The sequence below is a fragment of the Canis lupus genome, chromosome 1, assembly GCF_048164855.1.
Source record: "Canis lupus baileyi chromosome 1, mCanLup2.hap1, whole genome shotgun sequence".
In the NCBI taxonomy this organism is placed as follows: domain Eukaryota; kingdom Metazoa; phylum Chordata; class Mammalia; order Carnivora; family Canidae; genus Canis; species Canis lupus.
Window position 1 is genome coordinate 1,239,601 of NC_132838.1, and position 207,900 is coordinate 1,447,500.

Here is a 207,900-nt window from a genome sequence, read left to right on the forward strand (position 1 = left end):
CCTGGAAGAAATGTGCTCTGTACAGGCATTCATCAACTTAACCCTGTCAGTGACTTTACAGTTTACAGCTGGGGACACTCAAACAACTGGAGTGTCCCTCCACAGTCTGAAGAGATGGCACTGAGCAGAGATGTAGATCTCCCTGACCTGGTAATCCACATTGTCAACCCCAGGGCCTATGCTGCCCTTCAGAGGAGCCAGCCTGTCAGCTGGGCAATGAGGCTAGCCATGAATCACAAGTTACATAGCATCTTGCAGTATTAGACAAAGTGATCATATATGGGCAGTGGGTCTCATGGCAAGTTGCAAAGATACCTTCAAAATGCTGATTGTTATTCTACCAAACATTTAAAGAAGAAATAATACTTATTCCACTATGGCTATTTCAAAAGATAGAAATGGAAGGAATACTTCCAAATTCATTCTATGAGGCCAGCATTACCTTGATCCCCAAACCAGACAAAGACCCCACCAGAAAGGAGAATTACAGATTAATATCCCTGATGAACATGGATGTTAAAATTCTAAGATTCTAGCCAATAGGATCCAACAGTACATAAAGAGGATTATTCACCACGACCATGTGGGATTTATTCCCGGGCTGCAAGGGTGGTTGAACACTCGTAGAACTATTGATGTGTGAGATCACATCAGTAAAAGAAAAGACACGAACCACATGATCCTCTCAGTAGATACAGACAAAGCATGTGACAAAATACAGCATCCATTCCTGATCAAAACTATTCAAAGTGTAGGGATAAAGGAAACATTTCTCAATATCATAAAAACCCTTTATGAAAAGTCCACAGAGAATATCATTCTCAATGGGGAAAAACTGAGAGCCTTTCCCCTAAGATCAGGAACACGACAGGCATGCCCATTCTCACCACTGTTAGTCAACATAGTTCTAGACGTCCCAGTCTCACCAATCAGACAAATAGAAATAAAAGGCATTCAAACTGGCCAAGAAGAAGTCAAACTCTCCCTCTTTGCAGATGACATGATACTGTACATAGAAAACCCAAACGACTCTGCCCCAAGATTGCTAGAACTCATACAGCAATTCAGCAGTGTGGCAGGATACAAAATCAATGCCCAGAAATCAGTGGCATTTCTATACACTGAGACTGAAGAAAGAGAAATTAAGGAGTCAATCCCATTTACAATTGCACCCAAAAGCATAAGATATCTAGGAATAAACCTAACCAAAGAGGTAAAGGATCTATACCCTAAAAACTACAGAACTCTTCTGAGAGAAACTGAGGAAAAGTATTGATGCTCATGGATTGGAAGAATAAATATTGTGAAAATGTCTATGCTACCCAGGGCAATGTACACATTCAATGCAATACCTATCAAAATACCATGGACTTTCTTCACAGAGTTGGAACAAATAATCTTAAGATTTGTGTGGAACCAGGGATGCCTGGGTGGCTCAATGGTTGAGCGAGCATCTGCCTTCAGCTCAGGGCATGATCCCGGGGTCCTGGGATCGAGTCCCACATCAGGCTCCCTGTGCAGAGCCCACTTCTCCTTCTGCCTGTATCTCTGCCTCTTTCTCTGTCTCTCTCATGAATAAATAAATAAAATCTTAAAAAAAAAAAAAAAGATTTCTGTGGAACCAGAAAAGACCTTGAGTAACCAGGGGCATCACAATGCCAAATTTCAAGGTGTACTACAACTTGTGATCATCAAGACAGTGTGGTACTGGCACAAAAATAGACACATAGATCAATGAAACAGAATAGAGAACCCAGAAATGAGCCCTGAACTCTATGGTCAACTAATATTTGGCAAAAGAGGAAAGAATGTCCACTGGAAAAAGACAGTCTCTTCAATAAATGGTGCTGAGAAAATTGGATAGCCATGTGCAGAAGAATGAAACTAGACCATTCTCTTACACCAGACACAAAGATAAACTCAAAAATGGATGAAAGATCTAAATGTGAGACAAGATTCCATCAAAATCCTAGAGGAGAACACAGGCAACACCCTTTTTGAACTTGGCCACAGCAACTTCTTGCAAGATACATCCATGAAGGCAAGAGAAACAAAATCAAAAATGAACTCTTGGGATTTCATCAAGATAAAAAGCTTCTGCACAGCAAAAGAAACAATCAACAAAACTAAAAGACAACCTACAGAATGGGAGAAGATATTTGGAAATGACATATCACATAAAGGGCTAGTATCCAAGATCTATAAAGAACTTATCAAAGTCAACACCCAAGAAACAAACAATCCAATCATAAAATGGGCAAAAGACATGAACAGAAATTTCATCAAAGAAGACATACACATGGCCAACAAGCACATGAGAAAATGCTCCATATCACTTGCCATCAGGGAAATACAAATCAAAACCACAATGAGATACCATCTCATACTAGTGAGAATCGTGAAAATTAACAAGACAGGAAACAACAAATGTTGGAGAGGATGTGGAGAAAAGAGAACCCTCTTACACTGTTGGTGGGAATGTGAACTGGTGCAGCCACTCTGGAAAACTGTGTGGAGGTTCCTCAAAGAGTTAAAAATAGATCTGCCCTATGACCCAGCAATTGCACTGTTGGGGATTTACCCCAAAGATTCAGATGCAGTGGAAAGCCAAGACACCTGCACCTCAATGTTTATAGGAGCAATGTCCACAGTAGTCAAACTGTGGAAGGAGCCTCGATGTTCTTTGACAGATGAATGGATAAAGAAGATGTGGTATATATAGATACAATGGAATATTCCTCAGCCATCAAAGAGGATGAATACTCACCATTTGCTTCAATGTGGATGAAACTGGAGGGTATTATGCTGAGTGAAATAAGTCAATCGGAGGACAACCATTATATGGTCTCACTCATACGGGGAATATAAAAAATAGTGAAAGGGATTATAAGGGAAAGAGGGAAACTAAGTGGGAAAAATCAGAGAGGGAGACAAACCATGAGAGACTCCTGACTCTGGGAAACACACAAAAGGTCGTGGAAGGGGAAGTGGGGGGGTGATGGGGTAACTGGGTGATGGGCACTGAGGAGGGCATGTGATGGGATGAGCACTAGGGGTTATACTATGTTAGCAAATTGCATTTAAATATTTTTTAAATGCTGATTGTTTAAAAATCCAGTTTAGCAAAAATCTGAGACAAGTGTTCCAAAAGAAGGCCATAAAGTTATTTTCACATCTCCATCAAATGTTTCTTAAGAACTCTGATGCACTTCTGGGGTCCTTGATTCCAAGATGACCAGGAAAAGAAGGAAGAGTGATCATGCCCAGGAGGGCCAGGGCTGTGCAAGCCTATCCACCACACCAGCTGCGCCCAGTGGACCCAGAGACACAGCCATTACTGAGCTGGTTATTCAGCACACAGTGGAGGCTACCACCATCACAGACATTTCCGAAGCCAGTATCTTGGATGCCTATGTTCCTGAGCTCTATGTGAACCTACATTACTGTGTGAGCCAGGCCATTCGCAACAAGGTGGTCAGGCTCCGTTCCATGGAAGCACAGAAGGACTGAGCACCCCACCCCGATTTAGACCCATGGCTGCTGCCCCACAACCTCCCCCAATGCCCAGGTAAGGAGCAAAGTCCTTAAGGACTAAAGAACACCTGTTCTCTAGAAACAGGTGAAATGGGGATTATAATGAAGGAATGAAAGCTCTGATGCAAGAATGAGCCAAATATGGGGGAAAGGCCCCCTTTTAGTCCTTGCGTGAAAAGAAATAGCTGCTAGACTGGGTGGTAGCAGGTTGTTCTGTTGGAGAAAACTTATTCATAGCAGGAATTAGTGTGCTGTGGTTTTTGTAGCAGCTCTAAACATCAGTCACAGTGGTCTGAAAGTTCAACTTAAAATTACAGAAAAAGGCTGAACTAGTGGCCAGTCCCTAAAGGCACAAAAATATTTCATATGAATCACCACTAAATTCTACACCTGAATCTAATGGAACACTATTTGTGAACTGGAATAAAAACTTGGAAAAAATATTCAATATACATTGTTTCTATTGAAAGTATAAACCTGCTTAGCTGATTCCTAATTTCTAGGAAGAAAAGATACTCAGTAGACACTTCAAGACTTCCCACTAAAACAGCCTGGAGGGTGCTCCCACACCCTGAGCCCAGAGTGTGGCATCCATGTCTGAATCAACCAAAGCACTTGGCTCACCTACCCCCAGAGGCTCAAACGCAGATCTGTGGCTAGGGCTTGAAAGTTTTCATTTGTAACAAGTTCCTAGATGATGTGGAACCTGCCAGTCCAAGAATTACACCTTGAGAACCATTGGCTAATCCCCAAAACAATTGTTGCCTAGAGAGTTACAGGATTTGCCTTGGAGCAAATGACAATAATGACCAAGAGCCCATCCAACAAGCATCTGGGATTTTCCTCTCATCTGTTACACACTGGCATTGAGACTGTAACGTGACCCCCAGTGACCTGAACACAGACTTCCCAGCATGCAGGAACACTCTCTGCCCTACCTGTACACCCACCTTCCCTCCAGGTCCTCAGTATTTCTCCGCCGGGAAGACACCCCAGGTCAATATACAAACTCTTTTTCCCTTTTATCTTTCCTCATCTTGCTTTCTTCTCTTTTATCTTCATAAAAAGAGAACTTTCAGGAATTGAGAACTTTTCATTAATGAACCATGTTTCCCAAGGAATGGAATAACCCCTATTATGTTAATAAAAAGCAAACAAAATGATTCAACATTGGTCTCTCCAGCCCAGGAAACAAGTGCCATTTTCCCAATTCCCTTCCCCAGGGAGCTATAAAAATGAACACCTGATTTTTTTCTTGACATGAACCATCTTGGCCTCAAACTAATCATCCAGAGGAGGGAGGGTTACATGGAGCCAGCACTGCTGGAGGGAGAAAACGACTTTCGTCCCAGGACAGAGACCTTTGGTTTCAAGCTGCAGTTGCTTTTTCCTCTACGGATGCTTACTTTTTATTCATACCTATGTGCACTGCCAGGAGCCCTTAGGTCACAACATGATCCTACCCGGACGCCCTAACACCCCCAAAGAAGGTGGGAACATGGCCTCACGGCCATGCTGAACCAGTCGCTCAGTCATATGTGGCTGAGACAAAGGCAAGGTTTTCTGACTCAGGATTCACATTCCTGCACTGCCCAGACCTGGTGCAGACTTGGTGCCCCATGGAGTCTTCCCTGCACCTGAGCTCCCTCAGGCCTCTAGGTGTTCAGGCAGGAACCTGGGAATGCCATGAGAAATGTGAGGCTTGTACAGAAGTTCACACCAGGTGTCTTCACGTACCGAACCACAATTTTGACTCTCAGAGCCTTTTCCTGCCTCCTTGTCTCCAAGTGCACCAACCCAAACTACCCACAAAGTGCTGCAGAAAGTGTGAATCGCAGGCACACAACCCCTGAGGAAAAGCAGCACAGACATCCACACAGGTCAACACCAAAACAGAATGTAAGGCATGAACGTGAAAACCAGTTATCTGGGAATGAGGTTTTCAGAAAAATGCAAGTAATCCATTCTGAAGTCAGAAAAAATACAGAATCTCTCACTTAAAAAGAAGGAAAGTAAACAGAGCAAATGACAGTAACAGAGAAGCCCTAGGACTGCCATGTGCTTACAGGACTTCAAGTGCCCAGACTCCTTTGAAGCCTCTGAAAGGTTCCTGGGAGACAGTGAAATTATGTCTGTTTTTTAAACTTTTTTCTTTTCAATAAAAAAATTACATATGCTCTCATTCTGGAAAATCTGAAAAATAGCATGTGCATAAAGAAGAAAACCACCCACAGTAACCCCAGCAGACAATCATGTTGATGTTCAGGGGCTTCCTTGAAAGTCATCAGACAGGAGGAGGGGCACGATGGCGGAAGAGTAGGGTCTCCAAATCACCTGTCTCCACCAAATTACCTAGATAACCTTCAAATTATCCTGAAAATCTATGAATTCGGCCTGAGAATTAAAGAGAGACCAGCTGGAATGCTACAGTGAGAAGTTCGTGCTTCTATCAAGGTAGGAAAACGGGGAAAAAAGAAATAAAGAAACAAAGGCATCCAAGGGGGAGGGGCCCCGCGAGGAGCCGGGCTGAGGCCGGGGCGAGTGTCCCCAGGACAGGAGAGCCGCGGCCCGGAGAAGCAGGAGCTGCACCGACCTTCCCGGGGGAAAGGGGCTCGCGGGGAGCTGGAGCAGGACCCAGGAGGGCGGGGATGCCCTCGGGCTCCCCGGGAGAGTAACAGAGCAACTGCGCGCCTGGACAGTGCGCCGAGCTCCCTAAGGGCTGCAGCACGCACGGCGGGGCCCGGAGCAGCTCGGGGGGCTCGGGGGCGGCTCCGCGGAGGGGGCTGCGGGGCGGGAGCAGCTGGGGGGGCTCGGGCAGAGGAAGAGGCTCCGTGCGGAGGGGGCTGCGCGGTTCCAGGAGCAGCTCGGGGGGGCTCGGGTGGTGGCTCCGCGGAGGGGGCTGCGCGGCCCGGGAGCGCGAATCCACCAGCGCAGGCTCCGGAGCACAGGGCGCCGGGACACAGCCCAGGATCCGGCCTTCCCCCCGGGGCAGCAGAGGCCGGGAAGGCCCAGGACAGCGGGGACGCTCCTGCCCCGAGCTGAGCAGATCAGCGGCCCCGCCACCAGAGCATCCAGGCCCTTGCAGGCTGAGAGCTCTGTATTTACTGCGGGAGCTGACTCCAGGGCTCCAGAGCTGGCCGCTGCCACTGTGGTTGTTCCTCCTGGGGCCTCACGGGGTAAACAACCCCCACTGAGCCCTGCACCAGGCAGGGGGCAGAGCAGCTCCCCCAAGGGCTAACACCTGAAAATCAGCGCAACAGGCCCCTTCCCCAGAAGACCAGCGAGACGGACAAGTTCCAGGGGAAGCCAAGGGACTTAAAGTATACAGAATCAGAAGATACTCCCCCGTGGTTCTTTTTTCTTTTTTCTTTTTTTTTTGTTGTTGTTGTTTTGTTTTGTTTTGTTTTGCTTTCCTTTTTGATTTGTTTCCTTCCCCCACCCCTTTTTTTCCTTTCTTTCTTTTTATTTCTTTTTTTCTTCTTTTTTTTCATTTTTTTTCTTCCTTTTTTTTTCTCTTTCTCTTTTCTTTCCTTCTTTCTCTCCTCTCTTTTTCTCCTTTTCCCAATACAACTTGCTTTGGCCACTCTGCACTGAGCAAAATGACTAGAAGGAAAACCTCACCTCAAAAGAAAGAATCAGAAACAGTCCTCTCTCCCACAGAGTTACAAAATCTGGATTACAATTCAATGTCAGAAAGCCAATTCAGAAGCACTATTATACAGCTACTGGTGGCTCTAGAAAAAAGCATAAAGGACTCAAGAGACTTCATGACTGCAGAATTTAGAGCTAATCAGGCAGAAATTAAAAATCAATTGAATGAGATGCAATCCAAACTAGAAGTCCTAACGACGAGGGTTAACGAGGTGGAAGAACGAGTGAGTGACATAGAAGACAAGTTGATAGCAAAGAGGGAAACAGGAAAAAAGAGACAAACAATTAAAAGACCATGAAGATAGATTAAGGGAAATAAACGACAGCCTGAGGAAGAAAAACTTACGTTTAATTGGTGTTCCCGAGGGCGCCGAAAGGGACAGAGGGCCAGAATATGTATTTGAACAAATTCTAGCTGAAAACTTTCCTAATCTGGGAAGGGAAACAGGCATTCAGATCCAGGAAATAGAGAGATCCCCCCCTAAAATCAATAAAAACCGTTCAACACCTCGACATTTAATAGTGAAGCTTGCAAATTCCAAAGATAAAGAGAAGATCCTTAAAGCAGCAAGAGACAAGAAATCCCTGACTTTGATGGGGAGGAGTATTAGGGTAACAGCAGACCTCTCCACAGAGACCTGGCAGGCCAGAAAGGGCTGGCAGGATGTATTCAGGGTTCTAAATGAAAAGAACATGCAACCAAGAATACTTTATCCAGCAAGGCTCTCATTCAAAATGGAAGGAGAGATAAAGAGCTTCCAAGACAGGCAGCAACTAAAAGAATATGTGACCTCCAAACCAGCTCTGCAAGAAATGTTAAGGGGGACTCTTAAAATTCCCCTTTAAGAAGAAGTTCAGTGGAACATTCCACAAAAACAAGGACTGAATAGATATCATGATGACACTAAACTCATATCTCTCAATAGTAACTCTGAATGTGAACGGGCTTAATGACCCCATCAAAAGGCGCAGGGTTTCAGACTGGATAAAAAAGCAGGACCCATCTATTTGCTGTCTACAAGAGACTCATTTTAGACAGAAGGACACCTACAGCCTGAAAATAAAAGGTTGGAGAACCATTTACCATTCGAATGGTCCTCAAAAGAAAGCAGGGGTAGCCATCCTTATATCAGATAAACTAAAATTTACCCCGAAGACTGTAGTAAGAGATGAAGAGGGACACTATATCATACTTAAAGGATCTATCAAACAAGAGGACTTAACAATCCTCAATATATATGCCCCGAATCCGGGAACTACCAAATATATAAATCAATTATTAACCAAAGTGAAGAAATACTTAGATAATAATACACTTATACTTGGTGACTTCAATCTAGCTCTTTCTATACTCGATAGGTCTTCTAAGCACAACATCTCCAAAGAAACGAGAGCTTTAAATGATACACTGGACCAGATGGATTTCACAGATATCTACAGAACTTTACATCCAAACTCAACTGAATACACATTCTTCTCAAGTGCACATGGAACTTTCTCCAGAATAGACCACATATTGGGTCACAAATCGGGTCTGAACCGATACCAAAAGATTGGGATCGTCCCCTGCATATTCTCAGACCATAATGCCTTGAAATTAGAACTAAATCACAACAAGAAGTTTGGAAGGACCTCAAACACGTGGAGGTTAAGGACCATCCTGCTAAAAGATGAAAGGGTCAACCAGGAAATTATGGAAGAATTAAAAAGATTCATGGAAACTAATGAGAATGAAGATACAACCGTTCAAAATCTTTGGGATGCAGCAAAAGCAGTCCTAAGGGGGAAATACATCGCAATACAAGCATCCATTCAAAAACTGGAAAGAACTCAAATACAAAAGCTAACCTTACACATAAAGGAGCTAGAGAAAAAACAACAAATAGATCCTACACCCAGGAGAAGAAGGGAGTTAATAAAGATTCGAGCAGAACTCACGAAATCGAGACCAGAAGAACTGTGGAACAGATCAACAGAACCAGGAGTTGGTTCTTTGAAAGAATTAATAAGATAGATAAACCATTAGCCAGCCTTATTAAAAAGAAGAGAGAGAAGACTCAAATTAATAAAATCATGAATGAGAAAGGAGAGATCACTACCAACACCAAGGAAAATACAAACGATTTTAAAAACATATTATGAACAGCTATACACCAATAAATTAGGCAATCTAGAAGAAATGGACGCATTCCTGGAAAGCCACAAACTACCAAAACTGGAACAGGAAGAAATAGAAAACCTGAACAGGCCAATAACCAGGGAGGAAATTGAAGCAGTCATCAAAAACCTCCCAAGACACAAGAGTCCAGGGCCAGATGGCTTCCCAGGGGAATTCTATCAAACGTTTAAAGAAGAAACCATACCATTCTCCTAAAGCTGTTTGGAAAGATAGAAAGAGATGGAGTACTTCCAAATTCGTTCTATGAGGCCAGCATCACCTTAATTCCAAAACCAGACAAAGACCCCACCAAAAAGGAGAATTACAGACCAATATCCCTGATGAACATGGATGCAAAAATTCTCAACAAGATACTGGCCAATAGGATCCTAAATACATTAAGAAAATTATTCACCATGACCAAGTAGGATTTATCCCTGGGACACAAGGCTGGTTCAACACCCGTAAAACAATCAATGTGATTCATCATATCAGCAAGAGAAAAACCAAGAACCATATGATCCTCTCATTAGATGCAGAGAAAGCATTTGACAAAATACAGCTTCCATTTCTGATCAAAACTCTTCAGAGTGTAGGGATAGAGGGAACATTCCTCAACATATAAAAGCCATCTATGAAAAGCCCACAGCAAATATCATTCTCAATGGGGAAGCACTGGGAGCCTTTCCCCTAAGATCAGGAACAAGACACGGATGTCCACTCTCACCACTGCTATTCAACATAGTACTGGAAGTCCTAGCCTCAGCAATCAGACAACAAAAAGACATTAAAGGCATTCAAATTGGCAAAGAAGAAGTCAAACTCTCCCTCTTCGCCGATGACATGATACTCTACATAGAAAACCCAAAAGTCTCCACCCCAAGATTGCTAGAACTCATACAGCAATTTGGTAGCGTGGCAGGATACAAAATCAATGCCCAGAAATCAGTGGCATCTCTATACACTAACAATGAGACTGAAGAAAGAGAAATTAAGGAGTCAATCCCATTTACAATTGCACCCAAAAGCATAAGATACCTAGGAATAAACCTCACCAAAGATGTAAAGGATCTATATCCTCAAAACTATAGAACACTTCTGAAAGAAACTGAGGAAGACACAAAGAGATGGAAAAATATTCCATGCTCATGGATTGGCAGAATTAATATTGTGAAAATGTCAATGTTACCCAGGACAATGTACACGTTTAATGCAATCCCTATCAAAATACCATGGACTTTCTTCAGAGAGTTAGAACAAATTATTTTAAGATTTGTGTGGAATCAGAAAAGACCCCGAATAGCCAGGGGAATTTTAAAAAAGAAAACCATATCTGGGGGCATCACAATGCCAGATTTCAGGTTGTACTACAAAGCTGTGGTCATCAAGACAGTGTGGTACTGGCACAAAAACAGACACATAGATCAGTGGAACAGAATAGAGAACCCAGAAGTGGACCCTGAACTTTATGGTCAACTAATATTCGATAAAGGAGGAAAGACTATCCATTGGAAGAAAGACAGCCTCTTCAATAAAAGGTGCTGGGAAAATTGGACAGCCACATGCAGAAGAATGAAACTAGACCACTCTCTTGCACCATACACAAAGATAAACTGAAAATGGATGAAAGATCTAAATGTGAGACAAGATTCCATCAAAATCCTAGAGAAGAACACAGGCAACACCCTTTTTGAACTCGGCCACAGTAACTTCTTGCAAGATACATCCACAAAGGCAAAAGAAACAAAAGCAAAAATGAACTATTGGGACTTCATCAAGATAAGAAGCTTTTGCACAGCAAAGGATACAGTCAACAAAACTCAAAGACAACCTACAGAATGGGAGAAGATATTTGCAAATGACGTATCAGATAAAGGGCTAGTATCCAAGATCTATAAAGAATTTATTCAACTCAACAGCAAAGAAACAAACAATCCAATCATGAAATGGGCAAAAGACATGAAGAGAAATCTCACAGAGGAAGACATAGACATGGCCAACATGCACATGAGAAAATGCTCTGCATCACTTGCCATCAGGGAAATACAAATCAAAACTACAATGAGATACCACCTCACACCAGTGAGAATGGGGAAAATTAACAAGGCAGGAAACAACAAATGTTGGAGAGGATGCGGAGAAAAGGGAACCCTCTTACACTGTTGGTGGGAATGTGAACTGGTGCAGCCACTCTGGAAAACTGTGTGGAGGTTCCTCAAAGAGTTAAAAATAGACCTGCCCTACGACCCAGCAATTGCACTGTTGGGGATTTACCCCAAAGATACAAATGCAATGAAACACCAGGACACCTGCACCCCAATGTTTATAGCAGCAATGGCCACAATAGCCAAACTGTGGAAGGAGCCTCGGTGTCCAACGAAAGATGAATGGATAAAGAAGATGTGGTTTATGTATACCATGGAATATTACTCAGCTATTAGAAATGACAAATACCCACCATTTGCTTCAACGTGGATGGAACTGGAGGGTATTATGCTGAGTGAAGTAAGTCAGTCGGAGAAGGACAAACATTATATGTTCTCATTCATTTGGGGAATATAAATAATAGTGAAAGGGGATATAAGGGAAGGGAGAAGAAATGTGTGGGAAATATCAGAAAGGGAGACAGAACATAAAGACTGCTAACTCTGGGAAACAAACTAGGAGTGGTGGAAGGGGAGTGGGCGGGGGGTGGGGGTGACTGGGTGACGGGCACTGGGGGTTATTCTGTATGTTGGTAAATTGAACACCAATAAAAAAATAAATTAAAAAAAAAAAAGAAAGTCATCAGACATATAACTCAAGAGATGCTAGATATGTAATGGAGACACTACCCAGCAAGATGCATCTTACTTTCTCATGTAATATAGTACAAGAATTTTCCTGAAGCAATAAAAATTGTTCCAAAACAGTATTTAAATAGCTACAGGGACACCTGGGTGGCTCCGTGGTTGAGCGTCTGCCTTCGGCTCAGGTCGTGACCCCGGAGTCCTAGAATCGAGTCCCACATCAGGTTCCCTTCAGGGAACCTGCTTCTCCCTCTGCCTATGTCTCTGTCTCTCTCTCTCTCTCTGTGTCTCCTGTGAATAAATAAATAACATATTTTTAATTAATTAATTAATTAGCTGCAAAATAGGAACTGTACCTGGGTTAAGTTGCCATTTTCCAGATAGATATTGGGTTATTTACAAAAAGTGTGTAAGCTTTGTACCTAAATCTTAGCTTGGGTTTATGATTATTTGCTTAGGTCAGATTGCTAGAAATGAAATGAACAGAGTATGAACAGGGGCACCTGGGTGGCTCAGGTCATGATCTCAGGGTCTTGGGATCAAGTTCTGCATCAAGCTCCCTGCTCAGTGGGGGAGTCTGCTTCTCACTCTCCCTCTACCCCTCCCTCTGCTTATGTGCTCGCTCTCTCTCCCTCTCTCTTGCTTTCTCTCTCTCTCTCTGTCAAATGAAATATTAAAAAAAGAAAAGGTATGAACGCTTTAGAAGTTCAAAAAAAAAATCTCACAGAAAAGTTACAAATACAGCAAAAGGCTGAAGAGTGTAGCCAAACCCATGCCTCAGAACTGTTAGTTACAACTTCCTACCAAGAGGATGTTCTCCTGCGGAGCCCCAGGACAGCCACTGAAACCCATGGATGAGCCAAATCTACCATCACACATAAAACAAGTGCCTCTGAAGTGAGTGGAGCACCTACTCATTTTCCTCACATCTGCAAACAAGAGCCACACCACCGCAGGCAGGAGAGGCTAAGTCTTGATTTCACCAGAATCACTACCCCCAGTGCAATGACCCACAATCGGGAGGGAACTCACAAACCCAGACCTTCTCCCTGATGAGCAAAGTGTTCTGCCCCGCATCAGCACCCCAAAGTCTAAGAGCTGCACTGGAGGAACAAAGCCTCAAAACGTGGTTTTGAGAAACAATGGGGCAGGTGACCCAGAGTGCTAGAGAACCGGAGAAATGCTTCCTCAGGGGTCGCATCCACTCAGCACCCTGGGCCAGGGCGAAGCAGCAGTGTGAAAAGTGCCTTAGATCCATTTGCTAATCCTACAGCATTGGCCTGAGGGGCCAGGGCCTGGCCTGTTCTCTGGGGACAGAGGCATGGCAGGCACCGTGTTTATGCTCCCCTTCTGCCACACTCCACAATAATAGTATTTCCCAGAGAGGAGCTTTTACACATACCTGGTGCCCTGGTTCTTGCAGCTACAGCCAAGGAACACCCGTCAAGTCTGGCTGTCGAAGCCAGAGGGCTTGGGGGCCCATAGGACTGTAAAAATCAGAGACAGCTGTTGGCAAAATACCTCCCCAAGGTCACTGAACAGACAGCAGTCTGAAACCTACTTCCATCTCTCCAAGAAAGAGGCAGGCTCCAGTTCCGCACACATCTGGGGGCTACGGAGGTGCTCTCGGGGAGCAGAGGCCAGTGTATACTCTCCTCTGCCTCACTGGAGCTCACTGGGATCACCCAGGTGGGAGCTTATACCTTTCTGGCACCCCAGCTTCTGCAGCTGCTGCCAGGGACCACCTCTACATCACCTGGCTCCATGGGGCTTTATGCTCACGGGTCCCCTAGACCTGTAACCAATGGAGAACAAGCTCCCAAATAGCCACCACCCCCAGGTCAGAGTAAGAGGCAACAGAGCCCAGAGTTCAGTCTTTTGGAGAAAGAGGCCTATAAGCTATTCAGTGCCACAGCCAGAGGAACAGGCTTCTAATCAAACATACATCTAAGGGTTGACCATGAACTCTCCTAGAGAGCTTGGAAGGTGGATTCTACCTTCATGCTCTCCCTCTGCCGTGCTCCAGCTGGTGCATCTAGTGTCCTAATTTTTGTGGAGGCCACCCTGGACACCCCCTTGAATGACTGGCTCTGGTGGCCAAGGGGCTTACACTCCTGGGTCTTCCCTGGAGCTGCAACAGAGGCTGTTCTTGGTAGCCTACCACCCCCAGGGCACTGCAGACAGCAGATTGGAACATATCCTGAGTTTCTCTGTAAAAATGGCCTATTTGCTTGTCCTGGGGCTTCAGCCTCAGGGGCATGCTTCAGATTTGGCACACATCTAGAAGCTCCAGTGCTGCTCTCAGGGAACAGAGGCCAGGGGACCTCCAGATCATCTGTTCTAGTGGCCAACAGGGCTTATGCTTGTGATCCCACAGGACCGTACATATTTGCATACAAGCTGCTGCCTGAGTGGCTGGCTTCCATTCAGCCTGAATCTAGATGCTGACAGAGATATCACCCACTGGAACACTGACAGGCCCTGGTGCACCGTCAACAACTGGGAGCTGTTAAAATAGGCTGCTTGGACAATCACAAAGGTTCTAGAGACAACAAAGAGCTAGGGCAAGTTTGAACAAGAAGGGTCATCTCCCACAGAAGGCCATTCCTTTAGAATGGAGAAAAATGGCTGTTTCTTCTAATACAAAAAAACACACAGAGAGGGGCGCCTGGGTGGCTCAGTCAGTTAAACATCTGCCTTCAGCTCAGGTCATGATCCCAGAATCCCAGGATCAAGCCCCTCATTGGGCTCCCTGATCATCGGGGAGCCTGCTTCTCTCTGCTCAACGCCACCCCCGCCCCCCCGCCTATGCCCTTGCTCTCTCTCACTCTCTCTCAAATAAAATTTTTTTTAAAAAAGGAAAGAAATGCACCAAAGAATCAAGTAAACTGAGGAAACAGAGGAATACATTCTAAACAAAAGAACAAGATAAACCTTTAGAAAATAACCTTAATGAAATGGAGATAGTTTACCTGATGAAGAAGTCAAAGTAGTGTTCACAAAGATGCTTACCAAACTTGAGAGAAGCATGGATCAACACAGTGAAAACTTCAACAAAGAGGGAGGAAATATAAGAAAGTACCAACTAGAAGTAACAGGCTGAAGAGTACAATAACTGAATTTAAAAAATACATTGAAAGGGTTCAATAGCAGACTATATGAATCAGAAGAAAGAAATCAATGAACTCAAGCACAGAGCAGTAAAAAGAAAAAAGGATGAAAAAAGTGAAGACATCTTATGGGACTTAAAGGACTTTGAAGGACAAACAGTCCCATGATAGGGCTCCCGAAGAAGAGAGAGTAAGGGGCAGGAAATTACTTGAAGGAATAGTGGCTGAAAACTTCCCTAAACTGGGGAAGGAAACACATCCAGATCCAGGAGAGCCTAGAGAGCTCCAAATAAGACAAATACAAAGAGACCCACACTGAGACACATTACAATCAAAATATCAAAAGTTAAAGACAGAATCTTCAAAACAGAAAGAGAAAAACAACTTGTTATGTACAAGTTGCAGCAGATTTTGCAGCAGAAACTTGGCAGCTCAAAAGGAGGTGACACAATATATACAAAATGCTGGAAAAAACTTCCAACCAAGATTACTCTACCCAGCAAAATTATCATTCAGAATTGATGAAAAGACAGTTTTCCAGACAGTAACCACTTAGTAGATACAGAGAAGACAAAGGAATCTAAACATACTATAGAAAAAAATAATCAAACCACAAAGAAAGAAAGAGAAGAAGAAACAGAGGAACAGCAAAATAGCCAGAAGTAATTAACAAAATGGTAGTAACTACATGGCCATGGATAATTACTTTAAATGTATAGGGACTGAATTCTCTAATCAAAAGACACAGTGGTTGGATTTTTTTAAAAAATCATTTGACAGAAATGTGGGCCCAAGCACAACACAAGTTGTGTACAAGAATGTTTGTAGCAGCAAATGCTAAAGGCCAAAACCAAAAGCACAAAATGCCCACCAACAGTAGAATGGACAAATAAATAATGTTACTATAGTGGAATATTTACGGGAAAACAAATCACAGCTATGTACTGCAACACAGATGAATTTCCAACCATAATGTTGAACAAAAAAAAGCTAAACACAAACATATTGAATTATTTCATTTATATGAAAGTCAGCAAACACTATATGATGGTGTTGGGAGGCAGGACAGTAATAATCACTGAGGAGCAGAGCAGAGAGGGGGCCTGGGAGATAGTATGAGGACTTTGGGGGTCTGGTCACATTCTTTTTCTTGTCCTTGGTGTATTCATTTTGTAAAAAAAAAAAAAAAAATTCACTGAGCTGTGCATTTGTGGTTTGTACTTTTCTGTATTTTTTATACTTCAATAAACAGATAAAAACTTATTTTAATGGTTTTACCAAGACCCATTTATATGCTGCCTACAAGAGACTCACATCAGATGTAAGGATACCCACAGACTGAAAATGAAGGAATGGAATAATGCAAAAGGAAACCAAAAGAAAGCTGAGGTACTATACCCATATCAGAAAAAATAGACTTTAGGGGCACCCAGGTGGCTCACTAGGTTAAGTGACTGCCTTCAGCTCAGGTCATGGTCCTGAAGTCCTGGGATCAAGCCCCACTTGGGGCTCCCTGATCAGCGGGAAGTCTGCTTCTCCCTTTTCTTCTCCCCTCAGCTTGTGCACTCTCTCTCTCTCCCTCTCTTGCTCTCTCTCTCTCTCATAAATAAATATTTTTAAAAAAAGAAAAAATAGACTTTACGAGACAAAGAAGAACGTTACATAATGATAAGGGGGAATCTAATAAAAGATAGAATGTTTGTAAATATTTATGCACCCAACATAGAAGCTTCTAAATATATAACACAAATATTAACAGACTTAAAAGGAGAAATAGCAATACAATAATAGTAGAGAGATTTAATACCAAACTTTAATCAATGAATAGATCATCAAAACAGAAAATCAAATGAGGAAACATCAGTCTTAGATGACACATTAGACCAGAAGGACTTAACAGATTTACACAGAACATTCCATTCTGAAAGCAGCAAAATACACATTCTTCTCAAGTGCACATGGAACATTCTCCAGGATACCCCATATGTTAGACCAACAGGCAGGTCTTCTTATCTTTAAGAAGATATCATATCAAACATCTTTTCTGACCACAATGATATAAAACTAGTAATCAATCACAAAAGGAAACTAGAAAATTCTCAAATACTACTGAATAATGGTTAGTCAATGAAGAAATCAACAACTTGAAACAAATGAAAATGGAAATACAACCTACCAAAATTTACAGAATGCAGCAAGAGCAGTTCTAAGAAGGAAATTCATAGCAATACATGACTATCTCAAGAAACAAGAAAAATCTCAAATAAACAATCTAACTTTACACCTCAAAGAACTAGAAAAAGAACAAAGCCTGAAAGTAGTAGAAAGAAGGAAATTATAAATATCAGTGCAGAAATAAATAGACTAAAAAGACAATAGAAAAGATCAATGAAACTGAGAACTAGGGCAGCCCTGGTGGCTCAGGGGTTTAGCGCCACCTTCAGCCCAGGGTGTGATCCTGGAGGCCCAGGATCGAGTCCCACATCAGGCTCCCTTCATGGAGCCTGCTTCTCCCTCTGCCTGTGTCTCTGCCTCTCTCTCTTTCTCTCTCTCTCTCTGTCTCTCATGAATAAATAAATAAAATCTTTTAAAAAAATTAAACTGAGAACTAGATAATTGAAAAGATAAAATTGACAAACCTTTAGCTAGATTCCCCCAGGAAAAAGAGAGGGATCAAGTACATGAAATCAGAAATAAACAGGAGGAGGAGTTAAGATGGCTGAGGATTAGGGGAACCTAAGCTTATCTCGTCTCTCAAACACTAGTTATCAAATCATTCTGAACCCCTGAGAAATCACTCTGAAAGAACAAAACCTGCAAGTCTACAAATAGAGCAGCAACCACCTTTTGGAAGGTAGGCAGTACAGAGTTAAACTGGGGAAGACATATCTGTGGATGTAGATGCAGGGAGGAAGCTTGCTTATGAAGGCTACTGCTAAGTATTATAAGCAACAAAGCATAAATTCAGAACTTTCAGAAGTCTGCTGCAGTGGGGGGACATGCCTTGCTTAAAGGTGCTCAGGTGGTGAAATCCCAGGTGTGACTTCATGGTCTCAGGAGCCCCAGGTCGCAAGAAGAACAGATGGTGCCCAAGCGCAGGTGCAGGGAAGCGGGCTGAGAGCAGCAGGTGTCGGCTTTCTGCTCTGTTTTGCCATAAACTTCATAAACTGCAGTTAGGTGACCACTTTCCTGGGACTGCCTGGCAAGTGGCAAAAGCACGGCAAGACCCTCTCCAGGAGGAATAGCAAGGATCCTCACCAGGAGAGTTCCTAAAATTTGGAGTTTTGAAACTCAGTTGTGTGCTCAGATGATGTAGGGTGAATGCAGGATTCTGGTGGAAACTGAGGACACAGAGTGATTAATTGCTCTTCTGTGAGGGCTCAGGAAGAGTGGGAGACTAGAGAGCTGGGCACAGCCCTATTCATCCTGCCCATCAGTGCTGAGAGCCTTCAGGGAGCAAAACAGTGCCACCAGCAGAGTCAGGAGCCCTGTTCACCAAGCCCCACCTCCTTGTGCCCTGGAGGCATGTTTCCACTAGGGTGAATCCACCTGAGAATCTGAGCAACAGGTTCCTCCCACAGAAAACCAGCACAAACAACTTGTTTGCACCAAGTTTACTGATCAGAGTGCTCCAAAGCATCAGCTCCAGACAAAATAGGATCTAGCTTCCTTTTTACTTTTATTCTTTATTATTTTTTATCTATTTTCTTATTCATTCCTTTATTTATTAATCTTATTTTTATATATACTTTATTTTTTGTTTACTTTCATTTTTTAAGATTTTATTTATTTATTTATTGTTTATTTATGATAAACACAGAGAGAGAGGCAGAGCCATAGGTTGAGGGAGAAGCAGGCTCCCTGTGGGGAACCTGATCTGGGACTCAATCCCAGGACCCTGGGATCACGACCTGAGCTGAAGGCAGATGGTCAACCACTAAGCCACCGAGGTGCCCTTCTTTTTTTTTATTTTGGGATTTAGATTCTTTAATATTTTATTTATTTTAGAGAGAGAGAGAACATACAAGCAGGGGGAGGGGCAGAGAGAGACTTTCAACCAGACTCTGCTGAGCATGGAGCCTGATGCAGGGCTCAGTCCCACAACTTTAAGATCATGACCTCAACTGAAATCAAGAGTTAGACACTTAACAACTGAGCCACCCAGGTACCCTTGGGATCTAGATTCTTTTAACAAGCAGACCAAAACACATCCAGGATCCAGTTTTTTTGTGTGGTTTGTGGGTTTTTTCTTTTTCTTCTTTTCTTTTCTGGACAAAATGAAATGACAGAGAAATTCAACCCCCTCCAAAAAAAGAACAGGAAGTAGAACTCATGGCCAGGGATTAAATCAATATAGATATCACTAAGATGTCTGAACTAGAATTTAAAACAATTATAAGGATACTAACTAGGCTTGAAATGAGCATAGAAGACACTAGAGAATCCCTTACTGCAGAGATAAAAGAACTAAAATCTAGTCAGGCTGAAATTAAAAATGCTGTAACCAAGATGTAATCCCAAGTGTAAGCCATGAAAACAAGGATGGATGGAGCAGAAGAGCGAGTCAGTGATATAGAAGATAAAATTATGAAAAATGATGAAGCTGAAAAAAAGGAGGGAAAGAAGGGTAATGGATCATGAAGATATAATTAGGGAAGTCAGCGACTTATTAAAACCTAATAATATCCATGTCATAGTTCCAGAAAATGAAGAGAGAGAAAAAGGGGTAGAAGGTTTACTCAGATGAATTATAGCTGAAACCTTCCCTAATCTGGGGAAGGACACAGAAATAAAAATCCAGGGATCCCTGGGTGGTTCAGTGGTCTGGTGCCTGCCTTCAGCGCAGGGCAAGATCCTGGAGTCCCAGGATCGAGTCCCGCATCAGGCTCCCTGCATGAAGCCTGCTGCTCCCTCTGCCTGTGTCTCTGTCTCTGTCTCTCTCTCTCTCTGTGTCTCTCATGAATACATAAAATCTTTAAAGAAAAAAAAAATCCAATAAGCACAGAGAACTGCCATTAAATTCAACAAAAGCTGACCATTGCTAAGGCATGGCATAATCAAATTCACAAAATACACAGACAAGGAAAGAATCCTGAAAGCAGCAAGGGAAAAAAAAATCCTTAACCTACAAGAGAAGACAGATCAGGTTTGCAGCAGATCTGTCCATAGAGACTAGACAAGCCAGAAAGAAGTGGCATGATATATTCAACATGTTGAGTGGGAAAAATATGCAGCCAAGAATTCTTTATCCAGCAATGCAGTCATTCAGAATAGAAGGAAAGATAAAGAGTTTCCCAGATAAAAACCAAAGGAGTTCATGAACACTAAACCATCCCTGTAAGAAATTTTAACAGGGACTCTTCTAGTGGAGAAATAAAAAGACAAATCAACAAAGACTACAAGGGACCAGAGAACATCACCAGACACCAACTCTACAGGTAACACAGTGGCAATAAATTCATATTGTTCAATAATCAATCTGAATGTAAATGGACTAAATACTTCAATTGAAAGGCAGTATCAGAATGGATACAAAAAACAAGATCAATCTATATGCTGCCTACAAGAGGCTCATTTTAGACCTAGAGATATCTGCAGATTCAAAGTGAGGGGATGGAGAAACATCCATCATGTTAATGATGTCAAAAGAAAGCCAGAGTAGCCATACTTATATCAGATAAACTAGATTTATTGTTATTTACTTACTTGTTTTTTAGAGAGAAAGCACACAAAGGGAGAAGGACAGGGGGAGAGGGAAAGAGAAAACCCCAAAAAGGCTCCCGGTGTGGAGCCCAACCCTGGCATCAGGACCTGAGCCAAAGGCAGACACTTAACTGACTGAGCCACCTAGGCTCCCCCAGACAAACTAGATTTGAAACAAAGACTGTAACAAGAAATGAAGAAGGTCATTATACCATAATTAAGGGGTCCACCTATCATGAAGATCTAACAATTGTAATATTTTTGCCCCCAATTAGGACCACCCAAATATATAAATCAACTAATAAACATAAAGAAACTCATTAATAATAAAATAATAGGAGTGCCTGGGTGGGTCAGTCGGTGAAGCATCCTGTCTTCAGCTCAGGTCATGATCCTAGGACCCTGGGATCAAGCTCCCTGCTTAATGGGAGTCTGCTTCTCCCCCTGTCCCTCCCCTAGCTTGTGCTCTCTCTCACATGCTTTCTCTCTCTCAAATAAATAAAATCTTTAAAATAACAATAAAATGGTAGGGGACTTTTTAACACCCCACTTACAGCAATGGACAGATCACCTAAGCAGAAAATCAACAAGAAAACAGTGATATTGAATGACACATTGGACAAGATTGACTTAACAAATATATTATAAAACTTCATCCTAAAGCAGCAGAATACACATTTTTTTCAAGTGTGCATGGAACAATTCTCCAAAACAGATCACATACTAGGTCACAAATCAGCCCTCAACAAGTACAAAAAGACTGATACCATACCAGGCATATTTTCAGGCCACAACGCTATGGAACTTGAAGTCAACCACAAGAAAAAATTTGAAAAGACCACAAATACATGGATTAAAGAACATCCTACTAAAGAATGAATAGGGGTAACCAGGAAATTAAAGAATAAATTTTTTTAAATACATGGAAACAAATAAAAATAAAACACGTATGTCCAAACCTTTGGGATACAGCAAAGGCAGTCTTAAGAAGGAAGTATATAGCAATACAGGCCTACCTTAAGAAGCAAGAAAAGCTTCGAACACACAACCTAACCCTACACCTAACGGAGCTAGAAAAGGAACAGCAAATCAAGCCTAAAACCAGCAGAAGAAGGGAAATAATAAAGATTGGAGCATAAATAATTGGTATTGAAACAAAAAACCCAGTAGAACAGATTAAGAACTGGTTCTTTGAAAGAATTAATAAAATTGATAAGCCCCTAAGCAGATTTATCAAAAAGAAAATAGAAAGGACCCAAATAGATGAAATCATGAATGAAAGAGGAAAGATCACAACCAACACCACAGAAATACAATTATAAGGGAATATTATGAAAAATAATATGCCAACAAACTGGGCAATCTGGAAGAAATGGACAAATTCCTAGAAACCCACAAACTACGAAAGTGAAACAGAAAGAAATAGAAAATTTGATCATGCCCATAACCAGCAAAGAAATGGAATCAGGAATCCAAAATCTTCTAACAAAAATCCAGGGTTGGATGGATGCCCAGGGGAATACTACCAGACATTTAAAGAAGAGTTAATACCTATTCTCCTCAAACTGTTCCCAAAAAAATAGAAATGGAAGGAAAACCTCTAAACTCATTCTATAAGGCCAGAATTACCTTGATTCCAAAATCAGACAAAGACCCCACAAAAAGGAGAATTACAGACCAATAACCCTGGTGAACACAGATGCAAAAATTCTTCATAAAATACTAGCAAATCGAATTCAACAGTACATTAAAAGAATCATTCACCATGATCAAGTGGGATTTATTCCTGGGCTGCAAGGGTGGTTCCATATTCACAAATTAGTCAAGGTAATACACCATGTTAATAAAAGAATGAACCATATGATGCTGAGATGCAGAAAAAGCATTTGACAAAATATAGCATCATCTCTTGATAAACACCCTGAACAAAGTAGTGATAGAGGGAAGATACCCCAATGTCATGAAGGCCATATATGAAAAACCCACAGCTAATATTATCCTCAATGGGGAGAAAGAGAGCTTTTCCTCTATAGTCAAGAAACAAGACAAGGACTCCCATTCTCTCCATTACTATGTAACATAGTCCTGGAAGTCTCAGCCTCAGTAATGAGACAACAAAAAGAAATAAAAGGCCTCAGAATCACAAGGAAGAAGTCAGACTTCCACTATTTGCAGACAACATGATACTCTGTGTAGAAAACCTGAAAGACCACCAAAAACTTGCTAGGACCAAAGCATGAATTCAGCAAAGTTGCAGTACATAAAATCAATGTACAGAAACCTGTTGCATTTCTATAAACTAATGATAAGAAATTAAGGAATTGATCCCATTTACAAATGCACCCAAACCATAAGATACTTAGGAATAAACCTAACCAAAGAAGTAAAGGATCTATATTCTGATAACTACAGAACGCTTATGAAAGAAATTGAAGATGACACAAAGAAATGGAAAAGTATTCCATGCTCATGGATTGGAAGAACAAATATTGTTAAACGTCTGTACTACCCAAAGCAATCTACACATTTAATCAAAATACCACCAGCATTTTTCACAGAGCTAGAACAAGCAATCCTAAGATTTGTATGGAACCAAAATAGACCCTGATAGCCAAAGTAAGTCTGAAAAAGAAAAGCAATTCTGGAGGTATCACAATGCCTGACTTCAAGCTTTATTACAAAGCTGTGATCATCAAGACTGTATAATCCTGGCACAAAATCAGACACAGAGATCAATGAACAGAATAGAGAACCTAGAAATGGGCCCTCGACTCTATGGTCACAAAGCAGGAAACAATATGCAATGGAAGAAGGACAGTGTCTTCAACAAATGGTGCTGGGAAAACTGGACAGCCACGTGTAGAAGAATGAAACTAGGCCATTCTCTTATGCCAGACACAAAGATACACTCAAAATGGTTCAAAGATCTAAATGTGAAACAAGAATTCATCAAAATCCTAGAGAAGAACACAGGTAGCAACCTCTTCGACCTTGGTCACAGCAACTTCTTGCAAGACACATCTATGAAGGCAAAGGAAACAGCAGCAAAAATGAACTCTTGGGACTTCATCAAGATAAAAAGCTTCTGCACAGCAAAGCAAACAGTCAACAAAATTAAAAGACAACCTACAGAATGGGAGAAGATATTTGCAAATGACATATCAGAAAAAGGGCTAGTACCCAAGGTCTATAAAGACCTTACTAAACTTAACACCTAAGAAACAAACAACCCAGTTAAAAAACAAGCAGGAGACATGAACAGATGTTTTTCTCAAAGAGGACATGTAGGGGGCCAACAGGCACGTGAAAAGATGCTCAGTATCAGTCATCATCAGGGAAATACAAATTAAAACTATGATAAGATACCACCTCACACCTGTCAGGATGTCTAAAGTTAACAACATAAGAAACAGCAGGTGTTGGTGAGGATGCAGAGAAAGAGGAGCCCTATTCCACTGCTGGTAGGAATGCAAGCTGGTGCAGCCACTCTGGAAAATAGGATGGAGACCCCTCAAAAAGGTGAAAATATGCTACCCTACAATCCAGCAATTGCAGTACTAGGTATTTACCCAAAGAGGACAAGAATGCACATTAGAAGGGGGCACTCACACCACAGTGTTCACAGCAGCCATGTCCACAGGAGCCAAACTGTGGAAGGAGCCTTGATGTCCTTTGACAGATGAATGGATAAAGGAGATGTCGTCTGTATTCACAATGGAATATTCCTCAGCCATCGGGAAGTATGAAAACTTGCCATTTGCAAGGATATGGATGGAGCTAGAGGGTATGATGCTATAGGAAATAGATCAGTCAGAGAAGGACAAACACCATATAATCTCACTCATGTGTGGAATATGGAATATAAGAAACAAAACAGATGAACATGGGAGAAAGGAAAGAAAAGCAAACACAGAACGGACTCCTAATGACAGAGAACCCAGGGCTGCTGGAGGGGAAATGGGCCAGCAGGTGTCGAGCATTAAGGTGTGGTGAGTGCCACATATTAGGTGTTAAGTGATGAATCACTAAATCCTACTCCTTCCTGAAACTAACAGCACACTGTATGTTAACTGGAATTTAAAACTCAAAATTTAAAAAGCAAAGGAGTACGAATTTCCAGCTGCACACTCTGTAGAAATACACTTTGGATCTGTGACTGCTGCCTCCTGGAAACTACTTCCTCCTCTGTTTAGGGGTGCCCGCGGACTCCGCTCTTCTGCACAAACCTGTCCTGTTTCCTGTGGCCTGAGAAGACTCTAGGACCAAGACGGAGCAGCGAATCACCGCAGCCCGTGTGAAAGGCCCAGACGGTTGGTTGACCATCCCCCAATTACGCTGATCTCCGCAGGCAGGTACTGGGCTAGTCTGCAGCTGCAAGAGACAAAGCATGATTGCTGACTGGAGCACAGCTGGGAGTGTCTCCCGCGGGAACAGGGAGGTGGGGAAGAGGGAAACGGCGTGACGTCAGGGTGCGGTAACCTGAATCCCGTGCAGGAACATGCAAACCCACAGGAGCAGCACAGATTGCCCGCCGACGCAGAACCCCGGCACCATTCACACGCCAAGGGTCCTGAAGAGCGAACACTTGCACGGCTGCCCAGCATCATTGCTCCGCCCGCAGCATCGGCGCCCACCCTGGGGGCCCCACGGAGGCTCTCCTCATCCCCGCCAAAGGGGAGGCGCAGACGCTGTAAGGACTTAGCCGGAGCTTTTTCTGGACCTGTGAAGCCGGCAGCTCCTCACACATGACTCCGTCAGACCTGGGAGCCTTCGCTTAGGCATCGGACCTTCCCCAGCATGACCTGAGCAGCCCTCAACACGGGAGCCATCCTCTGGGAACCGGCGGCGGAGGGTATAGGCGGGGATGCTGCAGTCAGGTTTGCAACAACTTTTGGCAACTTTAATTTGTTTGCACTTCCACAAGGATCTTTCTCTCATCTTTCTGTTTTTTTTTTTAAAACTTTTATTTATTTATGATAGTCACACATAGAGAGAGAGAGAGGCAGAGACACAGGCAGAGGGAGAAGCAGGCTCCATGCACCGGAAGCCCAACGTGGGATTCGATCCTGGATCCCCAGGATCGCACCCTGGGCCAAAGGCAGGCGCTAAACCGCTGCGCCACCCAGGGATCCCTGGTTTTTTTTTGTTTTTTTTTTTTTTTAATCTTTCTGTTCTTTCTGTGACTTTCTCTTCTGTAGTGTTTTCTGGCCTCCCCCATTTCAAACGCTTTTAGGGAGCCTAAAGCCAAGCCCGGGTTGATGAAGAGCCCAGCTTCCCTTGCCGTCGCAATCACAGGGATGTGAAGTGGAAGGCTGGTGTTAGGCCAGCTTGAGAGCAGCGTTCAGGAGCCATCGCACCCCTCCTCACCCTCCTTCCTGCTGGACCATGAGCTCATGGAGGTCAGTGGTTTTCACATACTAAAAACATTGTTTTTCTAAAGACCTGTGTTGGGGCACCTGTGTGGTTCAGTCGGTGAAGCATCTGACTCTTGATTTCAGCTCAGATCATGATCTCAGGGTCCTGAGATGGAGCCCCCAGTAGGGCTCTGATGGGCATGGAGCCTGCTTCAGATTCTCCCCCCTCCCCTTCTCTAAATAAATAAAGACTAGCTTCTGCTAGGAAATAATAGCTCCAGTTTAGATCTGGATTCTACCAACCACTGTCCCATATAACCTAAGAAAGGCCTCCAACCCTCTGGGCCCATTTGCTTGTTTGTAAAAAGAAAAGCCTTATGTGTCGCTTGCACAGGACAATAGACTCCGATGGGCAGGCTGTAGGCACTACATAAATGTAGAATATACTCTCAAGAAGCATTCTACCGAAACCTCCCAAAAAACCATACCTATTTCCCATTGGAATTCTCAAAAATGGCCTTTAAAGAAAGTTCCTCTACTCACAGTTTACATGGTTCAAGTAGTATGAACACTCTCCCTCCCACTGGAAAAGAGAAGCTTAGGGGGACAGATTTCTTATCCAGACAAGAGGGGCAGGTGTTCAACTGCTGCTCAGGTCAGGACGCACCATGAGGTGTCAACCTGAGCACCCACCTGCTCGCTCTACCATTGTTATTCATTATGGAGGGAACGGTGGCAGGGGAGACCTAGATGGCTGTGCCTGCCGCTCTATGGCCTCACTAGTTGCTACGCACCGCATCTCACATGTGGTGTGCCAGCCCAGCATGTGAAAACGATGTTCTCAGTTCAACAACTAACAGCAGTGAGGGAGGAACCAGGAAAAAGATGGGAACCCAGTTGAACCAGCGGTCACTTCTATTAAGTGAAATATTTATAAAATACCGTAATGTTGCTGATAATCTCAGAGGATGCCCAGAGTTTTAATGAGAAAACACCCATTGGAAGAATATAACATCACCAAATGAACTTTTCAAATAAATACTAAATTTAATTTATTTATTTGAGAGAGACTGTGGGGGGAGGGGCAAAGGGGGAGAGACAAGCAGACTCCACACTGAGCATGAGCCGGATACAGGATTCGATCTCATGACTCTGAGATCATGACCTGAGCCCATGACCTGAGCCAAAACCAAGAGTCAGGCACCCAACCGACTGAGCCACCCAGGTGTCTAGTCTTTCTGGGCAGCCACTGGCAACCCTGTGGGAAAGCAAGTTATAGACCGACTACACAGCTCACTGCAAGTAAGCAGGCTGTTAATTAAGTGTTTAGGAATGACAAAGACGCATTTGCTACTCCCAGTGCATGGAAAAGAAGATGCATGATGATACTGAGACCATTTCTTATGAAACACAGAAGGAACCAGCACCCCGTCACCCACCATTTTGTAAATGGAAAAACCAGCCTATAGGCCAACAACTTGGCATCCATTCTCACACGGAATAAGGTTAAATAATTCTTTTCAGAACTTCCTAAATGTTGAGAAATGAGGGGATATTGTTTAAATTACACTAAGTCCCTCAGACATTATAGTAAGTATTTTGACCATGAAAAGAACATATGTTTCATTTGGACAACAGTGTGCAGTTCATTTTAAGATTTTATTTATCTATTTGAGAGTGAGAGAGAGCACAAGCAGGGGTAGAGGCAGAGGTGAAGGGAAAAGCAGACTCCACACTGAGCAGGGAGCCTGACTCAGGGCTCGATCCCAGGACCCTGAGGTCATGACCTGAGCTGAAAGCAGATGCTCCACCCACAACCCCCCAGGCGCCCCAACAGTGGGCAGTTCTAAACATGTATTTAAGGATTTATCTCTAAGTGGGACTTAGACACCTGGTAATATCCCTAGACCATTAAACTTGTATTACTGAATTAGGTCTCACATTGAATTTACCAACTTTTTCATTTAGTTTTTAAAATACTGAATCAATACATTTTGCATTTCAGTAGCAATAAATCTATTGTTAGTATCTCATCAAATCCATTAACACAGAAGGTTACACAGACATGTCAACAGCTAGAAAGCAGAGTGGTGGGTGTCCATGTGTGTCCTCTGCTTACTGCTCACATCTAAATCAGAACCACTCTGGACCATCGTGCAAGAAAAACCAAGTCAGAGTGAAACACCTTATGACGAGCCCTGCAGGAGCTGCATCCAGTGAGACCACGTTCTTGACTTTGAGTCACTACAAGAGCACCCTGGAACTAATGTAGCTGCAAGCCCTTGGGGATGACATGGGGGTCCCGTGACCAGAGTGGGGCGGCGAGTGGGAGGGGCTGGCCGTGGGGCTCCAGGGTCTCAGGGTTCCTGGGTCTCAGAGCTCCTAGGTCCTCTAGGGCTCCTGGGTCATAGGGCTCCTGGGTCGCGGGGGTCCTAGGTCCTCAGGGCTCCTGGGTCACAGGGCTCCTGGGTCCTCAGGGCTCCTGGCACATGTCAGAAACTCCCACATGGATCACTGTGTGTCTGCTTGTGTAAGTTATCTTCCTGACATACAGTCATTCTGTTTAGTCATTTGAAAGCACATATAGGGATGCCTGGGTGGCTCAGCAATTGAGCATCTGCCCTTGGCCCAGCACATGATCCAGGGAGCCTGCTCCTCCCTCCTCCTGTGTCTCTGCCCCTCTGTGTCTCTCATGAATAAATAAATAAGATCTTAAAAAAAAAAAAAAAGCAAATATAAAATTTAGACGTTTCTTAAAATAACCAAAAATTACCTTCCCTGCAAAGTGCCTAATTCCCTGTAAATGATCTTTCTGAATTTCCCGTTGTTTCCAGAAGTCCTCTTCCAAAAAACGGGAATCTGCCTGCGAACTCTCTCCCGCATCCACGGTGCTGGGAACGTGGGCTTTTCTGCTTATTTTCCGCTGCTTTTCTCTGCACGATTATTTCATAGATGCATAGGGTTTTCTATGTCTTCAGTCTTCCAGTTTTGAAAGCTGCTTGGTGGGGGCTGGGGAAGCAAAATGAGACAACCTATCTGTAAACTCTGGCAAAACTGTTTTTTATGGATCTTACAGCTCAACTAACAATATTTTTTTTTTAAGATTTTATTTATTTATTCATGAGAGACACACAGAAAGAAAGAGAAGCAGGCTCCATGCAGGGAGCCCGACGTGGGACTCAATCCCAGGTCTCCAGGATCATGCCCCGGGCCAAAGGCAGTGCCAAACCACTGAGCCACCAGGGCTGCCCCCAATATTATCTTTGAAGATAGATCCATATATCTTTACAGAAAAGTTGTCTTAAAAACTAAGCCATTAAAACCGCATTATTCGTTGCTATTATTCAATTTCCTGAGCTCATTTGTAGGTAAATGGTAGATTATTTAACATTAAACTTTCCAGATCATGGACTGTAAGCTGTAAGAAATCAATTTCTGAAAAAATATATTCATTCATGACAACTAATTCTGAATTTGTATTTGAATGTAAGATGACACAATCTTTGTACTAAGTATGCCTATACAATTGCTAAAGTTTGGTTTATGATTTAAATTTTAATAAAATTTAAAATTTTTATTGGAAAAGCTTCCCTTCTGAAAAGAATTTCATGTGTCTTTTTAAAAATAAACACAAAGCACATGATTTTGAGTGGGACAAAGAACAGTGGTCAGGGGAGCACCTTCTGTAAGGGCTATTTAAGGAAAGTTCCCCCCGATCACCTACTCAGCACCTTCTAGATGCTTCCAGGGTCATGTGTCGGCAGATCGTGTGCCTGAATGATTGGTATTCGTGTTTGTTCTCGATATGACAACACAGTGGACACAGACAACAGATTTCTAGTCTGACTTTCCACTATAGCAGGATACCCTCTAGACCTCGATTCACAAAGAACCAGGTCTGTGTCTGGAGACAGCAGGTGCAGCATTAGGGACACCATGAAGGGGCAGTCACCCTGGGGAGTACACTGTCTGTGAGCAGAGTGACCACTTTGTCCCTCCTTGCCTGGATGTTCCCAGCTTGGGCACTGTCAAGTCCAGAGCAAACTGGGACAGCTGGTCACTCTCCCTGTGGCCCCGTTTCTCCGCCTGTGAAATACAGATAAAACAAGAGGAGCACACCTTACACATCCAGAGTGTGAAGCTGTCCTCCCGAGTATTACCGCGGCCCTTACCCCTTGGGCACCGCATGCCCCGTGCCCATCCATCCCCATGCACTTGAGATGGGAGCCTCCTCTTACTCTGCACAGGTGCTGTGAGGACTGCAAGGGCACAGACTGCTCTCTGGCAGAGGTGAACAGTGACACTGTCATTAGCACTATTATGACAGTAACCAGCCCATCTTCTAGCAACAGGAAGCGGCCGACAGCTGCTGAGAAACACTGCTTAAAAACTAATGTGAAAATGAGGGTGGAGTTTGGGGCCAGGTTTTCCTTCTTAGAGTCACATGTTGCTGTGTTTAGGACACTATTACCAACTCTGGGCCTGCACAGTAACCAGCAGGTTAAAGGGGCTGCAGGATGAGGGTGTAAGAGCACGTGCTCGTCTGTCCGCCTTCCCGGCCACCCACCCCCCGCCAGGAACTTGCTGCAGAAGAGCCTGTCTACTGGCGGCCTGGCCCCAGCTGTTGCCTGTGAAAGCAAGGGAAGGACAGTAAAGGATCAGCTGGAGCACAGCATTTTCAGAGGTCTGACTTCAAAACTTTATGAAGAAGAACCACATGGACTTTTGCAGAGGAGATTAAACTCACCTGAGCTTGAGGAAAGGCTAACGCACAACCAACACCAAGAAGGCCGGGTGGCAAAGGTTTTTATGAGCAACAGCCCTTTCCTGTTAACCACAAGGACCATTCTAGGACTCTGGAAACACATGCGCCCAGAGGTACGCATCCAATGTGGGGACACAGCACCCAGGCAGCGTGTTTCTAGAGTTATCTGGTGGGACGTAGACTAGGGTCTTCCAGCTCCCCGGTGGCTTTTTGGGACCAGCCTGACTCCTCCACTGTGTCTGGTCTCAGTGATATAGGTGAAGGACGAGTCCCGGACACCGTCTGCACTGTGCTGGAGCGATGCCACGGGTCCAGCTCATCTTCGATGATGGCACCAATGCTGCTACTGTACCCAGCACTGTGAGCCCTCATCATGGTGCTGCAAGCATCCAGATGTCTGCCCTGTTGCTCGTGTTACAGAAGCTAAAGGCATACCCTCCCCACAACTGAGATCATCCCCCTGCTTTCTGCACCTGCAGCCTTTGGGGCCTGCTGTTCATTAGAGCCATCGTGGCCATCCTCCGGCCTTCTGCCAGGTTCCAGCTCATGCCTCTGCCCTTTCTAGGTCATTCACCTGCAGCTTTTTTAAGATTTTATTTATTCACGAGACACAAGGAGAGAGGCAGAGACACAGAGGGAGAAGCAGGCTCCCTGCGGGGAGCCCGAAGTGGGACTCGATTCCAGGACCCTAGTATCATGCGCTGAGCCAAAGGCAGACACTCAACCACTGAGCCACCCAGGTGCCCTCACCTGCAGCTTTTAAAAGAAAACATTTGTGAGCCTTAAAGTGACACTAAGGCCCAAGACAGAGCATCCAGACCCCTCAGCTGCTTGAGAAACTGCCATTCCACTACTAAGGCAAGCAGACCACCGGGCCTCCCAAGCAAGATGTAACTGGATGGCAGAGTCCCAACCAGCAGGCAGTAGGCAATGTGGGGGAGGGGAGGAAGGGAGCAAAAGAAAGCGTTAACCGTGACCAGCACAAGGTAGACACTTGGCATCAAAGGCTGAGCAACAGCGACAGCACAACTGGAAATCAGAACTCCTCGCCAGAGCCGGTGCTGCCTCCCAGGAACACTGCACACTCCTGGTTACGCCTGGGGAAGCAGTGCCACTAACTGAAGCAGGTGGAGGCCAGGGGTGGGGCCCCAACACAGTGGGCAGGTGCCCCCCAAACACCAGCCGAAACCCTGACTTGCAGGACTAAAGACAGGTGGGCCAGCCGCTCCTCCAGCCCCACACACGGCAAACTGCCTACCAGCGCCGCCAAACCTGGCCTCCAGTGCCCTGATCCCACCCAGCGCAGGCTCGACACAGGCCAAGTTCACAGCTACCCAACATCCACCTCGACCCTTAGGGGACCAGCGTTACAGATACGTCAGGAACCTGCAGCCACACCTCTTATGGACAGTGGTATTAGCCTTCTGGGTTATGCTAACTTTCATAGTGACAATGGTTTTTTGGCAAATAAACATGGTATCTATTTCCACATTTAGATTATTCTTGAGTCACAGTGACCTATCTGTTAAAAGAATTAAACAGTTCTGTTTGCAGTGGTATAACAAATTTTAATTCAAAATAGACACTCTGAAACAATAGGTTAAAAAAAAAATAAACTTCGACAAGCTCTTTTTGGATTTACAACAGAGTACACCAACAATCACAGACCAGTTTCACAACTGCCTCAAAAATGCACATTATAGCAATTACATGCAAGTTTCTATGTTTTAAAATCCATATGGTAACATTATCTTATTTCCCAGAGACCGTCACATCCTCTTAGTATGCTGGACAAGTGCCTCTGCCGTGTGTCGCCAGGAATATGATTTAAGGTCTAAACTGGCTGGTCTCCATTGCTGGTTCTGGTGCTCTGAGTTACTTGAGGGGTGGGAGGAACCGAGGGTTTAACTGCACAAAGCACAGGAACACAGTGGAGCTCTTTAGCAATACCACGTCCCTGTAACGCACACAACTGGGCTGCAGGAGAGCCTAGAACAAATACGCTGACCTCTGGGACACTGCAGAGAGTTAACATACCAACACAGAGACCACTCTCACTCTACTCACTTCGCTTTGTCCCCTGAAAACCCATGTCTACATTTCAGTTAGTATCCACACTCAGGGGTAAAAGTTTCATTCCTGAGTAACATGGTCCTTCCCTTTCACTGGTTTATGAACAGTTAGGTTAGGAGGAGTTTGTGTGTGTTCAGCATTTATTCTAAAGGCACTAAAAATTTATTGTCTTACCTTTGAATGGAGAAATGACTTACCACCATATAAAAACGGGGAGAAGTCTACACTGAAAGTATTTCTGCACCTACTGAATTGCTTTATTTATAAAATAACTCTTATGAGCTAAATATAAATAGGCTTCAGGTTCAGTGTGATTTTAACAAAGGAAAACATTTGGTTTTCTATGATTTGTAATAAAAAACAGCTGCTAGGATGAACTTGAAACAATCTAAGTCAAACTCATAGTCTAGTAAGCAAATACTTGCAGAGAAGGAACCAGCGTGAGTTAATGCAGTGCATCCTCGGGGCGCCCACCTCCCCAGGCCGTGTGCTCACTCTCTCAGCTCAGACACTCATCGCTGGCCGCTACCCATGAAGCTAACTGAGGACAGCAGCACAGATAATCAAGTATTCTGAAACAAGCTGAAATTTCCTTAAATGAAAACACAAACATACAGATTTCAGTTTCATCCTACGATACTGACACTACTGGGTAATAGGACGTGCATGAAGGTTCCAAGGATTTCATTTACATGACAGGGAAGAACTAAAAATACTTGTTACAAAATCAAACTGCAGGAAACAATAAATCTGAAAGAACTATTCACTTCTTTTATATAGAAGTCCTTCTGAGCACCTGAAATAAATCTATAAAGAGCAGCATAAGGACCACTGAAATTGATTAATTCAACATACAGTGAAGAAAATAACATTTTTAAATCTCAATTGAAAAAAACACTAATTATCTAGAACTTTAGATTTCCTTTTCTTTTTTTTACAAGTTTTGTGGCTCATACTCAAAGTTCAACCTGTGTTTAACATTTTTAAGTTCAGACATATCAAAGCCTAAAAGTACAGAAGGCTTGTGATTTTTTATTGCTTTCATGCAAATATATCTTCTTTTCCCAAAAAATGAAGCCACATCGATTTTCCACACCCACAAGAGTGAAGAAAGAAGTTCTATTTCCTTTTTACTAGGATATGGTCTCTTGTGGAAATAATCTCTAAGAAATTGCTTTTTCTCTTCATAAGAACGGTCTTCATATTTTTTAGGGTTTAATGCTAAAATCTGAAGAGCATCATCATTAACCAGCGGCCCCCCCTCTGTCCTGATTTCATTCCTCTGTCTTTTAAAAGGCACCACACTTGCCACCTTTTCAGGAGCCAGGGCTGCATCACTGCTAATAACAAGAGGCCGCTCCTCTGCATCCCTCTGGTCTTCTGTCCCGAAGTGGCCATCGGGCAACTTTCTCTTTACAGAAAAACTAGTGTCATGGACCACCTCACCATTCAGTAAGAGCACTTCGCTGTTCTCAATAAAATTAGGCTGGATCTGGAGGTCTGAGCTGCTGTCCTTTGGAGCACTTCTGCAGCGCAGCAGGTGTATGGCAATGGCTGCCAGGGTCATGTTGCCAGTGTAGACTCCACAGCAGTGGATGCATTTGAACGCTGGGGATTTCAGAATGGTGTGGACCGTTGGCGTGATGTGGTGCCTCTCCTTCAAATGAACCTCATAAGCCTCAGTCGTCACGAAGGTGCCAAAACAAAAGGGGCAAGTCAGTGCTTGTTTGCCAGGGCTCCCGGAGGCACCCTCTCCCTGGGGTCTCACTTTAATATACACGGGGACCAGGGACTTGGAGTGGATCCCAGCCAGTATTGCCAAATAGACCTCCCGCTCCCCAAGCTCTTCCTTTGGCAGAATGGTAATGAAATCAAGATGGGGAAACATCAGGTTGCCATTGGCATCGACATCCAACTGGAAACCTTTGTTACTATAGTCCACAGGTAACTTCTTCTTTCCCCGGTGCATAGTCCTGCTGTGCTCTGAAAGACCTTTAATGTCATGGAAAGTGCACGGACAGAACAGGCACCCCAGGCCGTGCATTAGCAAGTGATGGATGAGCTCTTCCTCGGACACTAAGCATTTACAAGAGAGACACCGAACTGTTTTCTCTCTCATCCACTTTAAAAATGGTGCACATGCTGCCAGCTTTTCAGGCTCCAGTTTTTCAGCAGATTTGGACTCACTGTGCTTATGAGCCACTTCCATATGAACCTGGTAGACGTTGGAAGGGAAGAGCTCATTGCAAACTGGACAGGTTTTCCATTGCTTCGCTTGTTTGAGTGCCTGGTTCGCCTCTACCACAGACGGAGAGGCCTGAACAAACACACTCTGAGTGGCACTGACGAGCACCGGAGGGGAGGGCATGCTGGCCACAGAACTGGCCATCTGTGCAGCTGGGCCCGAAGGCAGGAGCTGGATGGGCATCTGGGAGGGAGGGACAGCTGCCATACCACCCGGAGGCACAGGCAAAGTGACAGACACAGGGGCAAGGGTATACGTGGGAATCCCGTTCACCTGCTTCCCTGTAGGGATGAGCTGTCTGAGAATAGAGCCCGACGTGAGGAAGGTGGTGTTCTGAGAAGCACCAGGCCTAACTGGCTGACTTGCAGGCAGGATGTTGGTGCTCACAGACTGATTAAGTTGTAGGACCCCAGGCCTAACTGGCTGGCCTACGGGGAGCACTCCTGACATGACAGGCTGGCTAAGCTGAAGAACACCAGAATTAATACCCTGGTTCACAGGGAGGACACCTGATGATACTGACTGGGTGGGAGAAAGGAGCCCAGGAGCGACCACCTGGCCTGCAGGCAGCACCCTCAGTGGTACCGTCTGGCCAGGAGGGAGAACCCGGGACGGGACTGTCAGCCCAGTGGGGAGAACCCCTGATGGGGCCGTTTGGCCAATGGGGAGAACCCCTGACTGGACCACCTGGCCAGCAGGAAGAACCCCAGAAGTCGCCGTCTGTCCTGAAGGGATAACCCCAGCAGGGGTCATCTGGCCTGCAGGAAGGACCCCTGACGGGACAGTCCTACTCACAGAAATGACCCCTGGTGAGACGGCCTGAAGAACCCCAGATGTGACCGAGGGACTGACAGGAAGGACGCCAGGCCCAGCAGGTCTGCTGACTGAAAGAACGCCAGGCCCAACAGGCTGGCTAAGGGGTAAAGCTCCAGGGCGGATGGTCTGGTTTAGAGGGAGGACACCAGTTCCAACAGACTTATTTATAGGTCCAACTGGCTGACTCAAGGGCAACACAGGAGGATTTGCTGACTGAGTAAGTGGGACTCCATGAGAAAGAAAGACAGGCTGGGGAGCAGAGGGAGGGAGAGGACTGGAGACTAGAGTCACGTGGGACTGCACCACAGCAGGCGGAGAGTGCGTGAGGCTTCCAGATGTGCCTGAGGCCACAGTCACTGGCTGGACCATGGTCTGGCTCTGACCATTCTGTGGCAAGGCAAGACGAAAGCAAGGGGATGTGGCTGTGATGCCTGGAGCGCTGCTGTTTGGTGGTGCAGCCAAAGGCGCTGCTGGTTTTGGAGCAATGTGCATTTGCTTCAAAAGTCCAGGTTTCTTAATATGTTCTGAAATCACGGACCTAAGTTTATTCTCCAAATCCCTGTGTATGTCTGATGTCAAAATATGATACATTAAAGCATCCTGGCTGCTGGCATTGGCATTGCACTTTTTACAATAATACTTGTCAGATGGTGGCATCTTCTCAGTAGAAAGGCTATCCTCAGTTTTGGGTTGCTCACCCATTTCCTCAGTTCGCAGGCCAAAGTAGGAGTTAATTAAGTAGTGAAAATGGGCTACCAGCACATGCTTCTTCATGCTGTAGTACAAAGTGTTTGAAAAGTTACATTTTAAACATGTAAAACTTATCACATCACTCCTAGATTTCGTTTCACCTAAAATATTTACTGTGTAGTTCTGGACTTTCCGAACAGGTGCATGAAACATTCTGAAGTGCCTTCCCACAGTTTTGGGTTGAGAAGAAAACACACAGTTTGGGCAAGGGATCACCAGCTCCTGATCAATTTCGTCTTCATGGTAACGATGTAAATGATTTTTGAATGAAGTAAGCACTTTTGTAGAGTATTTACAGAGGCTACAACAGTATGGCTTTGTTCGATATCTCTGTTAAAAGAAAACAAAGTCAAGCATGCTTTAATAAAAAAATCAGTTGCTACACCTTCTATAGTTCAAAACTAAATTATTCTTCTTCATTTAATGTGCTACATAATTTAACACTATCACCCCTCACAGAACAGTGTTTTTTCTAAACCAGGGCAAGTTTTTTCTCAAAGGGCCAGAGAGTAAATAAATACTGCCTCTATGCCAACAACTTGGTGCCACCATTGTAACAGAAGAGCACCCACAGATAATATGCAAATCTACAAGCATGGCTTTGTGCCAATGAAATGATAGGCCCTAATTCAAATTTCACAGAAATTTCATGTTACAAAATAATATTCATTTCTTTCTTCTCAAACATCTGAAAATGTAGCAGCTACTCCTAGCTGCAACCATGCACACAGAACCCAGCCCACAGCTCTGCCCCACTGGCCCTTTGAACCCAGCTCCTAAACCACAACCCATTACTCCAATTGAAGAAATTCACTCAATTCTCTGAGAAAGAAAGCTAGTAAGTATTCCATTTCCCATAGCTCCAATGTTGTTTTTACTCCAAATTCTAAAACCTCTAGAATTTATCTGCAAATAAACTAACATGCAAACTGTTAAACACGTCATTACTTGCTTTTATTTCCCTCATTCCAGAAAGGAGCCAAATGACAGTGCTCACCACATCCAAGGGTCCCGTAAACTATGTGATAAAACTGTAAGAAAAGAGGGCTGTACCTAAAGCACGACGACAATCCTGAGGGAGCTCCAGGCCAGAACACAGACCAACGATGTAGTTTCTCTTTGGGGCAAACACAGGGGAATTCAACAAGCTTGGGGCATCTGTACAAGAGCTGGCCAAATGAGAAATGTGATGTTCTAACATCCAAAAATGTGCTGGTTGGTGAAGGTTTGAGGGTCACAAAGTCTCTGGTCTCATGAGTCTCCTCCAGACCCTAGAGCTGGTGAACCACCAACTGCCTAGCCCTCCTTTCACAGAAGAGGAAGGTAGACCTGGGCCAACTAATGCTTCACATGAGGGAAAGACCTGCTTGTGACACCACTTCTTGCTGGCCCTTCCTAACCCTGCGCTCTCATGTCCCCCCACAAACATTTTGTACTTTCCGTCACCCTCTCTCCTGTTCACACAGGTTTCCTTCCTACCAAAAGGCAGAGAAATCACTCAGCATGTTCAACAACGTGGAACTGTATTCTCAGCAATTAGCAATTTCCCAAGTTCTGGCATTTCTGATAGGATCTAGAATAAACCTAGGGCAACAGCCAACCCCATACCACAAACCAGAAAAAACAATAACCCATATTTCACTGATTCTAAAAGACTTTTTCCCCCAATTTTACTATCTCAGAAATCTGGATACACTTTACAACTAATAGTTTAATGGTACAACTCAGTTTAAATGAAATATTGCTTTAGTTTTATTTAGAGGTTCATTAAAAAAATGGTGTGTCTCAGAACAGAGTCAATACTTTTGTAGTAATGGACGATAACAGATGGTGACTACACTTACCATGGCAAGCACTGAGAAATGTAGTTACCGAATCACAGTTGTGCACCTGAAACTTGTAACACTGGATGTCAACGATACTTAAATAATACATCTTTTTTTTTAGAATTTTTTATTTCTAAGTAATCTCTATACCCAGCATGAGGCTAGAATTTACAACCCCTAATGAAGAGTTTAGTTTAGCTAGCCAGGTGCCCCAATAATACATTTTTTTTAACGGTACGTTTCATACTCAATGAAATACTGTAGTGAAAAACCAGTTAGTCAATGAAAATTACACTCAATGAAAGAGCCAACAGAAATCACTAAAGTTGCATGTTACTATTTTTGGGTCAGGGAAAGATTTCTTCAATATGAAAACATAAACATGATCCATAACTGGACCTCATCAAAGTAAGAAAGTTTCTGTTCTGTGAAAGACACTGTTTAAAAAGACAAGCCACTGGCTAAGAAACAACATTTGCAAATCTCATACCTAATAAAGGGCTTGTATCCCGAAAACATGTTGTAGGCATGTACAAGTCTCAATAATTTAAAAAAACAAACAATTTTTAGCAAATGGGCAAAAGATTTGAACACTTTACCCAAGAGGGCATCCAGATGCCAAATAAACATATGGAAAGATGTTCAACATCATTAGGCAACAGGGAATTGCAAAGTAAAACCAGAGAAGGTGCCACTACATACCTATTAAAATAGAAAATTAATGGATAAATCCATAAGCACCACAACCCAGACAGAATCAAGTCTAGTTTAAATGCAGAGTAACTTAGATGCAGACCACCCACACCACATCAGGGAAAAGCAAAATGGTATAGTCACTTTGAAAAACAGTTTGGCAGTCTGTTATAAAGATAAATATAAAAAATAAATAAATAAAAAATAAAGATAAATACATACTTATTTACCATATAGAGTCCAACAATTTCAATCCTAGGCCCTTACCCAGAAGAAATGAAAGCCTATGTTCCCATCAAAGTCCCCTGCAAAAGCTCTAGGAAGAGTGATCATTCAGAACAAGGTGAGTATGAGAGCTGGGCCCTCCTGGCAACAGAGGAAGAAAGATGACTGGGGCCAGATGCACAACAGTGCAGTGAGGAGGACTGGGTGCCAGCAGAAACCCTCACCCTGGACTGGGCACCATCCCCATCAGCCTGTGGTTGCTTCCTTATGTCCCATGCTAAATCAGCTCTGTCACCTGCTAGAACCTTAGCATGTCTCAGTCCCCAAAATCCAAACATCTAGCAAATCTCTGTTCTCAGAGCCCTTAAGAACCTCACTGCAGCCACATGCTCCAGCAGGAGCGCACATCTCTGCCGCCTCCTGAACGAAGAGGAGGTGCTGAACTAGCAGACAGCACAGTCCCTACCTTATTGGGCAGGGGTGGTGTTTCCAAATACGGAACCTAATCAACAAATTCAATCTCTGCTATTTCATACGGTCATTTAACACTTTATGCTGAGGCCCTATTCACCCCCCATAAAACAAGCCCCCTTAAGGGAAAAAAACTAACTTGAACCTATTTGTACCAGGCACTCAAAAAGTGTTTCTTGATGTAAGCTTAAATTAGGGCAGCCTGGGTGGCTCAGCGGTTTAGCACAGCCTTCAGTCCAGCACGTGATCCTGGGGACCCAGGATCAAGTCCCATGTCAGGCTCCTCTGCCTGTGTCTCTGCCTCCCTCTCTCTCTGTCTCTCATAAATGAGTAAATAAAATCTTAAAAAAAAAAAAAAAAGAAAGAAAAGCTCAAATTATCTATTATACTGCATGTTGCCTTTTGGGATTTTCTGAGAATTCAGAAGAGGAAAATCAATGACATGTAAGAAAAGATTCATGACGTCAAGGTCCTCAAAGCAAAAGGCATATTTGAACAGCCATGTGCTGTTCCAAGCAGAATAACCAAATCAAGGGGGCATCTTGTGTCTGGTGGTAAAGAGGGGTGTGGTGGGTCAAGGAGGGCAGAGACCAACAGGTGGGACACAAAACAGAGGCAGAAAAGTACAACTCAGGAGGACAGTTGGCAACAGAAATGCTTTTAAAGAAATCTGTGACACAGCAATGATTGACTAGTAATAGGAAAATCTTTTTAAAGCCCAAAGTTCCAAGGCCAACGTGGCTTGGACGAATGGAGGGAGAGAGGAAAGTGGGCAGGTGGCAGAGTCAAATCTGGGACATGTGGAGCTTGGTACTGATGAAGGTGCTGATGTTATGGAGGGCTGGGTGTTAGGAATGGTTTTCCAGAAAAAAAACACTATTAAAGAATTTAGCTTGAATCTGCTTAGGTGTGATGTCTCAAATTATCATAAATTGTGTTTTTCATCTCAAAGATATTTTTAATTAAGCTTCCTGAAACCAGGATGAACCTTCATCATACGTAATGACACGGCAATTCTTTTTCCTCAGAAGAGTGATAAATCCAAGGCCTTTCTTGCATGAGTGGCCGTCTTATGATCAACAAATCATAGTTTCACTGTATCTCATTATCAACCTTAGACACAGAAAACTCTCAAAGTAACAATGACTCTATACTATAAAGCATTCGTTGTTGGTTCTCCTTCCCTGAACTTTACATGCCTCCCCGTATACATCCATGATCCCAACACGTGGGATGTTCCTCAGAATTGAACCAACACTTACCCCCAACTTCTGAGGAAATATAAAAATCAAATACAAAAATACATACCACTTTCTTTCCAGAAGGTTCCCAGAGAGAAATATCTCCCCACGATGTGTTAAAAAAGTACTTCTCTCCTGGGTCAAAGCCTTTAAGGTCCTTTTAAAAGGGGAGAAAAAGAGATCGTTAAGCAATTTCAAGAGAAGGAAATATTTAATAACCTGAAGGGATTATTTTAGCTCCTAAGAAATCTGCATGGGAAAGTAAAATGAAAACACAGCTCGTGAGCAAACTGTGGCAGAGCACTCATAAAGCGTAAAAACGGAGGAAAAGGCTGAAATGATCTAAGTAAAAATTAAAGTTTTAAATTATAGTTAAAAATTACAGTTTTATAAGTAGTAAACAGATGAGAAGAGCAAAGCTGCACGAGTGAACACTGTCTTCCGTAACTGGCAAGCACCTGGGAGGATTTGCCAGAGAATATGAAGTGGGAGGTCCCAGTGTGTGCCTGACCAAGGATACCCAGAATCAGCCCTGTTGTGTGGACAAGGTGTGGACAAGGAAGTGGACAACACAACAGAAAGTGGTGAGGAGATGGGTCAGACAGGACACGACACTGAGAACCAAAAAACCAGATGCAATGCAGTTCACACTGAACCTGGGTTAAACAAACCAAGTGTAAAACACATTTGGGGACATTGGAGAGACAAGAATATGGACTGTCAGATAAAAAAGACAAACATTTAATGACACAAGGATGGAAGGTAACTGAAAAGTACTACAAAAGCATCATCAATATGAGCTCACTGTGGCTCACTACACACACAAAGAAGACACTGAAGAACAAGATGTTAACAGGCAGGAGTATGGCATTTTGAATTTTATTTTCTAAAGAAATGACCACCTGTATTTTCTAACTTTTACAGGTTATATTGCTATTTTTATAATAATTAAAGACTTGTAACATAAAAAATTAGTGAAGCCAGATAATAATATAACAATTGCCTTCAAATATGCCTACCCTGGGGATCCCTGGGTGGCGCAGCGGTTTAGCGCCTGCCTTTGGCCCAGGGCGCGATCCTGGAGACCCGGGATTGAATCCCACATCGGGCTCCCGGTGCATGGAGCCTGCTTCTCCCTCTGCCTGTGTCTCTGCACCTCCCCCCCGTGACTATCATAAATAAATAAATTTAAAAAAAATAAAAATAAAAATAAAACAAATATGCCTATCCTAATACAGTTCTTACCGAGTCCATTCAGAACTACAGAAAAGTACAAATTATTATAAGGATTTAAATTGGAAATAATGTATTCTGAGGTCTATAACATATATAAAAAATGTATGGTAACAGCAACACAAAGGCTAGAGTGGGAAACGGAAGCCTAGTATTGTAAGGTTCTTTTTTATTTTTATTTATTTTTTAAGTTATCTCTAACCCCTACATTGGGCCCAAACTCATAACCCCAAGATCAAGAGTCACACATTCCACTGACGAGAGCCAGCCAGGTGCCCCTTGTAGGGTCCTTAAATGTGAAGCAGTATATCAGAAAGGTAAACACACAGAGCTAATAAGCCAATAAAGGAGATACAATGGAATCATAAAAAATAGTCAAACCAAAAGAAAGCGGAGACGGAATAAAAAAACGGAAAAGACTAGTAAACAGCGAGACAGGACACTGAAACCCAACCCTATCAATAACCATGACTTAACACAAAATTAACAGGGGCAGGAAACTCCCCCTATGGTAAAGGGCAGTTAGTAAATACTGAGGGCTCTGCTCTCACAACCACTCAGTGCCACCACCATGCACAAGAGCAGCCATAAACACCAACAAGCATGGCTACATTCCAAGAAAGTCTATCTACAAAACAGACAGCAAGCCACCCTCCCTGGTCTCAATACTGAAATGTAGAGGCACATAAAACAAGACCCAATTATATGCTACCTACAGAAATCTCACTCTAAATATGAAGACACAGACAGGTTAAAGATAAAAAGATGGAAAGAGATGGGTCAGGTCACTCTCCCTAATCAAACGACAGCTGGAGGAAATTACATCACACAAACTAGGTTTCATGGAGGAAAAAAAGAATATCAAAATGGATAGGAAGTCACTTCATAATGGTAATAGGATCAATTTATTAGCAGAACAAAGCAATCTAAACAAGTATGCACTTCAGAGTAAGTACATGAGGCAAAAACTATTGAACTGAAAAGGTAAAGAATCAAATCCAAATTGATGGTTGGAGATGTCAATGCCCCTCTTTGCACAGTGAGTGGTAGAACACTTCCAGAAAAAACAGGAAGGATGGAGAGGACCAGACACAACCAGACACAACCAGACACCTGACCTAACACTAACAGACGTCTCCACCCAACACCAGCAAACACACGTGAAACATTCCCAACACAGACCTTATCAGAGCCAGAAAGTCTCAATAAATTTAAAAGGACTAAAATAATCATGAAGTATGGCTAACTAACCCAAATTGAAACAGAAATCTGGAACTAAAGATGTCTAGAAAATCCCCAAATTCTAGATATTAAACAACATACTTCTAATCCATGGATAGAAGAAGAAATCATGAGCAAAAGTAGACAATATCTTAAAACTAAGTAAAAGTGGAAACACAGTAAATCAAATTTGTAGGATGCTTCTAAAGCAACACATAAAGGGAAGCTTAGAGCATTAAGTGCTGAGGAAACAAAGCCCCATAACAAGATCACTACAGCTCCTACAGATAAGTAAATGATGGGAACAACTCTATGCCAATAAATCTGACCACTTAAGCTGAAATGAATAAATTCCACAAAAGAAGACAAACTACCAAAGCTCACTCAAAAAAAATTAGATAACATAATAGGCTGCTACTTGGTCAAGAAATTGAATTCATGGTTAAGAACCTTCCCACAGGGCAGCCCCGGTGGCTCAGCGGTTTAGCGCCGCCTTCAGCCCAGGGCATGATCCTGGAGACCCAGGATCGAATCCCACATCGGGCTCCCTGCATGGAGTCTGCTTCTCCCTCTGCCTCTCTCTCTCTTTCTCTCTGTCTCTAATAAATAAAATCTTTAAAAAAAAAAAAAAACTTCCCACAAAGTGGGTGCCTAGGTGGCTCAGTCAATTAAGTGTCTGTCTCTTGATCTCAGCTCAGGTCATGATCTCGGGACCCATGTGGGGCTCCACACTCATCAGGGAGTCTGCTGGAGACTCTCCCCCTGCCAATTTCCCCAGTCATTCTCTCTCTCTAAAAGATAAAACAAAAACAAAACTTTGCACAAAGAAAACTCCAACTCTAGATAGCTTTGTTAGTAATTCCACTAAACATTTGCAGAAGAAACATTATCAATTCACAAACTTCTGGAAAATCTAAAGGGGAAGAAACAATTCCCAGTTCATTCTGAGGCCACAATTATCCTGACACCAAAACTAGACAAAGATATTACAAAAAATTAAAACTACACACCACAGCACTGATGCATATAGATACAAAAATCCTTAACAAAAATTTTGCAAATCAACATATAAAAAGAACTAAGTAGAATTTCTCCCAGGAATACAGATTGCTTTAACAGTTTATTTGTTTGTTTTTAATATTATATTTATTCATGATAGACAGAGAGAGAGAGACAGAGGCAGAGACACAGGCAGAGGGAGAAGCAGGCCCCATGCAGGGAGCCCGACGTGGGACTCGATCCTAGGACTCAAGGATCGTGCCCCGGGCCAAAGGCATGCGCTAAACTGCCGAGCCACCCAGGGATCCCCAGTTTGTTTTTTTTTTAAAGATTTTACCTAGGGACGCCTGGGTGGCTCAGTGGTTGAGCGCATGAATAAATTAATAAAATCTTTATTTATTTATATAAATAAATAAAATATTTTATTTATTTATGAGAGACACACAGAGAGAGGCAGAGACAGAGGGAGAAGCAGGCTCCCTGTGGGGAGCCCAATGTAGGACTTGATCTGGGGACCCCAGGATCACGACCTGAGCCAAAAGCAGACACTCAACCACTGAGCCACCCAGGAACCCTAACAGTTTATTTTTAAAAAAGAAAATCAAACTATGCTGTTCACTATATTAGGCTTTAAAAAGATAATTATCTTGACACAGAAAAATCACTTTCACCAAGGTAGGAACTTCCTAACCCTGAAAGAGGGATCTATGAAGAACAGGCAGCTAACAATCACATTGTTAGCTAACATCATGAACGTTCTTACTGCTACTGTAAACTCTATTTCAAAGATTTTTTAAAAACCAATACTACCAAATGGTAAGGGGTACAAGTGAAACCCTCACACACTACTGGCGGGAGTGTGGAATCATACAATGGCCATTTCCTATAAAACTAAACAGATGTTCTCAAAAATACTTCTATAAGAATATTCATAAGGAAAAACTTATTCATAATAACCAAAAGTGGGAACAGCCTAGGTGTCCACCACCAGGAGAAAGGACCAATAAACTAATCCGTCCATGTGATGGAGTACTGCAACCACACAGAATCTTTCACAGGAGTACATCGAAATCTCATTCCCATAAAACTGTAGAAGAGGCAAATCTATTCCATAGTACAAAATTTTATTTTGTACATAGTACAAAATTTTATTTTATGGATTCCCATAAAACTGTAGAAGAGGCAAATCTATTCCATAGTACAAAATTTCAGAACACTGGTAGCCATGGAGTGGGGGCAGGGACTGACTAGAACAGAGCTTGAGGAAAACCTTCCAGACTGATGGAATTGTCTTCTATCCTGATGGGAGACTTGTATTACAGTAGGATTTGCACATCAAAAATCATCATCTGCAAAAACTTAAGTGCATTTCACAGCATATAAATTCCTTCCCCCTCCCAAAAAAACTAACACTAAACTCTACTGACACATACTGAAAGAGTACAAGGGTAAAATGTACTGCTGCTGCAACTTTCTTTGAAATTCATCAAAAAATAAGATAGAATGATGGGCTAAATACAAATACATAATTCTTAAACATAGTTGTTTATGTATACATATATGTAACTTACAGATGATGATTTATATATATGCACACACACATCTATGTAATGTTGATTTTACAGAAATTAGGTGGTAGATAGATGGGTTTTCTTTTAGGCTTAAATTTTTCATAAAAAAATACTGGAAAAGAAGAAAGACAGCAATGTTTTGTCACAGAAGAGATAAGGGAAGAGGATTTAAAGGAAGCAGTGCTTTCCAACACCAGTTGCAGAAAAAAAAAAAGAGCTAGTTAGAAAAAAACAATTATTAGGAAATAAATAGAAGATACTAAAAACATTTCAATATGCTTTTATAGATAAGATGTAGAAACAGGTTGAACTTTTGAACATCTGGGCAGCCCTGGTGGCCCAACGGTTTAGCGCCGTCTTCAGCCCACGGTGTGATCCTGGAGACCCAGGATCAAGTCCCACATCAGGCTCCCTGCATGGAGCCTGCTTCTCCCTCTGCCCCCCACCTCTCTCTCTCTCATGAATAAATAAATAAAATCTTAAAAAATAAATAAAAATTAAAAAAAATAAACTTTTGAACATCTCTTTATACATACATAGGTCTCTAAAGCATGCCTGCTATCAAGGGTGGGTTCAGGACATGACAATTTGTAAGCACTGATTTAATGTCTCAATCTAATATCTGACTTGATGCACAGAACTTAAGTGTAGGGTCACCCTCAGAAATGGTCACTCTGAACAGGGCAGCAAAGAAAGAAATATGATACAGTGAGGAACCAAGAATAAGTACCTAAATAAACAGAAAGACACTCTATATTCATGGGTGTGGATATTGTTAAGATATCAGTACTACCCAAAGTGACCTATAGCACAATCCCTATCGAAATTCCAAGACTCTTTTGCAGAAATGGATTACTCAATCCTCAAATTCATATGGAACTGCAAGGGGTCCCAAATATCCAAAACAATACTGAAAGAAAAAAAAATAATAAAGTTGGACGATTCACACTTTTCAAAACGTACTACAAAGGTAAAATAATGATTAGTGTAGGGGCACCTGGCTGGCTCATTCTACAGAGCATGTGACTCTTGATCTTGAAGCTGTGGGTTTAAGCCCCAGGTTGGGTATAGAGAGGACTTAAAAATATAATCTTCAAAAAAAAAAAAAAAGTGTAGTACCAGCAAAAGGACAGACATACAGAGCAATGGAATAGAAGAGACAGCAGAAATAAACCCAAACATCCAAGGCCAAATGATTTTTGACAAGGATGCCAAGTCCATTCAATGAGCGGAAAATGGTCTCTTCAATAAATGGTACTGGAACACTGAATTTCCACAGGCAAAAGAACAAAGCTGGACTCTTACTTCACAACACATTCAAAAATTAATTCAAAATGGTTCAACAATTTTTTTTTGGTTCAACAATTTAAACAAAAAGAAATACAACCATAAACCTCTTAGAAGAAAACATACAAAAGAATCTTCATGACTGGATTTGGTAATGGATTCTCAGATATGATATAAAAAGTACCAGCAACAATAACAAAAATAGGTAAACTGGACTTTATCAAAATTTAAAATTTTTGTGCATTGAAAGATACTATCAAGAAAGTCAAGAGGGACGCCTAGGTGGTTCAGCGGTTGAGCGTCTGTCTGCCTCTGGCTCAGGGCGTGATCCCGGGGCCCCGGGATCAAGTCCCACCTCAGGCTCCCTGCATGGAGCCTGCTTTTCCCTCTGCCTCTCTCTCTCTCATGAATAAATTTTTTAAAAATCTTAGAAAAAAAAAAAAAAAAGAAAGAAAGAAAGAAAGAAACTCAAAAGAAACCTACAGAACAGGAGAAAATATCTGCAGATCACATCTAATAAGAGTTTAATATCCAAAATAACTGCAATTCGGGGGATCCCTGGGTGGCGCAGCGGTTTGGCGCCTGCCTTTGGCTCAGGGCGCGATCCTGGAGACCCGGGATCGAATCCCACGTCGGGCTCCCGGTGCATGGAGCCTGCTTCTCTCTCTGCCTGTGTCTCTGCCTCTCTCTCTCTCTCTCTCTCTCTCTCTCTCTCTGTGACTATCATAAATAAATAAATAATTTAAAAAAAATAACTGCAATTCAACAATGGAAAGACAAATAATCCAATTAAAAACTGAGCAAAGGATTTAAACAGAAATCTCTTAAGATATACAAATGACCAAAAAGTACATGAAAGATGTTCAACATCCTTAGCTACCAGATGGCAAACAAGCAGGGAGAGAAACAGGAAGATGAAAAAAGGGAGAAAATAGCAAGTGTTGGCAGGGACGTGGACAAAGTTGAGTCCTCACTCTGCTGACAGGAGTGGAGAAGGGTAAAGCCAGCATGGAAACAGGTTGGTAGTTCCTCAAAAAGCTAAATATGAAATTATCACATGACCTAGCAATTGTACTCCTAAGTATATACTAAAAAAACTGAAAACAGGCTCAAATAGATACTTGTATGCCAAAGTTCACTGTAGCATCCTTCACAAAAGCCAAAACATGGGATCAACCCAAATGTCTATTAAGAGATGAGCTGTTCAACAAAACGTGGTGCATCCATACAACGGATGTGATTTAACCATAAAAAGGAATTACATGGGATCCCTGGGTGGCGCAGCGGTTTGGCGTCTGCCTTTGGCCCAGGGCACAATCCTGGAAACCCTGGATCGAATCCCACGTCGGGCTCCCGGTGCATGGAGCCTGCTTCTCCCTCTGCCTGTGTCTCTGCCTCTCTCTCTCTCTCTCTCTCTGTGAGACTATCATAAATAAATAAATAAAAATTAAAAAAAAAAAAAAAAAGGAATTACATTTTGAGACATGCTACAACATGGACGAAGCTTGAGAACATTAACATAAGTGAAATAAGCCAGACACAAAAGAACTACGCTTACATGAAACATCCCTAACAGGCCAACCGTGGAGCTAGGGTAGATTACGGGTTAGCAGGGGCTGGGGGGTTGGGGGGGGGGGGGGGAGTTGGACGGGTGGACAGGGACTATCTCATGCTTAGTTTGTTTGAGGTGATAACTTTGGGAACACAGCAGACTCTTAAACAACAGAGGTTTGAACTGCATGAGTCCACTTCTACACAGATTTTTTTCTCAATGAATATACGTAAGTTTTATAAACATATTTTCTCTTATGATTTCTTAACATTATTTCTCTAGGGGTGCCTCAGTGGCTTAGCAGTTGAGCACCTGCCTTTGGCTCAGGATATGATCCCAGATTCCTGGGTTCGAGTCCCACATTGGGCTCCCTGCATAGAGCTTGCTTCTCCCTCTGCCTGTGTCTCTGCTTCTCTCTGTGTCTCTCATGAATAAATAAATAACATCTTCAAAAAAAATTTTTTTTTCTCTAAGCTTACTTTATCGTAAGAAGACAGCATATCACACATATAACATCTGTGTGCTGACTGCCAATGCTGTCAGTAAGGATTCTGGGCAACAGTGGACTAGTAGTAGTTAAGTTTGGGGGGAGTCTAAAGTTATATCCAGGTTTGAGTGTGCAGAGGAAAGGTGGTTGGTGCCCCTAGCCCTCCCGGATGTGCAGGCGTCAACTATAGATAGTGCAGATAGTCACAAAACAGTGTGAATATGATTAACGCTAATGTACTGTGTACTTAAAAATGGGAAAGATGGCAAATTCTTTATTATATATATTTTACTCTAATAAAAACATCTTTAAATATGGTTGGAAGATATTAGAGAAAAAAAGCAACATATTTCATTACTTTATATTGATTTCATACTGAAATATTTTTAATATATGAGGTTAAGTAAACTAAATTATTAAATATTAAAAAAAAGTCTGGGGCACTTGGTTGTCTCAATTGGTGAAGCGTCTGCCTTCAGCTCAGGTCATGATCCCAGAATTGTGGGTCTGACACCAGCGAGGGCTGACTCCAGGGACACAGGCCTAGTTCAGCCAGTGTTGGAGTTTAACACTCTGTTTTCACCATCTTGAAATTGTTAATAATTTTACATTTGAGTTAAACTCTAATAGGATAATAGAGCACCACTGGGGCACCTGGGTGGCTCAGTGGTTGAGCATCTGCCTTCAGCTCAGGTTGTGATCCCAAGGTCCTAGGATCGAATCCCACATCAGGCTCCCCATGGGAAGCCTGCTTCTCCCTCTGCTTCTCTCGGTCTCTTTCATGAATAAAAAAAAAAAAAAAAAAAAAAAGACCATGAGGCACATTTTAGGCTTAGAGCTCCAGCTCATGCATGGTCCTACCCTCCAGTATTCCTGGGAAAGATTCTGTCCCTGCTCTGTCTCCCACTCACCCAACACCCTCCTCTCAGCCCCCATCCTACAACCACTCCCTCTGTCCTCTACGACGTGGGGCAATTAGCACACTGTCAGGAAGTCCACATCCCACGGTCACCTCCCATGGCAGCCCAGCACAGGCTGGGGCAGGGGAGGAGGCAAGGTGGGGACCTGGAACCCTGCCAGGCTCCAGGTACCATAAGCATCCCAGCACAGAGGCTCCTCTCCCTTGGGAGCCGCCCACGTGCTGTGGGTTGGGACAACAGGCCTGTGGGCCAGCGCAGGTCCACATTTTCACTGTGCCCAATGCCCTGTAAACTAAAGAGCCAGCCCATATTTAACTGACCAAATGTTAACTTTCAAAAAAATCAAGAGACTCTAATGAGTAGCAGGGTTTAGAACTACTTTTAAAAAGAAGATAAGGTTCTTGGAAGAGTCTCTCTTCCCTCAAGTTCATTTTTCTCAGAGAGGCTTTCAACAAGAGTTGTATAGCCTAAAATCTGAGGTCCTAACTCTTGGGACAAATTAGAGAAGGCAGAGTGACATCTCACTGAAATCTGAAATGCTGGCTGGGTAAGAAGTAGAAAGCAGCATGGACAGGTGTTCCCTCAGCTCCTTCCATTCCTGGAAACCTAAGTCTGCCAGTAAATTCCCTGTTGCTCAACTTGGTCTAGTGTTGGTTTCTGCTGCTTGAAACCAAGAAATTCTAAATACTCTGGGGGATTAGGAACAAATGCATCTGACATGGAAAATAATTCTTAATATGAAATTCAGTGAAAAGACAAAACAAAGCTAGTATCTTAGTTTGATCTCTCCCACTTATAAAAAAATCTAGATAGACATACAAAAATATTAACAATGGGGGAGATTTTGGGTAATGGCTTACAAATGAGTCTTCTTATATCCATGTTTCTACATATATTTTATTTTTCTAAACTGAACTTCACATAGCTTGAATTTTAAACAATTTTATAAAACACAGAACTATAGTTTTAAAAAAACAAAACTTTCCCCCAAAAGAATTTGTAACATTTAACCTAAGAGTTTAACTAACCTAATAGTTGTACACCGTTCAAATCTCTCAATTTTCTTTTTTTTTTTTTTAAGATTTTATTTATTTATTCATGAGAAACACAAAGAGAGAGAGAGGCAGAGACATAGACAGGGGAGAAGCAGGCTCCTCACAGGGAGCCTGACGTGGGACTCGATCCTGAGACTGGGATCACGCCCAGAGCCAAAGGCAGATGCTCAACCACTGAGCCACCCAGGCGTCCCTAAATCTCTCAATTTTCCCTTGAGAAGTATGTACGCTTCTATGTCAGCACAGTCAAGAAAGTAAACAAGCCTTGAACAAATTCAGATGAGTAAACACATTCTTAGGCTGACTAATAAGGAAGCAAAAGTCAGTGAGGAATATTTTCTATACAAAGTCAAAAACAAGGACACTAGGATGAAAAACTTTAGTTATTACTGATGTTTTATCTAAGAATAAAACAAAACCAATTTTGGAACAGAATTCCATTCAAAAAGTGAATTCATATTCAAGGAGATGCAGGAAAGACATGACAACTAAAGGCCATGCCTGCTCCTAGACTGGGCCCATCGCGGACCTGGAGGAGCTATAAATGATCAGACAAGATAAAAATACCAGTTTACTTGAGCTGACAATCACCCTGTGTTAACGTAAGAGACTGTCCTTATTCTTAGAAAACACACATGTGAAGTATTACACACACACACACACACACACACACAAGTGAGCCAACGTTAAACCAAACAGAATAAAATGAGAATGACTGGTTAATCTGGTTAAAGGGTAATGTGTTTCTGAGTTCACTCGGCCTGGTTTGATGGGGGTTAATCAATTTGGTTGTGATTTTAAATTCCAGATTCCTGGAATACCCTTTCTAATTCTTTCCACTAGGTAATCCTACTCGTTCTTTAAAAACAAAAACAGTTCCAATCTCACCTCCCTAAAGGCCACACAAGCCCCCCAAGCCAGAAGTGACAGTTCTGCGAGTGTGTCTCTGAGCTCCTGCTCAACTGCCTCCCTCTCCTGGGTAACGACCCTAGTGCCCTCATCTCTACAGTCCTTCACTGGAGTAAGGACACAGGCCCAAAGGCCTAAAGAGGAACTGATTTGCCCAAGGGCACATAATTAGCTAAGAGACAAGATTAAAATAAAAGGCAAGATTAAAAACAAGGCATCCCAGTGACCTAAGGGTACTCTCAGTCTGATATCTTCAGGGTTCGCTTTCTGAGCATCACCATGTACACCACATGCCAGGCACCACTGTAGGAGGTTCCCATATATTATCATTTGAAATACCCTGTATCTATATACATACACTTGTGTTCTTAGCTTATTTATATATTCTCTACAAATATTACTTCAATACATGTACTTGCTGCAATAAAATGATTTATAAGAAAATCATAAAAAATTACTTATAAGGTCATTCAGATGATTAAATATGTACTTCTCAGATAAATGTGGTCTTCATTCAGAGTTCCTGAAAATGCTTCAAAACCATAAAGGTGACTTGCAGACCCTACCCAAGGGGATCATTCTGTTGTATGTACCCAAGGGTACATACAGTTGGTTCCCCAGAGGACCGATCACATTATTTGAGGATTGGAGCCTTCTGGGGAAGGGAGGGGGGCTGGAGGTTGAATCAGCCAATGACTTAATCAATTCTGACTATTAATGAAGCCTCAGTAAGAATTTTATTCCCTGCTTTGGTGAGCTTCCACAGTGGGAAACCAGAACCCCTGGTGTTGTATCAGAACTGGGTCCAGGAACTTTATAAGACTTATCTGTTACTAATGGACTATGTCTCTCTCTTTCTCATTTTTTTTTTTAAAGATTTATTTATTCATGAGAGACAGAGAGAGAGGCAGAGACATAAGGCAGAGGGAGAAGCAGGCTCCTCACAGGGAGCCCAATGTGGTACTCAATCCCAGATCCTGGGATCACGCCCTGAGCTGAAGGCAGACGCTCAACTGCTGAGCCAAATTTTATCTCCAAATAATGGCCTTGCTTTCTTAAACCTCATGCATAAAATGACTTATAAACAGAGATGCAGCTGGGGATTTACCCAAAGATACAGATGCAGTGAAATGTCGGGACACCTGCACCCCGATGTTTATAGCAGCAATGTCCACAATAGCCAAACTGTGGAAGGAGCCTCGGTGTCCATCAAAAGATGAATGGATAAAGAAGATGTGGCTTATGTATACAATGGAATATTACTCAGCCATTAGAAATGACAAATACCCACCATCTGCTTCGATGTGGATGGAACTGGAGGATATTATGCCAAGTGAAATAAGTCAATCGGAGAAGGACAAACATTATATGGTCTCATTCATTTGGGGAATATAAAAAATAGTGAAAGGGAATAAAGGGGAAAGGAGAAAAAAATGAGTGGGAAATATCAGAAAGGGAGACAGAACATGAGAGACTCCTAACTCTGGGAAACGAACTAGGGGTGGTAGAAAGGGAGGTAGGAGGGGGGTGGGGGTGACTGGGTGACGGGCACTGACGGGGGCACTTGATGGGATGAGCACGAGGTGTTATTCTATGTTGGCAAATTGAACACCAATAAAAAATAAATTTATTAAAATAAATAAAATAAAATAAAATAAAATAAAATAAAATAAAATAAAATAAAATAAAATAAAATAAAATAAACAGAGATGCAAAGAACTCCAAGGTTCTCTCACTGTAAGACTGTTCCTAAGCAGTATGATCTACCCAAGGTTTCCACTTATATCTCCCCCATCCTTTTATTTGCAAATGGACTTTCAGTCATAGTCTGTTATTAAAAGTACTGTTTCTATTTTTGTTCATTCAAAAAATATTTATTAAAAATATAGATGTAAAAAAATATATATATATAGATGTATCTGTTACACACCTATGCACCAGACCACAATTCTGATCACAGGTAATACCATCAATGAACAAAACAAGAGGTCCTTGTCTTCTTTCATTCAAGTGGGGGAGAAAGATACCTGGTACCTGATGTTATTTTAGAAATATAATAAAATAATATCAGGTACCATGAGAGCTCTGAAGTACAACAGAGTTGGTAAGCCAGGAGAGCACAGGGAAGGCAGCATTTCAGAGGGAAGAGCTCTCTGAGGTGGCAATGTCTCAACAGAAAATTACCTGCAACCTTTTAGAAATTAGTATTTGTCTACATGAGGGCAAAAATAAATTCTGGCCATTAATGAGGATCCTGGTAATTATTAGTCTCAGTATTAGGCCACCTTTTTATAAATAAAATCAATCTGGCTGAAAGTCTGAGATTTGAAAATTAAGAAACCAAACCCTTCCAAGGCCAATACTGTGAACTGAATTGTTCACAAGTCTAAAAAAAAAAGTCAAAGTAGACACGGTCCTTATTTTGATAGTTATGAATAAAACAAACATGCACAGAACTACCAATGGCTACTTTTGGCATATCCATCCGATGGATTATTGCATAATCATTAAAAATTATGAGGATGAGGGGCGCCTGGGTGACTCGGTTGACTGAGCATCTGCCTTCAGCTCAGGTCATGATCCCAGGACCTTGGGAGCCTTGCCGAGCAGGGAGCTGGCTTCTCCCTCTGCCCCCTTCTCCTGATCGTTCTCTCTCTCTCTCAAATAAATAAATCTTAAAAAAAAAAAAAAAAAAAAAAGAACTACCAATGGCTTTAAGAATACACATCAAGGGATCCCTGGGTGGCGCAGCGGTTTGGCACCTGCCTTTGGCCCAGGGCGCGATCCTGGAGACCTGGGATCGAATCCCACGTCGGGCTCCCAGTGCATGGAGCCTGCTTCTCCCTCTGCCTATGTCTCTGCCTCTCTCTCTCTCTCTGTATGACTATCATAAATAAATAAAAATTTAAAAAAAAAAAAAAGAATACACATCAAGCCTCACTCCACAATTTCTATTTCTTAACTTGAAAATATATAGCTGGCAATAGAGCCTCAAGTTAATAAGAAAGAAAATTAAGAGAACATAACTTATCAGAGTATGACTGTGACCTTAATTTTTAAACTTTTGTTAAAATTACATATATTAAATTCACAAAGCAGAAAAGCCCCATCACATGAATCCCCATTTGGTAATTACTCCAACCATCTAGGGAATTAAGTCAGGGTCTTCTTCGGCTAAAATAACAAATAATTCAACACATTCCCTTCGATCAAAACAAGATCAAAAACAAACATATTTGATAACTAGTAACTATAAAAAGCACCACCTAAAAGTAACTTTTAAAAACTTGAATAGGGATCCCTGGGTGGCGCAGCGGTTTAGCCCAGGGCGCGATCCTGGAGACCCGGGATCGAATCCCACGTCGGGCTCCCCGTGCATGGAGCCTGCTTCTCCATCTGCCTATGTCTCTGCCTCTCTCTCTCTGTGTGTGTGACTATCATAAATAAATAAAAATTTTAAAAAAAAGACTTTAAAAACTTGAATAGCTTAAAATAGCTCAGTTTAAAAAAGACATAAAAGAATACTTCTTGGGCAGCCTGGGTGGCTCAGCAGTCTATTAGCACCGCCTTCAGCCCAGGGCGTAATCCTGGGGATGCAAGGTCGAGTCCCATGTCAGGCTCACTGCATGAGACCTGCTTTTCCCTCTGCTCTGTGTCCCTGCCTCTCTCTCTCTCTGTGTCTCTCATGAATAAATAAATAAAATCTTAAAAAAAAAAAGGCAGCCCAGGTGGCTCAGCGGTTTAGCGCTGCCTTCAGCCCAGGGACTGATCCCAGCGCGGGATGGAGTCCCACATCAGGATTCCTGCATGGAGCCTGCTCCTCCCTCTGTGTCTCTGCCTCTTTCTCTCTCTCTCTCTCTCTGTGTCTCTCATGAATAAATAAATAAAATCTTTAAAAAAAAAAGATTATTTCTTGCAGGGCTGGTTTAGTGTCACAAACTCTTGTTAGTTTTCATCTAGGAAGCTCTTCATCTCTCCTTCTATTCTAAATGACAGCCTTGCTAGAGAGTATTCTTGGCTGCAGATTTTTCCCATTCAGCACCTTGAAATAAGAACTAATGATGCTCAAAAAAAAAGAACTAATGATGCTCTCAAGCAGTCATCTGAAATACTAGCAATTTCCACCTTGAGGAACCTTACTCATTCCTCAAACACTCTAAAATCACCTCCATAAAGCCAACCCTACATCACTGATATTACTGTCTTCTCTTAATCTCACTTATGGACTCTTACCTTCAGCAATTCCTTGCAGCTGTCAAGCCCAATATCCACAAGAATGCCTTTCACCTTTTTTCGTACCTTCCTGATGTTGTCAAGATTTTCCACAGGAATTTGAAACATTTTTTAATTTTTCCTTGAAAAAAGAAAAAAGAAAAGAAAACTGAGTACCTATATCTACATCTACATATTTAACAGAGCTGGCAAAATAGTAATTTTCAGGGTGCCTGGGTGGCACAGTCAGTTGGTTGTCCGACTCTTGGTTTCAGCTCAGGTTGTGACCTTGGGGTCGTGAGATGGAGCCCCACATGACGCTCCATGCTCGGCATGGAGTCTGCCTCAGGCTCTCCCCCTCTGCCCATCCCTACCTCACATACATGCATGCTCAAATCCTCTCTCAAATAAATAAATCTTAAAAAAAAAAAAGAGTAATTTTCAACAAATTATGCTAGGACAACTACATATCCACATGCCAAAGAATGAAGTTGGGAATTTCCTTTCATTACACGCAAAAATTAACTCAAAATGGATCATACGTCTCCATGTAAGAGCTTAAACTTTGAATCTCTTAAAAGAAAACAGGCATAAATTTTCATGGCCTTGGATTTGGCAATGGACCTTAGATAAGACACCAAAAACCAACTAACAACTAAAGAAAAAGAGATAAGTTGGATTTCATCGAATATAACACTTTTACACCTCAAAGGAAACCATCAAAAAAGCAAAAAAAAAGAAGAAAAGAAACCGCTAAACAAGAAGAAACATTTGCAAATCATATTTCTGATCAGGAACTTACATCCAGGAATCCCTGGGTGGCGCAGCGGTTAGGCGCCTGCCTTTGGCCCAGGGCGCGATCCTGGAGACCCAGGATCGAATCCCACATTGGGCTCCCGGTGCATGGAGCCTTCTTCTCCCTCTGCCTGTGTCTCTGCCTCTCTCTCTCTCTGTGTGACTATCATAAATAAATAAAAATTAAAAAAAAAAAAAAGGAACTTACATCCAGAATATATAAAGAAAACAACTCTTATAACTCAATAATTAAAAGACAACCCAACTTAAAAATGGGCAAAAGAGGGGCACCTGGGTGGCACTGCCAGTCAAGTGTCCACCTCTTGGTTTCAGCTCAGGTCGTGATCTCAGGGTCGTGAGATGGAGCCCCACATCAGGCTCTGTGCTCAGTCTGCTTGAGATTCTCTCTCCCCACCTTTGCCCTTCCTGCTCATACTCTCTAAAAAAAATAATAAATCTTAAAAAAAAGATGATGGGCAAAAAATTTGAATATTTCTCCAAAGATAATATACAAATGCTGTTAAGCACATAAAAAGATGCTAAACAACATTAGCTGTGGGGAAATGAAACTCAAAACCACAGTGAAATATGTAACTATACCTACTAAGAGGACTATAATATAAAAAAAAAAGAAGAAAAAAGAAAAAACACAAGTGTTGGAAAGGATGTGGAACAACTGAATCTCTCATATGTTGTGGTAGTTAAAGTAAAACAGTGCAGCCACTTTGGAAAACAGTCTGGCAGTTCCTCAAAAGATGAAATATATAGGTGCTATATGAACCATCAATTTCACCCAAGAGAAATTAAAAACATGCATTCAAACAAAAACTTCTGCTGTTCACAGCAGTATTATTCACAAGAGCCAAAAAGTGGAAACAATCCACATGTCCATCAACTGATGAATGAATAAATAAAACGTGGTATATCCACACAATGAAATATTTGGCCAAAAAAGAAATGAAGTACTGACACGTTTGCTATGATGTGGATTTCCCCTGAGGAAGATTATGCTAAGTGAAAGACATGTAGAACCACATGTTGTATTTCATATAAAGTGTTCAGGGCAAATTTATGGAGACAGAAAGTAGAATACTAGTTGTCCCAGTTGCCTAGGGCTGAGGAGGACTGGAAGGTGATGAGTAAGGGGAACAGGACGTTAGAATAATGACAATGTTCTAAAAAATCAACTGTGGTGATGTATGCACAACTCTCTGAATATACTAAACACCAGTGAACTATAATTATATATACACACACACATATACACTTTAAACAGATAAACTGGGGCAGCCCGGATGGCTCAGCAGTTTAGCGCCACCTTCAAGCCCAGGGCCTGATCCTGGAGACCCAGGATCGAGTCCCGTGTCGGGCTTCCTGCGTGGAACCTGCTTCTCCCTCTGCCTGTGTCTCTGCCTCTCTTTCTCTGTCTCTCATGAATAAATAAATAATCTTTTTTTAAATAAATAAGCAGGTGAACTGTATGGTTATAAATTATATTTCCATAAAGCTGTTTTTAAAGTATCTGAAAAGGCATAAAATTAAACTAAATCCTGTGGTACTTGATCAGAATGTAGGTATGACTGTATTGTTTTTAATACATACATAAAAGATACAGTTGTAAACCTGTACATATATATTCCATAGCTCTGTCTACTAAGAGAGTCTAGAGGCAGTGACATACTCCAATAACAGTGAGCACTCCTAAAGCCCAAATCTTACTCTTTTCTTTTCTTTTTTTAAAGATTTATTTATTTACTTGAAAGACAGAATGAGAGCAAGTGGGTTCAGGGAGGGGCAGAGGGAGAATATCAAGCAGATGAGGCACCAAGCAGAGCCCCACATGGGCTTGATCTCATGACCCTGAGATAAGGACCTGAGCCAAAACCAAGAGCTGGATGTTTAACTGACTGTGCCACCCAGGCACCCCCTCTCCCCCCCAGATCTTACTTTCTAAATACCACTTTCCACAAAGAACCAGGACTCCTTAGAAAAATGGTTGATTCTAGGGCTGAAGCATGGAAAAGATAAGACAAGCCAAGACTGTCCTACACCAGAAAATAAGCAAGTTGTTCAAAGAATGGTGAGACATGTCAAAAGGACTCAAAAGAAACCAGCTTAAAGAAGTTCCCACTGGGGATCCCTGGGTGGCTCAGCGGTTTAGTGTCTGCCTTCCGCCCAGGGCGTGGTCCTAGAGTCCCAGGATCAAGTCCCGCATTAGGCTCCCTACATGGAGCCTGCTTCTCCCTCTGTCTGTATCTTTGCCTGCCTCTCCCCCTACCCCCGCCCCTTCTCTGGTCTCTGGTGAATAAATAAATAAAATCTTAAAAAAAAAAAAAAAAGTTCCCACCACCCAAATATAAGACAATTTGGGCAAAAAATAAATGACAGTAATAGATTTCAACCTGTGTACTACAAAGCTGTGGTCATCAAGACAGTGTGGTACTGGCACAAAAACAGACACATAGATCAATGGAACAGAATAGAGAACCCAGAAGTGGACCCTGAACTTTATGGTCAACTAATATTCGATAAAGGAGGAAAGACTATCCACTGGAAGACAGTCTCTTCAATAAATGGTGCTGGGAAAATTGGACATCCACATGCAGAAGAATGAAACTAGACCACTCTCTTGCACCATACACAAAGATAAACTCAAAATGGATGAAAGATCTAAATGTGAGACAAGATTCCATCAATATCCTAGAGGAGAACACAGGCAACACCCTTTTTAAACTCGGCCACAGTAACTTCTTGCAAGATACATCCAGGAAAGCAAAAGAAACAAAAGCAAAAATGAACTATTGGGACTTCATCAAGATAAGAAGCTTTTGCACAGCAAAGGATACAGTCAACAAAACTAAAAGACAACCTACAGAATGGGAGAAGATATTTGCAAATGACATATCAGATAAAGGGCTAGTTTCCAAGATCTATAAAGAACTTATCAAACTCAACACCAAAGAAACAAACAGTCCAATCATGAAATGGGCAAAAGACATGAAGAGAAATCTCACAGAGGAAGACATAGACATGGCCAACATGCACATGAGAAAATGCTCTGCATCACTTGCCATCAGGGAAATACAAATCAAAACCACAATGAGATACCACCTCACACCGGTGAGAATGGGGAAAATTAACAAGGCAGGAAACAACAAATGTTGGAGAGGATGCGGAGAAAGGGGAACCCTCTTACACTGTTGGTGGGAATGTGAACTGGTGCAGCCACTCTGGAAAACTGTGTGGAGGTTCCTCAAACAGTTAAAAATATACCTGCCCTACGACCCAGCAATTGCACTGTTGGGGATTTACCCCAAAGATACAAATGCAATGAAACGCCGGGACACCTGCACCCCGATGTTTCTAGCAGCAATGGCCACGATAGCCAAACTGTGGAAGGAGCCTCGGTGTCCAACGAAAGATGAGTGGATAAAGAAGATGTGGTTTATGTATACAATGGAATATTACTCAGCTATTAGAAATGACAAATACCCACCATTTGCTTCAACGTGGATGGAACTGAAGGGTATTATGCTGAGTGAAGTAAGCCAGTCGGAGAAGGACAAACGTTATATGGTCTCATTCATTTGGGGAATATAAATAATAGTGAAAAGGAATATAAGGGAAGGGGGAAGAAATGTGTGGGAAGTATCAGAAAGGGAGACAGAACGTAAAGACTGCTAACTCTGGGAAACGAACTAGGGGTGGTAGAAGGGGAGGAGGGCGGGGGGTGGGAGTGAATGGGTGACGGGCACTGGGGGTTATTCTGTATGTTAGTAAATTGAACACCAATAAAAAATAAATTTAAAAAAAAAAAAAAAAGAACTTCTTAAACTCAACACCCAAGAAACAAACAATCCAATCATGAAATGGGCAAAAGACATGAAGAGAAATCTCACAGAGGAAGACATAGACATGGCCAACATGCACATGAGAAAATGCTCTGCATCACTTGCCATCAGGGAAATACAAATCAAAACCACAATGAGATACCACCTCACACCAGTGAGAATGGGGAAAATTAATAAGGCAGGAAACCACAAATGTTGGAGAGGATGTGGAGAAAAGGGGAACCCTCCTGCACTGTTGGTGGGAATGTGAACTGGTGCAGCCACTCTGGAAAACTGTGTGGAGGTTCCTCAAAGAGTTAAAAATAGACCTGCCCTACGACTCAGCAATTGCACTGTTGGGGATTTACCCCAAAGATTCAGATGCAATGAAATGCTGGGACACCTGCACCCCGATGTTTATAGCAGCAATGTCCACAATAGCCAAACTGTGGAAGGAGCCTCGGTGTCCATCGAAAGATGAATGGATAAAGAAGATGTGGTTTATGTATACAATGGAATATTATTCAGCCATTAGAAACGACAAATACCCACCATTTGCTTCAACGTGGATGGAACTGGAGGGTATTATGCTGAGTGAAATAAGTCAATCGGAGAAGGACGACATTATATGGTCTCATTCATTTGGGGAATATAAATAATAGTGAAAGGGAATATAAGGGAAGGGAGAAGAAATGTGTGGGAAATATCAGAAAGGGAGACAGAACATAAAGACTCCTAACTCTGGGAAACGAACTAGGGGTGGTGGGAGGGGAGGAGGGCGGGGGGTAGGGGTGAATGGGTGATGGGCACTGAGGGGGACACTTGACGGGATGAGCACTGGGTGTTATTCTGTATGTTGGTAAATTGAACACCAATAAAAAATTAATTTATTAAAAAAATAGATTACCACCTATGGCACTGAATTTTTCAAAACACAATGCAACAGTACTTCCCATCCCACATGCTCTTTTGCAATATCAGTGCCCAGGACCTTGGGCACCTGGGTGGCTCTGTCAGTCAAGCGTCTGACTCTTGATTTTGGCTCAGGTGTGAGCTCAGAGTTATGAGATCGAGCCCCACATTGGGCACTGCACTGGGCACTGCTTCACATTCTCTCTCACCCTCTCCCTCTCTCTCCGCACATGCTCTAATAAATAAGTAAATCTTTAAAAAAATATATATGATCTTGACAATTCTCCCCCAAAGTGGGGCACTTATGCCTCACCCCTTAAACTTGGGCAGAACTCTGTGGCTGACTCAACCCATAAAGTATGGCAGAGGTCATGCCATGTGACTTCCAAGACTAGAGCAAGCTTCTGCTCACTCTCTGAGCACCATCACCTTGGAATCCAGACACCATGTCATGAAGCAGCTCAATTAGCCCACATGGAGAGACCATACAGAGATGTTCCAACCTCAACCACCAGACAAGTAAGTGAAGACACTTCTAGACACCTGGCTCTCAAGTCACCTCAGCCTTGGAGTCTTCCTAGATGAGGAACAGAAATAAGCCATTTCCCCTGCTCCAGTCTGAACTCTAGATTCAAAGAATTACTGAATTTTAACCAAATGCTTTATTCTACAAGATTGTGGCGTGATTTGGTAATCATCAACATGGTGATAAAAATTAAATATATTGAAAATCTGATGAGGAGTGGGATATGTACATGATTTCCAAGCACCTCCCTAAAATTACTTAATAATTAAGTAAGGGGTGCTGTAAGTGCCTCAGTTGGTTAAGCATCCAATTCCTGATTTCAGCCCAGGTCATAATCTCAGAGTTGTGAGGTCATGCACTGAGTCAGGCTCCACACTGGGCATGGAGTTTGCTTGAGAGTCTCTCTTTCCCCCTCTCTCTGTCCCTCCTCATCCTCTAAATAAATAAGTAAATAAATACCAAAGGAAGAAGAGTAATTCACAGAAGTCTGGTAGACTTCTCAGCCCAAATTAATAAGACACTGCACAAAATAACTAGCCTATACTATTCCAAAGTGTTCAGACCATACAAGGTAGCACTATTCATAACAGCCAAAACATGGAAATTGAAATGTCCTTCAAATGGTAAATGGATAAACACAATGTGGTATACCCATACAACAGAATGCTTCTTGGCATTAAAAACGAGGTACTGGGGATCCCTGGATGGCTCAGTGGTTTACCACCTGCCTTCAGCCCAGGGCGTGATCCTGGAGTCCCAGGATCGAGTTCCACATCGAGCTCCCTGCATGGAGCTTCCTTCTCCCTCTGCCTGTGTCTCTGCCTCTGTGTGTCTCTCATGAATAAATAAATAAAATCTTAAAAACAAAAACAAGCAAACAAACAAAAAAACTAGGTACTGACACACACCACAAATGAATTCAAAAGCATCATGCTAAGTGAAAGAAGCCAGATGCTAAAGTCCTCATGTCATCTGACTCCACTTATGTGAAATATTCAGAAGAGACAACACTACAGCGATAGAAGGTAGGTTAGCAGTTGGCTGGGAATGAAAACAGGTTTTTTGGAGTGTACCAGAAATGTTCTTTCATTAAACTATATAATTCGACATGAATTACACACTTTAAAAATATATATACATGGAAGGAAAACTACAGAACTGTTTCCCGCTGAAAGAGACTAAAAATGAGTAAATACAATGTGCAATTCTAAGTTAATTCTTTTACTAGAAATAGTATTGGAACACTGGAAAAATTTCAATGGAATCTGAGGATTTGATGATAATTATTCATTTCCTGATTCTGATGGTTTTATTCTGGATATGTAGGAGACTGCTCTTATTGTAGGAAACAGACAATATTTGGGGTAATGTGGCATCTTGCTTAGCTAATTTCTTTTAAATGTTTCAGGAGAAAAAGTTCTTTGTATTATATTTGCAACTTTCTATAAGTCTGCAACTATTTCAAAGTTTTTTTAATATGTAAGCTATCACACTAAAAAAAATCAAGTTCAAGTTAAAAAACATCAGGTTAAAATAACGAATGCCAATCTTACTAACAGAACGGTAACTTTTAAAGATTGATAATATCCACTAGCAGTGAAACTAAGTGGAAAAATCATAATTTCTACATGTTCAGAAGCAGTCTGGCCATATTTCCCAAGATTTTAAATGACAACATCTGTGAGTCAGCAATTCCACTTTTACACTCCTCTTGTCACCCCTCTTCCCGCACTGCATGCCTGGTGCCCCTCAGAGTTTATGCTTCTTGCATGGCACCCTGTTGCAATGATCCATTTATATATCTATTTCTTCTAGTAGGTTAAACTCCTCCAGGGTAGGAATCATGTTTTCTTTGCATGGGGCCGATCACAGAGTATAACATACAGCAAGCGTTCACAATAAATGAACAAAAGAGATAAAAATAAAACAGGAATCATAAGACGTGTGGGAAGCACTATAAAGGTTGAAAATGGCTATGGGAGGGTTTACAGTTGGAGCCCAAGACAGTCTAGGTGAACAGATCAGAACCAAAAAAGGACCAAGGTAAAGGAAAAAAAAGTATCCATATATTTGACCAAAGGTAAATAAAACCAAAGAGGCAGACTGGAATCAAATGGGTGGGGCAGAGGGAGGAAGGGTTAACCTGTAAGAGGGAGGAATTCCCAGTAGGTACAAGGGAAACAAAAAGTTTCTGAAAAGCTAATTTGGAGTGAGTTTTCCAAATCTCATCATCTATGTCAAAAGTATATTTTAGGTTCAGTAGAAGGAGAGACTGAAGGATCATTTAGCACTTGATAATGGAAGAACATTAAATCCTAAGAAATAAAGTTAAAAATCATAAAATTATTAAAAATTTTAATGCACATATGGGTTCTAGGCCTCAAAAGCCTCACCTGGGAGCGCCTGGTGCCTCAGCAGGTTGGGCGTCTGACTCTTAATCTCAGGGTCATGAGTTCAAGCCCCACAGCCTCACTAACTGAAGAGCTGTCCAGCACCTCATGAGGGTGTTCCTAAAAGCTAAACACAAGGTCACTTTCAAGCCCACACTGGCTTCTTCAGCCAGAGCAAGCCTCAATGAAAATCACTGTTAGATGCTTTCTACTCAACTCTATTTGCTTTCATTTCATCCTTAAAGTTCCATCTGTTCTCCACCCTTTGGGGTTCTCCTTTTCCCCAGAGCTGACTGTTAAACAGACCTGTCCAAGGTTAAGACCATCACCCACTTGTATCTGAAACAAGGAAGCAAGCTACATTTACTGCAGGCAAAGAAGGATGGCTTCACATGGTAAGCACTAATCTTGAAACTGGATCTTACCACCGGGTTCTGAGAAGCACAGCATCCGAGCACTAGTGGACTTTGAGAAGCACTAGTTTGGGGATGGGCGCATCATCAGAGGCTGGTTCCCAGAGGCTGTTGCAGCCTGGCTAACTCTCAGGACAGGAAATGAGGCTGTCAGCAACTAGGCCCTGTAGTTACCTGCTGAAGCCTTGGGAGTAGGGCCAAGGAACTGTCTGTCCTTTCCTGAATCTGGAGAACAAGAACTTTGATTCTCAAATGTAAGCACCCCCTTCCCTCACCATTGTTACTGTGGCTCCCAAGCAGGTTAAATGCATACCTTCCTCATTAGGACACAGCAGCAGAAGGCGGCCGCACGACCCTGTCCACCTAAGTGGTCAATTTTACATTTCCTATCAGTGGGTGATACGCGTGGGCCTCCCCCAAATTCCACTCACTGCACAAGAAAATACGATTTCCCAAGGGAGCACTTACAGTTACTTTTGTTTTTTAGGATCAAGATCACTTAAGATCATTTCATTCTGGAAAAAGTCCACTCCAAAAATGAGTGGTTCAGGTCATCTCACAGGAACTTGGGAGATCGTGTGAAACTGAAGTTATACAGGGATGTGCCAAAAACACCCACACTGCACAGCAGTCTCAGCAGCAGAGTCCGTTAGGGCACGTCCTGGATTCCAACTGGGTCCACAACCACGGGCTGTAGTTAAGTGGTCTGTCCCCGGGGCGGGGACCAGAGGCACCATGACCACCAGCATCCCATGAAGCGTCCGGACCACGGCAGCACACCACTGCACTCTCACAATCCTGCGGCACCGAGCTGCGGCCTCCCAGTGGCCGTGTAGACAGGCCCTAACACGGTGAGACAGCCGGGGTGCGGAACATGGGTCAGGGTCCGGGGCCGCTGCACCCGCCAATGCTGCAAGTACGCCGGGCAAAGCGGGGTGCCCGCCTTCGTCCGCAGCCCCCAGCAGCCCCCCGCCCCCCTGCCCTCCTCCGCGCGGACCGACCACCTGCACGCAGCCCCGATGCCAGCCCACCGGACGGCACTCGACCGTCACCCCGCCCGCAGCCCGGTAACCGGGGCCTCCGCGGGATATCCCTGCACTCCGTGCCCTGCCGCCCCGGGGGTCGCGTCCGTGCCCCGGCGCCCTCCCCCGCACTGCCGGCCCCTCGGGGCCTCGGGAGGCTGTGAGCACCTTCCGTCCCATCAGGACGCGTGTGAGCAGCACTCCGGCGAGTCTCCCGCTCATACTCGGACACGTAACACCCCGACTCGGATTATGCAAGTGCGCACGGTCCGCACGGGGTCGGTCTGCACCATCCAGGTCGGCGGGCTCGGCGGAGGCAGCGGGATCGTGGGCGCCGCGGCGCGGGGCGAGCCCGCGAGGGGAGCCCGCCCCGGACCCAGCTCCGCGCCCCCGACCCGCACGGCCGACCTGGGCGCTCCCGCCGGGCTGCCGCGGGGACAGGCTGCGCGGAGCAAGCGGGCCGCCCTCCCTCCCTTCCCCCGTCGGTCCCTCGGTCGTCCCCTCCCCGCCGCGTCCTGCCCCCGCCCCCCCGCGACCACCCCCGACGCCCACGTGATGCGGAGGGTGACGGCCGCCGTCCCGGGCCGCGAACCCCACGCCGCGACGACCTCGCAGGATTCAGGAGGCGGGAGGCGGGAGGCGGCCGCCGGCCGCGAGCTGTGGGCGGGGCTGGGCGGGGCGCGGCCGCCGTCGGACTCCGCGGGCCTGGGCCAGGCAGGGCCGGGGGCGTCGCCGCGGGGCTGGGCCTGGGTCGTACCTACCGCTGGGCGCTCGGAGCGCCGCTGCGTCCCCCGTCGCCTCTCGCCGCGCCGCCGTGGCCCGTCGGGGCCCCGCGCTCCCGCCCGCCTCCGCCCCGCGCGGCGGGACCCCCGCCTCGGCGCGCGCCCACCCCCGCGCGACCCCGTCCCCTCCTCCCAGCACAGCCAGAAAGAGAAAATGGCGCTCGATTTGCCTCCGGAAGTGACGCGCGCCCTCATTTGCATGCCAGTACAGCCAGCCAATGGGAGGAGAGTATGCATTGGACCCCCCTGGGCACTGCCCACAGGACCCTTGGGGCCCCTCCCTGAAGCTGGACTGGAAGCTCTGGAGTGGGGGTGGGGGAGGGTCCCTGTTGGAGCCCCCGCCCCCCACCCCTTTCCTGCCACAGTGGGCTGGCCTGCCAGCCTCTCCCTAGCATCTCTGCAAACTCTCTCGAGAGTTTGTGTGGGTGATGACGTCATTGAAGGGGCGGGGCGAGGGCGCCGTCCACCACGTGACCAGTCACGTGGGCTCACCAGAGCTTTGACTTCATTTACATGGAATGGGGGTGGAGCTAGTGGCAGGGGCAGGAATGGGAGGCCCCGCCCACATCTCAGAGCCAATGGGAAGCCAGCTGCGAGGAGAATCCTGCGCTGCCATTGGAGGACACAAGTTGGGCTCTCAGAACTTGAACAAGTGTGTCCTTGGACTGATGGGGGCTCCTGACCTCACGATTATTTCCTGAGAAAGTTGTCTCAGTTTCTCTTGAGAAGTCTGATTTTTTTTTAGTTAGAGCTACTATACGTTGTGTAGGGAAGAGGTTAATTGCATACACTTGTAAAAACTCTTAACTGGCCTAAAAGTTCACTTCTGCCCAAATTTTAATTGTGAAGCCATAATATGATATTCCACATGGAATGGGAGCTTTCAGAAGGGTCTTCATCCCTTGAGTCAGACTTGCGGGGGAAGACAAGGACCACACCGCCCTCAGGGATCTTGCACTTTAGTGAGAGGCTGGGTGCGCATGCAAACACCTCCTTTTACCTCTTGGGGCCCTGTCCTATTCTGGCTCCCTAATGACCATTCCAGACCATCCTCACCTCATCGACCTTCTCTGAGCACCTGCCCTGCTCAACTTCACTTCCAGCAGAAGACCATGTCTCCTTCCACAACCCTAAGACCCTCAGACGGGAGCTTCCTTGACCTCCTGGTGGCACCATGCACACCTGTTTCCTCAACGACCACCCTCACCGTGGACCTAGTTTGAGAGGATGTGCTGGCCATGCCCCTCCCCCAGTCTGCCCTGCCATGGACCTCCCCAGTGACCAAAAACGTAACAGGCACGAAATAACGGAATTAATTTAAAAATGTGTTAAATTCTGAACTGCATGACATGACCATGGTTTGCTCCTTTTCCCTACAGGAATACCAGTCATAATTGAAGGAGAGTTTAATCTTTATATTTATTTATGAATTATGATTTAATGTGCTAATGAGTCAGTGCTAAATGGGTATGATATCCTCATGTATCTTCCTTGAAATCATGGGTGTGATGAAAAGTAAAGTTTAAGCCTTCCAGTCCCCTTTGATCCAGATCAAGGTGTTGTAAGGAGAGCATTTGGTCACATTTCTCCCAATGTGGCCTGGGTACCTTGAACTCTACATCCTTGTGCTCTGAACCCTCAGCACCTTGGAGAAACTCCTAGGTAACCGACGACCTCATCATCGTTAGACCCAAGAACAGATGTGAGTCCTCACCCTTCATTTGTCACCCATCTCCCTCTCCTGAAGCTCTTCTCTCCCTGACCACTTCCAGATATGCCCTTCCATCTTCTCCAAGATCTCTGTTCCTTATGTCTTCATCAGCTTCCCTTCCTCAGCCTATCCTTCAATGTGGATCTCCAGGGTTGTGCTCACTTTCATTCATTTTTCAACACATATTCATCACCCACATCCTATATGCCAGGTGCTGTACTAGGTACCAGAAATCCCATCCCTCTCACTTTATTACTCTGCATACTCTCCCTTCTTAATCTCAATTGCAGATTCAAATTTCATTATTTCAATTCCAAATGAATATATCTACCTCTTTCCTAAGCTTTACTTTTATTTTTCTGGCTGCCAATTGGGCAGCCCACTTGGGTCTCCTGCACTCAGATTTAAAATGTTCCAAACAAACAGCCTATCATCCTTCCTTGTAATTACAGTAAGCGGTGTGATTGATTGTCTTTCATTTTACCATCTCGAGTTTTCCAATTTTACATTCTAAGCAATCCTCAAATCTGTCATCTCACTTGCAGCCTTGGAATTCAGCTCACCTCCTGAGGAACACCAACACAAGCACCTAACTTGTCTCCAGCGTTGGCTCCACAGGTACATTCTCTAGTCAGCCATCCTTGTGATGTAGCTAAGACAAATTGGACCCTGCCATTCCACATCCTCCCAGGAACAAGCCCAGTGGTCAGCACAGCACACAAGCTCTCCAAGCTTGACCAGTCCCAGCCCATCTCCTGTTCCTGAAACACCATGCAGTGCCCATAGGATTCCTATCCTCTCCACTGCCAGAACTAATTTTCATCCCATTCCCATTCAAGGCTGCATACTGCTGCCCTCTCTTTCAGGAAAATCTCCCTGACCGCTACCACTCCACACAGAAACATTACAAACTGTGGTGGGCACATCTCCTTGGTATTCCAGAACATTCTGTGCGTCTGGCACTGCACTCACTGGGTTGTTTCATCACCATCTGCTAATGTGTTTCTCTGTCAGAAGAGCTGTACCAACAGGAACCATGTCTTCTTCACCACTATATCTCTGATGCCTAGGTTACTTTAAGAAATATAATATAAATAAATATTTTAATAAACATAAGACAGGGCAGCCTGGGTGGCTCAGCGGTTTAGCACCGCCTTCAGCCCAGGGTGTGATCCTGGAGATACGGGATCGAATCCCACGTCAGGCTCCCTGCATGGAGCCTGCTTCTCCCTCTGCCTGTGTCTGTGCCTCTTTCTCTCTCTGTGTCTATCATGAAAAAATAAATAAAATCTTTTAAAAAATAAAATAAACATAAGACAATTTTAGGGGCACCCGGGTGACTCAGTCAGTTGAGGGTTCGGTCTGCCTTTGGGTCAGGCCATGATCCCAGGGTCTTGGGTAGACCAAGATCCCTGGAGGGAGCCTGCTTCTCCCTCTTCCTCTGCCCCTCCCCCTGCTTGTGCTCGAGCTGTCTCTGTCAAATAAATAAAATCTTTTAAAAATTTTTATATAAGTCAATTTTAATAAAATTTAGTTAAAAGTTTTCCCCATCTCATTATGAAATATTTTGAACATACTGAAAAGTTGAAATAAGTATACAGTGAACACCATCACTGAACTTTTACAATTAACATTTTGCTCTGTTTGCTTTATCGCCCAGCTATCTATCTATGTTTGCATCTCTTGATCCATGCTATTTTTTTTTATTCACTCAAAGAGTGCATCAGCCCACTACATCCCTAAATACTTCGGCATTGATATATGAGTGATGTTTCGAACTATAATCAACAGCTTTGGTGTGGAAAGGACTGTCCCTCCCCACCATAGAAGGAATGAGCAATATGGCCCAGTGAGACTCATCAAGATTCTTTTCAAAGACTCAGGAAAACACATGGCCAAGATGTAAGCAAATCATGTCACAGCACACACAAGTGTGTTCTGCTTTTCCTTAACCAACTTGGTGTCAATATAAGTATAGATGCTTTGATTTTAGTTGTTCAATTGGGCTTAAAGGAGGGTAGGCTGAATCTTTCCTAGTTCACCTCATAATCAGCGTCGGCATTTGTAGTATAATTGTCCAGCATAGAGAGAGCAATCCGAGTGAACACAGAACAGAGAAAAATCTTGAACTAGTCCCAGACTCTGACATGTCCGTCCACAGCTACCTTTGTACCCAGTTACAGGGGAGAAGCCCTGTGGGCTCTTGCTGCCCTGAGGGCCCTAGCTGGGAGATACAAGTGCCTTTATGTGTAAAGAAAGGGGGGAAGCATCATATCCTCTGAGACAGATCTGAGTGAACAGAGTGGGCTTGATTTCAGCTCCAACTGCCCCCACCTTAGCTTGTCTCCCTGTGGGGTCTGCACAGCATACAGCTATATTTGGCATCCCTGACTGAGCTATAAACAGACAAGCTGTACACATGCTCATCTACAATAAAATAAATTGCTAAGGTTAATCTAAAACCACTGAAATTTCCACAGAAAAGAGGGACAGTTATTCTTTATGAACAAGTTACATCTAATCACTCCTTTCTTGCCTGTGTTCTATATATACTTTTTGTGTGTCTACTGGGTGCCAAGGAGACAGTGATGAGCAGAAAACAAAAGCTTAATCCACCGGAGGAGAACATCATTAGTGAAATTGCTACACAATGAGAATTTAATTATAAACTGAGGTAAACACTCCTGAAGAAGATATGCTCTCCAAGCATCTATGATGCAGAAACCTGATCTAGAGTGGCAGTCTTAAGGAAGCAACAACCTGAAGTCAGAGGGACAAGAAAACATTAGTGGATCAAAACAGCTAGATGTGGTAAGGGGAGGTGACTGCAGGCAGCAGGAACAGCCCCTGCAGAGACCCTGTGCCTGGAAGGAGCGTGTCCTAGGCAGACTGAGGAATGAAACCAGAATAACTGAAGCACACATCACAGGAAGAAAAATACTATGAGAGTAGGTGAGGGACCAGATCATGAAGTCACTTGGGTCTTCCTAAGACCAATGAAAAGCCAATTGAGTGTTTTCACTGGGTGGGTTGATAGAATTAGATTTGCATCTGGAAAATATATAGCTGGCTATATCAGGAAGGAAAGAGTAGAGATGAGAGAAGGGTAGATGTAAAGCAAGAGTTAGGAGCTTGTTAGAGTGACCCAACAAGGAACATGTTGGAAGATGATGGTAATCTGGAGCTGAGAAGATGGAGAGAAGTGGACAGCTATGAGAGATAATTAGGAGGTGACGTGAACAAGGCATGATGATAGTTCGGACACTGCTGTGAGTGAAGTGTCAGGAAGGATGGCATTGAACAACTCAACACCAAGTAATCTGAAGATGGGCAGAGGACCTAAACAGACATTTCTCAAAAAAAGACACCCCAATGGCCAACAGACACATGAAAAGATGCTCAGCTTCACTCATCATCAGGGAAATGCAAATCAAAACACAATGAGATTACATCACACCTGTCAGAATGGCTTGAATCAAAAATACAAGGTATAACTAGTGTTTGGTGAGGACATGGAGAAACGGGGGACCTCATGCACTGTTGGTGGGAATGCAAACTGGAGCAGCCACTCTGGAAAACTGTATGGGAGGGGGTCCTCAAAAAAATAAAAAATAGAAATGTGATCCAGTAATTCTACTACTGGGTGTTTAACCAAAGAAAACAAAAACACAAATTTAAAAAGATACGTGCACTTCAATGTTTATTGCAACATTATTTACAACAGCCAAGATATGGAAGAAGCCCAAGTGTCCTTCGACTGATGAATGGATAAAGAAGAATGTGGTGTATATATACAATGCAATATTAGTCAGCCATAAAAAAGAATAAGATCTTGCCATCTGCGGAAAGGATGGACTTAAAGGATGTGCTAAGGAAAATAAGACAGAGAAAGACAAATACTATATGATTTAACTTATACATGAATCTAAAAAGCAAAACAAATAAACAAACACACCTGTAAATACAGAGAACAAACTGATGGCTGCCAGAGGGGAAGAGGGAATGAGCAAGGTTGGCAAAGGAGTTCAGTAATGGAATGAATAAATCACAGGAATAAAAGGTACAGCACAGGGAATATAGTCAGGTATTGTAATAGTGTCGTAAGGTGATGGGTGGCAGCTACGCTTGTGGTGAGCACAGTACCACATATAGAGATGTTGAATCATTATTGTATCCCTGAAACTAACATAACACTGTGTGTCATCAAATAGAATAAATAACCTCAAAAAAGAGGGAGACAGACAGTGGAAACCCTGGAGAGAGAATTATGGATCACAGATTTGATCTTAACCATGTTGGATATAACTGTTAAGACTTCTAGGTGTCAGGACACCTGGGTGGCTCAGGGGTTTAGCGCCTGCCTTTGGCCCAGGGTGTGATCCTGGAGTCCCAGGATCAAGTCCCACGTTGGGCTCCCTTCATGGGAGGTTAAAAAAAAAAAAGACTTCTGGGTGTCTGAATCTGAAAACTTGGGGTAGAAATATAAATTTAAAATTACCATAATGTAGGTGATAATAAAGCTATGAACACTGATGAGAGAGTAAAGAACCAAACACAAAGGTTCTAGTACAAAAAAAGGCACTACAGGAAGGTTGCTTCTTGGAGTCATATCTACCCTGTGATTCTATATTTTAATACAATAATAAATCTATTTTTTAAGATTTTATTTATTTATTCATGAGACACAGAGAGAGAGAGAGAGAGAGAGAGAGAGAGGCAGAGACAGGCAGAGGGAGAAGCAGGCTCCATGCAGGGAGCCCAACATGGGACTCGATCCCGGGTCTCCAGGATCATGCCCTGGGCTGAAGTTGGCACTAAACCGCTGAGCTACCTGGGCAGCACTACAATAATAAATTTAAAATACAAATCATTTTGTAGGCAACCACCTTCCTAGGTTTATTAGGACAATAAGATAACAATAAGATAAATTTGTGAATTCTATAGTTGGTGTTGGTGGGGGTTTTTATAAAAAAAATTATATTTATATTTAGCCAACTGGACTCAGTTTAAATGATCCTAATTTTTTTGGCATCCAAAGCCTCATGGTCAGTCGAATACAGGCCTTCTCTCTATCAGGCCTGATCAAGCTGTTGACCTTGGCCAATCAATATCGTAGAGTTTCTTCACAGTCTGTCTGATCTGGTGCTTATTGGCCTTGACATCCGCAATGAGCATAAGTGTGGTGTCTTCTATCTTCTTCATGGCTGACTCAGTAGTCTGGAGGCTCTTGATGGCATAGTGGTCAAGCTTGATTCTCCTAAGGATGCTCTTTCCAGGGTATTCGGGCTGGCTTCGGAGACACAGGGTCTTAGATCGTTGGAATGTAGGTGATGTGCAGATCTTCTTAGTGTGACTTTGGATGCCTTTCAGCACCTCCTTCTTGTTTTCAAAGCCTTTGCTTTGGCTTCGGCTCTGGGAGAGGCAGGAGCTTCCTTCTTTGACTTTCGCGCCATCTTCATGAAAGGGTGGTGCTGGTGTTATTATGTAATTTGCAAAACATTAGATACCCTGCCAATAGAAAGTAATTTTATCATAATTAATTCTAGAAATCATTTCTTCAGAAGAAAATTTTCACATATGTTAATTCAGATTATCTACATGAACTATTGTAACACTACAGGGAGGGTTGACAGAGTCAAGCTTGGTGTGGTGTATGACCAGTGTAATTTAGCTTACAATGGTATGGTAATCGATGGGATAGCAACTTGTGGAATAATGGTGTAGTCCAGGAACAACAGGAGGAGCATCTTACCCAGGCAAACCTTGGAACGAGCTGGCCGGGAAAGTGATGTCTATACTGAAAATGTACCCAGGTGAAGAGAGAGATAGAAAAGTGTTCCAGGTAGAAGAAATGGCCTGTCCCAAAGCCTGAAAGGAAAAGAGAGCAAGATGTTTACAGAAAATAAAAGAAGGCCAATTTGGTTACCAGTGCAAGGGAGAGAAGGCTGGAAAACCAATCAGGGATTATTATGTCCAGTTACAAAGAGTAGATTTATTCCAAGGGCAATGGGCAAAGGGTTTTAAAGCAAGGGGATGATCTAAACAAGTGTATGTTTTGGAAAGGTTATTCCAGTTTCAGTTTTTATCACCTGTTTGTTCCACACAGTTTTATAATCTACATAAATCCAGTTTGTCATGTGGAAACAAATGAAGACCACCCAAGGGAGAACACAACAGCTGCCATTTATTCAGACCCTGCACCAACAAGTGAGTCAGCCACCACCACTTGTGTTTGGTGGAAACTCAGGAGTAAGCAGAAGAGGACACTCTGACTGGAGGCGGTTGGCTCAGGGCAGTTGGAGGAGGCTAAGCGGAGTTGTGACAGCTCATGCTTGGGGGTACACAGTGTGGGGAGTCGCTTTTTTCTGCTGGCCCTAATTTGGAAGAGGAGAAAATACGAGAAGCCGGCAGTCATTGACCAAGTCCTGCTCATTCTGGGCAGATGGCTACAGAGACTGTTGTAAATGTCCACTTAGTCTCCCAATGCCCCCTCCTCGCTGGTCTTTCTGACACCTGTGAGAGGCTGACCACTTCATGGGCAGCTGGTGACCTTCATAACTCAGGGACTCTCGTTGGCTCCAGTCAGTCATATCATGACATCTGTTCTTTCTGTTGCTGCGTCATCAAGGCAGCCGACTGACCTGAGAAAGTAGCTGCCCACAAGAATTCAAGACCAGACAGGATGTGACAGAGCAATGTCATGTCATGACCACTGGGACAATAACAAGAACAATTCATAGTCTTGGGGGTGGGGCAGAAGAGAGTGACAGAGAGATCTTAAGTAGGCTTCACACCCAGGACAGAGTCTGACACAGGGCTCAATCTCACGACTCTGAGATCATGACCTGAGCTGAAATCAAGAGTCAGATCCCTAACTGACTGAACCCCCAGGTGCCCCCAGTTCATAGTCTTATAGGGTGCTTTGGAATTATAAACTTCATTTGCCCAACCCAAGCAAGAGAAAAAACCCATAGACCATGAGGATTCATGTTCAAGAGACAGATGGCTTTTCCTTACAGCAATGTGTGGTCTGATCCGCTTTGCCTGTTTCATTGATCCACGCACAACAAGAAGCATCAGCAGTGGCACGGACCCTGCCCTGACCAGCCAGAAAGGACTCTAGAGCAAGCTCCACCACCCATCACCATGTATGCCAGTCTACAGTGCTCCAGGGCAGTGGTGGTCACAGTTTCTCTAGGGAAAGAGTAGCTCTCCTTCTCTTTGTAGAGTTTCCACCTTTGGGAGCATTGCTGTGGTTGTTGGCATCACAGTGAATCAGAAAGCCATCCAGGAAAAGTGCCTGAATGATCAAGGTAGCCTCATTTTGGAGCTCATGTCTAAGTTAGGGTTAACAGCCTTGTGGTGTCTACCTTATCTATACAGACCAGCTTCAGAATACTTCTCCTAGTGAATGAGGTATTAGTCTGAGGCAAGCAGCACCAACTGTCCTGGCCCCCAAAAAGGTAGTATCCAGCCAGGGCACATGGAGATCCAGGAACAAGGGACTTGGCTGTGACAAAGATGGAGACCAGGGCAGCCCCTGTGGCGCAGGGGTTTAGTGCCGCCTGCAGCCTGAGGTGTGATCCTGGAGACCCGGGATCTAGTCCTGAGTTGGGCTCCCTGCATGGAGCCTGCTTCTCCCTCTGCCTGTGTCTCTCTGTCTCTCTCTCTCTCTCTGTCTGTGTCTCTATGAATAAATAAATAAAATATTTTTTAAAAAAAGATGTAGACCAAAGCCTTACCTTAGATCTCTGTTGCTCTCTTTCCGGTGGCAGATATTTTGCCCATTGTTCTATGAAAGTTGTTGAATTAAAATTCAGAATTATCTAGAGTCTGATCAATAGATGTTTTTATCAATAGATTTGAATAACTGATTCTTTACCTTGGAGAAAGGGACATGAGCAAAGTCATAGGTTAGGAAGACTTATGATGAGGAACTGACCCTCGCAATTAAGGAGGCTGAGAAGTCCCATGATCTGTTGTGTGAGCTGAAGACCCAGAAAGCCAGTGGTGCAATGCCAGTCCACGGTCTATTGGTAACGCAAGCAGGCAGGAATAAAAGGAGCTAATTCCTCCTTCCTTTTGTTCTATTCATTCCCTCAGTAGCTTGGATGATGCCCACCCATATGAGGAGGGCAATCTGCTTTACAGAGTACACCAATTCAAATGCTAATCTTATCTGGAAATACACTCACAGACACACAGAAATAATGCTGAATCTGGGTACCCCATCATCTTCACACATAAAATTAACCAACACAATGGAACATGGCCTGGAACTAAAGCTTCAAGGGCCTTTTAAATAACCTCAATGGATTTTATCTGGCTTCCACTCTCCATGGGATTTGAATATGTTTTAGTTATTCTATGCATATTTTCAGGATGGGTTGAAGTATTTCCTTGCCAAAAAGCTATAGCCCTTTACAGTTGCTAAAAACTCTGATTTTGTTTTCAACCAGGTGCATCCCAACTTTTATATCAAGTGATCTAGGTACACAGTATAGGAACCATTATGAAAGAATTCTGTGAAGAGTTACTACTTGCTTAAAAACTATACCACCTTTGCAATCCACAATATTCTGGAAAGGCTGAAAGAGCCAAAGACATCCTTAAATTAAAACTAGCAAAATTTCCAGAAACCTTGAGTTCCTTTGGCTAAAAGTACCCCACTAGTCCTTACAGCCACATGGTTTACTCCCTCAAGGACACATCACGTACCTATGACCTGGCAATGGGGAAAGCCTATGCATTTAGGGACTTCAATTCTGCTGCTAAATCCTGCCCTGCTGTACACAGACATGGGGAAATACTGCAAGGGACTCATGTGCTGCCCTCTCCATCACCAGCAGGTGAAGGATGCCTTCCCACAACATCATTCTAACAGCCTCTTCATGACCTTCAAGACAGAGGTTTTGTCTGTTGGAAGACACATATGAGAAAACTGCTCTTAAACTTTGTTGGAAGACCCCTCACCATCTATCACTAACAAAAAATCCAGCAGTAAAACTCAAGAGAGTCAGATTTCACAACTTGGATGATTCACAGCTAAAGAAACAATCCAGAATTCCATCCAGCTGGAAGACTATTCCAATAAGAGACCATGAACTTCAAGATTCCCTAGAAGCGGCCTATTTTCAGAAGCAGGCAGTGGACCAGAAACCATTAAAGCCAGCTCATGACCCCATAGAGTAGAGCACTTCTACCCAAGTCTGTAGTAAATGATGGGCTTTGCTGGAAGTTGAGTTAAAACTCCAATGGCTTGTCTAGATTGTTCCTCTACAAATGATGATGGGGGAGTTTCATAGCTAGGGATGCCCGGGAAGGAGGCTAGTGAAGATCCCTCCTCAGGTTCCAGATTGCCTGATCATTTTTAAGCTCTAAGAGGAAAGGTCCCTCAGTCCCTCCCTGAGAATTTAGTCAATCCATATAGGAGGTATCACAATCTCCAATTTAAAAAATGGTCCTCAAAAATAAAATAAAATAATAAATAAAATAAAATAAAATAAAATAAAATAAAATAAAAAATGTTCCTCATTGTGTGTAAAATCCAGTTAAACCTGGAAATCCTCCCAAATGTCATTTTGTGAGGGGCCTGGGTTAAGTTTGGCTAGTCTTTAGTCTATCAGAAGAGTGTTTTCTTCTCCTAAGATAGTTCATGCCCTAAACAATGGACTGTATTTTTGCAAAATTGTAATTTATCTTTTGAGACTTTATGTCCTGAGGCTGAAAGAGAATGGAGTCCTTTTCACTGCCAAGTCTGAAAGAGAATGGAGTCCTTTTCACAGGCTTTGTTCTCTGAGCAAAGTGGAAGATCATCTACATAGAGTGTCTTGTGATTTAAGTGTCTTGTGATTTAATCAATCACAAGAGCAATTTAGATTGCTAAAGTCTTAATTGAGGAAGCTGGGCACAATAAGAGGGTCAGTGAGTCCCTGGGGCACAACTACTCGGGTAAACTGTGGTGCCTCCCAGGTATAGGTGAAAAGTACTGCGTGTCTTCATGAAAGGGCACACGAAAAGGGCAAAGCTCCAACACACTGAGCAAGTGGCTTCAGGAGGCACTGACGACAGGATTGTATTTGGGTTAGTAGGAAGGGGAAAGGACAACTTTGTTGATGATATCCTTACCAGTTTGTTCCTTTACTGAAAGAACAGGAGTGTACATGGCATCAGAAGCCCATGGACAAGACGCCTTCAGCTAGAGGCTGGATCTCTCCTTTGTTTCTGGCTTCAAGGAATATGGGGGAGGTGCAGATAATGGTTTATAGGATATAGTTAAACTTTTATAGGTTCTGATCCAATTATTTTTCCTATTTCTATAGAATTTTTACAAATTTCAGGTACAGCATCAAAATCTTTACCTAGGGTCTGCATCAAATATCACGGAGAAGGCAGACACACTTGGTAATGAAGACAGGAGTTGTCTGTGATTCGAGGGATGTCTCTGTGGTATGCATTTACGGTCCAGTCAATTTTTATAAGAAATGTTATGGCTTTTAGGAGATGTAAACCTACTTCTCTGGCTTCCCTTGAAGTGTCAGTTTTATCATGTAAAGGGGGATTCTGTAAGTCCCTTTCCAGGTCAGTTCCATTGGCTTTTGCCATCAGGATTTAGAATGTGAAATTCTGTTGATATAGCTCAGATAACCCTGGTCATATGGAGCCATACGAATTCTAAATCCTATGAATAGATTTACTGGTCTTATCTGGGTTCAGAGAAATCCTTAATTATAAGGGTTTTTTTTTTAAGATTTTATTTATTTATTCAGGAGAGCCAGAGAGCAAGGGGAGGCCAAGTCACAGACAGAAGGAGAAGCAGGCTCCCCCCGGGGATCCTGATGCAGGACTCAATCCCTAGACCTGGGATCATGCTCTGAGCCAAAAGCAGACACTCAACCACTGAGCCACCCAGGAGCCCCCTTAATTATAGTTTTTAATTCGTCTTGGGTCCAAGGATTAATTCCACAGTTTCCTACATATCTAGCTTATGGAAGGAAAAATCTCCAGAGGTGACTGGTAATTTGAGGTTTTAAGAGAATTGTTGGGAAAGTCAGAGGTTCTTTCTGGATGATGAGAAGAATAGGGTGGAACCAATAGAGGTACAGATGGAGAGCAACCAGGGACAAGGGATGAGAAGGGACCTGGGCATAGGAGGTGCTCCTGAGGGGATTGCTCTAGCTGTTTGTTGCTAAAGTGTGTCGAGTTGTTCATTAGCTTTGGTTAAATAACCTTCAAGTGAAATAATTTTCTATTCAGAATATAGTTTGGAGGGCTCTACCTACTAATCAAGCAATGCTGCCCATTTGGGCCTGAGAAATCTCATTTCCTTTCTTTTGTAAATCTCAAATGAACAAATTTTTTCAAGCCATATGTTCCTCAGACTGGACCAAATCATCCTCGGTAAAGTTATGCCATTGAGAAAGACAGGCACAAGTCTTCAGGTTATAAACAACAGTATGTATCAGAAGCAGGAGTCTTCCTGGAGGAGAGGCTCTAGACCCAGAATATGAGAGCTGATGAAGCCTTGTAGGAATGCACCTTGTGTCTCAGGCTCCCACCTGACAGTAGTCCCAGCAAGTGGAAAACCAGAGAAAATGCTCTCTCTGAATCAAAGCCAGGCTCTCAGGACACAAGATTGGGACAGAAATACAACCTCATCTGGTTTCATTGGTGACCACAGCAACTGTCTATCCAAGAAGACACCAGTCCATGGGAGCTACAAACCAGTTGTCTGTGAGGCTGGCTCAAACCACAGGCTCAGGGGCTGATGCTGGAGGTCTGCTCTGCAATCTTTATCATTACAATCAAAACACTTTAGACAGCACAACACAAAGCCAGAATACAGGGGCATCTGGTTGGCTCAGTTGGTAGACCACGTGACTCTTGATGTCAGGGTTGTGAGTTCGAGCCCCACATTGGGTGCTGAGCTGACTGAAAAATAAAATCTTTTAAAAATAATAAAAAACAAGAATGCAAAGACAGCAAAAGGAAAGGAAAGGAATGGTCTGATCCCACTAACAATGCCACACAAAAAGAAACCAATAACAAGATCTGGGAAGAAACATGAGAATAGCTTAGAAATTCCAATCAAAGATTCAGAGTCTAGACCCTCTGCCAGCTTACTTACAAGGGCCTCTGTGGGGACCACACCTGGTCATTGGTGGGGCTGCAGTCACGGACAGGGCAGACTGGGCCTTGGCAGAGCCTGCATAACTGTGGAAGTAAATAGATGCCATGTGAATGGGAACAAGCAGAGGTTATGTATTCAAAGCTTGCTATGGCCAACGGGTCAGCCACCATCCCTTGGTTTGTCAGAGACTCAACTGGAACAAAGGACACTTCAGGGGTGTCCTGATGGAGGCTGTGGGCCTGGGTATGCTGTAAAGTGGCTCCTGGAAGTGAGGCAACCAATGTCATGGGCTTGGGGAAGAAATAAGGCTTTCTTTGAGTCAGAAACAGGAGTGGACAACAGAGCAGCTATAGTCACTGACCAGGTCCTATTGTCATAGGCTCTGGCCACCATCGTTTGTATGGCTATTCTGCCAGTCAGGATCTACAGCCTTTGTTAAAGGGATAAAATAAACAATTTCTCAGAAGCACATAGGTTTTCAGCAGCATGTGTGGGGAAGATCTAGAATAATGTGAAACAAATGAGGCTACTGGAGCACATGCCCGTCCAGTCCTCTCTCAAAGGCCCTCAAGCCCCTTTCACCCACCACCATCACTCATCTCACTCCAGATCCTTGGTCCTACCTAATCTGAGCTCAGGTAGCAGTGGGGGAGTGAGAGTTATCCAGGTGTTAATCAATACCTCCTTGAGGTGTTCGTACTCTAACCCAGGAAAGTTTCTAACACAAAAAGAATGGAGTGATAATGGTGGGTTCATGGCTTGGGATCTGCTCATCTGAGGTAAGGGATGTCCCCCTAAGGCCGCCGTCTTTTTTTTTTTTTTTTTTTAAGATTTTTTTTTTATTTATTTATTCATGATAGTCACACAGAGAGAGAGAGAGGCAGAGACATAGGCAGAGGGAGAAGCAGGCTCCATGCAGGGAGCCCGATGTGGGATTCGATCCCGGGTCTCCAGGATCGCCTCTGGGCCAAAAGCAGACGCCAAACCGCTGCGCCACCCAGGGATCCCAAGGCCGCCGTCTAAAGCTGTTCCAGTCTTCTTGACTGTCTGCTCACAAACACCCAGGAACCCGGGCGGCACTGTGCATCTTCTGTCACGGACCTTCTGCTGTGCAGTAACAGCTAGCAGGCCTGATGGCCACATGCCAACCCTGCATATTAGGGAGGGAGCAGATAGATGACAGCTTGGCACACCCCTTGAGAGACACTGACCTTCCAAAGAACCGAGGTAGAACCTCTTCTCAAAGTGATGGGCCCACAGGTTTAGAGTAAGCTTTTGATGTCAGGGATTTTCCCACAATCAAAGAGGACTCAATTGTAAAACAAAAACTATACTGACACGTATGTTAACTCGTATATTCTCAACTATATTCATTTGCCTTTTGGTCTGAAGTCTAATAATTGATTATGACCATAACTCTGTAAAGAGAAAATGCTGTGGTTTATAAATATTGTCTAAATATATGGGAAAGCACCAGCTTCACACATATCTTAAAACAATGGCATTGACATATATGGCCTTACTTAACAGATAAATTATCCTTGGTGACACAGTGACTGGTAGAGCTCTAAGGAACTTGCTAGAATGACATAGTACATAAAAGAGGGAACACAGACTTTAGGGTCAGGCAAACCTTGTTTTAATATAGGCTTTTATGTATGAGCTGCATATCCTCAGGCCACTATGGAACTCCTCTGTAGACCTCCACATTTATGAATTAAGGATAATATTACCTCAAGATTTTGTATGAAAATGAAATGAGGGGGCAGGGAAAAATGGCAGAAGAGTAGGGTCCCCAAGTCACCTCTCCCCACCAACTTACCTAGACAACTTTAAAATCATCCTGAAAACCTACAGATTCGGCCTGAGATTCAAAGAGAGAACAGCTGGAATGCTACAGAGAGAAGAGTTTGTGCTTCTAACAAGGTAGGAAGACAGAAAATAAATAAATAAAAAACAATCCAGTGGCGGAGGGGCCCTGTCAGGAGCCAGACTAAGGCCAGGTGAGAGCCTCCAAGACAAAAGCATAGTCCCGGATAAGCAGGAACTTTACCAATCTTCCCTGATGGAAAGGCGCTCTCAGGGAACTCAGGCAGGATCCCAGGAGGGACAGTGGAGCCCCCAGGCTCCCAGGGTCACTAACAGAGGAAGTGAACCCCGGGAAAGAGTGCACCACACACCATTGCCGAGGTCCCTAAAGGGCTGGAGCACATGCCTGGTGGGGCCCCGGGAGCAGCCCAGGTGGCGGCTCAGGCAGCAGCTCCGGGCAGAGGGGGCTGAGCAACCCGGGAGCGCAATTCCAGCACACAGGCCCTGGAGCCCAAGGCGCAGGGGGACACAGCCCAGGATCCGGCGCTCCCCTTGGGATAGGCGGAGGCCAGGAGGACACAGGACAGTGAGGACGCTCCTGCTGCTGGGTGCCCCCGAGCTATGCAGGTCGGTGCCCCCCACCACCAGAGCATCCAGGCCCCTGCGGACTGGGAGCTGCAGGAGTTACTGCGGGACCTGACTCTAGAGCTGGAGAGCTGGCCACCGCCACTGTTGTTATTGTTCTTCCTGGTGTCATCCTGTGTCTGGGACTGAGCAGGGTTGCCAGGGAGCAGGGGCTTCACAGGATAAACAGCTCCCACTGAGCCGTGCATCTAGCAGGGGGTAAAGGCAGCTCCCCCAGGTGCACACACCTGAGAATCAGCACAGCAGGCCCCTCCCCCAAAAGACCAGCTGGAAGGACAGGGGAAGAGCAAGTTCTTGACCAAGCAATACTGGAAAGTTCCAGGGGAAGTCGAGGGAATTACAGTGTATAGCTTCAGAGGATACCCCTTCTTGTTTATTGTTTTTTGTTTGTTTTCCCCTTTTTTCTCTTTTTCCTTCCTTTTTCCAGTACAACTTGTTTTCAGCCACTCTGCACCGAGCAAAATGACTAGAAGGAAGAACTCACCACAAAAGAAAGAATCAGAAACAGTACTCTCTCCTACAGAGTTACAAAATTTGGATTACAATTCAATGTCCGATAGCCAATTCAGAAGCACAATTATAAAGCTACTGGTGGCTCTGGAAAAAAGCATAAAGGATTCAAAAGACTTCATGACTGCAGAATTTAGATCTAATCAGGCCAAAATTAAAAATCAATTAAATGAGATGCAATCCAAACTGGAGGTCCTAATGATGAGGGTTAATGAGGTAGAAGAACAAGTGAGTGACATAGAAGACAAGTTGATGGCAAGGAAGGAAGCTGAGGAAAAAAGAGAAAAACAATGAAAAGATCATGAGGAAAGGTTAAGGGAAATAAATGACAGCCTCAGAAGGAAAAATCTACGTTTAATTGGGGTTCCAGAGGGCGCCAAAAGGGACAGAGGACCAGAAAGTATATTTGAACAAATCATAGCTGAGGACCTCCCTAACTTGGGAAGGGAAACAGGCATTCAGATCCAGGAAATAGAAGGATCCCCCCCCTAAAATCAATAAAAACCGTTCAACACTCCGGCATTTAATAGTGAAACTTGCAAATTCCAAATATAAAGAGAAGATCCTTAAAGCAGCAAGAGACAAGAAATCCCTAACCTTTATGGAGAGAAGAATTAGGTTAACAGCAGACCTCTTCACAGAGACCTGGCAGGCCAGAAAGGGCTGGCAGGATATATTCAGGATCCTAAATGAGAAGAACCTGCAGCCAAGAATACTTTATCCAGCAAGGCTCTCATTCTGAATAGAAGGAGAGATAAAGAGCTTTCAAGAGAGGCAGAAACTGAAAGAATATGTGACCACCAAACCAGCTCTGCAAGAAATAATAAGGGGGACTCTATAAAAGAGAGAGGAAGTCCAAAGAAACAATCCACAAAAACAGGGACTGGATAGGTATTATGATGACACTAAATTCATATGTTTCAATAGTAACTCTAAACGTGAATGGGCTTAATGATCCCATCAAAAGGCGCAGGGTTTCAGACTGGATAAAAAAGCAAGACCCATCTATTTGCTATCTACAAGAGACTCATTTTAGACCTAAGGACACCTACAGCCTGAAAATAAAAGGATAGCAAACCATATACCATGCAAATGGTCCTCAAAAGAAAGCAGGGGTAGCCATCCTCATATCAGATAAATTAAACTTTATCCCAAAGACTGTAGTAAGAGATGAAGAGGGACACTATATCATACTTAAAGGGTATATCCAACAAGAGGACCTAACAATCATGAATATTTATGCCCCTAATGTGGAAGCTGCCGAGCATATCAATAAATAAATAACCAAAATTGCACATATTTAGGTAATAATACACTTATACTGGGAGACTTCAACACGGCGCTTTCTGCAAATGACAGATCTTCTAAGCACAACATCTCCAAAGAAACAAGAGCTTTAAATGATACACTGGACCAAATGGATTTCACAGATATTTACAGAAATTTACATCCAAACGTAACTGAATACACATTCTTCTCAAGTGCACCTGGAAATTTCTCCAGAATAGACCACATACTAGGTCAAAAATCAGGTCTTAACTGATACCAAAAGATTGGGATTGTCCCCCGCATATTTTCAGACCATAGTGCTTTGAAACTTGAACTCAATCACAAGAAGAAATTGGAAGAAATTCAAACACGTGGAGGTTAAAGACCATCTTGCTAAAAGATGAAAGGGTCAACCAGGAAATTAGAGAAGAATTAAAATGATTCATGGAAACTAGTGAGAATGAAGATACAACTGTTCAAACTCTTTGAGATACAGCAAAAGCAGTCCTGAGAGGGAAATACACCACAATACAAGCATTCCTCAAAAAACTGAAAAAAACTCAAATACAAAAACTAACCTTACACCTAGGAACTGGAGAGGAACTGGAGAAAAAACAGCAAATAAAACCTACACCCAGCAGAAGAAGAGAGTTAATAAAGATTCGAGCAGAACTCAATGAAATAGAGACCAGAAGAACTGTGGAACAGATCAACAAAACCAGGAGTTGTTTCTTTGAAAGAATTAATAAGATAGATAACGCATTAGCCAGCCTTATTAAAAACAAAAGAGAAAAGACTAAAATTAATAAAATCACGATGAAAAAGGAGAGATCACCACCAATACCAAGGAAATACAAACGATTTTAAAAACTTATTATGGGGAAGCCCCAGTGGCACAGCGGTTTAGCGCCGCCTGCAGCCCAGGGCGTGATCCTGGAGACCCTGGATCGAGTCCCACGTCAGGCTCTCTGTATGATGCCTGCTTCTCCCTCTGCCTGTGTCTCTGCCTCTCTCTCTCTCTCTCTCTCTCTCTCTGTCTCTCTGTCTCTATGAATAAATAAATAAAATCTTTAAAAAAATAAAAAATAAACTTATTAAGAGCAGCTATATGCCAATTAATTATGCAATCCAGAAGAAATGGACGCATTTCTGGAAAACCACAAACTACCAAAACTGGAACAGGAAGAAATAGACAACCTGAACAGGCTGATAACCAGGGAGGAAATTGAAGCAGTCATCAAAAACCTCCCAAGACACAAAAGTCCAGGGCCGATGGCTTCCCAGGGGAGTTCTATCAAAGATTTAAAGAAACAATACCTATTCTACTAAAGTTGTTCCAAGACATGGAATACTTCCAAACTCGTTCTATGAGGCCAATGTCACCTTAATTCCAAAACCAGACAAAGACCCCACCAAAAAGGAGAATTATAGACCAATATTCCTGATGAGCACAGCTGCAAAAATTCTCAACAAGACACTAGCCAATAGGATCCAACAGTACATTAAGAAGATTATTCACCATGACCAAGTGGGATTTATCCCCGGGATGCAAGGCTGGTTCAACACTCGTAAAGCAATCAATGTGATAGATCATATCAACAAGAGAAAAAACAAGAACCATTTGATCCTATCAATAGATGCAGAGAAAGCATTTGACAAAATACAGCATCCATTCCTAATCAAAACTCTTCAGAGTGTATGAATAGAGGGAACATTCCTCTGCATCTTACAGGCCATCTACAAAAAGACCACAGCAAATATCATTCTCAATGGGGAAACACTGGGAGTCTTTCCCCTTAGATCAGGAAGAATGATCACTTAGATCAGGGATGTCCACTCTCACTACTGCTATTTCAACATAGTACTGGAAGTCCTAACCTCAGCAATCAGGCAACAAAAAGAAATAAAAGGCATTCAAATTGGCAAAGAAGTCAAACTCTCCCTCTTCACAGATGACATGATACTGTACATAGAAAACCCAAAAGACTCCACCCCAAGATTGCTAGAACTCATACAGCAATTCAGCAGTGTGGCAGGATACAAAATCAATGCCCAGAAATTAGTGGCATTTCTCTACACTAACAATGAGACTGTAGAAGGAGAGATTAGGGAGTCAATCCCATTTACAATTGCACCCAAAGGCATTCGGTACCTAGGAATAAACCTAACCAGAGAGGTAAAGGATCTATACCCTAAAAACTACAGAACACTTCTGAAAGAAATTGAGAAAGACACAAAAAGATGGAAATATATTCCATGCTCATAGATTGGAAGAATTAACATTGTGAAAATGTCAATGTTACTCAGGGCAATTTACACATTTAATGCAATCCCTATCAAAATACCATAGACTTTCTTCAGAGAGTTGGAACAAATCATCTTAAGATTTGTGTGGAATCAGAAAAGAACCCAAATAGCCAGGGGAATATTAAAAAAGAAAACCATAGCTGGAGGCATCACAATGCCAGATTTCAGGTGTACTACAAAGCTGTGGTCATCAAGACAGTGTGGTACTGGCACAAAAACAGACACATAGATCAGTGGAACAGAATAGAGAATCCAGAAGTGGACCCTCAACTGTATGGTCACTAATATTCAACAAAGCAGGAAAGACTATCCACTGGAAAAAAGACAGTCTCTTCAATAAATGGTGCTGGGGAAATTGGACATCCACATGCAGAAGAATGAAACTAGACCACTCTCTTGCACCATACACAAAGATAAATTCAAAATGGATGAAAGATCTAAATGTGAGACAAGAGTCCATCAAAATCCTAGAGGAGAACACAGGCAACACCCTTTTTGAACTTGGCCACAGCAACTTCTTGCAAGATACATCCATGAAGGCAAGGGAAACAAAAGCAAAAATGAATTATTGGGACTTCCTCAAGATAAAAACTTCTGCACAGCAAAAGAAACAGTCAACAAAACTAAAAGACAACTTACAGAATGGGAGAAGATATTTGCAAATGACGTATCAGATAAAGGGCTAGTTTCCAAGATCTATAAAGAACTTATTTAACTCAACAGCAAAGAAACCAACAATCAAATCATGAAGTGGGCAAAAGACATGAACAGAAATCTCACAGAGGAAGACATAGACATGGCCAACAAGCACAGGAGAAAATGCTCCACATCACTTGCCATCAGGGAAATACAAATGAAAACCACAATGAGATACCACCTCACACCAGTGAGAATGGGGAAAATTAACAAGACAGGAAACAACAAATGTTGGAGAGGATGTGGAGAAAGGGGAACCCTCTTGCACTGTTGGTGGGAATGTGAACTGGTGCAGCCACTCTGGAAAACTGTGTGGAGGTTCATCAAAGAGTTAAAAATAGACCTGCCCTACGACCCAGCAACTGCACTGCTGGAGATTTACCCCAAAGATACAGATGCAGTGAAACGCCGGGACACCTGCACCCCGATGTTTATAGCAGCAATGGCCACGATAGCCAAACTGTGGAAGGAGCCTCAGTGTCCAACGAAAGATGAATGGATAAAGAAGATGTGGTCTATGTATGCAATGGAATATTCCTCAGCCATTAGAAACAACAAATACCCACCATTTGCTTCGACGTGGATGGAACTGAAGGGTATTATGCTGAGTGAAATAAGTCAATCGGAGAAGGACAAACATTATATGGTCTCATTCATTTGGGGAATATAAAAATTAGTGAAGGGGAATAAAGGGGGAAGGAGGGAAAATGAGTGAAAACATCAGTGAGGATGACAAAACATGAGAGACACCTAACTCTGGGAAATGAACAAGGGGTAGTGGAAAGGGAGGTGGGCGGGGGGTTGGGGTGACTGAGTGATGGGCACTCAGGGGGGCATTTGGTGTGATGAGCACTGGGTGTTATGTTATATGTTGGCAAATGAAGTCCAATAAAAATTTTTTTGTAATTGGTTTATACTCAATAGATGCCTGATTCCCAAATTTAAAAACACATTTTTCATATAATGTAGAGAAGGTAAAAAGAATCAATAGTTCACTCTCAAAAATCAATCTGAGAGATGTTCTTGTCTCATTTCACAGATGTGGAAGGTGCACCTCAGATTCAGAGGGTAGCTAAGTCCACACCAGCAACAGCTCACAGAGATAGGCCATCTGCTCTGTGCTCATGGTCTTCCCATTTTTCCATGCCATCACCCTCAACACTGGTCTTGGGCACCAGAACATTGCCTGGCACGGCAAGTGAGGATACGACTCCTGCGACTATGCAGATGGGAGGGAGCTGAGGACCAGCTCCACTGGACACCCAGTGTTGATAAGTACACATTAAAGTCTTCTCAATCTAAAAAATAAATAAATAAATAAATAGATAGATAAATATATAAATATATAAAGTCTTCTCAATCTCATTTTTTGTCATCTTCTTCCTCCACATCTAATTTTTCCTCATTTTCTGGGTTTTGTATGAGTTCACAGCTACTAAATGACACTGGGACTTTGTCACCAAACACTTTCTCCTTATTCTTCTCCCTCCAAGATGTTCTCTCTTCCTGCCATATATATTTTTACATCATGATGCAGTCATTCAAAGTTACCTAATGTGATTTCAATAATTTTTAAGGTCCTGGACACCCCACCTCCCTGCTCTGCCTGTTTTTTACCACTCTCTTTTCCTTCTATAAAGAGTTGGCTCCAAGTAGCTGAAATGGGGGTGATTTCTTTCCATTTACATATGACACACTTTGAGTTTGTCTCAAAAAAAAAAAAAAAAAAAGAAAAGAAAAGAAAACTGATTTCTGGGGATCCCTGGGTGGCTCAGCGGTTTGGTGCCTGCCTTTGGCCCAGGGCACAATCCTGGAGTCCCGGGATCAAGTCCCACGTCAGGCTCCCGGCATGGAGCCTGCTTCTCCCTCCTCCTGTGTCTCTGCCTCTCTCTTTCTCTCTCTCTATGTCTATCATGAATAAATAAATAAATAAATAAATAAATTTAAAAAAAAAGAAAAAAGAAAACTGATTTCTGAATTATTTAAGGGAAACGTTTATGATTTCATTTAAAAATAAAATCCAGGAGGCTCACCTTGAGAACTCAGATTCTGAACCTCTGCTAAGTGTGTGGTTTCCATGTGACACACTCCCAGATGCATCCATATCCATGTCTGCTCTGCAGCTCTTACGTCAGATGAAGAGGACAATGAACTTCGGGAACCTTTGAAATCAGTCATTTACAAAAATGCAAAGTATACATTTTGTATAAAAAATTGTATAATACCTAATTCAGAATTTGTGTTTTATTATAATTGTCATGTTTTAATAAATTTTACCCCTTTTCCTATAAAAGCAGAATGTTCACGATACTTCAAACAGGCATCAAGCTTAAAACTTAGCTCTTAGTATAAAAACAATTTCCCCATCTGTCTCCAACATTATTTATTTCACACACCAGCTTGTTTGCACAATGCAATATAATTGTTAATTTATTTATTTAGAGAGAGTGAGAGCAGGGGCAGAAGGGAGGAGGGACAAGCAGACTCCATGCTGAGCATGGAGCCCAACGTGGGGCTTGATCTCCAGATCCTGAACTCATGCCCTGAGCCGATATCAAGAGTCAGACCTTGACCAACTGACCTGCCCAGGCAGCTCTACAATACAATATAATTTTATATTTAAGTCTGTTCACCTCATTTTGCTTTCAGTGATTTTATCCTACTCTTCTCTTTTGGCTTTACCTGTCCTTTATCCAACTCCAAATTACAAAATTAGAAGGGAGAATTTACTCTGGCCTTGTCCTGGTACACAGCTAATGTCAAAAATAACAAATATGAACAGATACTGTCCACCCCCCCATCAGGTTTGGGTTTGTACCACAACTCTTGGACATTCAGGGATGCCCTTGCTTGCCCACTGGCCACTCATGCGGGTAAGGAGCCAGCTGTTTCTTGAGGGTGTGACTGTGAGGAGCAGACAATGGTTAAGAATGCATTGCTAATGATGTCACATGATGCGGTCCCTGAATGCACAGGCTGTGCCAGACCAAATATACACCATAGAAGACCTGGGCTTGCTTTCTCCCTGCCACTAAGCAAACAGTGTCAGTTTAAAAAACTCGAAGAAATGGGTAGGAAATATCAGAAAGGGAGACAGAACGTGGAAGACTCCTAACTCTGGGAAATGAACTAGGAGTGGTGGAAGGGGAGGAGGGCGGGGAGTGGGGGTGACTGGGTGGCGGGCACTGAGGGGGGTACTTGACGGGATGAGCACTGGGTGTTATTCTGTATGTTGGCAAGTTGAACACCAATAAAAAAATAAATTTATTATTAAAAAAAAAAAAAAAACTCGAGAGCCTTGTTCCGTAGTGTTGTGAGAGAAGAATTTGTCCTGGACGTTAACTCTGCACACTCGGAAGATGCCGCAGGGTTCCAGGGGATGCGCGGCTGGGAGGATGGCACCTGCTTGCTCTCATCAGACACTCCCTTCTGTCTGCACTTTGGGCACTCAGGGCACCCACACTCCATTGCTTTGTCCCACCCTCACAACTCCACCCTACAAGTGAGTCCAAAAAGGCTGAGTGTGCTGGGCTGCCAACTGTCACAGAGCCATCCTGCTGCCAAGGGAAATGTGGGAAGAGTGGTGGACAGAGCACACACAGTGCTCAGCTGGGGGGAAGGCCATGGCCTCTGTGCTAATGGGGACCCTTGCTTGTTCCCCAACATACTCTATCCCCTCTGATGACAGAAGCCCCAGGTGCAGGGAGGGGGTGAGGGCCCACCTGTTCCTCGGGCATAAGGAGCAATACCCACCCTGTGGAAACACAGTACATTGACATGACCCCTGGGGGTCCACATCCTCCTCTAGGATTGCTTTTGCTGGCTAGACCCCTCAGCTCCCTGGCAGGTGGACTCTACCCCAGGCCTTGCTCTGAGTATCCACGGGGCATAGACCAGGGCCACACACTCTGGCCTAGGCCTCACTGCAGGCAAATGTGCATCATTCCAGTGCTGAAAGCCACTCCCAGCTGAGCCCCTGAGAGGAGTCCTGGATGTATATGAACCAAAATTAAGGGGAAATGCAAGTACATAATGTCTAGAAACCACTGCATCAGGAAAATCTCACCTCGCCAACAAAAGAGAAAATCTGGGTCCTCAAGAAAAACTACCAAAAATCTATGAAAAGCCAATGTTCCCGTTTTTTCTAAGAGATCTATTCCAAATATAAATTGGAACATTTCAAAAGTAATGGTTTGTGTCAGGACCAGGGTCTCAGGGGCCTGAGATCAGACCCGCTTCAGGCTTCACACTCAGTGCAGAGTCCACGTAAGATTGTCCCTTGCCTCTCCCCACACTTACTCGCTCTATCTTTTTTTTAAAAATATTTTATTTATTCATTTCAGAGAGAGAGAGAGAACAAGCATAAGCAAGAGGAGGGGCAGAGGAAAAGAAAGTTCCCCGCTGAGCAGGGAGCCCGACATGGGGCTCGACCCCAGGACCCTGGGATCAACCTGAGCTGAAGGCATGCACCTGTTGATTTGTGTCTTTGAAGGTACTGAGTATACACACTGATTTTCCCGTTTTGTTGGAAAAGTTCATCTTCACAAAGAGCTATTTACTCACGTGGGGACTAGGCAGATGCCTTCAGGGCAGATTCCCGCCTGCCGGGCAGGGTCATGGGATGGCATCTGTGACTCCAGCAGGTGGGCAGGCTGCCGGTCCCACAGATGCCCACCCTCATGCCACCCAGCCCCTCGGTGTGGGGGAGCACAGCAGCAGGAAGGGTGCTGTCACACATTTTACTTATTTATTGATTGATTGATTTAAAGATTTTATTTACTTATTAATGAAACACACACACACAGATGGAGAGAGGCAGAGACACAGGCATAGGGAGAAGCAGGCTCCATGCAGGGAGCCCGACTTGGGACTCGATCCTCTGGGGTCTCCAGGATCAGGCCCTGGGCTGAGGCGCTAAACTGCTGAGCCACCGGGGCCGCCCACTTTTTTATTTAAAATCAGCTAATAGGGATCCCTGGGTGGCGCAGTGGTTTGGCGCCTTCCTTTGGCCCAGGGCGTGATCCTGGAGACCCGGGATCAAATCCCACGTCGGGCTCCCGGTGCATGGAGCCTGCTTCTCCCTCTGCCTGTGTCTCTGCCTCTCTCTCTCTCTCTCTCTCTGTGACTATCATAAATAAATAAAAATTTATAAAAAAAAAATAAATAAATAAATAAAATAAAATCAGCTAATAGGGGCACCTGGGTGGCTCAGCGGTTGAGCCTCTGCCTTTGGCTCAGAGCGTGACCCTGGGTCCTGGGATCAAGTCCGGATGCAGCTCCCTGCATGGAGCCTACTTCTCCCTCTGCCTGTGTCTCTGCCTCTCTCTTACCTGTGTCTCTGCCTCTCTCTCTGTGTCTCATGAATAAATAAATAAAATCTTTTAAAAAATAAAATCAATTAATAACATACAGTGTCTCATTGGTTTCAGAGATAGGGATCAGTGATTCCTCAGTCTTAAATCACACCCAGTGCTCATCCCATCCTGTCTCCTTCATACCGGTCACCCCGTGACCTGTCCCCCACCCCTTCCCCTCCAACGACCCTGTTTGTTTCCTATAGGGCCAGCCCCACAGGCTCCAGGGAGCTTCCGACCTGGACCAGGGCAGGGGGGTCAGGAAACCCCCACAAACATAGTGACCACTTGGAGGCGGGGGAAGTGCCAGGTTGGTGCGGAGGAGGGGCGTCCCCTGTGACCTCCGCCTGGCCTCACAGTTGGCTTCTCCATGCACAATCCTGTCCGGGCTGGTGATCGTGCAAACTGATAACACGGTGGATTCTTTTGAATGGCATGGTGTGATGGGGGAAAACATTGTAAATATTTGACTTTTAGTTAAATGAATACAGATTTAATTTAAAAACAACTCCCAAGGGGATCCCTGGGTCGCCCAGCGGTTTAGCGCCTGCCTTCAGCCCAGGGCGTGATCCTGGGTTCCCTGCCTGGAGCCTGCTTCTCCCTCTGCCTGGGTCTGCCTCTCTCTCTCTGTGTCTCTATGAATAAATAAAATCGATGGAGGGGCACGATGGCGGAAGAGTAGGGTCTCCAAACCACCTGTCTCCACCAAATTACCTAGAAAACCTTCAAATTATCCTGAAAATCTATGAATTCGGCCTGAGAATTAAAGAGAGACCAGCTGGAATGCTACAGTGAGAAGAGTTCGCGCATCTATCAAGGTAGGAAGACGGGGAAAAAGAAATAAAGAAACAAAGGCCTCCGAGGGGGAGGGGCCCCGCGAGGAGCCGGGCTGAGGCCGGGGCGAGTGTCCCCAGGACAGGAGAGCCGCGGCCCGGAGAAGCAGGAGCTGCACCGACCTTCCCGGGGGAAAGGGGCTCGCGGGGAGCTGGAGCAGGACCCAGGAGGGCGGGGATGCCCTCGGGCTCCCCGGGAGAGTAACAGAGCAACTGCGCGCCTGGACAGTGCGCCGAGCTCCCTAAGGGCTGCAGCACGCACGGCGGGGCCCGGAGCAGCTCGGGGGGCTCGGGGGCGGCTCCGCGGAGGGGGCTGCGGGGCGGGAGCAGCTGGGGGGGCTCGGGCAGAGGAAGAGGCTCCGTGCGGAGGGGGCTGCGCGGTTCCAGGAGCAGCTCGGGGGGGCTCGGGTGGTGGCTCCGCGGAGGGGGCTGCGCGGCCCGGGAGCGCGAATCCACCAGCGCAGGCTCCGGAGCACAGGGCGCCGGGACACAGCCCAGGATCCGGCCTTCCCCCCGGGGCAGCAGAGGCCGGGAAGGCCCAGGACAGCGGGGACGCTCCTGCCCCGAGCTGAGCAGATCAGCGGCCCCGCCACCAGAGCATCCAGGCCCTTGCAGGCTGAGAGCTCTGTATTTACTGCGGGAGCTGACTCCAGGGCTCCAGAGCTGGCCGCTGCCACTGTGGTTGTTCCTCCTGGGGCCTCACGGGGTAAACAACCCCCACTGAGCCCTGCACCAGGCAGGGGGCAGAGCAGCTCCCCCAAGGGCTAACACCTGAAAATCAGCGCAACAGGCCCCTTCCCCAGAAGACCAGCGAGACGGACAAGTTCCAGGGGAAGCCAAGGGACTTAAAGTATACAGAATCAGAAGATACTCCCCCGTGGTTCTTTTTTCTTTTTTCTTTTTTTTTTTTTTGTTGTTGTTTTGTTTTGTTTTGTTTTGCTTTCCTTTTTGATTTGTTTCCTTCCCCCACCCCTTTTTTTCCTTTCTTTCTATTTCTTTTTTCTTCTTTTTTTTCATTTTTTTTCTTCCTTTTTTTTTCTCTTTCTCTTTTCTTTCCTTCTTTCTCTCCTCTCTTTTTCTCCTTTTCCCAATACAACTTGCTTTGGCCACTCTGCACTGAACAAAATGACTAGAAGGAAAACCTCACCTCAAAAGAAAGAATCAGAAACAGTCCTCTCTCCCACAGAGTTACAAAATCTGGATTACAATTCAATGTCAGAAAGCCAATTCAGAAGCACTATTATACAGCTACTGGTGGCTCTAGAAAAAAGCATAAAGGACTCAAGAGACTTCATGACTGCAGAATTTAGAGCTAATCAGGCAGAAATTAAAAATCAATTGAATGAGATGCAATCCAAACTAGAAGTCCTAACGACGAGGGTTAACGAGGTGGAAGAACGAGTGAGTGACATAGAAGACAAGTTGATAGCAAAGAGGGAAACAGGAAAAAAGAGACAAACAATTAAAAGACCATGAAGATAGATTAAGGGAAATAAACGACAGCCTGAGGAAGAAAAACTTACGTTTAATTGGTGTTCCCGAGGGCGCCGAAAGGGACAGAGGGCCAGAATATGTATTTGAACAAATTCTAGCTGAAAACTTTCCTAATCTGGGAAGGGAAACAGGCATTCAGATCCAGGAAATAGAGAGATCCCCCCCTAAAATCAATAAAAACCGTTCAACACCTCGACATTTAATAGTGAAGCTTGCAAATTCCAAAGATAAAGAGAAGATCCTTAAAGCAGCAAGAGACAAGAAATCCCTGACTTTGATGGGGAGGAGTATTAGGGTAACAGCAGACCTCTCCACAGAGACCTGGCAGGCCAGAAAGGGCTGGCAGGATGTATTCAGGGTCCTAAATGAAAAGAACATGCAACCAAGAATACTTTATCCAGCAAGGCTCTCATTCAAAATGGAAGGAGAGATAAAGAGCTTCCAAGACAGGCAGCAACTAAAAGAATATGTGACCTCCAAACCAGCTCTGCAAGAAATTTTAAGGGGGACTCTTAAAATTCCCCTTTAAGAAGAAGTTCAGTGGAACAGTCCACAAAAACAAAGACTGAATAGATATCATGATGACACTAAACTCATATCTCTCAATAGTAACTCTGAATGTGAACGGGCTTAATGACCCCATCAAAAGGCGCAGGGTTTCAGACTGGATAAAAAAGCGGGACCCATCTATTTGCTGTCTACAAGAGACTCATTTTAGACAGAAGGACACCTACAGCCTGAAAATAAAAGGTTGGAGAACCATTTACCATTCGAATGGTCCTCAAAAGAAAGCAGGGGTAGCCATCCTTATATCAGATAAACTAAAATTTACCCCGAAGACTGTAGTAAGAGATGAAGAGGGACACTATATCATACTTAAAGGATCTATCAAACAAGAGGACTTAACAATCCTCAATATATATGCCCCGAATCCAGGAACTACCAAATATATAAATCAATTATTAACCAAAGTGAAGAAATACTTAGATAATAATACACTTATACTTGGTGACTTCAATCTAGCTCTTTCTATACTCGATAGGTCTTCTAAGCACAACATCTCCAAAGAAACGAGAGCTTTAAATGATACACTGGACCAGATGGATTTCACAGATATCTACAGAACTTTACATCCAAACTCAACTGAATACACATTCTTCTCAAATGCACATGGAGCTTTCTCCAGAATAAACCACATACTGGGTCACAAATCGGGTCTGAACCTATACCAAAAGATTGGGATCGTCCCCTGCATATTCTCAGACCATAATGCCTTGAAATTAGAACTAAATCACAACAAGAAGTTTGGAAGGACCTCAAACACGTGGAGGTTAAGGACCATCCTGCTAAAAGATGAAAGGGTCAACCAGGAAATTAAGGAAGTATTAAAAAGATTCATGGAAACTAATGAGAATGAAGATACAACCGTTCAAAATCTTTGGGATGCAGCAAAAGCAGTCCTAAGGGGGAAATACATCGCAATAGAAGCATCCATTCAAAAACTGGAAAGAACTCAAATACAAAAGCTAACCTTACACATAAAGGAGCTAGAGAAAAAACAGCAAATAGATCCTACACCCAGGAGAAGAAGAGAGTTAATAAAGATTCGAGCAGAACTCAATGAAATTGAGACCAGAAGAACTGTGGAACAGATCAACAGAACCAGGAGTTGGTTCTTTGAAAGAATTAATAAGATACATAAACCATTAGCAGCCTTATTAAAAAGAAGAGAGAGAAGACTCAAATTAATAAAATCATGAATGAGAAAGGAGAGATCACTACCAACACCAAGGAAATACAAACGATTTTAAAAACATATTATGAACAGCTATACACCAATAAATTAGGCAATCTGGAAGAAATGGACGCATTCCTGGAAAGCCACAAACTACCAAAACTGGAACAGGAAGAAATAGAAAACCTGAACAGGCCAATAACCAGGGAGGAAACTGAAGCAGTCATCAAAAACCTCCCAAGACACAAGAGTCCAGGGCCAGATGGCTTCCCAGGGGAATTCTATCAAACGTTTAAAGAAGAAACCATACCTATCCTACTAAAGCTGTTTGGAAAGATAGAAAGAGATGGAGTACTTCCAAATTCGTTCTATGAGGCCAGCATCACCTTAATTCCAAAACCAGACAAAGACCCCGCCAAAAAGGAGAATTACAGACCAATATCCCTGATGAACATGGATGCAAAAATTCTCAACAAGATACTGGCCAATAGGATCCAACAGTACACTAAGAAAATTATTCACCATGACCAAGTAGGATTTATCCCCGGGACACACGGCTGGTTCAACACCCGTAAAACAATCAATGTGATTCACATATCAGCAAGAGAAAAACCAAGAACCATATGATCCTCTCATTAGATGCAGAGAAAGCATTTGACAAAATACAGCTTCCATTTCTGATCAAAACTCTTCAGAGTGTAGGGATAGAGGGAACATTCCTCGACATCTTAAAAGCCATCTATGAAAAGCCCACAGCAAATATCATTCTCAATGGGGAAGCACTGGGAGCCTTTCCCCTAAGATCAGGAACAAGACAGGGATGTCCACTCTCACCACTGCTATTCAACATAGTACTGGAAGTCCTAGCCTCAGCAATCAGACAACAAAAAGACATTAAAGGCATTCAAATTGGCAAAGAAGAAGTCAAACTCTCCCTCTTCACCGATGACAGGATACTCTACATAGAAAACCCAAAAGTCTCCACCCCAAGATTGCTAGAACTCATACAGCAATTCGGTAGCGTGGCAGGATACAAAATCAATGCCCAGAAGTCAGTGGCATTTCTATACACTAACAATGAGGCTGAAGAAAGAGAAATTAAGGAGTCAATCCCATTTACAATTGCACCCAAAAGCATAAGATACCTAGGAATAAACCTAACCAAAGATGTAAAGGATCTATACCCTCAAAACTATAGAACACTTCTGAAAGAAATTGAGGAAGACACAAAGAGATGGAAAAATATTCCATGCTCATGGATTGGCAGAATTAATATTGTGAAAATGTCAATGTTACCCAGGGCAATATACACGTTTAATGCAATCCCTATCAAAATACCATGGACTTTCTTCAGAGAGTTAGAACAAATTATTTTAAGATTTGTGTGGAATCAGAAAAGACCCCGAATAACCAGGGGAATTTTAAAAAATAAAACCATATCTGGGGGCATCACAATGCCAGATTTCAGGTTGTACTATAAAGCTGTGGTCATCAAGACAGTGTGGTACTGGCACAAAAACAGACACACAGATCAATGGAACAGAATAGAGAACCCAGAAGTGGACCCTCAACTTTATGGTCAACTAATATTCTATAAAGGGGGAAAGACTATCCACTGGAAGAAAGACAGTCTCTTCAGTAAATGGTGCTGGGAAAATTGGACATCCACATGCAGAAGAATGAAACTAGACCACTCTCTTTCACCAAACACAAAGATAAACTCAAAATGGATGAAAGATCTAAATGTGAGACAAGAGTCCATCAAAATCCTAGAGGAGAACACAGTCAACACCCTTTTTGAACTCGGCCATAGTAACTTCTTGCAAGATACATCCACTAAGGCAAAAGAAACAAAAGCAAAAATGAACTATTGGGACTTCATCAAGATAAGAAGCTTTTGCATAGCAAAGGATACAGTCAACAAAACTAAAAGACAACCTACAGAATGGGAGAAGATATTTGCAAATGACATATCAGATAAAGGGCTAGTTTCCAAGATCTATAAAGAACTTTTTTTTTTTATTTTTTAAATTTATTTATGATAGTCACAGAGAGAGAGAGAGGCACAGAGACACAGGCAGAGGGAGAAGCAGGCTCCATGCACCGGGAGCCCGATGTGGGATTCGATCCCGGGTCTCCAGGATCACGTCCTGGGCCAAAGGCAGGCGCCAAACCGCTGCGCCACCCAGGGATCCCTATAAAGAACTTCTTAAACTCAACACCAAAGAGACAAACAATCCAATCATGAAATGGGCAAAAGACATGAAGAGAAATCTCACAGAGGAAGACATAGACATGGCCAACACGCACATGAGAAAATGCTCTGCATCACTTGCCATCAGGGAAATACAAATCAAAACCACAATGAGATACCACCTCACCCCAGTGAGAATGGGAAAAATTAACAAGGCAGGAAAAATTAACAAATGTTGGAGAGGATGCAGAGAAAAGGGAACTCTCTTGCACTGTTGGTGGGAATGTGAACTGGTGCAGCCACTCTGGAAAACTGCGTGGAGGTTCCTCAAAGAGTTAAAAATAGATCTGCCCTACGACCCAGCAATTGCACTGTTGGGGATTTACCCCAAAGATTCAGATGCAATGAAACGCCGGGACACCTGCACCCCGATGTTTATAGCAGCAATGTCCACAATAGCCAAACTGTGGAAGGAGCCTCGGTGTCCATCGAAAGATGAATGGATAAAGAAGATGTGGTTTATGTATACAATGGAATATTCCTCGGCCATTAGAAATGACAAACACCCACCATTTGCTTCAACGTGGATGGACCTGGAGGGTATTATGCTGAGTGAAGTAAGTCAGTCGGAGAAGGACAAACATTATATGTTCTCATTCATGTGGGGAATATAAATAATAGTGAAAGGGAATATAAGGGAAGGGAGAAGAAATGTGTGGGAAATATCAGAAAGGGAGACAGAACATGAAGACTCCTAACTCTGGGAAACGAACTAGGGGTGGTGGAACGGGAGGATGGCAGGGGGTGGGGGTGACTGGGTGATGGGCACTGGGGGTTATTCTGTATGTTGGTAAATTGAACACCAATAAAAAATAAATAAAAAATAAAATCTTTAAAAAAAAAAAAGAATTCAGATCATCTACAGCGCCGCCCGCATCTCATGGGGGAAGCACTCTGCTCAGAGCCTGGGGCCTCCCGGGTCCCCCGTCCTCCCGCCCCTGGGGGAACCTGCTCGCCCTCCCGGGCCTGGCCGAGCCCGGTCCTCTGAGCCCACGCCTCGCTCACCGGCCCGCGGGCCGCAGACCCCGGCGTGGTGGCAGTGGGAGCTGTCCCGCTCTCCTCTCCTCGACAGGTGGACACCCCTACCTGCGGCCGACGGCGCACAGGCCCCGGGCTGCATCGCAGCGGGTCGGCTTCTCTGCCCGGCCCCTCACTCCAGCTCCGCTGCAAAGCCGACTTCAAGTAATTTCCAAGAGAAGTAAAGAGAAACTACCTTCGTCATTAGGTCATTAGCGGGTGACGCCAACTGCTGACTCTCAGACCCCGCTCCAGAGCAAAATCCAGACAGACCGGCAGACCGAGCTTGAAGGCGCCAGGTGTGCGCAAGGCGGGGCTGGCTCCGGGTCCCGGGGGGCCTGGCCCTTCTCCGCCAGCCCTGCGGTCAGGACCCCGCGGGCTGCGCTTGGCCTCCAGGCCCCTGCTCCCGCCCCGCACCCTGCGCACACCCTGCAGGGCTCGCCTCGGGCAGGAAGCCTGGGCACCCTCCCTCCGTGCTGCGGGGCGCCCGCCGCCGGGGCCGCCGCACCCACACTCCTGCCAGGCGGACCGCGCGGAGGGCAGGACCCGGGTGGGAGCGCAGCCCGTCCTTCCCGTCCAGCCCACTGCCCCGGGCTCGGTGTCCATGCTTCAAAACTTTCTTGTTTCCGAAATAACGGAGGATCATCGTAGAAAACAGAAAAATGAGAGAAAAAAATCGGCCAACGCTTCCTCCCATCCCCGCCGGACTGGGCTCGCAAGCGTCCGCGCACTTGAACCCGAGGCTTCCCTCCGAGTAGGCCCGCGCCTGAGCCCAGGACCCGCGCCACCTGCACCTGCCCGCCTGCCCCCAGGGCCGGGCCAAAGCCTCCCTCAGCCCCGCGCGGCCTAAGTCGAGCTCACAGGCTTGTCACGGGTCCCTGTCGTGCATCAGGACCTCCGCTCTCCCAGCAAACAGCGCCACAACCCTCCTGCATTGGGTCTCATGGGCCCTCACCATTTCTGCTGCATTTTATTTTACTTTTTTATTTTTAAAAAAGATTTTATTTATTTATTCATGAGAGACACAGAGGCAGAGACACAGGCAGAAGGAGAAGCAGGCTCCCCACAGGGGGCCTGATGCGGGACTCCATCCCAGGAAGCCCTGAGCCCAAGGCAGACCTCAACCACTGGGCCCCCCAGGTGCCCTTTGCTGCATTTAAAAATCCAAATCTATAATCAGAGTGATCCAGATGCGCGCACCCTACAGAAGTCGCCAACCCGGCAGCCACCGCCGCAGAGGGGCCGCCAACAGCCCTGCGCTCCTCAGAGCAGAAGGAGGCCTTGGGTGAGGCCAAGCTGAGCAAGCGGAGCTGAGCAGACTGTTCTCAGGCCTGCAGCCACTCACAGTCTGGGAACACGAATGACTGCCAACAACTGTGGCCTTCTCTGAGTCACGGGGGCCAGACGGAGAGGGGGTGACCCGCAGCCAGGCCTCCAAAGTCTCCAGTTACAAGAACGATGCTCATTCGGGATCATCAGGTGCATGGTCACTTGGGGTGGGACAGGGGAGGGGGATGGAAGCGGGTGGGCTGGAGTAACCCAGGAGTACCGCCACACACAATCCCCGGGGGGCCAGAGTCAGTCAGCCATCCAACTCTGGATTTCAGCTCAGGTCACGACCTCAGGGTCGTGAGATCAATCTCTACCCTGGGCCGGGGTAGGTAGCTTTCGTGTCTGCCGGCTTGGCCAGGACAGCCAAGGAGGCTGTGCCCGCAGAAGCTGAGGGTCCTGACAACACCGACGCTGAGGCTTCAGGGCAGCCTGTCCCTCACCAGCCACCCCCTGGCCCAGGAATCAGGCATCAGGCACGAAGAAGAGAACCCAGGGCACCCAACCCGGGTCCTCAGGAGCAACACAGACACCCCCACACAGGGCAGCCCTCAGCGTAGCCCCGCCCACGTCCCACCTCTAAACACCACACTGAAGATGTGGATAATTTTAGAAGCATCTCTTCCTAGAAGCATCATCCTGCATAAAGGCCAAATGCAGAACCTCTCTCCCTCAGCCACAGCAATGACCTCAAACCCCAGGGTCCCCCTGAGAGGACTCCTGATGACTGCAGCTCATGTCGGAGGCTCACCTTCCACTCTGGGCTCGGGATTAGGTCCATCGGAATCATGACTGCCCTGCTGCCCGGGCCTCGGGTGGACATGGGCTCACAGGTCCAAGGCTGCCCTGATGGCTAAATGTATGAAACTGGGGCAGAAGTGGACTCCTGCCCACCTCAGGCAGCCCTGACTCAGCCTGGGGCCATCAGCACCCCCTGTGAGCACTCAGTCCCCTCTGCACCCTCAGGGATCCTGCCAGCCCCACCTGCAGATATACCTGGAATCCAGGTACCTCTCACCACCTGCACATCCCGGCCATGCTCCCTGTTAGTCTCCTGGTTTGGCGCCTCCTAACCTGTTCTCCACTGAGCAGCCCCACTGAGCCCAGCCATGCGGGTCAAGGTCCTGACCCAGCCACGAGACCCCTCCCTGGTATGTCACCTCACTCCACTGCATGGTGACCCTACCTCTGGGCCTTGGTGGTCACTCCTCCCTCTGCCTGGAATGTCCCCCACAGGCCTTCACCCCATTAGCCACAGAGCCCACCCCTACCCTCCCGGGCATTCCATGACCATCCTGACGCCACCTGCACGTCACCATGGATACACACAATGCCCACCCTGCTAGGTTGTTCTGGCTTCTTCCGTGCAGCGAGCACCCCTCAGGCAGGTCCCCCACAGCAGGTGGCAGGGGCAGCTGGTCCAGTCGTGGCCTGAGCTCACTATGAGGGGGTGGCGGGTCACAGGGTCTCACAAACCCCTTCAGGCGGGGACCCCTGCCCTGCAGCCTCCTGGGCAGAGCGGCTCTGCATGCGGGCCGGCCCCACAACACAGGAAGCACAGCCCCACTTAGTCAGGCAGCTGGGCGACCACGGGAGGGTGGGCAGGAGCCCAAGGGGCGCAGGCCGGAAGAGTCCAGGGTTGGCGTGGTGTGGGCTGGCCAGATGCAGGGACACGCAGCTTCAAGAAGACAATTCCCTCGCAGCCCCCAGCCCTACTCCTGCCGGGCTTGTGTCCCTGCAGCCCCCGCATGGCCCACTGGGCTTGAGCCCAGGCTGGGTCCGGCCCCATGGGAGCAAGCCCCCAAAGCCTGGGTATTTACAGGTATTTTTGGAGAAGAGACCCAGACTCACACGGTCCCCAGGGCCTTGACCCAAGATACACTCAGAGCTCTGTGCTCGACTCAGCCTGGCTCTGGCAGATGCCATGGTCAGAACCCAGGTCCGGAGGGGCTCCGTTTCTTCATCCTCCATACAGTGGACCCCGCCTGGCCCAGTGCAGAGCCTGGGCATCTGGACGGCGCAGGTCACCAGAGCAGTCAGGAGAAGCCCGGAGTCCCCGTCCTCCGCACAGGGGAGGGGCTGGAGATGGAGGCAATGACCCATCTGCTCAGAATCCCAAAAGTACGGGGCTCGGGGAGCTTCCGGGTTGATCACATCCACCTACGACTGGCAGGGCGGCCCACCCCCACTCCACGGGGACAGCAGGTTCTGCGCTCGGAAGCCCATGGACCTCACCCTGGGCGGCTCTTCATCTACGTGGTGTGCTGTTCTTCATGACTTAATAAGCCACCAGATGTGAGTGAGTCCTGACGTCGGGGAGCTGCCCTCGCAAGTGATGGAGCCCCCTTGGGGTTGTGGGAACCCTGATCCCAGCTGACTGATAGGAGGGGTGACACCCTGTGACCGGGGGCCACTGTGTGGGGTCTGTGCTGCTCAACAGGCAGTGTCAGAGCTGGAGCCATGGTGGCTCAGCGCCACAGGATTGGTGCTTGGGGTAAATCTCAGACGTCCGCAGTCAGACGAGCACGGAGAGGAGGCAACAGGGGCTTTTTCTTTAAGTGCTGGACCCTGCACTCCACCCCGCACACTGCCATCTGCGTCGCACAGACCCCCAGCTACACGCCCCCATGGGGCCCTGAAGGCCAGGCGCCTGCCTCCCTCCAGTGACCCTAGCGACTGCATCACTGCACAGCCAACAGTGGCCAGTCTGCAGGGGGCTCCAGGGACCCCCTGCCCCAGGATCAGAACTCGGAGCCTCGGCCCCCAGGGCCTTTCCACCCTCTGGGCAGCGGACACCTGCTCTGTCATCCTTTCCCTCATGCCCACGCCCCCTCAGACCTGCTGCAGAATCAAGAGTAAGCCCAGAACTCTGTGGCCCGGTGAGGCAGTCTGCTCATCTGTGCTGCCCAAGTTGAATTATAGGATAAAAGTTAAAATTCAGTTCCCCAGGCGCAAGAGCCATATTCCAAGTGCTTGGGGACAACATGTGCCTGGCTGACGGCAAAGACACAGAACACTCCTACCAGCAAGAGCCACCTCTCCAGCTGTGGCAAGATAAATTTCAATTTAAAAAATAAGGAACCTAGAAATTTAGAGACTTAAGAAGCATCAGCCAACTGCAACCCCTGTACCGTTTTTGGATCCCAAACCCCTTGAAAACCTCATGGGAGGTTAGCATGTGTGGAGAGTTTGCATTAATTAGCTTCACTGTGGTAATCGTATCACTATGTCTCGGTAACAAAACTGTCACATTGTACAGCCTAAATATATACGATTTTTCCTTAAAACATATATAAAAATGTTTAAAATTTGTGAGATGCTCAGAAATGTCAACAGTGGTATTTGTCAAGACAGGCACTTGCAGAGTCCAGATTTCAGCAGTGACAGTGTTTTTCTAGAACTTACTTTTAGAGGTACACACTGGAAGAGTCACAGGTGAGATGTTATGATGTCTGGGGTTCACCTGGAAGCAGGTCTGGTGAAGGACACAGGGTAGGGGGGGTGGATGCAGTGACCAAGAGTCGGCCACAGTTAAAGCTGGCTGCTGGGAAGGTGTCCATGCGTCTCTTTACTTATGCAAACGTTACTCGACAAAGAGCAAGAAAAGGTAAAGCACACCCGAAGGTGAGTAAACAGTGCGTCCCTGTGCTCTGCGCGGAGGCTCCCCATCACCCCTGGGCTGCAGCTTGGCCCTCTCCCAAGCCCCGGCCCAGCCACAGGACCCCGTCCTGCTCTGTGCAGTGACAGGCTGAAAGGACCTCAGGGTTATCAGGGGAGGGAAAGGCTAGTTCCTCTCAGGGTCACCAGCCTGATGTGCAGCATAGGAAAGGAGGAATTTCTGGTCTGGTCTGATGACACGACAGCTGCTGGAGGCGAGCCCTGAGCTGGGAGCCTGGAGGGGACCCAGGAAATTCAGGGTGGGTGTGCAGAGGTGCGACCCTCCAACAGAAAAGCTGCCCTTGGGGAAACTGAGGAAAACACTCCAGAGCCCGACAAACCTTCCATAGCTGGAAAGGGCCCTGGAGGGGAGAGCGTGGGCCCTTGGGGGTCCCACCCTGGGGCTGGTTCAGATCCGGTGGGAGCGGGGTGCGGGGCCGAGCAGGGCGTTGCAGTCGGGCACCCACACGGTGCAGCGTTAGGTGGGGTGGCAGCAGGCTGAGGAAGGTAGAGCAGGTCCTTGGAGGGTGGCGGCAGGGCCACGAGGAACCCTGGGGGGTGAAAGGGTACACGGGGCAGAAATGGCTCAACTGAGAACTCTGTCTCTTCCCACGTTTTCACTGAACTAGGGAACAGTTTTAGGAGGGCCAGCAGGAAACTCGATGCACTTCGCTGAGCAGCCGTGGCTATGAGGGGAGTCAGCCCTGGGGCCCAGGCGGCTCCTACACCTTTGCCCCCGGCTGTTGATCACATGCACGGACCTGGCTGTGTATTAGCAGCCGCCAAGCAGCACGGTGTCCCCTCAGGGCAAACAGCCTCTGACCTTCCTTCTGTTCCTGAGAGGAGGCTCGCAAGTCCTATCCCCTCACCCCTTAGAAAAATGCACAAAATGTACACAGACAGCAATCCTGTGATTTTCCCAATCAAGAAAATAAGCATTGAGTTTGGAAGGTTTGGGGTCATCTCTTGTCACGGTGCCAGGTCAGGTGGCACAGGTGCACATAACCCAGATGACACCTGCCACCTGCACTGACCAGCAAGGAACAGAAGGGCTGCATCATGCCAGGCACTGCCTACAGAGAGCGGCCAGCTTCCTGCTGCTGCGTCGAAGTCCTGTGAGCGCCAAGGGACACCCACGACCCAGCCTGCTCCCATGCGGGGTTCCCTCCATCTGGCTCCCCATCCGTCAAGAAAGCCAGGACTGTGCAAAGGTGATGCCAACAGCACGCTAACAGGCACACCTTAAAGACGGGGGCCCTTCCCTTTGGCCAGCGGGCTCTAGGAACTGCGGGTTCTGGTCTGATTCACTGGAACCCCAGGGCCTGGAGGCCCCTGGACAGCAATCAGCATGGGTGACTGGGATCCAGAGCGGCTACACATCAGTGTGAGAAGTTCTGGAACACGGCTGACATCTGTGATCTTTCTAGAGTCAGAAATAGCAAAGTCAGCAGAGGCTCTCGTTCAGGACCCACTCGTCTAAAGCAAGTCTGGAAACTAGAAATAAGGGCATTTCAGCAAACGCCCGAAGCTCCTCTATTTAAGGGAATGCGTCCCCACACTTGGGGTCCCTAATCCACAATTCCAACAGCAAAAAGCTCTGGAAGCCCAAAGTTCTTAACTGATGGGACCATGTGTCCTGGTGAGAAACCCCGTGTCATTGTCTACATGTTCAAGAACTTTCTCACGCTCTGCTGCAGAAATCCTATCACATTTGGTCAGGGGTCTGCTTGGAGCCTGTCACTATGTCTAGTCCACATGCATGTCACTTTTCTACAGCCTAAAACATGCTAAAGTCTAAAACACACCTGGGTCTGGGGCTCCAGGTGAGAGAGGCTGGGTCTCCACATATGCAGGGGGTGAGAATCCTGTAAACCGCGGATGCATCCTGAGGCCCTGAAAATAACTGGTAAAGTCTCTATGACTCCTCTTTCCCTGATGCCAACAACCACTCACACAGGAACATGGCCTCGGGCAGGAGTCACCTCTAAGACACCCTTGAGGCACTTGTGAGGGGTGAGGATCATGGGGCTGGCCCAGCCTTGAGGGCTCATATAAAATAAGCTGCTCTCATGGCATCTGGGTGGCTCTGTCAATTAAATGTCTGACTCTGGTTTCAGCTCAGGTCAGGATCTCCACGTCATGAGATCGAGCCCACCTTGGACTCTAGGCTCAGCACAGAGTCTGCTTAGAATTCTCTCACCCGGGATCCCTGGGTGCCGCAGCGGTTTAGCGCTTGCCTTTGGCCCAGGGCGCGATCCTGGAGACCCGGGATCGAATCCCACGTTGGGCTCCCGGTGCATGGAGCCTGCTTCTCTCTCTGCCGATGTCTCTGCCTCTCTCTCTCTCTGTGTGACTATCATAAAAAAAAAAAAAAAAAAATTAAAAAAAAAATTCTCTCACCCTGTTCTCTCTCTCTCCCTCAAATAAGTAAATAAAATCTTCAAAAAAAAAAAAAAAAAAAAAGCTGTTCTTGCTCTTAAGGAAAATGCTGTTTACTGCAAAAATGGAGCTGTCACTTATTCCAGGGAAGAACTGAGAGATAATCTGGGACATGCTGATGTTGAGGTCCCTCCTCATACCTTGCAGAGGGTTCCGCCTGGAGCATTAGAGAAGCACGTTTCAACCATCAGCTAAAATTTTAATAAAAGCTATAGGATATCATTTTTTTTATAGTATATCATTGTATAATTGTAAAAGGCTTTCTTGAATTAGTGATACCACTTATTATCCTTGGTAGCATTAGCACTTCTGAAGACACAATGTAGAAAGAAATGCCAGGCCATCACTTTTTTTTTTTTTTAAGATTTTAATTTACTTCAGAGATAGAATGAGAGCACACAAGCAGCAGGTGAAGTAGAGAGAGACACAGACTCCCTGTGGGGAGCCCGACGTGGGACACGACCCCAGGACCCGGGATCATGACCCGAGCCGAAGGCAGACGCTCCAAGTCGGAGCCACCCAGGCGCCCCTGGCCATCACCTCTTAAGTAAGAGAGCACATGCATCCTGACGCAGGTACTTCTGCCCACACCCCTGGAAGGGAGAAACAGGGCCTACTCACACGGTAACTGTATATTGATCCTGCTCCGTGCTCAGGAAGCTCAACAAAGATGCAAGAGAAGGCAAATTATTTAACTGTGAAATAAACACATCTTGCACTGACCACCCTTCTCCACCCCCTACGACCAGGGAGGGCCCCCTGGGTGGCCTAGAGCCACAGAAGCCCCTACGCCCTTCTTTCTGCACATGCTTCATTCAGACCAGAAAGACACAAGAGCTCATCTGGTTGCTGTTTGTCAGGTGGCAGGCATTAAAAACATTCTTTTCTGTGCCCTGACAGGTGACTAAGAACCATGCAAATAGCCTGGGAACAGTTAGCTGAAAGAGAAACAGCATGTGGGAGTGCAGGTTAATGTCTCCCCCTCCCTCTCCACATTAGGTCCTAGAAGACCTGCAAGAGTGCACGGCCCGGCTCTCAGGCACCACAAGCCTCTGGACACACATGCATCTGCGGAGCTGTGAGGAAGCCTGTGCCCACCTTGCCACCTGTTTCCACATGTGGACAGACCCTGAGGCACACAGCTGAGCCTCAGGGACAGGGAGGTGGAGCACATTCCAGAGACACAGGTGACACAGGACAGCAGGCTGCCATCTGGCCAGATACCCAGGACACTAAGACCTGGTTCAGGGCAAGTTCCTAATGGACACCTGGCTTGGTCCTGTAGTATTTTAGGTGCCATCAAGGTTGTGTGGTTTGGGGTAAATGCTATGGAAAAGATGAAGACATTCTCTATAAAAAGTATCTTCTATATAATTTAGAAGATCATTTCTGGAAGTTTCTGTCTCAGTTCCAAACTGTGGATCCTGGGTGTCTATTTTAATCCCCATAAGGGTTGGGGGAGGGGGATGGTACAAGGTGTAGCAGATGAAGGTGGAAAAAGCCTTAATTTTAAGTTCCCTCCCTGGCAGGCCTTACCAGGCGTCCAGGCGCTGGGGTCGGGGAGCTGGAAGGTTAGATCCTGCTGGACTGTCATAGGCCTTCTGCAGAATGACCCAGCAGGGCTCTAGGCGCTGGGCCAGGGCTTGGGCCATAGACATGCTGACAGAAGTCAGCCATCCAGGCACAGAGGCACAGACAGAGAGACACCTGCCTGATCAGCAACGATGCAGTGCTTCCATTCCCAGCTCCGAGGATCGCCGGTCCAGTGCGGAGGTGCACAGGGGGCAACCCAGGTTGCCCTGGCAGGGGGCAGCTGCTGCTGGGGGACCAGACACACCTGTGACCCAGCCAGGATCTGGGCTTCCTGACTTGGCAAACCTCCATTTCTGGCCGGTGTTGCAGAGACAACTCCAGGCCAGACTGGGCCGCACAGCCGAGGCTGCTGGGTCTCAGAAGCCCCGCACCTGCCTCCCCGCCCATGCTCCTGGGCCCCAGGGAGCCCCGCAGCTGGGTCCCTGCCCCTGGCACAGGAGCCGGGGAAGAGCTCACCCCGTGCCCTGGTCTGGCCCCGGGGTCCCTGGCACCCTGCCCGCTGCGCTCACATGCGGGTCACCTGCAGGCCAGCACCTCCCGCCCTGACGGACACCGTCGATGCCGCGGATCCATACCGAGGCCCTTCCTGCCCAGTCTGCAACCCGGGGCAGGGTCATGCTGGTTCTGGAACCCCGGAGCCACACCTGCCCCGCGGTCAGTGGGAAGGGCCCCTGGGGAGCTCCCAGTGGGGAGCTTCCCGAGCCCGTTGCCACGGCCCCTCCTCTCGGCAGCTCTGCTACAAACACCGGAACACCCCAGCCTGTCCCGGGGCACAGGGGACGCACCTTCCACCTGCTTTGAGCCTAGGCAGCCTGGGGTCCCAGAGTCCCCTCAGGCCCCAGAACGATGGGGGCGGTGGGGGCTCAGTCCGGAATTTCCTGCCCTCGTGGCCTGTCTGGCCTCCGAGGCACTAGGAAGGAAGCAGCACGAAATGATCTTCCACAGGTTTGTAAAGCAGAAGACGGAGGTAAGGTACATAGGAAAACATGAATTTCTTGTTCAGAAGAAAAAAAGCTAGAAGTTGTTTTCTCCAGCCTTTGGTAAACGGCAGTGAAGGGGATGGGGACTGGAACCCCCTTCCAGAAAACCTGTTGGTGTGAAGCCCCTGGAGAGGGTCTCTACCTAGATTCCTGGGCCTCTTGGAAGGGGCTGGAACCACAGGTGAACCTGAACCCAAATCGTCGGTGGGGGTCAACCGCCCTCCCTTTGGCTCTGCTCCTGAATCCTCGGAGATGGGGAGTCCCGGCACCCAGGTACAGACACCACGTGGACCTGAGCTCCCGGCAGAGGCGCGGGAGCCTGACCTGCTGTCCTCACAGGTTGTGTGGAATCACCCTGGAGACTCCCCGAAGCCAGGGGCACGTCCACTGGGAGGGGTCCACGTGAAGCAGGGAGGTGGGGAAGCTGGCGGAGGCTCCCCACCCCACGAGAAGCAGGGGACGCGATGGCGATGGCCATGGAGATAGTGTTCTCCTACGTGTTGCCAGGCAGATGGAAACCAAACCAGATGCCATGACTCCCAGGACTTGATGATTTCCCCTAATTCCTTGTTTTCCCATAATACTTAGTAGTAAAACCCTTCAGGGAAAGACCCTGAAGGGAGGACAGGAACTTCCTTGGGTTGTCAGCACGTGACCCGGAGGTCCTAGGACCAGGGCTGAGAAACAGGCTCGTGGCATCGAGTTCAGTGACAAGCTGGCGTCTGTGGTCCCACAGGGTGGATGCCATTTTACCAGACTGTGAACAGGGCAAAGGGAGTCAGCTGATGCAAAGTGAACCATCTTTTTAAAAGTTTTAAAGAAACACAAGTTTTATGGAGCCTGCGTGAGGACAGCTGGCAGGGACACACGTCTTCATGGAGGAGAGCTCGGGGAAGGAACGTTCTGTGCAGGGTCGTGTGCTCTATGTAAATGTTCCAGATCATGAGGAAGGACTTCCCAGAAAGTTAGACTTGTTTTTGGTATGTGCAGGGCTGGGGGACTTTAGTCTAATGGGAATCAGGGAGGTTTTTTTCCTTTTATCTTTACGTCTGGAATGGATCTTTTGGGTCATTTTTTTAATGAGGCACGTGTACAACATGTGTGGGGGCAGAGACACAGCTGGCACCTTGAGGTTCTGACCTTGGTACATGTTCAAGTGCCACTTGCCTGGGAGCCTGGGAGCCTGGGAGCCTGGGAGCAGGGTGCTCACAGAGTGGCATGGGCTGGGGTGGCAGGCTGGTGATGAGGTCACCACGGCCAAGGAGCCGGAGCACCTGTGGGCCTTGTGCACCCCCTCGGCCCCTCCCCTTGCTGGGAGCTCTTCGCAGCCCTGTGGCCTGGCCCACTCCCCTCTGGCTGTAGGAGGCAGGTACGTGATCCACAGCCCCTCCCGGGAGGGGGCAAACATGGGGGCATGCAGCTGCGGGCTGACTCTGCCTCAGTGTACTCAATTATGAATCCGATAATGGCACCTGCCCCCCAGGATTAAGTAAATTAGTACAAAGTGCCCTGAGTAATGCAAGGGCACCAGGGAATGTTACTTTATTGTTACTGTTCCCCTGGCACGTGGTTGTCTGACAAACTCGGGGCCCCCAAGGTCGGAAGGCGGACGATGCCTTAGCCTACACCCCTTCCTGCCACCTGCGGATTTCAGTTGGTGATTCTCAGCGATTGTCAGGATGCTTTTGGATGCAATTAGCAGGACTTCGTGAATTAACACAAATACTCCTCATCTCGCCCGACAGGAGGAAAGGGGTGGGAGGGTGAAGTTCCTCTTGGCTCGGATGCATCCAGGGCTTCCCACGCTGCCTCACAGCTACCAGCCCGCTCCAAGCTACAGTGTCCAGAGGCAGACACGGGGCTCTCTCCTCCAGCACCATCACTTCTCATGGCCAAGCACCTATTTCTAACTCTAGTACTGGCAAGGACGGAGCTTCTCTGATGCCTTGGCTTTGAGGAGGGGTCTGGTTGGTAAGGAGGAAGGTGGGGACCCCATCACCCACCCCCACTGTAATGCTCCACCCCAACCACCCCAAGGAATGCATCAGGAACCATGGGGGACCAGTCAAACTGGTGGAAAACCCACACCAGCCCATGGCCAGCAGAGCCCAGCACCCCAGCAGCCTCATCTGTAACCTGGGGTTGCAGGTCCCCCAAGGCTGCTGTGAGCAATACTGAGGCGGCCCTTGGAAAGCACAACCTGTGTCACCAAGCCTCAGTCTGTAGTGAGTGTTAACTATTGTGACTCTTACCTCTCTTTTCCCCAAAGGCCTTCCTCTAGTTAAGCTAGTTAGTATAAATATTCAGATGCTTAATAAATATTAACACTTTTGATACCGTGTGCAGCCTTGGACCCTAAGGACTTCCCAATAAGGGATTGCAGACCTATGGATATTTTTCAGAAGTGCTATAAATGTAAATAAGATGAAACTTTATCATCCTTTAATCTTTGTGTGAGAGCTATTTGTACATTTTTTTCCCATTTGTTTTTCTTCAGATTTTTCTATTGTGGTAAAATACACATAACAGAAACTTTACCATCGTAACCATTTTAGCATACGGTTCAGTGTTTTAAGACACAGTGCCGTGCAGCTGTCACCACCCTCCATCCCCATGATTACTTCCATCGTGGGAAACTACACCTCTATGCCCCCTGAACATGAGCTCTGCAATCCCCACTCCCCAGCTCCTGGCACAACCACGTACTGTCTCCGTGAAGGGGACTCCTCTAAGCACCTCATGGACATGGATCATACAGGATTTATTTTTGTGACTGGCTTATTTCACTTCACATATCTATATCTTCACCGAATACTTAGATTTTTTTGTAGTTTTTCAAAAATTCTTTAAAATAACTCTATCATGAATATTTAGCAGAAAATATGGTTCCAAATGACCCAACATCACTTCTGAGTTTCATTCTGTGTATGTCTGTGTGTTTAACCTCTACCCTCAACATGGGGCTTGAACTCATAGCGCTAAAGTCAAGAGTCACACGCAAAAAAAAAAAAAAAAAAAAAAAAAAAGTCACACGCTTTCCCAACTGAGCCACCAGGTGCCCCTCTTTGCTTTTTTCGACATAGTAGCCACCTAATGGGTGTGAAGTGGTGTCTCCTTATAGTTTTTGATTTCTATTTCCCTGATGATGAGTGATAATAAGCATATTTTCATGTGATTACTGTCCCTGTGTATGGACTTTGGAGAGATTTCTGTTCAAGAATGTCCTTTGCCTGTTTTGTAATTGGGTTGTTCATTTGTTGTTGTTGCCGCAGAACGCTGTGGGCATTGTGTGTTTTCAATATTGATTATCAGATATAGGATTTGCAGATATTTTCTCCCATTCTGTGCATTGCTTTTTTTACATATAGTGTATTTGTGTGACATTTGAAATTTTTCATGAAGTCTTTTTCTTTTGTTGCCTGTGCCTTTTGTCATATCTGAGAAATCGTTGTCTAATCCGGTTTTAAGAATTTTATAGTGGTTGTCTTACATTTAGGGTTTTGATCCATTTTTAGTTACTTTTTATTAGATGGTGTGAGGTAAGGTTCCCATTTCCCCGGCACCGTTTGTTGAGAGGATTCCTTCCCTGTTGAATGACCTTGGCACTTTTGTCAAGCGTCATTCAACCACATGTGCAAGGGTTTACTTCTGGACTCCTGATTCCATTCTGTCTGTCAGTCTCCTTTGAAGCCAGAACCACAGTGTAACTCTTCCAGTGTTTTCCTTCTTTTTCAAGATTGTTTTTGGCTATTCAAGGTCCCATAAGATTCCATGAGTTTTAGGAAGAACTTTTCTATTTCTGCAAAAAATATCATTGGGATTTTGATACCGATTACATTGACTCTGTACAACACTGACATTTTAACAACATTAGGTCTTCCAGTCCATGAACGCAGTGTGTGTTTTCATTTATTTATGTTTTAATTTCTTTCAGCAGTGTTTTGTAGGTTTCATTGTACAAGTCTTCACCTTCTTGGTTAATTCCTAAGTATCTTATTTTTTTTTTAATGCTACTGTAAATGGAATTATTGTTGTAATGTCCTCCTCAGATTATTCATTGTGTTGACTTTGAATCCTGCTACTTTGCAGAATTCATTAATTAGATCTTACAGTTTTTTGTGGGGTCCTTAGGACTTTCTACATATAAAATCAGATAATCTGCAAACAGATATAATTTTACTTCTTCATTTCCAATTTGAAGGCCTTTTATTTCTTTTTCCAGTCTAATTGCTCTGGCTAGAACTTCCAGGAATGAAAGTGGTAAAAGCAGACATCCTAATTTTGCTCCTGATCTTCCAGGAAAAGCTTTCTTTCAGTGTTAAGTATTGTTGGCTGTGTTTTTTCACATATGGCTTTTGTTAAGGTAGCTTCCTTCTATTCCTATTTTGTTGAGCTTTTTTTTTTTTCTTTTTTTCTTTTAATGAAAGGGTGTTGAATTTTGTCAAACACTTGAATTTTGTCAAACACTTTTTCTGCATCAAGGTTATTGTGTTTTTCCCATTTTGTTGATGTATCACATTTATGTTTTTGTGTGTTGAATCATCGTTGCATTCCAGGAAAAAATGCCTTTTGGTCATGGTATATAATCATTTGAATATGCTGAATTGTTGGCTAATATTTTGTTGAAGACTTCTGGATCAATGATCACAAGGGATGTTGGTCGATAATTTTCTTTCCCTGTAGTGTCTTTGTCTGGCTTTGATTTGTGAGGGTTATGCTGATCTCCTAAAATAAGTCAAGAAGTGGTCTCCCTTCCATTTTTGTGAGGGTTATGCTGATCTCCTAAAATAAGTCAAGAAGTGGTCTCCCTTCCATTTTTTTTTTTTTTTTAAGTTTGAGGATTGGTAGGACTTTCCTTAAATGTTTAGAAATCACCAGTGAAACCACTGGGCCCAGGGACTTTTCTATATAGACGTTTTTGGTTACTGATTTGATATTATTAGTTTTCAGTCTGTTCAGATTTTCGGACTTAGAAAATTTCAGATGTAGACTTGGCAGGTTTTGTGTCTCTAGGCATTTGTCCATTTCATCTATGTTATCTAAGTTGTTGGAATACAAAGGCTCATAGTACTCTTAGAAACCTTTTTATTTCTGTAGAATTGGTAATTTCTCCATTTTCATTTCTGATTTTAGTAATTTCAATCTTCTTTTGTTCTTCATCTAAAGTCTGTCAATTTTGTTGATCTTTTTAAAGAACATTTAGTTTATTGATATTCTCTGATTTTCTGTTCCTGACTTCATCACTGCTCTAAACTTTATTTCCTTTGTTCTGGTAGTTTTAGGTTAGGGTTAGTTTTTCTGTATTTCCTTAAACTGTAAAGTTAGGTTGTTGATTTGAGATCTTCTTGTTTTTTAATGTAACCATTTATAACTATAAATGTCCCTTTAGCACTGCTTTTGCTGGATCTCGTAAGTTTTGATAAGTTGTTTTCATTTTCATTCATCTCTAAGTATTTTCTAATCTCCCTGATTTCTTCTTTGATCTTTGGGTTGTGTGCTGATTTAAATTCCACAGATTTGTGAATTTTCCAATTTTGTTATTGATTTCTAACTTCATACCATTGTGGTCACAGAAGATTGTAGAACAACTGCTTTTAAATTCATTGAGACTTAATTTGTGGCCTGACATATGATACTGGAAAACGTCCCATGTGCGCTTGAGAGCAATGTGTGTGCTCTTGCTTGGTAGTGTCCTGAATGTGTTAGATCTAGTTATTAAGTCCTCTATTTCCCTACTTCTATCTGGGTTTTGTATCCATTATTACAAGAAGTATATTCTCCAAGTGTGATTTTAAATCCATTTCCCCCTTTGGTTGTGTCAAGTTTTGCTTCATATATTTCAATGGCCTGTCATTAGACATGTAAAAGTTTATAATTATGTATCTTGTTTCATGGAAATATTTATTAATGTACAGTGGCCTCTCTTATCTCTTTAACTTTTTAATATTTAAACTCACTTTTTGTCAGATACCAGTGTAGCCACTCCTGCTATCATTGGTTATTATTTGCATGGAACATGTTTATATTCTCTCATTTTTCAATCTACTTATGTCTTTGGATCTAGAGTCTCTTAAAGACAATGTAGCTGGATGATGATTTTTATCTGTTCTGCCAATCTCTGTCTTTTCATTGTAGAGTTTAATCCATTTATATTAAGGTTATAATCCATTTATATTACAGATGAGGAAGGACTTCTGTCATTTTGCTATTTGTTATGTGCCTTGCAGCTTCTTTTTGTCACTCATTTCCTGCATTACTGTCTTCTTTTGTGTTTTGTGGGGGTTTTTTTGGTAGTGAAACATTTACATTCCTTATTCATTTCCTTTTGTATATATTCTATAGCTATTTTCTTTGTAGTTACTGTGGAGATTACATTTAACATCCTGAAACTCTAGCACTATAGTGTGAATGTATACCAATTTCAACAACACACAAAAACTCTGCTCCTTTAATATCTCCAAACCCAGCCCTTTTACTTGCTGTCACAAAAGATAAACTTGCAATTCTTTTAAATGCACTAGTCTCTTAAATTATGTAGAAAACAAAATGTAGAGTTACAAATTGTTAGAGTACTAGTTTTTATAACTGGCCATGCATTTTTCTTTACTGAGATCTTTATTTCTACACACAGCTTCAAGTTACTGTCTACTGTTCTTCATTTCACCCTGCAGGGCTCCTTCAAGCATTTCTTGGAAGGGCATGTCTAGCGGTAAAGCCCTCCCTCAGCTCTTATTTAAGAATGTCTTAATTTCTCCCTCACTTTTGAAGGACATTTTGCAGAATACAGAATTCTTGGTTGAACGTTTTCCTTTTAGCACTTTGCAGATATCAACCCACTGCCTCCTGACCTCCAGTTTCTGATGGAAATCTGTTACCCTTATTTGGGATCCCTGACATGTATTGATTTACTTCTCTCTTGCTGCTTCAAGATTGTGTTTGGCCTTTGTGTTTCTTAGTGTGGGTCTCTGAGTTCATCTTAACTTGGAGTTCATTCAGTTTCCTGGTGCCTCCTCAAACTTGGGAAATGTTCAGTCATTATTTCTTCAAACACTTGCTCTACCTCTTTCTCCTCCTTCTAGGACACCTACAATGCACAGGTTGGCCTGCTTAGTGGAATCCCACAGGCCCCTTAGGTCCCATTAACATTTTTTCCCTTAGATTTTATTTATTTGATTGGGAGCACAAGCAGGGATAGGGGCAGAGGGAGAGGGAGGAGCAGACTCCCCACTGAGCAGGGAGCCCAATATGGGCCTTGATCCCAGGACCCTGCGTTCATGACCTGAGCTGAAGGCAGATGCTTAACTGACTGAGGCACCCAGGTGTCCCAGGTCCCATTAACTTTTTTTTTCTCTCTGTTCCTCAAATTCAACTTTGTCTTAGGTTACAATCTACTGTTTCTTTCCTTGTGCTTAGAACTTGCCTCTGAATTCCTATAATGAGTATTTCATTTCAATTACTGTACTTTTGAGCTCCAGAATCTCTTCAGTTTCTTTTTGCTTTCTCTTTGTGATAGTTCCATTTTGTTCAAAGGTTGTTTTGTTGATTTGCTCCACTTCTTTCATTAGTTGAGGAGCAAGACAGTTGCTTTAAAGTCTTTGTCTAGTAGAACTGCCATCAGGTCTTTCTCAGGGATGGTATCTTTTTTTCCTTTAAATGGGCCACACTTTCCTGTTTTTGTGTGCCTTGTGACTTTGTTGCAAACTGGACTTTTGAATCTAACCATATAGTAACTCTGGAAATCAGATTCTCCTCTTTCCCAGAGGTAGTTGTTTTTTTCTTTTTGCAGGCAGTCTCTATGCCAAGGGTCAGAAAAATCTCTCCCCCAAGCCCTCTCTCGATTCTGACACCCTCATGCCCTCCATTTTATCACATAGGCACAGAGACCAGGGCCCCTGTAAGAGGAGGGGCAAGGGTAGACTCCAGACCCAACCTGTTACCACAGATTCCGGGGTGGGGGTGGTGTCTAGACATTGCTGTGCATCAGAACATTTTCAACATTATTTCATTACAGAAAAGGGTCAGAAGTCTCCATTGTGTTTCTACCCAAAAAAGCACAGCTTTGAAACTATATAGGGCCTGATCTTCAAATCCTGCCTCCTCCCTAACCTTGATGGTTGAGACTTCTCAAAATGGAACCAAAACAACAAAAGGGTCAGTGGCAATGCCCAGATGGCTTGGTTATGAATGTTGTGCCTTAAGACATCATAGCCTGGGGAACCCCGGGTGGCTCGGTCAGTTAGGTGTCTTTCTTTGGCTCAGGACATGATCCCAGGGTCCTGGGATACAGCCCCATATCAGGCTCCCTGCTCAGCAGAGAGCTTGTTTCTCCCTCTCCCTCTACCCCTCCCCACTGCTCGTGGGTGCTCTAATATTTTATTTTTTTTAAGATTTTATTTATTCATGAGAGACACAGATAGGCAGAGACACAGGCAGAGAGAGAAACAGACTGCCTGTGGGGAGCTTGATGCGGGACTAGATCCCAGGACCCCGGATCACACCCTGGGCTAAAGGCAGGTGCTCAACCGTGGAACCACCCAGACATCCCTCTTAATATTTTTTTCCCCCTCTAATATTTTTTAAAAAGACCCTATAGTTGGACAGCCCAGGTTGCTCAGCAGTTTAGTGCCACCTTCAGCCCAGGGTTATGATCTTGGGAGACCCGGGATCGAGTCCCACATCTGGCTCCCTTCCATGGAGCCTGCTTCTCCCTCTGCCTGTCTCTGCCTCTCTCTTCCGCTGTGTCTCTCGTGAATAAATAAAATCTTTAAAAAAAAAAAAAAAAAAGACCTTATAGCCTAATAGCTTGTGAACAGGCACACACACACATGCACTCACACACACACACAAACACACACTTCACATGTGCACTCAGACTTGCACATGTACAAACACAATCGCACACACGGGCATTCACACACATACTTTAATATAGTGCTCTGAGGCTGTATGTAGCACACTTTCAGGCTCTGTTGGTTTGCATCCATAGAATTCAGACAAGAATCTGCCACAGACCTTGTCATTTCTCAATGACATTTCTGGATGGTTCTTCCCTGCTTTTCTCCTGGTAACTAAAATACATGCAATTATTCTTGGCTTTGTGACCAAGATTAATATACTCTAATAAAACCTGCTTTGAAGACACAGATGAGCATGGGAGTGGGATGGCAGCCACTGACTCCTCACAAACCTTCCTGATCCTAATGATGTGTGGTGCAGGAATGTAGCCATGTGCCAATTTACAAGCCATGGGCCTGAGCAGGGACCAACATCAGGAATTCAAAACAGAATCCCAGCAGAAGGTCCAGCCCACACAATGTGGATGCCACCATCCTGTTGGCCACTCTGATGTGTTGGTTCATGTCTACAGCCTGCACCCAGCACGTCCAGAACCAGTGTACAAGCTGTCTGCCATGCCAGCACATAGGGGAAGTTTATGTTTGGGGCTGAGTCAAGAGGATTTACAGGACATCTGAGAGTTTCTTGTACACATATTCTTCCCAGAACAGCTTACTAAACAAGGCTGTACCTAATCTCGTGGTTCCTATTGAGCGGTGCTATCCTAAGTGAATTTGAAAATACACAGAAAATGGTGCTACAGGGATATGCATTCTAGAATGCTTGGAAGCTTAACCCAGATCTAGCAACAATGTTTTGTGCCTTCAGTCACTGCAAACTTTGGGTTCTGATCTAGTGGCATCTCTATGACGACCGTGTCACCTCAGCTCTGAGCGGACAGAGGAAGTCGGTTCTCTAACACTGTCTGGCACCCTGTGCACCGCAGAGAGAAGGAAAGGCAAACACTGCAGACTGTGCACTACACTCTGGCTGCCTGTGTGGTCATCCTGGCCAGGTGCTAGGGAAGAAGCTGCTGCTTTTACACTTCCAGTTCCGGGGAGCCTGGCGCACCCATGCCCAAGGGGATGTAGTGGGATCTCCATTTGACCTCTGTGCCCTGCAGACAGAATAGAACTCCTGACATCCTGCTTTGCCAGAATCTTGGACACAGGCCAATCTGCATGGTTCCTGTTCTAGGAGGGAAAAGCAAGACCCCAGTGCTTGTCTTACCCAGATTCAAAGTCTCAGAAACCAAGGCTCAGTGGCAGGGAGGCATGAACCACACAGAACTGGCAGGGTTGCACAGACTAAAAGGGAAACTACCTGGAGACATAGGAAAGCAGGACTCATTGCAAGTTGGCTGGTCCTGGCCAGTCTGGAGCTGACCCCGACTGCAGCGGAGCAGAGCTCCTCCCAATGCAGGTGGCAGAGGCCCAGCTCCCCTTCAACACGACCACTCTTGGGAGGGCATGTGAGTGTTGGTTTCAGCCCAGCAAGAAGCACAGTAGCCAACACCCAGTGAACACCCAGCAAGACAAGGCGTCGATCAGACATGTGCAGGCCTGAGGAACACAGCAAGAACCTGGGAACCTGAGAAGTCAACGGAAAGGTTGTCAGGCCTGACCGCTGCATTAACAGTTCATGAGCGTGTGGCTCTCCTCCACGGTGCCTCTGAGGGAGGCCTATGCCACCTCCTCCCGGGGGCTTCGGAGCCCTGGAAGCCCGCTGGAGGCTTGCCTACTGCGCTTGCAGCCACTGCTGGGCCATCTGCATGCACGTTTGCAAGGTCTGCGCCTCACTGTCATTCTGAGCTTCCCATCTCAGCACAAAATCTGCTCATCCTCGGCTTCCCATCCAGGTGTCCAAATCTAGACCTGTGATCAAATCAACACTGAAAAGCCACACAGGTGTGTGCTCACCTTCTGCGAGGTAAACCTGGGGCTAGGACGCTCAGTGACTGCTCGGGATTCCAGAGGGGTGTTAACTGCAGGCACGCTGGATTCTGACAGGCACGGCTTTCAGGAAGACAGACTCTGGCCTACCATCCTGCATGCCAGGAGGACATGAAACCCCAGCCACGTCGGGGGCTGTGCTGCAGAGGGTCGTCCAGCTCGCATATCCTCAGGAGGTAAGCCATGCAGTCTCCAGTAGACACCGATTCAGCTGTTCCCCTCGTCCCCTTGCATGTTAGAAGACACAGAACACCTGCCAGGCTCCCTAGGTGTCCACACAGCAGAGCCACACTAGGACCCCCTGAGGTGGACACACTTCTCTGACAGCTGGATGGCGCTGAGCGGAGGACAGATCAGCCTACAGAACCCAGAGCAGGGCAGCCCCAGTGGCGGAGCAGTTTAGCACTGCCTGCAGCCCAGGGCATGATCCTGGAGACCCTGGATAGAGTCCCATGTCAGGCTCTCTGCATGGAGCCTGTTTCTCCCTCTGCCTGTGTCTCTGCCTCTCTCTCTCTCTCTCTGCATCTCTATGAATAAATAAATAAAAAATCTTAAAAAAAAAAAAAAAAAGAACCCAGAGCAGCCACAGGGCTGGAAAGCGCTTCCGTGCAGCACAAGGTTGCCGCGTCTGCCCCACTGGGTCAGGACATGGACCATCCTGGGTTCTCTTCAAATACAAGAAACCTGCATCTTGCCTTCTCCCTGTGTCTTTGGTCTTGAAACCCTGATTTTCTGCCACAAGCTCAGGGACAAGCGGCTCTCAGTCTCCTCTCTGGCTCTGTGTCCTGCTTTGCCTCAGATTTCTCAGGCCACGGGGAACACCAACGGGCGCTCACGTTTGTTGGGCCTCACAACCCACAAGCCGTGCCCACTGTGCTGCATTTGGGGTCTGGGCACCTTCTGCAGCGTAAACCCAGACCTGGCAGCCACTGAGCAGGCTGCTTGGTGCAGAGGGTTCCGGATGTTCTGTGTTTACGATGTTTTACCATCTTGGGGGCCTTGCTGGCCTGGGAGAGACTGCCCCCCTGCCCGGGCTAACTCTTCAACACGGCAAACCATGGCCCTGCATTAATACGCAAGCCCACCGACCAGAGCCCACACCCCACTCGTCAGCATCTCCTCTGCCTGTGTCTCCAGGGCCCATGCTCCTACAGTCCAGAGCCCACAGAAGTCGCAGCACCAGCCTTGCCCACCCACCCCTCTCCTGTTCCTCTGCCTCCTGACCAAGCCTGGTGCTTCCCCAAGCGGCCCTGCCTCCTGGGGACACTGAACACAGGACTGTCCTCTCCAGGTCTGCCATCCTGCCTCACTAGATTCCTGATTAGAACCAACCCACAGGTATTTTCAGATACGTGCAGCCTTGGTCTGGATGTTCCTCCTCTGGTCAGCACGTGCGCTCCTCGGGAAACACTCCAGTTACCCACACCTTCCAGGTCTCCGGGTCAGCAAGGACCACACACGTGCCCCCAGACAGCAACATGCTTGGAGCTCCTACGGCAGTCTCCCGCATCCTGGAGGTGCCCCTTCCACAGGGGCTACACTGGCAGGTGCACGGGGGGCATACCAGCACCGCAGAGCTGACTGTTCGCACATGTGGAAGCTGTCCTCCCCTAAAGGCCACGTCACAAGCTTCCTTGCTGTGTCTCACTGGTGCACATGTGACCATGGAAACTCTGCTGATGCTGTTTTCAGCATCTTGACACTGATGATACTTGGGAAAGGGAGGAGCCCCATGCCCAGAACGACATTTCTCGAGGTCAGACTTAAAGATTTATTATACTTCCTTCCAACGGTACTCGTCCGACAAGGCACACCATGGCCGTCCTGCCCTGGGGGAAAGCGGACTCAGGGCCGTTCTTATGGAGACCCTGAGGACGGCTTTTCCGGCATGAGCTGAAACGTGCAAACATGGCGACACTCTGCCTTCCTAACTAGGAACAATGCAGCAGGCAGCTGTGCATGTTCTAGATGGTGTGCAAGTGCCCCATGAGCCTCTAAGTGGGCCAACTGGTGCCATCCACCTAAAGAATTTCCACAGGCGTCTCACCCAGGCTAGAGCTATGAGTCCACCCACGTTGCCAGGCTGTGCAGTACATGTGGAGCCCGTGGTTCTGCCGGCAGAGCCGGAACCTCACCCCCTCCCCGCCACTTGGTCACCTCCACCCTTCCTGCCTTGGCCCCTCACTGCCCCCTGCTCTGTTCCTCGGAGCTGCTGTCCACACCCCAAGCCCCACCGAGGTCAGGGTGGGGCTTAGTGCTCCCCGCCCCCGACAGGTGGTTCCTGGGGGAGAGGTCACCGTCTGCACAGGGCACAGCCACCACCTTTCCTGCTCTCGTCTGTGATGCCAGACCAGCTGTCAGCTGCGACACCTCAGGGCTCACGGTCCTACAGCCTTGCCCTCTCTGCTTCTTGTACTCCATGATTTGTTTGTTGAGCGCCTCGTGATCAATGCCGCACAGACTTGAGCACGTAGTGGAGGCCAGAGTGCCTTGCTGTGTAGGAGCGTCCAGGGCCCTGGGACTCCTGGAGGGAGAAAAGGCGTCAGGTGAAGCTCGAGCGAAGCCGTAGGACAGCACTCCCCAGCCCCACCTCCATGTGCTTGTGTGCTGCTCCAAGTCTAGGGGAAGCTGGGAAGACAACACTGGGAAGGGGCTTTGGTACTGGCACCCCTCCCCCCCAGCCCACAACTGCTACGTGGGGCAGCACAGCCCAACATAGCCCTTCTTATGTTTCCATCTATTTCCCTAAACATGGCCATATGCTAGGCCAGCCAGTGACACAGAATTTCGGGGGGCCTTTCAGATCTAGCCCTCGGGTTACCTGGGAAACCAAAGGGAAGAGCAAACCTGGTGCAACCCTTCCAAAACCCAACTCTGGCTTCTAACCCTTTCCTGCTCAGCTCTGAGGCTCTCACACCCCTGGGCTGGGCTCCCCACTGCCTGGGGCTCCAGCTCCACAGCCCTCGGGCTGGTGACCATGGCCCCACAACTGTACCCACGACATTAACGCACCGGTCTGAGCACCTGCTGGAGCTCCTCCCCACTGGAACGCAGCCCCTCCACAAGTACCCTCAAGGCCCCAATCTCTTTCTCACACAGAGCCTGTCCAACTGGAAACCACAACACCACCCCCACCCATCCGCCTCCCAAACCCCCAACCAGAAAGGGTGTCTATAGTCATCCGTGGCACCCTTTGCTCACCACTGGCCTCTCCCAGCAAAATGCCTTTGAGCTCCAAAGGCTCATCTGTTCTGTTCATGTAAGTACCCTCATGCCAGAACAGGGTATAGTATGCATTCAAGAAAACTGCAGTGCGGACAAAGAGGGTGGAGAGAGACACTTGCCCCCCTTGAGGAGCCATGGGCCCCAGCACTTCTGTGGGGGCCATGGAGGCCCTCCCAACCACCTTGTGGAGGTGCTAGGAACTGCTGCAGGGCTGGCCGTGGGACCCGCCACAGGCTGCTGCAGGTCTGGGCCCCAGGGCAGGGCCCACACAGCAGCAGAGGATGCAACGATGCTACCGCCACGGCAACCAGCAACTCCACATCTGGACATCTGCCCAAAGAATCAAAATCAGGTGGCTCAGGGGTTTAGCGCCGCCTTCAGCCCAAGGCATGATCCTGGAGTCCTGGGATCGAGTCCCACGTCAGGCTCCCTGCATGGAGCCTGCTTCTCCCTCTGCCTGTGTCTCTGCCTCTTTCTCTCTCTGTGTCTCTCAAGAATAAATAAATAAAATATTTTTTAAAAAAAGAGAATAAAAATCAGGTCCTCATGTACCTGACATCGTCTTGCACAGAGTCTTCTTTCTTGTCCGGGGCTCCAAAATCAGCACTGGCCAGTAACCGGTCAACCTGAAGAGCATGGACAGGGTAATTCAGCAAGCCACACCTATCTACCACCGGCATCAGAGCCCGGCTCACGGTGAACCTCACCGTACCTGCTTAAATAGTCCCTCTGCTGACACCATCCAGGAGTGACACTGTCTGCTAGTCTGTGCTTTCAAACCTGCTACTTACAATCACATTTTCTCTGATAACAGATGATTTTTTAAAACTATGCCTGAAACTTGTAAACGTCAGGCAAACTTATGAAAAAACCCAGTAAATGTTAGTTTACATAAGTAAGTCCTAATGATGTGTGTAAAATACTTCAATTTTGCCACAGAATTTGTATTTGGGAAAAGAAAGCCTCCTGACATAGCGATAAAGTCACATCGGGTCCAGCACACAAACCCAGCTCCATGTTGGCTGAGGAGCCTAATAACCTAGGCACGAGGGTTCTCCTCTGTGAGGGCACCACCAGAGAGAGCCTCTCTGTGGACACCGAGCACGGCTCACACCTTTACCCACCCACTGGCGGGCCCAGGACATGCTCCTGAGACCCTACCCTGCTGCAGGGCAAGCCCAAGACAGCCCAGGCCCGTGGCCTGCTGTCGCACAGCAACACAAAGCATCACCACAAACCAATGGCACGCCAGTAAAAACCACCAGTGTAAAAACAGAAGAACCAGGAGAAAAGTCAGTCCCCAGAAAACAGGACTGATGATGCCACAAAACAAGCACTGAGTGGACATCTCCCGAGTGAGCTCAGAGAACACATCCGCTTGTACCTGCCAAGGGGGCCTATGCTGGATACATGACCATTCGCACACCCCACACTCAGCAAACCTTACAAGAACGGGCATAAGACTTGAACAGACTTCACAAGAACAGCCAACACGTGCTTGGGAAGATGCTCAGCAGAATCAGTCACCACAGTGAACCACCAGAACGGCCTCAGCACATGCAGCAGGGCCTCCAGCATCAGGCGGGAGCAGATGGTCACACAGCCTGGTAACTCTGACCAGCAGTTTCCCAAGAACTAGAACACCTACTGGCCACTCCTACATGCTGACCTACAAGAAATAAAAGGAACACACTCACACAAAGATGTGTGCACTGCCATTGAGAGCAGCTTTACTCATAGTAGCCAAAAATCAGAAACAGAAACTAACATCCATGGGAGGATAATCGGGTCATTCAGCAAGAAGGAACCACCTACACATGAAACAAGGTGAACCTCAAAATCTGTGCCAGGCATAAGCAGCCAGGTGTCTGCTTGTATTCATGTGAAACTCCTGAATTCTAACCTGGGGAAACTACTTTGGAGCTGGTGGGAGGAGGGTGAGGACGGAGGGCACTGCCAGCAGCCCAGGCCTCAGAGGCTCATCTGTGAAGCCCTAACCAAGAACGCAATGTAAATGCAACCAAACCCTGACACACACACAAGGCCGCAGGGTAACTCCCGGCCAACTCTGAGCCCAGAGAACCCGCACAGGAATGGCAGCGGCTCTAAGCTGACTTCTGAGTGAGAGACGGGGCTGCTCGGACCCCACTGTCTGGGAGGACTCAGGCCTGACTATGGAGACCAAGCAGCCCATGTGCTTAGGTGAACTCGTCTGATGGTCAGCCAGGGGACAGACAAATGTGTAACAAATCACAACACTGGTACCAAGTTGATGTATTTTCTTTGAAAGTTTACATTTTCTCCTTTACAATCATAAAAAAAAAATCAATATTTTAAAAACTCTTTGATTGAAATGTTACAACACACAAGAGATGTGCACAAATCAAGTGTGCAGCTCAGTGACATGTCATAGATGCACTGCACCAACAGCCGTCCCGACGTCGAGGTAATGAACCCCAGAAGCCCTTTCACGTCCCTCCCACCCTCTGCCTTCCTCAGAGACAGCTGCCACTGTGACTTCCATCAGCAAAGGTCTGTCACACTGTCTGACTTTTAAACAGAGTCACAGGAACATGGCCTTTCCTCAGCTCCATGTCAGCTGAGCGGTGAGGGGCGCATGTCCACTGTTCTCAGCTGACACAGGAAGCCCTGCCGCCAGCACTCCATGCACGTCCCTACCGAACACTCTCGTTTCCACAGGCCCTGCCACAGGAACTTTGGGTGGCAGGACACAGGGTGAAGAGTGCGCAGGGGGTGCTGCTCAGCCCCCCACACAGGAGGTTCCCACAGTGGGATTCTGGCACACTGGCTGTGGCCAGGACTCTAATGGAAACCTCTTGGGGGAGTGTGCACACTGGCATCTCTCTGGTTTCCACGGTTGTTTCCCTGAGCTCTGCTGCGTGTTTACAGGCATGGACACCAAAATGGCTAAAAGCTACTGGGGGTTCAGTTTGGGCAGAGCTCATTACTGCTCTTCTTTCAAATGCTCAGAGCCATGGAGATGATTCTGGGAATGCAAAGCAAGGTGTTGAAAGCACTGCTGGCTGCTATCACTACTTTTATCAATGATTTTTCAATGTGGCACAACCAACACAAGATACAGAAATACAAAAATAAGCTGACAGGCAGAGACTCAGTTTCATCCGTAATCCTCAATTTCACATGCGTGTGTATGTCCAAACTGCTTTACTACTGGCTGGCTTTAGCCCTTACTTCAAAAAACACTGCCTGGACTTAGGAAGAGCAGCAGGTCACAGCCGTGCCCTCCGCAAATCACCTGCCCCAGAGCCCCCTCTGGTTCAGCCTCTGCTTGCTCCCAGCTACAGGGACACAGAAACCTAAGAACAAGGAGGCAAGCAGAAGTCCAGGAAGGACATGGGAGGACACAGGCTGGACAGGCCCAAGTGGCCTCCACAGCAAACACCCAGCAGCAGGATCTCTGCAGACACACCTGCCTGCGATGCTCTGAGCACTGCCTGCACTTCCCTCCTCCAAAGACTTCTTCTAAAAAGGGGGCCACAGGCCAGGTAGGACCTCCTGCCCCCTAGAGGGACAAGTCATGGTGTAATGTGAGTAGAGGGCTCTCCCACAGCGCAGTGATACATCCTCCTACCAGCTCGACCCACTGTGTGTGGGTGAGTTCCTCCATGCATCTTCCCAGCACACTCCATAGCCTGAATTCTACTTGATGCTCTAAATCAAGTGGTGCTGCTCACTCTACCCCTTTGTTTCCCTTTCTAGCCACAAAAACCACGTATCCATCAAGGTTATTATTCATATAATGTTTTCAGTATCGCTTAAATAACCACCAACAAAAACTGAAAATGTCTATTTAGATTTGTTTTCCTCTGTGGATTACGTACTATCTAGTCCTGGGGTGCCTGAGCATCTGACTCCTGGTGTAGCTTGGTCATGACCTCCGGATCATGGGATTGAGCCCTGGGGCAGGGGGTCTGCTGGAGATTCTCTCTCCCTCTGCCCCTCTGCCCCCACCCCCCACCCCTGCTCACATGCACCTGAACTTTCTCTCAAACAAATAAATAAACATTTAAAATAAATAAAAATGGGGCATCTGGGTGGCTCAGCGGTTGAGCGTTGGCCTTTGGTTCAGGTTGTGATCCTGGGGTCCCAGGATTGAGTCCAACATCGGGCTCTCTGCATGGAGCCTGCTTCTCCCTCTGCCTGTGTCTCTGCCTCTCTCTGTGTCTCTCTCATGAATAAATTAACAAAATCTTAAAAAGAAAAGAAAAGAAATAAAGAAGCAAAAGTAAAGAAAAAAATACTATATAGTCCTGTGGTGACCAACAGCTCCCTAACTATAATAATACCATAAATGCTACCGGCTAGGTGTTTTTCTAAACTTTTTAAAGTGTAATATACATGACGAGATGAGCACTGTTATACTATATGTTGGCAAACTAAATTTACATAAAATATTAAAAAATAAATAAATAAAACAAAATGTGCAAGTTATACATTGGCATTATCCCTGACCTATAAGGAAGTCAGTTTTTTATCTACCTTGGTTTCTGAGAACTGAACTGAAACTGACTTAATTAAAAAAGCATAGAGTGAAGAGCCTTCTGTGCACTGAAAACTGAAGCTATAAGCTCACTAAATAAAATTCATTAAATTCACTAATCAAAAGATCCTCTGACCTGAACTTGGACTGCTTTCTAGTGCATGAGCAGTGTCTCTGTTCAATAACCTGAAAGAGCACTCTGTATTTTATTTCAAACAATGTTGTTACTAATAATTAAGTCTGCTTTAATAAGCTTTTTCCCTTTTTTTTTTTTTTTGATTCTATTTATTTACTCATGAGAGACACAGGCAGAGGGAGAAGCAGGCTCCCCGTGGGGACCCAATTCCCGATCTAGGGATTACACCCTGAGCCAAAGGCAGACACCCAATTGCTGAGCCACCCAGCGGTTTACTAGGTGTCGCTAATAAGCTTTTTCCATGGCAGAAAAGCATGCAATGTTTTCAAACAAAAGATTTAAAATGGCCTTATTTACTTTGTGTCATAGTAAAAGTTAGTTTCCTAATTAATTATTGCATAAATGTTGCATATTTTTCTATCTAGCCAATGAAAGCAAAACCTATTTCCTAAAAAAAAGAAAAGCATAACACACCTTAATAACCACCAAGTAACTACGACACAGAAAAATATATATAAACTTACAATTTGTAACCTCTATAATTAACTTACAATTAACAGGACGTAACCTTTAGTGTAACGTAACTTAGGTTGAATCCGAAGAGGAAGACAGTTTGTAAGTTGAGAAACCAAGATTTGGTTTCCTATCTAGAGATTTAGTGGTAAACATTTTTTTAAAAAGCCAGAAAAAGTGGTTACCTCTAGGGAATCTGGCTAGGACGGGTGCCTGGGAGCCTCACTTCCCACATGAACTGATCAAAGGATTACTTCTTTTAACTACACACATCAGCATTCGAATATGTGAAGATTACATGTAAGATCTTACCCCTGTAGTAAGCTCCTGTCAGAGAAGTGAGTTATTTAAAGCCTTACCTCCGCCAGAGCCAAACTGCCTCTGTCCTGAATGAACACTATTGGCGGCACGTTCCTTAGGATCTGTTGGGCCATCAGAAGGTGCCTGGAGAGAGACATTGTACGTGACGGTTGCAGAAACAAATACAATCATCTCAAGGAGAGATAAAACATGAGATTTACTCATCACCTTACACAAACACAAGGATGTCAGTGCAGGAAACTCATCCTTAGCCAACTGCCCATTATCACGACTATTTCTAATTGCCTAAATGAAACTCTTGAGATCCTTATGAATAACCCGGTCTTAGCTCAGAGCCTCCTGGGCATGGTGGTGGCCATGGGCTGCGAGGTCTGGGCACGAAGAGCCTGTCCCGACCCCATTCCTCCACTCAGCAGACATTCACTGGCAGCAAGGCCACAGACGTGCATGGAGGTCCTCAAGCACCCAGAGCCACACATACGTCATCATCTGCAGTGGCTCCAGCATGCACATTGAGGTGAAATCAGCTGCATTAGCCTCCAGGGAAGACACTGCTGGGACAGCCTCTCTGCACAGTGACACACAGGTACAAGAAAGCCTCCACACTAAACCTCAGGTGAGCAGGATGAGCGCAGAAGCTAGGAAAGGGATAGTCTGTTCAGCTGGATTTCCTGATTACCTAAAAATTAATCAGAAAACAATACTGCGGGCAGCCCAGGTGGCTCAGCAGTTTAGCACCGCCTTCAGCCCAGGGCCTGATCCTGGAGACCCGGGATGGAGTCCCGTGTCGGGCTCCCTGCATGGAGCCTGCTTCTCCCTCTGCCTGTGTCTCTGCCTCTCTCTCTGTGTGTCTCTCATGAATAAATAAATAAAATCTTTAAAGAAAAACAAAAAGAAAACAATACCGCTATTGCCAACATTTGTTAGAAATCTTTTTCTTGTTTCTGTTAACAAGAAAAAAATAGAATAAACTGAACACTCTTTGATACACAATTTAAGAGACTCCTAGGGCCTCCGGGGACGGATGTCAGGAGAACTGAAGCAGACGGTATGGGACATGCAAACATTAGCTCCTCACAGGACTCATCCCCATCTCCAAAACGTGGTGGAGATGGATGAGGGATTGGTGAGAGGGAAGAGGGATTGGTGAGAGTGACAGAGCAGGGAAGGGAGAGAGAGGAGAGAACCCCATTCTGAGAGTGCTGTGGGTTGGGTTTCTGCATTTCCTCGGACTGGGGAGGAAACGGACTAACTTCTCTTTTTTTTTTTAAGATTTTATTTATTTATTTGAAAGAGAAAGAGAGCATGAGCAGAGGGAGGGGAAGAAGGAGAAGCAGACTCCCCTCTGAGCAGGGAGCCCAGGACCACGGGATGGTGACCTGAGCTGAAGGCAGAGGCTTCACCCCCTGAGTTACCCAGGCGCCCCTGGAGTAACTCCTTCACTATCACCCAGCTCCACAGTTCTCAAAATGTTCGGTCTTTATACTGTTAAAAATCACTGAGGATGCAAGGAGCTTTTGTTAACGTGGGTTGTATCTTGTCCATATCTACCATGCTATAAATTAAAAACAAGAATTTGAAAAATATGTTAATTCATTTCAAATAACAAACCCTCTAAATGCTCACATGGATATTTTTAATCTTTTTTTTTTAATTTTTATTTATTTATGATAGTCACACAGAGAGAAAGAGAGAGGCAGAGACATAGGCAGAGGGAGAAGCAGGCTCCATGCACCGGGAGCCTGACGTGGGATTTGATCCCGGGTCTCCAGGATCACGCCCTGGGCCAAAGGCAGGCGCTAAACCGCTGCACCACCCAGGGATCCCCACATGGATATTTTTAATGAAATATAACTACTTTCAGAAAAATTAAGAAGGGTGGTATTCTTTACACAGTTACAAATTTCTTCAGTGCCTAGCTTCGCTGGATTCTCATCTCTCCATCTGTACTCAAGCTGTTCTGTTATTTTGGCTGAAATACAAGAAAATCTGGCCTCACAGTGACCCCTAACTGGAAGAGGAGTACTCCACAGGTCAACCAACAATGGCTTAGTTAGCTGCGCCGTGGAACCTGAAACCAGGCACTGTGAACTGTTCTTTCCCTATTCGTGATTCTGTGGCCTCACGGACAACTCGTTTAGAAAACACGGATTCCCCAGGCTACCCAGATTTTCAGAGGGTGGTACATACTACACAACACTGCACTTATTAGCGTTACCAGAGTCTAAGTGTCAGAACACTATCCAACTCACGGTAGTAGACATAAGTTTTCTAAAGTCAATTTTCATTTGAAAGTTTGAATTTTGGGGCATCTATGTGGCTCAGTTGGTTAAGGTCCGACTCCTGATTTTGGCTCAGGTCATGATCTCAGGGTTGAGGTCAAGCCACCTCGGGCTCCCTGCGCAGCAGAGTCTGCTTCTTCCTCTGCTCCTCCCCCTCAAATAAACAAACAAATCTTTAAAAAAAAGAAAGCTTGAATTTTACACTGGCAACAAGTAGAGTTCACTGTTCTCCGTCAGAGTGGCAGGTTCACTTTGCTCATTTTAGAGAAAAATGTCAAACTCCTGAATCTGGAAAACCACACTAGTTGACTGGTTCTCTCCAGTGAGCAAGTGACTGCCTCTGCTCACGCTCAACTGCACACCTTCCCGAGACCACCATCCCACACCAGCACAGGTTAGTTTATGCTCACTCCCCACCACACAGAAGCATTGGATTTAATAAAATTAGCAACTTCCACTTATTCAAGGATAATCCCAAATAAAAGGTTTATTCAAGGATAATCCTAAATAAATCCTAAATAAAATATCACTGCATTCTCCTGTAAGCCTGTGGCATGACACTCAAAGAGCACGGGGGCATCTGGGCGTCAGGAGTCCCCAGAAGTCTGGGACCGCACTCTGAGAACCACTGCTCTAGATCAGGTCTTGCAGGAAACCGTAAATCACATTTTGAAATTTAAGAATGTGCTTCCAAGATTTTCCTTAAAAGCAAAAATACTTGATGCAGCAAGTGGGAGATTCATGGTGCACGCAGAAGCAAGTAGGCAGAGAGCACAGCACCGTCACCTCATGTGGGCAGCACTCCCCCGCAGGACGGCCTCTGTGTGTGCGCTCTGCTTGGCGGAGACTGTGGTCTTCCAGTACACACGGCAGGCTGAGAAGTCTGCAGTCAGAGAGACCTGGGGCCCAGCCCCAGACTCCGGTCAGCATCAGCCTCCAGGGCTTTCTCGCACGCAGACAACACCAAGAGACCAACAAGAGCTCAGGAGCTCTAGCTGGTCAGCAGCCCCCCACCCCCGCCACAGGCTACCATCTCCTGCCACCCTCTCATAGGATGTGGAGCTGGGTCCCAAATCCGAACCCTCAACATCCCTGACCCCAATCCCACGGTGCGTGCCAAAATGCCCAACCTGCCACCTCTAGCCCACCTCACATCCCCCTGGCTCAACTCACTCTAGGGCAACAGAGATGTAGGTGCATCCATCCCGCAAGCCCACTGGGCGCCTGCACACCGCATGCCACACACATACCCCATCTTTACTACTTAAATGATCACGCTTCACGTGGCTTCTGAACCCAGAGGCTTTGTGACAGACGTGGGCCCTTCCCTTACACTGGGCTGCGGTGTCAAAGGACACTGCCTGCCGGTCTCACCCTGTTCTTCCCACTCTGGCCCCGACCCTACCTTGGAGAGCTGCACGTCCAGGTCGCAGATCTCCTGGCTCACTTCAGGGGTGCACAGCAGGTCCATCAGTGCTTTGTAGAGGAGGCCGTTCAGTGCCCGCAGGCGCACATGGTCGTCCCTCCTGGGTTTCTTTGCAGTGGTCTTCGTTAGGAAGTCCAACCGGGACGGCTTGTACATCTCCATGCAGAAGCACCAAGAAAAAGGCCAATGTGACTGAGCCACTTCAGCTTTCACTAAGACACAACTCATAGACCAAGGTCCTTGAGGTTTCACCTAGCCTCCCCCCACAACAAGTGTGTTAGTAGATGTTTTTCCATCCAGAAATCTCGTTGAAACAATCCCACGTACCATAAAGTTCTCCCTCTTAAACAATTCAGTGGTTGTTAACATACAATGTACTTTCTCTAACAAGAACCACTCATGACGTAAAATTTCAGTTTATTCACGTGTATACATGTGTGTCTCTCTCTCTCTCTCTCACACACACACACACACACACACACACTAAAGACCAGATGGACATTCTGACACTAGTGTTTGATAACGCAGACATTCCAGAAACCTTCACAATAATTTATTTTTAAGTCAAGGAGCGCCTGGGGGCTTGGGAGGTGGAGTGTCCAACTCTTGGTTTCAGCTCAGGTCATGGTCTCGGGGTCGTGGGATAGAGCCCCAGTCAGGCTTGTGCTCAGCGGGGAGTCTGCATGGGATTCTCTCTCCCTCTGCCCCTCCCCCGCTCGCTCACTCGCTCTCCCTGTAAAATAAAATCTTTAAGTAGTGACAACTCACACCCCAGTGTGTCTAGTCCTGCCCCTGCAGACCTTGTGTGCTCGAACGTGGAAATGGAAGGACTGCCACGACTCCTGCCCAGAGGGTAAAGCAGCTCTCGATGCTGCTCTACACTTACCAAGTGAGAACCCAACGAAGGGCCTTCATACCAAAACTTCTTTCTGTGGAGAGAAAATAGATCTATGATGCTGACAGCAAATGAAAGAAAATGAAATCACACAGCAACTCAATAGTGCAATAGCACAATCCTTCCTAGGGAGCCAAACCTGGGCACAGGGATGGTGTTACCAGGGAGTGAAGAAATTTAGAATTCTGATCAACAACACAGGTTGCAGGGGAGATAAAAAACAGTTTTAATTCAACCTCCTAATGTTTCCTTAAGTCTACTTCCAATCCCGAAAGTACAGAAAGAGAATCTTAAAAGAATGCCTACCAAACTGCACGCAAGCACCATACCTGGGTCCATGCACGTGCTGGACGGGACCGGGAAACTGGGTGGTAGTGGGGGAGGCAGGCCTCACCACTTCAGCAGCAGATTACAGATAAGCAAGGAATGCTAGCTGGACGAGCCGTGTGGAGATGGACTACAGCTGGACATCAGTATGGACTCAAGGGTCCCTGCAGTGCTCAAGTACAGAACATGTGCATGCAGGGGTTCACGGAAACCTATTTTCTGCTTTGTCAGCTGAAAGGCCTAAGGGACAGACACCCCGGGTCTCAGGGCATCATCTCTGATGGTGTCCTGCAATAACAGAGCTTCCAAGAGAAATGGCTGACTCCAGCCTGAGAAAGAAGTGCTAAAACAAAAACAAAAACATGTTTTTTAGGGGCACCTGGGTGGCTCAGTCGGTTAAGTGGCTGCCTTTGGCTCAGGTCATGACCTCAGGGTCCTGGGATGGGAACCTGCTTCTCCCTCTTCCCCTCCTTCTGCTCCTGTTTTCTCTCTCAAATAAATAAAGCTTGAAAAAAGTTCTTAAACTTAAAAGCCACCACAAAATCCCATAACAACAAGTACATCAAAGAGAGATAGGAGCTAAATAAAGAGCTCATGGGAGGGCAGCCCCGGTGGCTCAGTGGTTTGGCATTGCCTTCAGCCCAGGTCATGATCCTGGAGACCCAGGACTGAGTCCTGCATCGGGATCCTTGCGTGGGGCCTGCTTCTCCCTCTGCCTGTGTCTCTGCCTCTCTGTCTCTCATGAATAAATATATAAAATCATAAAAAAAAAAAAAAAAGAAAAGAGCTCATGGGATACCTGGGTGGCTGGCTCAGTGGTTGAGTGTCTGCCTTCAGCTCAGGGCGTGATCCCAGGGTCCTGAGATCGAGTCCCGAATCGGGCTCCCCATAGGGAGCCTGCTTCTCCCTCTGCCTTTCTCTGTATCTCTCATGAATAAATAAGATCTTTACAAAAAAAAAAAAAAAAAAAAAGAGCTCACAAGGGTCAAAGCTAAAACAATCTGAGTGAGATAAAGTTCTATTAGGTTAACACCTGTAAGACCACACTGATCTAAGTTAGTGTAGGATGACGTTATTTGCCTCTCACACAGAACTGCAAACATTCAAGAGCAAGGGAAGTCCCTAAAGAGGATGGGATGGAATGGGTGTGGGTAACTCGCCAGCGGTAAACCTGGCACATGTGACTTCATTCAGTCATCAGGCCAAAGGTGACAAACCACACTGGCAGTGTGCACTGTGCACACAGATGGACATGGCCCTTCCCCAAGCGCCCATAATGCCAGCATAACCATGGGAAGAACAAGAGTCCCACACATCCCAACAGAGGAGCATTAGAAAACATCTAACCATCAAGACCATCAGAAAGTCTGTGAAACCGCTGGGCAAGAGGAGCCTGAAGAGATGATGAATGTAACGTGGTCCCTGCATGGGATCCAGGGGCAGAAAAAGGATTTTAAATTGAAACGAAGGAAAAATTAGAAAGAAAAACAAACCATGACTCCAGGAAACACACTGAAGGTTCCTGGAGAGGGGGCGGGGGGAGGATGAGGTACCTGGGGGATGGGGGGATGGGGTGCCTGGGGAACAGGGTGATGGGGTATGGGTGATCAGGGGACAGGAGGACAGGGTAACTGGGGACAGGGTGATGGAGGAACCAGGGGATGGGGTGATGGGACAGGGGGACCAGGGGACAGGGGTACTGGGGGACAGGGTGATGGGGTGTGGGTGATCAGGGGAAGGGGGCACGGGGTGATGGGGAACCGGGGAATAGGGTGATGGGGGACTGGGGTAGCTGGGGGGCAGGGCGGCTGGGGGACGGGCATGAAGGAGGGCACGTGACGGGATGAGCACGGGGTGTGACACTGTCTGTGGGCAAACTGAATTTAAATAAAAAGGAAACAACAAAGCTATGGAAGCAGGAACCAGGCACCGAGGCGTGGATACCGACGTTCCCGCAGGGCCTCTGCTCCTCCCGGCTGCGCGGGGAATCTGAAAGCGAGTCCACACCACAGAGCCGGGTCTAGCACAGGATGACCTTGGGTCAGAAGAGCAACGCATCTTGCTGTCACGTCTGGACACCGGCCCTGAGGCCACAGGGACGGCGCCCGGGCCCGGAACGCTCTCAGATCTGCCCCCGATGCGTCCACTGCACCCCGGCGAGGAACCAGACTCCTGTGTCCCTGACGCGGACTAGACCGCGGACCTCGCGCGGTGTCACCTGGGCGCCACGGGGACGCTCGGAAACACCCGGAGCAGGGGGAGGGGAGGCCCAGCAGCGTTCAGCCGGGAGCGAGGCTCCGCCCCGTCTGCAGCCACCCGGACCCCGCGAGCGGGCGAGCGCCGCCGACCCGGCCCCCGGCCCCCGGCCCCCGGCCCCCGACCAGGAGCCCCCGGCCCGCCCGCAGACACGCCGCCCCCGAGGACACGCGCCCCGCACCTGCGCCCGCCGGGCGCGCGGACCCAGCCCGGACCCCGCGCGCAGCGCCCCGCCCAGCCCAGGTGCGCATTACTTAGTTTTCGAGGCAAATTTCTTGAGCAGGTTCTTGCCGCAGGGGACCGGCGAGCCATGCAGGCCTCGGGCACCCCCCGGGAGGAGAGCCGCGCGCGGACCCCAGGGCGGCGCCAGGAGCCCGCGGCGAAGGCCCCACGGACGCGCCCTTACGGCCCACATGGCTGCGGCGGGAGCGCGGGCGCGGGCGGACGTGGGGCGGGGCGGCGGGGGGCGGGGCGACGGGGGGCGGGGCGACGGGGGGCGGGGCGGGGCGCAGGCGGCGGCGAACTGTAACCTGGGGCGGGCACGCGGGGCGGGGCACGCGGGGCGGCGGGTGCGCGGAGCGGGGCCGTGTCCTCGGAGGTGCGGGCGGCCCAGGGCTCCTGCGGTCAGTGAGGCCTCGGCGCCTCTGCAGCGGCCGCGCGCTCCCGAAGGAGGCCGCCCGGTGCCCGGGGCCGCCGGCCTGTCGCCTCGCGCCCCTCCCACCCGCACGGCCGGGCCCCGCGGGCACGTGGCGCACGGACGCGGTCGCCGAGGGTCGCACTGCCCGGGACACGGCAACGCTCGAGGCTGCCCGGAGGCGGGGTGGGAGGGGAAGCCAGGCGCCCAGCAAGCTCGCAGTGGACGGTACTACGACTGCTCTCAAGACTTTTTTCAGCCAAAAGAATAGTAAACGGTTTTTAAAGCTTATTTACGTGATCCCCACTACAACATGGGCTGCACGCAGGACCCCGACATCTGACCCAGCCAACGGGGCGCCCTTCGGCCAAAAGAATATTAAACCAATCTATACAACGGGCTCTAGTAAATACACAAAATAAGAATTTTTTCCCCACTAAATGTGCCCTATGTCTTGGCACTGAATCAGCCCTCACAAGGTCGCTGAAGTAGCACCCCATTAGGAACGGGAAGGCCGTGGGGAGAAGTCAGGATGCTTTCCACCAGACTGTCCATCATCTGTCATCTGGCTTGGTGCATCGCGCTTCCTGTGAGGTGTCAGGACCAAGGCCTCTGGTATGCAGATCAGTGGTTGAAAACTATTCAGCACGCTTTGGTGTCTCTGACTTCACATTCTGGTTGGATATCCTCATGCTGAGAAGGGGGAGGCGTCGCTGGCCTTACACAGTATCCCTTAACTATGCCTAGGTATGACCCCCACTCATCTTGACCCCAGGGCAGGGTGGGGGCAGCATTTTCGGGTGTCACAGAGAATCCTTTTTTTTTTTTTAATATTTATTTTTATTTTTATTTATTTATGATAGTCACAGAGAGAGAGAGAGAGAGAGAGAGAGGCAGAGACACAGGCAGAGGGAGAAGCAGGCTCCATGCACCGGGAGCCCGACGTGGGACTCGACCCCGGGTCTCCAGGATCGCGCCCTGGGCCAAAGGCAGGCGCCAAACCGCTGCGCCACCCAGGGATCCCATCACAGAAGAATCCTAACCAAACCCAGGCCATTGGCACACGATGGCACATGGGGATCTGGGTGCTAGTCTAGGCATCGTGGGACAGGCTGAATGTGCCTTTAATGGGTGTGGCATTTAGAAGGGAAAGATTTATTAACTGGAATTACATTAGGGGGTGTTCTCTTCCCCGAAGAAGGCAGAGGATGGCCATCAGCCCTGGAAAAGAAGGACATGAGGCAGGCTCAGTGATAGAAACACTGGGAACCAGCACAGGGAAGGGCAGTGACCTGACCCAGCAGGGCCCCTGGATTGTTTGAAGACAGAGGCCAAAGTAGACTCACAGTGATCACCCTCCACCCTTTGGGAATCTTAGAGACCCCAAACCTGTGGAAGTCCTCTGGGGCACCTGACCTGGGAGGGATCAGAGTGAAGACAGTCTACCCGACAGGGAGCCAGGGTAACGCCGGCCCTGCTACAGCACAGCACACGCTGGAAACCATCCTCCCATGAGGCTCTGAGCTGAGACAGGGTGACCGGCTTTGTCCCCAATTCAGAACCCAGGAAAAACTGAGTCATGTCCATACTCTCTGGTGAACAGGCAAGGGCAGCTGTGCTGAGAAGGTGGTGCTAGCACCTCTAACATTGCTGTAGTTGATATCTAGTCCCCCAGGGATGCTTGGGTGGATTAGACACCTCCAAGGTTGAGCATCTGCCTTCAGCTCAGGGCATGACCCCAGGGTTCTGGGATCAAGTCTCACATTGGGCTCCCCGCAGGGAGCCTGCATCTCCCTCTGCCTGTGTCTTTGCTTCTCTGTCTCTCTCTGTCTCTCATGAATAAATAAATAAAATCTTAAAAAAAAAATAACCTAAAGTGCTGGCAGCAATACTAACAACAAGGTGTCTGGAAATGTACTGTAGACTGTGAATGAGGGACATGAAGACGCTTAACCTTGGAGGGATGTACGATGAGATGCGGTGGTTGACAATACACAAGGTTTGTGGAAAAGGAGAATCATAGGCGCTCTGATGCTCCGGGGGGCAAACCAGGGTCACTGTCCAAGAGGAGGACTATCCTATGCGGTCTCCACCCATGGGGGTTGCAGCCCGAGAGCCCGGAGCTCCCTGTCCAGCTGCAGAACTGGACAGGTCACTGGATGCCTGCTCACAAATCTCTGTGACCAAGACCCTGCGGGTCTGCCAAAGCCAGAGGCGGGGATTGCTGCAGGAGCACCCCCCATGTATTGGGAGAGATGCAGATTCTGTCCCGCTTCCCTACCTGGGCAGGGGCTCCGGGTGCATCACATGCAGTGCTGCCCTTTTGATGACACCATTCTGAAGAGCTTCCATCAGGGCATCCTGATAGACTAACAGACCTGATCAGAGAGAAAAGGCCCCTGCATGAGTACAGTTGGACGGTCCCCAGGAAGGGTGCTCTGCTCTTAGCAGCTGCTGTTGCAAACACATCCTGATCTTGCCAAACATCTGACAGAGGCCGCAAGCTTCTTCGTGTCTCTTCGTTGTTGGATGTGGGGCTGACACGTGCCAGGCAGTGCACTAGGCCTGCACACACACTCTCCCACTAGATCCTCCAAACACTGGGCAGCCAGTCCTCATTTTACTCACGAGGAACTGAGGCCTGACGGCAGGTCACATAACTCCTAGCAAATCAGCCCAGACCCTGTGGCCTGGGCCCATGTTGCGTCACTACCTCCTGGCATGAGCATTTGGTCTTTGGGGTAGGGATGCCACCCTGACAGCTGCGTATGCACGATGGACACTAAGCCACAAGCAGAATTCTCAACTGTCCTTTCAGATTCAGAAGAGCCGAGCACATTTGAGCAGAAACTGAGAAGAAAACCCTTTCCTTCGGCATGGAGCTCTTTTCCTCTGGGCAGCGGGAGCAGCAGGGGAGGCTGCTGGAAAAGCCTAGTCCACGCCCTTTCCCGGCTGTTTTCCCAGAATCTCAAGCACGTCCACCAGCCTCTGATGTTACTGAAACTACTTGCTCCTTCCTGCTCACCTAGAGGGTCTGAATTTTCAGAGAACTCTGGAGCAAGTTAGCCCAGCCCTGTGCATGCCAACGTGGGGCAGTGGGCCCTCCCGCAAGACGGAGCGATTCTGGGACACCAGCACCTGTGTCTGAGAATTCAGCCCAATTCTGATGCTGTCTACCTTGGAAATAGCATCCAATCCCACAGGTGAAGGGCTCAGGCCTCTCATGCTGCCCCCACCCCTGACCTCAGACACTGGTCAGATGTCCCAGGCTGTTACTTGTATTTCTGGCCAAGTAGCCACCAGTTGGAGATTCCAGTGACTTCCTCCTTAGGCTCCGTTAATTTGTGGCAGTGGCTCACAGAACTCAGGGAGACACTCACATTTACCTCTTTGTTAAGGGATCTGAGAGAGGGTGAGAACCCACAGCCCAATGAAGAGGCGCACAGGGAGAGATTTGGGGACAGGGCATGGAGCCTGCATGCCTTCTGCTGACAGCTGCCATTCTCCCTAGTCCCTGGGTCTTCACTGATTCAGAAGCTTCTGAACCCAGGCATTTTGGGTTATTATGGAGGCTTCTCTGCTTGGCCACAATTCATGAAATCATTGGCCACTGGCTGATTGAAACGCCAGGCCCTCTCATCTCCCCAGAGGTCAGGTGTGGGCCCCATGGTTGGGCCTCCTGGCAGCAGCCCCTGCCCTTGATCGAGTGGGTTCCAGAAGGCACCTTTTTTAAACAAATGGCACCTTTATCACTCAACGCTTCAGAGATTTTGAGGGTTTGGACAGTAGGAGCCAGAAACTGTGCATGAAGACCACAGCAGAATAACCTACTATGTTTCTTACAAATCATCATCTCAGGTGGCAAGCATGGTCTTCCTTGTTCTACAGAAGAGACAGGAGCGGCTCTTGGGAGCCCTAGGTGTCCCGTGTCCTCTGGCCCCCAGCCCACAGAGGTCACTGGCCTGAATGTCCGACATCAGTGCCGATGCTCTATTCTTTATAAATGCCGCACCAACCCACAACATTTGGGACCACCACAGGGTCCACTGCCTCTTGTATGTAAACACAAGGCATGAAATGTCGAATAACCAAACTAACACTAAGCTATTTATTTTTTAAAGTGAAGGCTCATAAGAATTCATCCCCATAAATTTTACTAAATTGTACCCAGAAAATCAAAGTGTAATGGCTCTACTCCAACATGCCCAGACAGGGGTGTGAAGACTCCATATGGTACTATTCTCATCCTTTTTGTTGTTGATTTGAGTTTCAGAATGATGTGAAAACAAAAATCAGAAATATTTCTACATGGAAAGTAAAGTCCTGGGAACTCAGTACCCCAGCCTTCTACGTGGACTCTCAGGACACCGCGGCTGTGCCGGAGAAAGGTGGGTGAGGGGGGTCAGGACCACCAGGGGGTTTCCTCCCTCATCACTCCCCAGCCAGGCGGCCCCAGACGCACCACGGCCCAGGTACCACTGCCGATGTTGATGAGGATGGCAGTGAGCTTCATCCCACACAGCTCCCTCCACCCAATCAGCCTCTGGGTCTGGGGTGTCAGGTTCATGGCCAACAGCATGAAGTCCAATCACTGTAGCAGGTTATCTAGACTCTCACAGTAAGTGGCCCCGACAGCTTCCTCCTCTATTTTCCTACAGAGGGAACGAGGAAGAAAAACCATGTTCTCTAGTTAGAAATCCGTACCGCAGGCCCGGGAAGGAGTTTCTGAGGACCCCTATCAACGTGAGTCTGGGACCCTGCCGTGCAGACCCATGGCACCCCTGGATTCTCAGGGGAGGCCTGGTTCTGAGGGGTCTCCCTTGAGGCCCCTCGAGCAGCAGCTTCTTCCTGGACCTCAGGGGCCTGGACCAAGCCCAGCCATACACCCACATATGCTCAAGGACGACAGAACATTCCTGAAAGGATGTGGGTCCCACTGCAAGCAGGAATACGAGCAGGTCCTTTTGTGACCACAGACAAATGTGGGCAGACACCCTGCAGACACCTGGGGATGCTGCTTATCAAACAAAGCAAGGGCCCTGGTCCTGCTCCGGGCACCCCACGCAGCTGGTTACTCCTGGAGGTCACAGCCTCCCAGCCAGTAGCCACTGCCATACGGATACTAAATGTGAAATATCACAGGTTGGGGTCTGGTGATGGCCCGGAGAAGAGACTTTGTCCTAGAAGAACCCTGGTCCCCATGTGCACGGTCATCACCAGGAGAGTCATCATTGCACCCCAGTCTCTTCACCGCCCATGGTGCAGACTGAGTTGGGCACGGCCCTCAGCAGGACCTCCGCCAGGCTCTGGCCAGCTGGAAGGTGTTCCACGGCAGTGGGAGGCCGCTGCAAGCTTGTCAAGCATGGCCATCGTTGGCTGGATGCGCGTGGGCAGTTGCGAGCACCTCTTAGATGGATATGAGCCCGTGGCATCCATGAAGTGACTTGGAATCCCAAAGCCGGGTGCTGGGCTGAGGGCAGAATATGCACATTCAGGGAAGCACCCCCCACCCTCCCCAGGGCCCATATGCACTTCAGTATTAAAGGAACCAGACACATGTCTGGTCCCTCTGACACAAGGGCCAGAGTGTGGACAGCTTCTCCCTTGAAACAAATCACTTTAGAAATTAAAAAAATACAATTGTGAGTTAAAATCTCTTCTCCGGTGAATTTTTTCAATAATACAAAGTCACTGCCACACTCTTAGGTAATCACAATCTCTTTCCTGACCATCAGTCTTATTTTTTGGAGAGGAAGAGCAGGGGAGGTCTATGGAGAATGGAGGCTACTACATCCAAGCTAAGCTGAAGGCAGTGATGGCCTAAGTCTGCTTGGCTCATGGCAGGCCCGTTTTCTGACGTTTACCTGCAACTCTAGTTGTGACACAGAATCTTCATTTCAAAAGCCTCAGCCCTCTGAGCGATCTTATAGCCAATGCTGCCCATGCCAACGATTCCCAGAGTGGCCCCCCTTACTTCTCGGTCCATCCAGTTTGTAGAGACGCTCTGTACCTGGTACAGTGGTCAGCGCATGACCTGAAACCCACAAGGTGCAGGTGAGCAGTGGGGACTCCACACAGAAACCCCGCACCCTGCTGCGGCCCCGGACCCAGTGCTGACCTCTGACCGCAAACAAAGGTTTCTGCGAAGACCAAGTGGCAGTTTCCTTGTAACAAAACTAGAGCATCCTGGCAGAAAGCTTCAAGATACCAACTTCTTTTACATTAAGGAAGGACTTTTGGCTAAAATGTGTTGGTGTCAGCATGTGTGTGCGTGAACCCGCAACCAAAACCACAAAGCCTGGCTCCTGCCTCCTTCCTGGAGGGCCTCCACACCACAGCTCCAGCAGGAGGATGGGGCGTGCAGAACTGCAGCAGCTCTGCCTCTGCTGGGGGCACGCCCATATGTCCAGGGGGTGCGGGGGTCGGATCCCGCCCTTCGCTCCAGGGATGCGTGCTCACTGACCTGTGAATGACCCCAAGGGCACGTCTATAGAGATGCTATGGCCTGGGTGGGGACCAGGGGGACTGGGTGGTGGCCAACATGTGCCAGGAGCTGGGCTCTGGCCTCATACACTGTGCACAGTGGCTCCAATCGCCAAGTGCAGCAGAGTCCCGGAGACAGTGTGAAGAAATCAGGCCCAGAAAAGACTTGTAGCTTGAAGATAAAAAATTATGTTACTGCCTCTGTCATGAGTGCCTGTCATCTGCTCTCTTTGGAAAACCAGCAAGTCCAAGGGCTGCTTAACTTCCACCACCCTGCGAGCCGCCACCAGGAGCAAGGCCATGCCCATGTCTGCCATGGGGCTGGACACAACCTGTGGTGAATTGGCAACCTTCACACTAAAGTTGGCAACAAGCTTCAGGTCCAGGTGATCTAGACCTGCTCCTGGTGAGGCAATTATCTTCAACGATGGCAGGCTCCACAGGAGCTCCTGTTCAATAGCCAGCTTTCCTCCCCAGAGATAAGAGCTGAATTGTGTCTTATTTTCCAAAAATTCTTGCATGATAATGAGATTAAAATGTTTCTGCAGATCTCCAACATGATCTTCACATATACCGTAAGGCCCTTCCAATCCAGACACCAAAACACCAGGTAAGTCCCGTTCCCCCATGGCCTGCAGTAAGACAAGCACAGTTCCTGCTGTCAAAAATAGGCTTTAAAAGAACCACCAATATGCTCCTCCATTGCTCTTTTAGGGTTCTGAGCACCTGGCTTCCAACAAGGGAGGATCCCCCACCCACAACTTGAAGCAATTCCCAGGATTCCAGTAGGGTGTCTGAGAATTCAACTCAATTCTGATTCTATGTACCCAACAACAGCATCAGATCCCAGAGGGTAGGGGCTCCATCCTACAAAACCACCACCCCTCCCTTAATTAAGATTAAGCCCCTCTGCTCTTCCCCCAGCTCATGTTCTCTCACTCTATCTAAAATAAATAAATAAAATATTTAGAATACTGAATCCTTTCCAGAAGGTTTTCAATTTCCTTTGCCCACATCCATCAGAAGAATCACTATCTATGGCAGATACAGCCTCACAAAGCATATTTTATTTTATTATTTATTTATTATTATTTTTTTACAAAGCATATTTTATTTATTTTATTTTAATATATTTTTTAAATTTTTAAAATTTATTTATGATAGGCACACAGTGAGAGAGAGAGGCAGAGACACAGGCAGAGGGAGAAGCAGGCTCCATGCACCGGGAGCCCGACGTGGGATTTGAACCCGGGTCTCCAGGATCGCGCCCTGGGCCAAAGGCAGGCGCTAAACCACTGTGCCACCCAGATATCCCCAAAGCATATTTTATACTGAAAGTTGAAACTACTCCTTGATCCATGGCCCACAGAATGGATGCTCTGTTAGCATCGTGAAAATAACTCCGATCTCATCGCACACATCCATCCAAGCTCTTTGGTGACCGGTATTGTCAATGATCAGCAATATTTTAAAGGGAGTTTTTTGTTTTGTTTTTTTGCTTGGTTTTGTTTGGTTTGGTGAGTGGTAGGTTTCAACAGTGGGTTTAAAATACTCAGCAAACAGGGATCCCTGGGTGGCGCAGCAGTTTGGCGCCTGCCTTTGGCCCAGGGCGCGATCCTGGAGACCCGGGATCGAATCCCACGTCAGGCTCCCAGTGCATGGAGCCTGCTTCTCCCTCTGCCTGTGTCTCTGCCCCCCTCTCTCTCTCTCTCTATGACTATCATAAATAAATTTAAAAAAATTAAAAAATAAAATAAAAATAAAATAAAATACTCAGCAAACAATGATGTAAACAGATGTGCTGTCATCCAGGCTTTGTTGTTGCATTTCTAGGGCAGAGGCCCAGTAGATTTAGCCTAATAGTTAAGGACCCTAGGATTTTCAGAATAGTCAGTGAGCACTGGCTTCAACTTAAAGTCAGCAGGTACTTAATCCCCTCACAAGAGGGTCAGCAGTCAGCCTGTCCTTTGAAGCTTTGACCCAGGCAATGACTTCTCTTCTCTACAAAAGTCCTAGATGGCATCTGCTTCCAAGGGAAGACTGCTTCATGTATATTGAAAATCTGTTGGTCCATAGTCACCTTTGTTAATTATCTTAGCTAGATCTTCTGGATAACTCTCTGTGGCTTCTACACCAGCACTTGCTGCTTCATCTTACACTTGTATGCTATAGAGAGGACTTCTTTCCTTAAAACTCAGAAACCCACCTCTGCTAGCTTCACAATTTTCTCCTGTGGCTCCCTCACCTCCCGCAGCCTTCATAGAACTGAAGAGTCAGGGCCTTGGTCTGGATTAGGCTTTGGTCTAAGGGAACATCATTTTCTATCCAGACCAAACTTTCTCCACATCAGCAACAAGGCTGTTTTGCTTTCTTATTATTTGTGTGTTCACTGGAATAGACCTTTTTAATTTCCTTCAAGAACTTTCCTTTGCTTTCACTACTAGGCTGTTTGACACAAGAGGCCTAGCTTTCAGCGTAGCTCAGCTTTCAACATGCCTTCCCTACTAAGCTCAATCATGTCTGTTTTTTAAATTAATTTTTTAAAAAGATTTTATGTATTTATTTGACAGAGAGAGAAAGAGCATAAGTAGCAGCAGAGGGAGAAGGAGAAGCAGACTCCCCACTGAGCAGGGAGCCTGACGTGGGATTCGATCCCAGGACCTGATCCCAGGACCCCAGGATCATGACCTGAGCTGAAGGCAGATGCTGCACTGACAGAGCCCCCCTGGCGCCCCCCTTTCTAACTTTTGATTTAAAGTGAGAGTTGTGACTCTTCCTTTCAGCTGAATGCTTAGAGGCCATTGTGGGTTATTAACTGGCCTAATCTCAATATGGTGGTTCTCAGGGACCAGGGAGGCACAAGGGGGTGGGGGGGAATGGCCAGGAGGCAGAGCAATCAGAAAACAACACATTTATCAGTCCACCATCTTCCATCAGAACCAAACCCAAGGTGGTCAGCCTGATGCTCAGCAAACACAATCACTGAGACATCAAGTACGCAGCAAGGGAAGACTTTGAGAGGCAGCCACAATAGGGGGCAGGAGGGAAACCCTCACATCCACCTCCCCAAAGAGGAGAGCCACAGGAAATGAAAAGTCTGGGGAAAGGGTGCAGCTGTGCTCAGTAGCCCACAGTGGACATTGGTCTGGTTAACCCCAGGTTACTGCTTCTAGGAGGAGCAAAAATCGCGGTGCCCCAAACAACGACACGAGTAACATCAAAGATCACTAGTCACATATCATCACAACAAATAAGTTTTTATAATAATTATATAATTATAACTTATAATAATAATGAAAAAGGTTTGGAATATTGCGAGAATTACCAAAATATGAGAGATAGGAAGTGAGTAAATGCTGTTGGAAAAATGGTGCTGGTAGAGTTGCCACAAACCTTCAACTTCTAAAATATGCAGGATCTGTAAAGTGCAATAAAATGAAGTATACCACGAGGTAAAAGAGGCAAAATTAGCCTAAACAATATGTGGTTTGGTTTGGCATATTTCTGCACTTAAGTTCATGGAATCAACCCTTATGTAGCCTTCATGACCTGCTTTGTTCTAAGCTTATTAGCACATGAGACTCCTCTCTGTTCACCTGTGGATCAAGAGTTGGTCACTTAATTGATTGAGACACCCAGGGCCCCACATGTAAGCATTTTAAATCATTTATTTTCAGTATGGGGCCTCTGCTGGAATTTGAAAGCAAAGTCTCACCTTAACATTGTCTTACATCTGACTCAAATAATTTTTTTCTTTTAAAAATGCAAATTCCAGGGCAGCCCAGGTGGCTCAGTGGTTTAGCGCCACTTGCGGCCCAGGGCCTGATCCTGGAGATGGGGGATCAAGTCCCACGTCAGGCTCCCTGCGAGGAGCCTGCTTCTCCCTCTGCCTGTGTCTCTGCCTCTCTCTCTCTCATGAATAAATAAACAAAATCTTTAAAAAAATAAAAAGTAAATAAAAATGCAGATTCCGGAGGTAACTGGAGGATTCTTAAGGGTCGGATTCTTGATTTTGGCTCTTGTCATGACCTCTGGCTATGGGATCGAGCCCCACATCAGGTTCTGCACTAGATGAGGAGCCTGCTTAAGGTTCTCTCTCTCCCTCCGCCCCTCCCCCGCTAAAAAATAATTTAAAAAATGCAAATTCCTCTGGGGGCACTATACGGCTCTCCAGTCATTTTTCTTTCTTACCTTTCTTTTTTAAAAAGTCTCCATTGATTTTTCATTAATTCAGTCAAATTGCTCTCTTCCTCAACCTAACTCAAGCCAGTGCTCTGAAGGAAGGAACACTGGATACCTGTATCCTTTCATAAGGACACACAGGGACACCTGCTCCCTGACAAATACCCCCCATTTGCTTCAACGTGGATGGAACTGGAGGGTATTATGCTGAGTGAAGTAAGTCAATCGGAGAAGGACAAACTTATATGTTCTCATTCATTTGGGGAATATAAAAAATAGTGAAAGGGTATAGAAGGGAAGGGAGAAGAAATGGGTAGGAAATATCAGAAAGGGAGACAGAATATAAAGACTCCTAACTCTGGGAAACGAACTAGGGGTGGTGGAAGGGGCGGAGGGCAGGGGGTGGGGGTGAATGGGTGACGGGCACTGAGGGGGGCACTTGACGGGATGAGCACTGGGTGTTATTCTGTATGTTGGCAAATTGAACACCAATAAAAAATTAATTCATTATTAAAATAAATAAATAAAACAAATAAAATCTGAATGCTTTCCCTCTAAGATGAGGAACAAGTCTCTCTTGCCACTTCTATTCAACAGAGCAGGTAGGCAAAAACACAATGAAAAGCATCCAGACTATAAAAGTAGTAAAACTGTCCCTATTTGCAGATGACATGATCTTGTATATAGAAAATCCTAAGTATCCAACTAAAAAACTATTCCAAGTAATGAATGATTCAGCAAGATTGCAGAATGCAAGATCAGTATCCAAAGATCAACCGTATTTCTATACACTAGTTACAAATAATCTAAAAATATTTAAAACAACAATCCCATTTATTTATTTATGTTTAAGATTTATTTATTTATTTTAGAGAGACAGAAGAGGAACAGAGGAGGAGGAGAGAATCCTCAAGCACATTCCCTGCTGAGCACAAAGCCCAATGTGGTGCTCCATCCGAGGATCCTGAGATCATGACCTGAGCCAAAATCAAGAGTCAGAGGCTTAATCTACTGAGCCATCCAGGCACGTCAACAATTCCATTTAAATATCATCAAAAAAGAATAAAATATTTAGGAATTAATTTAACTTCCCTCCCTAAAAAAAACACAAGACGTGAACACTGGAAAATATAAAAGTCATAGAAATAAAGACCTAAGCAAATGGAAAGACATCCTTCACCCACTGACGACTCAACATTAAGATGGCAGCACAGTACTCCCTAAATTGGTGAAGAGTCAACACAGTCCCTGTCAAAATCCCAGCTGCCTTTTTTGCAGAAATTGACAAGCTAATCCTAAAGTTCATATGCAAATACAAGGGACCCAGAATAGCCAAACCAATCATGAAAAGGAATAAAGGTGGAGGGCTCATACTTCCTAATTTCAAGACCTACACAAAGCTGTATCAAGAAAGCGTGGTACCTACATTAGGCTACATACATACCTACATACATATCAGTGGGATAGAACTGAGAATCCAGAAATAAATCCTTACATTCAAAATCAACTGATTTAAAAAAAACAAAACAAAAACAAACGGAACCAAACCAAACCAAAACAAACAAACAAAAAACAAAATCAACTGATTTCCATCAAGGGTGCCAGGACACTCTGATAGGGAAAGAAAAATATTCCCAATAAACGGCGTCAGAACAAGTGGATGTCTAAATATGCAGAGAATGATGGTGGACACCTAGCACCCACATACACAGAAGTTCACTCACAGTGATCAAAGACCCAAATGTGAAAGTTAATGGAGGTGCCTGGCTGGCTCAGTCTGTGGAGCATGCAACTCATGAGTTCAAGTCCCACACTGGGCCTAAAGCTTACTTAGAAAAAAAAAAAAAAAAAAGTTGTTTAAAAAAAAAAAGAAGTTAAAAATTCTTAGAAGAAAGCAGGAGTAAGCATTCACAACATTGAATGAGGTAATGGTTTCTTAGATATGACACCGAAACATACAACAACACAGCAACAAAAGGAAATGATGAACTGGACATAATGAAAATTTAAAACTTTTGGGCTGCAAATGATGCCAATAAGAAGTGTGGTCAACAGAATGGGAAGAAATATTTTAAAATCATATATCTAATGAAACTCTTAAAACTCAATAATAAAGATAACTTTTTTTAAATGGGCAAAGGATATGTACAGATATTTCTCCAAGTGGAGGATAAGTATGTGAGAGGATGCTCTGTATATTGTTAACCATCACGGAAATGCAAGTCAAAATCACAGTATCAGGGCACATCTACCACAAGGCTGTAATAAAAAATACACAAATAACAAGTGTAGGCAAAGATGTGGAGGGATCAAACCTGTCACGCTTTGCTGTTGGGAATGTTAGAAGGTGTAGCCACGAGGCATCTGGGTGGCTCAGTAGGTCAACGTCCGCCTTCCGCCTTTTGGCTAAGCTCAGGTCTAAGCTCAGGTCGCGGTCTCTGGGTCCGGGGTTTGGAGTCCCCGCAGGGCCTGCTCGGTGGGAAGCCGGCTTCCCCTGCCCCGCCTCCCCGCCCCACCCCTCCGCCGCTCCCCTACGACTTGGGGGCATGCACGTGCTCTCTTGAATAAATACAATAAAGCTGCAGCCATTCTTGAAAACAGTTCGTATTCCATAAAATGTTAAACACGGTTATCGCGTGACCCCGGCTTTCCACTCATATACTCTTAGGGAAGCGAAAACCTAAGTCCACACAAACACAAATCCAGATGTTCACAGCAGCATATGCACGACGGCCAGGAAGTGGAAACAGCCAAATGTCAGACGATGGATAAATGAAATGCACACACTGGGTGACGGGCCCTGAGGGGGCACCTGACGGGACGGGCACGGGGTGTTATTCTAGATGTCGACAAATTGAACGCCAACAAAAAATAAATGTATAAAAAATAAAAATAAAAATAAATAAATGCACACACGCGTATGATGAAGTGGTAACCAGCACCGAGGACCGAATCCTGACGCCCGCGACAGCGCGGCCTGGAGAAGGCAGTCCCGGGCGATGTCCCGGTCGGTCTCCGCTCGCACGAACTGCCCGGGCAGGCGGGGGCAGGGAGGCGGGCGGGAGTCCGCGGTCGCCAGGGCTCAGGGACCGCGGGGAGTGGGGACGACCAGCCGACCGCGCTCGGGCCTCCCCCCAGCAGGACGGGAGCTGCCCCAACGGAGACCGCAGTGGCGCTTCTACGACCCCCCGGGGCTGCAGCGCGAGGACCCCACAGGACGTGGGGGATCCTCCGTCAGCTTCTTGACAAAAAGGACGCGCCCGGAGGCGGACGGGGCGACGGGCGACAAGGGCCGTGCGTGTTTCACACGGTGACCCACACCTTAGCTGGTCTTCTGCTGACGCGGCGACCGCACAGCGGGGCCTAGTCTGCCCTGACCGCCCCGGGGACGGCTGTGCGGTGAGCAGGACGGGCCTTCCCCAGCCCGTCACGTCACGGTCCTCGGCCTGTCCCGTGTGCCGGCCCCGTCCCCCGGCTCCCAGCGCTGCTCCCCGCCGGGACCCGAACCGCACCTCGCAGCTCCGCTCGGCCGGCTGCCCTCGTCACACCCCCAGGGCACGGGGGCGCCGCGGAGAAGCTGGGTCGCTCCGAGGGGCCTGACTGGGGCTGAGAATCAGGCGGCAAAGCCGGGCCCCCCGTGACCGCGGCGACACCTCAGGAGACCGACCCCGCGGGGTCCGGGGGCCACCGGCCGCACCGCCCGGGCGCACACGGGAGCCCCGGCTCGGTGTCCCGCCCTCCCGGCGCCGGGCGCGCGCGGCCCCTCGTCGGCGGCCACGCGCACGCGCACGCGCACGCGCACGCTTACGTCGGGCGGCCACGCGCACGCGCACGCTCACGCTCACGCTTACGTCGGGCGGCCACGCGCACGCTCACGCTCACGCTCGCGTCGGCGGCCACGCGCACGCTCACGCTCGCGTCGGCGGCCACGCGCACGCACCGACCGGCTCGCGTCCCCGCCGGGAAGGGCTGCCGCGCGGGAGGCTGCGGTCGGCTGAGGTGCGGGCGGACGGAGCGGGGAGCGGGGGCGAGGGAGGCAGGGGCTGGCGTCTGCGGGGCGTCCTCGCGGCCCCGTTCTCCTTCCAGGGGTAGAGCTTGACAGGGGCCGGGGCCGGGGCCGGGGGCGGGGGCAAGGTCTGCGGGGGTCCCAGGCCCTCCCCGCGGCGGGACCGAGGGGCACGGATGGGGGCGACCCCGGGGCCTCCGCACCGGGGACTGGGTCTGCAGGGCGTCCCCTCAGTGCCGTCCCTCTTCCAGGGGTCGGGGGGGTGAGGTCTGCTGTGGGACCCAGGGGCGCGGGCGGGTGCGACGTGCAGCCCTTGCCCGCAGTCGGCCGCAAGGAGCCGGTGCGCACAGTTCCCGCAGGTGTGCCCGCAGGTGTACCCGGAGCCGCCCCGAGATGTCGTACATGCTCCCACACCTGCACAACGGCTGGCAGGTGGATCAGGCCATCCTGTCGGAGGAGGACCGCGTGGTCGTCATCCGCTTTGGACACGACTGGGACCCCACGTGTATGAAGATGGACGAGGTGCTGTACAGCATCGCGGAGAAGGTAACACAGCCCCCCGCCCAGCGTCAGCCTAGGAAGCTGTGGTCTTTGGTTTGCCCCGTTTGCTAGGTGGCTGCAGGGTTGGAGTGAGGTGACCGCGTGCAGGTCCTCCTCTTCCTCCAGGCTGCAGAGGCGCAGCAGGGTCCAAGGGCCTGACCCCCGCGTGGAGGCTCCAGGCCTCAGAGGGTAGGGTGCGGCGGGCTCAGGGGGCCTGACCCTGTGCCCCGAGGCTACGGTCCTTCCGTGGGAGCAGTGTGTCCCTGGTCTCCAGGTTTTGAAGGGGTTCATGGTGCCACCTCCACGGAGCTGGGAGCAGCACACCTAGGGACTTCGTGGAACGCCATTTTAGCCAGGTAGCTGCACAGGATTGCCAGTTTTTGGTGCTTTGCTCCCTGTGTGTGGGAGGCAGTCGTGCCTGTCAGGGGAAGGAAAGCCTGTTCTCCATCCCGGTCTTTGTGCCCTAAGTGCACTCCTAGCTCAGACGTGCTCTGGGAGACTTGCCTGGTTGGACCCAGTCTGGGTCACCATGCTGGCACCCTGGCTTGTCGGAGGCTCTGTTGGCAGTTCCAGAACCAGCAGCACCTGGTGCTCTCCTGTGGGCTCTGTGGGCTCATTTCAGGAGAACTTTCATTTGGATGTGTAGTTGTAGCCAATTCATAGATTACTTACTGATATTCCGTAAATAAGGAGAGGTCAAGAGTAATGGAAACATTAAAGCCATGATTTCTTTCAGAGGAAGAAGGGCTTAAGATAGCTCAGTACATGGTAACAGGTGTAGGGACAGATGTGTCTGGGAAAGGCGAAGTCTCGGGGGTCAGAGCAGGACCCCACATTGAGGTTAGTTCACTAACAACTATCTGACCTTCCACTGCTACTTTTTCTGATCTCCTGTGTGGCGGGAGAAGCCAAGCGAGGCCGGGTGGTAGCACTGGGAACCGTGGAACTGTGGAGGCCGTCTTTCCGGTCAGTCACGTGAGGATCGCTTGGAAGACTTGCTCAGGTGCATCTCCGAGGTTCTCGTTCTGCAGGTCTGGGGTGAGGTCCACACACAGCTCTGCCCAAAAGCTGCCCTGGGAATTCTGAAGTGGCTTCCAAAAACCACTTGGCAGAGTTCGGGATCAGAGTAAGGGTGCTGGGAGACTGGCCGTTCCCTTTCTCTTCTTGGGGAGCCTGAGGAGGTGCCTGGGGAGCTCGGGAGAGCTGCGGCGCCAGTTTGTCGCGTCAAAAGCAGACACTGCTGTGGTCAGTGAAGAACCACCTCCAAGCACTTTCCTGAGAAACACCATTGCTGCTCTGTTGACCTTGAAATAACGTAGGGTGTGTGTTCTGAATTGTGCGGGGCATGTGGGGGCATAAACACCAGGTGGTGACCAGCTCCTGCTGCCCTCGGTGCAGGGTCAGGATGGTTAGAGACGGGAGGCTCCTTTGGCTCTTCATACCCAGGCAAAACCCAGCAAGACGCTCTTCTTTGGGAGACAGATTTTGTGTTAACCTGAGCTCTTAGGGACTTTCAGCAAGTTGTTTGTTCTTTTCCCATCCCTGTGTGTCAGCTGTAGGCTGGACTGCGGGATCACTGAGGAACGCACTCTGGGATCGAACCTACTGATAAGAACAGTTTAGTTGGGCTCACTTTGAGTATTTGTCTTTGTTTTATCTTTAAGGTACTTTTTCTTTGGTCCAAAAATTTGGATTTCTGTTTTAATAAACTTTTAATATTATATGGTACAGTTATTAGAAATGCAAACTTGAAACTCATCACAAGATAATTGTTTTATTTTCTTCTGTGTAAAGGCAAAACATGAGTTTATAATTCTGGAAGTCCTTCTTGAGCTCAACAGGAATTTTTGAAATTTAAAGTTTTAGTATAAAGAACAACTTAACTATCTAAAAATCTCCCTCTGCAGAAATGGCAGATAGTGGGGGATCTTCCTCATCCTGTCTCGAGCCCTGTTTGGATACCCCAGCTGTTTTAAAGTGAGTAAAAGTTCCACCGTTTAGGCTGGACTTGATTAGATTGTTTCTCCGGGAATGTGGTGTGTTGACTTGATGCTTTGATGGTGCCAACCATCATGAGGCCACCACCTCATGCTGTATTAGTTTTGAGCTGCCCTGAAAACATGGGAGGTAAGCTTAATGATTTTACAGATGTCTGGAGCTTGGTAGAGTGGTAATAACAAAGTTTCCTATTTAAAACCTGATTTTATGCACAGCCTCAGGGAGAGGCTGTGTACCTCTGAGCTGTCTTACCATTTTGCAGGAACAGTTTGTCACAGCTCGCTGTTAACTTAAACCCCACGATGGGGAAGAATAAATGGGACTTTTAATTTTTGCATGTTAAAAAAAAAAACCCATGCAAATAGTTTAAGATCTGCAAAACCTCGGTGACATCATTGATTCAGGATCATACATTCAAGAAAATTGTATATGAGACAAATAGACATGGAACTTTTTGGAAATGATTTTAAGGGATCATTCTTAAGTTGCATAAAGTAAATTGAATCTTTCTGGAGGTGACGTGCAGTCAAATGAGGTATCTCATACGCGCCAGGAACTTGTGTATGTTTGCTATGGCTTTGTGTTTCTGGGTGCAGTGACCTTGGAGCTAGCAGCAGGCTATGAGGGGCAGCATGGAGTGCTGGTGTCTGCTACGTGCTCCCCGTGTGATCCTACATAACTTGTCTCTGTGCCTCACTTTACTGTCTGCAAGAAAGGGGTAGTAGTGCCTAACCCATTGATAGTCGTGAGGATAGAATTAGCATAACAGGCTTCTGGACCACTTCCTGTCACGTGGCAGGTAACACAGGCAGGAGTCATTAGCCACTGTTATCAGTGACCTCGTCATTCACGTTACAGAAGTTGCTAATCAGGCAGACAGCTTGGGAAAATAAAGTCATTGCGCAGTATTTTTGAGGCTTCGACGTGAATTACCTAAAAATGGACTCTTTGGAACTAAAATACATTGTGCCAATTGACAGTCCAGAACATGCTCCCCAGCTTCCTGGGTGGGTTCTTAGCTGGAGGAGCTCTGTGGGAAAGGTTGGACCGGTGGCCTTGTGCTGCCCTTCTTGCCTTAGTGATTTGCGTGAGTCCTGTCGACTTGGAAACAGATTTAGTGGCATATGATGAAGGACGGCTGCACAGCTTGGTCAGTGACTTGTTGAAGGAAAAGGAGGTGTGCTTATAAAACGTGTAGGCGGGCAGCCCGGGTGGCTCAGTGGTTTAGCGCCACCTTCGGCCCAGGGCATGATCTTGGAGACCTGGGATTGAGTCCCACGTTGGGCTCCCTTCATGGAGCCTGCTTCTCCCTCTGCCTGTGTCTCTGCCTCTCTCTCTCTCTCTCTCTCTCTCTCTGAATAAATAAATAAATCTTTAAAAAAAAAAAAAAAAAAGAGGACTCCCATGGGTAGAGAGGCAAAGAACCTAAAAAAAAGAGATCCTAGTGGTTAAGTAAGCTTCAGAGATGCACACGTTGAAGTAGCATGCTGCCGTTTCTCATACGTCAGAGGGAAGGAATTTACTGCAGTGGTGCCGAGAGGGTTAATACTGACACACTTCTGGAAGCAATTGGGCATCGCATGAAAGGCCTTAGAACTCAGTAGCCCAGCTCTCCAGTCCTAAAGAGGACTCTTCTGCTCCACGGGACATTTGCTGTGATTTCTCAGCAGAGCTGGAAGCAGTGAAAGGGTCGGTGATAGGACAGCAGCGTGACGACTGTAATCTCTAGATCATGAGCAGGTAACCCCCGTGTGGCCTTCACATCCCTGAGGCAGGTACACCAGGTCACTTGTTCAGGCTGCGAAATGGACAGTTGGGATTTGAATCGGGAATGTCTGCTTCACCCGATAGTGTATTATTTGGCTGCTAAAAAATTATTTTAGAAATCATGTAGAAAAATGATTTTCTAAATACTGTGGGCATTTGCTAATGATGTCAGCTGGAGAAAGGAGGGCAAACATGACTTCCTCACACGTGAGTGTGTGGGCCTGGGGAAAGGGAAGGACTTTTCACTACAAGACACTCCTATTGATTTTATTTGATTGTTGTATATTTTTAAGTTCTGTAACTTGTTTAAAAAATACTGGGCTGGAGCACCTGGCCGGCTCAGTCAGTGGAGCGGGCGCTCTTGATCTTGGGGCCTTGATCAAGATCACGCATTGGGGTTAGAGTTCACTTAAAAATACGGGGCTGGACACATGGCAGTGGTTTTTCCATTCTGTTTCTCTATTTTCAAAGTGAATCTTTTTTAAATAGAGAAAATAGAGTAGACCCCTAGTTTCATTTCAGTTTTATAAAAAATACACAGGATTGTAGTGGATCACAGATTCCCTACCAGGTGTGACACGGGTGAAATAGATGAGACTGTTGTGGAAGGGCTTGAGATGAGAAGCCATGTAGCCCATGTTAGGAGAAGCTTTGGCAGACGGAGGCTGTTCAGAGGAAGGACACTGTCGGGCGGCCCAGAGTTGGAGGAAGGCCCCAGAGCCGCGGGACGGCCATCACCTGGCCACGCTCCTGATGGCCACCCCTCCCTTTGCAAGGACTTGAGCTGCAGGAGCTTGAGAGCCTCCCAGGAAGGCACCAGACCATGCCTGAAGGCTGGTCTGCTTGAACTCCAAACTCAGGATGACGTCACTAAGCTCACACTGTCCAGAAACACATTTTTAGTGACATTATGTTTCTTGCCTTTCGAAATACAAGTTTGTTGTTAAGATTCATTCAGTAAACATATTTACCGGTGCTGTGTGTGAGTCCGGTACAGCGAACTCACGGTGCCCAGCCTCAAATTTGCCTGCAGAACCATGATGTGATTCATATGGATGGGAAGGAAACAAGTAGTGGGTGTCACTTGGTGGTTTATTGTACTTTTTTCTTTTTTTCTTTTTTTTTTTTTTTTTGAGAGAGAGAGCATGTGAGTGAGTGGTGGGAGGAGCAGGAGGGGGGGCAGAGGGAGACCCCAGCAGAGACTTGATCCCACGACCCTGGGACGACCTGAGATCACAGCCTGCGCTGAAACCAAGAGTTGGACACTCCACCTGACTGCGCCACCCAGACACCCCTGTTTATTTTACTCTGAATAAACTACAGTTTTCTTACTCATCATTGGAGGCTAAAGGAAAGAGGTCCCGCTCTTAAAGTTTCACTAAAAAACCAACATTTAGGGGCTCCTGGGTGCCTCAGTCAGTGGTGCATCAGGGCATGATCCTGGAGTCCTGGGATCGAGTCCTGCATTGGGCTTCCTGCTGGGACCCTGCTTCTCCCTCTGCCTGCGTCTCTGCCTCTCTCGGTCTCTCTCGTGAATAAATAAGTAAAATCTTTTTAAAAATCTTTTATTTTAAACCATAGTATCTTTGTTTTATACGTAGAAAGCAATAAAAGAAAGTGTCTCTGCTTAGTGAAATTCTAGTGTAGGCAGGATGAGAACTGGCAGGGTCACTTTGCCAGGACCGCTCCGCAGAGGAGAGTGCTGCTATCTGGGGGCGGCTGTGGAGTGAAATAACACTTTGCACGGAGGCTCTTTGGGCCTGTATGCTGCTCAGCTGCCTTCTCCTGTTTCACCAGGAAAAGAGGGAATTGGGGGTGGCCAGGGGAGGCCCTGCCTCTGCACCGTCCCTCAGTGACATCCTTTCTTCATGGCCCCCTCCTAGTGGGGCCGGTCCCTCTTTAGTGCCTTGTGCTGGTCGCACCTCAGCCCTGCGCTGTCTGGCACAGTCACTGGTGGATGACCTTCCAGTAGCCAGAGTCATGGATGCACGTGGACTTCACCTGCCTTGACCACCTACCTCCCTGGACAGGTCCCCGGTCTCGGTTTGTGAGTGCATCTCCTTGGCCACCCCTTACCTGCCCTTGGCTCTGCAGTGGCTACGGCCCAGCCCCTGTTGGATGTAGGCAGTGGTGCCCAGAGTACAGCCACACCAGCACACCAGCATGCCTTGTAAGACTGTCTCTACAGGTGCTCCTTCGTTTCCTCAAGTTTCCAAGCCCTCCTTACTTGTAAACAGCTTCATCACCTGAACTGTGGCCTAGAAGGTCCCCAGGCTCACGTTCCACCTCTATCTAACCCCCTTCCCGGGCACTGCCTCTGTCCCTGCCTTGTCCTCTCGTGCACACGCGGCTCTCCCGGCTGGCACACTCCCCACCCTCCCAGGCCTCCTGTCCCCTTTGGGCACGCCAGTTTGTTCAAGGCTCAGGTAGGGGATCCATCCAGAGTTTGGCCTTCAGAGCCAGACACGGTGAGTCTCAGCTTTGCCACTTGCTTCCCTTGCAGCTTAGAGGCGCTTTGTCTTTCTGAGCCTTGATTTCATTGTGCACAAAACTGGAGTAATGTCCCAATTTGGAAGAACTATAAGTCATGGGTGAGAAGGGCCTTGCACAGAGTAGCTAGCGGTCAGTCTACAGTGAGGTAGGAGCATGTTCATGTTTGGGGGAAGTGAACCTAACGTGATGGTTTGCTTCTGCTGCCAGACCATCTGTGTATCTGAACAGTGACTGTCACACAGGCTTAACCTCTGTGGTACAGTTTGTCTTATTTTAAATAAAACCAGAATACAGTTTACTAGCTAACCATGAAAATAAAGGAGGTGCTCACTGTTGGCACAGGAATCCAGGGTTTTGGGAATGTGTTCACAGAGATTGGATCAGCCATATAAAGGCTTTCTGGACGATGGGGCACGTGGGGGCATCAGCATCCACACAGGAGCCAACATGTGAGGTTCTGAGGCTTCTGACGGGAGCTGGGGGGTGAACTTTCCTTGGTGATGGTGGCTTAGGTTTCTATGTTAAATACTTTTTAATGTTCCTGAAAGCAGAGAGGAGGGGAGGGTAAGCCCACCCCTCAACCCACCGCGCAGGTCCAGCAGTGACCGATACTTGTCAGTCTTGTGTCACCTGAGCCCTGATATCGTTATACTGCAGTCTTTAAACAGGTCCCAGATACCATGTTACTTCATCTGCAAATTATATTCAGAATTTTAGAATTACTGTTGTACACGTTTCTTGGGGCTGCAGTAACAAAGCCCCACAACTGGGCAGAGAAAACAACAGAAGTCTATTATCTCACGTTCTGGGGGCCAGGGGCCCCACACCAAGGTGTCCACAGGGCCACGCTGCCTCTGAAATCCTGTAGGGACAATGCCTTGGCACATCCTCCGTGCTTGGGTCGTCCGTGGCTTTCCTGCTCCCCACAGGTCATCCGTGGCTGGTTCTCTAAAGGACACCATCCGAATGGCCAGTCTTCTCACTGGTGGTGGCTGCAAGGAGCCTCTTCCCAGTAGGGCCACATTCTGAGTTTTGGGCTTAGGGCTCCGCTATGTCTCTTCCTGTGGGTGGCGCAGCTCAATCTGTAACCTATGGGTGGCGTGAGCTTCCTGGAAGGCCTTAAAATGGAGTTTATAGAGGCCCTTAAATGCCACCTTCTTGTGGTACAGGTTCTGTTATAGGAATTTATCTTTGGAAATAATGAAATACGTACACAAATTTAAGGGTAAGAATGTTCACAGGTGAATAATTGGTATTAATGAAAAATCTGAATTGTTTTCATGAAAAATCAGATAATAATGGAAGAATGACAAAATAGTGACATAACCATTTGATGAAGCATTATATAGCCATAAAAATTCTGTTTGGGGGGCAGCCCTCTCGGATCCCCTCCCTTTTTGGGAGCTTTGTACTATTGATCAATAAGCTTTGCTTTGGGGATCCCTGGGTGGTGCAGCGGTTTGGCGCCTGCCTTTGGCCCAGGGCGCGATCCTGGAGACCCGGGATCGAATCCCACGTCAGGCTCCCGTGCATGGAGCCTGCTTCTCCCTCTGCCTATGTCTCTGCCTCTTTCTCTCTCTCTGTATGACTATCATAAATAAAAAAAAAATTAAAAAAAAAAAAAAAAAGCCTTGCTTTGGTGCCCACAAGAAAGAAAAAGTTTGGGGAAAGTATGTAATTTATACAAGAGCATGTTTGTAATTAAAGCAGGATATAAAGTATGTGGTATGATCACATTTTATTAAAACAGTATAAACATTTACATATGTGAGCATATATATACACCAGGAAAAGTGGGAAAGAACTTACTAAACATATATTTATAGCAATTAATTAGTGAAAAAAGTTAAAGAACATGTGTTCTGTGCAGTATTATTTGGGGTACTAGCATATTAGTATCTGCAAGTGCTTGAACCTAAATGGGGGAATCATAGGGCTGAATTCTAAGGGCAGTTATTGATTGTGTGCAGTGAAGTATTTGGAAAAGTTCATACAGATTATCACTAGGTCGACATGAATAATGTAGCTGTGGACATTTTCTGCAGGATTCCCATAACCTGCTATCCTGGAAATGTTAGACCAGGTATAGACAGCCCAGTGTCAGGACCATGAACCAGCTGGGTTGTCTTCCTGCATGTTAGCTCTACTGGGAAAAAAGGCTGGGGAATTGATTTGAAAATTATCCTCTTATACACAGAGTCTTGTTTGTTTTTAAATGTGCTTTTACAAAATAAAAAATTGACATTTTATAGGGTTTTTTTCAATCTCTTTTAGGTTAAAAATTTTGCAGTTATTTATCTTGTGGATATTACAGAAGTGCCTGACTTCAACAAAATGTATGAGTTGTACGATCCGTGTACTGTCATGTTTTTCTTCAGGTATGTTCTCTTAAAATCATCGTTTCACTTAAATATTGTTGGTGTGAAGCTTGATGTAATCACGATATCTTTACATTTGATGGTACTTACATAATAAAGTTGAGCAACATCATGAGTCAAAAAAGTTGTGTTGTGGAGATTTTAAGCAGAAAGAAATCACCATTTGACATTGTTTTTATTTGTCAAATTTTCTGGGTTTTTTGTTTTTTTGTTTTTGTTGTTGTTGTTGTTTTAGATTTTATTTATTTATTCATGGGAGACAGGCAGAGACACAGGCAGAGGGAGAAGCAGGCTCCATGCAGGGAGCCCTATGCGGAACTTGATCCCAGGACTTCAGGATCATGCCCTGAGCTAAAGGCAGACACTCAACCACTGAGCCACCCAGGCGTCCCAGTTTCTATTTATTGTTACTACATAAGTTGACAAATAGTGACATTAAGCATTAGATGTAAAGGGAAAGTAGAGCTCCCCAGCTGGTGAGGACCGTATAGGGTGTATCTCAGCCTGTACTCATGTGACAAGTTAGCACAACTGTAGCAGCTGAAAACAGCACAGGTAGTAGGAGCCCAGCGTTGTGGGTCAGAGTTGGGGCTCTGCGGCTCCCCTCCCAGGGTCTCAGGAGGCCAGTCATGCGCTGGGCCCTTAGCCGGCCATCAATCGGGGAAGAAGCCACTGCTCGTGGGGTTGTGGCCGTGTCCACTTCCTATGGCTGTGGGTGTGAAGCCGCTGTGTCCTCGCTGGCTGCGTGCTGGGGCCCCCTGTTCCTGAGCCCCTTCCATCTCGGGGCTTGCACTGTCTCTGCGCTACCCTGTTCTGCTTCTGCTATGCCGGCAATTATCTCACCCAGATAATCCAGGATCATCCCCTTATTTTAAAGTCAGTGGATCTGTAACCTTCGGGGTCACCTGCCCAACCCTATGTGTCTGTAATGTTGCTGAGCATTGGCATCTCATCACATCACCATCCCAGGGATGAGGGCAGGAACTTCTCAGGGTTGAGTGTAGGGTTTTGTCTGCCATAGTGTGCACTCCGGGTCCACAGATGCACATCCTTCCCCTAAGCAAAATCAGTAAGGCTGAGGCCTCTTGGGCTCCTGGACACCCATCCTGCGTGACCTCGGCTCCCCAGCACCCAGTAGGGCAGCACCCAGTAGGGCAGCAGAGGAAGCAGCTCTGATTTCTCAGGGGCCCTGGGACAGTTCAGCCGGGGCTTCCCAGCCTCTTCTAGGAAAGGCATGTGCCATGGGGCGGCTTCCCACCCTGCTTCAGCCGTAGCCCCTGGGGTTTGTTGCCTGCACTGTCCGTCCCTGCAGCCCAAGTCCCTGCCCCGGGCATCTGCAAAGACGGTGGGGCACACTGTTCTTCATTGGGACTGAGCATTCCGGCCACAGAGCTTCCTGGGGCTTCCGCAGAAGGTCATTCCTGGATCTGGTATCTGCTGAGGGGCATTCGTGGGTCTTACACCCGTGTTCCTCGCTTTGCTGTCCGCAGTGGGGAGAAACCAGGCAGCCCCTGCAGGACTTGGCTTGATAGTTCCTTCGTTGACCATCCAAGTGCATCCTTGTGACTTCTGCTTCTCCAGAACCACAGGACAGGGTCACTGATGTCCAGCCACCAAGTATCGAGGCCCTTCCTCTATCCCAGCCTTGTGTTCCTTGCTGCCCTAGGCACCCGCGCTCTTCAGATCGTGTTTCTACTGACAGCTCTTCATGGCAGCCTAGGCCTTTTCTCGTGCTGCTCAAAACTCTCCCCAGGCCATCAGGTGCGACTTATGAGGCTGTCTTGGGTCCAGCCTCCTGCTGCCTGTGGCAGCCGAACCAGAGCACTGCCTCAGAAGAGAATACGGACCCTCCTTCTGCTCTTCCTGTGACCCAGAATTCTAAGATGAGGCACATCAGTACTGCTGTTGATTTTTTCACCAAATGCATATATTGAGTCTTGCCAGGTTTTGTGGTCTCCACCAGGACATCAAGTCAGATACAGCAGGGTTCCTGCCATCACTGAGCTTCATGGGTTGGCCACAGCTGAGTAGACTAGCAAAAGGACACAGAAGGGCCAGAGGATAGGTATTTATAGAGACACAAGTACTAAGTAAGTTTAGAAAGAGCACATGCATTCCTAGGGGCTAGTGTGGGCATGAACAGTCAGGTGTTTGGTGTCCCGTAGGGACACAGAATGGCTGGCACACTGGTGGTAAGAAGGAGCAGATCCCTGGGCCCGAGTGCGGGTGCGCAGTGTTACCCTGCAAGTGAGTGTTCGCAGTAGAGAAGCATCAAATTTGCCTTTTTGGATGCTCGCTCTGGTTGAAAGGTGTCCAAAGCAGAGACTGCAGGACAGAGCGCTTCATTCTTGTTCAAGTGAAAAGTTAAATTAGTGAAAACAAATTAATGTTCAGCAGACCTGGGGAAAACAGTGCACCAAGGACAGAAAAGATTACTCTCTTTGTCAAGTGCACATACAAGATCATTTTTTAAAGTATCCTTTTAAAAAACAAATTCGTAAAATATCGTCTACTTCCCTGATTGTAGGAATGCAAAATATACTAATTTCACAATAAGGGCTTTTTAAAAATTCTGAGGCCACTGGGGCCTTTAGTAAAGTATACGCCCAGAGCTCCCAAGAGTGCCATGAAAATCTCATGTGTTGGGATCCCTGGGTGGCGCAGCGGTTTGGCGCCTGCCTTTGGCCCAGGGCGCGATCCTGGAGACCCGGGATCGAATCCCACGTCGGGCTCCCGGTGCATGGAGCCTGCTTCTGCCTCTGCCTGTGTCTCTGCCTCTCTCTCTCTCTCTTTCTCTGTGTGACTATCATAAATAAATAAAAATTTAAAAAAATATATCATGTGTTTCTGAAGTAAATCCCCACTCCGCCACCCCTCTGCCCCAGAAAATGCTATTACTGTCCAAGTGACTAGAACTGTGCCCTCTGACCTTTCAGCTCCCCAGAGGACATGGGTCCTGAGGGAGTCGCAGAGTATACAGAAGGAGCTTGCACCAAGCATGGCTGTGTTAAGATAGTGTTTACATTATTTCCATCTTCTAAATCATGGTGGATCCTCTTGACTGTGTTCTTGTCTTCACTGATGTTTAACAAGAGCCTGAGATGGTAGGAAATGGCATTTTTTTTTTTATGGAACTGTTTTTAGAAGGATTTTTGTGAGCACTGACCCCTCCCCCCCATGTCCTCTTTGCAGGAACAAGCACATCATGATTGACCTGGGTACTGGTAACAACAACAAGATCAACTGGGCCATGGAAGACAAACAGGAAATGATAGACATCATCGAGACTGTGTACCGGGGCGCCCGGAAGGGCCGCGGCCTGGTTGTGTCTCCAAAGGACTACTCCACGAAATACAGATACTGAGCTCAGCCCAGTCTCCGTGCACAGAAGTGGTGCAGAATTGTTTTCACATGGAAATATTTGAAACTATTTAAAGCCTTAGAGAAAGCGTTTGGAAGTGAATTCAAAGCTCAAGGACTTGGAGGGTCTTTGTAGTAAGGGTTGCATGGCATCAACTCTTTGCCTGTCTGGCCATTGTATTTTTATATTAGCAAATATTTGTAAATACCTAGCTGACACGAATAAAGTACACAGTGATGGAAAGTCATAATTGCTTATTTCTTATGAACCTTGCCGTACAGATAACTGGTTTGGGCAGTTGGAGACTAATCGTCATCTTTAGCACTGGAGTAGAATTCACCATGTTTTACCCATGTGGCAGTAGGAATCCATGTGAGTTCTCCAGGGCTGCCAGAACAAAGTGGCACAGACTGGGTGACAATGGAAATGAGTTGCCTTGCCAATCTGAAGGCCAGAGCCTCGGGTCCGGGTGTGGTCAGGTCAGGGCTGGTTCCTTGGGGCTGTGATGGATCTGTTCCCTGCCCCTCTCCTAGATTCTGCTAATTTCTGCCGATCTTTGGCATCCTGTGGCTTGAATCTTTGCCCCTTCACAACCTTCACATGGCCTTCTCGCTGCATGTGTGTCTGTGTCCAAATTTCCTCTTCTAAGGACGCTGGTCACTGGAGAAGACCACCCCACAGGAGCATGACCTTATCTTAACTGATTACATTTGTGATGACCCATCTCCAAATAAGGGCATGTTGTAAAAAAAGGGGGGGTGGGTGCATGTTGTCCTGGGGATCCGAACTCCTGACATGGGAACTTACTGGGGGTGCAATGCAACACACAACACAATCCAAAGGTTGAGTTCTGAAAGAATATACACTTGGGGGAAAAATGTCTTTTATTCTTGCTATAAAAACAGTGCAATAAAATAATGATTCTTGGAGGGTTTTTTCTTTTAAGATTATTTATTTGACAGAATGAGCACAAGCAGGGGAAAGGGCAGAGGGAGACAGAGAAGCAGAGTCCCCACCGTGCAGGGGGCCTGATGCGGGACTGGATCCCAGGACCCCAGGATCATGACCTGGGCCAAAGGCAGATGCTGAACCAACTGAGCCAGCCAGGTGCCCCAGAGTTTTCCTCTTAAATATAGAGTAAGAGTTGTTTCTATTCCTCCTGAGCTCGTATCTACTGTCCTCAAGCAGTCTGTATTTTCTGTAGCAACCACAGCTCCTGGTACATGCAGTTTTTTGTTTCTCCTACCCCAGCAGCATGTGGGTAGGTGGTTGGTTGGGATCTTCCCAGGCACATCTTGTGCACACAGACTGAAAGTGTGGAGCGTGGGGCCCGTCTGCTTTCAAGGCCGGGCTCTGCCAATTACTGTGGCAAGTGGCCTCCTGGAACTCCATTCCAGGTGGGGGGGGGGGGGGGGGGAGTTGGTAGTCTCTGTTTGTCCCACGTGTGTCAGAATAGTGCCTGGTGGGCTCTTCTTGGTGTGAAAGCACTCACTGCCATGGCCAGATTGACTGTGGTTTGACTGTGGTTGAGACACAAATACAAGCCAGCAAATACAAATGAGGTGTGCTTGAAGTGGATTTCAAACTCAAATGCAAATCCTCAGCTTTATTGGTCCAGCCTTAATTTTCCCATTTACAAAATAGGGAGTGTAATGCCACATCAAATGAGAGGCTAATGGAAAAATCATCATGACCCCAAGTGCCTGGCATATAATAGACATTCAATATTCTACTCCTGACATTTCTCCAAGGTAGGACAAACAGCCAAGGATCACATGAAAGGAAATGCGGATCAAAACCTGCAGATGCCATTTCACACTCACTGAGACAGATATGAATAGATTCCAAGATCAGATGAGTACAGGTGTTGTCAAGGATGTGGGGAAATTGGAACCCTCACACTGCTGGTGGAGAGGTGGAATGGGCAACCCTTTGGAAGATGGTTTAACAGTTCCTCAAAAAATAAAATAGGGGGACTCCTGGGTGGCTCATCAGTTGAGTGTCTCTCTTTGGCTCAGGGCGTGATCCCAGAGTCTCGGGATCGAGTCCCACAACGGGCTTCCTGCATGGGGCCTGCTTCTCCCTCTGTCTATGTCTCTGCCTCTTTCTGTGTGTCTCTTGTGAATAAATAAATAAAATCTTAAATAAAATAAAATAGGGAATTACCCTTTGACCCAGAAATATCAGTACTAAGTATATACCTAAGATAACTAAACATGTATGTCCACACAAACTTGGATGGAACTTTAGTGGCAGCATTATTCATAATAGCCAAAATGAGGAAACCACCCATACGTCCATCAACTGCAGAATGGATAAACAAAATGTGGTCCATCCGTACAATGGGATATTATTTGTTCATAAGAAATGAAGTACTGATGTAGGCTACAGCCTGGTGAACCTTGAAAACATGGTAAGTGAATGAGGTGAGGCACTACATATCGTATGAGTCCGTTTTTATGAAACGTCTGGAATAACCAAATTCATAGAGACAATAGAATAGTGATTGCTTAAGATTAGGGGGAGGGGGATGAATGGAGTGATAGCTAATGGGTATGGGATTTCTTCTTGAGATAATGAAAATGTTCTATGTGGTGATGGTTGTACACATCTGTGGATATACCAAAACCCATTGAATTGTGTTGAGTGAATTGTATAGTATGTGAATTATATCTCTTCTTGATAAAGCTTTATTAGCTGTTAACAGAAAAATAAGCAAAAATATTACACCCCACATTTGTAAACTAACTCTGTAGTTACTGTAAATTTGTTGGGTTTATAAATTGTAATAAGTTATTCATTTGACTTTAATAACTATCTTTTCACTGGTGCTTTGTAACTCCAATATGGTTTACTTTATAATGGTTTGGTCTCTTCCAGGTTCATATCCTATTATTATGTATCTACTGTCTACTTCATCCAGAACTAAGTGATTGACAAGCCATTTTCGCAAATTCTTCCAACCACCTGCTAGGTAGATAGTTTGCAGAGAAGGAAACTAAAGCTTCGTTTACCCAGAGTTATACCTCACAGCAGAGGACATAAATTCAAACCTAGATCTGCAGGGCTACCAACCTTGCCCCATTGCTGCACTGTGTTACTTTATTGCTTTATTCAAGTTGAAATTAACTAGTACAGAAAGTATACCACTGAACAATTTCTGTTTCCTGTCCTCCCCAGGGTGGTCTTTGTGCAAAGTCCAGAATTAGTCATGGCAGCTGACATAGAAGCAACAACTAGCCGAAGGTACGGAATATATTCAGGGATGCAGTAAGTAATCAAGTACCCTAAGGAAACGGACAGAGATTCGCAAGAGTGCTTATTGCAGCATTATTTGGAAACAATATTAATCAAATGGGAAACAATTCAAAGGATTATTACACAGCTGTTAGTGACTGACATACAGCTACATACATCAACATAGATGAATTTCAAACTACTGAATGGAGAAGCTAGGTGCAGAAGGATACTATGGCATGATGTCATTTATTTACAGTTTTCAGACATTCAAAACAAAGATCTGAAGCATTAAAAACAACCGGCAACCTTGTGTGTTTGCAGTAGATTGTTGTTCTGTGTGGGCCCCTAGGGTAGACTGCCTTTTCCTGACTGTTCTGAGCCCATGCAGAGAAGAGATGGGGAGCTCAGGGCACTAACAGAATCAAAACTATGACTATCCTTGGGGATCCCTGGGTGGTGCAGCAGTTTGGCACCTGCCTTTGGCCCAGGGCGCGATCCTGGAGACCTGGGATCGAATCCCATGTCGGGCTCCCTGCATGGAGCCTGCTTCTCCCTCTGCCTATGTCTCTGCCTCTCTCTCTCTCTCTCTGTGACTATCATAAAAAACAACAACAACAACAACAAAAAACTATGATTATCCTAAATACCACTCACTAATGTTAACAAAAACTGCACCCAGCTTTTGGTTCCTCAGGTTGCTCAGTTAAAATATAGGATATGTTCATGGCCTCATTAGGTTTCTTATCTGAAAGCTGAGGTGCTAGTTGGGAAAGCCGGATGTCTTGAAAAATCAGAATGGGGAACTTTGGGAGGACTCCCTTTATATAGGTGCCATTTTGAGTAGCTTTTTCTGCATCATTTTTATTAATGACTTTTAAAATACATCTGGTTTTAGTACCCTTTGTAGCATTTTTACAGTTATCATCAAAAGCTATACAAAGAACACCAACAGCGTCTTAATGAGATTTATATTGCTTTGCACACTGTAGTGGGGCAACATCCCACTAGTCTTCCCCAGCCCCTGCTAAAGCCCACATCCTCCATCTGGCCTCTGATTTTCTTGTTCAGCAGAGTGGTTAAGCTCTCACATATCTACATGTACAAAAAATTGTTAAAAAATGTTTGAGTAGCTCCTGGGGCCCAGGGCTGAGCAAAATCAATCTGGTTGCTTGCTGTCTCATGAAGATAGCCAAATGATCATGTAAAAGTGAAATTACAACTGTGACAGTCAATAGGTAGAGTGCTAGACGATCATATAAAAAGTAGATCTGACCCAGATGGAGACTCAGGGAAAGAATCCCTTAGGAAATCATTTTCAAGCTGAGATCAGATATTTAAAAAGCGAACTAAGTGGGTGTAGAGGTAATTGCATTCCAGATGGTGACCAGCAGGAGGCCCATGGTGGTGGAGAGAGCGGGGGCCTGTTTGAGAACTGGAGCATGTGATGTGGTTAGGTATGGGGGTGGGGGTGGGGTAACAATGAGAGGCTTTGCCTTGAGAACCAGGTATACAATTTTAGTTCTGATCAAATTTTAGTTCTGAGAAGATCTGTCTGTCCCCTTGGAGGAGCTAAAAGGGGATTTGGGAAGAGAGTTAAAAGTCTTTGGTGAGAGATCAGGCAAGAGACCATGGTTGTAAAGAAAGGAAATTAAATGTGAGAATTTAAAACTTCACACAATTGCATCCAGAACTGCTAATTTGCAAATTTAGCCCTGTATTATTAAACTTGATGTTTTCATAAGTTCCCAAATTTTGTGTTAAATGAGCTTTAAATTACAAGTATATAAAATAGCATTTGACATTGAATTTCCAACATTTTACTTAAGTACTCTATGAGTAAACTGCTTGCTACTAAAGTTTCATATTAATGTAGTTTATATTAATAAGTGTGTTTAAGCACATGTAAATCCATCTATTAATTTTCCCCTATGGGAGCATTTTTATTTATTTATTTTTATTAATTATTTTTTATGGTTTTTTCTTTATTATTTATGTATTTATTTATAAAGATTTATTTATTACTTTAGAGAGAGAGAACAAGAGTGGGAGGGGGGAGAATCTCAAGCAGATTTAGCACAGAGCCTGACATGGGGCTCCATCTCACACCCCTGAGATCATGACTTGAGCTGAAACCAAGAGTCAAACACTCAACCAACTGTGCCACCCAGGTGGCCCTGATTTCTTCTAATATATATGTAACAGGGTACTGGAAAATAGCAATCTTTTGTAAAAATGTTAAGAAGATGTTAAAACAGTTGATATTATAAAATGCCAAATAATCTGTAAAGGTAGGTGTCTGTGGTTTGAGATAGTAAATGTCAGACTATGAAAGGGGATCAGCTTGGAACTTACTTTAGAAAGAAGTATTTTTTCTGACAGTAAATGTTTTTATTTCATGTTTTATGTTGGCTTCGTGCTCAATGTGAGGCTTGAACTCATGCCCCTGAGATCCAAAGTCACATGCTCTACCAACTGAGCCAGCCGGGCACCCCAATGTTTTTATTTTAGTTAATACCTAATAGAAGCAAAACAAACAAACAAAACTAATAGAAGCTTTCTTTTTCCCCCTTTTATTTATTTATTTTTAAAGATTTTATTTATTTATTCATGAGAGACACAGAGAGAGGCAGAGACACAGGTAGAGGGAGAAGCAGGCTCCATGCAGGAAGCCCAATGTAGGACTCAATCCCAGGACTTCAGGATCACTCCCCGAGCCGAAGGCCGATGCCCAACCACTGAGCCACCCAGGCGTCCCATTTTTCCTCCTTTTAAAAAAGATTTTATTTATTTATTTTGAGAAAGAGTTTGGGGGGTGGGGGGAGAGAGAAAGATAATCTCAAATAGATTCCGTGCTGAGTGCAGAGTCCAATGTGGGGTAGCATCCTATGACCCTGAGATCTAGACTGGAGTCGAAGTCAAGTGTCGGATGCTTAACTGACTGCACCACTCAGGGGCCTAGAAGCTTTCTTTTCTACTTAATTTCTTAAAAATTCTGGATTTTGAATTGTGATCTATGTTGTTAATGAGGACTCAAGCCTGTTCAGTTTCCTTCAAATATCCACTTCAGTTTCTGCTAAAAGTATAATGGCAGGGGCACCTGGGTGGCTCAGACAGTTAAGTGCTCAGACCATGATCTCAGGGTCCTGGGACAGAACCCCGTGTTGGGCTCCCTGCTCAGTGGGGAGCCCGCTTCTCCCTCTGCCTGTGTCTCTGCCTCTCTCTGTGTCTCTCATGAATAAATCAATAAAGTAAAATTTAAAAAAAGAAAAAGATAGATGTGTGCCACCAAGGGAGTATAAAACGACACTTCCTTTCCTTAGATGCCTTTGACTAAATGCACTTGGCCTTCACTTGTACTTCTGACCTTAAGGAAAAATATGCAGAGAATTCATGGTAACAGTGCTCCTTGCAGCAGCATTTAGAGTAGCAAGAAAGTGGGAAGTTGCCTCAATGTCCAAGGGGTAGTTATGGGAAAGTTTAAATTATTACAGCCATATGATAGAATGGTAGCCATAAAAACAAGTGTGAGAAGTGAATGAAATTTTCACATGGAAAATATGTTTATGGTATGAAAAGAGAACAGGATCTGAGATTATAAACAACATGATCAACCATATATAAAATTGTATGCACAGAAAAATGTGTATAGCGGCTAATTCTAAACTGGAAAATTCTGCGATTTTGACTTTTGTACGAAGAATAGGATTTCTCTGATATGCAGGAATAGTGTTATTTTTTACATTGAGAGCCTATTACCCCTTTTAGGTGATCATAGCTTTATTTTACTCTGGCTCAGAGGGGAGAATTGGACAATTATTTGGTTGTGTTTATATAACCTGCAAACAAGCCGAAGTCTTGTCCTTGTTCTCTCGTTGGTGACCACCTCCAGAGAAGCCGAAGCGCGCCTGGAGAAGCTGTTTTCTTGGGTTTGGAGAACATCATTCTCAGAATGTGTTTGAACTAGACAGATGAAAACGAGTCTTCCCAAACACTCTGTGACTGGAAAAGCTGACTCGGAAAGCAGTTATTTGGGGATCCCTGGGTGGCTCAGTGGTTTGGCGCCTGCCTTTGGCCCAGGGCGTGATCTTGGAGTCCCGGGATCAAGTCCCGCATCAGGCTCCCTGCATGGAGCCTGCTTCTCCCTCTGTCTGTGTCTCTGCCTCTCTGTGTCTCTCATGAATAAATAAAATATTTTTTTTAAAAAAGGAATGCAGTTATTTAAAAAGCAATCTCAGAAGACAATTTATGATGTTTTAAAATCGATATAGAACTTAATTCAGGAAAAAAAGAAAGTGACCTAATATAGCTTAGGCTTTGTCCCATGGCTTATAAATACCAGGTGTTCATTGGAAAATTTTACAACTATCTTTGTCAATCACCTTCTGAATTATTTTCTTATTGCATTGTTTGTTCTTATAATCTTTCATTTTATTAAAATGAATTTTTAAATTAATAAAAATCAGAACTCATGCAAATTATTATTTTAAAAGTACAGGTTTGATTTTATCACATTTTCAAGTGCTGGTCTACTGTCTTAAGGTCCGTAAGAAAAAATTTTGAAAAAGGTAATGGTTTCTTCATATACCAATTAATGTATGGTTAAATAAACTGGAATCCAAAGCTTTCGCTAAAAATACAAAATTTCCCCTGTCCATTTATGGACAGGAAAAATTCCATATGTGGAAGAACATAAATACTAAATGCTTTTCTTCTTACACACATGGAGTCAGTGTGCACCCACAGCTGACGGGGATAAACAGCATGCACTCTTGAGACAACTGAACATTACTTCTGCATCTGCATCAATACTGCATCGCTGTGACTCACCCCCCCCAAGTATCCAGGAGACAACACCAGCCGGCCGCAATATGCTGCCTCTCTACTTTGATTAACTGCAGGAAAGGGGCCACCGTGTTGGTTAGTGGGGAGGTGACAAAGTGCCAGGTCTACCGACGGAGAACAGTAGTTTCCAACATTTTGACATAGCTGACTCTCCCTTCTCACAGCAGGAACTCGGGGCTCGGGGATGTGCAGTGTCCCTGTGTGAACCCTGATGAGTGCAACCAACAAACACAGATTTACCCAAACATCTCAATTTATTGAGGTCCTTCTTTTCATTTAAAAGGCAGTACCACTGATTTAAACAAACTTGGATGTCTGGTCTTCTCTCGGGCTCCACGCACATCAAATGGTGGGGTTTCCATGTCTATTTGATCATTTAACTTGTTGACTAAACTTAAAACAGCAGCTTGATCTGGGTGATGAAGGATCTTGGGCTGCCATGTTCTTCCCTCAGGCTCTTGTCCCATCCCAGAATCAGCCCTGCAGGGTTGGGGGTGGGGAGGAGGGACAGCTGATTCCTCAGGGCCCGCCAGGAATGAGGCCAGAACGGTGAAGCTGTCCACCCTTTGCAGTGTTCACAGCTCCTAAGCAGCAGCTCCTACCCAATACCAGACGTAGGGGTTTATAAACTGAAGGCAAACTGGCTCTGATTCAGCAGGACGAGTGTGGATAATTTACCGGCTGACTTAGGGCAACAATCCTAAAACAAAATGGGAAAACAAAGGCACCTCATTGTCCAATCACAATATGCTTACATAATCAGAATATTCTGGAAATAAAATATGCAGATGTATCCTAATAAAATAAAGTTGTGCATCTCCATATGTCACGTAGACACAAATCCAGTCTGAGAGCTGAAGCCAAGCATGTATTTGCATCTTCAAGATGAAGTGGGACATGTCACTGGGAAAGAAATGTCTGCGTTGCGGGGTCAGAGCAGACCCTCGGGAGCCACGGTGAAATGGGCTGAGCACTTAAGGCACATGCGTCTTCTTTAAGGGATTATAGAAATATATGGTTTCAGATGGAAACTACTAGTTGCCCTCCCCAATCTCTAGTTCATCCTGACTCATGTTTTGATTGAAGACTAACCTGAGGGGTGGCGGTGAAAAGTCCTTTAATAAAAGCCAATTTTTAAATAATAGAGCTTGTCATTTAAAGTGTGCGCTTCCTGAGGAATTATGATAATTGTCCCAGTTAGTCTGTTCAGAAGAGATCATTTGTAAGAGTCCTTTATTGTCCCTGCAGGCTTCCCTCTAGCACAGAGGCAGGAGTCCCCATGGTGAACAAATACGGGATTGCCCTTTTCAAGATTAAAGCAATCAAAACACAGGCGGAAGGCAAACCTTTAGTTTCCTAATGACGCCCTTGCCCCTTGTTCCGAAACAGGATCCTCAACCCCAGCTTGCACCATGAGGTCATTTACATTCTTCTGTAGATCCTCGAGGCGACTTCCCATTTCTTCCAGTGCAACGTTAAGGGGAATTGTACACAAGGTCAGAACACCGGCCCGAAAGTCCCAGGAGACCAACTTCAGGTCACACCTGCTGAGAAAGATGCCTCAGCAATGCAACCTTTAAAATGAGAGTCAGGCGGCCTGTATGTACCTTACGGTGCAAAGTAACCATTCCCTACGGTTTTATTTTAAATATTTTATTTATTTATTCATGAGAGACACAGGGAGAGAGAAGCAGAGACACAGAGGGAGATGCAGCCTCCATGCAGGGAGCCCGTGGGACTTGATCATGGGATTCCAAGATCATGCCCTGAGCCAAAGGAAGGCACTCAACTGCTGAGCCATCCAGGCGTCCCTCCCTACAGTTTTTGTAGCCTCTTAAACCTTGGAACCGAGAGCTCGGTTCTAAATGCTTGGCTCCCCGTGTAGGATTCATCTGTTGTAACCAGATTCTAATGAATATGTACATATAATGGAAGTTAATTTTGTTTAAAACCAACTTTCCGGGCAGCCCGGGTGGCTCAGTGGTTTAGCGCTGCTTTCAGCCCAGAGCGTGATCCTGGAGACCCGGGATCAAGTCCCACGACAGGCTCCCTGCATGGAGCCTGCTTCTCCCTCTGCCTGCCCCCTCTCTCTGTCTCTCATGAATAAATAAACATATTTTTTTAAAAAGCCAACTTTCCTACAGTTTAATTTTTATCATGTTTTAAGAATATTTTTTCCCTATGAAAACCCATCTACAGAATCAAAATTTGAAGTAAACGGTCCCGTAAGCAAATACTTTGCCTATAATTTCTAAGGAGTGAGTTTAACTGTGTAGAGTGAGCTCTAGTGCACCAAGTCTTAGGGCAGATGTTACCATTATCTGGATTTGTTCAAAGTAGAACAAACATTCTACCCTAATTCTGCTTGAATTCACATCTTTTTTTTTTTTTTTTTTTAAGATTTTATTTATTTATTCATGAGAGACACAGAGAAGGAGAGAGAGAGAGGCAGAGACACAGGCAGAGGGAGAAGCAGGCTCCATGCAGGGAGCCCGATGTGGGACTCGGCCCAGGGTCTCCAGGATCAGGCCCTGGGCTGAAGGCGGCGCTAAACTGCTGAGCCACCCAGGCTACCCTGAATTCACATCTTAAGAAAACAGTGAGCTGCTACAGTTGCAAAACAAAACAAAGGTTGGGAGAGCCAGATGCAGTGTCCTATGTTGAAGACATTCCATGTCTTGTTTGCAAGTTTCTGGTTGCTTCTAGGGTATAAGTGTTCCTCAGCACACTACCCAGATTTATCTAGGGCTGATAAATAGGGCTCCTATGTATTTGTTTAGGGTGATTATTCGTAGAAACGTCCCAGGGGCAGCCTTGTGCCTGTGTCCTTACGTTTATCCCTGTCACACACGGTGCCCTCTCCTGCAAAGGACATAGGACATAGTTCCCTGTGAGCAGTACTTAGTACATCGGGGTACTAAACGTAGAACCAGGAAATTCTAGGTCACTAGCATACAAGAAGATATTGCATGATAATTTTAGAGTTCAAAAGCATCATGGCATGTGTTATAAGCTAGAAAAGGATATTTCTGAGGTTTAACGTTGCAATCAGAGCTTGAAAATGTTCTTGAAGTTCCTGAAATAGATTTTCTGCCTGAAAAAAATGAACCATTAGACAACTGAATGTAATATTTACTTTTTTTTAGTCTTTTGATGAAATTTAATTTAATTAGATCTATTGCGGTCCTTTTGTTTGTTTTTTTCTTTTTAAAATATTTATTCTTGATGTAGGGCACTTGGCAATCATGGAAAAGAACCGTCCTTAATTATTTGTTTATATAGTTAGATTTTTGACAAGATGCCAAAGCTTTTCAATTCAGAGGGTAAGGGAACTCTTTTCAGGAGCATGGGGCATGAGGGAGCTGAACATCACCACCCAGCAGGCCTGACCCTGCCTCACAGCTGCACAAAAACAACTCTGGATGATGTGAGCGGAAAATGTACCAAAGGTCCCGGAGGACATAGGTGATCGTCTCGGTAACTTGGGTCCTGGGTGGGCTGAGCCTGCACCTAGAACACCACCACGTAACAGACCCCACTCTGGGGGGACCCCGTAGACGGTGTACTGACCCCACACCTGGGGGGACACTGCAGACCCCATACTGACCTCACACTGGGGGGACCGTGCACACCCTGAACTAACATACAGAAATACCAGGGTCGGTAGTGAGATCAGCCACCTGTGCCTTTTGGTTTATGGCTTGGAACAGAGGCCTGGGGCCCCGGATTCGGTGCTCACAGCGGTCACTGCATCCATCGCAGACCACAGGGCAGAGGCGGGTGTCCTAGAATCTGCACTGATCTATGGAGATGCCTGGAATCCAGAGCAGTTCCTCAGGGGGTTTGGGGTTTTTAACCGTTCTCAGGAGAATGCAGACCCACGAACGTACCACAGGTAACACTCTTCATGGAGACAAGGGAAACAGACTTCGAATGTAGCTTCCTGCTAGAGAAGGGGTGGGTGGGAAGGGCTTACCGTGGGGGCGTGCTCGTGTCCCCAGCCGCGCCCACCCCGTCCCGCCCCAGACCTTCAGGGGGTGCGGCACCCGAGGGGACCGCACTCACCGTGTCCCGCAGCGCATCCCCGCCTGGGGCTTTGGGTCCCCGCGTGTCCATGTCCAGTGGCTCCCCTAGTCCAGGTGGGTCCCCTGGTCCGGGCGGTCCTGGTGGTCCGGGTGGGCGGGGGATCCGGGCGGCAGGGCTGCCTCGCGTCCGTCCGTGGGGAGACGCTCCGGCTGCGGCGGGGACACTGGGGAGCCCGGACGCGGGCAGCAGCTCACCAGCCTGGTCCCGGGAGGGAATTCCTGGGCAGGGCGCGGTGGCGTGGGGGCGGGCGGCCCGGGGAGGGAGGAGACCCGGGAGGGAGGGAGGGCTGTGAGGAAGCTCCTCCAGGACCGGGGAGGGAGGGGCGGCTGCGGGCTGCGCAGGGGAGGGTTCGAGGCCTCAGAGACCAGGGAGTGAGCTCTTAGCGCCCAGGTGACACACGGTGTGACCTCTCCTGTGCCCCGGCCTGTGTGCATAGCAGTGGCTGTGAGCCGGGGGTCAGGCAGCCCAGCGATGGTGGCGCCGCACCCCCCTTGCCCAGAGCCCCTCCTCTCCCATAGACCTCTGCACCCAGGAGACCTGGACCCCACACACCACCACACCCAGCGGGGCACCCGCCCTCCCGCCCTCCCGCCTTCCCTTGGCTTTTGGGTGTGGGGTTGCCTCTCTAGGGGGCCGAGGAGGCCACACTCCGCCCCAGCAGCACCCCGACAGCCGGAGTCCCTCATCTCTCTCAGTCTCTGCCATTTCCATGGTCAGCCTGACACTCAGTCCTCGCCCACCGCCACTGGCTCTCACGTCCCCCTCTTGGTTTTACCAAAAATCTGGAAGGAGCCTCTCATGACTCACATCCCTCTGGGAGCCTTCAGCACTGCCGGCTTTGTGGCACCCCAGGGCCCTGATTACCTGACTAGACCCTCCACACCAGGGTTCATGTGGCAGGGCTGCGTGTGTCTGGGTCACCCCCATGTCCCAGGGGCCTTGCTGAGTGGCAGGCAGCACCTGGATGCCTGGGCTGTGGGATGTGTGTGTTGAGATGCCCAACACCAGAAGAATGCACATCAAACTGCAGGGAGACCTCACCTCACGACCCCAAGGCCAGAATCCCAGACAATGAAAGGTGACGGCAAGGCTGTGGCAGATGGATGCGCTCCTCCATGGCCCTGCCACCCACCTGCAGACTCACAGTCCACACATGTCAAACGTAGAGTTACTGTGTAACTTCAGTTCCACCTCTAGGTACATTTGCGGGAAATGACCACATGCCTGTGACTCAGATGTTCACTCAGCGTCGTTGACAACAGTTAGACGTGGAGCTGTATGCCTGGCAGGCTCTGTCCGCACGTGGGACTGCATCTCCTGGTGTGAGCCCAGCCCCACATTCGGCACACAGATGACTTAAAAATAAAACATTAAAATATAAAAGGTGGAAAGAGCACAAAAGTCTGCCACAGACAACGAACGGACCAACAGATGTGGTCGGTCTGCACGGTGGATGGTGTTCAGCCCAAGGAGGAGTCCTTGGGGTCATGCTGTGTGATCGCAGCTGCACGGCAGACTCCACGTGTCTCAAGTGTCCACGGTGGGTGGATCGGTGGAGGCAGGTTGCTGGGCACTGGACGGGCTGAGGGAGGGGCAGCTAGTCTCGAAGGGGCTTCCTCCCCGGGGGCAGAGAGCATGGAACATCAGGTGAGGGCTGTGCTCAGCCCCCTGAATCAATGGCAACGCAGCGGCTGCATATGTGAGGGTGGCCATGTAGGGCGTGAACTGTTTCAACAAGCTGAAGTCATGGCTTCCTTGGAGTGAGGCCACATGACTGCTCCTGAGCTCTGGCAGCTTCCCTGGGAGGGCCGAGGAGGACAGGCACAGGTACCCATGGGTGTGCAGGGCTGCAAGCCTTTGGGCTGTGCTCGGGTCCCAGGACGTGCTTGCGGAATCCTGTCCATCAGCTTCTGGTCTCTCAGAAGAGGAGGCTGGCGGGTAGGCCATGAGGCCCCAGGGAGAACCTGCTAGAAAACCTGCAAGGCCGGGTGGGTCGGGCCCAGTGGTTCTGAAGGCAGGACCGGCCTGCTCTGCGGGGCAGTGGCCTCATGCCCAAGGGGCTGGACTCGGGAAGGCAACAGTGGGTCCCAGCCACAGGTGCGGGGTCGCATGATTGCTGGACTCCTGCCCCACACTGCCTGGGCTCCTGTCCATGGGGCCCCTTCCTGTGAGCTCCTGTCCATGGGGCTGCCGGCTTGCCCCCCCAAGCTCCTCCTCCCAGGGAGCCTCAGGGAGCCTGTCCAGCCCACGCCTAGGAGTCTTTGGGGTTGAGCTTCCCCACAGGCAATGGAGGAACAAGAGTCATCCCTGAAAATAGATGGCCCCCTCTCCAGAGTGTGGCTGTAGGTCAGGGGGTCCCATGTGCGGCTCCTGGTGGATCTGATGGCTGTGACCCAGGCCCACCCTCAGGAGACCAAGCCTCAGAAACTCCCCTCACGGTCCGAGGCCTGGGCGGCTCCCTACAAAAGACAGGGGTCAGAACCCGTATCTACACTGTGCTGGGACTGGTGAGAAACAGGTGAGGGTTCACACAATCAGCACACGAGAGAGGCCACTGGGTAGAGAGGAAGATTCTAGAAGTGGAGCCGGGGGTGGGGGGCAGGGGTGGGGTCTCTGGATGCAGTTGTGCAGGGTCTGGGCCGTGAGACAGCACACCCCAGCGGGTTCTCCAGCCACAGCAACCTGGGGGCGTCCCAAGCCCAGAAACCTGCATTTCGAGGATGCATTGCATCACATCTGTGCAGCCAGGCTGCGAGATAGGACTGGGCCAGGAGGGGTGAGCCCAGGACGGGGTGGCCTCTGGCAGAGGGGTGGCGGTGCATCCTGTGGGGCTTGTGGACCCTCCGAATCCCCTGCAGGACGCAGCTGGGGGATGAAGGCAAGGCCGCCAACCGAGGCCAAGGGGAAGAGCACCAGAGCGGGGACACCCACTTGCCATCTGTGGAAGAGGAGCCAACACTGGTGACTTCCACTGTCTCCTCCGTCTCCACAATAACCTACGAAGGCAAAGACTGTTGCCACGTCGCACACAGAGTTGTCTGAGGTGGCTGCGCAGGGGGCTGGGCACTGAGGAATGGCAGACAACCCGATAAAAATGGGCATCGGGCTCAAGCAGATGCCTCTCCTAGATGTGTGAGTGGCCACCTTACTGGTCAGCGGGGCACAGATGCATCCTGGGGCTGTCTGCGGTCATCAGGAAGCAGAAGCCATGAGGAGCCTGGGCCACCGCAGCCTGAGGAGGAGGGGACGTGGTTCCCCGGGACACGGGAAACAGAAGAGCGGCTGGCAGCAGCTCCACTTCTGGGCCAACGGGCTGGAAGGTGTGTTTGCAGGGTGACATGGGGACGATTCCTTCCCGAGAACGTGATGGGAGGGGCCCGGACGGGGACAACCTGAAGGCCAGGTGCTGAGGGGAAGGGGCCACCACGCGGGCGTGACTCCAGAAAGGCCAGCGGCAGAGTCCAGCTCCAGAAGGCGACACTGGCCACGGCATGATGCTCAGGAACCCAGTACTTAAAAATGATTAAAATAGTAACATTTGACATTATGTCTATTTTACCACAATTTTAAAAAATCCATTTTGCCAGCTTGAGGGGCACTAGGGTGGCCTGGTCAGGTCAACTCAGGTCCTGACCTTGGGTTGGTGGCTGGAGCCCTGGGTTAGGGTCAGCCTGGGATTCTCTCCCCCTCTGCCCCTCTGCAATGCAAATAAGAAAGGAAAATCCTATTAAAAATTTCTAAGAAAAAAAGGGTTCTTTTGGCGTATGGATTGTGGTACACAGATTTGAGTGTGGAACATTTTGCTTCTTTTTACTCTAAAATAGTTGCAACATTTTCATAATTTTTAAATAATTTTAGTTTTCACGATTTTTTTTCATGTTTTAATGTGACATTACCCACTATTTTTTGACCCACCTATTATTTATCGTGGACCTCTGGCTCCCACAACAGTACATACCCGCCCTGGGGAGCAAAGACCCAAGCCTCGTGGACTGCACATGGGGGCCTTCCAGTGGGGGCCTTCTCAGAGGCGGCAGTGCCTATGGGTCAGCGCCCCGGGAGTCTCAGTGTGACCCTGAGGGCAGAGGCTGCGCAATGAGGCGGCCTGGAAACAGGGCAAGAGGAACAGAGGTGAGGCCTCCCTTCGAGCAGAAACCTTCATTTTCTGTAATTTGGATGTGGACTAATGTGCCCTGTGAGTTGTCTAGACTTTGAATCAAGACAGATTTTAGAAACATTCTTCCGTGTCTCTGGTTCACCCCATGGATTTTCCACTGTACTTCCAGCTCCAGAACTCCTGCTTGGTTTCCTCTTCTTCCTCCTCCGCTGCTGCTGCTGCTTCTTTCTTCTTCCTTCTCCCTTCCTTCCTTCCTTCCTTCCTTCCTCCTCCTCCTGCTCCTCCTCCTCCTCCCTTCTTCTTCTTCTTTCTTCTTCTTCTTCTCCTTCTCCTTCTCCTTCTTCTTTTCTTCTTCTTCTTCTTCTTCTTCTTCTTCTTCTTCTTCTTCTTCTTCTTCTCCTTCTTCTTCTTCTTCTCCTTCTTTCTTCTCCTCCTCCTTCTTCCTTCTCCTTCTTCTTCCTTCCTCCTCCTCCCCCTCCTCCTCCTCCCCCTCCTTCTCCTCCCCCTCCTCCTCTCCCTCCTCCTCCTCCCCCTCCTCCCCCTCCCCTCCCTCCTCCTCCTCCCCTCCCTCCTCCTCCTCCTCCCCTCCCTCCTCCTCCTCCTCCTCCTCCTCCTCCTCCTCCTCCTCCTTCTTCTTCTTCTTCTTCTTCTTCTTCTTCTTCTTCTTCTTCTTCTTCTATTTACTTATTCATGAGAGACACAGAGAGAGAGAGGCAGAGACACAGGCAGAGGGAAAAGCAGGCTCCATGCAGGGAGCCCAGTGTGGGACTTGATCCCAGGACCCTGGGATCATGCCCTGAGCTGATGGGAGATGCTCAACTGTTGCGCCACCCAGGCGCCCCTTTGGTTTCTTACTATGTTTTCCTCATTATCGGTATTTCCATTTTGTTCATATTTTTTTCATGATTTTACCCACATCTTCTTCCAGTTAAGAATTTTTTTTTAAGGATTGTTTTTATTTATTTATTTGAAAGAGAGAGAGAGACAGAACCCAAGCCAGGAGCAGAGGGAGAAGCAGGCCCCCTGCCGTAGGGAGCCCGATGCAGGCGCCCTTCTTAGAGCATCTGTAAGACTATGGCTTTAGCATCTGACCAGTAGATCTGACATCAGGTCTTTTTAAGGGACAGATTCTGTAGAATTCCCTTTTTCCTTTCAATGGGCCAAACTCTCCTCTGCCTTGTGATTTTTTGGCTGAACACGGCACATTCGAATCTCCTGATGCCGTGACTCTGGAAATCAGACTCCCTCCTTTCCCTTTCCCAGGCTTTGCTGTTTTGTTGTCATCATTCTTTGGATGGTGGCAGGCTGTCTCTGTCCGGAGGATCAGCCCGAGGTGAAAACTCAGTGTCTGCTGGGGTCTTCTCTGAGCCTTCCCTTGGGCAGGCACCATCCGTCCTAATTTCCCACGTGTGCAGCTGTTTCTGAATGTCCTAATGTGTGGCTCCCCAAAGGGGAAAAGTGAGAAACCACAGGGGCATCAGGGGGCACCCGCCCTCTCAGTGCCATTGCAGTCACGCAAGCTGGAGCCAGAGGAGCGACAGCAGTGGCCGCAGCCTCTGTATCTGCACCTGTGTGGTCAGAGCAGAGACTCTGCTCTTGGAAGGACAGGGTCCTTTCTGCCAACCTGGCATCAGCAGGCGGCTCCTGAAACACATGCACAGCTGCCTGCTGCAGGGCTGGGTAAGCTGCCCCTGTGCTCCAAGCCAGAATAGACCAGAATTGGCTCCTTCTGCTGGACAGTTGCAAGCCTTCAGCAGACTCCACTATCCCAAAATAGTCCCATCAGCCAGATTCTGCCCCTGCAGTGGTCGCTAGGGTCAGGGAGAGTCCTGGTGCTCCCTGATCTGCCCTTGTCCCAGAGTCCTCTCTGGGGCAACCAGCACCTTGAGAGCAGGTGTCCCCACTGTTGGCTGGCGTGCCGCTCCCTGGGATGGCCCTGAGTCTACCTTGTGTCCTGCCCTGGGCTCTGCGGATGTGGCTGTGGTATGAAGGTCGCCCTTCCTGCAGAAAACGAGACCCATCTGCTGTCCCAGCTCGTGTGAGACAGATGCTCATGAGGTCGGTGTCCTCCCACTGCGTCTGCGGCTGGGGCCATGGGGCCGTCTTCCCTCACACGTTCTGTCAGAGCCTGGCGGTGGCTCCGCCTGTGTCCCACCACGGCCTCAGGTACAAAACTGAAAACCCAAGGGAAACATGACGATTCTTCTCTTACAGGTGAACAATTTACAGTCATGATCCTGATGAGGAAAAGCAGAGGAAAGAATCCAGTGGGCCGGGGTTGGGGGTGGGGGCCCCATGTTGGGCGGGGTGCTGGACCCTGGTGTGGGGGTGGGGGAAGGCCTGGGGAATCGAGGGCCGCGGGCGGGAGGTCAGTTCACAGACACTTTGTCCTGAAGACCTCAAGGCAGCTGGCTTAGGGGAGGAGCAGGGCTCTGGGTCTTGGGCTGGTGAGCTCAACACCCGTGGAGTAGAGATGACTAAAATATAATCTTTTTTTTTTTTTTTAATTTTTATTTATTTATGATAGTCACAGAGAGAGAGGCGCAAAGACACAGGCAGAGGGAGAAGCAGGCTCCATGCACCGGGAGCCCGACGTGGGATTCGATCCCGGGTCTCCAGGATCGCGCCCTGGGCCAAAGGCAGGCGCCAAACCGCTGCGCCACCCAGGGATCCCGAGATGACTAAAATATAAACCTAAAAGATTCTCTTTAGTATAATTTTACTCCTTTTACCATGTTTTTCCAAATGTAAAAATCGTGCCACTTTGTGTGGCTGCTCAGGTAAAGATCATCAGATTTTTTTTTTTTTTTAAGATTTTACCTATTTATTCACGAGAAACAGAGAGGAGAGAGAGGGAGAGAGGCAGAGACACAGGCAGAGGGAGAAGCAGGCTCCATGCAGGGAACCCGATGTGGGATTGATCTGGGCCGCTGAGCTAGATCATCAGATTTAAAGAACCTGAAGGAATGTGAATAAAAACAGAAACTAAAGTTGCCTGAGGCATTTCTAGAGAATGTTAATTGTCATTTAAAATGTAGCCCAAGGGGCGCCTGGGTAGCTCAGTTGATGAGCGTCTGCCTTCAACCCAGATCATGACCCTGGGGTCCTGGGATAGAGTCCCGCATTGGGCTCCCTACTTGGAGCCTGCTTCTCCCTCTGCCTGTGTTTCTGCCTCTCTCCCTGTGTCTCTCATGAATAAATAAAAAGAGAAACAAAAACAAAAAAAACATAGCCCAAGGTGGAAGGCCTTCAGGAAGCAGGGCCTCATGGGAAGCTGGGCTTCCGCCCCGCAGGGACTGCAGGTCCTGCCCTCCACTTTTTTTTTTTTTCCAAAGATTTCATTTATTTATTCATGAGAGACACACAGAGAGAGGCAGAGACCTAGGCAGAGGGAGGAGAAGCAGGCTCCTTGCAGGGAGCCCAACAAGGAACTCGATCCCAGACTCTGGGATCACATCCTGAGCTGAAGGCAGATGCTCAACCACTGAGCCACCCAGGGGTCCCCCGCCTTCCACTTTCTACCACATTCATATTAACAGGGCCTGGTGCTTGTGGTAGGACTCCACGTACGTACGTGAGACACCTGGAGCAGCTGGATCCCCAAATAGAGCAGACTTGCGGTTCCAGGGCTGGGAGGGAGGGTGCGGGGTGTGTGGTTGGACTTCGAGGTGAATAAATGTTTGGGAGCAGATGGGGAAGGAGCAGGCCCAGCACTGGGAACTGGCAAAATGTCATCCAACTGTTCACCTTAATGGAGCTGAATGTGTGTTGCACGAATTTTGCCCCAATTTAAAAAATATGAGACAAGGGGGAGGTTCATAAGCAGAAGTGTGTATTTCTGGAGATGGAGGGCCCTGTGTGCACATGCAAGTGTTTGCACGCATATGTTCAAGTGTTTGCACAGAGGCATTTGGGACTGCATGTGTTTGCACTCAGGTGTGTGCGAGTGTTTGCACACAGGCATGTGTGTCTGCACACGTGTGCGCATGTGTTTGCACGCAGGCATGTGCGAGTGTCTGCACCTGTTTGCATGCTGGTGTGTATGCACTACTAGCTTAGCGCCCAGCGTTGCCTTTGCCTGCTGTCCTTGTGTGAATTTACACATCTTCTCTCCACAAAAGTTCTTGGGGCCGAGCCAGCAGCGGTGAGGCCAGCTGTGCTGGGCCTTGTGGTGGTGGCCATGCCAAGTCCACACAGATCGCCTGTGCCTGCTCACCCTCCTCCACGTGCTGAGTCTGCCTGGAAGCACGTGTTCCTCTGCCGCTCATGCCTTCAGCCGACTCCGTGATCCTTCCTCCTCTTCTTGAGACAGTTCCCTTTGCAGATGCCTATTTCTGCTTCATACAGCTCATTATACATCTCTGCTTTTTTTCAACTCCGTGATCTTATATTTTTTTTTCACTGGATTTTTAGCCAAGAATCTTAAAAAGAGTCATGTTCCAATTTCTTTTTTTTTTCCCATCTTGTGTTTGGCTGGTGTCTTATTATTCAGTTTGTATCTAAAACATTCTCTATTCCAATTATTAAGGAAGCGTGTTGAGCATGAGACAGACAGCCTCTTATGCCTCCTCTGGTCTCTTTCCTGCTCATGACATGCCAGCTGTGCAGCAGGACCAACTCAAGGCAGACCATTTCAGTTTTTGAAAAATAAGTAGAATCCTTTCTGGTCTTTGAGCGCGTAGGTTGCACAGGCCTGGACTCTGCTTCTGTAGTAACTGAGCGCGCTCGTTCTGGTATTTTCTCTTTTAGATTTGGTCAAATCCAGACTTTGTCTTTCTCTTTACTCAGTTTAGCTTCACTATGGGTTACCTTTCTCTCAGAATGTTTTATAAAATAATTCTTTGAACAAACTTGTGACTCCGGGCTGTTCTTGCATCCTTCACTTACAAGCATTTCTGGCGTTGGCTTGTATGCTAATGTCCTTCCACCCAGCCTGTTACTCCAGTCCCTGGTGTGTGTGCAACGCCCAGGTGCCTCCTGGGTAACAACATCCTCTGCAGCCGCAGACCGCTGTCCACACCAGTGTCACCACAGGGCTGCGAGCTGTAGGCCGGCTTCCTTGGTCTCACCAGTTTTCCTGGGCTGTCCGTCTCCCTGGTTGTCTTTTTTTCCTCCCTCCCTGCTCCTTCCTTTCATGTCATACGATCATTAATACATCTTTAAGAACTGCATGTATTTTTCTGAAGATATTTTAAAACTCAAAACACACTCTGTTGCTCAGTCACTAGTACCTTTCACACTTTCTGGTTAAGTTTCCAAAGGAAAAGCTGCAAAGCAGTTAGTTCCAACAAGGCAGCAACAGTGCTGAGCTCTCAGGTGCAGCGTGAAGACCAGGCCCCGCCCAGTCCTGTGGGCTGCGTGCGTCACCAGGCACCTCTTTGCTCTCTCCCCAGTAAGGCATGGAAATGGGCCTGAAGCAGGGTTCGTGAAGATCTCCTACATAGAAACCCTATTTCAGGCAGTTGTTTTCTATTTTCTCTTGGCCGATTGATGAAGCTTTTTAAAAAATTTTTTAACAATTTTTATAATTTTAGGAAGAGAGCGAGCACATACTCGAGGGAGTCAGCCCCACACAGCATAGGGACTGAGGTCGGGCTCCATCTCACCGTGACATCATGACCTGAGCTGAAATCAACAGTCCAACACTTAACCGACTGAGCCTCCGGGTGCCCCATGACTGACGGAGCTTGAAATAGTTCTGGAATGTTCCTGGCATTACCTGTCAACCCTGTGGCCCTGCTGCGGGGTGAGGGGTCCTTCCTCTCCTCTGGGCCGGCTCCCACTATCCTGTTGGTCTCTCACTGGGGCCTCTGCATTTGCTTCTGGTGACTGCTGTAACCAATCACCACAGACTGGCTGGCTTATTCCCTCATAGCGTTAGGCCAGAAGTCCAAAATCCATTTTATGAGACCAGAATCAGGGTATGGGCAGGGCTGTGCTCCTTCTGGAGGCTCCTGGGAAAACCCTCCTCTTCCAGCTTCGGGGGCTGCCGGCATCCCCTGGTGTAGGGTAGCCCCCATACAGTCTTCATGCCTCTCTGCTCCCTCTTTACGCAGTCTTCTCCGTGGTGGGTCACACTTCCTTCTGCCTTCTGCTAATAGGGACACATGACATGACACTCAGGGCCCACCTGGACAATACAGGATGATCTCCCTATAGGAAGATCCTTAACTTAATCACACCTGCATTTTTAAGGAGATTTTAATTTTATTTTTAAAAAGTTTTATTTTTATTTATTTATTTTTAAGATTTTATTTATTCATGAGAGACAGAGAGAGAGAGAGAGAGAGAGAGAGAGGCAGAGACAGAAGCAGGCTCCATGGGTGGAGCCCGACATGGGACTCGAACCTGCGACTCCAGGATCACACCCTGGGCCGAAGGTGGTGCCAAATTGCTGAGTCACCCAGGCTGCCCTAAAAAGTTTTATTTTTAAGTCATCTCTACACTCAACATACAACTCAAAGTCACCCCAGATCCAGTCACATGTTCCACCATCTGAATTAGCCAGGTGCCCTGAATTTTTTTTTTTTTTTTTTAATAAGGTAGCATTCATAGGTCCTGGGAATTAGGATGATGCATTTGGGGGCCATTTTCTGGCCTAGCATAGCTTGATTGTCTTCTTTTGTTTGGGAACGCAGGAAGCCTTGGGTCACATGCAGCATCTCAGATGAACTGTTGTCCTTTCTGCTTGATGGATGGTTCTAACCAGGCAGTGCCACTCTGATTCCAAACAGTTGATATTTATTTATTTATTCACGAGAGACACAGAGAGAGGCAGAAACACAGGCAGAGGGAGAAGCAGGCTCCCTATGGGGAGCCCAATGTGGGACTCAATCCCAGGACCATGGGATCACACCCTGAGCCAAGGGCAGATGCTCAACCACTGAGCCACCCATGTGTCCCGACAGTTGGTGTTTAAAAGGACACTAATTAACTCTCTAGTCATCGGCTCACTTTACTGGAGACCTTTTTGGGTTGAAGTCCTAGACCAAGAATGCTGGACCCGGGATCCCTGGGTGGTGCAGCGGTTTAGGGCCTGCCTTTGGCCCAGGGCGCAGTCCTGGAGTCCCGGGATCGAGTCCCGCGTCGGGCTCCGGTATGGAGTCCCTCTGCCTGTTTCTCTGCCTCTCTTTCTCTCTCTCTGTGTGTCTATCATAAATAAAAATACATCTTAAAAAAAAAAAAAGGAATGCTGGGCCCTGGCAATGCTGTCTGGTGTCGGTGCTTGATGGAGCTGGAACAACAGGTGGCTATGGGCTGGTGATCAAATTGCTTGCATCTGCCAGGACTAACAGGATCAGCAGCTGTGACCCAGATACTCCTATGGCATTACTACAACCTCTAGAACAGACTGAAACATTCCAGGGTCTTCAGAGCTCAGGAGAGGTGGTGGCTACAGAGGAACACCCATTTTCTCCCCTCTTAGTCCTGCCATGGCTTGTCTGTGTCTGTGGTGTTTTTCCCCTATACATTCCTGATGCTTGCTTCCTGGGGATATTCTGAGTAGCAATGACTCAGAAATCCCTAAGGTCAGCCTCAGAGATTGGAGGGGACTGAGTGGGCCTGTGTTCTACTGAGGTCCTCCTGGTTACCCCAGGCTTACTTGGCAGTTAGTCTCACGTTGGAGCTGTTCCCATGATTTCTCATAAAACCTACCAGGTAGGAAGCAGGAGGACAGGCTGCACCTGGGGCAGGAAGGCTGCAGCCAGTGTGGGGTCCCAGGGTCACCCTTTGTCATCACCAGGCCTTCCCTTTTGGGAGGTTTCAGGGCTGTGGTTGTTGAGGCAAAGTCCTGGGGCCCTGTGGTTGGTCTTCTCTCCCCCCAATCCCACCTGCAAGGGTCCTGGGTCCATGGGCGGCTGGCTTCTCACCAGGGCCCTCGCTGCTCCTCCATCCAACCGGGGCCTGGGCTTTATGCGCCTGCAGTGCACCTGCAGCAGGGCTCTGGGGCGCCCCTTGGTCAGGGAACTCTGAAGATCCTATTTTATCTGTCAGTGGGGACTCTGTGCCCTGAGAGGCAGTCCCGGTGCTGCCCTGGGCCACGGCACATGTGTGGAAGTGACAGGGGCCCGGGGCCCCAGAAGGGCCGCACTTCACCTCACCAGAGACCAGGTTAACCTCCTGTCACCACAATGTCTGACTCCTGCTGCCCCGGGGCTCACCGCGCATCAAGATGGGGAGCCCCCCTCATCCCGCGAGCCTTTCCCGACAACCGGGGGAGTCCCCTATTCCCCCACCCAGGAGCCCCTCCCATACTATGGGAGCCTCCCACCCCCACCCTTGGAGCCCCACCCCGGAAGCCCCCCACCCCACTCCACCCCACCCCACCCCCTACCCCAGGGGCCCCGCCTACACTCCGGAGCCCCTCCCTGCACCCCAGGACCCCTCCCACACTCCGGAGCCCCCCCTCGGGAGCCCCCCACTACCCTGGGAGCCCCCTCATCCCCACCGCGACTCGTTAGAAAATGCAGCGGTGGAAGGACCGCTGGGATTACCTGGGGGCGCTCAGGCCCTGCCCGGGTCCCCAAGAGGGGGGGTCCCAGGCCTCGCGCAGACCTCGGCCAGAGACAGGACCGGGTCCTCTGCTCGGTGGCGCGCCGCGTGCACACCGCCCCTCGCCCGGGCACAGGTGTGGACGCGTTCACGCGCGTCCCCGGCTCTGCAGGGGCGGCCTCCCCAGGCAGGCGCCTCCTAACCGGGGTGGGGAGGGCCGGCGGAGCGGCGTGGCCACCGTGACCCCCGAGCCCCGACCCCTCCCTGCCCGCCCGGGGCTCTCTAGGACCTAACACCGCCCGGCCCGGGGGGCGGGACTCCTGTATTGTGACGTCACGCGGAGGCGGGGCTGCGGCGCCTGGACGGACAGACGGACGGAGGAAGCGGGACGGACCGGGCGGGGCCGGCGGGCGCGGGCGCGGTGGTAAGGGTTGGGCTCGGGATCCGCCGCCGCGTGTGGACGCGGGCGCAGCGTGGGTGTGTGCGCGGGGGCGGGGTGCGGGGTGCGGGGTGCGGGGCGGGTCCCAGCCCCGGGCCCCGAGCCCCAGCCCCGAGCCCCTCGGCCTCCGCGCGCCACCCCCCGCCGGGCCGTGCGTCCTGGCCCCGGAGCAGCCACCTCCCTCCCCCGCGGGCGCGCTCCCCGCACTGAGCGTGCTCGCACCGGGTGGAGCGTGCTCCGCCCCGTCGGCCGTGTGTGGGCCCCCCTCGGGAACGGAGCCTCCCCCCGACTGAGCGAGCCCACAAGCCCCGGGCCCGCGCCCCCCGCCGTGCGCCCCGCACCTCCGTCCCCTGGGTGCCGGGTTGCGCGCGGGAGCTCCCTGGGGCGCCGGTGCCGGAGGAGGGGTCGTGGCGCAGCTCTGGGGGCAGCCCACTGGCCTCGCGGCTCCCCTCCCCCCGGCGTCCTCACCTCCTGTCCTGTCCTGCCAGGCTCCGCACCCGGCGGCTGCAGCGATGCGGGGGCGCCGGGAGGCCTGAGAGCAGAGACCCGCCCGGGGAACACCGGAATGGAGGCAGAAGGCTTGGATTGGCTCCTGGTCCCCTTGCACCAGCTGGTTTCCTGGGGGGCAGCCGGGGCCATGGTCTTCGGAGGAGTGGTGCCCTATATCCCCCAGTACAGGGACATCCGGAGGACTCAGAATGCTGAGGGCTTCTCTACCTACGTGTGCCTGGTGCTCCTGGTGGCTAATATTTTACGGATACTCTTCTGGTGAGTCGGGGCTTCCAGAGAGATGGCTTTCTCTCTGTGGGGATTCCGGGTGGGGTGGCGGCCGCAGCGTGTGTACTTCTAAAAGGAGCTGGTGACGTGCATGACACTATTTCCCAGGGACGATGGTGGGATGGGAGTGGACAGTCTGACCTGTAACCTTCATATCTGCAGCTGCCACTCATATATATCATCATATATGTTCCCACAGACTCCTGGATGTTGGGCAAGGTCCTGGGACTGGGTCCCTGCCCTCAGGGTTTCCACGGGAGTGGGAGGGAGAAACAGAATGAAGAAGCGATGAAGACTAACAAAAGATGAAGAGCTGTAGGAAGGGGGCTTCATCCTGACCACTGAGCCCTTGGGAGGGGACCTCGGGGCCTGACAGGAAAGAGTGCTCAGGAGCCATGTGCAGGGAAGGCTGTTCCCTCCGCCTTCTCTGGTGTGTGTGGTTTTGTTTTGTTTTAATAGGAAAGTCAACTTTCTGGGTAATTCTTGCCACTCCCTGCTCAGCTTCCTCTTATTATCATTTGCATTGTGGTGAGGAACTCGCTGCTAAGGCCAGACCTGTCTGGGAGGGGGAAGTTTCAGAGGAAATGAAATGATGTCTCATAGCTTTTTTTTTTTTTTTTTTTTTAAGATTTTATTTATTCATGAGAGAGAGAGGCAGAGACACAGGTTCACAGGCAGAGGGAGAAGCAGGCTCCATGAAGGCAGCCCGATGCAGGACTCAATCCCGGGCCGAAGGCAGAGGTTAAATCTCTGAGCCACCCAGGGATCCCGTAGCCTCATTTTCTTTAAGAGAAGGAGGGAGGTGGTGAATATCCAGGGGGGATATTCAGGGGAATATCCTGGAGGGACTGGGCATCCAGTACAGAGCTGGGGGGGAGGGGGAGCTAGATCTCATGACCTGGAGATCATGATCTCCACTGGACACATGACAGACTGAGCCACCCAGGTGCCCCTCCTCTTGGCGTTTTGGTCACTGAGTAATCCTGTTTTTTGCTAATTCATTTTTAACTCAATCTTGCTGAGGTATGATTTAACTAGAATTGACCACTGTTGAGTGTACAGTTTGGTGGGTTTGACAACGTCCCCTTCCCGTCACCAGAGCTTTGCTCTGCTCCTTTCCATCCCATACAGCTGTGGCTCCAGGCCACCTTGCACCCATTTTTACTGTGTTAGTTTTGCCCTCGTCTGGGGCTTTTAAAAGGTGAGGTGATGAGGCAGCTCCTGCTGGGAGGACTTATCCTGTCACCAGGATTGTCTCTGGGCGAGGCTGCCTTGGGACAAGGGGTCAGCGCTGCTTGTATGTTTCCTTGGCACAAGTTGAAAACTCACATTTTGAAGGTTCCTCGTTTTCCTGTGGCTGAGGGCAGAGACCGCTCTTCAGGGTGGCACGTGGCTTCTTGTGAAACAGCCTTGATCCTGTCAAGGCTGACCGGAGGCAGGTCCTGAAGTCCAATGGTAGCTGAACGGTGAGCTGAGTACCCCGAGGGCTGCTCGGAGTCCCAGACTCAGGTGGAGGAGCAGATTTTCTCTCACAGTGGGGGGGCCTGAGGTCAGCTTCCCCTGGGGAAAACCCCAGGTGTGTCCTTCAGTGCGCTCACCTTCACGATCACAGCGAGAGGATAGAATATGTGACGCACACCCACGTACCTTGGGTGGAGAGGTCAGAAGGGGACCCCGAGTCCTCGCATGTGGACCGGGAGTTCTCTCCCCCGCGGGCCTCAGACCAGCCTTGCGTTGCCTCCTAACCCGGTGTGGGCGGCCGGTTGTGTGATTCTGAGCTCTGTCTGTTGGCGAGTCTGTCTGTCCTTCCCCGAGTCCGTGGCCTGGGCCGCCCTGGGTCACCTCGGGTGGCTGCCTCTACCAGGTTCTAGGAAATGCGGCAGCTGGTGGTGCACCAGTCCCTCCTCGCGTCTCCCCGGCCCAGGGGTGCACTTTTCCTGCATTTCATGTAGTCTGGTACTTGGGGTTCCCGTGTGAACCTGGGATAGGCCGGGCTCCAATGAGGGCTGTAGGTGACATGTACCTCCGTGCCCCTGCCTGGATCCTGCCCCTCTGACAGTGATGCGCAGCCTCCCTTTTCTGTCTCGCTCCTGGGTCCTCCATGCTTCACGGATGGGCCCCGTAGGACTCAGTAGGGTTGGAGACTGGTCTGGAGGCTGCGGGGCTTCACTTCAGTGGAAGCATCGTGTGGAGGAGACCATGCACACATGTATGGGTGATGGAGGCTCCAGGTGACATGGAGCAGGGTCTACACCAGTGGTCCTGCTTAGAACTGAGGAGTGCGTTTCCTTGAGTTGGCTGACACCTCAGCTCTAGTCCAGGATCTGCCCACAGATGTGGGGTGCAAGACTTGGGAGCAGCTTCACAGTCCTGCAGCGAGGCCAGCTGGGCCATGTAAAGCCTGGGTTTCTGAAACTTGTACACCTCTACTTCCTTTTGTACGATTCTCATCATCCTTTTGCAAAACAAGCATTCGGCAGATAATAGTCTGTGAAGTGCTGATGTGTAGGATTTTGCCTCAGAAGAGCAGCGTCAGGAGAAGGGATTCATGGAGCCTTGGAACTGATACTCGCAGGCTTGTGATTTTGTGGAGGATGGGAGGGCGGAGGCCAGGGTGAGTGGACAGCATTGCAAGGCCTTCCTGGCCAGAGCCTTGGGCAACCAGGGAGATAGTCTCGAAGCTCACTTGCATTGGGTGGAAACATTGTCTCAGAGATATAGCAGCGTAGTCACCTGTAGTAACACTGTGTCAGATGCAGTGACATTGTGTCCAAAATAAGTGGCAGGGCCTATTGGAGATGTAGTAACACTGTATCACAGGTGCCCTGACATTGTATCACAGGTGCAGTGACATCCTGTCAGAGGGGCTGCAACGCTGAGCACTAGTGACACTCGCTAAGATGGAGCAGTGTGACACAGGAAAGTAGATACACAACTTCTTTCCACTTGAGCTTTCCCATAACTCTGAAGACCTGAGGGGTGTTCCCTGTGGAAAGCAGCTCAGACGCGGTGGCTTGCCCTCCGCAGCCTGTACCGTCCTGGGGGAGACAGGTGCACAGTGTTCCTGGGCGCCCTTGCTCTGGCTTGTCCCAGTGGGCCCATCACCTCTCCTGAGACATGCGCACCTGCACTTTCCGGCCGGAGAGGAGAGTAGACATTGCCGTCGGTTTAGGTCATTGGCTGTGAAGGAAGAAAAGCCTTCAGCAATTTAATATGTGAAAAATGGTATCTCTCTATTTTAATTAACTGTTGAAAATGACTGATGACCTGAACCTTGTTTCATATTTACTTTGTCTCTTGTATATTTGTGGAAAGTTGTGCTTTTTGCAATTTTGTATCTCATTTAGCTTGTATTTCTAATTGGTTAATTATTCACCTCTGCTCCCTCCCTCCTGCTTTAAATGGTCTTGTTTTTATTGTAAACACTGAGTTCACCTGGATTCAGTTTTGGTGTATGGTTTATGGGAACATGCAAACCTTGATTTCTTGGCCCGTGGTTTTTCTAGTCACCATTTCTTTTGTATTTTTATTTTTTTTAATTTTTATTTATTTATGATAGTTACAGAGAGAGAGAGAGGCAGAGACACAGGCAGAGGGAGAAGCAGGCTCCATGCACCGGGAGCCTGACGTGGGATTCGATCCCGGGTCTCCAGGATCGCGCCCTGGGCCAAAGGCAGGCACCAAACCGCTGCGCCACCCAGGGATCCCTCACCATTTCTTTTGAGTGTTAAAAAAACAAGTGGCCTTTCTCACAAAATGGCCCAAATTGCACATCCTCAACCTTAAAACTGGAGATAAGCTTGTGGTGAGGAACCCCAGAGTAACTTATTCTTCCCAGCCTGCGCAGGATGGAGGCATCCCCGTCTCATTTGGCAGACATTGAACTTGGGCTGCGCCCTTGTCTGACCTTTACCTAACAATGAGTTGACCTCGGGTCAGCTAGGTAACCAGTGGGATCCAGTTCCTAGAAATGACTAGAAAGGTCCTTAAGTAGAGGTTCTAGCCACACTTTAGAGAAGAGACAAGGCTCAGGCCCTGGAGCCCCTGCGGTGGAGTCTGTGAGCCCCCCAGCCCATGCCACTGGCTTAGGAGGCCCCAGGGCACCCGCAGCTGCCCTCCTCCTGGCTGCACCTCCTCATTACTCCAACCTGGCTTATCAGCCCGTTCTGGCTCTGGCCTAGCATTTCAGCTTCTTTCCTGTGTTTCCTGAAGCAGCTCAGATGGAGCAGCAGGATCCTAGGTGACATTTCCTGGGGAGGCTGGAGGACTCTGGTGGTCGTGGAGCTGTCCACTGTCTGCATTCTGGCTCCTCTGCCCTTCCTGGGCCCAAGTGGCATGAGCCCGAACCTCTGTGACCTCCGGCCTGTTCTGTCTTTTGCTCAGGGGATGTGCACCAGGCACTCACCTGTGGGACCAGTGCAGAATGCTTGTACCGGCTCAGGTGTCTTGGCCCCTCACTCCCCACGGAAATGCTGGCTTTTCCTGGTTGCCTGACCTCCCCGGAGGTCCTTACTGGGGGGTGGCTCCCCTCCAGGTGGCACCTTCTCACTGCTGGGCCAGCTTGCCCCAGGTGGGGCGCATCCTGTCAGGCGTGCAGGGCCCTGAGAGGCCCTCAGGTGGGTTAAACTCCTGCAGCAAAGTGCGTTCACAAACTTGGGCTTGAAGAAGCTGCTCGAGGCACCAGGGCACACACGAGGGTCAGTTCCTCTACGTTAAGGAACATTGTTTTTTCCTTACCGTGTAAGTAGATCTTCTTACTGTGTAGACAAACTTTTGCAAGACGTGCTCTCGGGCTGAAGGAGCTGCCGTGTCAAACCTCATCCCACAGAAGCCTGGCCTGGTCCTGTCGTGATTGCTCACTGCTTCAGTGTAATTCTTGTGGCTGCTGGCCGGCAGGTGGTGTCTTTGGGAGCACCTGTGCCCAGGCCCGCGGGGACCTCTTCCCCACTCTGTGCTGTGGGTACGCTCCTCCTGAGCCTTGGCAGTCAGCTCCTGGTAGCCATCTCTCTGTGGGGGGAGCAGGGTGTAGACTCGGGCCAGAGTGAGGGACAGGAGGTGGGGCTGAGGGTGTTTCTTTGCATCTTTTGCTTTTCAGCAGCAGCTGGGAGAGTGGACTGCATGCAGGGCCTCCTGGCTTCGGTGTGTTGACCACCAGCTCGAGTTTCAGGGATGTCCCTTCAGGCAACGTTGTAGCCAGACCTGGTGGGTTTCCTGCCCCAGAATATTCAGGCTAGAACTGGGGTTGGGGCCTCAAAGGATGTCAGGTCAATCCAAGCCTAGCCCTGGAGAGGGGCCTGGGTCAACGTGTCATGGCGCCAGTGGTTCTGGTGGCCATAGCGGAGACCCAGCTGGTGTGTGGAGGGTAGTGCTATTCTCAGCCTCCGGGGCTTGGGGTCTGCTGATGAGTCAGCTTGTGCTGGTCACTAGGCTGTGGTTCTCACCGTCAGGAGCTTGAGTGGACAACACACTTCACCACTAGAAAAGCATCAACAGGAAGGCATGAGAGCTGGGCAGGAGGCCTGGGCAGGAGGTGGACAGTGGGTAGGAGGCCTGGGCGGGGGCAGGAGGTGGACAGTGGGCAGGAGGCCTGGACAGGATGTCAGGGCCTCAGGGGGAGAGGGAGGCTGTGCCCTCAGCTGCTTTCTCCTCTGGTTGGGGATGCCCTGGGTCCCCAAAGTCTGCTCATACCATGGGCTGCTCTGGTCTCTGACCCTGCTGCCCCTGCTCATCTCAGGAGGAGGCAGGCTTCCTGTTGCCCCTGGACTCTCCCAGGGAATCCGGTGGTCTTGGAGCCATGAGCTTCCCAGTGGGGGCTAGGGTCTCTGTGGTGGGCACCTGGCTGTGTGGCGAGAGAGCTCGGAGGCCCACTCACACCATCCTCTGTGGCTCCCGGGGGCGGGGGGGAGTGTGGCTCTCGAGAGGTGTCCATGCAGAGGGCTGTCATGGAGTTTGGCCCGACTGTCCAGGAGTGCTCACACCCCGCCTGCCCCGCCGTCTTCTGTGGAGTGTGGAGGGCTCGGCACTCAGGGCTGCTGGCTGTGACAGATGTGCTGGGGGCCGCTCAGGAGGTGGCCGTGGGGCCTGGGTTGGGACCTGGGCAGGGAAGGGCCATGAGCCCCAGGTGTCCAAGGGCCCTCCTGACACCATGGTCTCTTTACCTCCCCAGGTTTGGAAGGCATTTTGAGTCGCCGCTCCTCTGGCAGAGCATAGTCATGATCTTGACCATGTTACTGATGTTGAAGCTGTGCACTGAAGTCCGCGTGACAAATGAGCTGAACGTAAAACGCCGTTTCTTTGCAGGTTGGTGATGTGCAACTTTGGGAATAAAGCACTAAGTCCACAGGCCACGCTTGCCCCGGGTGTGGGGTTGGCTGCTACCCCAGCGGCTCTGGCTGCCGCAGACGGATGTTTGTGATTTCCTTGTGCTCCGTGTTTATTTAAAATGTTACCACTGCTTCCCTGGAATTTGGGCAAATTATTAACAGTCTCTGTTCCTGTACCCGTGATGGTCACGTGGGGCTGCTGAATTGGGGTTGGGTGCTGGCGTCTCCTTGGCCCGACCAGGTCAGAGGACATTACCCAAGAGGACGATTTTCTCTCCGTGTGTGGCTTTGCCTCGCGGGTACTGGGGGCCTGTGGCCGAGGGAACTGGGCTCTCTCCTGTCCCCTGTTACATGTTCACCCACAGTCGTGCTCGTGGTCTGGCGGGGTCGTGGCCTGATTGGGCCCTTGGGGGGCGATCCAGCCGGACGAGGACATGCTGCTCCGTGACCCTGAGCCTTGGGGAATACAGTGTCCTCCCTGCTTTTGCCTTTTCCTTTAAAGAAGCTCCTGCTGGGCTGCTGTGTGTCTGAGGGTGGAGGGCGGAGGCCTTCCTCCAGTTCTCCAGCAGGAGGGGGAACACAGCCCTTGCTTTGATCCATGTGTGTTTACTGTCCACGCTTCCTCCCACGACCGTTCCCACCGGTTTGTTGGGCGTGAGGCTCCTGGGGATGTGAGCTCCTGCGTTTCTATCCCTGAGCCTCTGTTCTTGCCGTGCAAGCGGATCCTTTCGTCTGTGTGGCTTCTGTTTTTAGAGTGAGGTAAAGGGAGGCTGATGTCAGTTTTCATAGAAAATAGGTCAGCCTGTGGCTCTGACGGGCAACCCTGGCCCAGGAGCATCCCTGCACCACGGAGACCACCTGTCTGCTCTGTGACCGTCTCCTCTTCGGGTCTGATCTCATTTCCCTGCTGTGAGGGGATGCAGGGCTGAGAGCAGGGCTGACCCCAGCCTTGGGGCAGGTGGCATTACCTTCTCTGCCCCCATCCCCCGTGACCCAAGGGCCCTCCCTCACTGCAGTGCCAAGGTGCTGTGGGCTCGGTCGTTCTGCTCACCCACGGATGAGGGATGGGCAGAGGAGGATGCATGCTGTCCCCTGTGCCTCAGGCTCTGAAATGTGAGACTGGGCGTCTGATCCTGTTGGAAATTGCGCGAAGGCTCTGGTGAGTGGGTGTCACATACGGTGGCTGCGTGTGTCCAGGCCATGGCGTGGGGTCTGGGTCCAACATCTTGGTGACCTCGTTGAAATGCAGGTCTTCCGGTGAGGGTGAGCAGGGCGCTGGGTTCTCGCTCCGTCTTACTGTCTTCTGTTGTGTATAAATTCCTCCAGGAGGAGTATTTCTGATTAACTAGAATGGATTCAGTTAAAATAGCAAATCCCAGGTTCTAGGGACAGGGCTGCCACCTGCATCGTAACAAATGACTCTCTGTGATGAGCAGGTGCATGGAGCCCAGGTCCGTTCATGGCCGGAAGCCAGGGCTGCAGAGATGATGAGGCAAGGCTGCTGGGGGGGTGGTTGTCCTGGACTTTCTGGGGGCCCCGTGTCAGTGCAGGCCTCAGAAGGGAAGGGGATACAGGAGGTGGTCAGGGATGGACCTGCGGCGCACGGGGCAGGGGCGGGGGCCCAGTGTACAGCAGGCTTGAGGGGCTGGAATGGTCCTCATCCCCCCCGGAGCCCTCATCTCCCTGTCTAGCCGGTGAGGATGAGGGGCCCTGAGCTTCAGCAGCTGATTCTGCCGACAGGTCAAGAGAGCAGGATGCGGGCTCTTGCCTGGACCCTCGGAAGGACCGCGCCCTGGTTTTGGCCTGGTGAGGCCATGGGGCCCCTCGTTCCCAGGTGCTGAGGTGATGAGTCTGTCCTAGGCCGTCAGGTTCATGTTGACTCATGGCGGTGGTGATGCACCCCTGCGCGGGGTCCGTGAGGAGACGCTGACATGAGGCTAGAGTTTTGTGGACAGACACGCAGGCAGGGTTGTGGTGGGCTCGGCCTTGCCCCTCGGCACAGCAGCCCCCGGGACGGCGGGCCTGCCCCTGCCTGGCTGGATGCCTCTCTACGGACTGTGTCTCATGACCCCTGGGCCCCAAAACCTTGGGTGGAAGACCCGCCCCTAAACCCCACATGCTGGGACTCGGCCAGATATGTGAGAATTTCTGAGACTCACCTTTAGTTCTCGAATTTAGTTTGATTTACATACTTTTGTGTGAGATACACAGCATGTCTCTAAGGGAAGCTTTTCAGTGAAATATGGTTTCCTTTCCTTTCCTCAGCCAGAAGTGGGAGGGTGGGTTGTGTGGGTTGTAGAGACCCTGACTGCTTCAGGCTGGGAGCTGCGGGGTCATGGGACTCAGTGCTGGGCCTCCCTGGGGAAGGTCGTGGCCCCCACTGCCCAGCGCTTTCTGAGGGGCGTTGGAGAGGTTGCCCTGTCAAGTACTCGATGCGGGGATACTGGAGTAGCCGTGTGCCAGTGTTCTCATGGAGTAGGCGGGCAGCCTGAAACAGTAATGGAAGCTTCAATGTTTTATGAGCGTCTTTTATAGAGGTTTTTAATTTTGAAGGTCAGCAGTTTAGCTTGGAAGTTGAGATTAAAGAAATAAATGGAATCAAAGGAGAGCTCTTTTACTATACCCGCCAACATGGGCTGCGTGTGCACCAAAACCGTGAAGAAGACGGCCTGAGTCATCATCAAGAAGTACTACACACACCTGGGCAGTAACTTCTACACCAATAAGCAAGTGTGTGAGGAGATGGCCATCATCCCCAGCGAGAAGCTCCGCAACAAGATCGCAGGCTATGTCACATAGCTGATGAAGCAGATTCAGCGGGGCCTGGTGAGAGGCATCTCCATCAAGTTGCAGGAGGAGGAGAGAGAAAGGAGGGATAATTATGTGCCTGAGGTTACAGCCCTGGACCAGGAGATCATCGAGGTAGATCCTGACACTAAGGAGATATTGAAACTCTCTTGGACTTTGGAAGGTCACTCAGCCTACAGTTGGGATGAATTTCAAAATACCACGGGGATGGTGCAGCCCGGGTGGCTCAGCGGTTTAAAATAAAATCTTTAAAAAAAACAAAAAAACCACCACAGGGTGTTGTTTGAATCTTTCTGCTATGCTATAATATCTTCAATAAACCTTGGACAACAAAACAACAAAAGAAGGACTCAGAGGAGAAAAAGCAGGGTGTTTATTTATTTATTTAAAATATTTTATAAACTCTTGTGTGTTTGCATCGGTGAAAAAAAAAAAAGATTTTATGTCTTTATCCATGATGGACACACAGAGAGAGGCAGAAACACAGGCAGGGGGAGAAGCAGGCTCCCTGCGGGGAGCCCGACCTGGGCCTCAATCCCGGGTCTGCAGGATCAAACCCCAGGCTGAAGGAGACACTCACCAGCTGAGCCACCTAGGTGCCCAAAAAAAGCAGGTTATTTAAAAAAATAGATATATGAATTCTTATCTGATTATAAAGAGCAGTACATGCTTGTTGACATTTTGGGGAAGAGAGAGGAACGTAAGGTAAAAGCAGATAGTATCTGTGCAGGCGTCCAAAGTTGATAACTGGGAATGCAGGGACATGGTCGCAGACTATCTCCACCCACAAAGTTGGGATCTTTCCAAACTGAGGGTCAAATTCTTTTTTTTTTTTTTTTTTAAAGATTCCATCTATTTATTCATGAGAGACACACACACACACAGAGGCAGAGACACAGGCTGAGAGAGAAGCAGGCTCCATGCAGGGAGCCCGATGTGGGACTCGATCCTGGGTCACCCAGACCATGCCATGGGCCAAAGGCAGATGATAAACCGCTGAACCACCCGGGCTGCCCCACGGGTCAAATTCTTAAACCTGCCTCAGTCCCCTGGGGGTTCTTTCTGGGCCCTTGATCATCCACCTTGGGCTCCCAGCCATGCCTGCGCCTCTGAGGATGGCCGGGCTCCCATGTTTTAGGAAGAAATGTCCTGGAGGAGCTGCCGTGCAGGCACCCGTAGCTGGAGTGAGGTCTGGTGTGACCTCCGTGGGCTCATCTCTCACGTTTCCTCGTGGAGAACCTGAGACGTGCCAAGCCTCGGTGCGCCCCCTGTGTTGTCACGTCCCTGCAGCCACGCCCAGGCCCTGCTCACATTGTCCACCTGCAGGTTTTGGAGCAACTTCCAGAACCGCTGTGTCTGCGGGTGGTTCGTGCTGCATCTCTGCAAGACGAGGACTTTGGAAAGCGCCGTAACACCACCATCAGCTGTGGAAAGTGGATTTGATCATGATCCAAGGTGTGGTGTAGACATCCATGTCCAGTGGTAGCTTCCTTCCTGCTTGCCAGCGGCTCTGTCCTTGGGTCAGGTGGCAGGCAGGACATGGCACCAGCTCTCTCTCATCCACAGCCCCCCCCCCACATCCCTTGGTTCCCTGGAGCTGCTCTGCTGTCACACGGGGCCTTGACTCTGTGGGGGAGGGCTGACCATGTGCCCCCGGGGGCTTGTGGGGAGCACAGGGAGGCCGAGCCCCCTCTGCACGTGGGCCGTGTCCTGCGTCTGCAAGCGATGCTCAAGAGGCCCTGCACGGAGGGGCCCGCTTGGCTTCTGCTGGCTGCTCAGGCATCACGGCTTCCCATCCCCAGTATGCCACCTGAAGGAACATGTACAACAGACACAAAGCCAGGTCCCGGGGTTGGGTCATGTCTGGGTTTGGCTCATGTGTTCTGCCCGGGGTGGTGTCCTCTCTCAGATGTGTAGTCAGCTGGGATGCTGTGGTGATGGGCACCCAGCACGTAGACCCATCTGTCGTGAGCCCGCAGGTGCACCCGCTGGCTGGAGGGCTCCTCTGAGCACACGCATCCCCTTGGACGTGCTATTCACTTATCCAATGGTGATCTCTGTTGATGAAAGGGAAGTAATCGCTTCCTTCTCTTTATTTGCAAGTTCTCAAAATCGTTTCCTTAGCATCTTGTGACAGTGATCACATTGTTTTCCTGTCCCGAGCATCCAGATGTAAGATCCCATATTGGATGGTGAGGCCTCATTTACGCCTGTGTGCCTCCAGGACCCTCTTCAAGTCGGCTCCTGACCTCTGGCCCAGACGAGTGGTCCCTTGGACCCCTGACCTCAGGGCGACGTGGAGCTCTGGGCGCACCCAGACTAGGCCTCGGCCATTTCCCCAAGGAGCCCTGGAGGCCATGCTCTGGTCACGGGGACACAGCTATGAGGGTGTCCTTGGCTATCTCAGAGGTGGGAGATGCCATGCGGACCTTGGTTATCTCAGAGGTTGGGCACGCTGACCCCTCTTGCTGAGTCTACACCCTGATTGCGTGGCTGATTTCCATGTGCTCCCCCAAGGCCCCAAGGGTGGGGAGTGGCAGGACTCAATTCCCTGTCTCCTCACCGGGGTCTTGGTCAGGGGGCTCCAGGAGCATCGTCTTACCGGGGGTCCCAGGACGACGCCCTCACCATTGGATTGCCTTGCATGTGGTCGCAGGGATTGGCACCTCCGTATGGGCGTGCCACCATCAAGCTGGGCTGGTTCTGGTTTGTTCCATCTGCAGCTCAGTCAGGTGGTCACTAGGGAACGGAAGTGTCTGGGGAGGTGGGTGAGGGTGGAGGATGGAGGTGAGGAGCGTGCTGACCGCAGTCGGGTGGTGCAGTTCTGAACACCCTGAAAACCACTGCCCTTTATGCTTTAAACGGATACGTTTTTACTGTATGTAGTTATGTCTGGAGAAAACTGTAAGAAACACGGGGGCGGGGGGGTCCACATCCCATTCTGAGGATGGACACCGAGGACCCCCCCCCCGCCCCAGAAGGTGTTCATCTGTGAGCCATTCTGCATTTTAAGGGTTGGTTGGTGTCCCGGAACGCCAGGCCCCACATCCCGTGGGTCTTGTCTGGACCTCCTCCTGGGGCCCTGGTCTCCAAGTCATCCTGTGGCCACCGCCCCCCTGCAGCCCCCCTCCGGGGGGTCCCTCCGTGCAGTGGATCCCGGGAAGCCCCTGGATGCAGCTCACAGCTCTCCGGCCTGCCCTCTACTGTCCTAAGCCGTGCTTGGCCCCCGGGCGGTGGCCCTCCCAACAGAACTCATGCCAGGACTTCTCTCTGGTCGTGTTCTGTCCCGGTTTTCGTGGCTGCTGGACGAGTAGCCCAGCATGGGGTGACTTGGGAAGATGGCAAGATGCTCACGCATTGCTGTCAGCAGGGACCACCCTGCAGCCATCTGCCAGGTCCCTTTACTCTGTCCCTCCCTCCGTCCCTTCTCTCCCCACTCGTGTGTGGGATGACCTTAAGTGGCCTCAGCTTTGTACCATGTGGTGGCCCAGCTCTGCGCGCACAACTGCGACCTGGGTGGGCGCTCTGTCTTTAATGATGTCATGGCAGTCATGCAGCATCGCACCTGTGGCCTGGGCCTATCCCCCTGGAACCAGCAGGCAGGGACGGGGATGCCTTGGGCAGCGGGCAGTGACCAGGCTCCGACATTTGTTTTTTTTGTTTTTTTTTATTTTTTTTTTTCCGACATTTGTTTTGGATCCTCAGTGCCTGGTCTGCAGGACACGTTCAGCGCTGAAGATGGTGGTTGTAGATGGTGCCCCTGTGGCTCTCCACCCATTCGCCCTGCCCAGTCCTGGGCCTCTGCCACACCCGGCCGTTCTGGCAGGTTCCCAGGCTCTGCCCGTGTTTGGGCATGGTGAGGCCCGAGGAGGGGACAGGGTGTGGGTGCCGTCCAGGCCTGCATCCCCTGCGTCCCCTCCCCCTTCCTCTGTGGAGGAAGTGTCTGCAGAGGTGAAGTTGGTCTCAAGCAAGAAATAGAAGGAAGGGCTGTGTCAGGCCAGGCCTGGGTGTTCAGAGCCCAGCACTTCCAGGCTGTGGTGCCGGGGGCACGGGAGTGTGGGCGGCGGGGACAGCAGGGAGCTGTCCAAGGAGCCCTCGTGGGCCGGGCAGCCAGTTCCCTTGGGCAGGGCTGGGGCACCTGCTGGCCCCAAGCCGTGGAGCCAATCCAGTGTTCCGCTGCTGACATGCACACTGTCCTTTTAGAGGTGGAGCCTCGCCACTTGGCAGATAAACCCGTGCCCCGAGTGTAGGGCACCTCCCATCATCTTCCAGACAGCGTCCCGGCTGCAGCCTGGAGGCTTGGAGTCTGGGCGGCCTCCTGGGCAGCACGGCACAGGGGTGTAGGGTCTGTGGTGTAGCCGGGCCACGGGGGAGCGGGGTCCCCCAGGATGGGGTCCTCTGGGGCTTGCTGGTGCCGTTCTGGCACCGTGGACTGCGGCCTTATGTGTGAGCTACGTGCCTTTCGGGTCCCAGGCTGAGCTGGCTCCCCTTCCACATGGGTGTTTCTGTGCGTCCCCAAGGACGCTTGCTGGAGCAGCCCCCAGAGAGCCGCCTGGGGCGCTGCGTACTCCCGTCTTGGGGTGAGTAGAGGTGGCCTGGGCTGCCTGTCAGCGCAGCTGGACTCCATGGGCCCTGACCTCAGAGGAGGGGAAAACGAGGTAACCTTTCATGTTCGCCTAGATCTCCTCCTCCTTCTCCAGGCACTTCTGTTGGAAGGAGGCTAGGTTTGGAGAAAAAATTGTGTAAAAAGTGAATTTCCTAATAACCGGGAAACCAAGACCTTGCCCTTCTGTTGCAATGTTTTTAGTTTTTTTGTTCTTTAAAAAAGAAACGCAAAGAGGGCGGGAGCCACAGCAGCTAATGAGTGTTAAAACCAGTCTGTTTCTGTCTCTTCCTTCTTTCTGTTTCTTTAAATGTAGCTGCAGATAATAAGGACGAAGAAGTCAAGGTGCCCCCCAGGCGGTTGTATCTGGGTACGTACTACCGCGCGGGGCTGCCCCAGGACCCCTCACCTCCCCAGCCTGCTCAGCCCTTACCAGCATGCTCCCGGCCTGTGACTCGGTTTACTAAGTGTGGCCATGTCTCCAGCAAGCTAACCGACCCAGAGCCTGCTGTTCTGAAGCATGAGCTAGTTCCTAGAGCCCACCCAGCGTGCGCGCGAGAGAGAGAAAGAGAGAGAGAGAGAGAAACCGGGGATGGGGAAGTGAAACAGGTGAGGGTACAAGTTTGTATTAGATTCATCCCCAAATGTTCTACTCCTTTTGATGCTATGGAAAATGGAACTGTGTTTGTGGCTTCATGTCAGGTGGTTTAGTGAAATCTTGTAGAAATAAAGTTGATTTTCACATATGGATCTTGTGTTCTGCAGCTTTGCTGGCCTCATTCATTAGTTCAATAGCTTTTTGGTGTGTCCCTTGGGATTTCTCTGTGTACAATCATATCCTTGGGATGCCTGGGGGAATCAGCAGTTGGCTGCCTGCCTTCGGCTCAGGTCATGATCCCGGGGTTCTGGGATCAAGTCTCACGTCAGGTTCTGTGCATGGAGCCTGCTTCTCCCTCTGCCTGTATCTCTGCCTCTCTCTGTGTCTCTCATGAATAAATAAATCTTTTTTTTTTTTGAAAAAAGATCACATCCTCTGTGCAGAGAGGTAGTGTTGCTTTCTCCTCTGCAATCTGGATGCTTCTTCTAATTCTTGCCTTGTCCCCCTGGAGTCAGAGTTGGCTGCACAGTGAGCCTGGACCTGCTTGTCGTGCTCCCGGGCTTCACAGGAAGGTGTCTGTCACCACCAGGCACAGTGTTGGCACGGATCCCATGTAGCTGCCTTCTGTTACATGATGCAGGAACCTTCCTACTTTGAGTTTGTGTTTTATTTATCATGAAATGGTGTTGAAGGTTTTTTTTTTTTTTTAAGATTTTATTCATTTATACATGACAGACACACACACACACACACACACACACACATAGAGAGAAAGGCAGAGGCAGAGGGAGAAGCAGGCTCCATGCAAGGAGCCCGACGTGGGACTTGATCCAGGAACCTCAGGGTCATGTCCTGGGCTGAAGGCAGGCACCAAACCGCTGAGTCACCAAGGGATCCCTGGTGTTGAAGTTTGATGCTTCCCTATGTGTGTTGAGATGATCATGTAGTTTTGTCTTTCATTCTGCATTGATTGACGTTGTATGTTGGACCAACATGGCATTCTTGGGATCAACCCCATCTCGCCGTGAGCTAAGATCCTTTTTATAAGTTGCTGGATTCCACTGCTAGGACTATGTCAAGGATTTTTGTGTCCAGATTCATAAGGGATATTGGTCTGCCTTTTTTTTTTTTTTTTTTTTTTTAATTCGTGAGGACTTTGGTTTCAGTATCAGGATAGTACTGGTCTGGGAAGACAGGTTGGGAATGGAAATGTTCCCTCCTCTTCTATTTTAAGTTTGTAAAGGGTTGCTATCAATTCTTTATTAAGACATGTTTTTTAATTGAGGACACTTGGGGAGCTCAGTGGTTGAGCACCTGCCTTTGGCTCGGGGGTGACCTGGATCCTAGGATCGAGTCCCACATTGGGCTCCCCAGAGGGAGCCTGCTTCTCTCTCTGCCTCTCTCTGTGTGTCTCTCATGAATAAATAAATAATATCTTAAACAATTTTTTAAATTGAGATATAACTAACATTAGCTTCAAGTATATAGTAAGTTTAGTATCAGTCATCAAAAAAATTTTGTTTATGATGACTTTTAAGATCTCTCGCTGAGCTGCTTTCAAATACACGGCATAGTATCATGGCACAGTATTGTCAGCCACAGTCAGCGAGCTGTGCCTTCCATCCCCGTGACCTGTTTATTCTGTAACTAAACCTCGTACCTTGTGACCCCTCACCCGTTCTGCGTAGCCAGAATCCCCCACCGGTCTGTCCTCTGTATCTGTGGGCTGTCTCACTTCTTTAGATTCCACTTATAAATGC

The 207,900-nt window shown here is 47.4% G+C and overlaps 5 protein-coding genes, 5 long non-coding RNA genes, 1 other non-coding gene and 1 pseudogene across 34 annotated transcripts in view; 5 read left to right on the forward strand and 7 right to left on the reverse strand.

Annotated features, from left to right (window-relative positions):
- Window positions 1-32,606: 32,606 nt before the first annotated feature.
- Window positions 32,607-67,646, reverse strand: ADNP2 (ADNP homeobox 2). 6 transcript variants are annotated; one of them, XM_072813770.1, is made up of 6 exons: window positions 67,500-67,598; window positions 66,336-66,559; window positions 65,307-65,430; window positions 56,872-56,992; window positions 41,472-41,561; window positions 32,607-37,278 (listed from the first exon to the last, which is right to left on the reverse strand). In XM_072813770.1, the coding sequence occupies exons 4-6, from the start codon at window positions 56,977-56,979 to the stop codon at window positions 34,072-34,074; spliced, it is 3,405 nt and encodes a 1,134-aa protein (XP_072669871.1). In that variant the 5' UTR covers window positions 56,980-56,992; window positions 65,307-65,430; window positions 66,336-66,559; window positions 67,500-67,598; the 3' UTR covers window positions 32,607-34,071. The 6 variants fall into 6 exon arrangements, with proteins under 6 accessions (XP_072669871.1, XP_072669981.1, XP_072669913.1 ...); XM_072813880.1 differs by lacking the exon at window positions 65,307-65,430; XM_072813812.1 differs by lacking the exons at window positions 66,336-66,559; window positions 67,500-67,598 and adding an exon at window positions 66,185-66,326.
- A 6,466-nt stretch (window positions 67,647-74,112) lies between these two features.
- On the reverse strand, window positions 74,113-104,372 carry LOC140626441 (uncharacterized). 2 transcript variants are annotated; one of them, XR_012025642.1, is made up of 5 exons: window positions 103,952-104,372; window positions 81,355-81,444; window positions 76,974-77,113; window positions 74,984-75,099; window positions 74,113-74,739 (listed from the first exon to the last, which is right to left on the reverse strand). It is a non-coding gene; the product is annotated as an uncharacterized lncRNA (long non-coding RNA). The 2 variants fall into 2 exon arrangements; XR_012025619.1 differs by lacking the exon at window positions 76,974-77,113 and having other exon boundaries at window positions 103,952-104,354.
- LOC140626399 (uncharacterized) lies at window positions 89,233-103,922 on the reverse strand. The gene is made up of 3 exons (XR_012025570.1): window positions 103,800-103,922; window positions 90,631-90,759; window positions 89,233-89,895 (listed from the first exon to the last, which is right to left on the reverse strand). It is a non-coding gene; the product is annotated as an uncharacterized lncRNA (long non-coding RNA).
- On the forward strand, window positions 103,936-110,243 carry LOC140626482 (uncharacterized). The gene is made up of 3 exons (XR_012025676.1): window positions 103,936-104,908; window positions 109,074-109,284; window positions 109,709-110,243. It is a non-coding gene; the product is annotated as an uncharacterized lncRNA (long non-coding RNA).
- A 13,583-nt stretch (window positions 110,244-123,826) lies between these two features.
- RBFA (ribosome binding factor A) lies at window positions 123,827-153,024 on the reverse strand. 4 transcript variants are annotated; one of them, XM_072814461.1, is made up of 7 exons: window positions 152,784-153,024; window positions 135,381-135,423; window positions 134,474-134,650; window positions 133,855-133,967; window positions 130,825-130,909; window positions 125,847-125,920; window positions 123,827-124,593 (listed from the first exon to the last, which is right to left on the reverse strand). In XM_072814461.1, the coding sequence occupies exons 3-7, from the start codon at window positions 134,648-134,650 to the stop codon at window positions 124,251-124,253; spliced, it is 792 nt and encodes a 263-aa protein (XP_072670562.1). In that variant the 5' UTR covers window positions 135,381-135,423; window positions 152,784-153,024; the 3' UTR covers window positions 123,827-124,250. The 4 variants fall into 4 exon arrangements, with proteins under 4 accessions (XP_072670562.1, XP_072670449.1, XP_072670504.1 ...); XM_072814348.1 differs by lacking the exon at window positions 152,784-153,024 and adding an exon at window positions 138,227-138,424; XM_072814403.1 differs by lacking the exon at window positions 152,784-153,024 and adding an exon at window positions 138,154-138,415.
- Window positions 138,097-146,068, forward strand: LOC140626821 (uncharacterized). Of its 3 annotated transcripts, none has more exons than XR_012025859.1 (4): window positions 138,097-138,215; window positions 142,880-142,994; window positions 145,638-145,699; window positions 145,804-146,068. It is a non-coding gene; the product is annotated as an uncharacterized lncRNA (long non-coding RNA). The 3 variants fall into 3 exon arrangements; XR_012025868.1 differs by lacking the exon at window positions 138,097-138,215 and adding an exon at window positions 138,753-141,809; XR_012025848.1 differs by lacking the exon at window positions 138,097-138,215 and having other exon boundaries at window positions 138,763-142,994.
- A 134-nt stretch (window positions 153,025-153,158) lies between the features above and the next one.
- TXNL4A (thioredoxin like 4A) lies at window positions 153,159-166,064 on the forward strand. 4 transcript variants are annotated; one of them, XM_072814751.1, is made up of 4 exons: window positions 153,159-153,270; window positions 153,637-153,823; window positions 162,350-162,453; window positions 165,646-166,064. In XM_072814751.1, the coding sequence occupies exons 2-4, from the start codon at window positions 153,671-153,673 to the stop codon at window positions 165,815-165,817; spliced, it is 429 nt and encodes a 142-aa protein (XP_072670852.1). In that variant the 5' UTR covers window positions 153,159-153,270; window positions 153,637-153,670; the 3' UTR covers window positions 165,818-166,064. The 4 variants fall into 4 exon arrangements, with proteins under 4 accessions (XP_072670852.1, XP_072671001.1, XP_072670932.1 ...); XM_072814900.1 differs by having other exon boundaries at window positions 153,173-153,270; window positions 153,649-153,823; XM_072814831.1 differs by having other exon boundaries at window positions 153,178-153,270; window positions 153,628-153,823.
- A 5,404-nt stretch (window positions 166,065-171,468) lies between these two features.
- TRNAQ-UUG (transfer RNA glutamine (anticodon UUG)) lies at window positions 171,469-171,541 on the reverse strand. Its single transcript has one exon. It is a non-coding gene; the product is annotated as a tRNA-Gln (tRNA).
- A 2,917-nt stretch (window positions 171,542-174,458) lies between these two features.
- On the reverse strand, window positions 174,459-178,469 carry HSBP1L1 (heat shock factor binding protein 1 like 1). The gene is made up of 4 exons (XM_072815893.1): window positions 177,962-178,469; window positions 176,923-176,990; window positions 175,243-175,356; window positions 174,459-174,596 (listed from the first exon to the last, which is right to left on the reverse strand). The coding sequence occupies exons 1-3, from the start codon at window positions 178,010-178,012 to the stop codon at window positions 175,245-175,247; spliced, it is 231 nt and encodes a 76-aa protein (XP_072671994.1). The 5' UTR covers window positions 178,013-178,469; the 3' UTR covers window positions 174,459-174,596; window positions 175,243-175,244.
- Window positions 178,470-184,894: 6,425 nt separating this feature from the next.
- LOC140627566 (uncharacterized) lies at window positions 184,895-190,902 on the reverse strand. Its single transcript, XR_012026259.1, has 2 exons — window positions 190,595-190,902; window positions 184,895-188,193 (listed from the first exon to the last, which is right to left on the reverse strand). It is a non-coding gene; the product is annotated as an uncharacterized lncRNA (long non-coding RNA).
- Window positions 190,871-207,900, forward strand: part of SLC66A2 (solute carrier family 66 member 2) — a 44,863-nt gene continuing 27,833 nt past the window's right edge. For 5 of the 10 annotated variants that reach the window (XR_012026165.1, XR_012026134.1, XR_012026140.1 and 2 more), the window contains exons 1-4: window positions 190,871-191,016; window positions 191,520-191,799; window positions 197,975-198,108; window positions 205,859-205,912. Coding sequence is in view for 7 of the 10 variants with exons in the window: in XM_072815566.1 (XP_072671667.1) it covers window positions 191,597-191,799; window positions 197,975-198,108; window positions 205,859-205,912 (391 nt within the window). In the remaining 3 variants the exon portion in view is untranslated. Of the gene's footprint in view, window positions 191,070-191,519; window positions 191,800-197,974; window positions 198,109-205,858; window positions 205,913-207,900 lie in introns of all 10 variants that reach the window. The other 5 variants (XM_072815122.1, XM_072815341.1, XM_072815179.1 and 2 more) reach the window with 4 other exon arrangements.
- Window positions 197,974-201,208, forward strand: LOC140627430 (small ribosomal subunit protein eS17-like; annotated as a pseudogene).

Coding starts and splice junctions, on each gene's coding strand:
- ADNP2 (XM_072813703.1), bottom strand. CDS start 56,979: ATGTTTCAAATTCCTGTGGAAAATCTTGACAACATCAGGAAGGTACGA. Junction 41,562..56,871: donor GCTGCAAGGAATTGCTGAAG/GTAAGAGTCCAT, acceptor CCCTTTTAAAAG/GACCTTAAAGGCTTTGACCC. Junction 37,279..41,471: donor AACCTTCTGGAAAGAAAGTG/GTATGTATTTTT, acceptor TTCTTTTAACAG/AGATATCGAACAAAGCCATA.
- RBFA (XM_072814348.1), bottom strand. CDS start 138,387: ATGTGGGCCGTAAGGGCGCGTCCGTGGGGCCTTCGCCGCGGGCTCCTG. Junction 135,424..138,226: donor AAATTTGCCTCGAAAACTAA/GTAATGCGCACC, acceptor TTCTCTCCACAG/AAAGAAGTTTTGGTATGAAG. Junction 125,921..130,824: donor GCAGTTTGGCTCTGGCGGAG/GTAAGGCTTTAA, acceptor CATGCTCTTCAG/GTTGACCGGTTACTGGCCAG.
- TXNL4A (XM_072814751.1), top strand. CDS start 153,671: ATGTCGTACATGCTCCCACACCTGCACAACGGCTGGCAGGTGGATCAG. Junction 153,824..162,349: donor TGTACAGCATCGCGGAGAAG/GTAACACAGCCC, acceptor AATCTCTTTTAG/GTTAAAAATTTTGCAGTTAT. Junction 162,454..165,645: donor ACTGTCATGTTTTTCTTCAG/GTATGTTCTCTT, acceptor TCCTCTTTGCAG/GAACAAGCACATCATGATTG.
- HSBP1L1 (XM_072815893.1), bottom strand. CDS start 178,012: ATGGACACGCGGGGACCCAAAGCCCCAGGCGGGGATGCGCTGCGGGAC. Junction 176,991..177,961: donor GGGATGCGCTGCGGGACACG/GTGAGTGCGGTC, acceptor CATTTTTTTCAG/GCAGAAAATCTATTTCAGGA. Junction 175,357..176,922: donor GCAACGTTAAACCTCAGAAA/TATCCTTTTCTA, acceptor TGCACTGGAAGA/AATGGGAAGTCGCCTCGAGG.